This window comes from Leptosomus discolor, chromosome 3, assembly GCF_034619465.1.
Source record: "Leptosomus discolor isolate bLepDis1 chromosome 3, bLepDis1.hap2, whole genome shotgun sequence".
In the NCBI taxonomy this organism is placed as follows: domain Eukaryota; kingdom Metazoa; phylum Chordata; class Aves; order Leptosomiformes; family Leptosomidae; genus Leptosomus; species Leptosomus discolor.
In genome coordinates, this window is record NC_141393.1 from 37,567,401 (window position 1) to 37,774,799 (window position 207,399).

Below are 207,399 nucleotides of genomic sequence, written 5' to 3' on the forward strand. Positions count from 1 at the left end.
GAGATCCTTTTTAGACTTCCCTTTGTTTCACTTCCCAGAGGGCAGGTAATGTATCAGAGCCAGCTCACCATTTAAATAATGTCTCATAGGTAAGAAGAGAGGGAGAAAAAAACAGGGAAGGGAGAGTGCGTCACGTTGGAGGCGGAGGGTAGCAAAGAAAAATGAGCTTTCTTAAATAAATCGCGTGCAGAGAGACAGGCCGCCAGGGGCTCAGCTCTCTTCCCTGCTGGCTGCGATGCAGGAAGCAACTGGAGTCCTGAAGGAGGGCTTTCTCGTCAAACGGGTAAGTGCTCCGGGTCCTCTTCGTGCAGTTCTGCTCAAACGTGGAAGTAGCCCCTGAGCAGGGACCGGATCGAGCTAGGGCTCGTGGCAAGGCAGGCCATTGGGCGCTAGGTTTGAGGGGCTCCCACCTGCCCCTGGGAAAGGAGCTCCCCTGGGTTTGTGCAGATGCCTGCCAGGGGACCTGCATGAACTGCAGGTGTTCACTACCCTCCCTCGAGTTTCCCTGTATTGGCATTTACCCAGAGGAAAGTGAGTTAGCTATCAGGATTACTCAGTTAGCTATCAGTGTGTCTGCACCTAGGGCACACCTCTGCAAAGAGCACATAACAAACTACCTGGCAAATGGCTACACAGCAGCAGTGGAAGTAGCCATGGGAGGATGGAGAGAGGGAAGATGTTTTGACAGTCTCTTAAGATAGTTTGTGCCTTCTTTAGCGACCCAGCTGAGCAGGGTTTCCCATTTCATGTGAGAGGATGGAGAACAGACTATCCTTTTTTGAAGAGGATCAGAGCAAACCAAACACAGAAATGTGTTCAAAATAACTTCTTTCTTCCATATGCCTCAAGCTGCACTGTAAGAATATTTTAGCCAAGACGTGGAGAAAAGAGCTGAAAGATGGTGTCACAGATTTCAGCCTTTCCAACACTGCTCCCTGAACAACCAGGTCAGTCATAGCTGGGACACAAGAGGGCAACTTAGCAAGGGGCATAAGCTGCTTTTAGTGCAAAGACCCTGTCTCAAATGACTAATATGGTCCTTGACTGCACACAAAAAATGTGATTCAAAGGTTTGTTCAAAGCTTTGCCACGCCTTGGGAAATGCTTTCCTGCAGTACGTGGCAGTACTTCTGGGGCGAACATGAAGGTAACCCTGGTCAGGAGCTCTCCTGGCAGGGCTCTCAGCCGGCCGCTGGCCATGTGAAGCCGTGCTCTATGCGGAGAAGGGCTGTGTGGCCCGAGCTCTTCCTCGTCCTCCCTTCTGCAGTGAGGGCAGAGCAGTCCCAGCTCCTGCTTTCCAGGGCTACGGTTGTGTTTTGTGGCTCTTAAGTGACGACTGAATTCTAGATGGGAAGCCAAGGCACCAAGTGTGTGAGACGAATAGGTTATTGGCAGCTTGACAGGAAGGAGACCACAAAGGTGACTAAAGGAAACTGAGGGAGAAGGGAACAAGGGATCCAGAGAAAAAAATCAGGAAGGGGTGGGATCAGATAAAGAAAACAGAGCTTTTTTAAGAAGAGAGCAGAAGCAAGGAGATGATCTAAATGCACTATAAATGAATGAATTATGTGTTGTAATGTATTATAAATACAAAGTAAATGTGTGGAAGTCAGGTAAAGATAGACAAAAAAAAGTAAGGCAACCTCCTGAAAAAGAGGAAATCTCCAAAGCAAAGAAAGGAGCCATAAGAAAGAACATACTCTCGGTAAAAATGGCCAAGGGACTTTATAACAGGTGAAAAAAGTACCAAAGAAGGCAAAGGGAAGGAGAGAACAAACGCCAGTTAGATAAATTGTATTTAGTATAGGCTAGAAGACATTGGATCTAAAGTGCCCTGGATTTTGGAGACTCATTACCCCAGCTTTTCTTGGAAATTGCTGGTTTTCCCCTTTACTCATAGAGAATTAATGAGCTTTGATTCATGCCACAACTGGATCTTGCATGTTCCTTTCTCTCAGCTATGCCCACCCTCTCCCAGCTGTTAGAGCTTCCTCTACCTGGTGCTTCGCCTGCTGGCTGTAATGCTCCAGTGCCTGTAGAAAAGCAGGCAGCTTTCTACAGTCAGCTCCTCGCACCGCAAAGCTGGACCTGACACCGTCAGGCAGGACAGAGCCTGCCAGTGCCAGCCCTCGCTGGGTTTGCTCTCCTGTACAGCCGGACTAAAGAGAGCCGGGGGCTGTTTACAGAGGGGAAAGAGGAGGGTTTTTTTGTATTCTGCTACAACTCAGGAGGCTTTCAGCAGCAGCCTTTATTCGGTCTTTTGCCATTAAAAAGCATATTTCCTTTACAGGAAGCAGTAGTACAGGGAATGTTTTAGCCCAGGAGATTGGGGGCATGTAGGATAGAAATAAACCACTCATTAGATCTTTGAGACAATTCCTGTCAGCTTTTGCAAGAAACAATTCTTGCCAGCAAAGAAGGTGTCCTTGCTGGAGAAAGACTAAAGCACCTTTCTATTGCTCCATGATTTTATTGTGATGGACCTCTAATGTTATTTAAAATGTGTATTTCAGGGAGAACAGGACTCATGATGACTTCTTGGGTTTCTTTTCATAGTTTCTTTTCATACAGTTGTTTCTTAGTTTATGGTATTTTCACATACACAAAAAAAAAGAAAACTAAAAAATACACCATTTCTCAATGTTTGTGTTAGTCAGCTATGTGGATTTCTTCCCCTCTAGGGTCATGTTGTTCGTAACTGGAAAGTAAGATGGTTCGTTCTACTTCAGGATAAGCTGCTGTATTACAAAATTGAAGGAGGCAAAAAGGAACCTTCTCCAAAGGGCAGGATCCTTTTGGATGGCTGCACTATTACTTGTCCATGCCTGGAATACGAGAACAGACCGGTAAGACTGGAAAAATGTATCCCTTCTCTATGACACTCACTTTCTAACTTCTTCCTAGTCATCTTCCTCTCCTCCAGACTTCTTTGATTGCTGCAACCATTTCACTGGGGTGTTTCCAGAGTTAGGCCCAGCCCAAAGCAAGCTGATGTTAGCATTGTAACTGGCACAAACAATGAGCTCCCTCATTGTTTTTGCTGTTCCCTGTGCCCAAATCTGAGTCACAAACAAACAAACTAACCCCACACACCCAGTGGGAAGAATAAATCCAAATGCATCAGCCCAACAGTGTGTAGAGAAAGGACATGGACAGCTTGATAAAATCCAAGGAGGATGGGAAAAAAAGGGAAACTTATCATCCATAGTAGTTGCCTTAAACCCTGGCTGTATCCATAGGGTGCTCCCGGGCAGCCTTGTCACACTCCCTTTTTCTTTGCCAACGGCACATTGCTGCTGTGGCAGGTTTCCAGCAAGAGGGCTCTGGAAGGAAAAGTGCTTCCTGCGCTTCTCCACTTACCCATGGGTGGTGGCAAGGCAGACTTCCTCTGAGTGGGGCCAGAAGGGAAATGACTCTGGAAGTTGCTGACTATTTCAGTACTTCTCATGACAGAAAGAGCCTAGTGAGAATTTGTGGCTGTTGAGAAACTAGAGATCTCCATAGTCAGCAGCACACTTCTATATAATTTAGTATCTGGGTGGTCTGCTCTCTTTTTTAAGTACAAGAAGTTCCATGCATGCAAAGCATGCTTGGAACTGAAAACACAGCGTTTTGAGGTGAGGAGGAAGCAAGAACTCCAAAGCTGTGCCCACCATCCTTCTGGACAAGAATTGGTCTGTACTGCTCTGGTGGGATGCCATATCAGGATTATTTGTATCACTTGGGCCAGTGCTAAAAGAAGCAAAACACAAGTGGAGGGTAAACAGCTAAATGATCCTATTGCTTTGCACTTCTTTCTCCGCAGCTACTCATCAAACTAAAGACAAAAACCAATACAGACTATTTCCTTGAATGTTGCTCCAGGGAGGAGCGAGACTCTTGGGCTTTGGACATCACTGGAGCTATTCATGCCGGTCACCCAGTACAGGTGCAAGAGCTCCACAGAATGAAGAACTCTTTCAAACTGCTAGAGAATATCAGCCTCCAGTAAGTGTATATGGTTTCTCCTTCTGCTGTTGCTGTAGCTTGCAAAGCACATGAGCTGATTAATGGGGAGGGTCAAGGGAAGCTCCTTTCTGCACAGATCTTCTCCTGTGTGGCCAGTAGCCTCTAAACAGGCTGCGCTGACCTAGGTTTGCACATACTTTTGCTAAGGCATGGGAATGAACTTTTTCCTGACCATCATGTTTTGGGAGTATGTGGGTTCTGCACAGGCACTTAACTGCTGGCTTGAAGACCTTCCTAGTCAGCTACAAAGGCTCTCATTGGGGAGATGTATTACCTTGGAAGATGTTATGTCAAGGAGAGACTGAGCAATGACACTGTTCATGCCATGTTGGTGGGATTTCAAAGCTGGTAGCTGGAATCCAGACTAGGCTATTTAGGGTGCATCATGTTAAACAAGAGGAAATGGAGAACTGATTAAGAAATAGGAAAATGACATTAATTTGATTTGTGTTGAGAAGGTAAATGGAGGCTGAGTATAGCTCAGTTTGAAGTGCTTTAAATTGAAAACTAAACAAGATGCCTTTGTGAGGCATCTTGTTTAGTGCTGATATTGGCAGAATAAAGTTTTCCTATACCGTACTTAGGAAAAAACTTCTAGAGGAGTATCTAGGCTTTTCCCCATCTTTATGCTGGTAATCATGAGGACATCCAAGGTACTGCCAGAAGTATGTAGCAATTTCTGCCTGTCTTTCTGTTCTACTAACCTTGTCCTGTGCTCTCTTGTACAGCCACATAGTGGAGAGAATGTGTGACAGCAGTACTGGAATTAAGCTGACCCGCAACTTGCAGCAAGGCAAAGGATACAAAGAGACCTTCACAGGTACACCCACTGAAGGCAAAGAACTTCCTCCCGTCTGACACACCATGTTAAAGAGACAAGGGAGCTACTGTACTGCCTTGATGGTGGGATCAGCTGTGGCCCAGTGGGAAGTAGCAGTGCAGCCAATAGCTCTCCAACACCTTTCTCTCTTGGTCTTTCGATGTATGGAAGCACATATAGGACCCCACACTTTTGGTCAACCTTCATTGACAGTCTTTGTGATGGTGCCAAAATGTTTCGGCAAATGAGGACTTGTGTGGCAGGAGACAACCTGTCTCGCCTTGGAAGAGCACATTGTCTTGGTATGAGAGCTGCCTTTCTCCCTGCAGGTTCTGCCCTGGTGGACTGGCTCATCTCCAATAGCTTTGCTGTGTCACGATTTGAGGCCATCACCTTGGCATCCATGCTGATGGAGGAGAACTTCATCAAGCCCGTGGGAGCCCGCAGCACTGAGGCTACACGCTACAGTGACCTCTCTGAGCAGTTCCTTGACGACTCCACTGCACTGTACATGTTTGTAAGTGATGAAGCTGTCCACAGAGACACCTCCTCTGCCCCTCATCACACACTTGATTTGGGGCACTGGTAAAGGGGACACGCACCGCGTGCAACCAAAGGCAGAATACCCAGGCTATGAGAGCAAAAGCAGATGGGGCAGCTCTAGGCTTTTAGTAGTACTAACACTTGCACTTTTGCTGCACACAGCTACATGGATATGGAGGGATCTACAAATTACATAATCAGTCATTAAAAGGGGTATGTTCCTCGAGTGCAGTGCTGTGTCTGCATTTAACAGAGGCTGTGCTGTAGTTATGCTAAAACTCAAGGCTGGGTGTGTAGGCTTTACATCTGTAATTTGTTGCTTGAAAATCTCAGACCTACAAAGCTGAGCAGCAAGGCTATGGAGTAGAATTTACTCAGGAAATATGAGCTAGAAACAGCTCAAGGAAAATAAAATGTAGAACTTTGTTCTTAAAAGTGTGTTTAGATTAAAAAGAAAAGTGGAACCATCTTTTCCCTATTTGCAGGCTGAGAGCAGTAATAAAAATATCAGTTCCAAGGAAGAGCTACAATTTAACATCTCTGAATTAAGCGGCACAATTGTGAAGCAAGGATTCTTAGTGAAACAGGTAAATACAGTCTTTGAACCTTCACTGGGAAACAAGAAAAATGACAGCTCTTAGGACTTCCTAGAGAACAAATGTGATTTATACGAGCATGGCTGGAAAGTTGTGGCCAGCAGAGCTAACTTGCCCGTCAGTACGACTATCAGAGATTGTGTGGTGAAGAGTATCTGGTTATAAAGAAGTGAGCTATGGAACTTGCTGCTCAGACAGGATTAATCGGATATTCTGCATTCTGTACGGGCAGGGCACCCCCTTCCCATCACCACAGGAGATGAGATGCCCAGGAGCCTCTCCCCATGGTTAGCAGCAGTGAGGGGCAGCTCCCAGCAGCCCCAGCCCTAGGCTGGCCCTGAGCCCCAGCACCAAACCCCCAGGCGGGGAGATGCTCTGTCAGCAACTGAGAGGGCTGGTGGTGAAAGAGTGAAGAGCTGCAGAAGGATCTGACACAATACCCTCTGAGCATGCACAGCACAGTTTTTTAATCCAAGACCTCTGTTTAATCTGAAATTAAGAGCAGGAATCAGGGATACAATCACTTGGTCCTATCACTCTGCTTTCTTGGCTCTCAGCACAAGGGAGGGGGAGAGAAAGGAATTATCAACGTATGAAGAAGGATGTTAAGCAGAAAATCCTTGGAGTTACTAAGATGTCAGAAAAGATTTCTCTGTTGGCTCCAAACCCTCTGTTTTCAGTACCTATTTAGGTCTCCCCTACAGCCTGCAGGAAAATGGCAGTTTTAAGAGGTATTTACTGGTGGTAACTTTAATTCTTCTGCTTTGCAGGGGCACAAGAGGAAAAACTGGAAGGTGAGGAGATTTGTTTTGAGAGCTGATCCTGCTTTTTTGCACTACTATGACCCCACTAAGGTATGTGAGTGGGGAATTACTACTCCTGGAAACCTTCTTATAGACCTAAACATTATAATTAAAATACAATTATGCTATAAATGTTTCTCTTACCCAAATCTCCTTCTCTGTCCCTCTATCCATTTCCTGGGGAATAAGACCTCTCTGGCCTTACCCTGGGAAGTTGTCCTTGTAGGATTTTTCTATCCCTGCATCTTCCCTCCTCTCTTTTCCCCAGTGAGATTCCTTTTCCTTAGCCAAGGGGCAGCAATCTCCTTGGGACTGGTCTTCTGCTGTACCCACATGTCCTGGGACTATACTCCCGCAGGGATTCTTCCTGGGCTGTGATCTTTCTGGGCTAACATCCCACCACTTGAGGGACATAATGCTATTGGGATTTTTTATGTTATTATTCCAACATTGAATAGGGCCTCCTTGATGCCAAAGTATTTACAGAAATTTCTGCTACTCAGTTTTAAACTTGCTCAGGGAATAGTAGAATTCGTTTTCATGGGTATAATAATCAATGTGAGCAACCCTGAAGGGCATGTGGATCCATAAGCCCCAAACACACAGGGTACCACAAAGCCCAACAGGTTGCTAAAAGAACATGTATAGAAATGCTTTACATGACTTTTAAAGAAAACACAAACAACATAACAGTGGTAAGAACTTACGGAGCTGGTTCATTTTCTGTTGCCTGTTTCTTTGTGGGGTTTTTTTGCACTGCAACTTGCCCTTGTAATGCTATAAACTCAAACTGCAGAACCTGAAGATTAGACAGGAGAGCCAGCCTACTAGTGAGAACAGTCAATTATTTCCCATTCAGTCTCAGTGAAAAGCAGCAAGCTAAAAACTTGCAGAAATATATATATATATTTAATATGGGTTGTTATTGATGAGACTATACCTAATTTTGAAATGTGATTGTTAGCCTACCCTTGTGCTTTTAATTGATCTCCACCATTCCCAGCTACATCAGAGAAACATCTGAGACTGAAACAACATAGTAATGCATTTAATGATATGCCCTAATTGACTTCTCTTGTGACACTGGCATTACATCTCCACCTTCATAAAAATTATTCTAATGATGATATTTTCCAGATAAGCCTCATTTCCTTCATCTTTGCAGGAAGAAAACAGGCCAGTAGGTGGATTTTCTCTTCGTGGCTGTCTTGTCTCAGCTCTGGAGGACAATGGAGTCCCAGCAGGTAAGCATGAGCCTCTAAACTTGCATACATACATATTTATGCCATAGCAATGTGGTCTTGGGGTGTGGGTTTGTGTGTATGACTGTCTGTATGCACAAGTGGGCTGGCCTTTCGTCTCCCCTTGCAAGCAGGTGAAGAGGCATATCATGAAAAATCCCCAAACTGCTGGGTTGTCCATACCAGAGAGGATTTTTTTTTTTTAGCATTATTTCCACTTATCTTGGTTGTTCCCCTTTTTATGGTCTTTTCTCAGTCAGATGACCTCTGAGTCCTGAGACACTGATTAATATTCCAGAGTTAACAGACAAAGAGGAAACACCTTCTTTTTGGATATTGTTTAACTCAAAGTCTTAAGGCATCCCCTGATGCCATCCTTTTTCTGTGTGTCCTCTCTACTTATGCTATTACCTTTTCCTTTTTGATCTGCTAGAACCCAAACATAGGAGAAACATAAAGACAGCAATACAAAAACCAGTTCTGCTAAGGAATATGCTTAGCTTAGGCATTTCTCTAGAACCTCAGCTTCATGGATAAGTGTTTCTGCTGTTAAAGAGATTTATTTTGTGACAGTAAGCACAATGTGTGGATGTCAAATAGGGAGCATCTTTCTGAAGACAAAATACAGGGTCTCAAAAAGATGGGGGGGGGGGGGGGGGGCATAATGAACAATAGAGCTCCTTGCTAAGAGGAACCTAAAGATGGGCAGGAGCAAATCTAATCTACTAAACTGGTAGGAAGTTCATCCCTCCATTGTATAACTCAAGTAAGATTCTCTATCTGAAGAGTGACTATTTTATATATGATGCGTAGTACACAGTAGTTCATACAGTCTATGAGGGGTGTCTGCACTGTATCTTTCTTTTGCAGAACAGAAATCAAAGACACAAATGCTTTAGATGTCTTATCTATAATGAAATGGAAAGGTTCGATACCCTAATTCACCAAATTAAAAATCTTCCCTATGAAGCTTCATATCTGCCACAACACATCTCTCTGTATACTTTCCTGATCTGTCACTGTTTTTTTTTTTTCTCTGCAGGAGTGAAGGGCAATGTGCAAGGCAACCTTTTCAAAATCATCACAAAAAATGACATTCATTATTATATCCAAGCCAGCTCCAAGGCAGAGCGAGCACAGTGGATTGAGGCAATCAAACCACTGACATGAGTAAGGTGGACTCCATGCCAAATGACAAGTCACACTGTGACCAAGTTTCCTGCTCTCATTATCTGGGAGTGTTGTTTTCCCCTTAGATAGTTTATTTTTGTTATTTGTATTGCCATAGCGCCCAGCAGTTCCTGGCAGACCAGCATCCTAGGTGCCTAGGAGTCATGTAGGTTCAGAGTGATTCCCCACCAAGAACTTAGCATCTAACCAGGAGACAAAAGACAACAGGTGGATACAGACAAATGGGGCTTTACAAAGAAACAATGAGATATAATATTCCAAGATGGAAGAAAAGAGTTATTTTGTACAAGCATTCAGTCTATATCTGAGAGATCCAGGTTGTGCTTTATCCTAAAGCAGAAATGTCTTGCTCCTTTCCCCCTTATAAAGGGGCTTATAAACGTAACTAATTAAGACTGACTGAATCAAGTCATGAAAGGTCCTGGTGTCTGAGGCTGCCTTTCTTGGTATACCATGAGTCTTGTGCTAAGCCACAATGCAGCTGCCAGGATAATCACTATTGTGAAAAAAAAAACAGGAGTCTGTCCATGCATCTGCTCTACCATTTGGTTCTCTGTTAGGCTGGAAAAGACCAAAGGATCCCCCTCTCCAGTATCCAGATTATTCTTTTGCTGGTAATGGCCCATAGCAGTACAGGATACAGAGTATCAAATCAGACCAGTGACATTTATTCCAGACAATTGCTGATGCTGAATAAAGTGGAAGAAATCACTCAGCCATAAAAGCAAGATTTTTCCTCCTGATTATCACTGTAAGTCCATTTATGTGGAGCACCATTGGGACTGAGAACTCTAACAGCAGTTCTGACCATTGCTTTTTCTATTTTAAGCCATTAAATTTTCCATTATTTGTCTAATAAACTTGACTTTGATATCATTAAATACAAAAAAAAGTTCAGTGCATTTGAATCTCCTGTGCTATTCAGACATGACTTTTCTCAGAGGGCAGTTTGAGTATATGAAAATGTTTCATATGCTGTAAATTTAGATTTATAGAGAAACCAAGACATTCTCAACAACACCAGAGGGCAGAATGGAATGTATGAGATGATTAAAACCCTACCAGCCTGTTGATATACTATTTTCATAAAACTCCTCTTTTCATCTGAGTACCTGTGTCTGACAGCCAGACTCTGTAGAACTTCCAAAAGCCCCCTGAACACAGCAAGCTATGTATCTTCCCTGAAGTCACAGAGGCATTCGATAGAGATTCACAGAACTACCTCTTTGCAGATTTTTGTTCTCCAAGACTGAAAAAACGTCTCTTCATCTAGAGACTTTCCCCTTCATACTGTGTTATAACCAACCAGTCATAACAGAGCCAAAGGCAGCAGCATATATATATGCTTATATAAGTATTTAGGACTCTTTTCTAAATCTACAGCAACAGAACAACAGCACAACACTCACGTGCATTCAAATATTTAACAGAGCTGGTGAAGAAGTTTGCCAGCAAAGATGCAGTTTTAATTAGACACAAGAGCAGGCAATGCAGTTTCAGCTGCAGATACCATGTCCTAGGGCTGGTCCAGAGAGGACTCTGAAATCCACAGCTGTTGAAACCTTTCTTTTCAGGAGAACGCTACCTGCAAGAGACAGAGATGGTGGTAAGACATTTATCGCTCTGCACTGGGAAACACAAATGGCTTTGTGCTGACTGAGCAGAGCTTCCAGGAAAAGCAATTCCCTCCTGATAACATGAGCCTTGCTGGGGCCCACCAGAGCCCCTTATTCAATTATAAGGAAATCTTCTGCTTCTCTTTTCTCAGTCCCACCACCTGTATACTGCCCAGTTCTAGTCACAAGGGTAACAGCCACCCCACCACAGAGGACTGAGCTCTGGCAGCTGGCGTGCCTGGGAAGGAGTGGTTAGGGGACCATGAGGATGTGAGATAATGCATAGCATCACAAATCTTGCAGTTTGGGAGGCCAAGAGAGTGTCTCAGCAAAGGCCCTTTGATTTACCTGGACCAGTCATAGCTCTGCAATTGCTGTGTGTGTGTGAGGAAAAAAAAAAAGTATATGTTTCAAACACATCAGCAAATGAAAAATATATAGTTCCCACTCTCCAAATCAGCCAGGGGAAAAAGATAAAACATTTCTCAGACAGGAGAAAGTACATTTGCCTCTGTCCTCTGGCGATATTATGGATTTTTTTTTCAAGCCACTTTGGTAAGCTTGATGTCCCCTGTGATCTGCAAAGCTTTCACCAAGTTCAGAGGCTGAAGGCGGTGAGTGAAGTCACAGAGCTGCCGTCCATCAAGCAGGACTCGTATTTGCTGGTGTTCACATAAGAGCTCCATCTGCAATGAAAAGGACAGGGGAGAGTGTTAAGAGATCAGCAGCAGGGTTGATTTCACCAGCATGGACTTAGAACCCCGTGTGATGGTGATAGTGAAGCACAAAGTCTACCAGCTCTTGTGAAATGCCCCTAATAAATAACTTACCCTCTGCTGAGATGATACTGTAAAGCTCCTTAAAGTGGATTCTCTCACTAAGACTAGAGAAAGGAATAGATCTCCCATCAGGGCCAGAACTGTTGTTCTCTCTGCCATACTAGACTAGTCAACCTGGCAATGTCAATAGCTAGCTATTTGTGGTCGTATACATAGCCTTCAGCATTTCTCCCCTCCTTTTCTCCACCCTATTCATAGTACCCCAAAAATTACCTTAAATGTGTCACCTGCTGTAAATGGAAAGTAGGGAATGGTCCTCTCTTCTCTTCCCCATTTCCCAGCAATTCGTGCATTTCGGGTGATGGATTTGTCACTAAAGTTAACTGTAAATAACAGCCCAACATCTTTGTTTGTATCCACTGGATCACAGAGCAGAGTCACTGTAAAGCTAAAAAAACCAAACAATTAAATGACCAGGACTTTCAGAAACGTAAAAGGACGTGGTGACCATGGCAAGTGCTTATAAAGACTAGTGACAGATGTTGATTTCTTGTCAGACTGAAACACGGGACTTCTGCAGGCTTAGAAGTTGCAAAAAGGGATGAGAACAGGCTGGTCTTTTTTTCTCCTCCAGTTTCCAGTAGGATGCTAGCGATATCTGATCTTGCTTTCCCTCTCTTGTGACTGAAATCAAACCAACATTTGCCAACATTGCACAAGCCAATTCTAATTCGTGTCCTAAAAGAGGTTATGGCAAACTCCTCACCAGTGGAAGCACTGGAGTTGATTGCTGTAGATGCAAAAAAAGTGTAATGATAAGCATAGTTTCTGTCATCCAGATTAAACACAGCAATGAACCTGCACCTCCTGTGCCAAAACCACCGGTTTTTAAACAGTGTTGATTCTAGCCCCAGCAGATAACCAAGGTGCAGGTTCAGAATTGCACCTCTTCCTGGAGGAGAAATGCCACTTGTGTGTCCCCGTTCGGTTCACATTAGATAAGGGCAAGGAGTAGAAAACCCTGACAGGGCAGTCAGAAAGGCTGAACACTGAATTCTTTCTTGCCCTTTTATTCTTAGTCTAAGAGCAGGAAAATTAAACAAAGACCTAAGTTATGAATCTTTGACCTTCTTCCTTCAAAGAGCACAGATCCTCGAGAAATCTTTTGAATTTAGAAGACAGGTAGGAGCCTATATGATGGGGTGAAGCCCCCACCAGCCCGTTCACCTACCTCTTGGGGTTGGAGTGTACCATTCCTATGACTGTGAGTTTCATGGCTGGTCTCAGGCCACCTTTAATTTCACCAACATACCGCTCCACCTGCAGGGAACAGTGAAAATGTGCTGCGGTAGGTCATGCCATGGGTAAACTAGCTTTAGCAGCTGCTTCGGTCACTTCATAGAACGATTTTGTTTTTACATGTACAAAAGAACTTAAATATATTTCTGGCCTAAAGTACTTCTTGCACTGTTGGTATAAATTCTGTCAGCTCTGGTATCTGAGGCGAGCAAGAGGACCGCCATAACTGGGCCATTTCTGACCAAAACTGCTGTCAATAAGACAAGCAGCTGCTGTTGGTGCTCTACCTGCTCTACCCCATCACCCCTGTCGCCATCACTTTTTCAAAGCCGGAAAATGGCTTCTCAATGGATCTACTTTTGCCCTGTTCACAGAGTCCTGTAGTTGCAAACTCCACCCAAACATCAGAGCTGCGTTTACTTGCTCCAAGTAATTCTCTAACAGCTTTGATGGTCAGTGGTGAAACTGATACAGGTGACAGTTGACGTGGAAAAATAAAAGAGAGAGCTTGGAAACAAGCGACATTTTGAGACTTCTGTTTCAGAAATGGCTTTAAAGTGTCAATGCCAGAGCACTACACTGTGTAATCGCTCCCTATGCAGATTCACTTAAAAAGAAGGTGCTTCAAAACACTGAGTGTTATTAGCAATTTGTGTAACACTGATAATATTCTAAGGCAATGCACAGCAGACTCTATTTTAGATAAAAAGCGCTTTATCGTTTCAGTGTTACAAGGTAAAAATTCAGACGCTTTTTGCTAGAAGACCTGCACATTGTATGCATGGTTTAGTATTTTGGCTGAGAACCACGACATCGGCATGGAAACCCACAGACTTTTGTCCACAGCAAATGGGCTTCCTTTCAAGTGTAAGTTGCTACAGTATTTCATAGGTATGTCTAAATTTTGGAAAATATAATCAATGTTAGATTTTTAAATTATTGAATGCCAGCTTGCTTAATGGAACACAAATTCAAGGTGAAAAATGTTTTGCCTATACTCCATCTCCTAATTTCAATATACTAGTTATACGTTCTGCTAAGATTACCTTAAACAATTTATTTTTCTGCCTTGATACTTGCATCCAGCCACCTTCACAGCTTCACAGACATGTTACTAAAACTCTAATTTCTAAGAAGGCCAATATTGGAAGAAATTAATTTAGAAGTACCTTCAAAAATGACAGCACTACTGCTGATTGTTAATAACCTACATTTACCCTTGCAGAAGTGGGCAGGTGACTCCAGCAGGCATGTTTCGAACTTCATAACAAAAGAAAAGTGTCAGCCACTCGAGATGTCTTACATAAGGGAGCAGCTCCTCAAGCAAGGAGTCTGACTGTGAGGAAATACTTTAAACTGGATAAAGCAATTAGAGTGTGGGTAACAAGCATTAAAGATCCCAGGCTACATGAACTCCATCCTCATACAGGTCCTGTGTCCCATTAAAACTCCTTCCTGGCCTACACAAAAGACAAGATAAAAAATAATACCCCAAATTGAAAGTGCATGTTGAGAAATGGTTCGTGCAGAGCTGCACCACAGTAAGCACCACCATCAAAGGCACAGGGAATCAGATATGAATAGATGGAATGATGACCACATGGTTTCAACACTTGCGGCTCGTCCAGCATGACTGAAGTGAGTACGTTCGAAGGCACGACCACCCACATGCCGTTTCTCTGCCGACATTGAGGTGACAGCATGGGTGAAAACACACAGGACGCTGTAGGAGGTAACAGTACAGACTCCTGCAGCATCTGATGTGGTTTATTGGTAGGTCCCAGCATGTGCACACAGACATAACCCCCTTCCCATATTTTCTGTTCAGCAGCCCAGGGCACTCACTTGGTCACTTACTTTGGGACACTTCTCCTCTGTCATCACCGCTCTGCCTCTTACGCTTGCCTCCGCCGCAGCAGTCCCTAGAGGAGTTTTGGGTTTGTGTGTCAGGACAAAACCAAACAAAAACCCCAGAATAAAGGGAGGATGTTGCAGGGGTCTTATCTCTACCAAACACCAGCTGGGCACCACCCAGCCGAGCAGCTGAGTCACGGCCCTGCACGCCTCATCCCAGCGCCGGGGAGGCTCACGAATAAGACAGCTGGCGCGGGAGAGAGGGCAGGGGGGCTGCAAGGGTGGGCAGGCCCCCGCCACCCCCCAGGGAGTGCCTGGCAAGCTGGTGTCTGTAGCTGCGTCTATACATTTTTATATATTTTTGTATTAGTATTTAAAATTGTGTGCGTGTGTGCACATGACACAATGTATTTGTGTATGTAATACATATAAATAACACGTGATTTATTTATTTTGAAACTATTTCTGTCCTCTCTCAAAGGGGTAAACATATATGTAACTTAGATCTCTATATAGACCTACAGTGAGAGAGCGAGGTATACATATAGGGGTATATACATACATATATACATATACAAGGGGTAAATACACACACACACCTGTGTATATACCCCTATACGAATACCTCTCTCTCCCTATGTGTGTACAGGCGTGCACGACGTACGCATTCGCAGCCTCCCACCGCGCGCCAGGAGGCAGAGCTTCGGACGAAAGCCAATCAGAACCACGAGATGCCCGAGCCCGGGGCGGAGCTGGCGTGCCGTAAGCGGTGGCCGAGGGATGTGTCGGTGGGCGGAGATGGGCGTGGTTAGCAGGGAGGGCGGGGCTTGAGCTGCCCGGGTTCCTGGGGCGGTGTCAGGCACCCCAAAGAAAAATGGCGGTTTATTTACATTCTGCCTCAGCTCGGCCAATGGGTGGGTGCCCGCCCACGTGCCCGCCCGGTGGCGCCGTCAGCTGAGGCGGTGCCCAAGATGGCGGCGGCGAGGGCTGGTGTCGCCGGGGCGGTGCAGTAGAGCACCGGGGTGGCCGCGTCCTGCCCCGCCAGGTAATGCGGGCCGCGCCAGGACCGCCCCCGGGGGCTGCCGAGCCGGGCCGGACCTTGCGGAGGAGAGCGAGGCCGCGGGCGGGTGCGCGGCAGAGTGCACGGCCCGGGGCGAGCGAGCGCCGCCGCCCCGAAATCAGTCTGTGCCTGCCGGGACGGGCAGCCCGGGGGGCCCGTAGGCGGTGGGGAGCAGCGGGAGCATCCCGCGGGCCGCTGGGCTGGGCTCCCCTGGGCGGCGCACCCGCGGCGGGGCGGTCATGGCCGAGCGGCAGCCGCGTTGTCAGCCCGCGGTTCTCCTGGGCGCCTCACCCCCCTGCCCCTGAGGGATGAAGCCCCCTGGAGCCTGGCCCCGGCTCTCCCCCTGTTCCTGCCCAGGGCGCGCTGTCAGGGCGAGGAAGAAATCAGGGGTGGTGCCCCAGCGCGCCCTCACGGCATCCACTTTCGCGTGTGTCACCCTGCCCCAGGTCAGCTGCTTGTCCTGGGAAGATGCATGCCTTTGGAAACGAAGAAGCGGTGTCTCTGGAGCGGCTCTTCGGGTTCTTCTGCGAGTGTGTACGGCGTGGAGACTGGGAGCTAGCGCAGGCCTGTGTGCCCCAGCTGAGCCGGGGGCACGGGGATGGTCCTGAGAAGGTTGAAGCAATTCTTCAGGCTCTGGTGGCTTGTCCCGTCGGGGTCGGGTGAGTAAAGTACTGTTTTGGTTCAATAGGCTTGAGTGTGAAATGAGGAGGAGCAATTAGTTTAGTGGTGACTGTGGGAGTCAGGCAGAATCTGGGAAATAGCACTTGGGTGTGTCTGGATGTGCTGTTGTCTGAGCCTTGACATCTTACCACTCTGCCCAAGCACTTAGCAGACTGCCCAGCCCACTGGGAAAACGAGCTGTGTTCCATTTATGCAGTTGACATGATGACTGATACAAGCTTAAAACAGTTTGGAAGCATTTCAGAACTGCTCTTGTTAGATTTCACTGAAGGATAAGAAGCAGAAGGAGCACCTCCTGAAATTACATTCCTTTGTCAGTGAGCTTTGGTTAGATTAGAAATGGAATCACCAAGATGGGCACTGTAGTTATTTAAGATGTTCTCTTGTTTCCAGCTCTCGAAAGACCTTCCAATTTCTAAAAATGTAAATGCTCAAAAAATTCTATTTACGCTATTGATTTCTTGTTTCCTTTGCTCTGGATTTTGGAATGGCATTGGTTTTACTCAGTCCTACTCGGTTTTGATTTCTGCTTTTCAGGTAGGTGCATATGAAGGGTGACTTTCCAGCACCTGAGGGCATATTGGTATTCCCTCTCTCCAAGCAGATGATCATACTTCTTCACATTAAAATTTATGTAAAGTTTTGGTAAAGGTTCTAAGAAAGTTTACACTGACAGCAATTAAAGGAGTCTGGAGGAAGGTGTGCACATGGTTAGATGCATATTGGTAACAGCCCATGTGAGACATAAGCATTTTTGATCTTTTCATCTTTGATAGTTGGGCTGTTTTACATCTAAAGGCTTTAGTTAGCGGTGCTGAGACTTTTAAAGTCCAATAAACTATCTTGTGTTTTTTCCTTTTCCTAGTCCTGTTGACAGTACTAAATATGTTCCCTAGCTGTGTAGGTTTTGAAATGTGTGTGTAAGTACTGGTGCACATGAAAAGCTGGTAGAAATTAGAAGAACTCTTTGTTTAATTAGTATATTACTTCACTTTTAGTTTGAACATAGAGCTACATTTGTGCTGCTGTGACCTAAAACTTAGTTTCATTTTTTCAGGTTGAACCAGACAGAACAGGAAATAGCAGTGTTTGGCACAAAGTCAGATTTCAAAGAAATCTGCTGAAGTGCTCAGAGGGCTATACTGACTGAACTTTAGACCAGAAATAAACTTAACTGTTTTGAAGCAAAGAACTGTGGTAGTAGTGTTGTTATTTGGCAGACCTAAAAGCAGTTATTTGCACAGCAGAAATCATTGAGTTAACGTGTAAGTAGTACCAGTAGTCAGATTTCTCTACATTTTCTTCCTGTCTGACTCATCTTCAGCTATTAAGTCATCTTTGATTTTATCTTGCACAAAGAAATATAAAAATCAAAATTACCTCTGCCAGTGTTTTCCTGGGTCTTAGAGATGGGAATGACTTTGTATAATCCAGTGTATATGCTTATTGCTTTTGTAGATGGAGACAGAATTCTAGCCCATGGAGAACTGCATGGCTTTGGCTTCTCGTGCTGGAAAAATGGCTTGCCAGGAATCAGGTACAGAACCATCTAACTGACTTCCAAGTGCAAAATGTCTGCCTAGTTGCTTATTTAAACTATAGGCTTTACCACATTGGATGGGGCTTTGAGCAACCTGGTCTGGTGGAAGGTGTCCCTGCCCATGGCAGGGGCGTTGGAACTGAATGATCTTTAAGGTCCCTTCCAACCCAAACCATTCTGTGATTCTATGAATTAAGTTCTCAAGGTAGCTGGAGAGGTGCATTGCTTTTGCTTTGAACAAACTTGTCAAGAAACAATTGTTAATCTTCTCCACACTGGAGATAAAAATTGGGATTGTTTTCTTTTGTTTAGGTAACAGAAGTTGGCTTTTTAGTATTGAGCGTTTCTGTAAATGGAAAGCATGAGTGTATCCACTTCTGCATTTGTATGGCCCCTTTCTTACATTAAAGATGAAATAGCTCAGGCATCAGACAATTCTTTGTAAGCTTTAGATGGCAAGAGATATGCTTGCTGTATTGCTGTTTTCAGGCAGACAGGTGCAGTATGTTTCATGAGTAAAAGAGAAACTAATCTTCCGCCCCCCCCCTCCCCCCAATTGGTACACTGGGTTGTGTGATCATACTTTTTTTTTTTTTTTTTTTAAATTCATTTGTCCTTGTCACTTCTTAGACTTGCGTTTTTTCTTTGCCTTCTGAGGAAAGATGTCTCTAATTGATGGGATTGTAATTCCTGACAGAGTGGCACTTGTCTTCATTTCCAAATGTATAGATAAATGGAATCGCTGGTGCGGGAGTGGAACCTAATTGTGGAATAGCCTTTAATTGAGAATTAGGTATCTTTGGAGAGATATTGCAGTCTGCCTCAAAATGTGAATGAAATAACTAAGATTAGGTTTATATGGTAATGTAAATAAATAAAAGTTTTATTGGCTAACATCTTTCCCATTCTCTTACATTGTTTCAGAAAACTGTTTCCGTTGTCCTTCAGAGAGAAACTGAATTTTTATTGCTCTTGGAAGAACTACAGAAAGATGTTTCTGAGGAGGTCCTAAAGGTGAGCTACTTAGTATGCCCTACTTCTTCCTGTTAGTTATGCAGAATGTCCAACTTTATCAGGTTTGGGGATCAAAGTTAATGCTTCCTGCTAAATTGACTGCCTGAGATGCTAATGTGTCATTAATCTTCTGGGCAACTGAAAGAGACTAATTCAGATCCCTTTCTGCAGTTAATCCAGTGTGCCTGCAAGTGGTTTCTCTGGCTAGAGAGGAGGCTGTAGGCAGGCAAGGAACAGACTTTTCTACATGGTCTTTCTCAGACACTTCGGTCCTGACTGCAGCTACTTCTCACAGTCTTGTATCTATAGGCACCTTTAGTAACCATAAAGCTAAAACCCACTGTAAGCCAAAATAAACCATAGTCAGCAAGCACGTTTTAAAAGAATGTCTGTTTTCTTTTTCTTCCTCCTAAGATCTTAATTTTCATCTCCTCCGCACCCCTTTGCCCCCATCCTAGAAGTTTTTGGGTGCTGTATTGTTACTACTGACCTTATTTGGTAATTGGTATGGTGTGTGCTCTGAGGTCCAGGACTCATTTTTCCTTTTTTAATTAACACATGCAGACTGATTTATTTGAGAAATGCATGGAAATATTCAAAGATGGATTAATATCAAAAGCAAGTAGAGAGCAGAAAATAAGGAGAGTTACTAACTGTAGAACTGTCCTAATTTGGTGTCAGTTATGACAGAATTAGACCTGACATGGTGTGTGGAATGTCCTCAGATGTTGCTTCTTCTAGTCTTATAGGTTCTAACTCTTAAAATAATTTTTCTTTGTTTCCTTTTTTTAAGAGGAAAATTTAAACTTGCTGTATTCAGAGGCTATTTGCAGCTTTTAAAAATGAAGAAGGAACAGGTGTTCAATATTTCTCTAAGGATACAGAATTAGGCATTACAGGATGAAAGCAAGCGAAGTAAACTTGACTGTCAATTAAAATAAATCTGTTTGAAGTCTCCTAATGACTAATGAACTCTCCAAGGTCATGAAAGTTTCCGCCATTGTCTGCAGTGTTGCACAGAAATAGGAGATTCAGCAACCTTGTATCTTTGTCAGAATTACTGTCAGAGACACATTAATAAGTACAGTTATGTTTTGATCCAGCAAATAAAGAGAAGGATGTTGTGGACTTGTCTTCTACTGCCAATATTCTCATTTTTGCACACACCAACAACCTCTCCCCTCCATATTCCCTTTGTTGTCTCTTCCAGACGAGGACAGCACTCTCGTAGTTCTGGAAGTGCCACAAGCACTGCTTAATTGCTATTCAACTAGATTGTATCTCACCTTCCCACCCCTTATTGGGAGAGCTAATTGGGATTTTTTTTTGTTTGTTTTCCCCTTCCTAGTTCTGGAATTGTAGGTTTGCTTGTCTTAGCAGGAAAAATTATTGTTGTTTAAGAAAGAAGTCTGTGAGATGGCTTCTGAATCTGTTGGCCAGCTTTAACCAAGGTTGAAAAACTACTGTTGATGAGGATGATGTGGTTGGTAGATAGATGGTATGAATCTGGAAAAGTAGGGTTAAAAAAAAAAGACTGAACACTAATCACATGCTCCTACTGACTTACGAAGATACAGTCACATCAATATATTGCTAAGAGGTAGAATACGGTAGTGCTTCATCCATCCCTTAGGAGCTGCCTGTGAACTAGGGTAACTGGCTTATGACTACATGGCCCATATAGTGTAGTTGTGTATTATAGGATTCTTTGTATTTTGTTACATGCTCAGGCATATCCACCCTTCTGGGAAAGATAGTGGACAAGGTGGACCATTATTAATGGATTTCCTAGGTAATATGTTTCCAAATTGATTTATCTTCTTGCTTTCAAGTTTCAAGTGTCTCCTATTTTTTTTAATAATTCGCTTCATATTTTTAATGGCGTCTGAAAGGCTTACTCTTTTATTATTTCCCTACCAGGAACTGTTTGAAGCATTTGAGTGCACTCAGAACAAACACATCACAGACAGGAAAAGAAGAGATGGCTGTTCTCACAGATTCAGTTTGGATGTTGTTTCAGCCCTCCGGAAGCTTTTGCTGCGGGCTCCTCAGAGGGCAAAAGCCCTGCTGGAGTTCTTCCAGGAGGAACAAGGCACACACAGATCCTCACTCGAACAATATTGCTCTCTGCAAAACATCTTTGTTGAATTTCTTCGTGACTCCTTGAAATCTCTGCAGAGGCTTCAGTGCAGTTCTGAGATTTCAGCAGAACTAGATCAAAGAGAACTAGTAGATACAATTTATGCTGCTCTTAGTATAGTGACTTTTGAGGTAGAGCATCAGGCGGATGAAGTACGACACCTGTTCAGGGAGCTCTTGGATGTATGCTGGGCTGAGGGAAGCCCACTGAGGGAAGAGAAGCTACTAAGCTGTATGCTGAGGAAACAGAGCCATGGCCTGTTAAGCCTGTATAGCAGTGTTCTCATAGAAAAAACAAAAGAAAAATTCATTGTGTCAAAATCAATACGAAAAGGTTTGTTTCACTTTTTGCTTTGTTGTCATTTCTTGTTTAGCAAAACCATTGGGGCATTAAACAGGCAAGTTGTCAAGAAATTGGGCAGTGTTCTTGCTAAGGTGCCTTAAGAAGGCATGGAGTCTTGTAAAAAAGATGGTGCTAAAATGACTTTAAAGCAAGGAATTGGCATAGGAACCCCAGGGCGCTCTCTACATTTCTGCAGTCTATGCTGCCGCCTTTTGTGAGCACTTCCTTTACCGCCTGTTGTTGTGCTCTACTTTAATCTGCTCAGCATTTCTCCTGGTAAAGATCTTGCTTGAAACTAGAAAATTGATGCTCTCTATGTATGTAAAATGTTTATTGGTTCAGCTCCAGCTCAAGGCCATCTGTGTTGGAGGATGTTCCATTTCAGGCCAGTAACAGTTCAACTACCTCAGTAATCCCAGAACATTCAAACCCATTAATTTGGAAAAGAAAACTTCGAGACATGGAAGGAGATGTGGAGTGAGCCAATATGCCAGCTGGAAAGAAGATGCAGCTTGCTTACCCGCTTGCTTTCCAGAGCCCACCTGTTGCCTTTGTGCTGGCTATAACTTTCACAGCTTCTGTCTAGCTCCCTATGACTGGTACATTTAACTGAGGGTCTCAGTTAAGCTGAATGGCAAGTGGTGCCCATGGTCTTGTCAGGAAGGTGGCAGGTGAGTGTGCAAGGAGGGAAAGGTTAGAATGCCTACCCTCTTCTGCTCACCTCTGTACACCGAGGCGTGAGTCAGTGGGGTTTTTGTATCTTCTCCCTTCACTCGGGGATTGCTGAAGGGAAGTTCAGGCTGGTGTGGCAGACTGTGGCATTTCTGGTAATAACTACAGTTAGCGCTTCCTCATAGGGGAAGAGAAATGGAGATATGGATACCTTCCCTGTCACTGGGAGTAGTAGTTCTCACTTTGCACAGGTCTGAGAAGTTCCTGTGCTGGACAAGTCTCTGCTTAGGCCTTGCAAAGCAGCATAGTGTCTCAGCACAAATGAAAATTCATGCAACATGCAGATAAGATGTGTACGACTAGAGAAGGAAAGACAGTGTGACCTGAGCTAATGCCAACAACCTGTGTGCTGAACAGGCTCTTGCTATGTTAACAACAGTCCAGGCAATTTCTTGGTTTCCTATCTGACCTGTTTATTTTCAATCAAATTTCTCTGCTAGGCTTTCTTGTTATCTAGTAACAGTTTCTGAGAGTCCTAACTGTTAGCATGTAACATCTGGTTAGTATTTGAGGAAATGCTAAGTGTTTCTCAGTTGAAATTAATAGCAATTATGCTTCTTTCAAAGTACCCCTCTGTACTGGAAGGTAATCTTGGTTTTTAGGTTCTTCTGAACAGCTGGATACAGAGCGAACCATGATGAGTTTGTTCTCAGATCCCAAAGAGACTTCTTCTTGGAAGACAGCCTATTTCTACTGCTTGAGCAGCAGCAAGCACTTTCTGGAACAGATTCTGGTACGGCCATAAAATTGTTAAGAGGGAAACCCAATGGTGGCTAAAGTCATTCCCTGTATTGAAAATACCTTGGTGGTGCACAGAAGCATTTTGTATTCAAAGTGTTTACTAGGGGTCATGACTTACAGGAACAAGGAGGAACTGGTGATAACTCCCCTGTGTTTCAGCTGTGTGATGAACTCAAACTTTCAGTGAGATTTTTTTGGAAAAGCTCATCTGCGTGCAGACTGAAGATTAGATCTCCAGGATTTAAGAAATCCTGTGTTCTGCTTGTAATTTTGTTGGATACACCACTTGATTTACCCCGTGACCTTGACCTTTTTGCTTTGCTTTTCTGATGCTGGTAGACTTGGGGCAATAGGACTAGTTTGCACAGTAAAATTTATGTTTTAAAAAGCTTGAAGACCTGGTGAAAAATACTCTGGTATGAATTAAATTATTTGGATGCATTTACATAGATAGAAGAAATAGAACAGAGGTAGATGGTCACTGTTAAAGTGTGAGTTTTTAAGGTTGAACCTATTTCCACTTCTGAATAATGTGGTTGTTTAAGTTTCTTACATAATGCCCTTGACAGAGACATAATCAATACGAAGAATGTAAAGATAATAGTGAGGGAGTATGAGTTGGCTCTGTAGTAAACATTTGAAATGATGGGGTGGTTTTCCTCATGAGAGTTTTACTGAAGAGTAACCTGATGGCTTGGAAAATGTAAGTTTAAGGAGGTTCCTGATGCAGAACTTCACTATTACAGTGAAGTTAATATTGAAATGGCTACTTGCTTACATAACCTGCGACATGTTATGGGTCTTTGCATTTTGGAAAGATAAATACTACTTCCTTTTATTTTATAGGTGACAGCATTAACTCTACTGAAAAGAGAAGACTACTCAGGCCTGAACAGCTTGTTGAGGAGAGAATTCAACCCCCTTAACCGCCTCTTGGTATTGCTAGGGTGGACTCATTGTCAAAGCCTGGAATCAGCAAAAGCATTGCTATGGACTCTTCACAAAACTCAGGTAAATTGGCAGAAAGCAAATGTCAGTATCCCAGTCAGAGTCCAGATAATGCAAATTTTTTTCAAAAATAAAAATAAGTAAAACCAGGGAGTTTCCAGTGAGGATGCTAATCTTTCTCAAAATGGAATTTAAAAAGCTAAGGTCTTACAGTTGTGTGTAGGTCACATTATTGGACACTTGCCTTTCTTCTTAATCCTCAGCTGTGAAAGGAGTATGATTGCTCAGGGGATTCTGAAAGTTTCTCTTGCATAAGCTCGTCAGCTTTTGCTGTTAACATGAGAGAGAGAAAGACAGCAATGGTTGCTGATGAGTTTTGAAAAGAGCTAGGGGGGTGTTTGATTGGTGTCACTTCATCCAGTGAGTCATCCCTGGATCGTGACTAATTCTGGTCAGTAGCTTGGAGATTTCCCATAGCCATTCGGAAAATGACATGATAAGAGCTGTGACTGAAAGATCCACCTTGTTTGCGGGGAGTCTTCATCTTTGAAGGAGGGAGAGGGTTTTAACTCTGAGAGTGTAGTTGCAGTTCAGATGATGTCTGCCTGCAGGTAAGTGGCTTGGGCAAGTGGAGAGGCAGGGAGCCTTGCACTGCTGGGTCACTGCGGCAGATCTAGGCTAGCATTGCCTTAAGGAGTTACCATCTATTGGTAATAGACTGAAGGCCTATTCAGTAGGCCCTGCAAAGTGAAAGTCTTAGATCTGATTTTAACAGGCAGGTGTCTGTCGTGGAAAAGCACATGGAAAAGAAGAATAGCTGTCTGCTACCCAGTATATCATCTGTTCTAGTACATGATTAGTTTTAGAGGTTAGTGTCTTACACTGGTGAAGCATTAATTTGCTTTTTGAAATCTAGCCTTTAAAAAGGGATGTAGCCACCTTTCCATGGTCTGTCAGCGTGTGGAGTGGAGGCTGACTGATTTTGATGCTCCTTCAGAATAGGCCTTCCTTGCTGACTTTGTCATAAAACTGGCAATTTTCTGTTCAACCTGATGAACATGTTACCATCTGGATAAAGAAGTCTTATGAGCATCCTGTATGTGACACAGGCTTGGTTCTGCTGTCTGACTAGAGGATTTGTTGTAAAGAGATTCTTTTATTTGTCTTTCCATTTAGGATCTGTGCAATGATTCAGTACTGAAAGATTTCTGTGATGGGCTGTGGGCTCAGGTGGAAATTCTTGAATGGTGCATACAGCAAAACAGGTAAAATGATCAGAAGGATTTTTTTTCCAAACTGTCTTGCCAAATCTGCTGTTAGTCAATTTATGTATGCAAATAGAAATTGTGTTCTTTTCTGTGAGTCTTGGCTAATCATCTTTTAGTGACTCTGTATCACAAGCTCTCGAAATTGCTTCATGGGCATTAGTTGTGCTATTTGCTTTTCTTTTTAACTGCAGTAGTTTGGTTGAATCAGAATTAGAGTGGGAGATATGTCTTTAAATGTGGGCGAGAGACCTAAATCTGTTTGTGCCATTTCTTTGTTTGTTCTCTCTTTCAGTATTACTATACCAAGGAAGGTTCTTTTGCAACACTTGCACAGTCTAGATTGCCACACTGCAATGTACTCTCTACATCATCTCACTAATCTTCTGGCATTGAATGAAGACGATGTTATTGAGCTGCTTCAAAAAGTTCCTGCTAGAGACCAACAGATGCAGGGTAAATGTGTAGGGTTGTGAGAACACAGAAAAACCGCAACCCATCAAGTACATGCTGCTCAGTATTTCTGCCAGGAGGAATCTGTTCTTTTGACCTACTTCTGTAAATAAGGAAGATACTGCATATCAGCTGTTTTGCCGAAGAAAGCTAGAGAGCACGTGGAAATTATTTTAGAATCGTTTGGGGGAGTACATTGTCTCCCAAGAAGGAGCTGTGAGATCTCTTTGATTTCACAAGGACAGATCTCTGAAAGAGCTTTTTCAAAATGGTAACAAGACCTCGCACGTGCTCATAATATGTGCTATTCATTGTAATTTACATGCTATCTAATACTGTTGGCTTGAAGAGTAAGTGTATGTTTTGAATTTCAGCCATCTGTGCACTAAATTTAAAATCAAAGGGCAAAGACAGGTGAAATGGACAATATGTCTTGTACTATAACATCTTGATTTTTGAAAGATACAAAATGTTTTGTTCTGTTTTTTTTCTTCTAATATTAAGTCTTACCAAATCTAATTAAATATTAAAATCAGTAAGACTTACCTACAGGCTGTGTTTACATCCCTCTTGCCTCACTTCTCTCATCTTCCCATGTTACAATTTGGTGCCTAAAATACCTAAGATTACTAAGCGTATTAGTTCACTTCAAAGTGACTCTGCTTGTGCACTCTTTTGATTGTGGCCAATGTCCAGGTTCAGTTGTTGCTATTTTAATGCTGTTTTCTGGTAGGGCCTCTTAATAGTGATACAGAAGCTCACTCTTCCTGCGTGTACTAGAAACTAAGAAGACGTAATTTTTTTGTGCCTTATGCCTTCAATAGATGGGAATGTGTACATGTGTAATTTCAACCTGAGTTGCGTGGAGAGCTCTCGGTGATCTTGCACAGATTTTCCAGGTTGCCTAATGGGAAGCAGTTTTCTCTCCTTCCAATATCGTATTTTTGAGATGTTGGTTTCCAGTCCTGTTTTTACAAGTTTTGTTGTTGAAATTATCATGACTGTGGTCTTGAATAGTCTTGAAAGATGTAATGATTGAGACTCTATGTAGATCTCCAGTTTCAGTGTCCTGCTTTCTGAAATTAATTGTTTTGTTGTTGCTGATGTTGATGTTTTTTTAATCAGTTCTTACGTTTTAATTCTTTTGTGCTGAAATTCTATCAAAACCTTTCAAAATCAGGAAGAGGCAGTCCTATCATATCTTCTGGGAGCTGCATGACTGTAGCAAAAGAATTCTAGCTGTGGTTATCTTCTTTTTCATATCACCCTAGTTCATGGAACTAGTTAATGGAAAACAAGTCCTCCCTCTCTTTTCAGCCCAGTGATTATTGTAAAATTCAGATAATTCTATAAACACAGTTTAATAGAATCTCCTTTAAAATAGTCTATTTTGAAACTTAAAGGGAGGAGAGGAGTCATGAATTTTTGATTTGTCTGCCTTGGTAGCGTTAACAAGCTTTTTTCTCCCCTCACCACACGTACTTCCCCTTCTTCCCGACACGCATCTGTCAGCTGCAGTAGTGAAACTGAAGTAGTGGTACTGGTAGACAGTTGTGGTCTGGCACCCTTCAGGTCAGTGTGTGACACTAGCTTTGATGGGTCACACTAACAAAAGAAATGATGGGCAGAAATTTCCTTGTGAGTTACAGCATTCAAGAATAAGGCGTTAATATTTCTGGTGCAGGAAAAACAAGTGCTTGTAGTTAACGGGTAATTCTTCAGTGTTGGTACAAGGAAAAGGGTTGGTTTAGATGCAGATGCTGACACAGACCCATGCATCCAAGTCTTTCCACGTGGAAGGCGAAACTATATTCAACTTGCATTTGATTACCAGTATGTATCTTGTACTATCTCCAGCTAGCTATTTCTCTTTTTCAGAGGACTGTGTTTATTGGATCTCTGGCTTCACCTGCCTGAAGTCCTCCTAAGACCATGATATTGAGAGCTTTTTGGGTGCTACATATTGGTGTAGAGCTGCTGGTGAATTATAGCATTTCTGTGGCCGTGTGAGTTCTGCAAAGGATTCGTACTTGGATGTTTCCACCTGCACTTCACTTCTGTCTGCTGTCTACTTTATAGTTCCCACCATTGTCGCTGTTTAGAATTGCAGTGATAGGGAACAATTGGTTTCAAACTGTTTGTGCTCTCAGGGCTTTTGTCTTGGCTGCTCTGTAGTTCTCAGAAGTATCAGGCTGGTGCTTTTCTTTGAAATCATGCTCAAGCCTTGTGGAGGACAGTGCTGAAACACTTTCTAGGTAATGCTATTCAGGGCCAGAGTTTGGATGAGGACGTTATCAGTACATCAAACCAGTGCTTTGTTTTTAAAAAAAAAAAAAAAAAAAAAAGTTAGCTAATGCTCCCTGCCCCCCACCCCCGTATGGCAATAGGCAGAGGGACAATGTAACTCTTGTAAAGAATATAGGATGGTACATTCAAGCACTAATTTAACACTTTCTGGGGTTTTAGGTTTTTTTGGTGGTTTTTTAGTATTTGTACTGTAGTTGGATAATTAATCTAAACCCAGCGTGATGGAATATATGACTCTATATTGTGTTCCTGGGTGAAGGGGATGATGATGTGAATTTTATAGTTTGCTGCCCTGATGTTCTGTTGTACTAAGAAGGGATCATGTCTCTGGCATGTGACACCCTCTTTCCTCAAAAAAAAAAAAAAAAAAGGGGGGGGGGGAAGGGAAGGAGTGGGTGTAGTACTTCTCTAAATTCCCTGTATGATAAATGTGTGAAAGAAGCTGTGGGACTGTAGTTTTTCTTTAATCAGTTGCAGATTGAATGTGATCTATATGGCCAACCATTGTGGATAGAATCAACTGTGATACCTATTTATTCGTACAAATCTGTAAAGGTGGTGGTACTCTATTCTCACTACAGTCATAGTCAGGGTACACTATCTCCCTACTTATCTACTGTGTGGTAGAAAACACACAGTTCTAAGATGCTGGAATGAGACGTGGTCTGTCTCTGTGTTGTGAATGCAGCAGTGTAGCTTAACCATGTACCTGTAATGAGACTTGTCATGAGCAGATTTTGAACATTCTGTGCTGTAGCCAGGTCCTGTAACATAAATTCACAGAAAATTTCAGAAGGGGATCCAAACTTGACTTTTTTTGTGCCTATCTCTTGTGGGTTGGTGTGTTTTGTTTTGTTTCTCCCCCAAATATTGTGAAGTCACAGTGAGATAGAGCAAAGCTGGCATGGAGGTGACACTGGGGAAGAAATACTGGATAAATATTGCTGTGTGAGAACTGCAGGAGAAAAATTAACTTCTTTTCTTGTCTACCTCCTACACCCCCATGCCCCCTTATTTCCCTCCACAGTGGCAACCCTACCTGATATCCTGAGTCAGCAACGCAACCTGGCACTCTTCCGAGCATTTTGTGCCATGAAGTATGCTATCTATGCTCTCTGTGTGAATTCACATAAGCATTCCAAGTGCAAAGATTGCATACGTAGCCTTCTTGATGATATCCCTGAAGATGCAGCTTTTGGAGAACCAGCAGGTGATTGGCCTCCTTTCTCAGGTTCAGTAGTTTGTGCTTCTCTGTTTACTGGGCTCTGGATTATCACTTAGTGTTGGGGTAATATCGCACCCTGTGTTCATATGATGTTTTTATTCAGTGGGCTATGGGTGCTTTGCAAACCAGTATAACAGCGTTTCTTTGAGGTATTGTTACTTTTAGTAATAATAGATATGAATAGACTACCTGCCTTGTTCTAAAACTTTTATGGTAATTGTATTAAATATATAGTGCAAAAAGGTGGTGATATTAGATATAGGAAGGTAGTGGCAGGGATGCTTTTGTAAGAGTTTATGATTTCCCAGAGCAAAGACTGATTTAATGGCTAAAATTAATCCGAGTTTGCGCATCATTGCACACAGTGATAACTGGTATTACTGAGAGGGAGGAGGCACGCTACCTTTTTAAATGTAAAATGTTGAACATACATTTTCTTGATTTGTGGAGGGACGATTGGCTCTGAGCCACTGGGACAGTTCCCTCTTCTAGGATTTTCTTAAAGGGCAAAGGTTGGAGGAAGGAACTCCTGGAAAATGATGTAAGTGTTCTTTATTTTTGTTTTTAATTATACAGATTGCTCTTCAGTATTTTCTCACTACCTTGTGAAGTGTCAGCAGTTCTTGAGGAGTGTTCCTGCTCCTCTGCGCCTGGAGGTTTTGGAGAACGTCTTCTCCTTGCTTTTTGTTTCCTACAGCGACCTCTATACTGAGGCTGTTCTACCTGAGGACTATGCAGAGGATGATGATCTTGACAAAAAGGGTACTACTGTGAGTGTAGAAGGCAGTGCTAGTCGACGATCTTCCACCTCAGAAAGTCCGCAGCACCTAATAGAGGCTGAAAAGAAATTAGAGAGGCACCTGCAGGCTGCTCAGACAGTTCACACAGATACCCAAGATCTTTGTGACTCGTTAGGTGACAAAAGCTGTGAAACTTCTAGGCTGAGCTACCTGGATCTGAAACACTTCACCAGTGGTGTTACTGGATTTTTAGTGGATGACGTGGCCATGGAAGCCTTCCTCACATTACTTGTCAACCATCTGGAAGAAATTCAGAGTTCTCTCCCATGGGACTCCAGTAACGTGCTTCGTGAAGAGCTGGAGCTTGTCGAGTGCTTGAATCTTTCTGCAAGTAGAGATGCCTTTGGAAGTCGTGTGTTACAGTTTTCCAAATACCTTTCTGAAGCTCACTGGCGATACAAGGTGGTGATGAGTAACAGAAATGCAGGTAGGCTTTGCATTTGCCACTTTCTAATATATTGACACTGTTCTGTTACAGCTGTCCAGGCAGCGGTCTCAAGACTAAATTCCCTGCACATCTTACTGAGGGAGCACATTTTGGCAGATAGTAGGAGAGTGACCTAGTTAGAGATCACCTGGTTCTTGCACCATTCTCCACTAGGAGTCATCTCTCTTCTAATCAGAAAATTTGGGTTTTCTTTTTCCTTTTTCCCTCCCCTTTGTGGATACGCTGCTTCAGTTTGCCTGTCTTTCTCCTGCCCCTTCGTCACAAATTATGTTGACAGGGCGGTGCTATGAAAGAACCTGGTGCGTGATCCAATGCAAGCCAGACAGGCTTATCTCATTCATGGACAGTGTTGATTTAGCCTAGTCTGAAACATGTTAGGAACATCTATTGGAGGAAGTTGCATTGTTCTGGAATGCAGAACACTCCTCAGGAATAGCTAGAACAACACACTCGGGAGCAAAGCATTTGACATTATGCTGCATGACATCCTTGTCTCTAAATTGGAGAGACATGGATTTGACAGAGGCACCACTCAGTGGATAAGGAATTGGCTAGATGGTCGCACTCGAAGAGTTGTGGTCAATGGCTCAGTGTCTGGGTGGAAACCAATGACAAGTGGTGTTACTCAGGGGTCTGTATTGGGACCAATGCTGTTTAACATCTTTGTCAGTGATATGGACAGTGGGATTGAGTGCACCCTCAGCAAGTTTGCCGATGACACCAAGCTGTGTGGTGTGGTCAACACGCTGGAGGGAAAGGATGCCGTCCAGAAGGACCTTGACAGGCTGGAGAAGTGAGCCTGTGCAAACCTCATGAAGTTCAACAAGGCCAAGTGCAAGGTCCTGCACCTGGGCTGGGGCAATCCCAAGCACAGATACAGGCTGGGCAATGAGTGGATTGAGAGCAGCCCTGGGGAGAAGGACTTGGGGGTGTTGGTGGATGAAAGACTGAATATGAGCCAGCAATGTGCGCTTGCAGCCCAGAAATAGCGTCCTGGGCTGCATCAAAAGAAGTGTGGCCAGCTGGTCAAGGGAGGGGATTCTATCCCTTTGCTCTGGTGAGACCCCACCTGTAGTGCAGTGTTCAGCTTTGGAGCCCTCAGTGTAAGAAAGACATGGACCTGCTTGAGCAGGTCCAGAGGAGGGCCACGAAGATGATCAGGGGGCTGGAGCACCTCCCCTATGAGGACAGGCTGAGAGTGTTGGGGCTGTTCAACCTGGAGAAGAGAAGGTTCAGAGGAGACCTTACAGTGGCCTTCAAGTACTTAAAGCGGGCTACAGGAAAAGAGGGGAGGGACTCTTGATCAGGGAAGGCAGTGATAGGACAAGGGGTAACGGTTTCAAACTGAAAGAGGGTAGACTGAGATCGGATATTGGGAATAAGTTCCTCACTGTGAGGGCAGTGAGACACTGGCACAGGTTGCCCAGAGAAGCTGTGGCTGCCCCCTCCCTGGCAGTGTTCAAGGCCAGGCTGGATGGGGCTTTGAGCAACCTGGTATGGTGGAAGGTGTCCCTGCCCATGGCAGGGGGTTGGAACTGGATGATCTTTAAGGTCCCTTCCAACCCAAACCATTCTGTGATTCTGTTGTATTCTATGATTCTGTTTCCCACCCTTCTCCATATCCTATAACTTGTTAGTCCTGCTACCATCAGATTTCTGCTTGTATCATAGTGTGGCTTATTGTGTATCTCAGACCATGCAAAGTCCATGTCCCAGGAAAGACTGAGCAGTATGGACCTTAAATGTTCCAAGTTTCCAAACTTCTGTTCAACTGTTTCTCAGGTCTCCCCCTATGAAGGAGGGAATGTGATGGGACTTAAATGTTTGAATAGGCAGCCCTCAGTGTTTCTGTTGGACAGGCAGCAGCTTTCTGTGGGATTCCGTACTTTTGAGTCCTGACTTCTGACAAATGATGACAACTATTTGGGGAACATATTTCAGGGAAAAGTGACTGGCTTTTAATGACACTGCATATCTCTTAGATTGTCTGTCTCAAGGACCGGCACACCCATTACCTTCTCACTTCCAGAATTGTTGACTGAGTCAGGATTCATACTACCCCACATTGCTGAAGAGCCCAGTTGTTTCAGTAAAACCTTAATGACAAATCAAACTCTTTTACTATTTTAATGCTTATTCTTTTCATCTTGTTCTAGCTGCTTTTATACTTGGACTATACCTAATTTTCCATATAGTTAGAACCGCAGAATCATTTAGGTTGGAAAAAACCCTTAGTACTCATCAGGGGTGTGTAGAACGTATGGTACATTCCAAGTGACGTTGGATGTGGATGTGAAAAACGCAGTATTAGTTGAATTGCACCAAAATTACTTCAAGGTGCTGGTTTAAACTTTACTGAGATCAACTGTGTTTCCTTTGGAGATTTGCCATCATAGCTCTACCTATGTAGCTGTGCAGATAGATTCTTTAAGGTAGACAAATAACTGTTTATGGCTTGTCAGCTATTTGGTAATGCTTTTGCTTAAATGTTTCACAGAACATCAGCTTGCAGCTTCCAGGAGATGCTGTTCTTTAGTCAGGTGTTCCAGCTTTAAGAAACGAAGTAGATCTCAAAGGTACAAGACAGGTGAGTTGAAAAAGTCACTTGGAGAAAACATGTCTGAAATGTGCATAATTTTGCTGAGCTCATAGCTGAATGCAATTAGATGTAATGGACTAAGAATAGAGAACTAGATTTATTTCCTTTGGTTTTCTAACTGGTTTGAAGTGTGTTAGTCCAGTTCGACTTGGTTTGTGGTTGTTTTCCTAAAGCTTACCTGCACCACTAAAAGATAATTAATTTTAAGTTCAGGTAAGAAAATAACTTTTCATACATAGTCTGATTGGGGGCAGAGGAGAACTTTGCAACTACAGTACCAATTCTACCCTTTCTCCACTATATCCAGTGACCGCTGTATTTTCATTCCTGGGACAATAGTATCTAGGATGTGAATTTACAGGAAATTGTGGCTTGAACTGTCAGCCTTAGGAGAAAATTGTGTTCCTGACCTTTTTTCTATTTAGCCTGTAAAAGGTACATCTGGTTTTGGAGTGTGATGTTCCAAAATAAGAAGCTTTAAAGTATCTGACATGAGTCACTGATGGGCCACCCCACCATAGTCTCTTGCCTAGCATTTTCTTCAGATCAGCACTTTCTGCATTTATCATAGACATCAGTGATGGGTCATTTGTGAGATACTTGATCTCTTGTGACTGACAGATTTGTTATTTGCTGTAAGTTTTAATTACTTTGTCTCTAGAAAAAGTGCATTTAATAAGGTGGTTTTTATTTGTTTCCATTTCAGACGGGAAAGAGGGAACTTCCAGTCCATCATTAGAAAGTGCAAGTAGCGAGCTAAGCACCAGTACCTCAGGTATTAAGCCACAAAAGTAGTATTTCTTTGTCTTTTCAATGTGCATGGTGAAGTATTTGCTTGACTAGTTAATGTGAGTTACTGCTCTACGCAGGACAGAATTAGAACTTTGCACGTCTTGGAGCTCCCATTTGTTGGCTAACTTATCTAATTGAATAGTATATATCTCTTCTGGAATAAGAAAATTAGGTTTTTGGCTTGCAGGAAACAGTACGCAATGCAGCGATGTACAAACCATCAAAAAACCTGATAGACTGGTAGTCATGTAACCTAAAACATGCTTAGTCGTGTTAAATTCATTTAATAGGTCCAATACTTAACTTCTCCCTTTGTCCATACTGAACCAGTGCCCTATCATTGTGTCCACATTATGTAGAGGCTAAACAGTGTTACCTTTGGATGAGGTCCAAACTGAAAGTTCTGACCAAACAGTGAAACAAGAATTTTTAACAAGATGTTTATGTTGGCTTCGTTACCCTAAAACTTCCTTGTGATCTCTGCTCTTATATTTTTATGTTAAATATGTGAAAATACTGTGATCTGATAGTTGGCTGTTATCTGGTGAAATGTTTTTTCTATAATAGTGTACGGATTAATTCTGTTGTCTTGTAGAGGGAAGTACCAGTAATGTGTCTGGCTCGAGTGATTTGGGAAGCAGGGTGAGACCTCATCAGCAAAACCCCCTCATTCCTATGATGCTTTCCCCACCAGAATCACTGTTAGTTTCTTGTGTTTTGAGAGGAAACTTCGTAGAAGCCCATCAGGTAAATGAGTTGTGTGGATTTTGTGCAGTTAAAGATCCGGTTTGGTATCATTTTGTGGTTGTGATAGCTGATGAAATTCCTGCTTCTTCTGCATTAGCAAGCATAGGCCTGAAGCATCTGCATTCCGAGTGAAAGGATCACTTTGGAAGTAGAAGCAAGTAGAAGGAACAAAGATACTCCAAGCCGGAATCCCAAGGATGCTGCTTTTTTTTTTTTTCTTGTTATACAAAAATGTTTTCTCTAAACCTGGATTCTCGAAGTGTGAAAATGTTTGATAAGAGCTGGCCAAGCTTAGTGTTTCAGCTGAATGAAGAGCACAAAGAACTCATGTGAAGCCTCCTGAGGAAGCAGCATCTGAACTGCTTACTTTAGTCAGTGAATCAAAACCATGACACTCTGCCACTTGTAAGCTTGGCAGGAACATGCAAATGTCTTCCTTATCCAAAGCAGAGCCAAAGTAGTGATTACATTTATTTGAAGGAGGTGTGTTTTGAGGCTAAATTCACAGTACTGAAAACAGGCAGAAAGACTTGAAATTGACAGTCTGCACATTGGTAGTTCTTGCTCCCTCGCAGATGTGCATACCTTTCTCTATGACTTTTGGGCGGTTGCTTTGAAAAAATGTGTTGAGGTGCATCAGTGATTGGATCCGCTGCAAAAAGCAGTGACCTGGCTGAGTTTCAGGTAGTGATATCAGAGCAGTTAATATCATTTAAGCAATACATTAACAGCAGGTTACTGCTCAACTCATTAGTTTTGTTTGTCATAAGCATGCTGCTTCATTTTTCCCCTACTTATAGGGCTAAAAGAAGCATTTTGTTTTGCTTTGTTACTTTGAATTTCAGAATTGACAAAAATCCTGGAGAAGAGAAGGCTCCAGGGGACCTTAAAGCGACGTTCCAGTACCTGAAAGGGGCCTATAAGGCGGCAGGGGTAGAACTGTTCACAAGGGTTTGTAGCAATAGGACAAGGGGTAATAGTTTTAAGCTAGAAAATGGTAGATTTAGGTTGGACGTTAGGAAGAAGTTCTTTAATCTGAGGGAGGTGGATCACTGGAACAGGTTGCCCAGAGAGGTAGTGGAAGCCCCACCCCTGGAGACATTCAAGGTCAGGCTTGATGGGACTCTGAGCAACCTGACCTAGTTAGAGATGTCCCTGCTTGTTTTAGGGGGGTTGGACTAGATGGCCTTTCGAGGTCCCTTCCAACCCAATAGATTCTGTGATTCTGTGATTCTGTGATTCTGTGATTCTGTGATTCTGTGATTCTGTGATTCTGTGATTCTGTGATTCTGTGATTCTGTGATTCTGTGATTCTGTGATTCTGTGATTCTGTGATTCTGTGATTCTGTGATTCTGTGATTCTGTGATTCTGTGATTCTGTGATTCTGTGATTCTGTGATTCTATAAAGAATTCAAGCTTGGTTTGTGTCCAGTTGTTTCAGTAAAATCTTAATGACTAATCATTTGATAATAGGTTTGATAACAGGAAGTTGCACAGCTGTGCTTATCGGCTCTGTGTTTCAATTTCTAGAAGGTATTCCTTGTTGAATAACAATTTTTTAAAAATAGTTTACTTCGGAGGCCCAACTTGATAGATTTCTCATTACATCATGTACTGAAATAATGAAGAGTCGTTATGAAAGGTGCGGGTTACAAAAATTAATTCAACTGAAGTCTTGCAGCAAATAATAGCTGAACTTTATAAAAAATAGTTGAAAAATGTCTCTGAGGTCCTGATTTCAGGCACTTAGAACTCTAGAAAAAAACACCATTTCAGCCTGCTGTGTCTGTGGGGACTTCTTCAGTTGACGTATCTGTTTAATTTTATTCCCTCTTCTCCTCTAAACACCCCCAAAGCTCTTTGACCTTTGAAAACCTCTTTTGACATGCTGTGGAACTACATCTATTGTTATTTTTGAAAGGTGGCTTTGATGTTTAATCTGGATACTTCACCTTGCTATGGGGAATTGGTTTTCATGGAGCGCTACCAAGAGGCAGTACGAGAAATGGCAAGAGTGGAGCACAATATTGAGAATCAAGCATCGGATGGCACTGGAGGCATCAGGAAATCTGGCAGTGGCCGTTCAACGCTGCAAGCTATTGGGAATGCAGCAGCAGCTGGTAAGGACTGGGTTTTTCAAGTTCTTCTCATAAAAGGTGAGGGAGAAGTGGAAAACAGGAGAAAGCAATTTGAATACTGTCATGATGAGTGGAACAACTGTTCAGCAGAGTAAGTGGTGGTTCTTTGACTTAAAAGGAGACTAAGCAAGCTGACATTTGCTGTTGATGCCAAATTAGTTTTATACATTCTGCAGTAATTGGTCCATGAAGCAGGCCACCTGTTGAATTTGTTTTCTTGAAGGATTAGAGAATAATTATTCATGACAGGATCTGAGATAAATATGTTGTTTAATTAGTGATTGTGTGTTTTGCTGGTGCATGTAGGTATGGTATTTTACTCCATCTCGGATGTTACTGATAAATTGCTCGCAACTTCTGGAAGTCTTGCCCCTACTCTCCAAGAAAACTTCTGGATCGGCAGCATCCAGCTGGAGCATACTGATCCTCTGTGGCAAGTCCTTGAAGACCTCAGTCCTTCAGCAATGGCAGCGTTTGACCTAGCTTGTACTCGGTGCCATCTTTGGAAGACATGCAAACAGCTTTTGGAAACAGCAGAAAGACGACTGTACAACAGCCTTGAAACTCGGGGTAGGCATTTGATTTTTGTCTTTATCAATATGGTCCTGGGAGCAGAAAATGCCCCTCTGTGCTGTGTTGTTTGTGCTAACACCTGAGTCTTAGTTAAATCTCACTTTGTACTTTCATGCTAGTTTCTCCTTTTTCCACTCCTAACTTTTATTTTGTCCCCCTTTGCACAATGACTTTTCCAGGCCACCGACCTGACTTTGTTTTACTGCACTCTGAAGGTGTAAAGGGTTTCCCAGCAGTTCTCCAGCAAATAAGTAAAATTCTCAACTATTGCAGCACATCGCAAGGGCAATCCAAGCCAGGTAGTATGCTTTGCTGATAAGATTTTCTTTGAATGTGCTTAAATCAAATTGTTGCCTTCTGTTGCAGTGGAAATTTGAAATTTCCATTTTTTAGCTTAGTGTTTAAAACAAAGAGAAAAGAAGGGAGACACCCCCCCACACCCCCCCCCCACACACCCCCCAAGCTCAATTCTGAATAAACTGAAACACTTTGAATTTGGTGAACTAATTGTATTATAATACAATTTTGGTTCTATGGGCCTTTTTCTCTGCAAAAATATTTTTGTCTTTCTTATAATTGCTGTTTCTTCCTCTTTGTAGAGCTCTCAGATGAGAAAATAGGGAGTAATTTTCGATGCGGTATTGTAGACCTTCTGCAAGCTTGCTACCCTGCCTTGACTGAAGAAAGTATTACTAATGAAATTGTTTTATCACAAAATCTGGATCAAATCCTAAAAGCACTGACACATGTTGAACATTCTGTGGGTGAGTTATTTTTGTGGTTGTAAAGACTGACAAATGGATCTAAACTTTTGTTTTGGCCTGTCCAGACAGCTATAAATCTAGTAGTAATGCTCTGACATATGCATAAGTACATGTTTTTAAATCATAAATGCAAAGTGTAAAATTTATATGTAATTCTTACATTCCGAGCATTTGTTTTTGGAGCTAAAATTGTGAGCTTGCCAGAGAAGAAAGGAAAATGTCAATGAGTACATTAGAGGTTATTGTTTGTCTTACTTTTCTTCAGTCCTAACAAGGAATTCTTGAAGTGTATTTTGACCTGACAGTTCATAGATAATTAGGTGTATCCTTACTGTTGCCTTTTTTTTTTTTTTTAGCAACAAGGAGATAAAGTTATAAAACTATTGTAATGTAATAATACTTTCCAATTTTCATAGGGTTATCTCAAAATCTTTCATCCTTTTCTGAAGAAGTCTTCCACAGTTGCCTTTTCTCAGAGCTCTCTTCATTAAATATCAGTGGGGTGTTTTCTTACAGGGTTTTTTTTCCTTCATTCACCAAATTTCTAAATGATCTGTAGGTGTATGTAAAATATTTGAAGGTACTTGTACATTTTAGGCCTGCCTTAATCATATAATCATAGAACAGTTTCGGTTGGAAGAGACCTTCAAGATCAGAGAGTCCAACCTTTGTCCTAGCTCTATCCACACCACTAACCATGTCCCTAAAATGTATTTCTAACTTGTCAGGGGCATGGTTACCAATTTAGATGAACCATTGATCTATTCTGCTGTGAAAATTTCTGGCTTTCAAAAAAGTTATAATGCCCAGACTGAGATCTGTGATTGCAGGGAGGAAATAAGGCTAAAGCATTTCTCTCTCTTCTGCTCTTCCCCTCCGCTGCTGCTGCCCCCTGCCCCCACCCCAGTCTTCCTTTTTGGCATTTAATATTTACTTGAATCTTGGGTGTATGTCTCTTAAATCAGACTCTAAAGGCAGCCTGCTTGGCACCTTGGTGGAGCAGGCCTCTCTCAAACCTGCGGAGCTGGAGAAGCACCTGGTGTGGAATCAGACACAGCTCCTGCTGAGAACTCTTGACCAACATGTCCAAACTGTGCCAGAGAGTAACACACAGACAAACTTTGTCAAGGCCTTCTTTAACTACATCACTACACTGGCTGCTGTTGTGTTACGAAGCCTGAATGCAGAGCTAGGTAAGGGGTTTCTGCTGGGAAGTCATGAGCCTGGGTGAAGATACCCAGACTGTCTGATTGTGCAAAAACGGTTCCTTGCTGAACGTGCTTACTACCTGTGCATAGTCAGATCTTTTGATTTCAACTGATTATTGCGTTGCTTTTTAAATTTTATTTCTTAACACCTGGGCCACCCACAGCTAACATAAAAATAGCTGATGGCTGTAGGAAGACAGGAACGGAAATGTTAACTACTGACCTGGATTCTGAACTTCATTTAGACTAAAGAACAACCTCTGACCTCCAGAAATTCTGATCGCTGCCTGGTAAGATGCGACTGATTTTTGCATCCAGTGGATCAGCATGCTGTGCACTTTCAGCTCTCTTAGAGGCAACCAGTGCACTGCTGCTCCACAGGGATAAGAACAGAGTGTATAGAAGGCTATGCAGAGGTAATCAGGGAGAATGTTTTCACAGAATCAGCAGATGATGGTGGTCCATGAAAAGAAAAGCACCATCAGCACATAAAGCTGTCAGAAGAACAGAACAGTTCACTGTGCTAGGAGAAAAAAACGCCTGTTTTTTAAAGTTGACACCAATTGAGCTGCACTAACATAAAATACCACAGTACTGCTTTCAGAGAATACCTTCCCAAGAGGATAACAAAAAGGGGCAAAGATCTGTTTTCAGACATGCTGATTCAGCTCAGGTCACTACCATGCCAACTGTAGCATCTGTATGGATGCTATTCAGTCCTCACTGACTAACTGCCAAAGCCAAAAAAATGCACAATATTTGATGGCTGAGTGAGTTTTGGAGAAATTTTATTGTGCTAGAAGATAAAAGGAAAAGGTAAACTTACAGGAATCTGTTCAGTTACTCAGCGTAACTCAGTAGTGGATACAAAGGCTTTTCAGTAATGCTGGCCAGGGTTTCACTCCTTTTGTGAAAGTAGTGTATATCTGTGAGTTCCCTCTGCCTTTGCTCACTGTGACTTGAATAGAGCCTGGACTCACCAATCTACATCCAGAGACTCCTCAGAAACCAATACTGCATATTTTGTGTCTCTTGCCACAAATACATGTTTTGGCGAGAGTTTGAAGTAGAGTTGCTAAACTGTTTGAGCTAATGTTGCTTAAAGGCCAAAGACTTTCCACTCTACCTGTTTTGGTAATGAGTCCAGTAAAATGTGAGCCAGGGGTGCCAAGTTTGAGAGGCAGATCATAATCGCAAGTGCCTTGCAATTTGCTCTTGGATTTTACCACACTAGCATGATCGTGGACCTCTGTGAATTTAGTCAAAGAGGTTTCAGACTCAGGCTCTTAAAATTTGTGTTCCTGAAGTAAGACTTGGTTGGTGTATTCAGCTAATGTGTTTGTATTATAACAAATATTCTGGGTTTTTTTTTTTTTTTTTTTGAAGATATATCTGCAGAAGTAAAAGTGGGGAACCCTTTCATACTGTTACAGCAGAGTCCATCTCAGCTGCTCTCCCAGCTAGTGTTTGAGAGACAGGTTCATCCTGACAGGTTGGTACTTTTCAGATTCTTCTAGATACTTCTCTAGATTATTTTGGTTTTGGTGACTTTGGACCTCAGCCAGGATTAAATTCTCGACTGGCTACTTAGCGCAGATGGTACAGCCTGCTGTGTCCCACCAGCCAGTCACTTAATGCTGCAAGGATTGATGTGCAGGGAGGAGCTTAGTCAGTGGCTTCTTCACCAACCTGAAGATTTGAGAGGGAAATGTGGATCCGTATTTTTAACAATTAGTGTCTGTTGTGAAGAGAGAGTGCATTTATATGGATTTTTTTTTTTTTTAATTGAATGTGTGACAGTTTGGAGCAGTGGATTTGCAGCTTAGCAATGTAATAAAATTAAATAGACAAGTAGGGCTTCTTAAGAATACAGCTCGGCATGGCTCTTGCCCTAGTCAGTAGGTAAACTAGATAATCTAAAGTCCTTCCATCACAAATGACTAAATTAGGCTGGCATGGTATGTGTTTGATTTGATGAAGTAGCTCTTAAAAAGATGAGCACTAGTGGTGAGCGGTTTTAGTATGTCTTATTTAAGTAAAAGTCAATGTTTGAGTAAGTTCCTTTTCTTTAAAGGAGTGGCAGCATAAGCTCCGGGTTATCAATACCATGCTGTATACATTTTTTTTTTTTTCCATGCTGAGTAAACATTGGATATGTACCTGTGAAGAATATTGAGGGGATTGTGTTCACAAAGTATTTGGAAGATTTATGAAAACGTGTGCAATTGTAAAGTACCTTTTATATGTGCTGGGTAAGATGGTTCTGTTTTCAATCCTGCAGGCTTTCTTCTCTCTTGGCTAAAGAAGAGTTGAACTTGAATGTGCAGCAAGTTATTGTTAATTGTTGCTGTGAACCACTGTCCCTGTGCAGTGCAAGGCAAAGCAGGCAGGCAAAGTCTCTTTTGATAAACATCAGCAACTTGGCACACGAGTGTGCCTACCGCTACCTGCCAGATGTTGAAATACCTATTCATAATTCTGCAGTGACCTCTGAGGATATCTCCACTCAGGCCCCATCCTCTGTGAATGACTTGAGCCAGCACACGCTCACTGCCTCCTCCCTGGACTTCCTAAAGTCTCAGTCGAAGCTAATGGCCACAGTGGCATGTCTAAGTGCATCTAATACACAGAAGATTCCTAAGTCAAGTTTATCGTGGATGGAATTTCGGGGCAAACGGGAGGTGCCCTTAGGTTTGGAACAGATTTCGAGGGAGTGTGAGGCATTGCTGACGGAGTTCCCAATATTGGAACAATTTCTTCTTGCTATGTTTGAGCCACTTCAGAATCAGCAAGAGGAAGGTAGCAGTTTGGCTACTGTGTTCTCTGGCAAGGCATACATATCTCTGGTTCTCCTAGGATTGCATTCCACTACAGCTGTTAAGGCATTAATGGGAGTCTTTGAACAAGCTCTTGCTGCAAAGGATTGGGACAGAGCTCTGAAGGTCTTAGATCTGTATAGTCAAGATGTGGAGGAGCTTGTCAGTGTGAAGGATGCTGTGCTGAGCTGTGCTACTGCTGAAGGTAAGAAGGATTAAGTCAGATTTTTTCCCTTCATCTTTTTTTTTTTTTTTTTTTTTTAATGAATGATACAGCCTGGATCAGGAGATGGAAACTAAAATAGTGGTCCTTAAGCAAATCCAAAGATAGAAACAGATCCCTTCCCTTCATTCATCCTAAATTTACTTTCTCTGATGGTGTAGTTTCTGATGTGCAAATCCTGACCAATTTTGTACAAGAGAACTGGAGTGCATCTGTGGTGTTACTTTTATGTAAAGAGCTGAATACATCAGGAGACATTAATCATAGTACTGTTAATGGAACATCTCTTATAGCAATGTCATTGTCATACATGGATGATGTATCCTGTGAAAGGAGGTGCCTTTTGGAGTCTAAAGATAGTAAGTATCCTATAGCTAAGTTTGGTTACTTCCTGAGGATCTGGTGCTTGGGATGAGTCTCACATAGATTTTTCAGCACTGTACTGTTTCTTTTGGTGATGCAATCCAGTGAGGATGAGGCTTTTTTTTGTTTGTTTATTTCCCAAGTTATAGAAACTGAGTTTCAAACTAGTGGTTTGTTTCCTCCACAGGTAACAATGGTTGGCAGTACTTGTTCCCAGTAAAAAATTCAACATTGAGAAGTAGGCTAGCCCTGCGCTGTCTGGACAAATGGCCCCTTGATGCTGGTTTGGAAATCCTAGCTTATTGCATTTCTGATCTGGGCATAACTGATGAACTAAAAGCCAGTCTGCAGAGCAGGAAGAAAGAACTTCAGGTTTATCAAAAGGTACAAAGTCATTCTTCAAGTAACCAGTGAGATGAAATAGGCAACAGGGAGCAAATATGCTTGCCCTTTGAAAAAGTTTTAGCCCTTGGTTCTTTTTTTGATCGTAATAGGTTTTCAAGTCTTTCGTCCAAAACAGTTCATGTGTTTCCAGTGCTGTAGTATCCAGTTAACACTCTGCTTCCATCCTTCATAATTTTCCCACTCTCCTATTAGCATTCAGGTCTGCAAACGTGATTAGACATAAACATTTGGGTGAGGCTGCTTTTTTTGCAAAATATTTGTTTTTCCATTCTATACAAATGCTAGAGCCTCTGGAAGCGTTCCATGGCAATTGATCATTTTATAAGCTTGAGAGGGGCACGGAAGACCAGTGGCCCAATAAGTGTGTTTGTATTGCAGTCAGTTCAGAGTCAGCTCTCTGGTGGTGGTTCTGCTGACTGACAGTTAGCTCAGTTGTATCTCTGTTAGTGCCAGCAATGTCTGCAGCACACGTGTACTTTTTCATCCATAATTATTGCCATCTAGTCTTTTTAAAACCTTCCCTTATAAATGTGCTTTGTAGACTCCTACCTCTCAGAACATCGCTTAGTCTTCTTTTGGAGTGCATTACATCATCCCAGAAAAGGGCTAGAGATAAATGTGGGTCTCCTTTGTGACTTTTTTCTTTGTATGAAGCAGCTCTTGATGTGATCAGCTCCGCTGTTTTCTTAAACTTGATGATTGTTGTGAGATAAAGCTCTTAAAGAGCTAACTAAGACTAACTTTTTCAGATTTTGAATGTACAAAATGAACCATTGTGGAATGACTGGCAGGATCTGAAAAAAGCCTGCACTGAGGACGCCCAGGCCGTCATGAATATCATTCTGAAAGCAAAGGTTAGGCATCATCATGCGAATTTTGTTGAATTAGAGTGCCTTAAATTTTGAATAGCTAAGTTTGTTGAAATAGCATTTTAAAACACCCATCAGTTGAGGTTACCTTGGAAGGAAGGATTCCCTTGCTCAATTCTGTGCTACAGAAACAAATACAGATCTGTGTTTAATGTCAAGATTTACATGTAGTTAATAATCCTTAAGTTTAAGTTTTAACTCTTACTGTGAGATACAACCTGTTCTTTTCTCTTAGAATTTTGAAAACTTCAATAGCATGGGTTTTGGCATAATACGTGCTTGATTATTATGTAAGTACTAATACTGTAGATCTGACTAGCTTTAGAAGTGTCTTTCTAAAAAGCCGACTTGCATACTGTGAGATGAGAAGGTATTCTCAGTGCAGGCTGTGACTCTGACAAAATTGACTACCATCTTCTTCACCTTGTCAATGTCATTACTTAACTTTTCATATGTGGGAGAGGAGTCTAAGCTACAGAATTTCTTGAAGTTGTTCAGACCTTTGAGAGAAATAGCTGTATCAGAGGTTAGAGTTTGTCCTTTTGTTATTGTTACTCTTTTAAATCTTTAGGATTATGAGTTGTGTGAGGAATGGGGGTGCTTGTATCCTGTCCCAAGAGAAGATTTGATCAACCTTCACCGTGAGCACCTTCTCCACTTACTGGAGATGGGAGACGTGGAAAAAGCATTGCAGGTAACAGGAAGACTCTTTCAGCCTTACATCCATAGGTCAAATAAGTTGAGAACTGTTTTCTTTGCCATCCTCATGTGTGTTTTCCTGGCTTTTTTTGGTTCCTCCCTTAAGAGATGCTATTTGCTCAGGTATGCCTTCAGGGTCCCTGGTTCTCCCCTGTTCTGCTTAAGTGAAAATCCAGCTTGATGATCTAGTTGTTGGACCTAATAGCATAAATATCACTTATGTCGAAATACAAGGCCCCTTTTATTTGAAAAATAATGAAGCATTTCTGTGCTGCTTAAGCAGAAGAACCAGAACTGAAACTAGTAACAGGAATTGGTCAGTTGCGCTTCAGTGCCCAAGTTAGTGAAGTGTGAATTCTTCTAGTTTTAATAATAACAGAGCTGTTGCTAATAACAGGGAGCGTAAAATAAAGTGCAGACCCTTTTAGACTATGTAGCTTTGGAAATATTCTGGGAGCAAAGTGAAGATTTCTGGTCACTACACCTTCTATCCCTTTGGTTGCTTAATTTTTTGCTTACTTTAATTTAAAAAAATACTTTTATTAATAAATGGAACAAATAGGCAATGAGTAGTCTATAAATGGATTGTCTACATCATCCTTGTGTATGTAAGACACTTGTGCAAGTTAATTTACTTGCTGGACCATTGTAGGTCGACAATCTGTCATGGCCTGCTCGTTATAAAGGCTACTCTCCAGGCATGTAGTAGGGATTCACTGTATTTTGTTTGGTTTTGTAGCTTTTACAAAGAATTGAAGATCCTGGTATTTGCCTTGCCATCAGTGAACAGTCCCTTGACCAGCATCCAAACTTGGCAGCCTCTCACTTCTTGGCTGATTACCTCACAGGTCACTTCTATGCGAATCTGACAACAGCGCGCCGTAATGAAATCCAGGCACTCTATATGGGATCAAAGGTGAGTAAAACTCCTGTGTTGTGGCATTGACGGCAATATATAATAATATATATATATATAGTAGTAATTTTATAATACATAATATATAAAGTCTGTAGATTTTAGCAGAGCGTTCTCACCGTATCAGGTCTAAGATCCTGAGTCTCAGGATCCAAAGGAAAGTTAGAAATGGCTTAAAACTTCTCTTCCCCTTCTTCATCTCTGCAGTTCTTATATTATGAGGTGGTTGCAGCTCCCATTATGAACAGAGTAGTCTTGTGTTTGAGCTGTAGGGAGTGGAGGAGTGCGCAGGCTAGAAGAGGGTGGGGGTGGAATAAAATAAAATTGCGGTGTTTATCAGGACACTTGCTATCTTTGTCCCAAGTGAAAATGAAAGCACCTTCAACTTACTCTCTGTGTTAGTAAAACCAGGTGTCCTGCTGTGGTGGGTTGATCCTGGCCAAAATACCAGGTGCCCACCAAAGCCACTCTATCACTCCCCCTCCTTAACTGGACAGGAAAGAGGAGATGAAAAAAAAAATAACAACAGGCTTGTGGGGTTGGGATAAGGACAGGGAGATCACTCAGCATTTATCGTCACGGGCAAAACAGACTCAACTGAAAGGAAATGTGATTTATTACCAATTAACTCAGAGAGGAGTAATGAGAAATAAAACCAAATCTTAAAACACCTTCCCCCCACCCCTCCCTCCTTTCCCGGGCGTAACTTTGATTCCAATTTTCCTCCCTCCTCCCCCCAGCGGCACAGGGGGAAAACAGGGAATGGGGGTTGGGGTCAGTTCATCACACTGTTGTTTTCTGCCGCTTCTTCCTCCTCAGGGAGAGGATTCCTCACACGTTTCCCCTGCTCCAATGTGGGGTCCCCCTCACAGGAGAAAGTCCTCCATGACTTCTCCAGCGTGAGTCTTCCCACGGGTTCAGTCCTTCATGAACTGCTCCAGCGTGGGTCTCCTCCATGGTGTGCAGTCCTTCAGGAACCGACTGCTCCAGTGTGAGCCCCCCTCACAGGGTCTCTGGCAGCAAACCTGCTACAGCGTGGGCTTTTCTCTCTCCACGGGCCACAGGTCCTGCCAGGAGCTTGCTCCGGTGCAGGCTTCCCATGGGGTCACAGCTTCCTTCAGGCATCCACCTACTCCGGCGTGGGGGCCCTCCACGGGGTGTAGGCAGTCATCTGCTCCACCGCCCATGGGCTGCAGGGGGACAGCCTGCCTCACCATGGTCTTTACCACAGGCCTCAGGGGAATCGCTACTCCGGCACCTGGAGCATCAACTCCCCCTCCTTCTTCACTGACCTTGGTGTCTGCAGGATGTTTCTCTCACATATTCTCACTCCTCACTTGCAGCAATTACTGCTGCACAACAACTTTTTTCACTCCCTTAAATACGTTATCACAGAGGCGAAAAACGCTGTCGCTGATTGACTCGGCCTTGGCCAGCGGCGGGTCCGTCTTAAAGCCGGCTGGCATTGGCTGCATCTGATATAGGGGAAACTTCTAGCAGCTTCGTACAGAAGCCACCCCTGTAACCCCCCCCGCTACCAAAACCTTGCCATGCAGACCCATTACACCTGCATATGCCCACCTGTATGGTGGTCTCTGACACTTACATAGCATGTTTTTCCCAAATGCCTTCCAAAGGTAGACAGTATCAGTCCTCTTTTTGGATGACCATTGCCTTTCCAGGAGTCATACAGGTTCTGTGCTCAGCCTGGGAATAGATACATTAACCAGTAGATTACCTTAGTCTAACGCATTATATGTAAACAAAATGCAGTGCTTTTGGTAGTGTCTGTTTTGTTGTAGGACTACAAATAGCAGCTTGCTCCAGTGTGTGTCCCAACAGTATTTTGCTGGCTTCCTGTTTCTTTACATGTCCCTTTTGAAGACATGATTTAATTTAAGTGTCTGTATTAACTGTCCATCTTGAGAGAATTGCTCTTATTTTCTCCTCTTTATTTTTCCTCAAATGATGGAAGGATAACAATTGGGCTAATATTCTTTTTATAAACGTATTTTGATAAGAGAATGTGCTCTACTCTGCTACAACTTTTTTGTTGTAATGAGGCAGTGTTTTATAGAATGGGAAAGTGGAAGCTAAGTAATTTCTGCAAATCCACTCAGTAATGCTGTGACAGAAGTAGGAATAGGTCTGAAGTCCCACCTCCATTTTTTGGCCTGTTATTCCATTCTCTGCATAAGCTACTGTGCTAGTTTCTTGTCTTTAATCTCACAGAAACACAGATTTGAAGTGTATAATTTTAACATACGCTTTTTTCCTTGTGTCTCAGGTGCTGCTGACTCTGCCTGAGCTCTCCCGTGTTAACTACTTCCACCTCTCCTCCAGGCCACTGCTCATGTTGGAACAGCTCCTCATGAATATGAAGGTGGACTGGGTAGCTGTTGCTGTGCAGACACTGCACCAGCTCTTAGCTGGACAGGAAATTGGTTTTACTGTAGAAGATGTTGACAATTTGCTTTCCAAGTATGCAGAAAAAGCTCTCAACTTCCCTTTTGCATTAAAAGAAAAGAGATCAGGTGACTGTCCATGAGAATGCTGTTTATCACTTGGGAAAGAAAGGCCAGTTTCCACCCAGAATCATTTCACTAATTGTGCCACAACATTTTTAGATATATGCATCTAGTCTCCCTCTAGCCCAGAACATGTTCTTAATGTCTTTGCCTTTCTTGTAAATAGATGTTCTGAAGGACCAACAGCTTCAAAAGTTTTTCAGACTTTCCTCTGTTGCTCCTTTTGGGGGTCTCTTTCTCTTACGTGATATTGTTCAATTTTATTCCATTCCTGTTTAACACAAAGTCAGTGACAACTTAAGCAGTTCTAAAACTTGCAGCCAACTGCATCTTCCCCCAGACAGAATGGGGATTTAATCTTCCATAATGTTTCCTCCTATCAGACTCCTGTTCCTTTTTGCATATAAAAGGATTTTAAACTTGGTCTATTGAACATTCTCAGCACAGTTCTCCTTTCTGGTTTGCCAGTCCCTTCTCGATCCATGTTGTCTTTGATTCTCCTGCATTTGGCACTCTCCTTTCGGGGTTTTAGAACTGGAACAGCAGGGGGTGCTGCAGATCAAGTCCAGTGCTTTTGTTTCACTGTATTAAAAGTGCATGGCGTGTGTACTTATCTATTTATACCTACATATATGGTGCCAACTTGCTTTATGCCAGTTTTCAAGTGTCGACTTCATTTCATGATTTAAAGATGCAGCTCTTGCTAACATAAAAGAATCAGACTTACCTGTCTTTTCCTGCCAAATGACCTATCATTTTGCAAGTACGTTTCTTCCACTATGATGTGAAGCATTTAATATTTGCTGTGAGCATCTTGTATCAACTAATTGTTTTCACATCTGATACTTATTCTCTGCTGTATTAGTCCTGTGCCTATCAGTAGTCCATTGCTTTGATAAGGATTCCTTTCTCTCTGTTACATCATTGAATTTTATATAGTTTTGCATGAACTGTTGTGGGCTCATTTTCATGAAAACATAGTAATTTGTAATTACATAGCTAGTCCCGTTGTGTGCTGACATTCTTAGGTACTCCTGTGAATGGATTCCTCTAATCTTTGTAAAAACAGCTGGATATATGGCCAGTTTTGTTCTCTCAATTTTTTTTTTCTTCCATTTGTCCTAGATTCTCTGATACGTATCCAAGAAAGTCTCAATCAGGTATTAGAATGTGAAGCATTGTCTAAATCGGGATCATCAGAACTATCCCCTGTCAGCTTTACCGGTAAGATTAAGACCTTGGTGCCATTTTCTTTCAATCTGTTCTTATTTAAATGTTTTATCCCCTATGTATGTGTGTCCAACTGCTTAACAGTAACTTGGGTTGCATTTAATGCAGGTTAGTTGGGTGCTTTGGGCCCAATTAAAAGAGACCTTAAAGGGGAACAAGAAGTGTATGGCTCTGTCTTCGTTTTTGGTAGGTATCTACAAAATGTCTGAAAAATCAGCACAAAACCTTTCCATTCCAGACCTGAACAAGCTTGAACAGACTGTAGGAAACAGGACTACATCTGCAGGGGAAAAAAAAGTATTAGCTCTTTGCCACAGCTAGGTTGCTAGTGGATTAATGGCACTGCAGTTTAATCTTTCTGTGTCCTGACTTCTGTACTCTCTCTGGATATATAGGCAGAGCTTCTCTGGAAGCCCATCATTGTGTTACTTCTCTCTGTCTTCCTATTCTTTGCTCAGTAACTTTTTCTTCTGGATCTTAACTTTGGTTTTAAAGTAGAAATCTCGTTCGTGTTGTCATATTTTTTTTTTCTTCATTCTTTTGGTCCTTGAATTATTTTTTTTTCTAGGATCCCTCTTGTGACCTGAGAGAAATGGCACACCTTGTATTGTCTGAGAGGTTCAACTTACAGTCCTCAAACACCAATAAATAGAAACAAAATAATTTAAGCTAAAACAACTGAAGAATGTTTGTGCCTTAAAAGCAACTACAAATACTTGTATAGGTTCCATTCAGCATCTAATGCAAGAGATACAGTCTTTAGAGGGTAATGTATTGTGAGAAATGCACAGCCTGTGCTCTCAGGGAATGACTCAAAACCTGCCTGGATACAGTCCTGTATGACCTGTTGTAGGTGAACCTGCTTTAGCAGGGGGGTTGGACTAGATGATCTCCAGAGGTCCCTTCCAACCCCTACCATTCTGTGATTCTGTGACTAGCAAAGGATGTCCTCAGATCTCCAAGGGTGGTGATTCTCAGCAAGTGATGGGCCTGAACTAGAGCTGCACAGTGATTCCCTGACCTACAGTTTAGGGTGTCTGAACAGTTTGCTGGTTCTGTATCCTGAACTGAAGCCTCTTCTTGCTCTGCCTACGTGAAGTGACAGCAGCGTCTTGGATTGGGCTGTGTAGCTCTTCAGGTTTTCTCATTATAGTCAGGTTAATATCTGTACGTTGTTACAAAACTTGAATACGTTGTCCTCTAATATTCCTTTGCATTCCAGTACCTACTTGAGTGAGCATGAGTTAGCTTTATTGGAATGGAGATTTTTTTCTCTTTCAGTTTAGTACTCATGTACACAGAAGGTGGCTTGCAGGGCTGCAATGACATGTTGAACACTTGAATTAGCCTGTAGTGTAATGGGCTTACATCATATAAACTAAAAGCCTATCTGATACTGTAACCTTGATTCAATGAGTGTTTCAAAGATCCCGAAGACTTGAACTCCTACCTCTTTGAACTGATTTCCCCACAGTAGGTTGTGAAGGGGACCAGAACAGGGAGGGATATGCTGTTGCTAGCCATACCACACCTCTCCTGAGATAACAAAGAAATGCCTCAGTCTTCAGGAATGTCTGGGTATCCTTAAGATTATATTTTACAGAATCACAGAATTTACAGAATGGTAGGAGTTGGAAGGGACCTCTGGAGATCATCTAGTCCAACTCCCCCGCCAAAGCAGGTTAGCCTAGAGCAGGTCACACAGGAACACATCCAGGCGGGTTTTGAATATCTCCAGGGAAGCAGACTCCACAGCCTCCCTGGGCAGCCTGTTCCAGTGCTCTGTCACCCTCAGAGTAAAGAAGTTTTTCCTCATGTACAGGTGGAACTTCCTGTGCTCCAGCTTGTGCCCATTGCCCCTCGTCCTCTCACTGGGCACCACTGAAAAGAGCCTGGCCCCATCCTCCTGACATCCGCCCTTTAGATATTTATAAGTGTTGATGAGATCCCCTCTCAGTCTTCTCTTCTCTTACACTATAGCGCTTCTTGGTATCCATATACTGGGGTATTTTTTTTCTTTCTCCTCTGAATCTTTGCTTATGATACAAGAACAGATGTTGACAAGGTGTCTTATACTTCTCTAATTGTTATGGTAAAGGTCTATTGATAAGTATGTACTCTTGCTTATCAATACTGAAATACTATAAGTTTACAATCTTAAAATTTTAGCCTAAAGCATATGTATTCCTTATACAATGTTATTCTGCCATGCCTAGTTGAAAGATAATAGTAGTCATCTTGTGAGCCAGAAAGGTCTTATAGCCGCCAGCAGGTTGAGTGAGGTGATTCTGCCCTTCTACACTGCCCTCATGAGACCCCACCTGGAATACTGCATCCAGCTCTGGAGCCCCCAACACAAGAAAGACATGGAGCTGCTGGAGCAAATCCAGGGGAGGGCTACCAAGATGGTCAGAGGGTTGGAACACCTTTCCTACAAGGACAAGCTGAGAGAGTTGGGCTTGTTCAGCCTGGAAAAGAGAAGACTGAGGAGAACTTATAGTGGCCTTCCAGTACCTGAAGGGGGCCTACAAGAAGGCTGGGGAGGGACTTTTTACAAGGGCCTGCAGTGACAGGACGAGGGGTAACGGTTGGAAGCTGGGAGAGGGCAGGTTTAGACTAGATACAAGGAAGAAGTTCCTCACCCTCATGGTGGTGAGACACTGGAACAGGTTGGCTAAGGAAGCTGAGGATGCTCCATCCCTGGCAGTGTGCAAGACCAGGCTGGATGGAGCCTTCAGCAACCTGGTCTAGTGGAAGGTGCCCCTGCCATGGCCGGGGTTTGGAATAAGATGATCTTTGAGGTCCCTTCCAGCACAAACCATTCTATGATTCTATGATTCAAGACTCCATGAAACAGCTTAAATCCTGTTCCATGTTTTTCTTGGCCTGGCTCTATTTAAGGTGTCACCATACCTGCAAGTCCGAGAGACAGAAGTCTGCAGCAGAATTTGTTTCCTCAAGAATTTGTGCCTCCTGAGAAGCCACCACGAAAGCAGCAATGGATACCTGATGACACTGAAACGATATGTATGGTTTGCAAAACTGAACGCTTTACTATGGTAAGGAGCAAAAACAAAGTACAGATGCTCCTAGAACTGTGACCTTAATATGACCTGCTCATGGTCTGTTTTCTAGAGACACTAGCTACTTTAGTAAGTTTGTCTGCATCAGTGTAGGCCTGACAAGATTGCCGATTGCCAGTCCTTTGATATTTAACTGTTAGTTTCTCTTTAGTGCGGTTGAGGAGACTGGCAGCAGTTACTTCACAGGACTCTGCAAGGAGTTGATAGAGCCAAAAGAGGAAATATGGTCATCAGAGAGGAGACAATTGAGATCTCAAAAATGTGTAATGATAGCAGTATTAATATTTCAAAAGCTGTCTAGTTGACTGTGCCGACAAGAAATAACATAAGCATCATATAATTTGGATTACCCATATAGAAAATGTTATCTTTGCTGTTGGTTACACTTTTCTAAAACCTGTTGTTCCGGTACTTGAGCAACTGCATTGGTGCAGGGAGAAGGTTAATTTTGAGTTTTGCAGGTGTGCTGGCAGTCTGTTATCTTCTACTACTTAGTACTGTTTTCTCTAAGTGTCTGTTGCTTTTGAATTTGGAAAACAATAAGATGGTGTCAGAAAGACACTCTGCAGCTTCTGACTTTTTCCAAGGGATGATCTAACTAGCGCTGTGATCAAAACTGAGACGATTTAAATAGTCGGAAGCCCAAGACTTCAGCAAACACGTTTTGAATACCTGCACCTGTTGTTTTTGTTTTCTTTGCCATGCCCTCTCCAGAAAGGAATTGTAACAGTGAGAATCAATCATTGCATAGTTCTGAAAAGCTTTATCATGCATGGTGTTTCCTCTCTTCAAATGGAGTAAGTTTACTTATAAGTGTAGTCAGATATAGGAAGTGACTTAGTAAAATTCTTCTGTTTCTCATTCATGACTTCTTTTGCTTAGTTTAACAGGCGCCATCACTGCAGGCGCTGTGGCAGGCTCGTGTGCAGCTCTTGCTCCACCAAGAAAATGGCAGTAGAAGCTTGCAGAGAAAATCTGTCTCGTGTATGTGATCAATGCTATAGCTACTATAACAGAGAACATCTGCCTGGCTTGGTACAAGACACAAGCATGTAAGTCCTTCCGTTCTAGTTCTCCTCAATTTCATGTACACAGCAGCAAAGTACATGAATGGAATGAGAGAGAAATAAGCATTTAGGTTTATCTGGGTGGTATAATAACATCAGCTTTTTGGCCTCCAGCTGTTGGGATTTTCAGATTTGATAGGTGTGGGGATGTTCCTTATGCCTCAGTTTACTTTTCATATTAGAAAGAACACTGGAGAGCCAGGCAACAACGTCTTTAATTCTTTAAGCATCAATTGACCATTAAACCTGAGAATTGAGTGCTTTGATGAAAAACATATTCATCACAGACTACTACAGTGTGACAAAAATTCTTGCAGTTTACTTGGCTCCTGGATTAATATCACATGTTGATCAGCTCAGCTGAATGTTATCAGTGTTTTAATGTTGTTCCATAATCCCTTGATTATGATTCCTTGAACCCTTGGGGATTTGAAAGCAAGTTCATGGTGAGATACGCTTTGAAACTGCCCTTAATAAACGGAACAGCTGTGATAACAGCTTTTCATTATGTGGTTGCTTTAAGCTGAGAATTGGACCAAAATCTGTTGTGTGTTATGTTAGGCCAGCTGGTGAAAAGTGCAGCTGAAAAGAGTGAGTACTCTCCATGACCCTGTCAAGCCTGCGGATACTATCAGTCACAGAGGGTAAGACTTACTCTTTTCAGCAGCACTTTCAGCTGCATTTCCTCTTTTCCTAGCAAGCCTGCAGACAGCAGTATCACCAGGCTTGCTAGGAAATAAAGGAATACTACACAGATCTGAAGAGGAACCTCTGAAAAAAACCAAGCAGTTACCTCTAGCTAAACCAGTTTGCATCAGAATGGTTGCTTACACTGCCAGATTCGATCAGCAGAGCCTAGCAGTGAGATTGAATGCTACCTGTCATGTTTTAATTGCTTAAGTCTCTGAGTTTTTTTTTTATACTCACCCTATTTGTATATCAAAACCAACTAAATCTTAAGAATAGAGACCTGGATGCCGAAAACTTCATTTTAGCTCTGACTTATTCTAATGCTGGGCAGTTCTTCTTGTTCTCAGCGTCTGCTTTTTTATGATGTGTGCAACTGTACTATTCCTACGGAAGGTTATAGGAACTAATTACTTAGTGTAGTTGAAATACAACAATGCAGAGGCAGTATCTTAGATTTCCAGACAGTAGGGAGTAGGTGCAGGGCAAAGGGTTGGAGAGGGCAGGGAGGGAGAGATGTTAGATTTTTACAAGACAGTGTTCTAAAAAGGCTAGCCATGTTGATCTCTTTTCAAACTATGTTTTCCCCCCTGTGCTGGAGTAGGCATGATATTTCTTTCTGTCATTTTATTACAGCAGAAAAGAAGATCAGGACCAAGTGGAAGGTAAGGAATGGAGTAATGTTAAACTTCAATATTATTTTTTTTTAAGTGCCTGATTAGCAGCAGAGGTAGAGGTAGGAAGCTGCCACATCTAGTTGCAGCTGAAGGGTGATCAAAACTTCAGTTAGAAAATATCACTGATGGTTTTTGCATGTGCAGGCTGAAACTGAGCACTCCAAACTTCTGTGAATGGAAACTGAGGTTTAGGAGAGATATCTGAGCCAGTATTGAATGTGCTGGATGGGGATTAAAGGAACAAACTGAAAAACAACAGCTGGAAAATGTACTTTGCATACTAAAAACAGTCAGTGAGAGGCTGTGGTATGAGTAGGAAATAATTAGCCCACTACAGAGTGATCTTCTTTTTACAAACCATGATAGTACAACTCTGAATACCACTTCAGTGTGCTGTGGTGTTTGGTACCCCACGCTGCCGGGGGATAGCAAAAGATGAAGCCCCTCTCATGGGTCAGGTTGTATCCTGAGTTCCTCCTTTGCTGATTGTGTGAACATGGACTAGTAATTTCTCTTTAATTTCCACATCTAGTATCACAGAATGGTAGGGGTTGGAAGGGACCTCTGAAGATCATCTAGTCCACCCCCCTGTCCTGTCCCACTCAGTGGGCTAGGGGAAGGTGATCTTTTAAAATACTCTGTGTGGCAATCCAGAATAATGACAATTATTCTGGAGGCTCGTTTAAATCTAAATTTAATTGCAATGCAAAAGAATTCTCCCAAACAAACCCCAACAACTTCAGCAAAAAGTTTGATAGTGTCCAAAAGTAAAATGAGAGAGAGGAAAAAAGAAAGAGATAGATCACCGCTCCAGGTCCCAGCATTGGTACAGCCAGCGGGGGTTCCTAGGAGCACTCTTCTGTGTGGTGGTGGTAGTGTTCTTTCTTCTTGAAATACCCTGCCCCGCCATCGTGTCACTTTTCTCCCCTGTTTATATTCACTGTATCAGTGCGACCCCCCACTACTTAGTCTCAAGTTTCCCCTTTCCCCAGATAATGTGTAGCACGATTTGAGTGGGTGGATGAGTGCTAATCTTAATTAACATATGCGAACGGCCATTCATCAGGTACAGTGGTCCTGAGAACAAAACAAGTTGGGCCAGAGCAGAACCGCCCCATATTCACAGGGCTCCCTCCTCCAGTCATATCCTTTGAACATGAAATAAGCAAATGTTGGCCTTATCAGTTGAGTACAGGGCCTATCGGATAACCCGATTCCACATCATCAACCCAGTTTTTGTTTTCTGGGTACTTTGCAAGTGTTTGAGACATCCTAAGGGGAAGGCTCAGGAGGGCCTTTGCCCCTCCCTCGCCTTATCTTCTTCCATCAGGCTGCTTTTGTTTCAGGGAGCTAGAAGTTGGCTTTTACACTCCCCCTGCTAAAGCAAGTTCAGCTAGAGCAGGTCCCACAGGATCGTGTGCAGGTGAGTTTTTAATATCTCCAGAGAAGGAGACTCCACCAAAACAAAATTCGGAGCTTCCAAACCCCCTTGCTTTCTAACACTCCTCACCGAGGTGGGAGGCTAGATGCGGCTGGGTAAGGACTCTGAGATGAAAACTCAATAACAGAGTGTTATTAACCAGGCATTCTTTATTGCAGCATTTGGACAGCACTGGGGATTGCTCCACCAGAGTGCTCCACCGGAGTGGTCTCACAAAGTAGCTTAAGTACAGTTTAACTTGTGCATATTCATTCAATTTCTCAGAACTAATTATAATATTCAATACTTTCCTAGGACTCATTACTATATGCTAATGGTTTTGGAACATGCGCAGTTAAATTATGGTAGGGGTCTCTTCTCCCTCTGGTGGTCGTCCATAGTCTTCCTCATGTTGTCCTTTCTTCAACCCCAACCTGTGCTCATGCTCAGTTGTCCTTTGAACACTTTTTTGTGTCCCCTGGTCTCGTGCTTTACTTGGATGTTATTCCAAGTTCCTGTTATTTACATATGTAGATATGTCTATCTCTTCCAGACATCAAAGATCACACAAACTGTCCTTCCTTGACACAAACACATGATTAAGTTCGCTATATCCTAACTGGTAAAAAAAAAAATATTCTCTAACAAACAATGGAAACTACAGACAGAGAGTATAAGATCAAATGGTTCTCAAAGACTAAACTACACAGTTTAAAACAACCAGGCTTAACATGGTGAATACAAGAAAGTCTTAGCGCTATCATCAGGGCAAGAGAAAGCATAAATATTTCATGTCAAAATAGCTGACCCAAGATAGCTGCTTTAATGCAAAAACCCAGCAAAAAGCATGCTTTTACCTAGGTTTAAATCTTAGCCCTATCATGACAACCTCACTGGGCAGCCTGTTCCAGTGCTCTGTCACCCTCAAAATACAGAAGTTCTTCCTCATGTTCAGATAGAACTTCATGTGTTCTCATTTGTGGCTGTTGCCCCTTGTCCTGTTGCTGAGCACCACTGAAAAGAGCCTGGCCCCATCCTCTTGACACCCGCCCTTTAGATACTTACAAGTGTTGATGAGGTTCCCTCTCAGTCTTCTCTTTTCCAGGCTAAACAGACCCAGATCTCTCAGCCTTTCCTCATAAGAAAGATTCTCCAGTCCCCTAATCATCTTCATAGCCCTCCACTGGACTCTCTCCAGTAGTTCTTTGTCTCTCTTGAACTGGGGGGCCCAGAACTGGACACAGCACTCCAGATGTGGTCTCACCAGGGCAGAGTAGAGAGGGAGGAGAACCTCCCTTGACCTGCTGGCCGCACTCTTCTCTATGCATGCCAGGACACCATTGGCCTTCTTGGCCACAAGGGCCCATTGCTGGCTCATGGTCAACTTGCTGCCCACCGGGACTCCCAGGTCCTTCTCCACAGAGCTGCTCTCCAGCTGATTGACCCCCAGCCTGTCCTGGTGCATGGGGTTATTCCTCCCCAGTGCAGGACCCAACACTTGCCCGTATTGAACCTCATTAGGTTCCTCTCTGCCCAGCTCTCTGGCCTGTGCAGGTCTCGCTGAATGGCAGCACAGCCTTCTGGCGTGCTCCTCATAACACTTCAGGAATAATAAAAAAATTTAGGTTTAGACTTTTTCTCTGCCATTTTTCCTCAGAAGGTATTTACTGCTTATTGCTTAGTCTGGTGTTTGAGATGATTCTGCAAAATTTTCCTACACTGACATGAAATTCCAGCAGACCAAAGCATAGTTATGTGAAGTGCTTATAGGAGTAATGTGAAACATGGTGCAAAATTTGTATTTGTGCTACAAAACAAATGAGAATGTTTTTCCTTACTTTTCCCTTTTAAAGTATGATGGGCTATTTGAGCTTTTTATTTTTGCTGTTGACAGGAGTTTGCTTTACTACTACCTTTGTTACGAGACTGAAACAGCTGAAATGTAGTTTCTGAGCTGCTGCTTCTGGTTAGACCTTTTTCTTTGCCTGCAGCGTTGCTACACACCACTGGGCCCGTATGAGTGAATAAGAACAATATGGAAATCCTCAGATTTAAGAGGGAAAGTGTTTTGTTCTGCTTTTCTAAATTACCTGATGAGACCATGAAGAAGGCTTATCGAATGTTTTCAAGCCTGGTTTATTGTAATTATTCTGGTTTCCAGTTCAATTTAGAAGTAGTGTAGGGGTGGTTTTTTATTCACCCTACAGTTTTAGAGTTACTAAACGCTCTAACAGTCCTGCAAAATCTAGAACAGTGAATTTTGAGACTTTTTTTTTAAGTTTGTCCAAGTTGAAGAAGTTGATAAGGGGAAAGAGTAGCAAATTAGTTTTCTTCTCCATTTCTTAGCATTGTGAGATTGGCCGTTGTTTTTCTGCTAGGAACCACAATCACAAACTAGAGCATGAGAGGTCTTGTGCATTCTTAGCTGCCCTCAGATGACAGACAATATTTGATTTGTAGGTATTCTGGGTTACCAATTTCAAAATGGAAATTTCCTTTATCTGGAGGAAAGAAAAAGACTTTTCACAGAAATTAAATTTCTTGAATCATTTGATCAAAATGCCACTTTTCTGCAGTACTATTTTATATGAAAACTTAATGTAAGGAGTAGGCTTATCTTCTTACAGTCTTTTGTCTTAAAGCTACTGGACTGTATGTTCAGATAACCTGAATTGTAAAAAGACGATACAGGCAGTTAAGTCAATTTACCCTTTCTTTTACAACTTGTTCTTCAGTTTCCCTTTTTAGCTGTAAAGCATGGTATTCTTATTTCCACTTCCCTCCTGCTCAGAAATATTTAATAACTTGCATGAGGGAAGGATAAAGAGCAGAGGTTACTGCGCTTGATGTCCGTTAGGGTAAGAGTTGGATAATCATTTGAAGACACGTTACTAGAGGCAGTTTTGTGGTGACAGGGTATTAGTAACAGTGAGAGTAAGCTTAGGTACAATTTGGCAGCCTGCTGAGGAATGGAAATGTTTCTGTAATCTGTGTGCTGGATGTGTGATGCTGGCAGGAAGTGGCACAATGAGAGGATTACAGATTACTGTTTTATGAGAGTGTAGGAATAATCTGCATTGTGTGTCCTTAGCCAGGTTTGTTGCTGCTTGTACAATGATTCTACCTGGTGTCTTTCTGGCTGCAGAAACTTCTAATAATGAATATTCCACAGTGGTGCGAATACCCAAGACAACTGAGCTTGAATGGATTTTTTCCCTGAATGAAGAGGAGAATGAAATTGTACGCAGTGAATTTTATTATGAACAGGTGAGGTCTGGAGAAAGACAGTCCAATATAAGCAGTTTCCTGGAGAACTACCTCAGTACCCATGCTTGTCTGTCTTTCCTCAATTTGTCAGGCTCCCAGCTCTTCCTTGTGTATTGCCATCCTTAGCCTGCACAGTGACAGCATAGTGTGTGGCCACCAACTGATAGAGCACTGCTGCAAGTTGTCCCAAGGGCTCACTAACCCTGAGGTGGATGCTGGTCTCCTTATGGACATCATGAAACAATTGCTCTTCAGTGCCAAAATGATGTTTGTAAAAGCTGGAAGGAGTCAGGATCTAGCTCTCTGTGACAGGTGATTTATCAGATGTTTGCTAGGATGTATTGAGGTATTGTCAAGACCATTATCCTTTTTTACTGGGGAACAGAGGGTGGGAGAGTTGTTTTGTGTTCACACTGTGGACATTTTAAAGAAGAAATGTTCATAATGTGAGAACAATGTAAGAGTTCAAATAGTAGAAATTCGAGTAATATGACTACATAATAATTACTGAGAAAATTCACAGAGCAGAGAGAAATAATTCACAAGGACTGGGGTAAATATTTTACTTCTGATGTTGTGTATTTGCTTTCAGTCTGTATTTCAGTACAGGATTTTAAACCTGTGCTTCTTGAGAATGAGCGTTTTATAATTTCCTCAAGTTTTGTCCTACAGAGCTTGAGGCAGCAAGTGTAATATATAAATTTCATGTGTACAATATATTTTGATTTGGTAATGTATAGGTGGTGTCTGGAATCAGCATCTGCCAGTGTTCCACTGAATATGGCAAAAAAACCACAATAAAAAATAGTCTGAATAGGATAGTGGGGGTAAAGAAACCTGGTATACTGGTGACTAGGAACCACTGTTCTGAGAGTTGTCTTTGACATGCAGTTAAGTGTATGGTAACGGCGAAAGTGTATGTATTTGTTTGTTTGTTTTCTCTTAGCTACATCAGCAAAGTGGATGTGTTGAATATCTTGGTTGCTGCTGCCTACCGTCCAATACCATCTTTGGATCAGATTCTTCTCCCTGCAGCAGTAACAAGATTAAGAAATAGTCTGCTGGAAGCAGAGTACTATCAACTAGCTATAGAGGTAATGACAGTGGAGGGATGTCAGGGTTAATAATGCTTCTGTAGCGGCTTGGTTTTCTCCCTCCTGAGTTCAGATGGATGTGATGTGTGAAATGGACAATATTTAAACAGTTACAAACTGGGATTAAGTTTTTAAACAAGGAAGAAATAGTTTTCTGAACACTGGAAAAAAATTCTGAGACGGCAAAGTCCTGCTGTGGTGCAGGCTGCTGAAGGGAAGGGGCCTTGCCTCCCAGTACAAATAAAGTTAGAATGCACTAACTGCAAGAAAGTCATTAAATGGAGGAATCTGGCATCCAGTAAAAGGGCTGAGACCTCCTTTGTGGCAGGACTTTATCTGAAGCTTGTATGCTTGATTTCATTTGTCCGTAATCCTACAGCAGACATTAGTAAGGCACCTTTCCCAAGCACGCACTTGGAAATCAGCAATGGTGGCAAATCTATCTATCAGAGCTCATCTGGTGTAGTTTATCATCTTCTATCTTCTTCCTGCTCCCAGGATTATTGTGTCTGTTTTATGGCATTGCAGTTTGTTGAGAACTGGATTTTGATACTACCACCAGAATTAGGATTTTTAAGGGGTAAAAACCAGCAGGAATAGAGGACCCTAAAAAGGGTTCACATGTTTGAAGGCAGCTGGTCTACTAAAGAAGACCAGGAATAAATTTGATCAGCAAAGTTATGCGCAATAAGAAGTATCCGGGCAGTTTGTGAAGCGTCTTGTGTTGCTTTTATTTGTAAACCACAAACCTGATGAGTTCTGCTCTGTAAAAATCATCCGCTTTAGAAAAGCAGATGTGAAAATGTCCTGAGTTTTAAAACTGCTGAACTGAAGTTTCCCAGATAAATGGCTGCTTAAACTTGTACCAAAAAAAATACTTCCAAGTTTGGAGATCATGGATGTTTTGGTAGTTGGCCTTTTGTGCCAGTAATATGGAAATAATCAGCACAGGTTTGTTTCATGTTTTGTTTTGTTTCTAATGAGGAGTGTGGAGTGAAAGTTCACAATCACAGCCTGTGTGATAAGTCAGTTTTCCTGTTTTCTGTGTGGAGACTGTGTTGCAATATCAACAAACAATTTTGAATTTAGGTTTCAACAAAATCTGGGTTGGATCCAGGTGGAGCATGGCATGCCTGGGGCATGGCTTGCCTTAAAGCTGGAAATTTGAGTTCAGCGAGAGAGAAGTTTAACCGATGTTTAAAGCCACCTATGGATCTAAACCAGCTGAACCATGGTTCCAGGCTGGTCCAGGATGTGATACAGTACTTGGAGTCCACAGTGAAGCCCATACTCATTGCGGTAAGAGTTTTCTCTTCTGTCTGCTCTGAAGGGCTATAGCAAAGCCAAGTAATGATGTTTTAATACACATCTCATGCATGTTACAGTATCAGGTGTTAGGGGTTTTTTCCTTCTTTTGTCGTGATTGCATATTGCAAACTGAATGTCATTGAGAAATTTGTTAGCTGTTTCATCACAGTGAATTGGTGGCTGAGTACCAGATAATAGGATTTTATAGTAATTTGGGGTGTACTTAGTGGAGAGGAAAGAAGCCGTACTGTTGTTACTACCATCTGAAGAAGCTAAACTCAATCCCAACAATATGTTATGATGCCACGGTGATGCCATTTTTCTGCTGAAACTCTGATAACTTTGTAGGCATTCAAAGGAGAATTTACAAATGCTGTCCCACTCTTCTTTCCTTGTCAAAAAGCAGTATTACATGGTTTGGGATTAGCTCTGGAAGTTCTGATTAGGTACCAAAAATTGACTTTTAGTGCTAAGTAGCAGCAGAATCATAATGATGAAGGACCTCTTAGTAGTGCATATTTTAGGAGAATTAAAGAAGCCTGTTTGAACTAGATTGTTGAAGTAGCTGTTGACAGTGGAATTGTGTTTAAAAAAATCTTCCTGTCTGTCCCTGGAAATAGCTGTGCTAGCTACAGCAACGTTCAACACCTCTGTTGATAGCAGGGTTGCAATCTAGTGTTTATAAAAAGCATTACTGGATTCTCACCCGTCTAAAGTGGTATCTGTTTTAAAAACAGCAGTAACAGAAATGCTTCAGGGCTGAGTGACAAGATCTAACTGAAAAGAAAGTTTTCCTCTTACTTACATCATTGATTCTCCATTTTAACGGCAGGATGATGATTATTTTGCCACATTGAGGGAACTTGAAGCAACACTGAGAACAAGGAGCCTGTCTCTGGAGATGATGTGTGAAGGGAAGATTCAACACAACAGCTACTATCAAGAGTGCTTGTTTTATTTACATAGTTATGGCACTAATCTGGCAATAATAAGCTTTTACATGAGGCATGACTGTATGAGAGAAGCACTGCTTCACTTGCTAAATAAGGTGAGTAATCTAATTTGGTATCACCTAAATTGAAATTTGAGAAGTAGCTAAGAGGACTTCAAGGCCAGTCTAAGGTGGTAACGAGCATCATGCAGCATTCCGGGGGTTTTTCTGCACAGGAGTTTTCTGAGGTCCTAAATGTTGTTACACAAACTATCCAGTGACTGACAGGAATTCAGTGACATGAAAAAATAACTTTGATCTTTACATCTTGTGTTTAATCTCTCTTCCCCACTGTGTTGAAACACACTGTGTGGCTTCTAGAGAGGAGAAAGTGCTTTATTTTTTTTTGATGGAGGTCCTGCACCAACAGCACTTTGTATTTTTTCTACAAAGCTGAAGACCAGAGACTATTGTTATAGAGTTCAGAATCAAGAAGGAAAATTTTGAATTCCAATTTGCTGACAACACTAGACACTTTATTCTCTGTCACAGTGGCTCTGTTTCTTGGTATTGTTTATTGATCCAGCCATGTTTGCACTTGGGTAACAGTTAGGAATATGAAGGAATACAGTATCATGTCCCAAAGCACGGAAATCTAGGGAAGCCAAAGAGCAGTTTCCAATTCTCCCTAAGGAAAACTGCATAATACAGGAGGGCTTAAGAATGTCTGGAGAAAACAGTTCTGTGTGTGCTAAATTACAATTAAAGCTAGAAATTATTCTGAGGTTCTCACTAATTCATTAAGAGTGCTTCTTTGGAGGTGTGGAGGAGATGTGAACCCATTACATCTCATCAGCTTGAAAGCTGATAAGTGCGTGGGATTTTGTTTGTTTTCTATTTTAAGTTTCTGTGCTTGTATTTTTTTATTATTATTTGAACTAATTCTTATTGAGACTGTACAACTTGCAACACAAAATTCCATTATCTTTAGTCTGCTTATGAGCTTTACTAATAGAAAATTAAGTTGTCTTATTAGCTCTGCTTTCCCACTGTATCATCGGTCATTCTAAGCTCATACACTTATCTACATGGCAAATTTGTTTTTCAAATATGTGCTTTATATCAGTTTAAATTTGCCTTTAAAGAAAAGTTGCATATTTTTGCGATGTTGGTGAAATAATTTCACTAGTTAACAGCTGACTTTGAAAATACTCCAGACATACAATTTGATGTGGAAGTTTTGGATGAGGAGGCTGACAGTGATCATGCAAACTAGAGAGGAAGGTTTATTTCCTTAAAGCTGTAAGGTATGAGGCTTCTGATGAAACACTTTGCAGCTGGTTGTTTGGAAACATTTTATGTGTACAGGCTTTGTAGCTGGTATTTTAATCTGAGATTTAAAAAAAAATAAAATAAAGTCCATATCATGTCTTTAGAGCATTTATGCAGGCCATGTTGTCACACCTGTTTCTTTCCATAGTAACAATTTGTGAGGCTGCATTTGCGAGACCATGGTCAAGGGAAGTAAATATCCCACTCAGCTCACTACTTGTGAGGTTTCATCTGTACCTGGTTTTGGGTTCCCTAGTACAAAACAGACAGTGCTGAAGTGGACCAAGTCTAATGGAAGGCCACCAAAGTGGCTAGGGGTCTGAAGCACATGATACCTCAGGAGAATGATAGAGCTAGATTTTTCCAGCTTGACAAAGAGAAGGCAAAAGGAGCTGTATGTGCTGTTTTCAGCTACCAGTGGATAATTATAGGGAAGATAGTCAGGCTTGTCTCACATGTGCTCTGGAGATCCCTTCCAACCCAAATTATTTATTAATTTTTGCTCTCTGTCACTTAATACTCCTTTATGTTATATAAGAAAAATGAACAAGCCACAGTGGCTTTGCTTCAAGCTACCTTTCTGATGCTTGTGTAGGAATCTCCATCAGAAGTGTTCATTGAAGGGATCTTCATTCCAAGTTATGAAAGTGGAAAACTGCATCTGTTGGAGAACTTGCTGGAAACCATCGATCCAGGATTGGAGAGCTGGGGAGTCTACTTGATTGCAGCCTGCAAATACTTGCAGAGAAAAAACTACTACCATATTCTGTATGAGCTGCAACAGTTCATGAAGGTAAGATGAGGGTCGGTGCCATCTCTTTCAGTGAAATGTTGAATACTGTCAGACTTCTGGTTACTTACTTTGGTGTAAATCTGCATGATGGACAAGTATATTTTTGCTACTTTCAAATCCTGAAAAACAGATAGGAAGGCCTAAGCCTGGCGGAAGCTGGCCTGCTATGGATCTGACATGTTGCAGTAGCTTAACTACTGTTTTGGAGAAAACAGAGCATTGCCTGCTTTGTGTGAGCGTTTCAGTACAGACAGCAATTAGTGAAGGTGGTGTAATTTGGTCTGTCTTAGTGTTCTGTATATTTCTTCTAGGATCACGTTCGTGCTGCCATGACCTGCATTAGATTTTTTACTCATGGAGCAAAGTCTTACACTGACCTGGGAGGCAGACAGACATGGCTTCTAAAGATCAAGGACCATCTCAAAGTCTACCTGCAGGAGGTCTCAAGAAGTTCAGGGAGGAAAAAAATGGCATTCACTTTTCGGAAGAAAATGTCTGCTACGGATGTGTCGAGGTATCTGTAAACAAGAAGCTAAATTATAGGAAAGGGGAAATTCAGGCTTTTGTCTTTTGTTTGGTTTTGGGATTTTTTTTTAGTGGTTGTGTTTAAGTTGTCTTTAGCTAACACATGCCAGCAGTGTCTGACCCAAGTCTGACTGTTAATGTAGTTGCAAGTATAGGATTCCCATTACCTTTACCCCCACAACCCAACCTGTGAGACAAGCAACTGTTTTTACTAAAAATGAGTCTTATGTATCATCTACCTTTCTTTAATGTAAAAAATAAACAGAAGTCCTACAGTGCATAGACAGTTATCTATCAATCCACAAGGCTTCTTGCTTTTACTCTTCCTTTCCTCTCCACAAAGCAAGCAGCTTTGTCATACTCTGCTGCCTGCCAGGGTTAACTCACAGCATTCAACTGTGTACAAGTTTCAAGTGCCAGACATAACTGAATCCCTGTAGTCAGAAGTTGAAGTGTAAATTTAGCCACATCTCTCTAGTACTTGGACTTCTGTATCTCACCTTTCTTAAGGGCTTTTTTTCCCTTTCTCTTTTTTAGGCTAGACTCTAAATTAAAAGGAGGTGGGGTGGAGTGTGTGTGAGGTGGAAAAGAGGGAGCAGATGTTTATTTGGGATCTGGATTCTCTGGCTCACTTTGAAATTATGTGAACAAGTGCTCACCTTCAGCTTGTGGTGCGTGTTAAGTGCACAGATCTGAAAAGTATCTCACTGATGCAGACTTGGCCACACAAAAGACAGAGTCGAAAAGTAAAATAATTGATGTTTGGAAATATGTCTTATTTTGAAATGTGTTCAAGAAATTAGTAAGTTCACACAAATAATAATTGACATTTTCTGTATTTTAAAGTCAGAATTTTTCCTCTGTCTAGGCACATCAGTACAGTTGATCTGCAGATGGAAGTAACAAAGTTCCTGCATCGATGTGAGAGCTCAGGAACCTTTCAAATGACAGGTTCCTCGTTGCCCACACTCTTTGGAAACAACAATATGAAAATGGATGTTGCTTGCAAGGTACTTATTGCTATTTCATCACAGCCTATTTTTCATCAGCAATACCAACTTGATACATGAGTTGAAACGTTTGATGGTTGGAGCAGCCTCTTGTATTTTTCACAGGCAGGTTATGTGTGCGTGTATGCGACTTACCGTTCATGAAAAATTCCTGGTTTTCCTCAAAGTAGCAGAGAACATATAGAAACTTGGAGCTCTTCTCCTCGATGTTCAAGCATGCCTTTTGACTGTATATCCTACTGTATTTTGAAGCAAGGCAAATATTGCTGTTACTCTTAACCCTTCTTAACTTTAGCTTAGCTCCATCTGTAACTTGCCCAGTGTCCCACAGAGAATCAGTGTGTGGCAACTGTGTTCAGTTCTGGGCCCCCCAGTTCCAGAGGGACAGGGAACTACTCAAGAGAGTCCAGCAGAGGGCTATGAAGATGATTAGGGGACTGGAGCATCTCTCTTATGAGGAAGGGCTGAGAGACCTGGGGCTCTTTAGCCTGGAGAAGAAAAGACTGAGAGGGGACCTCATCAACGCTTATAAATATCTAAAGGGTGGGTGTCAAGAGGATGGGGCCAGGCTCTTTTCAGTGGTGCCCAGTGACAGGACAAGGGGCAATGGGCACAAACTGGAGCACGGGAAGTTCCATCTGAAGATGAGGAAAAACTTTTTCACTCTGAGGGTGACAGAGCACTGGAACAGGCTGCCCAGGGAGGTTGTGGAGTCTCCTTCCCTGGAGATATTCAAAACCTGTCTGGATGCAGCCCTGTGTGACCTGCTCTAGGCCTTCCTGCTTTAGCAGGGGGGTTGGACTCTATGATCTCCAGAGCTCCCTTCCAACCCCTGCCAGTCTGTGATTCTGTAATAGACCCTATATTCGCTCTACTTGTTGGGGTAGTGCTGTCTTCTGTTGAAGCAATGCGTTGTCTTTTGGCCTCTGGGCAAAATCTGGAAATGCATTATTATTTAACTGTATGTAATGAAAAAGGAATGTGCATCCCCAAGCTTGGCCTATGCCTCTCTCTTTCAGGTCATGTTGGAAGGCAAAAACATTGAGGAGGGGTTTGGGATTGCATTTAGAGTCCTTCAGGTATGGAAAAACTTGATATAACAAGCACGATTATTACAAATGTAACTCCTGCAAGCAGCAATTGTTTAAGCAAAAGACTTTGATTGCACAATGTCTTTTAGTCCCCAAAAAGAAAAACCTCCTGTGAGAAAAGTCACTAGTTTAAGTCTTAAATGTCCACGTATTTGGAGGAAGCTTGGGAAAGAAATTAAGATGCTCCTTCAGTAGGACGCTTCCAAACTAATTGGGTCCTACAAAGGAATTAAATATAGTATTTCCTTTGCTGTCCACCTTGTTCATTGACTTAACTCTGGCAAACCACAGTCACAGATGTGAGTAGAGAGCTCTGGCTTGGTAGCTTTCTGCAGTTCATGACAGCCATGCAAAGACACAGTGAATAAATAAGGCCAGGGCTGTCTCTGTACTATTCTCCTGGCTGAGAGAGCGAAGTAATTAACTGGAAACTCTCTGGGGACCTCTCCTTCCTCGTGTGTGGGTAGAAGTTGAGGTACTTACCAGTCAGCACAGCTTACGAGCCTCCAAACTTTTCTGTGTTTCTCATCCATATATTAGGAGCTGCTAAAAGACACTGCTTCAAGCAGTGCAGTTTGCAGTTGCTGCCTGTTTGTGACAGAGGGTACAGCAGGGCCACTTCTGGACAGAGGTGGCACACAGAGAGTATTTGTGGATATGTCAGGCTCTTCTCCTTTTTTCAGGTCAGGATGTACAAGGCAGAACGCCTGTTTGTAGTGAGGTGGAGAGCCTTAGAAAAATACTACTTCTTAGCAGCAACAGCAGTCACTATCCCCCAGTAAAAATGAGACAGCAAATCCAGCTGCATAGTATCACTTCTCTTTCCTTCCTTTTTATTTCTCCTCTTGCCTTACTCATGGCAGGATCAGTCCACAGCTTTTATCATTGCTTCCTTTGTATGGGAGGTGTATGTTGGTCAGTTGGCTCCTGTTTCTCAGGGTGGCTGCTGGTGGGGTGGCTGGAGGAATATAGTGGGAGCTTGCTAAGTGAGGGAGAGGTGGGTAGGGACCTAGGAGAGATCTTTTGCCAGAAGAACTGAAACTGATTTTTTGCCAGGAAAGGAGGTGGTAACAGTGCTCTTGTTCTTGAGCAAAATTGCGTTTTACCACTGTGATTATAGAAAACCTTTAAGCCCTGAGCAGTGGTGACTGGAAGATCAGAGGCCCCCAAAACAGCTTTGACTTTTTGAAGCATGGTGTGATACTTTGTCGTTAGGAGAGATTGTCTCAATTGTATAGACTCCCTGTGAGAAAACCTGCTGAGAATCTGCTCTGATGTTGCACCTATCTCTAGGACTTCCAGCTGGAGGCTACAGAAGTGTACAGCAAAGTGGCAAAGCAGCTGGTGAAGCAGCAGAAGTACAGTGAGATCCGGCAGCTCCTCAAGTGTGTCAGTGAGTCTGGAGTTGCAGCAAAAAATGATGGCGATAACATTATCCTAAACTGTCTAAATGAGTTCAAGAACATTCCTGCTGAGGTAATTCTGTCCCGCATTGTGTCCCTTCTGAAGTAAAATGGGTGTATGCACAGGGAAACCAGCTGGTGGTGCCTGTACTGCTCTTTTAGCGAGTCCTTCATATCTTCTGGCTCTGTACTACATGCGGTGTTTAGAGATGGGAGTACATGGTTTGCCTTGTGCAAGTCACTCTGAAAGGAAACGCTAAGTAGGTTTGCATGCTCCTAGCCAGCACTTCCCAAAAGAGTACCCATGATGGGGAGAGAACCTTTGCTTTACAGGATCCTGCTAAATATTCCTGATTGGGGTGAGAGGCGTTCCCTTCAACGAGGCTTACCTGGCTAACATAGAGGATGTGTGTAGGCAGAAACCTCCTGCCTCCATAGGAAACAATTTTAAGGGTCCCTTTGCCTACCACAGTGTCTTTTCCATCCCAGCGAGGGCAGGAGATGCCCTCTATGAAGTTCTACTAATTGGGTTAGGGTGGGCCACGGGGGCCGACTCCTGCTGGGGTGCAGAGAACATACAAATTCATTTCATGCAATGTGAGCTGTGTCCATGGGGGACTCCCAGGCTCATAACATTCCCTAGGGGTACCCCACAGACATGGCAGGCAGGAGAAGCTGTGGTAAAGGGAAGAATTGGGCTTTGTGTTTTCTACATCTGCAGCACTCGCAGTTGGGACTATGTAACCATCTAGCTGTGATCTCAGCGGCCCTTCCTCTGTGCAGGGGTTTGGTCCCTGATGGGGTAAAGGTTTGCAAACTATAGTCACTCGAAATGTGAACACCTTTTCCCTTCTTTGGATACAGGATCTCGATAATCTGATTCAGGATATGGACAGTGATGAAAACAAGGTAAGTAGAAGTAAAGCAGAGGAGCTCCTTTAGCAAGAGCTCAACAGCCCAGTTTTGGTCTGCAGGCTACGTGCTGTCTTTCATCATCTTTTCACTTGTCCTTAACTCAAGCCAGAGTTTTGAAGGCCACTTCATAGACTGTAGAAATCACAGTGATTTTTGTCAAGGCTGTGGTGTTTGTGACTGTAGAGCTGTGACATGAAGGTACAGGTTGATGTTACCCGTATTAGTTCCTTGACAGCCCTCAGAGTGAGGGCCAGGTGCATGTTACAGAGGGAGGGAAAGTATTACAGAGGTGCATCGCTGGCTTTGTTGGGTTTGTTATCCAACTTTTCACGTAGGTGCCTGTAAGTTCCTAGTAATGGCAGACAACTAATGAGGATCAACAGATCTCCAAGATGACCATTTCAGCTTGTTGTTTCAGGATTATACAATTTCTATTGTGATTGAGAGTTAGATGATAAAACTTCTCCAATTCTGATACACTTCTTTTTTTCTTCAAGGAAGCAAAAACTACTTTGTTTCTTTGTTAGCTTTCATACCAGCCAGCCAAGCCACTGGAGAGTCACAGATAAACATGTGAACTGTAGGTGCATGTTGATAGGTGAAGAGGCTGTGGCTCAGCATTTGTAGTTGTCGTAGATCCTGAGTGGCATAACTGGGAATAAAATCTTAAGATTTGTGACTGTCCTCTGTCCCGCTCCAACTAACAGTCTCACTGTTGTACATAGATTGAAAAATGGGCTTTTCATGCTGCCTTTATGTAAGATCCGTTACTGAAGGATGTGAGCTGTTCCAGAAGCAGAAATGGAAGAAAATGGCTGGTTTAGACTTTGCTATGAGAATATGGTATATTAATGCACAAGATAAGATTCCTGATGCTGATTTCGTGGTGATACAGTGAAGGAGTTTCCACGAGAGAGAAAATTAATAAAATACAGCTGTCTCTCCATCTTTTACATTGGGATCTGCTCCATGCCATACTCTTGGTTCGTAATATGCTGCTCTACCTTGTACAACATGCTTCTGAACTAGGCATTTCCAGTGAATCCTTGCCCAAGCTTGTCCTGTTAGTTTACTACAGCTTTCTAACCAAGTTCTGACTGCCTCTTCTGCTTCAGATCCAGGCCTACGTGCTGTGCAACAAGTTGCGTTCTGCCTACCTAGTCTCGGTGAGACAGGAGAAGACCAGAGCAGTGCAGCTAGTCCAGCATGTGCGAGAGCTGGCTGAGAACAGCGGAGATGACGTTGTGAAGGCCATCTGTGCCCAGTGGCTCGCAGTGCACCAGCCCAAACTGAGAAACCGGCTTCCCCAGGGCACTAGGAAGTAATGAGTAATGGACATTCGCCATCATCCAGAAGGGGAAGGCTTCAAGGCAGCTTAAAGGCATGGGGTTCAGCAATCTCTTGGTGAAATGGAAGTCTCTTGACTGATGTTGTTGGCAAATGGATGCTGCTTATGCACCTCTGGTGAAAGGAAAGGAACTAAATTACAAGTGCCAGTCCTGTATTTTGATAAACAGTCACTACCTCAGGGTGTTTTTTGGGTAACTTTTTGATGGGGGGGAGGGGCCCAGTTTCAAACTGAACAAGCAAGAATTTAGGTGTATGGAAGAGGGCACTTCTGTTTGCAGTTTGCTGGTTTTTGGTTGGTTCTTTTTTTTTTTTTTTTTTTTTTTTTGAAAGGCACTAAACTTTATTGTATGTTTTGTATTTTTAATCCAGAAACCCTATGTAGAGGGGACAGAAAAATCTCATCAACTGAATGTAGCCTAGAGTATAAAACCTTTTGTGATTATGGGTTTCCTGTAAACTTTTTCAAGATTGGAGAGATCTTTTTACAAAGACTGAAATTCAGAATTTTTTTTTTTAAGCCTCTATACAAACCATTGCTACTTGCCCAGCCCCCCACTAGTACAATGTGCCTAATTTCTTGAGTTTGTTTGAAAAGGTAGGAACTGATTCTTCATGGCAGGTTTCTACTTACCAGTCACGCTGTCTGATGTGTGCCATACCTATGGCACTTGAGACCTTACTAGGTGGATGAAGTTATAAAGGGCGTATCCTGTGAGGGGAGTACAAAGGGAAAATAATCCTTTAAAATAGTTGAAAAATCACATACCTCTTTCCTTGCTATGGTGATATCCAATAAATGGTTGCGATTCAGCTTTATCACTGAACAGTTGCCAGTAAACTTGCACAGTTTTTCATCAGGTGTAGCACAAAATATGGATAGAGGAAGCTGTGGTACAATTCAACAGGTGGTCTGTATCCCTGTCACACAGGGATTTATTTGTTTCTTACCAGAATAATCTGTCCCTGTCAGGTACAATAGAACACCAGACTAAATTTTAATTAACTGGACATCCTGTATAGACTCAATTGAGATGCTTTGCTCTGGAAGTGTTAGGTTAACCCAGTTTCATGAAAAAGCAGGAATCTTTGTGTTCAAGGATGCTGAAAAAGCAGCTGCTTCTCTGCAGCTGGGACTGGGACATGAGAAATGGGCAGAAGAAGGGGAGACAGTGGTAGAAACAGAACAAACCATGGCGCTCCACAGGAGTTTGTGTTTGCCGCTTACATGTATTTCAGCACGAGAAGTAGGAACCATAGTTCACTTATTTTGTTAAAAAGTTTAGTTGTTTACTTCAAAAAGAAATACCAGGTTTTCTGAGGTGTAATATAGCTGTAGATAGTTTTAGTACATAAAATAATTGAAGCTGTCAAATAAGAGTTTTGCACTATCCCCAAGCTCACTGTAGTGGCAGACCAGTCTTCCACGGTATTGGAAAGGACTCGGTCCCTCTCTTTCAGTGTTTCATGAGCAGTGCCCCACTGACACAAACCCCTCTCTCGGAGGTGCTCCGCTCCCTAGAGCAGGGCTAGAAATGGCTGAGCTAAGCAGTCAGAAATGACCACATTTGGCTTTCAGAATCTCCTGACCACAGATTTGCATTATCTCATTAGTGAGCAGTACTAATGAAAGCTGCTTTTGTTTTCTTGGCCAGACTGACCTCGCCTTCCGCCAGAGTACGGCCGTTAAGCTAATCCTAAAACGTGACACTATCCATGTCTTCGATCATGTCCAAATCTCTAAGTCTGGGGAGGAGGTTTTACTGTCAGCTCTGCATTGCTGTAACACCGACTCTTCTGCTCGAGTTCCTTCAGCTGTGTAGAGCACAGAGAGTGGAGTTTGCCATGCAGGCCCGTCAGTTCTGTACCTGCCTTTCTTCCTGACCTCTTTGCACTGTACCTGATGCACTTTATATAGTGTTTGTTGTAGTCTGGTGTTCTTAACCTGGAATTGTAGGGATCTTTCTCTTAACCAGCACAACTGGAATTTTGATCTTGACTAACTGCCTTGTGTCATGAATAGTGCAATTATCAAGGAGCTTTGAATTTTTAAGCATCGAAAAGGGACTGAGTACTGCCAGTTAAAAAGAACTTCTATATTAATGAACAAGGTTTGTTTACAATGAAAAAAGAGAATAAAGTATTATGACTGTTAACATATTTTTCTGTTAACATATCTTCTTTTTGCTTTTTATCTCGACAGCTGGGGGCCTCTTTCTAGACCTCTGTATTTTGCTTTTGGCTGTGCTTAGCAGAGTAATTAGAGGGGGGGAAATTGTTCTGTCACGCAAACTGTCTCTGCTACAGTGTCCTCCACATTTAGATCAATGGGAGTATCACATCTTTAGAAGCCCTTCTGGTAGCTAGCTCAGCCTCATACATGTACTCTCACAGACCAGTAATCCTCTTTAGAGAGCTCTGCAAGTTAATCTAACTCTCCCTTACAAGCCTCCCTTTAAGACTGCTAAATGAGCTTTAGTTCCCTCATTTTACAGATCAGCCTAGAAGGTGGTTATAAATGACTTGCCCAAGGTCAAAAAGGGTGGGTGTGTGTCTATGGAAATGTGTAGTTACATGTCCTAAGTTAAACCTACAGTCAGACTCCTCCAAGAAGAGCATTGACCTCTGAGGGCAAAATATTTCAGACACTTTCTGCTTTTTTTTTTTTTAAATGGTTTCTACTGCTCCTGAAAGCCACTTCCACAATCAGAGAATCACACGCAGAGAAAGCAGGCCGAGCCTGCAATGCTAGGCAGCATTCTACTGCTACTTGTGGATTTAGCTTCATATTCAAGATGAAGCATAAAGAGGGAGGAAAAAAAGGTAGAGCAACAGGAAGAAACACAGAGGGACTTTAAAATGTTACCCAGAGTTGTCTACATTAGTGAGGCTGATAGCAGCAACACTGAGTAAATGGATTTAACATTTCTGAAGGAAGATACAGTCTCCTGTAGTAAGAGGAAAATAGCTTTATTATTGCTCAGAGGTAGCACAGGACTGATCTGCATAGATAGCATCCAGACAGAAAGAATTAATCATAAAATTAGCATTTGTTTCCCAAACCTGGCAGTTGGTCACAGTGCATGCTCACATGCAAGTCCAAAAACTTGCAGATTTTTTTCAGAACCAGAAGATAATCCTGTGAGCTGTGGCACTTGTTCTCTAACCGCTTAACTCTTTCAGAAATGATCTCTGATTATGGATCACACTCCAGCAATTTGCACCAAGGTAGCACTGGAGTTCCAAGGGAGCAGTCCCATCACCATGTGGACTGACCCAGCTGCCTTTTGGAAGTGCCAGCTGGATGGTCCTGCAAGGCCAGGCTGGCAGCCTTGGCCAGTCAAGGCCAGTAACTGCTGGGCAGACAAACGTACGGATTTCTGTGCAAGTCTGACTTTCCTGTCCTGTAGCTAACTTGACCATAATGACAAGGTAGTCCTGACCTCTGCTTCAGCTATTTAGCTTTGGGTAGTTTGCTGTCATTTAAAGCTAAAGTCTCAGCTGAAGTTGTTTAATGCTTTTTTTTTTTCACTCATTCTGTTCTCCTTTCTAGGTTCTGAAGTCATTTAAAGTGCAGCTGGGGGTTTATTGTGACAACTTTTACACCATCTTTGCTCAGCTCTTCACAGGAGAGACGTTAAATGCTTTTTAATACGATAGTTTGCATATGCACCATTGTAGCACTCCTGCAGCTTTTAACCTCCCAGTCGCCTACACTGAGACCTGGGTTCTCAAAAGATACGCCGACCCTCAGTTAACTTAGGCAATCACTGGGCATTTGGGGCCAAGATACTTCAGTGGCCAGGGTCCAGCTTCTTACAGAGAATATAAAGAAAAATAATTGATTCCACTTAAAAACTTTACCTAATGCTTGGCACAAAAAGGCCAGGACCTGTTTCCGTGTGCTTGAGAGTACTTGTTTGCATGTAGTTGCCAGAAAATCTAATATCCTAAAGTACTTTCACTCTGCCCAGTCAAATAGTAGGAACTGAAAATAACCTCATAGAGCATAAGTTTAAAGTCCTACCTTTTTACTAATGCTGTTGGGGAAAAAAAATTCACATAAAGGTAGTTCTTTGTTACTTTATAGTCTAAACCTAAGACTGCAACCTCTGTTTCTATTCTAAAGCTAGAGAACAATAGCCTCTGGCTGTTGTGTGAGATACCAAGCAAAGGTTGCTACCTGCATCAGTGCTCTAATTCTCCAGCTAGGAAGGGGGACTGGTTGCTTAGAAATCTCAATCCTTAAGTGTTATATTCCAGAAATTCACATTAGATTGTGTCCATAGAGCCATCATGAGGGCAGCTGAAGTATCAGCATTCTTGTTGTGAGGTCTCCCAGCAGTGTTCTTCCCAGGAGGAGCAGTGCCGGGCTCAGCCAGGTACACACGTGAGGTCAGCGCTGCTCAGTCCCACTGGATGCCCAGGAGCTCACAGCTCACGTTCCAGAGCTTCTTTGCTGTCTCATCATCCCGACCCCGTGGAGATACGTATGCTGGCTGGCAGTCACTGTAAGAGGAACATTTTTTTATTTCTTCAGTTAAAGATCTCCGTCTGCAATAGCACACTGAAATGTCAGTGTTAAGGTAAGGCAGTTGCTTTCCATCAGCTTAACTTCAAGACCACTTGAAGAAGGGTGGGAGCCTAGCCAGCAAATGAGCACGGGCCGGTGCTAAGCCACCTTCAGAAAGCTTTCTTTCCAACTGGCTAGGGAAGCATCTCCCCCAAGGCACCAAGAACTGGCAAGCAAGTCTAGCTCTATCTCTTGTCTCAACTCCTAAAGAAACCTATATATGCTCTATCTATTCTTCAGTGTACATTCTCATTAATACCACTAAAAAGGGTTATAAATGCTAATCAAGCTTCTTCAGGAGCAGCCTTTCTAGCAAACACTACAAAAAAGCCACTCAAACAGCCCTTCATTCTCATCTGTTTCTCCCACTATACTGCATTTCATGAAAGGCAAAGCTGCCCCAGAATAATAATACTCCAATAACCATGTATGGGTATCCCCTTTCCCATTATCCTGTGAACTGGGGCTCCTTTCTTCTCAGCTCCTGCAATCAGCCAGCACTCTGTCTGCAAGAGCGATCATGTGTTGCCATCTGTGATGTTAGATGCTGCAATAACATGGGAGTTTAAGAGAACAGAGGACGTTGCATTTCCTACGATTTCTATCCAGCCTGGTGTTTTTAGAGCTCCAAGTGCACAGTCTCTCATGTTGCTGAAATTACTCTGGGGGACTCCACCTGTCTTGCTGTGGCATGCAAATTCTTTTCTTAATGTCTATAGTTGTGCTTTATATTCTACTGTCTGGAAAATTAAAAGGATTTTAGGCTAGTCCAATGTAAATTGTGAATTGCTGTTGAAGCTATCCATTTCCCACCAAGTCCAAAACTCCTTTCTTTTATGAGTTTAAAATGCACCAGTTTTCTGTAATCCAGCACATACATGCTCCACTTGTATCCTGGGACAGACAGTCATCCAGGGAAGATTAAGACACCTATTTATATATTCAAGTCTGATTAAGATGGTACCAACTCTCAAGTGAAGACCAGACAACGTCATTACAGAGACTAATCTGGTCACATATCACGAGAGGAAAGCTCTGCAAAGATGCAAAGGCTCCAACAGTATCCATGTGGAAAAAAAAAAAAAAGAGAGGTGACAAAAGTTCATGTTCATTTCCCAAAGAAACAGTATTGTCATACTGCTCTACACCTGCTGGGAAGCTGACAGACACATCTGCACGAATCTGTTCAAATGGCAGTCTTCAAATCTAGGATGATGATGACTTGGAACTGCTCTGGGCTCTAGTTTTGGTGAGGGGAAAAGGCATGACTATGCAAGGACCTGGAGTAAGTCAAAGACATCAAAAAAACAACAGGGTTTGTAGTGGGAGCTAGACAAGACGGTTTGCAGGACAGAGCGAGAAGCATGGGAGCATGAGTCCCTCCCAGCTGGTGGGTCTGTCACACTGGAGAATCAAGTGATTTTCGTCACATGCCAGTCCTGAAAAACTCACCTCCAGCCCACCCAGCTCCCTGAGAGCACAAGCCCCTTCTGCTCCAGTGGGGTGAAACTACAAAGAGAACCAAAGCAGTCTCCCCAGGATTGACTCAAGTGACCTCATTAACTGAACAGCTCTACTGAAAAGTGATTTGCCCAAGTCTCAAGCAGATCAGGATTAGAGCTCTAAGCATGTGACAGCCATTCCTGCACTTTGAGTACAGGGATATTCCCAGCAGCAAAGGACCTGCTGTTCTGCAAAGTGTTGCACAGGTCAGGGATTTCTTCTAACGCGATATTGACTGCAGCAGACCTGGAAGGGGATTTGTCACCCTCAATCTTACCAGCCAGCCTCTTACCCTTCTTAATGAAACATGACAGTAATTCTCATTTCCCCCAGGCAACAAGGTTGCCTTCCACGGTATGTCACTCCCATCAGCTTGCACTCACCTGAAATACTGTCCTGTCACAGAGTCTAGCTCCTCTGCTACTGCACAGTAGACGCTGGTCTGAGCTCCTTCCCAAGGTGTCTTCAAGAAGAATGAGAATATCTTCCACAGCCATGTCATTACAAATGAGTGCCGCACCAGCTCAGAATGGACAGAACCAGGGTGGAGAGCGTTTGCTGTGACTTTAGTGCCTATGGCAAAATAAAGTAGTCTAGGACAAATCTGCATGCATCAAACCGCCTTTATTACCCTTTTTTTTTTTTTTTTTTTTTTTATAGTCCTCAATTCTACCTGCAGGTATTCTACTACAACTTAAAGGAGGTGTCCAGGCACGGATACAGGGCGAGCGTTTGAAGTCCTCTGTTGCTACTGCTTGCTGGAGCATCCCCCACCTGCTCCCTTCCAAACACTGCAGTCACTACACGCCTTCTGCAGAACAGCGTGCTAGAGGGCCTGGGTGCTGAAATAGCAGCAGTTTCCATCGGGCTTTTGAGAACATCAGCCTCTTTTGGTTTACTGTAATGCTAATTTCCTAGAGAAGACAGTGCTTCTGCTATAGTAAAATAAATACTACTTAAGTTTATGAAAAGGACTAAGTGACATGGCCATGACAGATGTTGTGACTTAAGAGGTACTGCCTAGTCCTGTGCCACCAACATTTAAGGCAGCTGAGCATGCATTTGGAGACTGCTATTGTAGTTCAGCTCCTTCTGTTTTTTCAGCTTCCACCCATGTACCACAATTGTCTGCATGGGTGCAGCTAGTTTCTGACAGGCACTGAAGACATTCAGCTGTGCCAAGCTACTAAACCCCTCTGCCCTGCTGTTGTAAAGACAATTACTCTTTTAAGTCTCATGGTTCCACATAGAGGAGATATAGTTTCTTCCTGCAAAGAGCTGACAGTGACCCTTGCCTCAGACCATTTCACTTCTGCTTAGCCAGTTTCAGACCCTTCTTCAGTCCACTCTCCTCAGCCATGGTGCTCAAAAGCCAAGCGGAAAACCGCTCCGCTCTCCTCTGGGACTTGCCTTGCAGCCGCCTCGCCAGCTCCCGGGTGAAGAGCACATTAGCCAATTTGCTGTGACAGTAGGCGAGGCCACGATTGTAGCTCTTCTCACCATGGAGATCATGGAAGCGGATTTGGCCTCCGTGATGAGCCAGCGAGGACACGTTCACTATGCGGGCTGGGGCAGACTGCTTCAGACGCTCCAGCAATAGGAAGGTCAAGAGAAAGTGACCTAGGGGTGAGAGGAAATGTCATCCTTCTCTGAAGCGTTCCCCTGCTGGAATTTCAAAGCACTTACAACATATTACTTATACGTTATACCTTAGTGTTGCCCTCATTTCAAGTCCAGGGAAAAGATGACACCCCCCCTGAATCAACAGCTAAGCTTTTTGGGGGCCATTAAGTTCTGCTCCTCAGCTTCAAAAAGCTGGAGCTGTCACACAAATGTCCCAGGTAACATGCACAGATACTTAAACTGGGTCCGTGATGAGCAAATACATTGCTCTGCATCTCCAGAACTCCTGACTTTGGCCTTCCATCCTTCCCTGAGAAGGAAGGATGAGAGAGGAAATCTGAAAGCAGGATTTTCCTCTGGCATGTTGCCACAGATATTGATGGCAAACATGACTCCCCTGGCCTTACCGAGGTGATTGACTCCCAGGTGCATCTCAAAGCCATCAGCAGTCTTGGAGTAAGGGCATAACATTACCCCAGCATTATTAATGAGAATATGAAGTTCCTTCTCCTCTGCAAGAAACAACAGATGTCCTTAAATGGGGAAACAGAGACTGAAGACAGGCAAGAAGGTGGCACAAGTCAGCCAAAAAAACCTCCATGCCTGTCTGAGCTGCAACCACATCACTTCTGCAAAATAAGGATAACTCTCCTACCACAAAACCAGCTCGTGGCCTCTGACAAGCCCCTGCTGTGACCCGCAGTACCCAGCACGGTACAGAGATACGCAGGTCAGGGATGTGGCATTTACTAGGAGAGCAGGCAGCAGTCCTCGGTGAAATACTCTCACTGAAGAGAAGGATCTAGAGACTGTACCTGCTAGAAATTTCTCAGCAAACTCCCGGATGGACTTAGTATCAGCCAAGTCCAGTTTTTTCACGATGACTTGCTGGTTCCCTGTTTCAGCTCGGATTTCGCTGGCTGCAGCTTCTGCTTTCGCTACGTCTCTGCAAGCGACAATCACCCTCGCACCTGCAAGAGGGGACAAAAAGCAGGAACAGAAGCCGAGATCACTGGCACACGCTGGATGATCAAGGCTGTGACAAGCACGCTGACTACGCACAGCGCTTACACACAACGTATGGTTTCTTTAGGGAATTGGCATCAGTCAGGGGAGCAGCCGGGAGGGACAAAGCCTCTCCTACCACGTTGTCAGCTCCGATACAGCCCAAAGCTGTTTTCAGACCAGGAAGAGCACATCTGAAGTGCCTCTGTCCAGGCTGTCCCAGGTCAGGAGCGTGTACCACAACACTGGTACAATAGGGTTATATCTGCCCCTATAATGGGAACACTGAGCCAGCAGCACATGAAGACATTTGGATTCCAGCCAAAGTAATCCTAAACAGATTGTGAACAGGTAGTTTAATCTTCTTACCCAAAAAGCATTTAAACCAAATTAGCTTGAAACATGAATAACTGAAGCACACAGCAGTGGACCTATGGCATCGCCCAGCTTCATCCAAGCAGAACGCAGCGATACCAGGAACTCCACCCATTCTCTCAAAACAGTTGCAGTGCAGAGCATCTCCGTGCCACAAGGCACGTTTTTGGAATTCAAGCAATGAAACCAGCTGAGCAACCCGGGACTTGCACCTTAGTGGTTACAGCCCCTGGAGGAGCAACACCCGGGCTCGTCTGAAACAACCTCGGAGTCCAGTTCACTTAAATGTAAGCACAGAACGCTCCTCCCTTAGCTCCAGAAGAAGGACCACCGACACTCAGGCACCCCCCAGCCGCACAGGGGTGCCCGCTGGCGGTGCCGCCACTTGCCTCTTCGGGCGAGGTCTCTGGCGGTCTCCTTCCCGATGCCCGTGTTGGCTCCTGTGATTATCACCACCTTCCCCTCCAGCTTAGCTGCCGACTTACACTGTCCCCCGGCGACATACCTCCTGCGGGAGAGGACGGTAGCAGTCACGGGCCGCGGGCAGCCCCCTCCTCCGGGCACCCGGGGCAGGGCTGAGCACCCGCAGCCCCAGGTTCCGGCCGGGCTCAGGGCCTCGGGGACTCGCGGCCGTCGTTACCTGAAGCGGTTGATCCCGATCGTGTCGTGACCGGGTCAGGCTCCCACTCGCCCCCCAACATCCACCCCCCGCCCCGTGTTACAAACACGGCCGGCGCCGCCTCGGCCCGGCACGTGGAAGCCCCGCCCCACGTCAAGTGGGGCCACGGCTCCCATTGGCTGACGCCCTCAAACTCCGGAGACTCGGCCAATGGGCTCCGCCGCGGCGCCGTGAGGAGAACACGGGCCCCGCCCCCCCGGCAGCCCCTTACGGCGGACGCCTCTCCCCGAGCCCCGCCGGCTCCGGGGCCCGGGACAGACCCCGGAGTGAGTTCCGGGCGGTCGGAGACCGCGGGAGGCCCCCCAGCCACGCGCCGGTGCCGGGGCTGAGCCGAGCCCCGGGGCCGCCCTAGCTCCTGCCGCGGGCGCGTTAGTGCTACCGGGGCGCTCTACTCCTACTCCCGTTAAACGAACACACGAGCACGCGGACCGGACCGCACCGCCGTGAGACGCGGCGCGCACCGGCTCCGCCTGCCCGCCCCGCGGGGCGGAGGCCGCCGCTGCTGCCGCCTCTCCTCGCACACGCGCGAAAGGCGAGGGCCGCGCTCGGTACGACGCACCTGATGTAGGGCGCTGCCACAAGAAGGAGAACGGGGACGGAGACTGCGGCCCCCAGCGCTGCTCCCCAGCAGCTGAACATCCCCGCCGCCCGCTCCATGCCTACTGCTGGCGCTCGGCGGCGGCTGCCCCGCCTCGGCCCCGCCCCCGCCCCGCCCAGTGCCACCGCCTCCCGCAGGGAGACTACAGCTCTCAGCAGGCAGCGCGCGCCTGAGGGCTCCTGCCCCGCCCCCTCGCGGCTGCCCGGGTCAGCGCCTGATGCGCCTCCGCGCCGCTGCCAGCCCCGTCGCAAGGCGGGTGGCGGCCCGCTCCCACGGGGCGCGGCTCCGGCGGGATGCCCGCTCTGCTTCTGCCCCTGCCGCCGCCCCGCCGGGAGGGTTTGCGGTCGGGCGGTGTTCCGGGCGCCCGGCGCCCCGGGGCTTGGCTTACGCCGCCGCCAATGGCGGAAGTGCCTGGCGAGGGAGCGGCGCTACGTCGCGCAAGGGGAGCGCTGGAGGAGGCGGCTGTCTGCCATGGCGGGCCGCGGCTCCGGCTCCTCGGAACACCTGGAGCGGCTGCACGAGATCTTCCGGGGATTGCATGGAGACCTGCGGGGCGTCCCCGAGCGGCTGCGGGGCAGCGCGACCGGTGAGGCGGGGGCGGGCGGCGGCCGGCCCTTGTTGCTCGGTGGCGGGACAGAGCGGGCGTGGCGGGGCCCGGCGGTGCTTTTCCCTCCTCCCTGCCGGGGGGCGGCGGGCCCTCCTGTGGGGGCTTCCCCGCCGGCGGGCTCCCGGGTGGCTGAGGCCTGCGGCAGGGCCGTCGCAAGGGTGTCCGGGGTGTTTCTCCATAGATAAACCTGGTTTTGCAGGCGGGAGGGCAAAGCCCTTCTGAGAAAGCCTGTGTGTGGGGAAAGGGTTGCCAAGGCAGCGGCAGGAATTCAGTGCATCGCCTTCGGCAGAGGCCTCCTTGGAGGGGGCGGGTGGCTTTGCTGGGTCTGGCTTCCTTGTGTCTTATTTTCCAGCGGTATTCTGGTAGCTTTGCGCTTGGGTACGGGGCCCGGGCCTGCCAAGCCCCGAAGGTGTAAGTCGGGCTGCAGGTGTGCCGCTGTGCTCCTCTGGAGCTCCTCTTGTCGGGCGAGTTTCAGCTCCGTGGCCAGGCGCTGCTGTGGGGGCTTTCGGTTTCGCTCTGGTCTCTGAGGAGGAGTTGTGACTTGGATGTTATTTCATGCTGTTCCTAGGTGAGCTGCCTAAATTGCAGTGCTTTGGGATTTCTTCTTTTTTTGTTTTTTTTTTTTTTTTTGGTCATCGTTGGACTGTGTTTATTATCACACCTGTCCACAACCATTTGTAGACATACTGAAGAAGATTTGCGTTTTAAATGACTGTTTTAAAAGTTTGGTTTGTGCACTACCTACCCACAGGCTATAAAAAGCTATCCATTAAGCTACACGAAGTTATATTAGAAGCAAAACATGATTCTGTGGGTAATCTTCATACCTCACCAGTGGGTAAAACGCTCTGACAGAACACTTCTCTGTAGGAAGCATTGTGCTTCTAATTCAGTTCTTGATACTTGGCAGTATTCTGAGAACCGGAAAGGGAAGTGATCTGACAAGGAGAATTTTACCAATGTCACAAAATCTCTTTGATTAAATACTTCCTTTGTATGAGGAATATGACACACAGTTATCATGAGCTGCTGTAGCTCAGCTTGAGTTCTGTACCACAAGAATGAGTAGGGGCTATCAGCCACGTTGTGTGGTAGTCTTGTCATTCTCCCAGAGTTGATCAGTTTTATGGGTTTAGGTGTGAGATCATAAAAATGGTTTGTTTAGAATATACCAGTCTGCGCTAGACAACACAGGCTATGAAAAGCTTAACGTTCCATTTCTTACTTGGCTTTCCATTTAATCATGAGTTAAATTCGGGGCCACAGTCCCAGTCATAAGCATTTCCAGAAAGTTTGGTACAAGAAAGATGTTCAAACCTTCAAATGACCGCTTTCAAAGCTGACAATTTCACTAGCGGTCAACAAGAATAAAAAGCATGAAAGAAGAAATACCTGTTCTTGTAGGAAATCCGTATTTCCTTGTAGAAAGGACAGTGGTTGGTTTCTTGATGAAGTAAAGCTTGTCAGGTCTCCATGGAACTGGGGTGGTCTTGAGCAACAAATTCTGAGCGATGGACTTCACTGGAGTATTTACAAGCAGCAATTTTTGCAATGCTTGTAGATTATTATTTTTTTTAAACAGATGACAAATAATTACAAACTGATTTTTTCAGATGTGCAATGAAATTTTAATATGACTGTTCTATTCTTTAACTTTGCTGTGCTGCAAAAATCGTGGTGATGTTTTTGCGAAGTGTTTCTAAAAGAGTTGAAGATAAGTCAGGAATTTGTCTATCTGGTGGAGGTGTTCCACTCCGCTAATGGGCTTTGTTTGCTTCTTGTACTTAAGGGGAGGGGGATGTAGCTTGATTTTTTTGAGCTACCTGATCCTGAAAACTTCAGGAGGAGATACCAGATACCTTGCCTTCTCTTTTAAGATGATTGGGACACTCCCAAACTCGAGGGAAGACAGAATCTGTAGTCCTTGGGACATCTTTGAGGGTCAGAGGCTTGGAAATGCTGTTTCGCTCTGTGTGAACAAGATAACAAATTCCTAGACCTAGAAACAAAATTTTTCCCTTCCAAATGTGCAAGAAGGCATTTTAAGCAACCTGGATCAGTTTCAAATATAGATACTTTCATCTAAATTAATCCAGTTAGCTCTAGTTTTCAACTGAATCTAACTGATGGGAAATAAATTAGTTAACTGTCGATGAGCATGTGGGTAACGTTACTGTGGCTTACGTACTTTTTACTTTTACTGCATTAAAAAAGTCCTCTCAAGGTACTTTGAGTCACAGTTTGATCCAGAGGGATATGAATTAAACTGCTCAAAATATTCTGGCGTTTGCCTTATGCCGGATCCAGTATAAAGCTTTCAAACCACATTGCCTGATTTCTTGTGGGCATGTAGACAAAAAATTCTCAACCCATCACTACCTGACTTTTGGAAACCAGCGTTTCTTTGGCGGCTCGTTGGTAAGTGCGGTGTCTTCATAACCCACTTGGGGGGCAGAAAGGAGGTAAAATCCTGCTTTTTCAGTACTGCACTGGGTTTCAGTTGGTTTGGGCACTACTTAAGTCAGGCTAGTGAAGTGACCTGTACGGAACAAAATACTGACTTTGGAAGGCTGCTTCCCTGCAGCTCACGTCCATGATTTTACTCGCAACCCAGCTGCACAAGTCCTTGCATCAGCCCAGATGTACCTGGTGGCAGATCATGGAAGAAGTTGAGGAGAGTGTGTTTAGGAACCTTGTGAGTCAGCGTTTCCTCCTGAGTGAACTGGGATGTGAAATGGCGTCTCCTGGTACCAGCTAGCGTGTGATACGTTAACAGTCACAGTGTAGCCTCGCCTGTGATAATTCGGGGCACTGCTTGAGAGCAGAGCTTCTTGTTAGATGACTGGTTTTAATTCTGTTTGAGGCTCTCTGCAGTTTAGATTCCGGGGTGTAATTTGAATTTGAACTGAAAAGGAAAGCCTACAGCTTGGGCATGTCGTGTATATGAGAGGAGCTACATAAAAGTGTTTTGATCACTTCAGATTTTTTTCCTATTCTCTGTTGAGAACTCAGTGGTATAAAACCCGCTTCTTTTGCAGAGGACTGTACTTGTAAAAAGGTATTATCCAGTCAGTTTTTGACTGCAACTATGTTTTCAAAATGTTTTCTTTAATTTTGTCTTTTAAGTTTAATCAAACTAGGGAAGCATTTGATGATCTGCATTTTTTGCTACCCAAAATTTTATTTACGTCTAGCTTATTCTCTCCTGAGAGAGGTGATTTAGGCTAGTACATATTTATCAGACTTCTGATAGAATTTGGTGTAATTCACAGTATTCTGCAAGAGCCCTCTGGTGGTCATCTTCATGCTTATAAAACCTATTTTTGCTCCATTGACATAAGGAGAATTTCAGAATTACACTTCCTTTGATCATGGATTTTACATGGATTTACATACACATCGTAAGATTTTGTTTTAAAATTGAGTAACAGCAGTGAAACCCATTCTTTGGCTTCCAAAGCCCTGGATACAAGTATCTTAGCAAATGACTGTCTCAGACAACGAAGATGTATAGTTTGGTTGGCCGATTCAAACCACTGGTGTCACTCCGGAAGAGGGAAGCATTTGGGCATTAATCCGTGAACCTGAGGTGACACCTTGCTGGCATCCTTAGTCTCCGAGTACTCTAGAACCTTTATCCTGTTTACCCAGTTACTTTATGACCAGGAGAATGCAGAGGGCCCTGTCTACCAGGAACTTCAGGGCTCACTTGGAATTGTAGATTGACTTGAAGTTTTGTTTGAATCCAGTTTCAGCCTTCGGTAATCTTGCCAAATGTGTGCAAAAAAATAAGAAATATTTATGAGCTGTTGACCAGCATGTCCTCATTGTTATTCTCTCAGGTTAAGTGTTTTTTAACACGCAGTTCTGTCAGTGGAGGTTGGAAGATAATGGGTCAGAAAAATATCTCAGGTTTGAAAAGTGACATCTTTTGTCCACCAGAGGTAGTGGCCAGTATTTAGAAGGTGGTTCCTGCTGTTCCCCCCCCCCCCGCCCCCCCGCCTTCTTAAAAGTTGTCTTCAGAACAGGCTGTTCCTGTTTGAGCTGAATTTTGACCTGGCATCTCTGCAATCAGCCACCCGTGGCAGTTTCCTTGCCTAGAATGGATTGAGTCGGAATTGTGTTGTCATTTCTCTGTGGTTTATCTGACATACTACTTTTTCTTTCACAGAGGAGAAGAAAAAACTAGTTCGAGAATTCGATGAAAAACAGCGTGAAGCAAATGAAACGGTAAACACAAGTCTAGGCTCCTGGCCTTTCTGACTGATTGAAATATTGATGCCTTAAAAAGGACAGCACTTCCACATTTTGCTTTCTTTTTGGATCCTGTTCTGGCAGATGTTGTATATTTTTAATGTTTGATTAATTGATCATTAATTGATCTGATAGGTGTGTCTGTCTGTCAAGCCTGTTGTATATGCCTGTGTACATACACAGACAGGGACAGACATTCATACACGTGGGTTTTTGAGTGCTCGGTTTGGGTATCGCCTTCCCTTTATTGAACAAAGGAGGGCGATAGAGGTGCAATTAGAATTGCTAGAGATTGCAGGGAGGGCATGTGGAGAATCTGCTGCTCCCCCCGCCCCTGCCCTGCCTCTACTTTCTTGTTTCATGCTGGTCTTAACCCATCTAATCTTTCTGTAATACTCTGATGGTTAAATACCAGGGACCTTGAATATTTGAAACCTTTCTTGTATAGGCTTCTTGGACAGCGGGTGACATGGAACAGCACGAAAGAACCTCATGTGACTTGTCTTTCTAAGCAAGACATTATGGCTTAAGCTTTCTTTTCTTAGTAAGGTGCTGTTAATGTGTTGTTTTGAGTCACGGCTGAACGTGATGCTTTATTCCTCTAACTGACTGCCTTTTACTGACGTGTATCTCTGTGAGCGATGCATGAGACGTAGAGCTTGTACTGGTGGACAGCTTTAAGCGCTGTGAATTTGTACCAGCTAAAAGTTGATGTGAAAATTGATGCAGTTGCCAGGCTAGGATGTCCGGAGTGTGAATTTAGTGGCACACCGACCTGTGCAATGGATCCCTGTTGCATAGATAGGGTGAGAAGCCAATATCCATCCTATAAATGCTTAACCTATATGAAAGTGAGAAGTGCAGATTTTGAAGTTAGAGTGATGTTTCAGACAAAATCAAGTATTTAAACTTAGCAGTTAACTTTCTCTTTTTCTTGAGGCCTTGTGTATCTGAAAACACAGGTGGGCAGAACAGCATGAGGCAGAATGGTGTACTCAATGAGGGGCTTGGGGTTTGGAGTTAAGCCCCCTCGCCCAATCATGTCAAAACGTGTGAATCCCTTCCTCTAGTGGTGAGTTTTGAGTATAGCTGCAGGTAAGAATAGATTTGTTGGATTAAAAAATAAACACATTTTCTTTCGTTACAGCTGCAGGAAATGGAGGAAGAATTGAAGTATGCTCCCCTGCCTTTCCGCAACCAAATGATGAGCAAAATCCGGGCGTACAGAAGAGACCTCTCCATGTTCCAGAGAGAGATGAGAAGCACAGATTTGGGATTGGGCCCTGGAAGTCAAGGCGATATGAAATACGGAATCTTCTCCACAGAAAATGAACAGAGTGTGAGAACTAGATAGAAGTTTTATTTAACATTGCTGTGATTGTTTTAAAACAATATTGCAGATGTATTGTTTACAGCATTTCTACTTTAATCCACTTATCTTCTGTGCTTGTATAACTCCCTGTATATCTCTCTGCGTGTAACATGAATATCTCAGGGAGGAGAAACACCACCTGGAACTCAAAGGAGAGCTTTTCTGTTCTAAACCAAAGATAGGAGTATAATCAAAAGGACCTCCTCGAACGCCATGCGGTTAGTAACTTACCCAGCAGTCTGTACTGAAATGCTTTATTTAGTCATTCGCCTACAGCAGTGCAAACACAAAAGTGATGCTACTGGCTGAGAAGAAAGGTCACTGATCTAGTTTTAGTCTCCAAAACTAGCAAAGTGTGTGAATTGTGCGCTGTATAGGTTCTTTGGGAAAAATCTCTTTTAAGCAATCTCAGAGTAAATAATTTCTAGAAAATACAGGAAGTCATCCTCTAGCACTTTGGTCGCTGTGGATGTGCTGCTGCACCGCAAGAAATACGCCAATTTCTTTGTTTACCAGATACGCTTAGATATACCTGAGCTAGTGAGGCTGAATCTGCTTATTATCTTCAAAGTGATGTAATCTGTGCAGAAAGCTCGTGGAGGTCTGCCTCAAATAAAGAAGGTTTGAGGGAGGCTCTTAGTATCTCATTCTGCAGTAGCTTGGTAAATTTTTGCTTTCAATTCCTTTTTGTTGGTTCTTCTAAAACCTGAGAGCAGGGTGGTAGATTAGGCTTTCTGAAGCTTAAGAAAATACTTTATTTTGAGCTACCTTTTGACCCCAAGGTCAGCAAATATGTCTTATCTTCTAGTGGAGGCTACTGGCATTAAAAGAGGATCTTTGCTACTTAGCAGCCCATCTGTTAGTGCTGTTTGTTCCTAATCCTTTTGACTGTAAACTCTTAATGATCTCCCTGGCAACCAACCGTAAAGTCACAAATAAGACTGAATTTAGGTTCAAATGGATGGAGGAGTCAGCTTCTGGAAAGCAAAGATACTATTTTCATGTAAATGTTCTTCGATGGAAGAGTAAATTCTTGCAAAGACAGGTTTTTGTAACTCCTTAGCTGTGTGTCCTTCTTTTTCAAGGTTTAACCAGATTTGGCCATAATCTTACAATGTGAACAAGAACTCTTTCAAAATTAACTGGGCTACCTCAGTTAACATAAGCAGCGTGTACAGCTTATACAAATGGATGGCCTACAGAGTCACGGCCTAACTTTTAAGTATGTCAGAAGGCTAACAAACACCCCTGTCTTTGTGCTTAATAGTTAAGCATACATTATTTTTCAGACTAATCTGCAGTCACAGAGGGTGCTCCTTCTCCAGGGAACAGACAGCCTGAACCGAGCCAGTCAGAGCATTGAGCGCTCGCACCGAATTGCTGCCGAAACAGATCAGATTGGCACCGATATAATTGAAGAGCTTGGGGAGCAGCGGGAGCAGCTGGAACGCACCAAGAGCAGAGTAAGCAGAGAAGCTGCGGGCGTTGTGCTGAAACAACCTGATGTTAGCTTAGGGGGAACTGTATGCCAGTAATGACTCAGGCCTCCCTAGACATGGTAATCCAATCGTTGTTTCTACAGACCAAATCCAGGCTGCCATATTTCTATGCTGTGCTCATAACAGGAAAATAATGACTGTCGAAGGGCCTAAATCATGATGGCCAAATGTCTGCTGCTCTGTGTGTGTGCAAGATTGGATGTCAGACCTATGAACCTGCTAAAAAAAAAAAAACCAAACAGCATTACTGAAAAAATTGCAGATTAAAAAAAATACTGAGGAGTTGCTCAACTCTAGTTACTAGTAAAGGTTTAGATTTGGGAGGAAGTTAGCAAGTTCTTCTAATGAAATCAAAATCAATAGAAGCTTCATTACTTAATTACTAACCTTCCAGTATTTGTAGCTAAGGTGGGAGAAAGACAAGATGCCTAGTCCTCATCCTTGGGTTAAGTAGCTCTGCTTCTACTGTGGAAGCTTTAAAAAGTAGTGTGGTTGTTTTGTTTACGCATGTAGGCAAAACTGAGAATCTGGTTTTTGAAGTAACGAACTGATGGGATTTTCTGTGTGCAAGGTCCCTTTTCTTGGGAGGTGTCTCTGCTCATTGCAACAAAGCCTGTAGCTTTTCCATTGAAGTAGTTTGTCAGTTTCAGTCAGAATTTGATTTGCCCTGCTCCCAAATTTGGGTTGGGGAGCAGGAAAGGAGATGAGATCTTAAGATTTGTAGGTATAGTTTTTGTCTATTCTTTCTCTAATAAAACCATTACAGCCCTTCAGGCATGTCAGTCTATCTGCAGACTGTTCATGAAGCTGTGACTTTCATTGTGAGCCTTTTAGGCATTGTGTGGAGGAATTGTATTAACCACACATTCCAACTAGCAGCACACTTTCTTCTTGCTTGGTCTTTCATAGCAAAGATTGGAAATCTAGTGTGCTTCGAATGGACTTGGTAGTTTTCTCCCCAGCTTGGTGCAGGCCATCTCAGTGCCAAGTAATGTGCCTACAGGGCCAGTTCCGTGGTTGACAGCAATAACTTAAACTACAGAGGAATTGTGCAGGCAGGCGTCTGTGGTGCTAAGTGACCTGGCTTACCTTTCACTGCCTGGGAAGGTTTGGAAGTGGAATAGTGAAATCTTCTAGCTGGAGACCTCCAGCAGCCATACATCATGTCTCACGAACCGTCAGGATCCCACAGCTTTGTTATTGTCTTTAACCTCAATTAACTGCTTCTTAATAGCTGACTGAGAAGTACTCGACAGCTCATTTCAGAGCATTACAAAGCTGAAATGGATTATCTGGTAACAGTTCAGAGCTCGTATCCACTGGGTCACTTAGACCTGTCAGTGCAGCTGGTTCTTTGCCGGAAATTAAACAGCATTACAGACAGTTCCAGATACACACTGGGGAGAACATGTCAGTATCATTTTATTCTGGTGTCAACAACTGGAATAAATTAATGAAAGGGGATAATACCAACTTTCTGATATTTGTAAATTAGCTAAAGGGGCAGAAAGTGGTCCTAAATTGCACATTGTCTTATGTATCTAAGGGAAAGTACACTGTCTTATTTCCTTCTTAGAAAGGAGACAATGCTTCCAGCTTGTATTGTGTGCGGCGAACAATGTTGTATCTGAATTTTGAGAATACATGGTTAGCCTTGGTCTCATTAATTGCAACATTTCAACGCCAACTCCTTCCAGGTGCATCTTTACAGAGTAGCTGTATACTTGTTCAACTGACAGATAACTTTTGGTTCTTCTTAGTTGGTGAATACAAGCGAGAACTTGAGCAGGAGTCGCAAGATTCTACGTTCCATGTCCAGGAGGTGAGTAGTGCAACTGGCCTGGTGCAGCACTCGGCAGGTGGCACAGTTGCCTGCCAGTTTCAGGCAAAAAAATAAAGACTGGAGTGTCAGCTGGGACTGGGAGGTGGTATGGGAATGTGTAAAGAGAAGGTGCGCCCATGTGCCGATGCTAATTTGTCTTTTCTCCCCTCCGGCAATTACTTAATGGAGTAGAGGTAGTTGAACACTACTGAATTTGTGCTGCTTATTTAGGGTAATACAGGGTCTTTAACCATCTCTCTCACATGATAAATTGCAGGGAGGATGTAAGCAAGTTAATGGTAACTTCAGATGCAACTCCTTGTTACTGAGGCTGGAAAAAGCTGTGCCATAAATCACTGCAGCACTAAGCATGTGAGATGGCTGATGACACGGACAAATGTGTTTGGCCTGCAGTAATGCCCTGGAGTAGCTAGACGTTCCTGTGAGAAACTCTGAGCCTGACCATATATTATTTTGATAATTAAAGCCTTGGCTGCTTCAGTGTATTTACAGTTTCTTAACTATACAGTTTAATTATACCCTGTGACCTGGGTTTATAGGGATATTTCCAGTAGGTACTTCTGGCCTAACAACCTTTCCCTTATACCCAGTGCTGAAGGCAGTGATGGCAACTGTGTAACTTTCAATAGTAGAAGTATGTTATTTTGAGGTTTCATAGTTTTGCTTTCTACTACATGGTTCCAAGTAAAAGCACCACAGGGTTTAGTACGGGAGTTCAGCAGCTGTTTTCCTCTTTCCTTAATGGACTGAGAAGGCATGTACAGACCAGAATGATCTGCCTTATGCAGGGTGGGGGAAGAGGAACAGAACTGCTACTGTTGAAGTAAAGACTTAAGCAGAATTTCCAGGAAAACATGAGTAGGAAACTACAGAGTTTGTCCCTTTCTGCTTGTTAAAGAGCTATTTGAATAGCACTTTGGGGTCTAGCTGAAACAGGGACTATACCTATTGAAGGTACGAGGGTGATCAGATTATCTAGAATCTGCTTTCATAATCAAGGTGGGGGGGAAAAAAGCTATCTTTGGATTTTTTTTTTTAAAATTCTAGAGTTACCACTAATAAGTTGTTGCTGTCAATTATCATCGTCCTGGAGCTAGCCATCCTAGGAGGTGTTGTCTACTACAAGTTCTTTCGCAGCAGATGAATCTTCATGACTGAGATGAGCTTTTCCACTCTTGAGGAACTGGATGGGCTGTCTGTTCCCTTTGAGTGTCTGAGGATTGAACTGTCTCACAAGACAGCATGAAACTGTACTGATACTAGAAAGACAGAGAATGGGCGTAACAGGAAAACACAAGAGACAGACTTGAACTACTGGTAAGATTAACAAGAAGGTAATAAATAGTTTATTGTCTCAATTTGTATATATTTAACTAAATGAATAAATCTTGGTATGTAATAAAGTAGCCACTGATCAGTGGAAAAGCTAGTTTATTTAAAAATTGAGAAGTTAACAGTATTTGCCAAGTGTTGACAATCTATTCACTCACATGCCTCGGCAGAGCTCTGTAATGTCCAATGTACCCAGCCCTTTGGGTTCTTAAATCCTCACTTGCTCTTCACTGTCAGATTCATCCGGAGAACTGGGTGTTGGGAGTTCATCAAAAGCGGTGTGTGCTCCTTCTCTTGTCTGCCCAAAGCAAGTTGCTATCACGTCGACTGCAAGACTAGCAGTTGCATTCACTTCCTCTTGAGACGCTCCAAGCAGTGGATTGACTTCCACCATGTCTACAGCTGAAAGCATTCCTGTGAAAATGATTTGCAGCTTTGTTTACTGTGAAAGGGTAAAGTCTCTAATAGGGTTTCCTTTCCAGCAAGTCTGTATTTGAGCTTGTGACCTACTCTACCCCTTAGACAAGTGAAGTTGGCTCTCAAGTGAGGGATGAGGTTATCATTCTTAGATGCAAGTTTGTGGTTTTCATTTGCTTCTTTCTTACATTGTCACTGCCTCACTCGTTCATGCTTTTAGCATTCAGGGCAGTTTGATGTTCCTTACACACTTATGAGAGGAATGGTTTTAACCTTGTTTTGTCCCAGTCCAAAATCTATGGGATATAAAATAGTCTCACCCAGTATTTTTTGCCATCCTATTCACGATCCTATTGACTCTTTGGTTGGGTTTTTTTCCTTCTTTTACTGCAAATAACTGTGTTTAAACACGCTAAATAAAAACTCCATGGCTTAAGGAAGAAAGTTCTCATATATTGAATCAACTGCAGCATACTTAGTGAAAGCTTGATTTGTTAGCCTTGAATCCTAGAATGGAACTTCAAACTGTTAAAAATTGTTTGCATCCATTTTTTTTTCCAAGATGCCCATTTTTGCATCTCACCTCATGTGTTTAGGAATAGGGGACAGTATTCTACAAGATGACCAAGTAATTTTTGGCATTAGTTAATATATTATGGATTTGATTTACTTTTGCTAAGTTGAAGTTGTCGATGATTACGCTGCTTCCAACACCTGGGCTAGGGCTGAACCCTAGCCCTTCTTTTTTCCTTATTGAAGGCTATATGGACACTGCAGGCACCTTAGCTTTGACTACGTTTATCTTACTATCTAGTTACACAGGAAGATCATCAATGAGCTCTGTGTAGTTTGTCCTGTCCTTGCTTAGTCCAGTACTGCTGGTCGACTCCTACCTGTGTTGTGTATTTCCTCTGCAATGTACATGCCTTCTCTGTAGGTTAATCCACCTAGAACAGGAGTTCCAGTTGCTGGAGCCAGTGAGGGGTCAAAAGCATCAATGTCAAAACTCAGGTGAATTGGCCTCTGTCTCCTGAGACAGAACAAAACAAGAAAAGCAATCTCAGAACCTTAAATTCCTTCTACGTGCATTTCTTACTGTCCAGGCTGATCTGCAAAGCAGCATCATGCTCAATGTCCCCCTAAGTCCTACAGTATGTCTTACATACATTTGGAAAGGACTTTTTTTTTTAGTATCTTTGGACTCCAAAACATCTCTTAGCTCAGAACTTTCCCTAGTACAGAAGTTTGTCTTTCTAGTTTTGCTGAGCATCTGCATCTTTGGCTGAAGACAAGTACTTTAGTTCTAACCATCTTATCTGGTATTTGTCTCCTTAGTTGGAAAAATGTAGAGGAATGTATGACAATCTGGCCTTTTCTCCTTTTGTACAGAAAGCCAGGGTGAAAGGCTGAAACACTGATTTGCAGGGCTTCTAGAATGGAGGAAGCACCAAGCTTGAGGATTTCATAGCTCATCCAGATGAATGGGGCATCCTGCATTTTTCAGATCAATAGCTGAAGGCTGCCTCCAGACTCTGCTGCGTAAGCCCAGCTGATGAAAAACTGAAGGCTAATCTCAAACCTAAAATGTTAGTTACTTACTTACTCCATGAAGTCTGGCAACTCACGACAGCTTCATAAACCTAACCCTGCTTGTCACTCAGCTGAGCTATTTGAGTGGCAGACTGTGTACTTTCAGCTTCCTGCTGAGCATCTGCAGTGAGAGGCAGCTGGATTAACAACTCCTGTACTCGGCACAGCTGCAGCTGGGAAGGGTCAGCGCACCTTTAGATATGCCAGCATGCAGCACAGATCCATGGGCCACCTTCTGCTTACGGGACTCTGTTCTACCCTGTGGTGAGAGGTTACACTTTCTAACTCTGACCCTCTTCGTGTGTCCCCAGACACCTGAACAGGGTCAAAGACTTCTGTAGTGAATTTAAGTCCAGGAAGTCCGGGAATGGTTATGGTCAACTTCACTAGCTGAACTGAAAGTGGCAGCGGTCATCAGGGCAGCATATGTGAGCAGAGTCTAAGGAGGAAAGCATCAAATGCTCCTACATCGCCTACTGTCAGGCTGCTGTATATATTTTTAGAAGCGTACCATGTACCCTAGACTCTGAGTTGATTCAAACATCTTGCCCAACTGCAGCAAAATGCAGAATTCCTCCAGAGCCACAACTGTAGTTACTAATGTAACCTGTCTCGTAGCTTTTTGCCAAACACTGTGGAACAGTTGAAGATGTGGAAGTCAAGGACTAAAGCCAGTGCTAAGACTTCAGTATTTACTGGACACTGCCACAGTTCTGTTAGGCTGCCTTACATCAAGAGTGACCTTCACTTAAATAGCTTTCAGAAAAGTAGATACTCAACAAGTGATGTTAAGGGTAGTTTATATCAGGTAATGGTTTGTTACCTGCCCATCAGTTGTTCAAATGTCCTTTCCATAACTTTCTGAATTCCAAGGCGATCAATATCCCGCATGGAAAAATACTGGATGTCATAGTTCTTCAAAATATAGCTGTTAAAATAAATTTTTTAGACCCATTACTGGCCTGACCTTAAATCTAGCACCCCCTGTGAACAGCCAGGTGTGGGAAGAAGCTCAGAACTTCAGTCTTTACAAAAATCCTTCCATCTCAATCAACTTACTATTCAGCAGGATCCACATCCCTCAAACCAATGTACACGATATCAGATGCTGAAAGGCAGGGCTTTAGCCAGGAAAAGCCAGGAAGTTGTGGTACCTGCAAGCAAAGGTTTGGTATTAGCTTAGTTTAATATGTAACTAGATATTTAATGCTTCCCTCAAACTTTGTATTTATTTATAGCATCCTTTCTTTGTCTAGAGAGAGAAACTTCATCACTGGAGAATTTGGCTTGCTGATCTAATCAGCCCTTACCTCTGTCATACCACTGTACCCAAGCTGAATGTTAATGGATGAAGTTTTTAACTCTTCCACATTTTCCAGTTTGAAGAGGAGGAATAAAAAGCCCAAAACCCCAAGCAATAGGTAAATAGCATCAGTGAATGTAAGGAGGAATGATAAAAAAATAGATGCCTGGATGTAGATCACTTACTTACAGAGTGCATTTCATGGTAATGCTATGTAACAGCATACTTCACTGAAGACTAAAAACCAAGGCAACTGTATCTTTTTAGGAGACTCACCAAAAGTCATGCAAACTTTGTTGCAAAAACAATGTTGAAGATGGACAAATTGAAAGTGGGAAGTTAAAAAAAAAAAAAGGCATGACAAGAAGTTGGGCCTCCACACTGGGCTACATTGTACTGTTTTTTAATGCAGAGCTGAAGGGAGCAGGTCTTGAACAGCAAATGAGAGATGATGAGGTCATAATTTTTCAGCTTTGGTAATTAAGTAGTTATGGTATGCAATTACAAAAATCCTTCAGTTAGTAGTATCTACTAATTTAAGGAGTGCTTTAAATTAACTCAAGTTTCTCTTCCTCTCCCAGCTCCAAAAACTGCTACAGCCAACACAGCTGTCAAGCAGCAAGAAAGCTTTGCTTCCCTCTTACACTGCTCAATTACTAATTATATTCTGATTTTGTTTTTAAAGGCTAACACACCCATAGCTATAGTTAATTACGTTGAGATTAAATAAGCACATAAAATAAAAGTATTTGTTACTCCAGGGCAATGACCAGAAACTTTTCTGCAGTCACGAATTCAGATGAGGGATAAATGAATTGGAGAGCACTAGGAAAAACAATTCAGGTCTCAGAAATGAGGCAGTACCTGCAAAACTCAATTAACCATACCATTAGCCAAGCACAGTATTGATGATATTGTCAGATACTCTCTAGTATCAATGATTTTATAGATTTAATACTGCCATTTTTAATTATACCTCTTCCTCGTTCAATAAAGAAAATGGAATGCCTTAACTTCCTTTGGTAGGCTCTGTTTTGACTTTGTTGGGATAGAAAAGGAGTTACTGATAGTAAAACTGAACAGGCATCAGATAAAGGTGCAGGTGTTTTCATGGGAAGTTACTAACAGCAGTTCATGATGTTAGTTGGAATGGTTTGAGGAGCCCTGACATGAATGCTTCATTTGAGGAATGCAAGTCAAAGGATCAGATTCATAAGTATTTTTCCCTTAAAATAAGAAAACTAATTTAAAAGTACTTTGAAACCCCAAGTGCCACCTTGCCTTAAGGAGTACCAAGCAGTGCTTCTGTGAAGCTGACTGGAGAAACAGGTAGCAGCTGATGGACTGTGAACAGACTGTGCAAGCAACACCAGCATTTGTTCTACAGCAGCCTGGCCAAATGCTTTATTTTATTTCATAGCCAGATGCATGACTTTATAGTTAGTTATGTGCGTAGATATATACATATATACATATAGGGGACACACCATGTTTCTGCATAGGCTTCCCAACAGCTCGAACTTAGGCGGGCTTGTGATACAAGCTCATAACCAGCACCACACCTGACTAACTCACCTCTAAGTGTAGCCTAATCTTACTCTTTCTTCACTACTGCTGCTGGCAAGAGGCCTGCTCCCCCACTGACCCCAGAAAGCTCACAGTACTCTTTTAGTAGCTCTAAAAAAAACCCTAAAACACTGCTTTTCTGTGCTGCTCAAGAACTGGAGCCCAGCAGACCAGAAATCAACAGCATATACACAGGAAGCTGATTAAATACTTTAGTCCTACTGACAAGAGAGGAAGGCAGGATGTCTTATTCTGCCTTTCTCCTCCTTCCTCAGCTGTTGGCCTGGCTTTGTTCTGTTCTCACCAAGGCATAAAGTCTTCTTCACCTTAGGCGAGCTCCAAAATTTATAGCATTTTCTTTTGCTCTTCCTAGCTCTCCTGCAGAAGTGGGTACAGTTGCCAAAAAGAAAAAAAAAATATCCCCCCCTTTAACTTTATGGGCAAGGAATTAGAAATACAGTAATGTTTTATACTGACCTTCTTATGTCCTGGGGGGATTTCAAGAAGCCCCGCTAATTTTGCATTACTTTGGGAATGCTGGCATGTTCGTAGAGACCATACAAGAATTATTAGCAAGAGCAGAATATGTAAAAGCATCAAATGACTCTGACTTGTGGATGGAATTAATTCAAAAGAATTCGCAGGAGGAAAGCAGAAGAGGTTTACTACATGATAGCATCTTGCTATGCCAAACAGGTACTAACACAATGGTATCTTCAGTAGCCCTAAGGACATTAAACATGCTTGGTCTTCCATGGAACAGGCATACTTCCATCAACACAGCACCCCGAACATTTATCAGTGAGAAAAAAGAAATCCAAGAGAAATGAGTAGCAGTGCAAAGCATCAGAATAAAATAGTCAGATTTTCTGCAGCTCCACAATCCATTCTCAACCTGCAGTTGATCCTGCTCCCACGCTCCAGCCTAAGCTTCAGCAGAAGCAAATTGCCCTCAGTGAGTTCCTGCTGCAAAGGCCCCAGCTAGGAGCAGCGCGCAGGCTGCCGCTGTAGGGTCTGCAGTAGGTGCTGCAGATACCGGTACAGGGAGATACAGTCTAAGAAGGGTAAGTAGAGGAGGAAAAGTAAAGCTAAGCCAAGAAGGATACGTAGGCCTTAGGTCAACCTGCTATTCAGCATCCTGACAGCAGCAAAAACTGGCCATGCACACTCCTTGTGCCTCAGTAACCAGCTCTTTTTGATAGTCTGACCTCTCGAAGACAAAGCCTGTCTCTTTACAAGCACCCCGTAAGCTGGTACAGCTGTTCCGATTTGTAGTATTTGCCAGCGGAGCCAACACCAGCGCAACCAGTTGGGAGCGATCATGCCAGAACAGCCCCTGTCAGGCCCCAAGGCTGTCAAAGCATGGAAGAGCCAAACTAAGCAGAAGCAGCGTGCAAGGTATGCAGGAGAGAGCTGTTGCTAGAGGGGAGCTCAGCTCAGCTCTCACAGGCTGGGCTGGGGGGGGGAGGAAGGTTCCCGCTTTTGCTCAGCTTGTGGAACTGGTGCCACTGCACAGCCTCAGCACCAACTCCGCTCATTATGCGGGAATGGCAGTGTGGCCGGCTGCGGCGTACAGCTTGTGTGAACTCCTTACTGTACAACCCACAAGGGTGCTAACACAAAGAAAAGCTTTCTCTCATTCTTGTTTCTAAGTGGTTGTGTATCTATATTTACATGTACTGTGTCTATGTGCATGTGTACACACACAAAGAATACGTATTTTTGCTTGTACTCAGATAAAAAAGGTATGCCTTTGCAGCAGATAACAAAGCACTTCACAACAGAAAAAGTAAAATGCTGGGAGGATTTCAGTGCAGGGTAACTGTACAAGCGACATACTCACTTTATCTTGAAGCTCTCTCAAGAGAAATGAGAGGGGTTGTCCATGGAGGCTTCCAGACTGAGTTGTAAGAGGGGTGTTGATGTCAGCATGCGCATCCACCCAGATCACACCAAGGTGTGAGCACTGCCGTGCATGGCCACTGACAGAACCAAGTGCCAAGCTGCAAGTACAGGAGCAAAGACTTTAGTCACCATTTCTCCTTCAGAACAACTACAAGGACACTGGGAAGTCTCTGCAGCTTCAGTCAGCAACGTTGTCATGTTTCAACACATCAGACTTCTGTGGCAGTAAGGGGTGCACCCCACACAAACTACTATCATGATTCCAGGAGACTCCAACTAACTCTACAGGACTATACTTGGTACAGACAGATGAGAAAGAGCTCTCTTCTCTCTCCAATGTCACCCTTCCCACACTCTAATCTTCACCTGTTCTAGCTCCAAATGATCTCTTAGAAGATCTAGTGTACTTGCTCATCACTTCTGCTGTTCACCCACTTTTGGTTCCAGTCATGACACCATCCCCCACAATTCATTCTTACATGCCCTACCTTCTCCAACCAATTCTCAGACCAAAGGTTAGCGAAAAAGAGGAGAAAGATTGACACGTTGTAAGATCTATTACAAAATGGTCTGTGTACAGGTATTACAAACTCATCCTAAGAGCCAACATCCTGAGAGTTGAGGGGCAAGAGAGACACATCACTAAACATTCAGCAATAAAGAAACCGCAACAGTTCCTAAAGGGACCTGATGACACAAACTTTCCCAAACAGGAAAACCTCATTTGTATGCCTGCAGATCACAAAACAGTCTGGAACTAAGCCACACTGCCTTAGAAGGTCAGATTTTTGTAGCTGTCTTCTGTGTTGCACCCTAAAAGCTCCAGCAATAAGACTGAAATGCTGCTGTCCTATGGTACTGCAGGAAACGACCCCAAGTTCTTCCCACCCTCCCCTTTTTAACTAAAATCTTATACCCCAAGTGTCAAGCTGCAGCTGATTGCTTCTATTTCAGCTCACCTGTGATCACCTCCTATAGTCACACAGCTGTGTCCAGCGGCTACTGCTCTGCTTACAGCATCGGCCAATACCTGGCTGGCTAAACCCACTGACCGTGGATACAAAATCAGGTTGTTGTACAGTTCATCATTGGGAACTTGAGTGAAATTCAGGTCTCCAGAGTCATACACTTGGCATCCTGGAAACAGAGCAGCAAAAGGAGAAAATGAGTTACTTTAAAAAGTGCCCAGAGAAATGTTCAAAATATGGTGCCCTCAGAAAATCAGCTGGGCATGTATGAAAGGAACGACGGGAAGGGAATGGATTAATTTGACTATTTGCATGCACTTGCAAACAACCAGGTCACAACTTTACAGGCTCGAAAGCTTAAGATAGCATTGTGGCTTTAATTTAGTGATGAGATAGATACGACAATGATAGAAAGTCACCTAGAAAAAGTCTGGGTTTTTTTAATTATTTCTCAGCAATTTTAACATGAAAAAGTACCGTTTGTATTGCTGTCTTCCTTCCCTATCAGACAGGTAGTAACAGCCTTAAATATGCTCAGTTGCTTCAGCACAAAAGTGCCAAGTTACTAATAATGGAAATTTTCTTACAGAACTTCCAGGCAACTCCATGGAGGACGCACTAGCTCTTTGTAAGAGAACCTGTCCATTTTTTCAACACAAGAGTTTCTAAAGGCATTTTAATTCTGGGGCTTATGATCCCAGCCCTCTTTGAGGTTCTATCATTGCCAGTTACAACTGAACTGGCTGTTGAAGCCTGACAACATTCTGGCTCTAAGACTCAGCCTTTCCTAAAATGGATTTCTGTCTACTTACCCTGAAAAGGAGTCACTTCACAGATCAGGAAACAAGGGAACATTTTTGAGTGTTGTTTCCCCTCCTCCACCCAACTGGGAGCATACTTACTAATTGGCTGCATTTAAAGTTTAATTCTCTTTTGTACACATTACAGAGCTTATCCTTTGAAGCTCTCCTGTCCCATACCATGTGCTTTCTTAACAGTTATCTAGATACCAAGATTTACAACAGGATTTCCAGGCCAGAGCCTCTCAGTTTCAGATAGGCCTGTCGCTGCAGGCACTGATGAGGACTGTAGAGGCCCCAAGGTATTTACAGCTACACCAATAGTGGCTTAATAAATCAAGACCCCCCCTGAATACCAGCCATGCCCATCCCATTTGTTCCTCAGAATCACTAGTCTGTTCACAGCTCTAAGCATCCAGGCTAGCGCCTGACATTTTGCCTTTAGCTACCCTGTGCCTAACAGGGCAATCTGAAAAATTAAGGCAAGCAAATCAACATGAAGAAAGAGCCCACTTGGGGCTCTGGGTTTTCTGCTTAATTTCCATTAAGCCCTTACTCTAACGTCTAGGAAACAGACTCTGAATTTGCTTGGTGGAAATAATGTAGAAGTAGCATTGAGAAAAACATGACTTTATTGTAATTTCAACAGGAGCTTTGACTGGTGAAAAGAATGAAGGAAAATGGTTGAGTCACTTGTGAGAATTAGGTGGCTGGGAAATAGGCAAGCATACTTTTTACAGCAGCGACACAGATGGACATATGTTAGGGTATTTGCTAGGAGACGACACGTCAGCTGAGCACAGCTACTTGACAAAGGATTAAATAAATGTAGTCTCAGCCACTGTAAGAAAACACATTATCTGCAGAGACTTAAAGCAGGACAGTGACAAAGCACTCCCTGTTTTTCAAAAGGCAACACAGGCACACGGCAGCATTTTTTCCTCCCTTAGGCAATACCTAATTAGCCAGCAGGATGGCGGCTCTGGAATTTCAAGCCCATTTTGTTCAGATTTCAGTGTGCTATCTGATCTCTGTGTGACCAGTTACATTTTTACCCTCCGTTTCATTCTGCTGCAGTGCAGAATCAGAAAAGAATTGCAAGTGCTGAGATGTTCAGTGAATGTCAAAAATCTTTTTTTCATTTGTGTCTTCCTGCAAGGCTACTCCTCATGCATATGCACCCTGCTACACCAGGTCTGATGAAAGTATGGGAGCATGCCCAAGAAACAAGTTTTGGAAGTAAGACTTCAAGACACTGGGTCATTCAATAGGTATCAAGAGCTTCTGGAGATGCTGTACAAGTTAGTAATACCTTTGGTTTAATACCTCTGATATCTGTGGGAAGTAAAGCTGCTGCGGTTGGGAGCTGCATTCAGTGACTTACACATTGCAGGACAACACATTACAGTGTAATGGAAGGAAGGACTGCCACATACGTTTTGTTCTCTCTCACAGGACATACAAGTGCATCACAGTATTTTTACCCATTAAAGGATGAAAAAGAATAAAAGGAAATTGTATCATGAAGCCCCATGTTTAGATCAGTGTAAAACAAAGAACAAACCATGCCATCTTTCATACCGCTTCAAGGAGTCGGTTAAGATTCTTTAGGTTACACTGAAGGCAGGCCAAACACGGCAGTTTCTAGCAAATGGCTTTAGAGAAGTATCACTCATGTTCAAGCATTTCTTTCTTCTTTACCCTGACCTCCTCCCAGTCCGCATTTGTAAGGCAAAAAGACTTGGTTCAGCTTCTGAATAAAAAAGCCATTTGTTTCTTACGATCACATCATGTTCATACAGCTTAGTGGGGGTATGGTAGAGATGGATGGACAGACACACACACTTTTGGGGTCCAGAATTCTGGGATCTTGTCCACCTGTGGACAAATGGTACTCTCCTACCTCCTACATTAAGATGCCTCTCTCTATTTTTATAAAAAGGCATGATGTCTGTTAAAGACAATAGATGCCTTCAGTTTTTCTTACCATCTTCAAATGTTTATTGTTGTTCAGATAAAAGTTCATAAACCTTGTAGCAGCTTTTTTTTCCTCAGCTTTATGCTTCCCTCTTATTTCAGCCCACTGTTTTTATGTGCTTGTGGAGGATAGCTCAAGCTTTCACAGGGTGATAGGAAATGTTTTCAGCCAACTACCCAATGGCTGATTAAGATACAGTTAAATCTCATAATTACACACTAATCCAGTCCTTGAGCATTAACAGTATCTTTTCTTCCTACTATTTTTTTTTAGTTGTGCCTAGAGTTTTGAAAGCTATGATTAAATGACCTCAAGGCAACAGGAAAGCTTAGTAAATAGACACACACACATCATTTTCACAGTACATAGATAAACAGTGTATCCTGAAGTGATTAGAAGGGTGTGTATGTGCATGTGTGCACATCTATTTACTAGATTTGACCAGATATTAGAGATTAAACATGTACAGTTGTCCTAATGCTTACTGAACTGCAAAGATGAAGAATTTATGTCAAATTATTAAAGTAATTATTGATGTATTTTCTTAGTTTCTATTAGTCTTACACTTAAGGACCCAAATTGTTTTCCATTTCATCTGCCTGCTTGCACATAGTTTCGATTTAAAGAAATTAAACTAAATCGTTCTCATCAACGTTATTTTGCCCAACACAGAAACTGCTCAATGGATGGACATGCTGTAGTGCAGTGCAATCTGGTGGATCTTGCTGTTACTTGGCCATTAGTGAAAGATACATATAATCCACCACACCAAGCAATATGTGCTTACTTTCTTCGGTAGTGGGGGCACTCCCTATTTTAAGGTACTAATAGCTATAAAGAGCTTTTTAAATCAGCACAGAAAGTTAACATGAAGAATATATATTGGGCCTTTTAAGAGACAGTAGCTCCAAGTTCTGAAAATTAGAAAAAGATGTGGGCAGACAGGAAAGCCAGCTTCCTTACGTTCATTAGGAAGCACAGCATCCACACCATTTGTCAGTGCAGCACATCAGGTCTAGCAGGGATTGAAGCTCTTTCAAATGAAACGGTACTGTCCAGTACTTACAGGCTAAACACCACAGACATTTTGCTAGTAACTAAATAATATGAAATTGAGCATGATCAATAGAAGTCTTTTGTTCCACTTTCAAGCTCTAACAGAAATATTCAAATAAAAAATATATTATGTTTGATTCATTAGTCAATTATAAACAGCACAGAAAATTTATAACAACCAAGTCCACACAAGTCAGCTCCCTCAGCACTCTGGCTCAAGAGATCATCACTTCTTGAAGTGAGGAAAACTAAAAAAACCAGGCTCGATTCATCTATTTCTGTTACAGGGCCTTGAAAGAGATGAGGGAGATAAAGGTGACAATCTGAATACGAACACAGTATAGTTACATAAATAAGATGCATATATGCACAGCAGTCGTCCTGTTAGTGTGCAAAGTCATCTCTCTTCTACAGCTTAGGCGTGCAATCCTGGTTCAATGCCCCGCTCTGACAGAGTTTCAACACAGCTACCTGGGGGCACATTTCAGCCAAAAATGAATAAATTAGCTTGAAGTAGTTTGTACAGTAGATCTTTCCTAGGTCAACTTCTTTTGACCAGAACAGGTCAGGGAAAGGTCACAGTGGCATTCGACCAGCAGACCAGGGGATGGGTCTTCAGCCTGCACAGCCAGAACCAGAAATTTACCTGTATCTGGTAAGAGAAATCATCACTTTTCGTACTTGGGAGCCTAACATACTTCAGGGGAAAAAAGTTAGACATACAAAGAACATATTTAAGAAAATAAAGTTTGCTGCATGCCTTTTCAAATAAGCTATTAATTAGCACTGTGACTCAGCAAAAAGATGCTTGTAACTGCGACATAAGATGCCCTTTTAACAAGCTATATGACAATGGTAATGTTCACTTCCTATCATCTGAAGCAAAATACTGCTGTTTATTCAATACCCACAGCAGGCAGCAATTACTATAGAAAGTCACTTCCCTGCACAGATCTAGAGAAAATTTTCTTCTGTAAAAGCAGGTGGCTGCTATGTCTGGGGGAATTTAACTGGAAAACCTCTGGGCAGCAGCAGGGAAAGCCTCCCTCCCACCCTCCCCTATCAGGATACTGCACCAGAGCCAGAAGCAGAAATCTGATAGTAGGAGATTCAGCTTCCAAAATCCAGGCCGTCTGCTGACACTGCCCAACGGCATGCTGCTGTAACAATCACAACAACTCTCCCAGGCAGCAAACAGGAATTGGAACAAAAGCATGTGCAACATGAGATAGAAATGATCTCCTGACACTGCCTGTTGACACTGGGTATTTGTGAGCTAGAGAGGAAAAAAAAAAAAAAAAACTAAATGAATGGGAAAATTAAATCTTTCCTCTTCCGGGTTTCTAAACCCTGCTGAACTACTTTCAAAGGAATCTGGAAATCCCAGTTATTAGAGTTTACTTCATACTATGTGTTATATAAAACTGCTTACATGAAAGCATCAGTCCTGCAAACCATTTTCTCAGATTACAGCCCATTTAGTGAGCCACCACAGACACAGAAAGGCTGTTCAGGAAGCAATGAGTATTATGAACAATGTAGACAACCAACATTTTCCTTCCTGTGAACAGAACAAAGGGCTAGGAGCTGTTACCATCCTTCTTTTCCGTATAAGCCCACTGGCTTATGGTACAGACTTTGTAATCCTCTCAGCGGTACTGTCAAAATGTTGCACAACAGCAAACAAGTGACTCAATTCATTATGACCAGTGCATTCTGAAGCCTATTATAGACACTTTTAACCCTTCAGAATTATCAAGGGGGTGTGTTTGATAAAACTACACAAAGTGCATACTTTTGTTTTACATGAATATGAAATTCGGCTAGCAAGGTTCCCACTACAAGAGACAGACTTCACCAGCCTAGTTTAATCATAACCTTCTTGCCTAGAAGTTCATTACACAGGGTCTAATTCTCTTTAAACTGAATATGTATCTGCTGGAAGAAATTATTAGATACAGACATTTGATGGCTCAACAGGTTTCTGCCAGCTCTAAAATTTGACTTCCTAAAAGGCAAGTTCATGTCTCAGTAATTTCTGCCCTGCCTTTTGGAATTTTGAAAGGTCTGATTTTAGACTAAGTTTCTGTATCTGTAGCTATTTAAAAGGCTTCAGCTCACACAACACCAAAAGCAAATCCAATTCCAATTGCTGCCCTAAGTCTGTAGTCTCACGTTGTCCCTTGCATAAAATGAGACAAGAAGTATTTTTCCTGACCCCAAATCCAGCAGCCACCTCATTTCCCTTTGATAACAGTTTATAACCTTAATGTCTTATGAAATCCAGTGTGCTTGACCTGAGGAGGTCTCCAAAAACGTCAGTATCAGCTGTTGGGAAATATTTGCACTGTGGCTTGCATCAGAGATGAGAGGGGTGGAGCTATTGTGGTCTGCCACTCCACCAAACCACCCTGCACAAGTTCCAATTCCCTTCAAATAAGATTAATCCAGAAATAGCTCTAAGTGCCTGCTTGTGTTCTTAGATTGGGAACTGTAGGAAGTCATGATACTGAAACAGCTCTCCTCAACACCAAGCACCTTGTGTTTTAGATTGTTACAGAAATAAGTAGTAGTATATTAGTTAACCCAGACAGGTACCACTTGAGAGGAGGTGAGAGCAGAATATATCAGACTGCTGAAGTTCTTTCCCTCCCTCTTACCAACTGCAAGAAGCTAGCATCAGGCCAGCTCACTTCATATGCAAGTGAAAGATATAATTTTTTTTTTTAATCTGACTTTAGTGGCCCATTCCCTGCTTTTCACCAGGTGGTTTTGCAACAGAAATTTCCACCTTCCACCCAAAAATAACCCTCTGTACCATATTCACATAAGCACACACCTGCCATAGGTATCTTGGTGGGTCCATGAGAGACAGGATTAAAGTTTCAAATGAGAAAGTAGTAACAGATTCTGTGCACCATAAAGCAGATCAAAACCCAACTTACTACCTAAGTTTTCCCTCTGTCATCTCCCTTTGTGACCCTCCCCAGTAACTCCTCTAATTCAATGCCATTCATGGTAAAAAAATAAACCAGCATGTGCTCTGAATTTATTCCAATCCAGAGATAATTTTATGTGTGCAGAAATTCAGCTAAGTCATGTATTAAAAACTACTTTTATAATCTAAAAATATCAAGGATGCAGGGCATCACCATAAAATCAAAGAAATGCAAAACGCTCAAGAGCTCTGTTTGGTCCTTGAATCTAATCTCCCTTTATTGAAAGATCAGGAAGAAATAATCAGTCCAGGCTTCTTAATCTGTATCAGCATAGTGTAATTCTTCAGATATATGTGAACTAAACTGATATGAGGGACAATCACAATTAAAGCACCAAGTGAACTTTACCCCAAATCAACAGTTTCTTTTAAAGTGAGCTTCATGGATAATGCACAACCTGGAATACCTGCCAGCCAAATGGAAGAGGAAAAACACAAACAAACAGCGGATCAGTGACTGACACAAAGCTTTTCACTCCAAAGCAAAAGCAAGCAGATGGTGTCCTCCATCAGTGTGGGGAAGGGAAGAGAATCCAGACTGATCTACTGCAAGGAATGCTCCGACTCCATGTACTTTCACTGTTGGTATTTTTCTAGTAAGTTCTGAGGCTAGTTGTAATCATGCAAATATCAAAGGGTACAACATTCAAAAGGATAAACCCTAACTGCTGTCAGAGCACGATCCCCCATTTCCAGGGGCTTAGCCTCCCGTGCTCAAGGCAAGCTGTCTGATGAGGCCTGTCGTGAAGAAGCAACATAGAAGCAGCCTCAGCAGAGGCCTCCCCAAAACAGCTCTCCTCCAAAGCCTCAGCAGGGCTCCTGCTGCCTGCTGGGTTATCAGAGTCAGCTCCTGGCTGCCTTCCTTGACAGAGCAGAGCAGCACCTGCCCTTGATGCATTCTGACAACTGGCATAATTTCAAAGACTCACTGCAAATGCCAGTTACGATCAGTTCATTTGACTGTGCTTTGATTTTTGTCAAAGTATTAGTCTTTGAAGCTAACCAATCATGGCTAACCGACATTTGAGAGGTAAACCAGAATAGCAGCGTCCCTCAGATCGCTGTCTGTCTCTGTATAGATAAAAAGAGGTCATTTATGCTTGTTCCAGAATTAAGCTGTAGTACTACATAAGCATGTTTTACTGATATCACTTAACAGAACTGTTCATGCACATTTGTGTCTAACAGAAAGAAAGGAAAAAGGAATGCCATTTACCTGTTCTGTTTCACGTAAAAAAGGGAAGGTATGCCCGGGTAAAATAAAAGGGCATTCCCATTTCTGCTTTGTAGGGCAGAAGACTTAGCTGTTAGGCTAACATCTTTATGCTATATCCTAACCAATTTTTTTCCTGTGAATGTTCCCAGCAAATTAATAGACTTAGCTTTGACAGTACTGGCAGCAGATGTAATCAGGAAGAACCCATGAACAGCAGCATTTCTCATCTCAACAATGCAGATATTTAGCTAAACATGCTGCTTAAACTGCCAGCAGTTATTTAGAATTTTGTCTGTCTCCCATTTCAGCTTTATCAACGGCAGAAAATGTGAGGAAAGAGGCTAAAAAAGACAGATCTTGATGTTATCTATACAATAAAATTAGACTTTACTTGAATTCTACAGATGAGAGAGATTTGACTGGCTCTACTAAACTAGAAAGTCTTAAAAAGTTTAATACACTGAGCTTTGAAGAGAAACAACTGAGGTAAGAGCTAGTGCAAAGCTAAACTAGATTCTAAAATCAAGAATATTGAAACCCTGACTGATCTTGTTTCTAACATAAATGGATCTTTGTCAAACTACAGTCTGCAAGTCCAATTATGATGCAAATATAGGGCAAGCAGAGTGGTACAGTTTATCAAAGTCTTCAGGGATACAGGCAACTCTGTAAACACATATCTACTGGACTGGCTGATGAAAATTATTTTCCCAGCGCTGCAGCTGTAACCCTTGCCAGTCCACATCTGCCAGACCCTACACCAGTACTTCATTATGTGTACCTTGGTGCAATATTGAAAGACTATTTATCTTCCTCTTAAACTCTTCACCCGAGAAGATTTAGGTGGAAAAAGAGGAGATATATGTAGAAGTAGCTGCTTCATGATTTATTGCTAGGACTGAAACTAACCATGAGCAATGTTGGTGAGACAGCAAAGTTGAATCGCTATTTTTGGCAGCAGATGTCAGTAGGAGTGCAATGATTTTAGGCAAAGCAGGAGTGTACCTCCAGTCACACAGGATTAGCAACTCCATTCCTCTTTTAGAGGAGGTTACTCCTTTCTGAGTCATTACACTGACTTCCTGAATCCTATCACTAAAGAGCTTTGTTCCAGTCAAACTAAAGAGTAGTAATATAATAGTCGTTCTCTTTGACAAGTCTAGCTCTACTTCTGTCTGTAAGCCACATGTCTCTGCAGTCCACTAACTTGTTAAACTAGCAGCTCAGATCCAAACTTTGTTAATTCATCCTGGAGTAATCCAAACCAAATCCAACCTAGCCACATCCACCTCTAAATAAAGGAGGAAGGGAGGGGGAACAAAACAAAAAAAAAATAAAAAAGAAAAACACAAAAGAGGGAAATCAACAATAGTCAACATACAAGAATGAGTTCTTGGGAAGAAATTTTATACTACAGTTGTTCCCATGTTAGCAACAGGAGAGGTGCTCTAAGCCTCTAAGTCACCTCAAGGGCTACAGTAATCAACACAACAGCCATCTATTGCTTACAAAAATCTGACAACGGTCCTTCTCTCCTTCAAGTAAGAGGACTAGGCAACACTGGATTTAAGTTTGATCAGATTCTTTGCTCAAACTGGAGAGGTCCAAGAAATTCTCACTTTAAAGAGCTTCATACTTTGCATCTTCTGTAGCTTAGGTCAAGTGCATCCATCACCTACCTTCCCCACTCCTTCCCCCGCAAAGTCCAAGAGCCTCCACATATTGCATCTGTTTCTCTTTACTGCCAGAACAATACATGGCCCTACAAGCTTTGTACCCTTTCCTCCCCTGTGCCAGGGAGTTCTGGGTGTCTATTTTCATATAGCACTTTACTTTGGCAAGATTGAAGAGCCAGATAAAGTGTTAATATTTTAGTTTCCCTTAGGAGAGGAAGCAAAGCCAAAAGACAAACACCACAAAGGTGCATAAAAAGCCCCACAGGCTTAGTCAGTTGTATTTTAAATTATCCCTACTACAGACTTGCACACCCACTGGTTTTGGCTTGGGAGCTGGTCTCCTGCTACATCGACTCTGCTCCTGAACATACCTCAAGCTACCACCAACACTTAACAGTGTTCTGTCTGCTTCTAACAAGGGAATAAAAGCCAAGTTAACGGCTCAGATTCATCTCCAACAGTCTGGTACAGACTAGCGATACCATCTGCCTCCGAGCTCCCTCCTCGTATTTCAGCCTAAGCGTAAACAAGCTGTTCATAGGCAGTCATCGTTTTAGGCAGCCAAGAATTTATCATACCATGTAGGTATAGTCACAGTCTCTTTCAAGGGAGGGATGCCCCCAAAAAATAGAAAATGGCGTGGCAGCTCAGGCCACAGCAGTAGTACTATGGAAGAACAGAAATTAGGATAGGGTGAAAGGAACAATAAAATTCCCTCCCAAAGATACCAGGTAAGGAAAGCAAAATGCAAAACAGCAGAAAAAGGAGCAAACAAAGGTCTAGTGTTCTCACTCTCTCTGATGTAGCTTGACCACTATCAACAAAAGTCACTAATTCAGGCATACAAACACGAAAAGCCATGTGGTTGCTTGATATTCAAAGTAACAAAGTATATATATACACATAAGACTAAAACAAACAGAGGCAGTGCATGCACCTTACTACCCAAATGCTACATTCTAGAGGAGACTTCAGAGCATCTTCATTTTACACAGGTCAAACTGAATTTTAATATACAAATGGAAAATTAATAAATTAAACTTGGCTGTTTCAGGCAAACAGAAGAATCTGATCACCAGAAATCTCTTCCACTTGAAGCAAATGAGGGCAATTTTATTTGAGAGTTACTGTTAATACAGAGTTTTCATTACAGCCTTTCCCCCATCTATACTCCCTCAGACTGCCCAGAATCCACCCTCACTCTCCTACTGGGAAGCATCACTCCACAGCTGGCCTCATGCCTGATTCCAAGCTTGAGGTGACAAGGAAAACCATGTTTATAGCCTCCCTCACATCCCAGTGACAACCACCACTGCCACTCCCCTGGCCCCCCACAGACCCTATGGACACAAGTGCTTCAGAATTAGCCAATACAGGTGGGAGAACAGAAGCCCTATATCTTACGCAAATGTTATTTCTTTTTAAAAGAAAAGCCTGTTCTGCGGCAGCCTTTTTTTACCTGCTCCCGGAAAACAAGCAACGAGGTGCCATGAAAATTATTAATTCTTCTAACATAACAGATAAATAGAATATCCAAGTTAATAATGAGAATACTACTGCAGCTCCATTGCCTTCTTCACTGTATGAGAAGAAAACGCATAGCGTTAGAGAGACAAAGAAGAAAGCAGCTAAAGTTTTACTGCCAGTTCTGTGTACCACAGGAGGCCAAGCAATGGCACTATCACCACAATACTACAGGCAAAGCTACTCTGCCAGCCCAGGGAAGAAAAATAAACAGCCCACATACAAAAGCAGTCCTTTGTTAAGTTTCCATGAACAACAGACGTGCAGAATACAGAAGGCTCCATGGTAGTGTCCTCCTCAATCCACCACCCTAGCCTCAAGCAGATTGCCTTTGCAAGATACACAGCTCCTCTCTTGTCATTGTTCCAGTATAAGCCCTCACAGCAGAACCTGTCACAACCCCTGTGCCACCTGAACCTGTTCACCAGAGAGCTGCAGAGACTCAAGCAGCAATAAATATCAACACAGACTGAAAAAACAACCTTACCCCAGTGAAAGAATGTCAGCAACAGGAAACAAACTGCAGGGGAAGAAATCACAGTGCTTTTAAAAATCGTAAGGGAACAGCAAGAAAATATCTCCATGTGCATTATTGATTAATGAGTAAACAGTCCACAAGCAACTAAACAGTGAAAAAAAATAAGTGGAAGGTGAAAAATACTTTTAGTTTAGCTTGCTTCATTTCTATTCCCACAGCTTTTTGTTACTGGAGTCCAGAAACAAAAGGCTTGTATTCTCCTTTCTACCTTCTCTAAATTCCTATTGAAGTGAGCTGGTGTCATGCAAATGGGTTTTTTCTAGGTTTTGGGTCGGTTGTTTGTTTTTGGTTGGTTGGTTTTTTTTTTTTTAAAAAAAAGAATTCTTACAAAATGGAAATGTTAGATCTGAACTACTTGAAAGAAAACCCTAAGCCTTCCAGTATAAAATTCTGTCATCAATATAAAAATAAACTGCCTACAGTCTTGTCTAGAATAACATCCCACTTTCAAACCTGGTAACTTGTTAGTTTTAAATAAACTCTAAGCTCAGCAACGTCAAGAAGACCTGCTTTTATTCCAGTATATAAGACCTCTTTTACATACTGTATTCTGTTTGCAGAGGTTGTTGGTCATGCTTACTTAGAATTCAAGTATTGCCAAGGGTGGCATAGATCTCAACTTTGCACAAAACAAGCCAGAAAATAATGTCTACTCATTCGATTGCCAACCAGGAGTTTGCAGCTTGTGAATCATAAGATATGCAGGACAAGCCTACAGGGCTGCACAGAACAATAGCTTCTGTTTTAAGAGGTCTCATAACTAAAAATAAATTTGCTAGAGGGTTATTAGGCAATTATCTTTCCTCTGCATGCAAACTCCACTAACACTATTCACACATAGAGCAGATAACACAGTTCTTTCTGTGGTCCACCCCTGCATCCATCCCCATCACACAGTTTTCAGTCACAGTTTTTAAAGATTCTCCAAGACAGAGTTCAGCTTTACAAGCTTCCGTCCCTCAGGTCCTGTTTCTAATAACTGTGATACAGTTTTCTGCAGGTCTCAGCTTGTAGAATCAATAGATGTGGGAAGCTGAAACACAAATAAGCGCATGGACTTGCTTGAGTAACTGTAGCGGAAACAGCAAAAAGACCAGAAACTTTCCATTCACACAGTGCTATTTGAAAGTGTTTTCAAAGCAAAACTTCAAACAAGTTGATGCGCAAAACTGAAGATCTCTCCAGAAAGTTCTGAATTCCATCACTCGAAAGCATGCAAGTGTTCTAGGAACAAGCCAAGTAGCTGGTAATGAACATGGAAAAAGAAAACAGATGATGCGAGAAATGGAGGAACACGGCCGAGGGTATCACCGGCCGGATGCCCTGAGCGCAGGTAACGCTTTAACCGGCCTCACCTTTCCCCGGCCTTTCTTAACTCAGCGCGGGAGCCAGCGAGGCGCCCAGCGGGCCCACGCGGAGGACAGACGGGTACACCCGGCTGCCCCTGGGGAGCCGCAGCGCCGGCGGGCCCGGCCGCTCTTTGTCCCGGGGAGCCCCATCGGGCCGCCGGCGGGCGCGCACCGGCTGGGAGGCGACACGTCGCTCTTCCCCGCCACCGCCCCCCCCTCCCCCGCACACTGGTGGCCCCCTGGGTTCCCCGGTTCACTGCGATGAGCCGCTGCCACCTCCCCCCGCCCGCCCTCTCCCCGCGCTCGCAGCAAGCGAGCTGAGTCACGCTCCCCCGAAACGAGCCGCGGGAGGGATGCCCTGCCAGGGGAAGGGGGAAGTGAGGGCAGCCCCGCAGTCCCCGCCACCCCCCACCCACCCTCCACCCCGCCGGCGAAGCCCCCGACGCGGCGCCGCGCCTCACCCAGCCCGGCCAGCCGCTCCACCAGCCCCGCGGCGCGGAGGGTAGCGGGGCCGTGATCCACTCCCCGCCGTTTCTGCGAGACAAAGAGAAGGGGGGTGCGTTAGCCAGCGCTGCCTGCAGCCAGGTACGAGAGCCGAGCCGAGGGGCTCCGCCCGCCACCTCCTCAGCGGAGCGAAGGGCGCCGCTTCCCGCCCTCCCGCCGTGCCCACCTGCCCCCTGGAGAGCGGGGCTCCCACCAGCGCCACGGAGTGCGCCTGCTTGGGCAGCTGGAGCCCCGCGTCCGCCTGCTTGCGGAGGAGCCGGGCGAAGCTGCTGCGCAGGGCCATGATGCAAGCGCCGCAGAGCCGCCGAACGATGCCACCCGCCTTCGCCGCCGCGCCGCTCCTTTTAATGAGCTCCAGCGCCGCGGCCAGCAGCCGCCTCCCCGCCCCTCACACCCCCGCGCCGCCCGGCCAACGGCAGCGCCAGCGGCCGGAGGTGTGTCCCGCCCCCCCGCGGAGGCGGAGCGGGAAGGAGCGGCGCCTCTGCAGCGGCCAACGCCCCGCCCCGCCCCCGGGGCTCCCGCCGCGCCCGGTGCTCTCCTCCTCCTCCTCCTCCTCCTCCTCCTTCTCCTCGCCGGGGTTTTTCCACTCCCGGCCACCAACCCCCCCCGCGCTGACCGGGGGCGAACAGAGCTGCTAGCGCCCCGCCCCCCCCTCCCCCGGTCCCTTCCTGGCCACCTCCGCGCAGTCTCTCGGGGCAGGTGCAACACCGGCCGGCCCGGCCCTGCCCTGCCCCCCAGGAAGCGCCGGCCAGGCCCGGGGCGGGTCTCAGGGAATACCCCGTCCCTAGGCACTCCCCCTCCAGCTGCTCCGAGAGACCAGGCCCGCGTGAAACGGTGGAACTTGTGACTGCACCACCGGTGGGCACACCACCGCCTTGGCAGAGCTCCCCGGCCGGCCGCGCTGAGCTCCTCGCAGGAACGCTGCTACTTGGCTTTACTGAAGGAAAACCGGGGTGGCGCATTCCACCCGATAACCTCGATAACGCATTGAAGAGCCACCTGCCTCCCGTATCTGATCTCAGGGTGTCTTGGCCTGAGATGGTTCACAAGCTCTGAAAGCTCTTGCTGTTCCTGTACACAGCACACTTGGAGGATTACAGACAAGAAACGAGTTAAAATCTAGTAAATGCCCCCACCTTTCCTTTCTGTGACATGACAACATGACCCCTTACACACACATTTGAAAGAAAGTCTGGCAGTGTTCATGAGAAGAGAGATGACAGGGCCCAAACATGGTTCAACTGGGGCTTGCCAGTAACACACAACGAAAAATCCACACACGCTTTTGCTCTTAAGATTTCCAAGTCCTCTCCTTGCCTCTGTGCATCAGTGAGTTCCCATGCCTGTTGATGTGAATTACCATTACGACTCCCCCAGGAGCTCACACTTCTTTTCCCTCCTGTCACTGACCTTGTCATTGCTTTTTCTTCTTCTACCCCCTACTCTGATTTTTCTTTCCCTTCTCCCTGTCCCTAGGCTGTCATACCACAGCTCATACTTACTTACTTCAGTCCTTCTCACCTGCCATTTCAAACATTTCTTCCCTTTTAAAAAAACCTGCAACTCCAGTTTCAATTTTTTAGTTTTTCCACTCTCACTCCATCTCTAAACTCTTTTTAACGCCAACATTTTCTTCTCTGTTTCTGCACTTCCTTGTCTGCCTCTATTTTTGTCTCTCCAGGCCAGCTCACCTTCTCTCTTCAGCGCTCCAGCCCATCCCCCACCTCAGCTCTCCTGTCACGGCGAGATCCTGGACACACTGCCTGAGTCTGCCACCGGTGCGCTAGGCCAAGCAAAGACCTTGGCAGTGATCTTTTGACACCCCTTGGTTTTTCACACCCATTGCAGCCTCCTTTGCTGCACTTACAGGAACAAGTTAACAGGTTTATACATGTAGTACCTACCCCAGGGCGCTGAAAATACCATGAGTGAAGTAAATGGCTCACAGAGAGGTGGTGTCTGCAATTACAGCTAACGGATGTGCTCCAGGACTGCTGGAGAGCGGGAACAAATAAAAAGAGTTGGAATGATGGGTTGGAAATGACAGAGCTGCAGCTTTATGTCGCTGCCGGGCAAGTCACGCGAAGTCGTAACTGAGAACTAAAGAGAGCGCCGCACAAAGGCCCATGAAGTCTCCGTACACAAAGCCGAGTCTCCCATTTATTCGGTACTTAAGACGACAAGGAACCAGAAAGCACTGCTTTAAAGTTTGAAAAAAAAAAACAAAAGAGCTTGTAATACAGGACTGTACAGACAGAAAGATACAAACGGGGAAAAAATTCTGTCTCTTTTCATGACGGCAACACCACTCAAGCCTGCCCCGTTTAAAACTGCTATTAAAGACCCAGAGGAAACGACAGCGAATTATCCACATCTGCAAACCGCAGCAGCCCCCCCCCCCCCCGCCGATCGGGGGGCAGGGCAGGCGCCCGGCGAGGTTGGACCACGCGAACCCACACAGCGGCACCGCCCCGGACCGAGCAGGGCCGCGCCCCGCGGCGGCACCCTCGCTGCCGGGGGGAGGCCATCTGGCAGGGGCGAGCCAGGCTTGAAGCGCTCCCCCCGAGCTCACCTCAGCTGCGGCTCCTCCCGCACGGCCGCCCTAACCCCACGGGCTCTCCGCCGCGGAGCCGGGGCCGGATCCCGGGACGGGAGGCCCGGCGGCAGCAGCAGCCGCAGCGACGGCCTCGTGCCCTGCGCGCATGTGCCGCTCCTACGAGGCGCCCACGCGCCCCGCGAGCGCGCATGCTGGGGGGGGCGGGACACCGGCCCACCGGCCCACACCACCCCGCCCTCCCCGCAGCGAGTGGAGCGCCGGAAGTGCGCCGTCCCCGGGCGGGCCGCTCCAGGCTGCCTCTCGGTGGTTCCGGGGCAGCGGGATGGAGGAGCGGCGGTACCGCTCGGCGTCGGGGGCGCCCCTGGCGCTGCGGCGCCGCCAGCACAGCGCCTCCTGCCGGGAGCTGGCCGTGCGCTGCCCCCGCCTGCAGCTCCGCTCGCTTAGCGCCGTCACCTCCGCCGTCTGGCTGGCGGCCTACGGGCTCTTCGTGCTCACCGAGGTACCGGACACTCCCCGGGCCGCGGGGCACCGGCCTCCTCCCCCCTTCCCGCCGCCCCTCAGACCCCTCCGCGGCTCAAACGCCGGGGGGTGACGCGGGGACCGGGCGCTGAGCCGGCTGCGGCCCTGAGCCTGTGTCCCGCTGAAATCCCGGGAGGTAACGGGGGGGCTGTGGTCGCCACCCGAGAGGCTCGGCGGCAGCGTGTGTCCCCAGCGCCCGCTGGCCTTTGCCGAGCTGTTCCTGGGACATGGGCAATGCGGGCCCAGGAGGGCGGCCAGAGCCGGTGGAAAGGCGATCCCCGTGTACCCCGGGCCTCCTCCATGCTCTGGGAGCGCCGGGGTGGTAGGTCGTGGGGACGACGAGCGCACCGTGCTGGCCAGCTAGCTGCGGCCCAGGTGCTCCTGGTGGCGTCTCAGATGCCTCCATTGGTTTGTAGCCTCTTGCCAGGTGGGGGTAGATGTTCGTAGGGGTGTTGAGTGATGCCTAGTGCTTTCGTGCAAGTCCAAATAACAGATGCTTACTTGGAGAGATGAGTTGTGGGAATCTGGAATAAAGGATATGTTGAAGAAGGTGAGTGAGTGGTAATCCCCAAAGGGACTTTCCTGAGTGACTCAAGAGAGTGCTGCACGATGAATGTCATCTACTTGCTCGTGTTTCACAGCTGAGGCAGTAAGACCTTGGCAGTACAGATTTCAAAAACTGCTGATCAATCCAAAAGTATTAGTTTAGATATCTGATCTGTGACCCATACTTGCAAGGAAGGATCAACTTGTAGACTCGGACCAGTTATCTGCAGATTGAAGTCAGTAGCTCAACCAAAAAGGCTGGTCCCTGTAACCAATACTATGATTGTTGCACTTCAATTTTTTCAATAATCTTTCCCAAGAAATTAAGATGGAGATTGCAACAGTTGGCAGGTTCCTGATATGAAAGATGATTCACGTTCCTCTAGCGGGAAGGGCAGCTGTGTGGGAGTTATTTTTTCCAAAAGCAAACACCTCAGCCAGTGGTTACCACCCGCTGGCCTCCTGCTTCGTTTTACACGCGCTTCTGCAGCTTGTACACAAGGGACTGCAATCCTTCCTTCCTGCCAGGAAACCAGATCTGAGGGCCTCTCTCTGTGTGGATTGTTTTTTTTTCCATGATGACAAACTTTCAGAGAAGTCCTGTATCCTTTTGGTTTGAGTATGGCCACGCCTTCTTTACCTCACATGGTGGTACAGGCCCAGCTTGAGGGGTAGGGCCGTGCAGTTCTGGTCCTTTAGGAAGTGTCTAACTTAGATTCATGGGTATGTGCGTTGGAGCTCTTTAAAACATGTCCCGGAAATAGCTTGTAGGTTGCAGGGCTTTAGGATTTATTACCAGGTCTTCAGATGACTTGCTCTTCCCTATAGTTTCATCAGTTAAAATGTTATTTTATGTAAAAGCAGTCCTGAGGTTGCAGCATGCAAAAGACATTTGTTGTCAGACAAAGCGCAGGAGAAAGCAAGTGTTCTTTAGATTGGTATTTAAGGCAGGAAGAGAGATGAGCGTTTGAACAAGTTTAGACTTGTAGTTCCTAAGAAGAAAACCACGAGGCCAGGGATTTTTCCTAGAAATTTTTCTTCCCCTCTGAGACTCCACCCTCAGTTCTAGCAAACATTTCACGACACATCTCTGTCAGTGACATCATCTCTATAGACACCTGAGTTTCAATAAGGCCAAGTGCTGTGTCCTGCACTTGGGTCACAACAACCCCATGCAGCACTACAGGCTTGGGGACGAGTGGCTGGAAAGCTGCCCAGCAGAAAAGGACCTGGGGGTGCTGGTCGACAGCCAGCTGAACATGAGCCAGCAGTGTGCTCAGGTGGCCAAGAAGGCCAACACTATCCTGGCCTGTATCAGAAACAGTGTGGCCAGCAGGAGTAGGGAGGTGATCGTGCCCCTGTACTTGGCACTGGGGAGGCCACACCTCGAGTACTGTGTGCAGTTTTGGGCCCCTCACTACAAGAAGGACATTGAGGCTCTGGAGAGTACACAGGCAGGCTACCAAGCTGTGATATGTCTCATATGAGGAATGGCTGAGGGATCTGGGGCTGTTTAACCTGGAGAGGAGAAGGCTGAGGGGAGACCTTATTGCTCTCTACAACTACCTGAAAGCAGGTGGTACTGAGGCGGGATCTGTCTCTTCTCCCTAGTAACAAGCGATAGAACAAGGGGAAATGGCCTTAAGCTGCACCAGGGGAGGTTCAGGCTGTGTACTGGGAAGAATTTCTTTACTGAAAGGGTTGTCAGGCATTGGAACAGCCTGCCCAGGGAGGTGGTGGAGTCACCATCCCTGGAGGTGTTTAAGAGATGGGTAGATGTTGTACTTAGGGACATGGCTTAGTGGTGTTGATAGAGCTAGGACAAAGGTTGGACTCGATGATCTTGAAGGTCTTTTCCAACCGGAACTGTTCTATGATTATATGATTCTATGCTCTGTATAATACGCTGTCATTGATATAATACGTCATAACTGGCTGGTTTTGGTTGAGATTTCTGCACTAAACTCGAAAGGGAATAGAATTTTCTTTCCAGTTTTGGCTCCCAAGTCTTTCAGACCTTACTGTGAAGACTGATTTAAATCTCATTATGCATGTATCAGACAGCCAGGTGAATAAAAGGACTCCACCTAAGTAAAGCTGCCTTGTGACTGTAGCTTTAGCATTGTCTTTTAGTGCGCTGCGTTCAATGAAGTGCAAGACCAGAGCTCTGTCTTTGCTCGGCTTGTGTTACAGAACAGCATGGTGCTTTCTGCGGCTATCTTCATCACACTGATTGGCCTGATCGTGTACCTGCACTTCGTGAAGATTGACCAGGAATCCCTGTTGGTCATCGGCTCACTCGGCATTCAGGTGACTTCTTCCTATGCTTCAGGGAAAGAGAGCACAACCTTCATCGAGATGGGTCAGGTGAAGGATGTGGTTATCAATGAAGCCATCCATATGGTAATCACACACAGTCTTTCTCCTCCTGTGTCTGTGGGCACACTCACGTCCACTATATTTTCATGAGCGTGATTTACCAGAGCAATGAAACACGGCACCGCCCATAGCTTTACTGACGTCAGGAGCTTTGTTGCAGATTTCTCTCATTATTCTCTTCTCTGTTCTCTCACCTTTAAACAAATAATCTCAAAAGGCCAAATCTCTCCCTCTGTTAACACCGCTGACACTGAGCTAGTGGTTTTAGTTCTTTGTGGTGTACTGTTCTTACAAATCCTGATGCCAAACTCCGTAAGTAGTCAAGACAGAGATAAGACAGACAACACAAGAGATGATTTTTCCTATTGCTGGGGTTTTCTGCAAAGCTCCTGTAGAAGAGCAGACCTTACCCTTCCAGCATATGTGTGTTCTTTTCAGGTTAAAAATTTAATAGAAAAAATTGCAGGTAAATTTTTTTTTTTTTTGCTGTGTAAAGGTAGGAAAGCTATAGATACACATTTGTAGAATTGACTGTGGCCTGGGGTGATTTGCCTTGAGCCCAAATGAGTTGAAACAGATCCTCTTTCTACAATAACTCCAGGTTCTTGGATAGCATTTTCAAACCCTGATGATTTTGTCTGTTTGTTTTGTAGCAAAAAGTTATCTACTACCTGTGCATCCTCCTCCAGGACCCTGGAGATCCTCAAGGAGTATCTGAGGTTGTGCCACTCTTTCAGGTAAGCTTGACTGAATGGTGGAGAAACGTTTGTGCGTGCTGGTTATCTAAGTGTGTCTTTAGTCCACTACAGGTAGCTGATCACTGTTGCCTTTCCCAGACTGGGCCTGCAGGGTGGGTGGTATTGGAACTCTCAGAGCACTACGTACCGGGGATGGTTTTTTCAGTTGCTCTCCCTTCAGAGAACATGGAGCTGTGTCAATCCAAACCCAGCCAGGAAGTCTTTGGCTCACACAGGGTACCAAGGACTCATACAGCTCTCCGTGTAGTCTTATGCTCGGTGTTACCATCGTAACTATGGTGCTGTGCTGCAGCTGATTTTCTGTCAGCTCTGTGTGCCAGAACTGCTCATAAAAACCTCCTTGGCATCAGACTGACTTTCCCTGTCTCACCCATTGACAAAGATCACAGTACAAGCTGGGAGCCATTTGCTTAATGTATAATAACTTGTTTGCTTTACCACTACCCTGTCTCCCCTTTCTCTTCTCTTGCTACCTTGTTCTGACTGTTCGTAATCCCATTTTTGGAATGGATTTTCTTTCTGCATGTACATGCCTAACACGACGATGCCCTGATCCTGGAGTGGTGGTAAGCAGTACAGAGGTACCTCACATCTTAGACTGCTGAGGTTTATACCCCTCTCTGTCCTGAAATCATCTGCTGCCAGTGACCATCATTTTCTAGTCCACATCCAATTTATGACTGGATACAGTTAGTCTTCAGCGAAATACTTATGGGCATAAATAGACTATTCCATTGACACTTGCTGCTAACTCAGTCCCACAATTGTAAAGACGTCTATTAACAATAATATAACTTAATTATTTCACACATAGTCAAGAGAAAAAAATGGATTTACTGGAAATCAACAAGAGACGACTTGTGGAGAGCTACAATCAGGAACTTGGTTTTAGTTGCACATGTTCCTTTACAGTTTCAAAGGGGTTGCCTGACATTTGTGTAGTTTCTCTTTTCTTTTTTTTTCTAGCTCAACTCTGAACAGTTTTATTTTCACAGAAATATCTTAGTATTAGCAGAGTTGACGCCACCAGCAAAGGAGGTACAGAAAGAGCTGTGTCAGTTTGCAGTTCAGTACCCATCAGCAGTTCTCACTTTAACGTGCAAGTTGGTACGTTACTTAGTTTTGAAGGAGCAGTAATTAGTAACTTCATTGCGTGTCCTTCATTGGGTTCCTCTAAGTTATGTCAACCTTCAAAAATACAATTTACCGAGTCACTGAGCCCAGGAGCACTTATGCGCTGAATTGACCTATCGTTCTCTTAAGTAAGGAGATTGCAAGGAGAGGCGTTTGATGGACTTTACACAGTAATGCTGTTTGGGAGCTCAAAAGTCATGGGACGATAGGGACTGTGGGATCGGGAAACTTTCACCTCCTTGCTGGTTTTAATCTGGTCCAGGTTGGAAGTGTTGGCATATCATTATACTTTGACCACCGTTCGCTGTTTGTGTGAAACGAATTGATGTTCGCAGCTAACCTTCCCTGGGCCTTTTGTTGACAGTCCTAGCAGAGGCCAAGGGCCAGGTGTCTAAATTCCCTGTCCTGAAGGTAGATTTTTCAGGGTGAAGATCTTCTAGGGTGGTGGATTAGCGTATGGAAATCTGCTGTTTGGTAGGTCTCTAGAAGGAGTATGGCCAAACAGGTGAATGGGTTGGGAGGTGTGGATGTTCTTCTGTGCTGTCGCTGTGAGCTGAGAAAGGAGAGGATTTCTGATTTGGTGAGAGATTCAGGCTAACTGCGGAATGGTGGTGCATGTTTTGACCTGACAGCTTTAATGACATTTTTCACCACAGAGCAGGTATGGCTTATGGAATGGCTTTGCATTCCTGTATCACCAGCTTACATCAAATGCCTCCTGGAGTCTGGTGCATTACTCCTCAACAAACATGTAAAAGGGAAATCTATTCTCCATCGACTTAATGTGAGAAAGCTAATCAACTACAGCTATCTTGCTGTTGCCTTCCTTATACAGGCATGCTTGTGACAGTCAGCTTTGTGTCAGCTGTCTCCATATTCCTTTCTCTGCCTGACAATCTCACTAGTGGGAAGATAAAGCTTTCCAACTCTTTTACAGCCAGTTCAGAGCCTGATTCTCTGTTGTTTGACTTAAATTCTAGAGCTCCAAGCCACGTCTGGACTGCTTGATAGAAGTATACAAAAGTTGTCAAGAAATCCTGGAGCAGAGGAAGACAGCTCCACAGTCAAGTGGAATAAAATAATAGTAAAAAAAAAAAAAAAATCAAGGCAGCAAACTTGCAGCAAGACTTGGAGAGACACATGGCAAAGCAAGCGAAACTGCTCCATGCCTTTTTTTAATTAGATGAGTAGAAAGTGGTGCAGCAGTACAGCGATGTTAGGGCTAAAGGCCTGCACAGACTCACAGAGTTGTTGCAGAAAATGTTAGCTCAAGCACAGAAGTGAATCTTGAAATCCTCTGCTATGAAGACAGGTGAGCAGAACGTTTTAGATTCAGAGAGAAACGGTTTTATCTTGCCTCTCCAGAAAATAATTATGGGGAAATAGGACAAAGGGAGGCAAGAACATGTACCAAATGTTTGCTCTTTTGTGGATCTGAAAATTATGATAAACTCCTAATGTAACCTTGGCTGGACTGCCAAAAATAAGATTTTTTTTTGTTTGTTTCTGTTTAACCCTTTGTTTGAAAAAAGCATATAGCACTCTAAATAGCAAAGCTGATATGTGGGCTGGGATAGTAACTTCCTGATCCACAGGAGAATTTCAGAAAGAAAATAACAGAAAATGAAAATATACTGTTGCATTCAATTATGTTTAATGAAACAAACATAGAACTTTGACTTCTTCAGGGATCTGCTTGAAAGGGTCCCATGGGACGGGGCCCTAGAGGGAAGAGGGATCCAAGAAAGCTGATTGATAGTCAAGGATCACCTCCTCTAACTAAGCTCAGGATCAGTCCATCCCAATGAGCAGGAAGTCAAGCGAAAATGCCAGGAAGCCTGCATGGATGAACAAGATGCTCCTGGAAAGACTCAAACACAAAAAGGAAGTCTACAGAAGGTGGAAGCAGGGACAGGTAACCTGGGAGGAGTACAGCAACACTGTCTGAGATGCGGTTAGGAAAGCCAAAAGCGCACCTGGAGTTGAATCTGTTGAGGGATGTCAAAGGCAACAGGAAGGGCTTCTATACGTACATAAGTAGCAAAGGGAAGACAGGGAAAATGTGGACCCATCACTGAATGGGGCAGGGGCATGATGGCACAGGACATGGAAAAGATGTAGTGTTAAAAGGGCCACAGCAATTACTCTGAGAACATCAGGAAAATGTGTTTTTGAAAATGATGGTAATGACTGTGTGAATAAAGTTTTACTGATCTGTGCTCTCGGGAGTAACTTAAGGTTGGGAAGTTCTGCTTTGTTGACAAGCAAAAAGTTACTGTAACCTTTAACTGGTATTTTTCTCTCTCTCTCTTTTTTTTCCTTCCCCATGACTCTTTAGTAAGGTAACTGAGATAATTGAAATGTCAAGAGCTAAACCAGCAAGTTGGCAGGAGCCACGGGGTCACGCTCAATTTGCATACAATGCTGTACTATGCTCGTCTACATAATCTGTCATTAAAACATGGCAACATACCATCATGCAACATGGTAGAGATAAGGCGATTCATTTTTTTGTCACAGTGCCATGAAGTTTCAAAGACACAAGTTAGCTCATGTCACAGGAAGTATTCTGGTGGTCCAAGCGAAAGGCAGCAGATTAGGGACATGCCACTGCTTAATATTGTTTATGTTACTTAATTTTTTTAGTTGTGATTCTCATAACTAATTAAATGTTGGAGTTGGCCAAATTTTTAACTGCAGCGCTGCCCTAACGTAAGTTGGTAGGTCTCTGAAGTTAGTGAAGCTGCACCCTGATGCAAACTGCGTTTGGTTGCAAGTCCAGGCAGAACTGGGAAAGGCAGGTGCTGGGACAGGAGCAGACATTGGCTATTAACAGCAGTGGCAGGCCCTGGGAGTATGACTGTGTAAATGACTGCAGCAGAGGCCTTTGACTAAGAACCATGTGGTACACTTAAGTTGTGTAGGGCTCAGGGCATGTAGGGCTCAGTGTTTCTTCATGGGGAGAGGAAATGGTCAAGGCCCTTGAGGAGCACTACAGCAACAGAAGATTCACTGAGCTGTGGGGAGAAGGTGTCAGAAAATAAATTGCATCTCAGCAGAGTGGACAGAGTCTTGGGATTAAGAGTGTGATGGGAGATTTGACTATGCTGTAAAAATCCCATGAAGTCCTAAGAATGTGCACTGAAGAAATGACCAAGTAGCTGTGTCACAGGAGGAAGTCTGGAAGATTGTTTTAGCCATCTTTTGAAGGACAAACATCCTATGCCCACGGGACTGCACTTCAGCCATCCACTAAAGCTGAAAGAAGATGAGCAGAGAGAAACAAGACTAGGGCGGGTTTGCACCCAGTACATGTGTACTTACCAAACACAATCCTTGTCTATTTTTGCTTACGTCAAGATCATATTGGCTTTTAAAACAGTTTCTTTCATTCTGAGAATAATACACTCATGGTAACATAATAAATTCATGGTAACTGTGTTTTATTAAGAACAAACAGAAATCTCACAGTATCTCCCAGACAGCCTTTCACATACACACAGACGTTCAAAAAATAAAAGGCTTTTGTCATCACATTCTATGCTGCAGCAATAGTCATTGCCAAAAGCATTGATTAAAATAAAAATTGTTTTCTCTACCAAAGAATCACACAAGATAGGTATCTACACAGGGTGGTTGGTTGGTTTGAAGTCAAGTAAGCTATAAATAGGAGGTATATGTGCATCCATCAGAGTGGGTTTGGTCCCTGAAATACTCAAGTATTGGTGCATATTTTTAAGAAATAATGAAGAAAAAAAAAGTTCTGTATGCCATGCTTCTCAATTTAAAGTGCCATTATGGCAGAAAATAATGAGCTTTCAGGACACCTCTTGCTTATTCAACATCTCTGCTTCCTGTTTGCCCTGGTACAAGTCTCTAGACACGAGTGTCTGCACTGTAAGGTACGTACAGCCACTGAACTGCAAACAGGAGACACTTGTGCCTGGAACATCCCTAGCACAGGTGACAGCTCAGCTTATTCTGAAGCAGCTTTGTTACTGGTGGGATACAAGGAGCAGGCTGCCAAACAGACCTCTAGATACAGGAAGGATTGTTAGGCCCAGGTGATGAATGAGGAGGAGTAGTGCTCTCTGTGTTCAAACTGATGTAGCTATACTAAGATCACTCTGTGTGTACAAGAGGAAATGCATACTACTGACCAGTCTATCAGGATATATAGTCACTTAAAAGTACCAAAGGAAAAAAACCCAAAACAACCACCTAAATACCTTCTCAAAATAGTTTTTGGCTCAGAAAGCTTCTACCCTTTTCATAACTTCAAGGGATAGTCCTTAAATTTGTAGTAAATAGGCACATCGCAGTACGTGCAAATCAGGTCTCTGGTCATACGATCTTTTCCTGTCTCATGCCTGCCATATTGTTTCCATAACCCACCATGGGGTGGTTTGAGGTTGTTTTGTTAGAAGGATGCTGATAAGGGATTGCCTAGAACAATTTTTGTCTGTCCTATGTCTTCTTATTTGTGGCTTTGGACGCACCCTAAGCGTGAAACAAAAAAATTCTTGAAGTACCAGCTCCACTGGTGTCCATTAGTTGGATGTTTCAAAGTTGGCTGGCAGGTACTAGGGCAGAAAAACACGGGTAGAGGTGGTTTGTCCATTTGTGAATAGCTTTGGTTTGCTATTGCTGAATTCTTTCCAATGGTTGGATTCACACTTTTAATTTGGGAAAGTTGCCCATGAATGCATAATTATTATCGAGTTGCACATGGTACTTTTGAAAATGCAGTTACTCTTTGGTAGTTTTTTTTTAGAATGGTTATCAAAATAGCTGAACTCAAGCCTGGTAGATTTAGATTTTTCAATAAGAATTGCTATTTTTCTTTTATTTGTTTAAAATCCATTAACCTTCTCAATCATAATGAGATTTGAAAGAGAGAAAAAAATCACCCAAACCAACACATTCTTTAGGAAAGCCAGAAGAACAATAAGTAAGTACACATTTGCTGACTACCTCCTCTTTGCTATGGTAGCATGAAGGAAGCAGGAGTTTGAAAGGCAGAGATGGTTTGGGAGTTTGGGAAGATCTGTTCCAGTTGCTGAAAGAAGTACGAAATTTGTTGCCTTGTCTTCCTTTGTCTGAGGTTGTGTGCAGTTTCAAACACATCCTGAAACATCTACAACAGTGATTAACAGTTTTGAAAATGCTTGCTGACAGTGGAGCACATGACCCATTCAGCCCTGCAGCAGAGATCTAATGTTCATCTATTGCGTAGAACAACGTCAACTCCCAAAACGCATCAGTCCTGTAGGAGCAAGGGCATCGTCTAACACTGTTCCAGTCCCAGTTGTTCCGAGTCCGCAACATGCAAAGCCACTGGGTTTCCACCTTCATTTAAAGTTGAAAATACTCTTGAAGTCTGCTGAACTCTTACTCTATACTCCCTATTTCAGTTCCGGAACTACCCTTGACTTGCATCAGAATTATTCTTGTCAGTTTAGTTCCTGTTCCTTCTCAATAGCAGCTTTGTTCTTTCACATCTGGAGTAAGGACTTGGAAAGTTTCTGTCTTTCATTTGTAGCATCAGTTTCAGGGAGGAGTCAGTATAGCTCTAGGGAAAATTAAATGTCCTCTCGGTTGTGTTAAGCAGTTACATAAAAACTATTATAGTCTCTCCACAAAGACTATCTTAATAGTTCTGGGAGCAGCAACATTGAATTTAAACAGCGGTAAAAACTTTGATACTATGGCTATTCGCAGCCAGAGCACAGAGCTGAAGTTATGTCTAAACTGCCCAATCAGACTGAGTCCTGTTAATCTTTCCACACTGGTAACAGCCTCTTCAGTGCAGAGCTCATTTATGATGCAGCTCCTAATACAGGCAGTGTATGCAGGCAACAGGATGCATCCTTGCAGAGGGTCCATACCACATGCCACAGTAGCCGTTACCACCTGGTTTTTACTTTTAATAGGACTGTGTGCTCGGCCTGCTGCAGTCAGATTCAGTCCTATATGCCACTCAAAGCTGCCTTGCAGAGGTCACAGTCCAAGTCGAGTAAAAAGTGAGCAAGTTAGGGATTGATGCCAACAGAAGATTATTGGAAATAATGACAATATGTTAAAGAGGTCACTAGGAGTTTTAAAAGCTGGACTGAGATTCCAGACATAGGGTGTGCAGTGATCTAAAGGCAGGTGCAAAGCTGAAAATGGGAAGGATCAAAGAAAACGTATGTGCTTGTGAGCAAAGCAGTAAGATCAGGAGACAGATGAAGAATGGGTGCAAGGAAAGAGAGCAGATGTAATGTGACTGGAGCACTGTGCAGGCAAATGACCTGAGGCATGGTACTTTGGATGGAGTGTGGCATGGAAAGGAAACTCCTGCACAGTCCCCAGAAATATTTTTTTTTTTTTTTTTTTTTTTTTTAAGAGAAAGGACACTGCCTCTACCCACACTAAGGAACTTTGTCTATTATTATGGAAGAAGAATCAAAGCCCTGCATTCAAGTAAGGTGTGTAACCAGCAAAATCATAGCAGTCTGCAATTCAGTACAGAGCAGTGCAAAAAAAAAAAAAAAAACCAACACACAAACAACCCCAAAACCAACAACCCAAAACAAAACACCCCCTCCCCCCCAAAAAAAGCCCAAACAACCCCAAAATCCTCCAAAGTCGTTTGGAATGAGCCCTCAGAGCAGGGTGGGCCCTTTAGTGCTTCGGGGCACAGAAGGAAAAAAGCACCGACTTTCAGTCTCCCAGAGCTTGTTAGCAGGTGTTTTGCTTTGGGAGGTCTGTGTAGAAGATAGGAGTGAAGGTGTGGAGCGGTAGTTAATATAGCTGGCAATAAGAAGTGTTGCTTCAACAATCTAGGGAAAAAAGAAAATGATTAACTGTAAGTCATTTAGAGGTAAGAGTGCCCTTTGATTTTTAGAACTTATTGACTGCATAACTTTGGCAAATGGCTTTCTCAAATGGAATTTTTCACTTTTGAAATGAAGGTCTCTTTTCAAGAGTTAGGTAGAGTAAGTCCCTTGGTTAAAGGTTCCAGCTTACAAGGGATTTATCGAATGTATGTAGCTAGTGCAGCAGCCACAAGTACCAGTCCCCAGGGCTTGTACAGAATGCCCAGCTGTGATGCTGCCAGCTGGAAAGAAACTCATTGTTCATTTTGTAATTACCTTTGGAATTGCCATTGTGAAAAGGAGTTTTTCAGTGCTGTTTTTTCCAGAACTCCTTTCTTTCATTTGACCGACTACAATCATGAAGTCATCTCGACAGCCTCCAAAGGTCAGCACAGAGGAGTATGGGTAAGAGATCTTCAAGTGCTGCAGACAACAGAAAGTGTGAAAGAGTCATAGTTTTGTGAAAGAAAAACCAGCCACCTTAAACTCATATATTTGCTACTTACTGCAAGAACACCAGGTCTCCAGCAGTAACAGGCAGTATAGGTAACTGGCTCTATAGGTAACAGCTGGCAGAGAAAGCTCAAGTGAGAACTGCATTTCTAGTTTTCTCCTAGCTTGCTCAATGCCTCACTGCTCCAGAGCAATAGTCCAAACTTTGTTATTTCCCAGAGGGTGGTAGTAAAGCACATACCACTGAGATCTTGCAAGACCCATGAGCATGTTTGCTACCCACCGAAGAGGCTGTTAGCTGTTTCATGAAACCCTACCTTACACTGTAGCGGTAATTTTCCTTTGTTTATGTAGCATTCAAACATGGCACTGACTTCCCTCATCTCTGACTTCTACATATTAACTACTGAATCCATTTGAAGTTAAAGACAAACTTTTAGTAACTTGAAGTGGACTCGGGAACACCCTTCTATGGGAGGAAAGTTATTTTTCTTAAACAGTGTTCCTCACCATACCATAGTGTTATAATCCAGTATGCTGATACCATCTTCATTCACAGCTATCCAGACTGGACAGTCCTCCAGCGAGGAAGGCAAAATAGGCTAGAGAAAAAGAAAACTATTAATTTAAATATTCCTTGACCACAACACAAAGATGCTTCTGACACATATCTTGGGGTTTAAGGATAAAGAGAAGATGAGAGAATCCTACAGGCTTACTGGTCTGACATGGTTTGATTTTTAAGAGGACTTTTATCAAAATCTGGGATAACATTTTCAGATTTACACAGAATTTTGGGACTAGTGGCCCAAGAGATGCAATGATAACAAAGGCTTTGAGATTAATTAAATTCCATCAGTGTAGTTAAAAGTGAAGGAGCTTCTAGGACAGAGCAACAAAACAGCAGTACTGCTCTGCTGCTTATACTACTCTCATCAGTCAGGCAGGCAGTGAAGCCTGTTGGTTTCTACAATACCGGTGCATCCAGTACCATTGCATCAATACAATTTTCTTTTTTACAGATGTTGACAAACGTGCATCAATTATCTGTTAAAGATGAGTTATGTGTTGTTGTGGCTAATGACATGATTCTTTCCTGGGAGTCCACTATTGCATGACTAATGCCATAGGCTTTGCTGTTTAACTATTGGAAAGTTATAAAGTAAGTCAAAAATATCAACATTATTTAAACTCTGGGTGGAGCTATTCTATATTGTGATTCTTCAGTATCAGTAACCTCAAATACCAGTAACCTCTTTTGCTTTTACTCCTGACAGTGGAAATAATTGTCTTTTCAAAAACTTGTGTATTTACTCAAGAGATCCCTTTCATCCTTAGGCTTTATTCAGTAACTCCAGCAGCTTTGACTTCAAAGCAAGAAATATGTAACCATGAACAAGACCCATCTCAAGCTTTCAATAGAGGTTTCTGCTGGGTTGGAGAAGGTGGTTAATACCAAAACAAGATTTCTCAGACAGCCACCATGGGCTAAGGCATTACTTTGGGCAAGGGTAGCAGGTAGAAAGCTCTAGCCTGGGATGGGCCAAGGGATGGTACAAGCTACTGAGAGCAGCACTCCCTCCAGCTGTTCTTTGCTCTCCCGCTGATGCCTGTGGGCTGGCAGCTGACCCAGTATATGCTTTAGTTTTTGTTTCTGCAACAGGACATTAGCAGTGCTTGCCTCTCTTGTGCAGGAAGGAAAGCAGCCAGCTCTGTGTCAAGCTGAGATCAGGACTGAAATAACCATTCTCCTTCTAGCTAGCATCAGCTGCCAGGTGTGATTTATAGGGGACTCTTCCCTTCTACACACACACCACACCCCCACACACACCCACACCCGGTGGTATGTAAACAGTGTTTTTTAAGCTATTGTTGCAGTCTTGGTGACCAGTGAAATTCCTGCCTGAGAAAGCTTTGGCAAGGTTTGTAAGGAGAGGTAGTACCCTGTATTATGATCAACTGATGCAGCCAGGGAACCTCCAGTATTTATTTACTGAACACTAGCAACCCCTAGTGTTTAGAACATACTTATCTTCCTTCTTTCTAAACCTACGTGGTACCAAACAGATCTGTTCGTTCAGAACAGAGTACTGTTCAGTTTTTTCCCCTTCCTGAAGTAGAAGCATTTTCAACCCGCGTTACCAGAGATCACAGGTATATCTCTGCTCAGATAGTTCACCCTCAGGAACAGAAAAAAGTGTGTTCCAGTTACCTTAGCAGCAAATATTTTGGTTCCAAATAGAGGCCATTTCCGGGCCACCGTCAAATAAATTCGAATGCATTCTGGTGGAGAGCATCCCTGCAGCACCATCCACTTTGTCGCCAGCCTGTCAGACAGTTGCCTTTCAGAATCCAAGACACAAGACAGTATTATTTACTAATGTCTTCCAAGGAAAGGTAAAAAAGTAAGGTAAAATTGTAACAGTTAATAGATGTACCTCTTATTCCAAAAGGGCTGTTCTACACAAGCACTATGGACAGGGCTGTTTGCACTGTCAGTTATGAGGGTTGTGCAACCTCAGTTTATTTTAGCATTTTCTCTACTTCCACAATTATTGTACTACTAGTTATACTGTAATGCCCAGGAATCCCAGTCACATATGGGTTGCTCACTGGTGTATATATTAAACACCTATAACTACAAACACTCAGGCAGCTGTTACAGTAAAATTTTGCCCAGCTCGTCTTCACATTCAATTATACTCTCACCTTAATCTTGTCTGTAGCATGCTCTATATGGAGTGGCAATATTAACTCACTCTTTATTTGGCTCACTAGGGATGGTTCGGCAGCTATCTTGCTACACGCAGCTGGAATTTTCTTCCAAGAGGAGGTAAGTAATTGTGTTAGTTCCACCACTGCATCCCTAAGTAGCTTTGGATCTGGAAGATGACTATTCTCTCTCTTTAAAACAGTTAGAGCTGAGATCCATGGCAGCATCTGAATTCTGTGCTTGAGATCTCTGCATTGTGTGTGAGAATTTCCAAGTCAGAACATCAAAAAGCCCTGCCAAAATACGACCTACCAGAATTACTGCATGGCCTGAAGCAGCCCATATGCACTGGCTTTACGGCTCCTTGCAAATGTTAGGCATCTGGATTCAATTGACACTTGGGGGAAGGGTAAAACAAACTCAGAAACAGAAGTCATCTTAGGCTTAGGCAAGAGTTAATTGGAACCAAGATGCCCGATTTGGAAGTGAAAGGCTTAAACTTCTTGTCTAGGGGAAAATTGGTAATTTGGCTCTTTTTACATTAGTTACCTTCTATTTTCTTTTAAAGGAACCTTTTCCTGACACTTGTGTTTTGTTTAAGTTTCTACATCAAATAATCTTGACAGGGCTCCTTGAAACTTCTCAAATATAAAGACAGAATTTTGTGAGTACGATCTGTTTTCAGTGCCAAGTATAGAAGAACCAACAATTTACCTGAGCTGTTCAGGAGTAATGTTTTGCTTGTAGCGTTTGGGGTAGAATTTATCTAAAACTTGGTGGAGAAGATGCTGCATTTTCGATTGTGATGTTCCCCCAGGACTTGAAGATCCTGGTCGATCCAAATCCCCATATTCCACCTAAGACAACTTTACAGTTTATACTGCAACAGAACTACAGGGTTTTTAGTGCAGTAGAACATTCCATGAATTCCCATACCGATAACTACTGTGTTTATTAGTCATGCAAAAAGACACCCTTGGCTGGTGAATTTTGTCTACAGCATTTACCATAGTAAATGTACACAACAGAGCAACTACTGAGGACACGACTGCCCAAAGAATTCTTTACTGATTTAAGAAAGTGAAACAAGGTCTTGGCCTTGTTGTAGGGAGACACTTCTGTATAACTGCCCAGCTTCTTCATCTCAGTTTACATTGTTTTAACAAATGCAACACTCATTTTGACCTCAGTAAGAAACTATTATCCTGCTTATCATGCCCACAACCCATACTGTGTGTTTCATGTGGTAAAATTCTAAATGCAAGCCTGGAGGTCTAATGGAGGATCCAACAAGCAGCTCTTCCTGAGCAAGAGGCTTTTGGCAGTGAAACAGAGAAAGTTTTTACTGTTAATAGAATTCTAGTAGCGATACTATTTCCATATCTATTAAGGCACTAATGGGAGCAGTTCTGGGGATAGTCTGGCCTCACTGTTTTTTCCAATATTTTTCTTCAGAAGGAAAGGAGAGGCACTCCTACATCAAATTTCCTTACAGCAAAAGGTGTTCTAGCAACTTATGTATGCTGGTATAATGTGTTTGGCATGGTACATCTCAGACTGTATGTTTGATAAGAAAAAGCACTATTTATGTAGAAGACAGCTGCTTAGTCAAAGATATTGGTGTACAGCTGAAGTCCCTGCAGGACAAAAGGGAGGATTTCTACCCTTACTCACCTGAGCCATCAGAGCCACCATTTCCAGAGCTAATTCCTTATTAACAGGAAACCTTCCACTGGCTATTTCATTGCTGACTTGGAAGGCCAGTAGCAACCGCTCACGGTCTGTCTCACCTTTGGCCTGGCTCCGAAAATATAGCCTAAAAAGTAGAGAGGATTGTGAAGGTAAAAAGATATTGTGAACTGAAAGCAGAGGTGGGAACTTTAATCAAGATCAGAAAAATAAAAGTGGGGTTTTTTTGTAGGGTTCCCCCCCCTCCCGCTCCTTCTCCAAAGTGAACTTTGTTTATTGCCGGGGTACTGGACAGAGATTTGGAAGCTGAGGTGCTTCCCTTATGAACAAGATTTGGGCGAGGAGGCTCAAAACATGCTTTCTAGCTTTGGAAGCCACTTGAATTCTGTAAGCCAACCACTTCAAGACAGTGAAGCCTTATTAAACACAGGTAAATCAGTGTCCATCAATCCCTATCAAGCAGAGACAGGCAATATTTAAAGATAATTCTCTGCTTATTACAGAATACAGAACTGCCCCTGCTCTACATATATAAACTTCTACATGGCAGCCTTATAGACCTGTTATTTTTGCCAGCTTTGTTTTGACCACTTACACTGATATTGTTATTGAAAAAGTCTTCAGTTTGCTTCAGCAGGAAATAAGAGAGCCAATTAGCAGGCTTTATTTAAAAAAATTGAAGCATTCTTGTAAATCAAAGCTTCCTACTATTTTTTATTCCCTTCACACTTCCAATTTTCTTTGGTCTGGTATAGCAAGATGACTAATGGGGGTTGAAGACACCAGGTTGGGGAATGCTTCTGAGAACCATTCCTCATGTGTGCCTATTTACAGCTCACACCATCCAATTCAAATATTAATTTAAAGCTGCATCTATGACTATATATTCTACAATACTATACAAGATATTCATTCCAGTGGATCAGTTTGTTTATTTTTATGTCACTTTAATATTAAACACACCATCAGGACCATATTGACCTTACACATATCTTATCAGAGTCCTTGGTGTTAGAACAGCCCAACCTTGGAAAGACTTTATCAAAACATCCTTGCTGTCCAGTCTAGGCACATTCCAGTCCAACAAAATAATGCTGTAAAGTTTCACTCCTGGAACAAATACTGCCTTCTGGGTCAAAAGCAGTAACTTCTGCTTCCACCTCTGTCATACCAGCTAACAAAGTTGACAGAAATTTGTTTCACCATTATAGTCAACAAAATCTTCATACGTTCAATACAGAACTTTGTCTCTTTTTGGTTTTGGAGTGGCCTTTGTTTCGCTTGCAAAGAGAATTCACATGCAGCAAGCCATTCCTTGTTCTCGTACATAGCTCACCATTCACTGTAATTCAGAATTCGTGTCTGTATTATAAATTATGAACTTGTTCCAGTTTTTCGTTTAGATCTTTTGTTTCATGCTTCCCTTCTCTACCATCTCTCGTCATCTTACTTTTAACGTTTCTTTCTTTATAAAGTCTGGGCACTGCTACTACATGTCTCTTCTACAGCTCATGCTATTTATAAATATTGTTCTTGTATCTTTTTAATCTTTGTGATTCTTCACTTAATTGCAGGTTTCAGCATATTTGTTTTCACTGGTGATTCTTCCCCCCGGTCTCTCTTCCTCTCACCTAACTTATATTATTTAATTATGTTTTAGGATCTAGACAAATGAAATTGTGCCAAGTATGTCTTATTGTGCCACAGCGAGTTCTTAACTTGTTTTAAGTCTATTCTGCTATTGCAAAGTGTTTTGGGTTTTACCTCTAGGCCACATACCCTCTTTTATACATGCACCACACACAAAAATCATCACATCTCATGTAGGATTTGAATGCATCTTAGCTAAAATAGTTTTGGCACTAACAGGACTATAAATTACTGAATATCTACAGAGATCTATGCAGTCTGGAAATGTTTAATTAACAGCAGTAGTGAGGCCAACCAACGATGCACAATACCTGTTCTTATAGGTCAATTTCACAATTCTGGTGCCACCTTCATATTTCCCAGGATGCAATTCTTTCAAGGCTTGTTCCCATTTAGAAATGACATCACAGATCTTTAAAAAATATCATGGAGAGAGGGGAGACAAACAGAGGTGAAGCATGTAGTCAAGGCTTGAGGTAAGTGAAGAAGAGTATTGTGAAACACAGAAGATAAAGAAACAGACTGGATCAGCAATAACACAGCCCAAAGCGACAAAACAATTCCTTTTCCTGTTACACAGTATGTAATAATTAAAGTGTTCCAACTGAAAACTCCAGCTCTAATTTGCAGGGGCACGTGTGAGAGTTCTGCTCTGGTAGCAACTCTGTGGCTATGCCTATGTTAGCAAGCAGCACAGCCCAGGAAGAGCAGATCTGCCCAGTGTGACACCTGCTCCTAAGAACCTATGCCCACACTATAGGAGTTCCAAAGGGTTTTCCTTTGGACCAGCTTTAGTCTCATCAAATGGCCTGAAAGCCCACTGCTTTCAGTTCAGAATCACATCTTCCAGTTCCCGTTTCTCGTAAAAAGAATCCATTCCATGCTCTCTAAGGTTGCTCCTTAATGCGAATCAAAGCATGGTCAAATGGGAACATTTGGTCCTAGATTTCAACTTTGTAACTATTTTTAATAATTTGTAATTATTTTTAGTAATAGCATGGTTAATTTCTTTGGTTCCATTCAGCTCCTCTTGGTTATTCCAGTCGTTTTACAAGTGGTCTAATAAAGCCCCTACTTATCTTTTGATAGCATATCAATAAAAGGAATGTGAACATAAGAAGCCACATGAAATCCATAATCAGATATCCTAACCCTCTCTTAAGAAGCTATTGAGGTTGCCTTGGCAAGTAAATAATAACCAGTTAATAACCAGTAAAAAAGTAATGCCTTTGATTGCCTCAAGCTCCTTCATTTACTCTAGTATCTCATCTCTCCAAACAGTGGTTCAATTACTAGCAAAGCTCCAGATTATCTGATCTATGTCAGGCCATGAAAGCAAAGTATATAATTTGGCACTGTCTGTGGTAGTCTCCTCTTCAAACCATCTAATTTGAAGTTATGGGAATCTTCTCCCTCCATTGTCCAATGTGAAATTTTACACTTTGTAAAACTGTTCCTTACAGGTATCAGGGCCTCTTCAAAGTGCCATTACCACTATTCCTCCATCAATGCCATATGGCAAATTATTCTCCCAGATCTGTACCAAAATCTGACGTCTCATCCATGGCCACTAGGCTGCTCATTTAAGGCAGTCATCCACCTGCAGCATGGGTAAAAATCTCCATATGAAAGACAGATGTTAACACTTTATCTGCTTTCCTTTTCCCTTGATCTGAGGCACTCCTCTCTTTTTTAAAGTGAGGTAAAGTGAGGGCATACTCAGCAGAGCTTTCTCCCCTAAGTATGTTCATCAACAATGAAAGTCTGAGTTATCTGGAGACAGCAAGGAGATACTTCATAATCCAATAGATGGGATTTATATACACATGCCAAGAGACTCACAGCTTTACATAAATTTGTCTCAATTAGGAGTGTCACATTTGATGTTGGTTCTAATATCTGATCATGCCAGCTAGCTCAGTCGTGTTTTAATTTTGTAGTCAAAACAAATTAAACTTTAATATGTGCTAAAGTCTGAGTTAGAGACATTTTAAAAATTGACCAATTGATCACCTACTAAAACAGAATGTGCTTTGTCTTAACTAGTGTCTAAGACTAGACTGAGCTAAGTATAGAATCATAGAATCACTTAGGTTGGAAAAGACCTTTAAGATCATCAAATCTAACTGTAAACCTAACACTGACAAGTCCACCACTAAACCACATCCCTAAGCACCACATCTTTCAAATACCTCCAGGGACCATGACTCCACCACTTCCCTGGGCAGCCTGTTCCAATGCCTGACAACCCTTTCAGTGAAGAAATTTTTTCTAATATCCAATCTAAACCTCCCCTGGCGCAACTTGAGGCCGTTTTCTCTCGTCCTATCAGTTGTTACTTGGGAGAAGAGACCAACACCCACCTCGCTACAGCCTCCTTTCAGGTAGCTGTAGAGAGCAACAAGGTCTCCCCTCAGCCTCCTCTTCTCCAGGCTAAAACAACCCCAGTTCCCTCAGCCACTCCTCATAAGACCTGTTCTCCAGACCCTTCACCAGCTTCGTTGCCCTTCTCTGGCACATGCTCCAGCACCTCAATGTCTTTTCTGTAGTGAGGGGCCCAAAACTGCACACAGTATTCAAGATGCGGCCTCACCAGTGCCAAGTACAGAGGCACGATCACCTCCCTACTCCTGCTGGCCACACTATTCCTGATACAGGCCAGGATGGTGTTGGCCTTCTTGGCCACCTGACCACACTGCTGGCTCATGTTCAGCCAGCTGTTGACCAGCACCCCCAGGTCCTTTTCTGCTGGGCAGCTTTCCAGCCACTTGTCCCCAAGCCTGTAGTGCTGCATGGGGTTGTTGTGACCCAAGTGCAGGAATTAATACCTCATCTCTGAATACTAATCTAGATAGACAATACCCAAGTGTATTTGATATTGCTGCATTAAGAAAAAATTATTAGCCATTTAGCAGCTCTTCAAAGATGTATGCTGAATGTAGCGGAGTGGAAAAAAAAAAAAAAAAAAAAGACACCACACCTTCATGTTGCCCTGCAGACAGTGTTCCAAATTCCTGCCAGAAGGATCATCTGTGAACAGAGAAAATCCCATGTGGGATGGCTTTCTCATTCCTGTCTCTTGGTTCAGTCGCTGGATGAATTCATCAACTGTTGAAGAACCATCAAAACCTACAACCTGCAACAAAAGAGTTAATTAGGATAACTTTCAAGAAACATGACATTGATGGGCATCACAACTAATGAAGCTTGGTTTCCTACAGATTGGTGTATCAGGATTGACTGCCAGCTCTAGTGACAGCACTTGCATATTGTCTCCCTCCACATCGCACTCTTTCTCATAGTGAGACATGTACGACATCTCTCCCTTTTTCCCATCTACCTTTTCTTTCTAAGGCCTGTAGAGCTGGGGCTGGATTTCTTTAATTATCTCAGGAGAAACCGCTAAAATGGCAAGGAAGAGAAATACAGTCTGTCTCCCCATATCCGACATGTCCAAAACCATGGTGCCACCCACCCACATGAAGGAGGCAGGTTATAGTGCAGTCCTCTAGTGCCCAGAAGGAAGACAGCTGTGGTGGCTCACCTGGTAGGTTCCATTCATGAAGTGCACTGGGATGCTGAAGGGGAGTGAGTGGTGGTAGGGATTTCTCAGCAGGATGGACACAATCTCCATCCGGGAGGGCTTGGCTTCCCGCTCGCCAGTCTGCACAGTGCGGTCTACGGATCTCTGGCAGTAGATGGCATACTTGCCTATTTCATTCCTAGGTGGAGAGGTGGAGATAAGTCACAAACATGCTTCAAATACAACATCCTCTTTCATTTCCCATGCCATGACAAAGTATTCCTCTCTCAGATACATCTCTGTGCAGATATCCTAGTCCATCTCAACAGACTAACACTTCAAGTGAAAAGCTACTACACAAACCTGAGCTTGAAGGATCTGTAAAAGTAAGGTAGACAATGGACTCTGGGAAGCACAAGAGCATTCCCTGCTCCTAGATGGACTTGACATAGTATAGGAATATCCTCTTCTGTACCCCATTGCCATTACAGTATCCATTAAACTCAGACAAATTTACCCTCGAACTTGCTGTCATGCCAGCAGAATTTAGTTACTATCGTGTCAAGTCCTGGTAAGTATTAATAATAACTTGTAATCCATTAGTCTCACTTACAGGATTATATAAACTATGATTACCAATTTACATGGTTATACAAATTGTTGTAAGTTTCCATGTATTAAACCTATCTACCAATCAAGAGGCTTGACAGAGATTCAAAGTAGGCTCAGATTTCTTAATAGTTCAGTACAGTATAGGGATAGTTACTAACATGATCAGTTTACTGTCTACTGAAAGAGTGTTCCACTGAACAGCACTGAAAGATCTAAGTGTCTCTAAAGCCAGGCAGGAACAGTCAATTACACCTTTCAAAAATGTTAAGAATGTGTATACTGAATAAATACTGAAATTGAAGAATTTATATGGATTTATAACCATGCTATCACTTCTGCAGGGGAAACTAATTTAATTCAAGAGGCCTTCAGGGGCTATGTACGTGATTAAATCTCCAGTTAAACCCCTGTAAGCAACATGAAAGTCCAGAGCTCTGCCTTTTCACTGTAACAATATGTTGCTTACCTCCTCAGTAATGCATTTGTAAAATTTTCAAATAGAGAATCTTGCTTCAACACGAAGCTGTTGTATCTGCCTTCCAAATGCTCCTGAGCCCTGTGTCTTCTAACCTAGAACTACACCCCACTTTTCTTCCTCTCAGAGATTTGATATATACTCTCAAGGTCACCTTTCATGAAAACAATACCTAGAATGAAGATCTAGTGTAAATCTAGACCATAGGCATTATGCAGTGTAAACATTCTGGTGTCTTGTTTACTGTATGAAACAGGGAAAACATGTCTATAACTGGTCAAGAAACAGCTGCACCTGCTCCACCTGAAGAGACATAAGTATTCCTAGAGCTAGGCAGAAGGAGCTAAGCTAAGTCCCATTTAGCAACTGCTCTAAATTTAAAGATTAATATAAGCACAGTTTGCTGTAATTTCTGTTTTTTTTCTAGCACTACTAATTGTTTCATAGCTGGATCATATAAATATATTTCCTCTTTGCTTGTGCTTAAAGTTTATTTGTTGATAAAGGTACTTTTGGCTAAGAACCTGGCAGACTATCAGCATAGTAATGCTTGAAACTGATGCATTGAATCAGTTTCACAGAGCCCAGCACATACTTAGGGAACTCAATAGTCCCTAACAACCAGGGCCATGAAGATGATCAGGGGGCTGGTGCACCTCCCCTGTGAGGACAGGCTGAGAGAGTTGGGGTTGTTCAGCCTGGAGAAGAGAAGGCTCCGGGGAGACCTTCTAGCGGCCTTCCAGTACTTAAAGGGGCCCTACAGGAAAGGTGGGGAGGGACTCTTGATCAGGGAGGGTGGTGATAGATGAGGGGTAACAGTTTCAAACTGAAAGAGCGCAGATCTAGACTATATCTAAGGAAGAAATTTTTTACAATGAGAGTGGTGAAACACAGGCACAGGCTGCCCAGAGAGGTGGTAGATGCCCCATCCCTGGAAACATTCAAGGTCAGGTTGGATGGGGCTCTGAGCAACATGATCTGGCTGAAGCTGTCCCTGCTCACTGCAGTGGGGTTGGACTAGCTGACCTTCAGAGATCCCTTCCAACCCAAACTATTCTGTGATTCTAACAGAGCAGCTCCACTACTAAGCTGAATGGGCCAGTTTGGGAGCTGGTAATGCGCAAATTTGAAGATGGTTTCTATTATAGCCAGAAGATCCCTAATGTGTTGCCTTAGCCAATGGAGAGAGAGCCTGAACATAGAGGAGTGCCTGATAACTGTATTTTTGCTTTTGAGAAGAAATAGCAAATGTGAGGCAGCATATAATAAAATAAAACAACCCCCCTGATTTGATAGGAGTACACAGATTTCCTTCGCAATACCAGCAGACTTTTAGCTTGAGTTCCAAGGCAGACTTAGGCTGAGTATTTGAATATAAATATTTGTTTGAAATGAAACCACTCTTTTACCTATATCTTAGCAACAGTATATTGTGCAACAGACAACTAGACATCTCTGGCTGTGACCTCCCCGACAAGGACACAGCAAGATATGCTGAAGACCAGATTACCATGGAAACAAAGAGCACAGCATGAACACTGAAGAACAACTTACTGCTGTTAGAGTAGTTCTTGTGCTGTTTTCTTATAGAGGAAAGTGTTACCAAAGAGGTAACAGAAAACAGTACTAGCATATATTTCAGGTTTGTTAGTTTTTCTTAACTCTGTGGTTCCCTGAGAAGTTCTCTGCCTCACTTTCATCCTGTTAGTATGCCTACTAACCTGACAGCAGAATATAGTCACATAGAACTCTAATAATTCATTCTAAATATTTACTTTGATCTGTCCTTCTATCAATAAAAGAAAGCAGCTGCATCAGAAAAAAGCTCTCTATGCAGCTCCAGTTGTATCTGCAAAAAGTTCTTTTACTAGTATAGGTCACTCAGTTTTGTGAACTAGCTTAATATAAGTGACAAATTAATGTGAGTGACTGAAGGGAGACAGCTTGATACCATTTGGAACCTTCTGTCCCCTCACAACTTATTTTTGCAGGCGAGTTACAAAATTGCTTCCATCTTTATCCATAGTTGATGCAAAAAGCAACCTTAGCTTGTGCTGTTGCAGTCTTTACCTGGGGTCTGCATGTCGCTGCAAGTGCTGTTTGATATACCAGAGGAAGTGATGTTGAGGCAGGAACAGAGGAGCACACAAAGCCAGGAGCTGCCAGCACTGTGAACATAAAACTGGACATCATTCTTGTTCTGTACCTTCTGACTTAGTCTTTCATAGAATACTGCAACCAAAACGTTGGATGGTGACTGGTGCTTCTGGCAGTCGCCAGTTTTAGGCATGTAGTTCAAGATGCTTCAAGGGGAAGTGACAGTCAGAAGACAGACTGCTCTTCAGTATCTCAACCTGGACTCTACGAAGAGGTGTTCTGAATGACTGGCCACTTTTGAAAATTTTGACTAGTGTAACCAGAGCTGAGCGAACTATTAAGACTTAAATTAATACTTTTTTCCTATTTGTAACTGCAAATCATTACAAAGAATACACTGAGGAATTTTGTTTCAAATTAGACCCATTATTCTTCAACCAGATTTTATTGTCCCCTTTGAGCCGGGAATATTGTAATCAAATACGTACATTCATGCTGTAACTTATTCATTTGATTTACTCAGTAATTATAGTGCAAAAATCAGATTTCATGCTTAATATTCATGATTCACATGCTGTTGATTAACTAAAACAGAAAACAATAATACCATGTGACAACTATAGCTAGGAACACAAGCTATGAATTTTGATTCCACATATGGACCAAATAGACCATTTGCAACTGGTAAATGGTTAAATTCAAACTGAACTTTATTTTGCAAGTAGTTACATTCTCAATGCTTTTCTTCGCACATCAGTGCCAAGATTATCTTTCCTCCAGCACACCTTTAGCATTGCACAATTTTGAGAACCAGTCCCATTGCTAATTATTAGAAACATGGAATTAAATAGAAAGTATTTGCAGAGTGGAAGTGACAAAAGAAGAACTGACCTGAATGACTGAGTGGTTCTGGGTTTGTCGGCAGCTGGTCTGTTTAACAAGCTGACAGTAAATTTCATTCTGCAGCTCAGTATGTGTCAAGCAGACCTGCAGTGCTGTCTGGGCAAGCGACACATGGTAATCAATAGAGGGTGCCTCCACAGGGACATTAATGAACAGCTGACAGGACTGTAAAAGGGTGGAAGTCAGTCAATGCCATGAATACAGCAACTCTTCTTTGGTACTTTCCAGGTTCCCCAGATGTGTTACAGACAATTAATGAATTCTTCTAAATAAACTTGAAAGGAGAGGAGAGAATAAACACTTAATTCCTATTCCTCCATCTTCAGTTGTGGCAACTAGAAAACTCACTCAACCTCCCCCAGCCTAAGCAGCTCACAAGTCAGCAAGAGAATTTAGGGGAAAATGCGCTTCCTGCCTTCCATGCCTGCGCTTTACCTGGCTAAGACTGTCCAGTCTTACTGCTGATCTTACACTTGTAGAGTGCAAGAATCAAATCTCCAATGTCTTCACCATTGGTCTTACGGACCCAACTGAGTTTGCCAGTAAATTGTTTCTGTTTCTTTCAATTCAACTACTGGAGAGGAAACAGGAAGGCTAACTTTGAAGTGTAAAGCCTGTGGGAGGACATTGCTCCTAAACCCAGATTCCCTACAAGGAAAAGTTAAAACTCCCAGAGAATGAATGACACCTAATATCCCACTGTCCTAGTTTAATTAAATGACCCAGCAGGCCTGTCAGTGACAGTAACTGTTGTAACAAACAACATGACTAAACAACATCGTTGCCCCAACAACAGAGCAAAATAACTGAAAACCATGCAATGTCCCTTTAAATACCTTAAAAAGTTTCAGAGCTTCAGTCTGTAGAGCTTCAGATGGCAGAGTGGTGAGGGATGTGTGCAACCCATCTTTACTGTAGCACAACATAGGATGTTTCCACAGAGGAGAATCTGAGGCAGCGGATGGACAAAAACACACAGTGTCAGAAACAGAAGAAAGATAACTGAGTCCACATTAAAAAGGCACCTTACTGAAATGGCAAAGCGCTCAAGGAAGCAGCATTGCTTTAGGCCATGTTTATCTTTGCTGCCATTTCAGTGATTTCAAAGCCTGCCATGAGCAAGGAGTCACCAGCAGCATTAGCCATCAGCAGAAAGAAGTATTGCTATCCTCAATCCTGCTATGTCAGAGCTTCTCATCAACTGGATTCTGGTGAGAATCTGCTCAGCTGTATGTTCAAACAGGAGACACAAACTCTACCAGGGCAGCTGCCTGCAATGGGCGTCTTTGTTAGTGCAAGTCACTATACAATAGTAAGCAAGGTTCACATATAGGTCTAGGAAGACGTGAGTGTGCAGAAGAAGAGTATTAAGCATGAATGCATGTGTTAATATCTGAGAACATGGTGCATAAACATACATGAATGAGCAAGTATCAAAAATGAGAAAGAACAGATGAGCATGGATGTATGTATGAGGGTTTATATGTCCAGACAGAGGAACAGATGTGAAGGCAAGTGTGTATGAGTATATTTAGAGGAGAGAGCATGCATTTGTATGGTCAAGATTCCCAGGAAAGGAAAATCAGGACCAACAATAACAGGGAAAATTAAAACTCCAGTTCTTTATTATAATCTGAATTCATGTTCCAGACATCTCAGATGCTTTGATAAAGGATGTGACAGACTTGCCTAGTTTCACTACAATACCTGTATCCTCTCTGGAGACGTTACTGTGGAACTCGGGGTGAAGGACACTATATCATATACTGTTCTACTGAAAATCCCCTTCCCTCACCTTTGGCTGGATTAAAACTGGGAACTGAAATTACTCTTCCTTATGCTTTAGTAGTAAATGCTCTACTACATAGGAAAGAGTTTGTGGTTTCTACTTACTAGGGTCTCCCTCTGCATCCAATAGTTTCCCAATGAGTTGTTCATACGATGTGCCCACTGTGGCATTACTGCTACCAGCTGCTACGGTCAGATGGTACAGCCACGTATTCTAGGCATAAGGATGAGAACCGTATGGGTCAATTCAGACCTTATTTTCTACAAACAGGGTCAGTCCATATGCCCCTTTTGTTTGCTAATACCAAAAAGACTCTTGCTCTCCAGAGAGACTGCCTTTTATACCTTCTCCTGTTTAGTGCGAATGAGTAAGTATGTGGGACTCTGGTCCTGTGGGTGAATCACCAATGTACAGTGGGATGACAGAAGTCCTCCACCAGTTGCTTCATAATCTTCATCAGAGTCACAGGAACGGTCTACTTCTTCCACTTTGGACTCACGCATAGGCAGATGCCCTAGGGGACACTATGAGGAGGAGAAGCAAGTTAAATGAGCATAGCTAATCTCCTACTATGGACAGGGAACATTGGGAAAGAAAACCCAGGTTAAAACGTTAGCGGTTCTGTAAACTGTAAGGAATAAACTACAACTCAGTGTTTAAATAATGTAATTATATAATCTTGCATTTCTATAGAATCTCTTCTCTTCCATCAACTGAAGTACTTACAAACTGCGTTACTATGTTTATTGTTCTTCTTGTGAGAGCATCTACAGGTCAGAATGAGAATATGCAAATAAAAAGATGGTCTTTCCCATACGGGTTTTCTTTCTTTCCCATGGGGTTTTCTTCCCATTACACTTGTCAGTTGTGTTTACATCATTGGTTCTGCAAGGCAGGATGTGTTTTCTGATGGTCAGTTGCTCAGTATCTTGAGCCACTGTTTTCCAATCCTGGTCAGACTTTCTGCTTGCTACTGGAAAATACATACTTTTAAAATCACATAAATGGGTAGACAAACAGAGATATCTGCTGTGCTACCTCTGGAGGTCAATCCCAAGCATGAGCCACAGTATTCCTTGATATTCCAAAACCTAGGTTTTGACATCACCAAGAAAAATGGACCATTGGGCCAAGCTTCCAGAAATGGAAGCACATTACACTGACTGATTGACCTCCCTCTTCCCATATTGTTGTTGCTACTTATTTTCATGCAGAATATATCATCAGCTGTATAAAAGTCTGCTCTAAAGGCTTCAGAAGACCAAATGGAGATAGCAAGAAACAAGATATACCATGATCTGAGAAAGAAGAGTCACTCACCTTTTAAGTCTTTTGTCATTTTAGCTTAACAAAAAAAAAAAATTAAAAAATCAGAGAAAATACTGATTCTCTTTGTGAAGCAGATGGTGTTAGAAGGGGAGAAGTACAACCAAGGAAAAGCTTGAAGCATAAGACACAGAAACAGTAAAATGAGAAATGGGAAAGGAGGGTTCAGGAACAAAAGGAGAAAAAGAATTACCTTATCTTCATGATTTCGATAGTAGTAGAAAGTTTTTCCAATCAGTGCACACCAGACCAGCTTAGAGTGACCATGCTTGACCTGTAAGGGGGACAAAAGAAATACACGTTTTTAACATCAGCACTGTTGCTGGAATGGTTTTCTAGGATTTCAACTTTTGATTCAACTCTCCCTTAAAACCTTGCATACAGTATTTGCTCTATGCCAATTTGAGCTCTTCTCAAAACACAAAGGGGACCACTTCCAAAAAGCAGTTAACTACAGCCCGTCTAAGGAGGTGGGACATCTGTGCTAATAGAAAAGGTCTACAATTTTTGTGAAGTATTTTACTCATTCGTAACAACACATTATTTCTGTATCCTGAAATATGATATTAGAGAATAACCTTTTTAAGATTATAAAATAAAATAATTTAATTTCATCAGGAAAGGACCAGTCAACATGCAGTCTAGGGAGCTGTTTCCTATTGCAGACAAACAAGCCTCAGATGCAGGTTGTCTTTGGCCATCTTTAGACACTGACCAGAATTATATTTAAAAAAAATCATAGTAACTTGCTATGCAACACTCATCTATGGAAGAGGCATAAAGCATAAGGATTTTCAGCCACTGTACTTTGTACTAATGCTCATGCAGCCTGTTATGATGGAAATAAATGCTAACCTAGAACCATGCAAGCCATTTCTTCAAAACTATCCTATATCACCAAGTTAAGAACAATGAAATATGACATTTAACAGCATTTTCTGGTTTTTGGTTTGGTTTCTTTTTGTGGTGTTTTGTTTTGTTTTTTTTTTTTTTTTATGATGACATGCTGTGAAATCTGTTGAAGAAAGTTATACATAAGCTAGATATTTGTTACTACCTGCTATTTGACAAAGTCAGTATCTCTCAGTAGCCTTGTTTGTTCCATTCCTTATAATTTATACAAATGTTCCTCTCTGAAATACAGAGATTACTGCCACTTTTCTTTACCTGCTCTTCTAGGGAGTATTGAAATACTAATTTCTTGCTGACATTTACTGTGCAAACCAAGAAGCTGGTACATTGTCAATACTGAGCTAAACTGAAAACTAAGAAACAGTATTTTACCTTGGTGAGCCAACCTTTCACAGTAGGTTTAGCATCACTATGCGGAACACCAACCGGACTGGTCACTTGCACTTTCAGAATGCTCTGTAGGACATGAATCCATTCCTCCAGGATGTTAGGAGAGTCTGCTGTCAGGAAGTATGTTCTCTTTTCTGTCATGAGCTGGAAGGAAAAGGAGTGAGGAAGTATAAATCTGCACATCTACAGATCTTTTCTTCAGCTGCTGAGTTTCATTATCGCATACAGATTTTATTTTTTTTTGATGGTTTAGGACAGATTTTTCTGGGGTAAGAAAAAAGGTGCTAATCCTCAAAGCCCAAGTGAAAGAACTGAAACTCAGATGAACCAAATTATCATGAGCTCTCTTGCTGTTTCTGTTGGATATTGTGGCTTTATCTCCTCTATCATCCTGTCTTGTTTCTCAGTGCTGATGCTAAATTTTCATTTTAAAGGTGACTAAACAATTGGGGTTTTTTGCTGCCTTCACTTCGTATTGTATTCTGCCTTCAACAGCTTGTGACTCTGAGAGGAAGGGTGCTATGAATTTAATAGTAAGCCACAAGAAGCCTTAGCAACTTCAGTTCTGTAAGGGCAGAAGGTAGCTCACAGGTCAAGCCACATACCCTTCAGTCAGACTACGACAAACTTCAATGTCTTTTTTTATAATGAAGTCCTCTAACAATAATAACTTAAAACTGAAGCAAGTGATGGGCTAACTTCTGATACTTCAGACATTGATTTCTAGAAGGAATCCAACAGTTTAGACGTTTCTTCAAATCCTCCAGACATGCAAAGTCAGGCTGGAGATCTCAAGAGAGGAGTCTTTCAGAAAGAGGAAATCCTAGGTACTGTCTCATTTTAATTGTTATAAGAATCACTTTTCCCCACAGATTTCAAGCTCTCAGTCCTAACTGCAAAAAAGGAAAGTGCTATGGTGTGTAAAAAAACCAACCAACCAACCAAACAAACAAACCATCACCAAAATCCAGGAGAATTTATTTAAATTTCAAAAAGCTGTATTTGGCTTACAATTTAGCACTTTCCCTACTATTTATTAAACTAACTGCCTGGCTTGTTCCAAGAAACACAGAGGCCAGATAGTCAGCTCATCAATTGAGACATACAGTACCATTCAGCCTGAAATAAGTGCTCTCTTACCCAGCCACTGAGTGTGTGGTTATCTGCAGGATGAAAAAGCAACGCTTACCTGGAATGTTTGGGACCCTTCACCTCTGACAATTTGGCAGGAGGAATTCAGCTCCATCTGCCCTTGCGGTTTGCGGATAACGTCACTCTGAAGAAAGAGCAGCAAACAACATTTTAGTGGGGAAAAAAACTCAGATAGGCAGGTCTTAGAGCACTTAAATACAGCATAACATGCATATGCAGGTTGGAGTCTGCATTCATGAGCTGGAAAGGACAGCTAAAGGTTGCCAGGTCAAATATGAGACAGTGCGATCCCATCGCAAAGTTGAAGCAAAAGTATTCTCAGTACTGGCAGACAATATAACAGGGTAATGGTGACAAATACTGTCTCAGGAAACTCAGACTGGACATTAGGGGAAAAAAAACCCAAAGCAAAACAAACAGAAACAAACCCTTTCTCACTGGGAAGGCAATAAATACAGCAGGTACCCAGATAGCGGCTGAATTTCCACCTTTGGAATTTTTCAAGGTTCAGCTAGACAAAGCCATGGGCGGTTTGATCTACAGCTGGTGACAGTCCCTCTTCAGTGTGTCAGTTGGACTAGGATCTTCCAGAAGTCCCTTCCAACCAATAGTCTAAGGTCTGCATATTTATTAAATTATGTATATATATATTATATACATAAATATATATGTATAATTTGCTTGTGAATTATGATGAATAAACCTAGTATCAGAAATAAAGATGCACTGTGCACTAAGGTATATTTTTGTGTTGTTAGAATATGACAACTGAAAAAAAAAGTGTAGAATAAATCTTCTCAGTATTCCTGACTTGTAAGCAATGATGTGTACATACACAGAAATACTGTGTAATTATGCAGGTATGGAGGAAATGGCTGTGTCCAAAACAAAAAAGTATGGAAGGTGGAAATCCCTAAATATAACTCTCTGTAACCTAGCTAAATACGGCAGAATAATGAAGGCCAATAAGAAATGTACTTTATTGTATATACAAATGTTGAGTGCATACTGCTAGAATTTTTGAAATAATTTCATTTAATTTGAAGCAGTTCTGAGTTACAAAACATATTTGGAAAGGTTTGAATGCACAAACATGCTCTCTCAATATTGTTTCACTGATCACTGTAAGACAGCATTTTGCATGAAAGCTTATTTTCAACTTTACCCTAGTTTTCTAGTACTTCCATGTCTGTGTGGGAGGGTGAAAAACAAAAGAATCCAGCTTTCTTCCCCTTGAAAGTTGTAGTTTTCCTCAGAGCCCTGCACACTGACTGACAAGTACATATCTACACTTTCCTGGTACTGTAATTTAATTTTCCTTTATTTTCATCTTAAACACGACCAAAGCTGGGCCATGGTATGCCTTCGGCTTTTCATCATCTGTACAAAGTTAACCAGGAGGTGTCAAGCTTATGCCCTTGTGAACAACCTTTCATCTCCTGGAAACTGCCACCACAAGGAGCTTCCCTGCCTAAGCAGAGACCCACAGTTGAATCTGTTGGGGGTCAGATATAAAGCTCTTTTGCAGGACATTTTGGGGGAAGCCTGCCCACGGCTGTCCACTCCACTGGTGGTATCAGCCTGGAACTGGTTCTGCAGACAACCTTCCCCTGTGCCTCTACACAGGAGTAAATTTACCCCAGCAACTCACCGGAGACTTGTAGTACATGATTTGTCTGTTTCTTAGAACAAACCATCGTCTCTTCCACATCTTCACCTGGCTGCCCATTTTCAGCAAGTAACCTGATTTCTCCATGGGTTCCTGGAGGGGAAAGAGCAAAGGGGACAGGAGGTTATCTTGCACCTCTAAAATACAAACAAAAGAGTGCTGAAATCAAGCTTAGACATTTGCTGTTATCTCCATCATTTTCCACTTTACTCCGCCTGATAGGAGTAGCAGCCACCCAAGGTCTCTGCTCAACTTGGAGAGAGTCCTAGACTATCTGTGTAGCTGCAAATACCACATTTTGTTGTTTTAGGAAAGGAGGCATCTGAAGATCATTTGGTGATTGTTTGATGCACTGAAAACTTATTTGTTTTCCTACTATAGCGGTGATTTCCCAAATAAAAGCGAAGGCTGGCTCTAAGACATGATTAAACTCCTGTTCCTTGTCTGCTTGGTCTCTCACATTCAGGAGTACAGCATTTAATGCTGCCCATGTTTGAGGTTTTTTTCTAGGATAAAATATTCTATCCTTTCTGCTTCCTTCCTCTGAATTTCCAAACTTGCTTTGTCACAAACATGTAAAGCCATAATTAAAGTAGAATACGACTACAAGGAACCAGTACAGGTCATCAGGAAAGAACACAGCCCTTGATGCTTATACTTTTATCTAACCACATAACAGAAATTGCACCTTCTTCTGAAGCAACAGATGTGTCTCTTGATACAAACCAGCTGGACCAACAGACCAGTCTGTTAGAGCATTACTTTGCAGGGGTTAACTCAATATATTGTAGTTATGCTTATTGTCTTTCGAGACCAAGGCTCTATTTGCACCCCTTCACAACTGTGAGGTAGCAAGACTTACAGTGCAGATTCCACCATCAGTGGAATAGGAAGATGTTCGCTGTAGCTTATGTTCTGGTTCTGAGTAGTCACCATCCAAGGAGTAGGCATCAGGAGGGATGGCATAGTCACTCTCTGAGCTCAGTGAGGACATGGATACACCTGTCCAAAATAAAGGAAGGAATGAGATTCATGGCTAGACAGAAGCATGCACCAAATACTGCACACTTCAAAAAAGTCTGAGTTCACCATTAAGGCTTTTTTGTTCAAGAAGATCAGACTTTAGAAACTCAAACCCCAGTAACCAAACTTCTGAGAGCTATTTTTTTTCCTCTAGGAAGACAATCAGCAAGAGTGAGTTTTGGATACTGACAGTGAAAAAAGAAATATGGCTGAATAAGCAACGATTTTTTAAATTTTTTTTTAATATTTCTTTAAAGAATAACAGACTTGTCTAAAGCACAGACATGCTGTTTTCAGCTTGGAAACAGGCCTCAAGTGCCTCTCATTCAAACTAAAGAAAAGGCTCCCACCAATAGGGCTTTGCTTTCTGGGAATCTTCCACCACTGGTGCATAGCAATGCACAGACCCATCAGCCAACCCATGACAACAGAAGCTGACTATGTGAAATGGGATTCTATTTTACTGACTACCAACTGTAACGAAAATTGCACTCAATGATCCAGTTTAACATTCCCAGCAGTTAAGAAAAATTGCCTTAGCCAGGACCCAAATCAGCTAATGCCTCTCAAGATAGGAAAGATTTGCTTACTGGTCAGGAAGTTATCAGCCAGCGACAGAGATGAAAAACATTTTCTTTAATGTGTCAGTACTAGCTTGCTTACAAGGAGAAGTCACAGAAAGGTATGGACATATGATGAATTTGGGAGATCAATCCTTTCCACAGTCTTAGCTTAGCAATTGTCTGGATGGAAATCCACCAGTGGTAAAATCCCATCTAAGAGGACAGGTTTCTGTTGAGTAGCTGCTCATGTCTGCACACATTCTGGGAGAACTCCTTATTAGCATCACCAAGGCTGAGCATTCGCCTGTCACCAATGATGCTGTTCAGGACATCTTGCCTCACCCATGAGGAAACCCACTTTACCTCTCTTCACTGCACGAGGGCTGCCTGGCACACTAGCTTTCCTGTTCTCAGATCCAGCAGTAGAAGTCCTGAAGCTGGCATGGGAGCCACAGTCATCATCAGAGCCTGAAGACTCATCTAAGAAAGGCACGTTGCTGATCTGTGTGGCTTTCTGGAATACAGATGCATATGGTCAGTGCAAGGGAAGAGTTTCCCCAGGACAATCTCTGGTCAATAAGGAGACAGAGCAATCAACGCATTCCCTTCATTTTCACACTGCCTTGCCCACTTCTGTTCCCAGGGCTCCTCATTTCCTCCCTTTCTAGTTTGAGAACTTCCAGGCTGGACTCTAGTCTGATCTCTTTGGGTCTCCTCTGGTTACAACTCTGACTGTTCCACAAGCCCTGTGCTTCCCACTTAAGCTCCCAAGAGCCCTCTTCCATTTCATTCTCTAGGCTACACCCACTATCACCCCTAGGTTTCTACAGCCTCATAGTGCAACACTGTAGCTTCCTGGACCAAACCCCGCTGCAATGTTCTGTATTTCTAGATACATTTATCATCTGCTACTCCTTCTGCCTTCTTTTGGTGTCCAGTACTTCCTGGCATTCTCTAATTTTCTTTCCTTCGCTGCACAGCTTCATCCTGTTCTCTCTCAAATTACCAGCAGCCCTGAACCATGCTTTTCATAACAGGAAGAGTGATGTAACTCCTTACCCCCTTCAGCGTAGTGTAGACTGGCACAGTGACATTTCTGTAGATGAGACAGGTAAATGGCCCAGAAGTTGAACACGAGAAGTTGGAAACTAGGAAAATTCAGAGAGAAACCACAGGAAAGGAAATAATACAAACTGGTGAGAAGGAGGAGGTCGTAATGGAAAGGTATGTGTACGCATGTAAGAACTTATAGTAGCCTTTTAAAACACCAAATAATGGAGGACTGCCATCCTGGACGGTTTGGCCTCAGCAAGGCCAGGGGATGTGTTATTAATTACATACAACTCCCAGAGACAGCTGCAATGCTTCCTCCAGTTAGTCTGTAAGACTTCCTACCCGCCCTGTGCTCCCCATGGTACAACAGTAATCTAGTGCACTGTATCCAAACAAGTGAAAGCCATAAAGTGGGAAAGGTGATCTTGAATCACAAGACTAAAAGCAGGCCACAGACATGCAGAGGCAGAACAGCGTCAGCTAAAGTGATGAGGGAGATAACAGAGTTCCTGAAGATGTCACCAAATGTAGGGGCTCAAACAGCCCAGCACCAACCATCCCTGAGATCAGATGTATCCTCCTCCCTTCCTTTCTTTATCTGTGAAATCAAATTTACTTTGAAAACAAGCAAGGAAATAAAGAAATTTGAACAGCCAGAAGCTCAGCTCCCACAGTCACTGTAAACTCCCTCTAAGGGTGGATCTTTCCTAGAACTTACAGCAGCTGGAAGTATCATTCACCGTGGCCACTTCAGACAGCCTCATGCCAGACTTGGCCACAGCATAGATTCGACTCTCCTGGAACAATAAGACCACAAACAGCAACGGTCAGACAAAAATATGATCCCTGCAAGCAGAAATGCTCGTGTCACAAAAATCTTATCACAATCACACCTTTGGGCAGGAAGGAGAGGCCCTCTAAGAAAGATTGCTCTATTCCACCAGATGTTGCATGAATGACCATTAGTGGAAATGCGCATCTGTGTGCAATATGAATCACAACAAACTTGGCTTATAAATGCTACAGAGATGATATCCACAGACCGGAACACCTACATGCAATTATCAATAAATTACTATATCACAGCTTGGAAAAAGCTGTTTTTTCCACTTTACAAACAATGTGTTAAAATGAATCAAGAACAGCTCTAGAACAGGACAATTTATTGAATCACCACCTGCAAAGGATTCCCCTTCTCTGACAAGGGAATGAAAGAAATGCCTGGAATGATCTCAGTAAATCTATGTCTCAGTTATAACAATATATGGAGCTTTCAGTTCAAAGAATCTCCAAGTGCTTCACAAATTGATAAAAATTCCAAGGGGGGAAACTCAAACCTGTAACTAAATGCAATGTTATGACTAAGACATCAACCAATCTAAAATGGATAAAAATCAAAGCTAGGAATCCTCTTGCTGCTCCTTAAAGCATACAACCAATCACTATCACATAACAGACATACTACATATACATGATAGTACCTAAGACTGCAAAGACAAGTACACTAAAAAAAGAAATGATGGAATTCATGTTTTCTGTATGTATATGCATTGTGATTTAGTCTCTAATAAAATATTACGTGCATTTTTTCCCCAGACACTTCCTATTCAGGGCACACAATGGACATTTCTTACTGATTAAGCTGCTATTTAATATTCTATTCATGCTTTAGTGTTTGATATACTTAAATTTGCCCTACTTGGATACACTTGACTCTGAAGACAAAACAATGGATTCTTCATGTGGTGTTCCTGACTACAATACTGCAATGTTTCATAAACATTAATACAAAATTTTACAAAAACCCTGGGAGAGACATTGATAGGTGCTATTGCTATTTTCCAGAAGAGAAACTCAGACATAGGTTCTCTGAAGTATCCAACATCTTTGGATACCCATTTCAACATGTCCAAGACCTGACTTTTTTAAAATTTAGCACCATATAACATTGTTTGTAATGAAAACACCTACAGTTGCAGCAGAGAAGCTCAGCACTCGTCTAATCAAGTTTACTTGCCAAACTCGAGTTAGACATAGTGGTGTGTGTGGAGCTGATGATCATCTCCAAAAAATTTAGCTTAAGGGATCAGAAGAACCTTACATGGGAACTCTAGATCAGAGAAAGGAATAGCAGTCAATCTCAGATGTATTTCCCTTCTTCCAAGCAAGTACACTGTTCACAACACCTTTCTGACTTCTGCAGCAAATAAAACAGACATCTTGAAAACTGCAGCTTCTTCTACCACACTATCGAGCTTCATCCCCAGAACAGCTCCATATTATGGACCGAATGAAATGAGATTCCTTTGGAAAAACAGCTGTGATTATACTGGGGTTTAAATTAGAATACAAAGGCCACAGCCAAAAATCACAAATAATGTTAAGTTTTCAAGAAAATAAAAATATAAAACATGAGGATTAACAATGAGTGCTTGACTTTGCACCTTCAATAAACTGCTTTTTGCCTATGCCTTTAAAAAAACAAACTGAAAATAATGGAATTTTCTGTTTTGATACTACATTGATTTCCACCAAACTTACCAGTTAGATTGACACATTAGCAAACAATCCAACCATCTGAACTAACAAGTAACTGAAAGTGATCACAACAAACTTCTCTCATATGAAGTAAGCAACAGGACACATATATTCACTTCACTAATGGTTTTCACAAAATTTTCCTGTAGCAGAAGTATACCATGAGATAAGAACACAGAGATCTAACCTATGTATCTATTCTAGTATTCGCAGCTTTTTCTGACTGTGAAACTATCTGGTCTGGTCCATTCACTTGCACTTATGACTCACTTTTCTATCTTAAACACATAACAACAGAACTAAGGATTAACTTCTGATGACCGACCCGTAAGGATAAAACGTAATGCAGCACCTCTTGACTTTCAGTATAATTCCTGTGTTTCTTGAGTACTATTTCTTCCACAGATTTTTTTTTCCCTCTCCTTATAAAAACAAAAAGATTAAAAAAATGTCAGTGGAAACAGCATGCCCCATGATCTGGAACTGTCAGACTAGGTGGTTCAGAAGTGTGACTGATGTCCACAGGAAACAATTGCTTGACAGCAAAAGCTGTTGAGCCTAACTACTAGGCACTACTCAAAGATAAGCAGCAGTTCTTAGACTGTTGTCCTTGCATTTCTTACCCATGATGGAAATCTGTGCAGCGGTGGTGTGGGAGGTTTACCTCCTGGGTCAAGTATGCCAGCCTCGGAACTCACAGCTTCTCTTTGACCTGCAGGCAAGTGGTTGATTTCCTCATATGCTCCAGTTTCTTCCCTCACTGGCCCACGTTCTGTCTCCATCTTCTCCAATACCCCATCATCATCAATGTCTGTCTCCTTCACTTGCCCATGGCAGACCGGAGAGTCTGTTATGGGCTGGAAGGTGCTAGCCTCTAAGCTCATTACACGATGGAAAGAGTTAGCCCCTGATTGTGGTTGGCTGTAATGTCTCTTGGCTAGTTGGATACTGTCCCTTGGTGTATTGGAAGTCCGTATTTTTGGAAAGGTCATACTACTGCCAAGGCCGCATCCCCTCCCTGGACAGAAGGAATGTGCTGTAACAGCTGATGTTGACACAACCAAGGGTGGCTCAGCAGTTTGGAGATGGCCCTCAAGCATACTCATTATTTCTCCTGAAGAAGAGGAGTCCAGCTGGTAGGAGTGAAACCTGGTACTCGGATCATCAGAGAAGCGGGTGCCATCCAAAGCCCCTTGTTGCAAGGTGCTCACAGCGCTACTGTTTCCTTCCAAAGAGGACTGGAAAGTCAAAGCCTCAAGGATTCTTGTGGCCTCAGCTGGAGGGTCCAGTGATGTGGGATCAGAGCACCCTAAGCTGTGTTCAGAACTTACAGCTGGGAATACATCTTTCTCTCTGGAAAGATTCCAGCTTGGTGGATCAGACAAGAGCTTCAGTGTGCTCTGGGAAAGCAGAGATTTATCCTCTCCATCCTCAGTAAAGGTGTCATTGGCAAGGACTATGTTTGCTGTAGAGAGGATAGGTTTGGTAGGTCCTGTCTGACACACCTGTCTGAAACCAGGTGCAAGGAGCACAGATTTCTGGTCTATCTTCTCAGCAAGAGAGGCCTGTGATGCTCTGGGCTTCAGAGAATTACAGCTCCAAAGAGATTCAAAGGGATGAATGCTGGTCATATCTGCAATGGAGGAAAATGTGTGGTTAGGGCATTCAAATGCTTTACTGCCTAAAACGTTACTTGCTAGTGCAAGTTGTTCATGTCAGTTGTATTTCAATAGCGCCCTGGCCTGATTAGGACCATGTAGAATGGAAAGGAGATGGCTGCGTACAGTTGTAACTGAAGTGCTATATATTTATAACTGAGAACAGCACAGAAAAGATGAATAGGAAATGATTAATCATTGTTTCTTACAAAAGTGGAATTAAGGGGTGCCTAATGAAAATAATGCAGTATGTTTGAAATTTATAGAAGGAAGGGGTTTTTCTTCAGACAAAAAAAGGAAATAGAATGCTGCAGTGTCCAAGACAAGCAAGAAAAAGTACTTTATCAGTGGTACAACTAACAGTTTAGACAGAAGCTCTGGCCTAGGAACTTCCTAAAACACTGACAGCAGAAGCTGGAAAGGTACATGGAGAGGAAGACGGCTCTACTTGAAATATTTTCTACACATCCACAGACAACCAGGAGACAGGGTACTAGCCTAGGCAAGCTTTCAGTCTAACTCAGTGTAGCAATTTTTACTCTTACCTAACCATGATTATATCTATCTCTTCTAAAACAGCCATGAGAAGGAAGTGCAGCTATCCACACAACGCTTTGTCAAAAACCACTTAAGTGGCCGAAACACTGCTTAGCGTGGCTTTTGACTTCAATGGACCTACAATGATTTAAGCCATCAAACAAGCTGGTATAGTTCTTCCCGTTTCCGGGGCTAGATGAAGCTTCCAGCATATGTATGGAGACCTTCTTAATCATCACACCAATCAGTGAGGTTACTCTCTTCTCAAGAGCTTTTTGCTATCCTTTTGTGCTAGATGATCCAAGCAGTGCTTTTTGTCAACAAGTTTTATAACAGTAACTTACATTTTTTTTCTGTAAAAGCTTCCTTTTGTTTATTTTTGCTTTGTCCTTTCAGTTGCTATATTAGAAGATGACATAAGGGATAGATCCTAGGCTGCCTCCATTGTTCTTTGTCTATTTAGTACCTATACTTTCTAATTCTTCTACTTTCTGCCTTTCCGTAATTACTAGACTTAAAGACTAAGTTCTACAGGTTCTGCTGAATAGTAGCTTTAGGGTATCAAAAAGTGCGGATAAAACTTGGAGCAGCAGAGGATGTTACTTGACTTTATGATTTTGATTGACCTTGGCATTTATATATTGCCTGACTGAAAAGCAGCAAGTCATAAGATGCTTCAGAAATTGCATAAATATGGGTGACCGTGACTCTGCACAGCTATTATTGAAAATGCTGCCTGAATATCAAACTCTACAAGCATTTCTTAACCACTAACAGGATTTACAAAGAAGTAGAAACAAACTGAAGACAGAAAGTAACAGACGGAAGAGCAAACAGCAGAATAAATCACTGTTGATTGCGGAGAGGATGAAATCCGCTCTAGGAAACAGCTGAGAAAGCGACAACCATGAAAGCCTGACCTTGGCACTTGAGTCACAAGGAACCAAACACTAACAAAGCTATCCCTAACACATAACCCTGGCACACACAAATCCTGACACACATTTTCCCCGGCCCCTGAGGTATATCTTTAGTGTAGACTGAAAAGAGCCCATTTGTTTTAAATATTATTGGTATTTTTGCAGCTTCCTAGAGGAGACAGGAGATGAAGCAGAGGAAGCTGTTACTATTAGCATGGCAAGCAAGCAGAGATTTGTCTCTCTGTAGAGGCCTCTGTTTACTGTCCATAGAGTTGGGATCCAGGGAACACTTAATACCAGATTATTAACGCAGCTTACCAGCCATTCTCTTTTTGTAAACAGCCAGAGCCAGAGGGGATGAGAAAAACCCAGTCATAAAGCATTTAGCTAGAAATGTGGTGGGATTTAGAAGGAATTTTGCCCTATTCCCTTGCTGTGGAGTGACAGGAATGCCAGAAAGACTTCTGCAGGAAAGAAGTGTCCCCTGCCTGCATGCCCAGTGAATTTCTGGAAACTAGCTCATCTTACTGTGACCAAACCAAGATCATTTAAAAAAAAAAAAAATCCAACAAAACAAAACATGAAGAAAATGGCTAAGAGAATTTCCTCTCCAAAATGTGTTGCAATGAAAGGTGTTTTTTCAAGCCCTGGAGACCAAATTTCTCCATCTATCCACCAAACAAGAACCACAAAAGCACACGCACTGTAAGCGCCTTTCTCCAACCCAATCTGATAGCACAGAGGAACCCAGATTCTAAAGGCAGACCAGAGAGCTGCTGCCTTGGCCCATTCAGTCCTCAGTTACTCAGCTCACACACCAGCAGAGGTACTGTGGGGACGAGGATAATTTGCATGTGGAGGTAAAGTGAAATACCTCAGGGACTTCTGCCCTGCACTGCTGAACTGAATGGAGAGGCTTGCTATGTATTTCAATGACTGCTTCTAATTCAGGAGCTCAGTGGTTTATGTTAATGGCAAAAGCAGACTCACAAAAAAAAAAAAAAAAAAGAGTCCATGTTCAATCACTGGTAGGAAGCCAATTAAGAGTTTTTAAAGCAGGTAAGCAATATTATTCCCATCTTAAAAGTGGGCCCACTGAGAAACTGAGCAATTCTACTGCTTGCTCACTGTCACAAGTACTAATTTTTGACAAAGTTAAGAACACAACCCAGGAATGCTGACTTCCACTCTTGTTGTGGTTACTAGGCTACAATGCCAGGTGAACACGTTTACCTTGCAATGTATCCTGAAGGGCTTCAATTTGCTCCGTCAGCCTCTGATTACAGTTTTTCAGGTGGTAATTTTCTATCTCAAGCTACGAAACAACAATAACAAAAACTGAAAAATAACGCAAAACTGTCTGTGCATGTGTTCCAGTATACAGAACATGTCTTATGAACATCTTTATTACACCTTTATTACATTCAAATGTCTTAAGAGGAGAAGGAAAAAAGGATGAGTGAGCCTACCCGTCACCTTGAAATCTTTCTACTCAACCCACTTAAACAATTTGCTGTGCTTTCTCAAACAGCCTCTGTATATACTATTCGCACTTCTCAAATAGATCTTTTAATTTCTTTCCCTGCTATTGTTTACCATTTACTCCTGTTCCAGAAATAACTGTCATGAAAGAGACAATCAAAAAATTATTACCCAGGAGGAACATTTTTCCCCTCTTGTCCTGTGTGTGGTAAAAGGAGATCCCCTGAATCCAGGGGACCAAAGGAAAAAAAAAAAAACAAACAAAAACCCAAACAACATTAAGGGTGCATTTACATTTGCAATTAACGCACAAGTGATTCTTTGCAAATTTGCCTTATGTCTTTGCTTGAAGCGTCTCAGCATATGTTCTTAAATGCAGCAGAGGTGAACCCAAAGACGCTTCCCGCTGGATGGGATCAAAGTTGAAATTGCACCCATGCTGATGTCTAGAGCAACCCATTTGCAACACAGATACGAAGTCCTTCAGTTGGCAGTGGTCTACTCATGCATGGTACGCACCTACAATCAGCATCTGGCACAAACTTTATTGCCAGTAAAGACACAATGTGCATGGCGTGACCTGTGAATCCAGGACCACTCAAGTCAACCCCTGTGCTTCCCCATTCATTCTGCACCAGTCAGTAATGTAGATGCACCATAAGTTATCTCATATAGGAAAAAGAAAGAAGACAGCAGCTCACTGAATTATCTAGGCAATCTAATGAGATTCCAATGTCACATCATAACACAATTAATGCCCACAAAGACTGCTTCTTCCAACTCTCATAAATGCCCTTTCTGGCATAAACTGGGAAATCTATGGCTTTAACTTGGAATAAAAGGCAAAGACCAGATAGCCCCATTCCCAGTTGTAAACTATTGCTGCATCTTTAAAACTGCATGCTGACCTGCTGCTATCTCTGTTTTTCTAGAGGGTATTGAACTAGGCCCAGATAGAGGCATAAGTCCACAGGATGGATAGGAGGGAGAGGTTAGAAATGAGAAAATGATGGGCAGCATTAGTCAGAGGTAGCAAATTAAGGAAGAGCAAAGGACATGTGTTCATGTCACAGCTGCTTTGTCAGAGAGAGAGGTAGAAACCACACCCAGAGAAAAAGAGAAGCAGAGGAAAGCTAGGTGAAGCCACTTGTGAGTAGCAAATCTTCTTCAGAGACTGCTTTTAGGCATTAGTGACTTCACAGTCATTTATAGTTCGTGCAAAGCAGTAGAGAGCTCTCAGTAAGAGGGATGACCCTAGCTCTGCAACTGAGCACATGTAGGGCCAAACAAGCAGAAAGTCTCTGTGGCAGACAGGCTGTGCTCAGACTATTGTCCTACATGGAAGCCCACTCACAGTGCAGCCACCATACCTACTCACAGGCCTTGAAACCTGGCAGCAAGCTAAAGACTCACCTCTCTGAGCTTAAATGTTACCCACTCTTTGATCTTGGCAGCTTTCTCTTGAACAATTTTGGCTTCCTCAGTCCTCAACTGTTTCTGTGCCAAAAAAAAGATCAGATGCATTAGGAGAGCACAACTAACTGTTCTCAGCAAGTTACTGCATCAGGAGTGACTTAAACGCCAAAGCTCCCGTTCCAGATGCAAGATTTGAGACTCCTATTTGGATATTATTATTTAGCTGGCCTCTGAAAAAAATCAAGCTCTAATTGTCTTACACGGTCCCTGGAGTCAAATGCAGAGGGTTGTTTCAAGAGTTTGTTGTAGAATAGCAAAATCCAGCTCATCTACCACAGTTTCTTTTGAGTATGGTCTGCAACTTTTCCTGGTTTAGATGGTTGTGCAATATTGCTGTTTGCTGTTTTCTGTGGTGTTCCCCCAGTCTACGCACACACACACATATTGTAGGCTGAAGTTAACAAGAATTAAGCAGGGCCTGTGATTTATAAAACACTGCAATAATCACAACCAAAAGGGATTCAATTGCTGCAAGCACAGATGTAGAGTATAAACTTTAAAGGTGTACGAGATGGAAACTAATACCAACAATGTTTTTAACACACACAATATTCTCATTGAGAAAGTAAATAAATATAAAAAGATAACAGACACGGGATAAAAAAACCCTTCAAAACTTGACCTTGAAACACTAAGACCTGCTAGGAGGCGTTGGGATGTAAGTGGTTGTATGTTTACATATCTATTAAAACAGGTTTTAGTCCACACAAAGGTGTTATGGGAATACTGTTGATTTGTACAATGAACATTTTTTCCCCCCAAGTATCTGCTTGGGCAATATTGCTACAACATAATTTTTGCATGTGTGTTTTCTCGTCTGTGTTTTTTCCTTTTTCTGGGAATTTCCTTTGAAAGATGCCGGACTGACACTATAGTGACCTGAAGCCTTCTGTTCATTTCCTCTGTGGCTTCATCAGAAGCAACGTCACCTAAAGGTCTCCTACCTATATAATGATTTAAACAACTACAAGGAGAAATCAGTTCCAGAGGCAAGAGAGGGAGGGAGGGGGAATATACCCTGTATGGCATATTCAGCCCTGTTTCTCTAATTAAATGGACAAAGGTAATACCTTCTAGTAGCAGCTGGCTGTTTCCCTGCTAGATTTTTTTTCTGATGTGAACAAATACCAGGAATTATGATAATGAAAATGTCAGTGCTTCCCCCTCTCTGCTCCCTTTTTAAGTTTTTCACAATGAAGAGTGTAAGTTCACTTAATGAATACCATATAAATACACAGTAGACCGCAAGGAAATTCCCCGCATCTTCGCATTGCTTTTAATCACCACATGCCATTCATCACCACAACTCCACATTTAAAAGCTCTTACTCAAATATGTTTGCTGATATTAAATAAACCTTGGCAACATTATGGGTAGCAGTAACATTTGTAGTTGAGCATAAAGAAATAAAAGTAATCAAATCTGATGCTTCAAGAGGAGGATTTATGTAGTTTCTCTCCTTGACTATGGCTGTGCATGTTCCCAATCATCAGGCCTTTGCTGGAGTCAGAATATTAGACATGCCTACTGGTCTGAAGTCATCTGGCACGCATAGTGGATCTACCATAGTTCTCTGAATATCCATCACATGGGTAATGCCTTGGAATCCTTAATGACTGGACTTGTCTCAGATCACGGACCAGGAGCTTAAGCATTCAGAATATTGCGATGCTACATGGTGAAGTGCAATAGGAATATTTTATTTAGGGTCCTAAAGTAGAATAGTGACATGACAACAGCATTGTCGCAGAGCTTAGTAAGCCCTGCCTCTAAGCAGAGCCAATTTGCTCAGGCACAGTACCCATAGATGCAGTTATTGTGCTTAAGATCCAGAAGCAGTTAGAGATTCTTTGTGTCCCATGCTATTGTGCTGTCCAGACATGACCTCAGTGTTCTTGTATTCTCTGAACTCCACAGCTCTCCTCATCCCAGTGAAAACAAGGAGGATGCCTTACAGAAACCCTTAGTGACCTTCTAGTGCTGACACCATCCCATCCCATTCTGAAACTAAACTGGTGACCCTGATAAAAAGTGGTTCTTGTCCGAAATTGTCAAGCTTCGGCTTTCATTTCTAGAATCTCGTTTTGACTCTTGTTGCTAGAATAAAAACATTTCTACTAACAGAACATTTTCACACTTGTGTTTGTTGATTTTAATCAAATCACACCTCACATTTTCAGGGAAATCAGAGTTTCTTCCATCTTTGATTACAACAGCTGCTTCCAGACCTTGCTCACTATTGTAGCTCCTTCTGAACACCTTCTTTCTCCTTCAAAATGCAGAGACATTCTGCCTGAGCAAGCTGGTGTGGGTGAGTGACCTGAAACCCAGACCACTACAAAGACCTGATGCCTGACCTCCACACTATACTTGATCTGAGTAAGTTCAGGCAGCTTACCAATTTATTTTGCCCTTGGAATAGGTGACAGTTAAATGTAAAATGTAACTCAAATGGCAAAGTATTTTTTGTGTAAAATTCTAATAAGTTATTTCCATTTAAAAGTAATTTCATGGACACTCTACTCCTGTAACATAAGAATACCTCATTCCTCATGTTATAAAGCCCACAGGGCAAGGCCTTTACTAGAGTACAAGCCCTGCTGTAGATGTAGCTCCCTCCTTCCACCAACTGAGAATGGAAGAGACTAATAACTAGCCATACAGGGAAACAGCTGCTCTTTTATAATGAGGACATCTGACAAGATATGAACTATACTAAAGGATTGCTGAAGACTGGAAAAGTCCCCTCCCAAGAAGTAGCACATGCCAAGTGAGAGATGGGCTACGTAATTATTTTGCAGAGCAATCTATATGCTAGAAAGCCAGAGAAATACTGTGACCAGACTCCAGCATTACAATTTAGGGTCTCAACACTAATATAAGGAAGTCCTCTAAGAATATTGACCAGTCTCCTATAATGAAGGGACAAGGGCTACTAAGGCTGAATGGATGTTTTAGTCTGAAAAAAGAAAGGAAGGAGAGGATCTTGCACTGAGCAGGGCATCATTTTACAGCTGATCTGAAGGACTCAGAGGCCAATATGTAATGGAGACATAATCCATACCTTTGAAACATACATTACAGAGTCGCTCCAACTCATGAAAGCTAAAGGTCTCCCTGTAGAAAGCATCTTTACCTGTTTTGCTAGCTGTGTCTCCAATTTGTTGATCAGATCTTCCTTTCCTTGCACTGTGCCCATCAGCTCCTGGTATTTCCTGTGCAGAGTGCTGTCTGATTCACTGGTCTTCATGTTGGCTAGCTTTATCTTCTCTTCCATAACTCTGACCTGTAATGACAATCAGAGGGAGACAAAAAACCCAAAACAATGCAAATGAAGGAGCTACTTGTTTAGTGGTATTTTAACTGAGAGTATTTGTGTATTTCATATTTTTGAAGCTGGGAAAGGAAGAAAATAACCCCAACCCTTCAGGTCACACTTAGTTTATATCCACATTCACGAAAAGAACATTGTCCATTCATTTGTAATGCTGAAGCAGTAACAGATGCAAACTGAACCATGAACAGATAACACACCGGGGATTCTGAAATATTTGCACACTACTAGTCAAAGAGACCATATAGGCACTATAGTCTACATAGGTGGGCAACGTACACCACATCTTTCTCCTTTGCAATACCATGGTCAGCTTTTTTTCTCATTCACTACCATGGCATACACCACAAAACCCTGGCCATTTGCTTCAGATCAAGATTTCTATAGGGAAACGTACTACGGACTTCCTTCGCCTCCCTATCCCCAGCTTGGGCAATGCTGTGGCTTTCTGACAGGTGTTTTCTCCAGACCTTCTAAGGAGTTACCGAAGCTTTGCCTATCTTTGAGCTCCTGCCAGTGCTTATTCATCTCAGCAGGAGAAGCACCAGTGTAATGCTCCTTCACTACAGACAAAGTTTCAATGCGCTAAAATCTAGCTGTTGCTGAAGCCTTTCAGGTTTCCAGCAAATTCGTAAAACCTCTTTGCTTTCTTCAAAACCTATGTCTCTTGACATAAGTTTTATTTATCATTACCTCATCCTATTGCAATGAATTATAAGACTTCATTTCTAAAGGTGAATGGAATTCCATCAACTTAGCTCAAACCTGCTAATTGCAGCATTTGATGATGGGAAAAATATCTAGTTCCAACACATCCCAGAGAGACTAAATCTGCAAAGAAGCCAACTCCAGATACCATTAATTTGGCATGAGTTTGGAACCAGGAAGGCAGAATGCAGGCAATGATCTGAGCACTTCATGGAGTCTGTACAAGAGAGTTACTCATGCTCTGTTGAGCAGCCTACACTTCATACTTGCAGAAGCTGTGTTTTGTCCTCCTGTCTGCCTGCATTAGGCAGAGAAGCAAACTGCCTCTTCCTCATAGTGAATCAGAAAGGTAGGCGCCCAACATCCGAGCCAGAAAACTAAGCCTGCTGAGTTGGATGTGTTTTCATTAGAGTTTAGGGTGATTACAGTAAAAAGAAATGGCCCCTCCTTTCTGTCTGATGCCCAAATGCTGACTCTGTACTACAGGCTCAGAGAGGGGACTGCAAACATGTGATTTCCTTAATTGAGGTTGGCAGCTACAGGGAGCCCATTGAATTAACAAATCCAACCCCCCAGACTCTTGGACAGAAAGATAACAAGGGATTTTGCACTTGATGTGGAGCCCTCTCATTTGTCAGCTGCTTCTCATTCATTGTGAATATACTTGTTAGTGGAAGGGAATGGTCCCAACTCCTATGCCATCACTTCTTCAGGCTGTCAGGCAGCACTGAAGAATTTCTGTAGAAACACTTATCTCTGGATGTGGATAAGGCTGCTGGAAAGGCAAACTTTGAGGGTTGCTGGTCTTTAGGACCTGCCAACACATGGCTGCAGAACTGCTGGTGTCAGGTTAGTGAAGGCAACACTCATTACTGATGGTAGCAGGTAAGTGAAGGCAACCCTCATTTCTCCTACACCTTCCCAGCCAAGTTCTCCCTTTCTTGCCCATTCTCTAACCTGGATTTGACTGTTCTCTCTCCATCTGCTCCCTTGCTGTCACTGCAACTTACCTTATCATGGACACTCTACTCCTGTCACCGAGGTATCTGCTAGAATGAAATTTCCTTCATTGGCCTGTGGCAATAACTGTATAACAGTGACAATGTTACTTTGCCTGTCTTGGTTGGGTGTGGACTTACTGATACCACTCTCAAGAACAACTCTTGTTCTTGGTTGGCAGTGCTGGTCTAGCACAGAGACCAACAGCATGGTGACTAGACATAACATCTTTCCTGTATTTCAGCTGTTCAGAAAAAAAACTGATGTCAATATAAAACTGGCATGGAACAGTACATTCTGCAAACAGAATACCTTACCAGGTACTTCAAAGTCTTGATTCCTAGGCAATATGTTTTCCAGTGCTTATAACACTGCCTATTCAGTCCTCCACTACTGAAGTCATCTTTGACAGCTGTTCTTGAGCACCTTGCATGGCTTCTAGTTCTACGCTTTAATCTCTGACTCAAAGCTCAGTCCTGCAGCTCTTGTCCAGCTGAACGGAGCTAGTTCACTTCAAACCTTCCCTTCAGCAGTCTTCTACAGTGTCATCAGGCCGTTCCTGCCTTTTTTGTTTTTATAACACTCTTTACAGCATAGGCTGTATACCAGTCTGCTTCCCAAAGGTCCATTATTCTTCATAGCCTGTTCACAAGCTGAAGTCTCTCTCTCCCCCCCTTCTCCACTATTCAAGAAGCTTAGACAGACTAGCTTAGACAATATGCCTAATTTTTAGATGGTTATAGTAATATGAAATGAATCCAGATCTTACTGCTTTTCTCCAGGGGTTCCGGAGCCAGAGCAGTAATTACTAAAAAGAAAGTCCAAAACAACTGATTGGTTTTGCAGACACACCCTTACTCCTTTTGCAGAATCTTCTCTACTTGTAGACAAGTCCTTACCAGTACTCTTAAGTATTTGTTTTCTAAGGACTTGCCAGGCAGCTCTATCCCTGCATTTTAATCCTGAGGTACACTACCCTCCTTCCTTTTCCATGACCAAGCATGCCTATCATGGATAAGGGAGTAAAGGCTGTGAAGCTGAGAGGCAGATATAAGGCGCTGGTTTTCACTCAGGATTGAACACAGTTAGGTGCCTGTTCATAGCTCATGCTCAAAGGCTGGGAAGCAGACCAGAAAATCCATTCAACACTGTAAATCGGTGTGTCCCTAGCAGAGCACGGCACTGCAGAGTACTGTCTGTATGCTAGACTAGAGCAAATTTAGAGTAAGTTTCTGCTGGGCTTGTACCAGAGCAACCATAGGAGAATCTCTTACCTGTTTCTCTGCATCCTCAGCTCTTTGCTCTGCTTCTATCACTCTCTGTTCCAATTCCTGCATCTTCAGAGCCAAAAGAGGAGGAGGGGAGAGGGGGAAGGAAAGAAAAGAAGTTAACATCACCTGGAAATTCACCAGGTTTACTCAGGAATCTTCTATTTCTTGTGCAAGTCTACAGATCGTTGGCATCTTTTGGGTTAACGGGACAGCTTTGACCACACACACAAAAAAAAAATCTTTGACCTTTTCCAGTCTTCTGCCCTACTTTGAATTTACCAGAACTGGTTTCTCATTAGCGAGCTTCATCATTCATTACATGGGTCAAGGGAATAGTCCCAAAGTCTTGACCCCGTCTCTACAATTTACATACCATGGGCTGTCCCTGCAAGAAGCCCATCTACAACACACCATTCCTTCCTGGTTTTATTTCAGCTAGGATTCATTCACAATGGTAAATAAAAATTAACACATCTTGGAAAGCTCACAGCAAGTTCTCTACGATGCCACGTTATAAAAAATGAATACTTTGCTTTGGCTTCAAAAGCATCACGGGCTCACAACTGACAAGATTAACAATGATCTTAATTTTCCTGTGCTTCTTTTAATTTTAAAGAGCTTTGCAAACTGACAGTTCCGTGATTCTTTATCTGAGCATTGCTGCTATTGAAGTCAAAGGATACTGAAGAGAATTTTATTCTAGATGTATATAAGTCATTTCATTCTCAGTGAAATGCAGATGTACCTGGGGTTCCCCTAACCACTAGAGACCAGACTTTTTTTTTTTAAAAAAAAAGCAACTAAGGATCTCATTCAGTGGTTCCAAGGTCATCTTCCGCCACCTGCCCTGCTTCGATGGGTCTCAGGTTTAAGCCCAATAATATGAAGTCACTGACACTAAGTTTCATCCACTAAGCTGCAAAATTTGAGGAATGCTTCACAGAGTTTCCAGCATTTACTTGTGTTTTACTAATGAAGGAATGACATAGAAGCAGCTTCAGAAGATTAAAAGAATCATGCTTCAAGCAGGAAACAAACTACAAGGGGAACTGAGCTCCTTTTCTCTCCAATGCATTTTACAATTCTTGATAAAGCACTGGAGCCAAGTATTCAGGCCGGTGACTATTGAGGACCAAACCAATACTTTTGAAAGTGGGACTTACTCCTCTTGGGTTGATTACCCAGAACAGAGATGACAGCATTCCTGTGTTTCCGTTTCCCTTCCTTCAGATGGCAACAAGACAACTCTCCCTCTCATACATACACATCAATCCTAAGAGCAGACTGACACCTACTGACAAACATATCTAAAGGTATATAATATGTAGACACCTCAATGGTCATATGATTAAAAAAGCCATGCCATAACAAATTCAAGACACGAAAACCAGAATGTGCCACATTTAGTGTGATACCTCTCAGGTTTGCCTTTTTAGTGGAGCAATCAAGGACATCACAATTGATGGAGTTTAATATCCAAACCAAGGACTCTTCAGTAGAGGAACAGAAAGGTGCCACAGAAGAGTGCATGGAGAGCCAAAGCTGCTCTGACCGAAGAACCAGTCTCTGACAGTCTTGGTAAAGACTGAGCTTACGGCAATCTAACACCTACAGCAGTGGTCTGGGTTACAACACAAGTCTGTGTGCATTAGGAACCATGATCTACCCATCCATTTATCTATTAATATTTGGACAGTCACCACCACAGACAGACAGATGCAAAATATATCTGTGAAAGATTCTAACTGGAGATATAATACACCTTGTGAAATAAAGGCTGGTTATGACAATAGCTGCAGAGTCAATGGCCTCTGCTGGTTTTCTGATTAATTGACAGGGTCTACATTCACAGCACAGACTTTAGATAAATCTCTGGGCCTTTTCTGGCCCTTTTTCTCTTAGGCTAATAATTCAATCCTCCACAAGGTGGGCGATCGCCATGAAAGACGCAGGTTATTTTAAGATGACAGCACTGTTCTGGCTGAAAAACTCCTTGTTGTCCCAGCCTCAGGACAGTTTGCTTTGCACTACTAGCAGTCCTGGATCCTGGTCAGGACAGAGAATGTATGTTGGGACCATTCCTGATCGCTAAAGAGTTATGAAACTCCTTGTGCAAGCAGGGTGACCTGGCTAAGTTCCAGTCAAACCAATTACTTTTGTCACCCTAATTCCCTCCATAGCCTTAAATGAACTTGTACTTTTCTTAACTTCCTGTACTACATTGTTGGGTTGTCCTACTATGAACTGTTAAATAACTGCCGTGTTTCTCATGTACACAAAATGATTACTTCACCCATGCCCAGTGTCAGCTGTCTCACTGGACTGCATTCAGATCTAATACATCCATGCTTGTAAGGCTCTTTCAAATCCCTCAATGAATTAATAATAATGCTTGGTATTTGCATGAGTCCCTTCATTCAAAATGCTTTATAATTTGACAAATGCTACTAAGCAACTTGACCTAGGTCACATAAAGAACTTTGTGACCAAGCCAAATTCAAGTAACTTCTCCCAAACATCAGCCCAGAGAACTTATATGGAGAGAAACAGGACCAATTGTGCAGCCATGCTTGCATGAGACAAAGAAGGCTTTTTCCAAATGTTCATTGTTTATTGAAGACAGAAGCAGGTTAAAAGCTACCCAGAAGGCCTTTCCAAAAACTGCAAAAGATCCTGCTATCAACAATTCACACAGGCTTTCCCTCTCCTGATAGCTCAGAACATGCTAAATAAAATTGAATGAAAAAAGTTCCTGCATGTCTCAGGCTCACCTTCCTACTGTTCTCTTCCAAAGCATGCTCCTAACCAGGTCATATTGCTGCCAAGGCAACTGCCTGCTATGTCGCTCACCAACAGAGGAGTATCTCTTTTTTTGTGTGTGTACAAGAAAGTCAGAGTGGAGACAAGCACCTGTTTCCAAAGAGATCAGATCCCTGCCAATGTCCACAACAAGGCAGGACCCAGGGGTCTCATGCCCTGCGGGGGTCCAGCAGGACGGCAGAGCTTTGTCCTGGAGGCCAGGGTCCCTCTGTCATGCCGACTCACAATCAGGCTCTGGCCAGCTTGGGCAGCACTGCTCGATAGCTGAGACCAGGCTACCAGTGTGGAACTTCACACCATGTGAACTAGGGCACTGGCAGTTAAACCCTGGGGTTTTAAATTCCTCTTGTTCGGAACAGCGATCTAGATTATTCAATCTAAGCGGATTTAAAAAATCTGAAGTATTTAAACTGTTAGAGCACATTGTACTAATGCCAGGCATGAGTGGTTGGGGTTCTTTTTGTGAGTTAGAATAGTAAAGTCTGCCTTAAAATCATAAAATTTGTTATAAAGACTAATTAAAAATATGGGAGTCAGGTTTCCAAGCCTTTCATTCAGTAGCTTCCAGACCCCTAAGAAACTTCCTCACCAGCTAGGTTATTACACCACTGTTAACATTACTCTTCACTTTCACTGGCTAAACCACTTTTTTTTTTTTTCCTTAATTTTCCCGTTGCTGCAAATCATAATTAGAGGCTCTATGGGGCAATGCTTACCCCAGGTTGGCAACACAGCTTCATACCGTGCTCACTTCACGTTTTTCAAGATGTTCCCCCTCTCCCCCTCCCAAAAAATCTTTTTGAAAATGCAGTACTCTTTCAAATAATTCTGAATCTTTTCATTCTCAATTTTTGTAAGAAATTTTTTTTTTTTTTTTTTAAATCACAGTTGCTATAGAATCCATGATAAAAATCCCTGGAGCTAGCATCACTATGCATAAAGCACACGCTTCCTTCAGTTCTGCACCACTGCCCATCTGGGGAGGAGAAGCACACAGCATGGACAGGAGCCCCAGTTGCTGTGACTGCAGAGGAGGGAAGGAGGGTCTCTAAGCAAGTTTTTGCAGAGCAGTTGGGAACCTGAGGCAGAGGACACTTCCCAATGGCAGTGTTCAGCATGAGCATTGTGTCCTGAGCAGGTGCCTCAAGTCCAGCCGCATCAGGAGAGCCCGTCCGAGGACTGCCCCACAGTCCCTCCCTGAGGCTTTCCCCTTCCCACATGACATGCAGAGTAGGGAATTGCAAACCTGCCAGCTCTCTGACCCTTTGAGTAAGCCTACGACAGTGCTGTACAAGTAGTTATAGAGTAACCTGATCGCTGAACCAAGCTGCTCCTTAATCTTAACAAAGGGAACATCGCTTTGACTGAAATGCTGGATTAATGGCAGTCAGGCCCCCTCCTCAAGGAGCCCCCTGAAACAGACAAAAATTTCATTCTCTGCCATGGCCCACAAACCTCTCTAAAGGGATAGTCAAGAGATCTCTGGCAAGTCTGCTCTCCAAAAAGAAAGTCTGATGGGTGGGTTTCTTCATTTTGCACGAGGGTAGTCAGGAAGTTTCTCAAAGCAGAAATTAATAAGGCATGAGGCCACAGATTCCATAAAGCAGCAAGCATGGAGTATTGCATGAGTACTGGCTGTCTTTACCACACCACATCTATACATGGTATTTTTAGTGTGTCTTTTCTAAATGGACTTTACAACCACTGTCAATGTTTTCCAAGGTAAGTAATCACTAAGGTCCACCACACCAGCTACCTTGAAAAGATGAAGAGGGTGCTTAGAATGGCATAATTTTTTAAAATACAAAGGGTTGAATGAATGTCTCATGCCGTACACGGCATCAGCGGAAATATAATTACAGTGAAAGCAAGGATGAAAATTGCTCCACCTTGAAGTGGATGTCACTTGTATGTTTTTACATCCAAAAATCAACAAACAAGAATATACACATAAAAGTTACACAATACAAAACAGGGCAAAAGTGAGTTTAGAACATATCTGTCATCAGGTACAGCTTAAAAACATTTGGAGTCAACTGTAGTCAGTTGTAAAGATTTCAACTTCATTAGCAAACCATGACTGAAAGAAACTGTTCTCGCCTTCCAATAATAATTGACTATCTGAGCAAACTTGGACTGGACTGCAGTAATGTAAACCACATTTTGAAACAAAGGAACCCGACAGCAACCTACAAGCTTGGATTTTACGCAAATAAGAGGTTAGTGAAAAAAAAGCTTTAATTCAAATTGAAAAATAACTCAATTTAAGGTAAAGGAGAAACACCAAAAATCCACACCACGACAGACAAAAAAAAAAAACAACCCCAAACAACAAAACCCTCAGATCTTTACCAGTCTTCTCCCCTAGGATTGCAAACAAGTTCATCTAGTGCACTTGAAAGAGATTAGTCAGAGATGCTTCTAAAACCACAGAGGCCATGCAAATTTCTCACATCCAGATCTCAAAGTATCTCAGTTCTGCTGTTCAGTATCCTCAGAATGTTTCGACTGGATACGCAATGTTATTCTAACACTATGGCAGACATACCCCTGTCCAGCCTTTTAAGATTACAGCATAATTTGCACTCCTGTAAGCTTTTCTATTGACAGCCAAGTCCTGATCCTGCTGTTCTTATGCAAAATATCCATCTTTGCTCTGCAGCTGCCTCAGTCACTTTAGATACCCGGAATCTTGCCTGCTAGCGTTTTCCAGTAGAGTCCAAATACCTGGTTATTTTCCAGTAAACAAGGACAAATTCTTATTTTCACTAACACCCCTTTACACCCCTCTGACAGGCACATCTCTGCATATCAAGTGATAAGTAGAGTGCAATGACACACTGTAATCAAGGAAGAAATCTTCGCTGCAAGTGAGTTTTATTGGATAGCTCAGTATTTACAGATTTTTTCACTTTCGTGCCATAACTTAGCTCAAAATAGGAGCAGCCACAGTATCCAGGGCTAAACTATAACAGTCACTCTACCACCTGATGACCCCTCACCAGCCAGGGAGGTGAATCGGGAAAAGGAGAGGAGACCCATGGGTAGAAGTGAAAACACATTTAATGAAACAGCACTAATACCAAACAAAGGTATACTCAGGCAAATGAACACACAGCAGTCACAATCCACATGAGAGCATCCTCAGGAGCAGGGAGAAGCCAGAGGAGGAGCAGGAAGAGGAGAAACCCCAGCAGGACCCCAGGCAGACCCCAGCAGTAACTCCCTTCTATAGTAAACCTTCCCCCTTTACAATGACCATGACATTATGGGATGTGCTACACCTGTAGGTAACTCAGGGCAGCTGCCCTGTCTGACTCCAAATTGCTAACGGCCTGCCTGGCACGGCTGGGCTGTGATTCTGTCCCAGCCAAACCAGAACACCACACTGCCTCACCTTCTCAGCTAACAGCTCTCGAATCTTGCTTGCCTGCAAGCGGAATTTGAAGAGCTGGGACTCCAATGCAAGGCATCGCTTTTGCCAGTCCATACAGCTGCCATTCTCCGCTGTGAGTTCTGCCATTGTGAAGTTAATCATCCATTTGGGATGTTGTCTGAGGTGCTCTAAAAATCCTACAGAAGAGAAGAGGAAAAAATAAATAAATGTATTTTAGAGAGGCAAACTTTTCATTCCTTGATTTCCTTGGTCCATTTCACAGGACTAGTAACAAAGGCCACTTCTTCTGCAAGTAAAGATGAAATGGTACTATCCCAAGTTATTGATATTGCCCTCTGCCAGAGGTCACTCTTTAATGGATAACAGATAAATATTCAAATAAACTTTTACCTTTAGAGTGAGTAAATAATTTACTAATGCATCATACTATATATTTTACAAACAGCCTTACTGCTATGCTTACAGCCTTGCTCAGCATTTATCTATAGACTGGGAGTATTTTTACCCCTGCCTCTTTCGTACCAGCATGGCTGTAAACTCTCAAGTCACTAAAACCTCTTAAACATAGCTCAGGTCACACACCCATTATTAACTTGGGGCACCAGTGCCCTATCTCATACAGACAGCGTTGAAAGGATGTGATGTACGATGCAACACTGCTCCCAATCCCTAACTACTTGATACAGTCAGTCCACAATAAGAGGGGAAGGGTAGCCATAGCACAGTATATAAACAATTGCTCTGTTAAAACAAAGAGATCCCAGCCAGGAATAAGCTAGGCCTGAAGACAAAACATGCAGGTCTACTAAGTCCTTGTAGACATCAAGAGATACACTTCACTCTGTAAAGTGGAAAAAGCTGTGGGTTTTGAAGTTGGTTTATTTTCTTACTCAGTAACTGTTTAGACATTTCAGATACTTCGTGCTCATTGCAAAAAGATATGTAAAATGTAGGTAATAAGTGGCCTTAATCAAATTCAGGTGTTTGTGAACACTCACAAAAAGGTTTATAATATTAACTCAGCGTACGCAGTCCAGCAGCCACCTATATTACCCTACAATAACAAATGTTTACAAAACCGGAACAGTTATTAGTTCATCAGCTTCATCAAAACACTGAAATCCACACTTAGTAAAGGAACATCTCACCTCCTCACAAGCAAACTCAGTGCTTTCCTGAGCTGGGACCAAACAAACAGACCAAGATTTGGGAGAGAGCATTGAAGTCGCTCAGCCTCATTGCCTTTACATCTGCCTCTGCAGAGTGGGAAAACTTAAGATGTCCCTGTAGATGTACTCACTTGCCAGGACACCTGGCTCACGTTTTGCCCATAAGAGATCTGAGACTCAAGTTACCCTAAGTATACATAACAGTGTAAGTATACATAAGAGCAAGCCACTCTATCCAGCTAGATCCCCACTGTTTTGAGTTAAGGAAGACACATTTGAAACCCTTTAGCTACAAACACTACCTGTGAGTTATTTTATGTACTGGTTGCTTTTTTCAGTAATAGAAAGTTTTCCAGGCAGTGAGTTGCCTGCCTTTCCAATGATTTGTGAAATACTATTCCAAGTCAGAAGGTAGGTTTAAGTGAAAAAGGGAAAAGGCACACTCATGTCCAGTACCAAATCACTGAAAGCACTCTGCAATAGGAAGGAAGACCAGTATTCTACAAGCAGCACACCTACAGCGTTACAGAAATACAGAGGCCATCTTTTTCCACAGCCCAGTCCAGCGTATCAGTCTAATCTCTAGCCCTAGCGCCTTGCGAGGCATTTAACCAGGTTTGGCACACTCCACAACATTGTAGGGTTCCCCTCTAAGGTAGTACTATCAGTCCTTCTCAAGCCAATAAGAGTGCACCAAGTCATGGAAGGATCCTACACCACCATAAGTTTGTTTACAGCTGACTCTGTTCTGGACACAACAATACAGCTCTCATACAAAATTCTGTTCTCTTTCATACAAGTATAAAGAGATTTTAGTCTTTATTCATAGAGTTTAAGTCCAAAGAGGACATATGAATAAATGGGATAAACTCTAATTGCACAAAGTAAAATCAATCTGATTTACCACACAGCTTATGCCAGAGCAAAAGTAATTTCCTCAGAGAGTGTGCAACTTCTGGTTGAACTAAGATACCCCGTTCTGAATAGGAAGTCTAAGACTGGGATAGATGTCCTAAATCATTACCTCTTGTTCCTTCTCACTGTAGACAACTGCATCATATAATCCCTTTCATAAATTAACACAGCCCTTCCCTAGAACTGTGCAGGCAGTTTTGCTCCCACTATTCCTGTTGTTCTAGAACCTCACCCCTCTAATGAGCTGCCTTCTAATTACCAGCATAAATGTAATCATAACCAGCTTGTATTTGTTCATTCTTATAGATTATTGCCCTTCAGCTTAGCTAGTTTTTCCCCTCCCTTCTATTTACCCCTTGGTATATTTATAGGTATCAAAAGCTTCTCTCTAAAGACCTCATTTTGCAAGGCCAGAGATAAGGGGCTCTTTTAGTCACATAAGAAAAGCCCACCACTCTCCCTCTCCACCTGTTCCAGCTTCAGTGCCCACCATATATAAGAGTTGGGTTTTAATTTTCTCACTCCCCTTCACAGACATGGGTGACCACAACTGCATCTGAAAGGCAGCATGCAGCCTCACCAAAGCCTGCATAAAGGCAATTTACTACTTTCCACTCTCCTAGGGAATACCTCACCTGATTGCCTCTGCCTTTTTCACAACCACATTACACCAGTGGCCCAGACAAGCCAACACAACTAGAGCAGAGGAACCAAATGCAGACATGTGAGTGCAGGCAGCCTGTTAACAATGATACTGGAACAGATCAGTAAAGCACAGGTCTGTGCTTTCACAAGACTCTCTGTACTACACATCATTGCAAAATTTAACAGGCTCATGGTTACCCTATGATTGATTGTCATGTCCAGATCTTTTCTTCCTCTGCTGCTTCTAAATAGTGCTCTCCCAGGTTTTACACCCACCTTATTACTACTTCTAATGTGCAATTTTACTTTGTGTCATTAGAGTTTACTCTATCCTTACTAATCCCCTGGGCCAGTCAATTCTTCCAGTAAAATACCTACCCTCTAACAGCCCCTTCTTCAGCACAGTGTTGTCATGTTCTCTCTTGTCATTTCATTGTCTTATCATTCTTCTATTAACCCTCATCTCCTCCACTGAAGCTAACAAATTCCCCATGTGTCATCATATCAAATTATTACTGAAGGGCAGAGGTTAGAATTATAGCTTTTCCTCTCTCTAGCAAAAACCTTACCCTTTTTCACAGGAAGATATTTTATAACCATTTCTCACATTTACCCTAAATTACAACTTTATTTACAACTCCAAATTCATTCTGAATTCTCATTTACTGTTAAATGCATCAATTCTTCTCCTCCATTCTCCTGAATATAAGCAGTTCATCTGTACTTTGAATTAAAATATCAACTTTATTTTGACAGACTGACTTTAAATCCTTGCTACCGGACCTGCCATTTCACATGCCTTTTTTTGTAATTCTTAACCATCTCAATCCACTAAGTTCTTTGACTCCCCCCTCCCCCAGATATTGGTCCTTTTCATATCAGATGAAGAATTTATATAGTTATAGAAACCATATGTATACAATTATATAAATCTGGGGTTTTTTTCCTTTTGCATATGAAGAATTTGGGAATCATATACTTTTAGGTGCAGTATTCTTACTTTAGGAACTTGAAAAATAGGAGGCAGACACTTTGTTCAAACAGGCTGAGATTTTCAAAGCTTCATTCTTAAATGTGTACAGACACTTCTTAAAGAGCAGCTTGACTTAGTGTTAAGTATCAAACAACTTCCACCAAAGGTAATGGGAGCTACAAAGTCTTTAGAACATAGTGGGGGAAAAAATGACTGAACCAACTGCTAAATGTAGACATGAGACTTCTAGTTTTGACTATGTACTTATGTATTGATCAACAGAGACTGTTATAACAGTAAATGCTGCATCAAAAATAAATATTAATATATTTACTTGGAGTGCCCATGTCCAATTGTAATTCTGATGAAGCTAAACTTTGTACCAGAATGTCACAGGGAGTAGAGCGGTGGTGTGTGCGTCAGTTTTTAGACCAGAATCAGCTGATATCCCAGATATTGGTGGATCCAGACTAGAATTCAAAACACTTGAAAAACTTTGTGTATTTCCACCTGAAAAGCCTGAGAATGAAAAGCAAGTAATCAACATGAAGACTTTCAGGTGCAGATATAAATGCAAGTAAAGTGTTTGCAGCTTTGTTCATTCAGTGCAAACAATGCAGGTGAGTGAAACAGTACTTCCCTATTTCAAATGCGAGTGTCTCCTCAGCTCAGGAATCAGTTTACTCAAGCTGTTACAGGGGATTCAGTCAGCACAGGAGTGCAGTTCTTAGCACCTGCCAGTAAAATGCACCAGACCCTGTCTGAACACCGGAGCTGAATCTTGGTCTAACTTTCAGCTACTATCTTACTACAAAAGGAATCAGCAGAAATGGAATAAGCGTACCACAGGAAGGTAGAGAGACTTCCTCCCATGTCACTGCACCAACACTAAGAGAGTCAGCAGTATGGGCGATGGTCAAAACTCAGTGTGGAAGCCCCGTACTATTCAACTCCCTGCCCCTAGTCACCTCATTTTCCACTTCATAACTAGTTTCACCCCCCAGCTTTTTAACCCTGAGGCCATTGGAATTGTTTAGCCACACGGTCACTTCCCGTTCACGAGTGCAGCCTGGGATGTGCAGAGCATGGGGAAAAAATAACGTGACAAGCTGTGGGAAGGGCAAGGCTTGGCAAGGGACGGCAGGTGGGGGAGGAATTTTCCTTCTACATCAGTGCAGATTGCTTGATTAGGATAAGAGGGCTCCTGGTTTTGCCATCCTGCCTCCAGAGGTCTCGCCCCGCACACCTAGGCTTACCAGGAAGACAGAAGAAACAGCGGAACTTACATATATTTACTCTTGGGCTGCATTTTTCCCCTCATGGGGCCGTTGCTCTCCCCACCTCCTCCATGCAGGACTTCAAGGACCAAAGTCCCAGACCCGAAGGAAAACCTATTTATTTTAAGCAGCAAACCTCAACGAACAGAGATGATAAGACATCACGCCCAGAACGCTCCCGTCAGTCCCCTTACTGCCACCTCGATAAAAGAAAAGAGGGGGAGAAAGGCTACGACAGCCAGCCCCGCACAGACCAGCCCTCCAAAGCCCCCGCCCGGCCGGCGGACACCTTCCCTGGCAGGGAGGAGGGGGCCCGGGCGGCCGGAGCGCCTCCCCGCCCGCGCTCACCTTGGCCGGCGCGGGGGTCTCTCCCCGGCGGAGCGGGGCGCTGACAGCCACCGCCGGCGGCGTCCGGAGGCTGTGGAGCCCCCGCGGCCGCGGGGAGGGCGGCGGTGCCGGCCCCTGCCGCGGGCGGCTGGGCGGCGCCGGGTGGCAGGCAGGTGCCCGGCGCGGCTTCTGTCCCATTCAGCACTTTCCCATCCTCGCTCCGCTTTCCTTCGAGCGGGAGAGCCCGGCTCAAATATCAGAGCCGGCCCTCCCGAGGAGCGCAGGAACTGACATCACCAGCCCCGGGCTTTTAACCCCTTCTCGGGCTTGGCAGCGGGGCAGGTGGGGCGGGCAGCGCCCTGCCCCGGCCGCCGGGGCAGCCCGGGAGAAGAGGAGACGCAGCAGCGCTCTGCCCCTGGCAGAGACATCCCCCTTCCCGCCCCCCCTGCACCCTCAGGGGCTTCCACTGGGGCCTAGAGTGCGGCGAAGGGGCCGGTGTTGACGGGGCATCCCGGGCCGGGCTCTCCGCGGCCGCCCGGAGCGCCTGCCCGCTGCCCCCTCAAGCAAGGGGCTGCGCCGGGCAGCCATCTTGTTTTAGCAAGCGCCTTTGGGCAAAAGCCGAACGGCGCTGGAGGCCCGCACTGGGCAGAGCTGCTGGCGGCTGCAGGCTTCTGCCTCGGGCCTGCCAAACGGGCAAGCGTTGGTATCGGGCCTTTGTCTCCTGGGATCCCCCTTGCAGTCGTCTCCCATCCTTCAGAGCTCAGGTTCCCAAACCACCCCCAGCCCTGACGCGCAGCGGTGTCTTCTTTGGAGCAGTCAGGCGGGGAGCAGCGCCGTGCTGCCCTCGCCTCCCGCCGCAGCCCTGAGGGGCCGGTGGAGCATCCCAGGCTCCGGCTGGAGCACCCTTCCCTGGTCGTAGGCAGCCCCTGGGCATGGGGTTGGTGCCAGGATACGGACGAAAACGAAATTAGTGCAATGATGGCTCTCCTAATCCATCCTGCCCCACATACCATCTCTCAACACAAAATGGCTCAAACAGGTCTGGGGCTTCCAGCATTTCTAATGATAGCTGCCAGCACTCAAAGTATTTTGTTCGAGGATAGGGCCACCACTTGCTGAGCTACTTTACATGCAGCAATCCCTTATATGAATACATACTGACTTACATGGATATATATTACCTGTGTCACTCAAACAGAGCTGTCAGTCTCACTGCCGAGGGAGGCTGGCGGTTGCAAAGCCCATGTACACATACAGCCTGGCACGGCCTGCTGCTGCCATCGGCTGGTCCCTGCCACCCCCTGGCTGGCTGAGCCTGTCCCCTTCTCTGTCTCTTCATATGGAGCAGACCAGGGCAGGCACATGGAAGCAAAAGGAACTGGAGACAGGCAGGGGCTGCAGGACCAAACACACCCAGGGCTTTGGGCCTTAGACCAGCGTGTTTCAAAGCAAAAGGTCATTCATTCTGGTTCAGGTTTAGCAACTACTTGTTACTTACTCCATCATCAGGCACAGTACTTCCATCAAAGATACTTTAAAAATTTCTCTCTGAGGCTCTCCTCAGTGGGGATAATGATAGTCATGCTGACATGTATCTCTCTAGCCACTTTGCATATGCCTTTCACATGGCCTGCTTTCCTGCCATGAAAGGTGGTCTCTTCTTGATAGTATGAGGGCCAATGGTTTTAAGTGAGAAACAGGTAGATTTAGATTAGATATTAGGAAGAAGTTCTTTACTATAAGGGTGGTAAAGCAGTGGAAGAGTTTGCCCAGAGAGGTGGTAGAGGCCCCATCCCTGGAGACATTTAAGATCAGGCTTGATGGGGCTCTGGGCAACCCGATCTAGCCAAAGATGTCCCTGCTCACTGCAGGGGGTTTGGACTAGATGACCTTTGGGGGTCCCTTCCAGCCCAAACTATTCTATGATTCTATGATTCTCCTTGAGAAAGTGTGTGTGGCTTGTTGGGGACGGGCTGCACCAAAAAGATGATGTTTTAAGTGATTATGAGAGATCCATGAATGCTCTGAGGCTGTGCTTTGGCTCTTGTTGAGGCTACCCACACAAAACAGGGCAGTTTGAAATAAAAAGGCTTGCAACAATCTATGGAGGAAGCAGGCAGGAAAACTGAACAAAATTATCTCCTAGTACTGTAAGTAACACTATTCACTAGGTGTGGTTAAACAAGATCTTAAGTGTGGTTACCTGGCTCACAGACATTGCCTGGTCCGAGATCTGCTGTTCATTAAACTCTTGTTGTAAACTCTTTCTTCACATTGATAGTGGTCTTTCACTGGTGTCTCAGCAGAGAAACAATGGGTAGCAAATCACTTACTACGTACAAATAAGAAGACTGAAGTGATTAAGTGGTTAAAATATAGAAATATAACTATAAACATAAAGTCAAGATTTGGACACTGGAGTGACTAAAGGCAGACCCCGAAATCTATACCTCATTATCCAAATAAATAGTCAGATTTCCGAAGATTCTGTGGACCTTGCAGTTCCCTAAAGATTGTTTCGCTTTAGATTTCTTATCCGTTTCCAGTTTCATGGGAATTTGGCTGAATGAAGCTGCCTGTTCCTTTCTAGCTGAAAGACAAAGCGTGTGTTACAGAGCTGGTTCAGGCAGAGAGCAGGATAGCACTGTGCAGAGATGGCCAGAGCGCCAAGTGGAAACAGGCAAAGAACTGAAAAGAAACAGGCATCTGGTGTGGAGCTCTCCCATTCAGCCAACGAAGCAGGGACAGGCAGGAATACAGACAGAGATGGAGCTGGCTGTTGGGACAGTGTCATCCAAAGAGATTTCTCCAGCAAGTCCCAGTGGAAGGGACTCCAGTAGCCCCCAGTCTGTATGTTATGTGTGAGCCTATATTAATCATTATTCCCAATGATCAAGGAATTGCAATAAATAGCCAGAACCAACACGATTTGTGGCTCCCTATAGGTATTTCAGAGGGCAAAAGGTAGCTTCATGCTTTACAAAGCCCCCTCCTGAACTGAGGCTGGCCAAAGACAAAATGGGAAAAGGAGCTATTCCCTTCATGCTCCCCATCCTGTTCCTGACTCCTTTCAGCCACAGCATGCAACTGCAATAGTCCTTAATCTGAATTTTATGAGGTATTTTTATTCTTCCTTTAAAGGCACTGGTCAAGTTCTTTCATTTGCACCAGCAAAGCCAACAGGATTGTATCACTAACTGAAATGTCAGTCTGGTCTTGTGCTTTTCCCAGGCAATGAAGCTTGACTGCCAGGACATTCCTCAGCCATTGAACTTTATACAAAGAACCTCCCCAAGAATTGCCTGCACACACCTTGCTTTAACCCCTGAAGGCCCAGAACCACATCAGCACTCACACAACTACATGCTGCCATTTCTTTAATGCAGCTATTTTACAAAGCTGTGCCTCCTTATACATTCTGTAGCTTCTGTTAACTTATTTAACAAAAATATTGTTTTTAAAAAATAATTTAAAATGTGGCTTCCATTAAATCATGCAAATAGAAAAATAGTTTTGACTCCAGAGGGAGAAGGTTGTAAGAACAGCCAGTAGTATCTCACAGTTCCCAAGTGATTTCCCTTGGCAGTTATCTTTAATATCTGCTCAAGCACTGTATGTCAGGTCTTTATAATTTGCAGACAAATCATTCGGCAAAAAAATGAAATTTACTATAAACAGCAAGTATCTTATTGACAAAACAAACTCTCTGGCAGATCCAAGAGAACTGGCTTGGCACTGTTACACTATGGTTATCACAACACAAGCACAGGCTGCTTTGTTAAGAGCACCATATCTAAGATACCTAAATACAAGGACAAAAAGATAAATGAGAACAAGGTGTCAGAAGACGAGAGCAGAAGAAACTCTTTCTCTAGTTAGCAAAGTTGTTGTCATTCTGCAGTTGAGAGAGCATTATGTTCCAGACACAGTGCTGCTGAAAACTTACCAGAGAGGCAAGCACACCAGCCAGACCAAGTCCGTGTGTCAGAGCCCCACTGAAGGCTCAATCCTATGGGGGAAAAAGCTTGCACAAAACCAAGACAGTACCTTGAAACACCTGTTTGAGGTACTTGTCTCTCTCCACAGAGAACTTAGCCTTCATATCGCAGTTCTCTATAATCCCACCTATGCTAGAGGCTTAAAGATGTTGAAAAATGTCTTATTGTGCCTACTTCCCTTACTCTATTTCTCCTGGGCTTGCAGAGTGCCGACAGACACAACACAGACCTGCAAAGCCCTGCCTTGCTTCTCTTCTAATCAGCAACGACAAGCTCATGCAGCAGAAAATAAGAGACTGGCAGCTGTGGATCACCTCACTGCATAAACCAGTTGCTCGTGGGAGGACCCAGTGGGAGGGCCAGGAAACCATTGCCCTCCATTACTTTGTCAGCTGGTTTTGATTGTGTTGGGGTCATCTCATCGCACTTCACACAGAGGACATAAAGACACTCGGGTGTACTATTCAAGCCAGAACTTGAGTGAGAGCATATGTTTTGTATACACAGTCTTGACTGGCACAGAGCAAAACAATGGAGAATTCTCATTTTCCTTAGGGAGTCGTCCCAGGGGTAACTCCTGTGTTATTCTCAGTATTCATAGCTCATGCCTTGTTTCATGTCTGGATTTCTCAAATTTCAGCCTCCATGTACCAGATTGCATTAGGTCTTTTTCTGCTAGATTAAGAAGCCATCAACTACTATTAAACTAGTCTGTGACAAAAAACTTACCTTTCTCTTTTATAAAATACACAGATTTAACATCTCTCACAATAATTAATGTTTTCTACTGCTTGTATTCTCATAGGTTTATCTAGATCACAGATTAGACAACTGGAGCTTAAAAAGTACATTTGGGGTCGTTATCAGTGTGCTTGTGTGTGCCTGTTAAAACTTCCATTCCAGAGGGGAGAAGAAAGGAGTATGGCATGTGGGAGTCTTCAGGCTGAGAAGAAGGAAAACAGTCCTTGCAAGTGTATTTGTTTTGTGTGGTCTTTCTGTGTCTGGCATTGGCTGACATGCAGCCCATAAGGTTCCCACATACCAAAGCATACTTTGAATCTCTGAGTCCACAGGCTACAGCGGTAACTGCTGTGCAAGTGATGCCATACATGATGTATCTCACAGCTAAACTGCATCAAGCCCAGATGCTGCAACTATGCAGGCAGAGCCGGCTCTACAGCACTTGCAAAACTGAATGTTGCTGCCCTAAGGATGAGGGGCCTGACTGCTCCTGCGGAGGAAAAGGAGGCATAGAAAGAGGCGGGGGTGGAGCTGGGGACAAGGTGCTGGAAGGAGTCAGGGAGAGCCCTGGAGTGTTGGACCCACTGCTCCTGCAGTCCCAGTGATATGAGGAATGGCCACAGTTGTGCTGCTGCAAGGGAGAGTCCATATCCCTCAACCTCTCCTTGAATGGCAGCAGCAGGTCTGGCCTCCCAGGAGTGTAGCTCAGGTAAAGTAGGCAGCAGCCTACGGTCATTGCTTCCCCAGGTTTCCTGTGAAACATCAGGGAAAAACAGGCAAATACCTGTTTACAGAGCTGGTTCTGGAAGCACAGTGCAAAAAGGAAAGAGACACAAACCATGTGGGGAGCAGTGAACAGATTATAGATTACTGGTTTGAATTCAAGCCGAGTAATAGAAATAAAAACCTGCTACCCTCTCACAAGCAGCAGCAGTGACAGCTATATGGACAGGCTGGTCATCTCAGCCCAATTCTTAGATGTCAGCTGCCTGAGGGACATGTTTACTAGGACTGAGCACTGAGGAGGCAATAGTGTGTGCTGCAGGTCACCAGAGGAGCTCTGTGGTATAGCATAGACCTCTATTGCTGCCGTTGTTCATGATAGTTCTGCATTCACCCATCACTGCAAACAGCTTCTCAGCAAAAATCCTCAGACCACAAGGGATCATGAGGAGTGAACTGATTTCTGATTCCCACTAGAGCTGTGAAAAGAGTTGTTGGATGGGAGAGGTTTGGGTAGGCCAGGATAAGGGGTTGTCCTTGTCCCTGCTGTACCCTTATGGCAAAGCTGGGGGGAACTTCCATTTCCAGAATTGTTAAATCAATACTTTGAGTAAAGAGTTGAGTAGGTCCCAGCTTGCCCTCTGTTTGGGTGCTGATCTGACAACTGTGGCATGGGCACCTGGGGCAGCTCTGCGGTCAGAGCAGGAGAGGCTGCCCAAAACGCTGTGCTCTGGTGGAGGATCCCTGCCTCTCCACAACCAGTAGGATGGCCTGCACTGGCTGGGAGTGGGGGAGAGAAGACACTAGTAAGAGATGGGGCTAGCCTGTGGGAAGGGTTTTGGCTGCCTTCCCAGTCTTGCACTGAAGTCATGCCTACAGCTGCCAGATGTTAGGATGGGGTGTGGAGAAGAACACAGATCCCTGACATAGGACTCCTACTTGCAGAGCCTCCGTTGCTGGAACCAGCGAGCAGACTGTCCTCCGTAGGAGTGCAGGAGGGAGGCTATGTTAGCTGGAGAGGTTCTTGGCTCCTTTCCTGGTCTCACATCGGAGCCAGGCACACAGCTCCCAGATGTTTGTGATCTCTCCTCTGAGATCTTTCAGGCTTGTCAAGGTGTTGCGTAAAGGGAGGAATTACTTTACTCCCACATGGGGGGTGGAAATGTCAAGAGCCCCCATGGAGGTCGCTCTGCCTGCTTCTCCCAGGAGGAGTCACCTGCAGGTGAGCAGCCTTGGAGAGGGCTCTCTCTGTCTGAAGGCGAGATCCCCAAAGTACTCTCTGAGCAGCAGTTGCTGAGCTTCCCTGACATGGCTCTGTTCCTGCCAGTTTCCATGGTGATCCACAAAAACAGCAGAAAAGCATGGGTTGCTTTTGGAAGACAAATAATAGGATGTGATAGTGTCTGTGTCTGGGGAGGGGGGACCAACCCTGCTTTTATACTGTTAACCAAGTTCTGGGGTCAGTCCTGGGGCTTGCACCCCCCGCCCCCCGAGTTGGCAAGGAAAGCATTGCTGTACCATTCCCAAAGGGCTAGTAAGAGCTCAAAGCAGTAACTCTCACTTGTAGGGGTTACAAGCTGCCATAGGCAGGTTGAAATGATATTGCAAATTGGTTTTAATGGACAGCATTGGCAAATGATGTTAGCAGGCGGCCTAAGCAAGCAGTGTCTGATAGTACTTTAACTGGATGGGGTTAGTGGGAAGCACTGATGTGGGGCCCAGGATGTGCCACCATGTGGCCCAGCATGCAAGCACACACAGAGGGATATAACAGAGAAAATGTGCACTGTCCTCTCTTCTGTCACATCTGAAAGCATATGGACAAAATCTCAAACCTTTTGTCTTGGTCATAGAGGAAAACTATCCATGTGCAAGGAACAAATTCACAGTCTTACTACCACAGTGTCATGTCACCAAGACTTCACCCACTGCCCTGAAGGTCTCACCCTGCTCTATTCTCTGTTACAAAAGTGGTAAGCTCTATTCAGCACACTCTTCCCCATGCAGTTTGGAGGTGCCTGCCTGCTTGATACCCACCCACCCCCTTGCACACAGCAACAACTGCCAAACAGCACAGCTGCCAGGATGAAAGGACATGGAGGGAATGAGTGGCTTTTCTGATCTGCATCATTTTTGTGATGCAGTTTAATATTTCCAGAAAATTCTGGAGGAGGGGTGGGGTAAAACTGATAAAGGATAAGATGGCTTTCAAACACAGCCAACAAGCATCTTAAAAAGGAAACCTAATTTTGTGTGCCTCTGCCTCTGGGCAAAATGTTCTTGGCTCGGTTTCAAAGGTGCCGGGAAATTCAAGGGTTGGGTATCTCTGAAAACCAATCTCAGGGTGCCTGCAACAGGGTCACCAGAAAAAGGTGCCAATGAAAATGTCGTCTTAATTTCTTTTTATTTTGTAATTTCCTGTCAATGAGCACTCCCTGGAAGGCTCAGGGATTGATCTAGAACTTGTCTTCCACTCTACACACTGCCTGAAGCAAAAATCCTTGTAAGAGAAATCTGTCACCTTGGCTGTAGATTTCAATGGTGCTTGGATAGGAGAGACTCTCACCCATTTCCTCATGCTGTGCTCCTTTGCCCAGAGTCCTGTGGGCCCACAAAGGAGCTTCTCAAGTTGAGGTCGCTGCCCAGCCTCTCCCTCTGTCAGTGATTGCCTCCCCTGCCGTAGGGCAGCCCTGTAACCTCAGTGCTGGTGTAGAGATGTACTGTGTCTCCTTGTGCCCTCAGAAACCCATGTCAGGACACAGAACAGCGCTAGATAGACAGCTAATTAAAACAGCTTGAGCAGCTCCAATACAAAATCGAGTTAGGACCTTCTGCAAAGGATGTCATGGGTAATTTTTAGTTATTTGTTTAATTTATGTTAATTGCACACAGTAGAAGGTCAGAACTCAGGCTGCAAATGCTCAGTTGGCTGGGAAGTGCAAGTTCTCCAGCCGTTCTGGAAACCCCAGGAGAGGGGGGAGGCTTTGCACTTGGCGTCACGATGGTGGTGGCAGCAGGTGAATGAAAATCTGGGGATTTTTTCTGGAACAGTAGCAGGAGGAGGACAAGAAGTATGGGAAGCTCAGCCAGGGAGCCACCAAAGGGGTGAGTGGGCGCCCCGAGCCCCCGCTGCACTGGAGAGCCTTCAGCCCACCTTCCTGGCTGCACAGTCACTCCCCCTAGGTAGCATGGGCACAGCTGTCCCACAGGCAAGGGCTTTCGATAGGTACTTAAATTGGGGTGTTTCCATTCAACCTTTCCTTTTGGGGTTCTCTTTTGGTCCGAAGTGTCTTTACATTTGTAGTTATTATAAAATATACTGACAATATTACATATTCATGTATGCATATATATGTAATAATGTACCTACCCGTGCATACATATCCAAATTATCTGTATCATGGCATAATGCCTAATATGCTATAGTAATAAATGTATCATATACAATCTCAATAATCTAGAAAAAGACACAAATCCACTCTGGTAGCCTTTATTGCTGGAGGACTGAACCGCAGAGCCCGCTCGGCCCAGGCGGGCCCAGGTGCGCTCGGCCGCTGGTAACGGCGCCACCGGCGCTGTGCTCTGGCGCCACCTGGCGGCGGGAGGCGGCGCGGCGGGGTGTTTCTCCTTGGGGTGTTTTATTCGAGGCTTTAGTATATCGAGGAAAGCCACAAAACTCGGGTGTCCTGAGAACAGGCGGTGCCTTTGTCTGGTTTGATTTTTCCATGTGTACATTTCCCAATCAGCAAATGATCTGTATATAGGAGCAATTGGGTGCAGAGTCAGTGAGAGACATCTGAGAGATCTGGGGCTCTTTACCTGGGAGAAGACTGAGAAGGGACCTTATCGACGGTTATAATTATCTAAAGGGTGAGTGTCGAGAGGATGGGGCCAGGCTCTTTTCAGTGGTGCCCAGTGACAGGACAAGGGGCAACGGGCACAAACTGGAGCACAGGAAGTTCCATCTGAACATGAGGAAAAACTTTTTCACTCTGAGGGTGGCAGAGCACTGGAACAGGCTGCCAAGGGAGGTTGTGAAGTCTCCTCTGGAGATACTCAAAACCTGTCTGGACGCGTTCCTGTGTGACCTGCTCTAGGCAAACCTGCTTTAGCAGGGGGTTGGACTAGGTGGTCTCCAGAGGTCCCTTCCAACCCCTGCCAGTCTGTGATTCTGTGATTCTAGTGGGGTGGTTGCCAGGCTCAGCCATGCACACCTGCACCCGTAAAGCCCTCTGTCATTCTTCTAAAACATAACATCACTAACTTACACTCTTCAAAATTGGTTTTCAAGTTCCTATAAGCATGAAAAGTTTTATCTGGTAATATTTTCAGAAAGATTTCACAGCATGAAGCTCTATGGAGGCCCTCATTTTGAACAGGAAAGTTTCACTGCACAACACTTACTTGCATCCAACAAAGTGTCCTCATAAGCCACGAAACCTGAGCTGGCTTAAAAAGGGAAGGATACACGAGGTAACCCTTGTGCATCCTTGGCATTGCGTTCAGCCACTGGCCTAAATACTCGGAGACTCTCAATTTGTCTCTTTATGGTTTCTCAGGTTCTGTCTTACCAGGGAAAAAAAATTCCTAGCGGGAACGTCAATCGTTAATGTCTGACAGACACAAACACAACTGTGCATCTGCACCATTTAGGCTCTCGGCTAATAGAGATTTTTCTTCAGCTGAAATAAATAGAACCTTGGATCAGACAAATGTGAGCTACACCCAGGCTGTTCCTAGGGAGCATTGTGGTGGTACAGCTCAGAGGAGTCAGAGGGGAAAGGGAGTATGAATGGCCATAGATTTGTTATGGGCTCTCTGTCAGAGGGAAGCCAAGACTCAGCCCCAAACCATGTGTCTGAGACACTGGATGCACATGCTATCATATAAGCCTGACTCAGGGGGGACCTGGGCAATTATTCCTAAAAAGCAGATAAACATTGAATTGTTTTACCAGACAAACATGTGGGACAGTGCAGGGTGGTAGGAAAAGGTGTTCCTAGGACAATGGTTGCATACCTTAATGTTAATTTCAGGCATTAGTTCAAAGAACCAGTTTTCTCTTCAGTACAAATCCACTAATCACCTTAAATACTTTTTTTTTTCTAATTTTTGTTGAAGCTGGACCCACTCCCACCCTTATAACAGGTCAACATTCAAGCCTGATGTTTCTGTACAAGACACTTGTCTCCTCTCAGCCTTGATTTTTTTCTCATAAGAACAAATTAACATCAGAGTTATCACCATTTATGTTTGCCCAAAGGTTATTTGGCTTCTCAGAAAACATCACAGAAATCAAACCCCTTATATTAAACCTTTATAAATTAAGAACTTTAACAAAATATTTTTCTGCTGGATCAAAATTATAATGAGCAAAAGTAATGCCACCATTACTGCAAGAAAGGGTTGATTTTCCTTTTGCTTTTAAATCTAGGAGAGCTTTTGAGCCCGTACTGCTAGCTTTACATTCCAGTTTTCTATAGTCTTGCCTGAAACCAGTGCCCATAATTTCCTATCTGGGCTTAGATTGACTAGATTTATATTTAAGGTAAGCCTGCTGTCATAAGAAATACTCTGTGAATTGTAGGCATGTAGGCATAAAAGGAGAGAAGAGTCAGGGCATCTTCCACCAATTTCCCCACACAGGATCAGGCAAAATCCCCCTGCTTGCAAGAGTTTATTCTCACATGGGTTTGTGACTGGGTCATGTCTTTCAACCTCTGCAAAAGAGACAGCAGGTTTTGGATAGCAGCAGCTGTGCTACTCCTGCAAGCTCATATTCATTCCTCCCAGAGACCAAAATCTCTGGGAGCTGCCCTGAATTTCCAGTAGCTGTTTACTCCATTATCACAAAATCGATCGCAGATGGTGCTTTTGATGCTGGCAGGTTGCAAAAAAAAACCTCTTGGCTTATATCCTGAGCACATTTGATCTAGACTGACTGGGTGGAATCATGACAGCCCGTTATCTTGTCATTGGTACAGAAATGCTTTCCTGACTGCAGCCAACATTTGGGCAAGGATGAACATTTTCCTTTAAATAGCAAACTTCAGCCTTAAATAGTTACACTTTGCCCTTGCTGTTTGGCTCTGTTGCATACCAAAGACTTAGCTCTTAGCAACATGAAATCCCATCCTAATTAGCTTCTGTTTAACAATACCACTTTGTACCACTCTCAGAACACCAAGCTCCTTCTATTCTGGGGCTATAGAGGAGGGGAACATTTCATATCAAGCCCAGTGCAGTACAAGACTCTTTCTGTGAAATGTGATTTTTTTTTTTGAAGTGTAAAGTAGTCCTGTATGTTAAACCTGAGCCATTCTGTATGAGTAGAACTCACACTCAAGACATTAGACTATTAACCAAACCCAGTGTAAGCCCATGAAAGTGCTATAAGAAGTTCTGGAAAATTCAGCAGTGTCATAAATTCAACATAAATGGTGCATGCTACACACAAAACTTGCATTTGCATCAACACTTCCAAAACCTCCCAAGACTTTCAGTACCAAAAGCAGCTCTGTTTAAGAAAGAAGTAAGGTTTTGGCATACCTGACCTCATATCTCAAATAGCTGCAGTTTCCTGTCTCATGGCAACATAAGCATATTTTATGGTGATAGAACTTCCACCATCAGTTATACGACTGCTTATTTGATCCATTGTTGGGAACTGTTCATAAACATACAGACAGACACACAACATGGAACAGGATGTAATAAGAGACCTTACACTGAAACCTTAAAAACATTGGCATAACAGCGTGACCATCTGAATGTATAGGGCTGGCTTTTTTTTTGTTTTATTTTAATGCAGGCCTGGAGAGTCACTTGCAGAAAGCATCAAGACCCATGTACCTCCCTAGAACAAAAAATAAACAAGATGATGCATGCAGCTCTGCCCACCATAAATGCCAATGGCTAGTGATGATCATTCACACATGTGGTTTTGTGTTTAGTCCTTTTCTAATGCTACTATAAATGCTACTATTTCACCTTACAGGAAAATCCCTGGATTCAAGGAAAGTTTCTTATCTGAAGCCGTCTGAAGATACATAGAGTGACAAGGCCAAGCTATTTTTCTTTTCAGACTTTCAAGAAAACTCTTTACAATCTGTTTCACTTACTATCCTTGAAACTTTGACCTAATTTCCATCCCACAAATCTACTCCCCTAGACAACATTTTTCACAACAATGAAGATTATGTGATGACCCAAAATAGGTGTATTTGCTTTGAGTTCTAATATTTTGTGGTTATATAAAATTCCATCATTTTCTGTACATTGTGAAGTTGTGCAACCATCGTGTTCACATTCTTTAAAAGAAGTCTTTAAAGTGAACAAAAGAACCCCTTCTTGAAATGGGTTTGGTGCCTATTTTAAAGGCAAAACTCCACTATCATATGACACATTCCAACCACTGTAGGTAAGTATAAAGCAATCTGAAAAAAAAGCTTTGCTGAGATAAACCTAAGACTGCAAGTTTGAGTGGATATTGGAGCCGCTGTAAATTGGATTGGTCTTGGTCCTGAAATATAATATCCAGCAAAGCTTCATTTTTCAGATCCCAGTGCCCATAAAGCCCTGGTGGAAGGGACTGAAATTTGTTGAGATAGTTCCAGCATGTTTTGGTCTTTGAAACTCAATGGCACACAAGGTGCAAGTTTGAAGTATACATCAGTGCACCCCTTGACCTCCTGCTCTGCGTGGATGACAGACAGCTCTGCAGAGCTATTACATTCGTCTCAGATGATAGAGCTAAAAGACTGTGTGCTTAGCCAGCTCTGGGGTCTGAATAAGGGCTAGCTGGTGCAGGTTACTTCCAGATAAGATTGCTGGAAATTATTCAATGTCACAGAGAGACCTGTATTAGCTTCCATCAGTGACAGAGTTTGAACTTATTACTCAGCCTGGTAACCTGTACTTTTTTCAAATTATTACCTTTGGATACCCAGATATCAACATGGATAAAAGTTGCAGAGGAGCTGTTCTGACGCTGTAGAACTTTCTGCAGATTATTTTCTCTTCCTCTGTCATCCAGCAGGTGGGAGGAGATCAACACAAACAGCGAAATACAGGGCTACTGGGTGGATCGTTCCCTGGGGATGCCTGATTTGCTTGTGCACAACTCCTCTGGGCATATCCAGTTGCCCTACTTTTTGTACGACTATCCGCCAGCCTCAGGGGACATGTCAGCACTATTTTTTCCTCTCTTGGAAAGAAAGGAATTGGGTGTCACAGCATCAATATTCATGGATCACAATAAATGGACACAAGAACTGCCCAGCAACATCTGTGCCTAGGAATCGCCAGCTGGGGTTACAGGACAGCTGTCAGCAGGTGGGGCAGCATTGGACATCAACTCATCTACTTGCATATTTCACTAGTTGTTTGCCCATCAGTTTTAGACATTTCTAAGTTTACTTCTGTAAACCTAGCTTCTTGGGACATCCAGAAGATGTTCTGCTACACCAAAAATGCCCTTAAAAAAAAAAGTAAAATATTGTCACAAGTCTAGTGAAGTTGCTCTGCCAGAAGGTGTTAACTTGACTGCTGAGCTGCCCCCCTGGCAATGAACTTTGGTTGTTTTTCCTTATCCTGATCATGAGGATACAGGGAACGTAAAAATTGGGAGGGAGAGAAAAGTAATGGACCTGTTGTAGTGTAAGGGAGAAGTGAGGGACAACATAGTCTGACCATAGAAGCAGGGCTTGTGAATTCCTAGCTTATCCAAGTTTTATTTGTGCTGCAGTGATGTTTGCAGATAAGTAACAGCTAAATGTTCACAGAATTATGAGCACAAATGTTTTATAGTCAGTGCAATATAGTTCGTAGTGGTGGTTCATGTCTGGGATGATGCTAGAGAAACAGCTTATTTGTGGAAGGTTTACTACTTCTTTGTTTTCTGGTCTTAGTAGGGGGTTGAGAAGAACATCAATTGATGGTTGTTTGTACTTCTGAGACTGGCTAATAAAGAACCTTTAATTGCTTGTATTAGTATAGATATCCCCTAAGAAAAAAGCCTACTGAAAATGTAGCTGACTCCAAAAGGATTTTATAAGCTGATATCATCTTTGTTGTGTTGAACTATGATAGAATATTTCTCCCTAATAGCATGCCCAATGTTACAACAAAATTTTGAATGGCTTTGAATCAAAAAGCAAATATGGCTACCTTTTTTCTGAAGAAGCAAAATTCAGTACTGGCACTTTTACTCTCAAATTCCCCTTCTATTAACTTGTATTTTTCCTTTGGAAGGATATAAAAGAGGGAATTTAGTTCCCATTTGCAAAGACAACTATGAAAAAAATCTTCTGAAAGCATTTGATGGTATAGGTGTGATAGAGGTCAAATTATGAAAGGAGTGATATTTACTTATGCATCAGAGCCTAATTTGGGCTTCTTTCTGACTCTCATTTGACCAGTTTAGGATCTGTCTCATGTAGCTAGTCAGGGTGTTATGAAACAAAGTACCTAGTTTGACCATCAATCTGGGGTTATTTTGCCTGACTTCAGCTACACAGAAGTCAAGAAATGGGCCTGAACTACTCATCTGGCTCCATCTATCATCGGTGGAACTTGTTCCATCTCCTTAGGATGGAGTGCACCATCATCCAGGAGTGTCCACCTCTCACAACTGAGCAAATAGGGAATTACAGCAAATGGAAAACAAAGGATCACAATATTCCTGTGGGCAGAGAATAGCTAATGCAGAATGAAGTTACTGGTATGTAGGTATAAGGGTATCCCATTAAGAAATCAGGGCAACCCTCCATGTTTGCAGCACTGTTAACAACTGGATCAGTCCATAGATGAAGAGTTACAACTAATAGTGCAGATGGGGAGTTGAAAGGTGCAGCAGGACCTTTGCACAAGTTGTGGCTCACTTGATCTATTTTTGTGCTTGATTCCTCACTACCAGCATCAGTTATACTAGTTGTAACTGGAAGTCTTGCAGACTGATTGGGATTATTTGGTATATAGAGCCTAATTTCTAGTCTCTTCTATATAGAAAGTCCTATAAATTATGGTTTTAAAGTTCACTGGGCTGGATATTGCTAAGCTGGCATTTATAGTCAGTGTGAATTATCTGCTAAATATAGATCACAGTATGACAGAAAGTCTCATTTCTTTTGCACATGTAATGAACTAAACATTCCTCAGGGTTATGTACTTAATCTCATGAAATTCTTCATAAAAAGTCTCCTTAATAACTTTCCAAAATGGAAACTTATTCTTTATATGGTATCATGGCCATCCCTATGTAGTCTATGCTGAGGTGATGCCCACTGATGGGGAGCTTTGCTGTATAAAATACAGATGAATATTTGATGAAGTCATTATTTATTCAGTGTATCTGTAGAGACAGGCAGTGTTTTTCATGTGACTCAGCCATCAGAAAGATTTGTGTCCATTTGGCTCCTACCCCACCTGACCCACTGGCATTTGTTGTGATCATGCGTTTGTTGAGGGACTGCTACCAGGACAGTGACAAGGCTCAAAAGGAAAGGAAGGAAAGGAAAAGTTACTTTTTTAAAGAGTGCAGTAATCTCCTTGTATGTCACTTCAATGTGTTCATCATATGCATGTAAATAGCAGCTGAAAAATGATGAGGTTAGGTGGCTGCTCACCCAGCCTTCTGGGTATGATCTTCAGTCCTATGTGATGAACTGCAAACTTCTCTGTGCGTGAGGCTACCCACCTGAATGGGAAAAATATTCATATGTAATGCATTCTGAAAGCGACATGAAAATAAGGTAACAGTGAAATATTTGTGAAGATGTTCAATGAACAATGCAAAAGGACCCTATTTCTGGTGGAACTCAGCCTTATGGACAAATTGAACCAATGCCACAAAGATCAAAGAAAGGAGGAATTCTTCAGCTGTTTATATACTGTTGCTAAGAGTAGAGGTGGCAGCACAAAAATCAGAGATACTGTTAAGAAAATGAATTTACCCAGCATTCTGAAACCTGCTGCAATAATATACAGTAAAATTTTTTGGTTTAGTTTTTCTCCAACAAGAGAACAAGTAAAAGAGGAGTATGAGAAGGAGACAACATAAGGTGGATATCCTCTCTCTTAAGGACAACCATTGAGTATTTTGGAATTATTAGCAACTCAGATCCACAGGTGCTTTAATGCATAGTGGCTCAATGTACTAAACAATGACAAAGCATAAGATACCATTGGGGAAGAAGAGTCTGTCAGAGACCATTGAATCAGATCAGAGAACAAGTCAAGACACAATAAAGCTGAAGAAGAGAGGCTCAGACAGAAAAATATGGAAGATAAGTGGAAGCTGTTTAAGAGTCACTGGATTAAAAAAGGTCTCAATTTTATAAGCATACTAGAGAAAAAAAAAGTTGTTTAAAGTACCATCCTGGGTCAATGTATGCAGTGAAGGCATAGATAGAAAATAAAAAGCCTACATAGCAAATGGATAAAGTGGGAAATATCTAACAATCAATATAAATCAGAATTTATACAATATAAAAATAGAGAAAAAACAGCAGAGGAAAAAAATTGGCTGGCAGGCCTTAAGACAATAAAATGAGTTAAAAGTATATTAAGAACAACAGAACTCTCAACAAGGGTACATGCTGCTTCTTGATGCAGATGATGAAATGACAATATTGCAGAAGAGACAAATATTCAATAAATATTTCTGTTCTGCATTTGGAAAGAAGAAAGATGATGCATTTATATTACATGGGCTGATGAAAAATTTTCCACTCCATTAGTGACCAGAAAGAATGTAAAGTATGTACTGGCGGTAAATATTTTAAAAATCAGCAGGTCTGGATAGCTTACAGGGGAATATTAATAGACTTTATTTAACTGATCTCTAGCCTGCTGATATTGATATTTCATAAATACTGTAATAGTGAGGAAATATCAAAATACTAGAGGAGCGTATGTTCTATACCAATATTAAAAAATGACAAAGTCAATAATCCAAGTAGATATGCACCAGCAAGGCTAACAGCAGTTCAGGAAGAAAATATTAACTGATAGAGAATCCTCTGACAAAAAATAAGAAAAGGCTAGGGATATATTTTCCAGCATCAAAATAATCTTGAAAAAAAGTCAAAAATAATTTAAACATCCCTGCCATGAGCAGGAAGATGACTAGAGATGCTCTTAAAGTACTTTCTGGCCCTACCTTCTGTGGTTCCATGATGTCTATGTTTAACCCATACCAGGGCTAAGCTATGGCAGTTATTCTATCAGCTGATGACCCCTCCCCAGTTGAGAAGGGGAATCACAAAACGGAGAAGAGATCCAAAGGTTGAAGCAAAGACAAATTTAATGGAACAGCAAAACAAATAAAGTACAAAAAGTTATACTCAACCTAGAATGTATGACCAGGAGGGGAGAGGAGGAATGAAAATCATCCCCTTTCTCAGCAAACCTTCCCCCTTTATAATGCCCATGACATTATGGGATGGGCTACACCTATAGCTAACGCAAGTCAGCTGCCCTGGCTGGCTCCAAACTGCTAACGGCCAGCCTGGCATGGCTGGGCTGTGATTCTGTCCCAGCCAAACCAGGACACATGAAGAGATAATAGTGACCAACAGAGAGTCCTCACTGGATAGAAATGTATATATGTACGGTATGTGACTTCTGCTTGACTTTATTTCTTAAGTTGTTTTCTCACTGAATACTTCTTCACGTACAGCATTCAGATCATGGGCAGCGCTCGACCTTTGTACCTGGATGACTCCCATTCACCGAGAGGAACGTAGGTTGCAGGATGGTTGAAGCATAGGGAAAATAGCCCAGCCAAGTTTGTCTGCTGGGCACAGCACAACAGAATAAAGCCATGTCACCTGTGCTTTGCAAAAGCCGTGGAAGTAGTATTAAGACAAATTTGATATTCAGTGCTATTCAATATTCTCATCATTGCCCTAGAAGTAAACACAAACTCATTGCTGATAAAATATGCAGGTATTAGGTAGCCTGGTGGAATGGCAATGATGAGGGGAAAGCATTTATATAGAGCAGGCTGGATCACCTAGCAGATCAGACACGTTCAAGTAAAAAGCCTTTTACTACAGCCAAATGCAAAGTTATGCATGTGGGAACCAGATAGGAGATTAGGAGATGAGTAATCAGAAACTCTACTGTGGAAAGCAGCGCTCTGAGAAGGATCAGGGTTGTCAGAGTACGGAGAGGTTTCACTCCAGTGAGATAGTGTGGCAAAAAGGGTGAAATCAATCCTTGAATGCATAAACATGGGAATAGTGAGTAGAAATACCAGGTTGCTTTTCTTCCCTTTGTGGTACTCATGAGACTAATCATATGCAGGATATTTGTTTCCAAAGGTTGTTGAAAAGCTGGGGAAGGTGCAAAAGAAGCTTGGTAATTCTTCACGATCCAAAGAGAATGGCTTATTGTAGAAGATTTACAGTGCTCAACCTGTCTGACTTACTGAAAAGCAGATGACTTGATTTATGGCTTGATTAATGAATTGGTACTGTTGGAGACATAAAACACTAGCAGGAAAGGGCTCTGAGCAGACTAAGTCATACTGAGGACTGAGTGCAGGAATTATAAAGCCAGACAAATTCAAGTGAAGAATGAGACACAGAAAATGATTAACCACTAGAACAAGCTAATGTGGGGAATTCTTCATCTCCTTATGTCTTCATACCAAGACTAGACATTTTTCTTATCGGCCTACAGCCAACTACAAATTGCCAAGCATGACTTACAGCATTTAATACTGGAATATATCCATGAAAATTAATGGTCTATGATATCTAAGAGGTCATTCTAGGTGGTAGTGATCTCGGAGATCCATTATGCTGTAGGAGAGAGATACATTTATTAATTATTATGATTATGTCAATAGCAGTAGCTAAACATGCAACTTTCCCTCTGTTCTGCCCTTTAAGTGCTGCCATTTAATGATAACCAGATGAATTAAGTTTGTCAAGAGAACTAATGAAAGAAACCAGAGGACTGTAGAAGTCCATGATTCATTTTCTCTCTTTAGATACTCCAGCAGATGGTCACTTTGCCAATTGGACCGGCATAATACACTGCAAATGTAAGTTAAGTTGCTCTCTCCTTTCCCCACTGTTCCTCTGTCTAGAAACTTCTTTCTTTGGCTGTGATGTGCACCTATGGTAAGTAAGTAAGTAACCTGGCTTCATGTGCACATCATACACAAAACCAGCCAAAATATTTTTGGAAGACATGAATGGAAGTGGAGATGCCAAAACCAGGTTCTTACCCAGAAAAGTTAAAAAAAAAAACCTGCACAACTTCACCATAGGAAGCAATGTTTTTAACAGCATTTCGATGCTTGAATATGAGAACCTCTGTTGCCAAAGCGATACTTGGTATTTGGATCACCAAAATGAATAGGCATGAATTGCTGCTAATTTGATCTTGAGAATCCCTGTAGTAGTAACCTTGCATACCTGGGTGCTTCAATGCCTTTAAGAGTTGAGCCCATGAGAACTTTCATCCTATATAATCCCAAAGCACTTTGGAGGCCTCCATGGCTCTAGGGCAAAGCATGGGTTCTACTAGTTTAAGAAAGAAACTGAAGAATCTCATCACTATTGAAACTTGAGGGGGAATTCAGGGAATAAAGAAAGGAGAGCAAGGTAGAGAACTTGTAGTTACAGTAGACAGCTTATCTGACAGGTTTAGCCACTTCTCTGGCTGTTTCAGCACTGTGAACAGCTTTTGTTTGTCTCAGATGTTTTTGTTATTCAAAAAGCTCATGGCCTGTGGAATGTTCTCGAGCAGCTCATTGTGAATATTTGATACATGGAATTAGGCAGTCAAACTGTGATTTTTAGCTCTGAATCGCTTTTATGTATTCCTTTGACTCATCCACTTTCCACATCATTTCAAATCTCAGAGGAACATATTTTTCAATTTCATTCATACTATTTAATTGCTCCCAACCTTCTTCATTTATCTTTTTTCATGTTGTAACCCTTGTCTTTTCCATCATTTTCCCTCATCCATTCCCCTCCTCCCCCTGGTTTACTATCACTACTTGACTAATATTTGAGAATTATATTGTAAGTGACTTGGAGCAGACACTTGTCATTTTACTGGTGTGCAGAGCACTTTGCATACATGTTGTGTTTTATAAATAAAAACTACAGCTCCAGAAATATTTAGACTCTCAGTTATATTTTGCAGTATAATATGTACCAGAGACACTATATGAAATAGACTTATTTACTATAACTATCCCATCTCTGATACTGACATTCAAAAGCATTTTAGGTAAATCATGTGCCTTCTGTCTTCTCTGTCTCAGTTTTGTAGCTAGCTCAGAGTTACAAGATATGTCAGTAGAGTGCTAGCACTGTGTTGTTTGGCATTCTAGAAACCCTTCAAATGTAACACCTTTTTGCTTATGCTGCTTTCTACTGTGTTTTCTATGTGTTCCCTCTTTTACACTGGGGAAACAGAAAAACAGAGAGGTGGATTTGAGGGCATTGAGAGAGCCTGAAGCATGTCTGTGAACACAACACAAGTCTCCAGGGCTTCAGACTTCTGGCAGTTTTAACGGGCAGCACTTCTCCAAAAAATAGATTGTTCGATCGAGTTGGATTGCACATGTTCAGGTTTGTAGGGTGGCTTGCCCCTCCAACGTTTGCATTTTGTTAAACCTAGCAAAACAACAGAAAACAGAGTTGCCTCCAAACACTTCAGGATCTGTAATTTCCACATATATGGTATTTGCTTTTCTTCTGCCTCTGAATCTGGAATAAAAGCTATGAGAGGTTCTTTTATTTATTTTTATTAAAATTCAAGCAAATATAGGCTTATTTAGTCAGACATCAGTCACACCTCTGGTAAACCTTGCCTGCTGCTTGTTCTACAAAAAGTCTCAGGCTGGTCTGTTCTGAAGGACCCATCTGGCATCTATCCACATGAAGGCAAAGGTGGCAGGAGGTAGTGCTCTGCTAGCGCTCTGCTGAGCAATTTATCTGTTAGTCCAAAGAGATGGTCCCTGGACAACATCGCAGAGGAAGATCAAAATCTCAGCGTGAAAATGTCTTGCTAACATTCCTTCTCATTCCTTGAACAGGAACACCCCTGGACAGGGCTTTCCTAAACAGACTACCCTGACAGCAAGAGAGACTTTGCTGCACTTTAGTAGCATCTCTTAGGTGTAAATGTTTCCTATCTGCCATGTTTAGTTTCAGAGCCAAGCTCTCACCAAGGCGTAAGGTATGGCAGGTATCTATCACAGAAAAACATCTTGAAGGAAAGCAGATAGCGCACAGATAAATACTCATGCAAACTCTGCTATTACAATTCATATCTAGAGGAAAGAATATGCTCTGAGTAAGGGAACTATTTCACCAATCCCAGAAAGAAAGGCCAGAGTTTTCAAAAGTAGCTCTGAGTACCTTGGGGATTGCTGCCCAGCCTTTAACGTTTTGAGGCTGATCCCAAGGACAGCACCTTACTGGCAGAGACTGGCACATGCATGGTTAAATGAACAAATGTTTAGAGGGCTTCAATTTTGGGCAGAGATACGTTAAGGACCTGCATGAACCTACCTCCTGCCTCAGTCCCTTTGTGAATCAAGTACTTTGTGATGAATATGGCATTAGTATCTGAAGCCATAAAAAGAACCCAAGTGTATTTTGGTAGAGCCTGCAGGGGGAAAAAATGCCCCTGCTACAAGCAAAAGAAAGAAGAGAGGAACTCATCAGACCAGGGAGTCTTCTCCAGCTTGAAGGAATCATGTTTGAAAATTTCCTGCACGTTTCCTTCAATAAACTCACTGAATGAATGAAGGCAGTGAAAACCCATGGCTTGTATTTTTTTCTGCCCTCACCAAAAAGGAGACAAAGGAAGCAATTTCCATGTTATTGCACAAAAATCTATGCAAGCTTCTATGCAAGCTATGCAAGATCTGAGACAGCATGTGATTTGTGGTGTTCTTCAAAATGCACTTCGTACTTCATGGATCTGAAGAACATTTGTCAGCACAGTGTCTGGGGGCCACCTCAGGAAAAAAAATATTAATTTCAAGGTTGCTCTTTGTTCCTCAGTTTCCTGAGAAGCCTGCGTTTTGGATATACATCTGTGAGCAGTTTATTAAATAAACGCCAAGCATCTCCTTTCTATTCTATACACCCACGGAGATGAAATTCCCAATTCCCAGTTGCAGGACCTCTTCAGGCAAATAGGAGAGAAAAAGCCAAACCTCCCCAAGGAGGGGAAATGGATGAGCATCCACAACTGGAATATAAATACAAGGAGCCATAAAAAACTAAATTCTCTGTGGAAAAAGAAATGCTACGAATCTCAAATTTATGATTTCTTTTAACTGTAACGTGTCCGAGCTTCAGACCCCAGTCTGCCGGGTGAGATCCTACCTCACTGGGAACGACTGCACTGGCAGCAGTATTTGTAATGCACTCAGATAGCACAGTAATGACCACATTAAAGAGTTCCTGAAGAAATAAGTCACTCTTTTTTCAGTGTAACAATTGCACCATAAATAAAATTACGGTGAGGGAATAAGCTCTGACAGACACAAAATGGATGAGTGAGGAACCAGCTTGGGTATTGCTGCACTGCACTCCTTAGTGTGCCCAGATACAAGAGTATAGTAGCAAGCAAATATGGTTATGCTACTTTCCAAGATGTTTCCATACAGTCAGGTGTGATGCTGCACCCGAATAAATAAACCCTCCTAGAACCAGACAGGATGGTGCAGAGCATCAGACATTTGAGCTGGCTTTGGGCACACATATAGAGGAAAAAGATCAGGTGTTATATATGATCTGTGTTACTGCAGATAAAGGCAACACATGCATGACAGGATCATGAGATCATTAACAAGATCAGCTGCAGAGGGGCTAGAGCACACTTGGGTCACCACAAACTCTTTCCACCTTGGAGCCAGCTTCCCGCATACAAGCCTGGGTGCTCTGAGAGAATGGTGCTCGCTGCTGGCACCAGGCCTTGGTGAATGCCTGACAAAAGATCATTTCCAGAAATCCTCTCTCCTTTGTCCCCGAGGTTCATCCTACTCCGACTTTCACCACATTATAATCTCAACTCCATTGTTTTTTTTTTCTCTTCCATTACTAGCTCAGGCTGAAAGAAACGAAGCTGGACAGGAAAATAACAGCAATTCTAGACCAGCTAATGCAGCTGGGGAGAGCCGAACAAGCCCTCAGGTGTACAGCACCACCACCAGGTGCTCGCTCTGACATTTCTCCCTCCTGCCTGTCCCCTCAGCACAGTACAGCATTCCTCTTCATTCCCCTCACCCCTGCCTCACTGCCTCCTCCTTCCTCCCTTCTCATTCTGGGAGCCCTCTCCTTTCTCCTCACCTCCTCCTTCCTCTCTCTGCTTGCTGTGACTAGACAGGAGAATACAGATTTATGTATTCCCTACATGTGCTTCTCATTTTTTCCGGTCCATCTCTGGATGTTGATTTCTCCTTCTTGTAGGTGAGTATCTCTTAGCTCTCTTCTTCCTTTCTCTTTGACCTTTCCTCTGCTCCTTGTAAGGCATTCTCTCCTCTCATGCTGTGAAATGTTCATGCTGTCTCATACTGTGAAACGATCTCTCTCACGCTCTCTCTCGACTATGTCTCTAGCACGGTCCTCGGTGCTTGCTAAAGGATGCTATTTCACAATAAATACATAAGCACTGCATCAGGCTGCTGTCCTCTGTAGCTGCCTAATCGGATACGTATTTTAATGGTGCTTCTTAGAACATCAAAGATGCCTTAGCTTTCTCAGTATTCTCCTTCTCAGCTCTGTTGAATTATGTATAAAACAATTTAGTTTCTTTTTCATCCAGCTTGAGGTCACCAGCACATGCAGCACTGTCCTAGCTTGCACAGCTCGGTTGCTGAGGTAGAGCTAGCTGTGCATTATTCTCCATTTCCCCTTTAAAATGCTCCATCTTTCAGATACTCCAGCTCTCGCAGTGAGATTGTGCAATCAGGTGACTCGGTGACAGGCTGGTTTGCTGCATTGTGGCATCCTCAGAGCAGCCACAGCGGTTTGCACACAGAACTCCCGGGGGGGGGGGGGGGGGCGGGATGCTGACGGGAACGCCAGCCAGTAACCCCGGGCACTCCTGGGTTATGCAGAGCTATGCAAAGCCGCGGCGTTTCTCGAGTGTGCAGCATCTGCTGGCCCTGCAGTTTTGGGGCTGAAGGAGCAGCCTCTCAAGAGAATACCTGCCTTTGAGAGTCACTGTAGCCAGACATCTTGAGAATCCTTCGTGTTAATTGCCTCAGGGCCTGCACAGATCCAATGTTGCCTCATCATTGGGACCATTTATTATTGATATCAGAAATGCCGAGTCATTAAACAGAGGTCGTAAAAACATCCTCATTCTGCTAAAAACATTAGCTCATCATTTCTGGTACTGGAGAAGGCAGGGGAGACCAGGACACCTGGTGCCTGTGAGAAAGAAAATGTGAACTGCATCAGAGGCCCGGGAAGACCAGAGAAGAGCCCAAAGTCGGTAGCTAATTAGGAAAGGCAGGGCGTTGCTTAAACACAGGTCTCTGGGCTCAGGATCAGCTGCTAGTTCTGAGTTTGTGTCACTTGAGGTTACCATTTTACCCCACACCACTTTGATTTCTCTCTCTGTACGGGAGCAAAACTAAAAATCTCCCTCACTTTTGTCTGAAGGCTGCAGGGCACTTCAGAGGCATTAGCTAGCTAATCCTCGCTGCAGAGAGCTGCTGTTACTTCCATCTTTCAGAGGGAAGCCAGAGGTACACAGAGGTCATTTGTTTCCTCGTGAACTCTGGTTCAGGATTGCAATCTCCTGTTTCTAATCCTGGAGAAAAGCATTTTTTTCCCTGTGTTCTCACGCTGCTGAAGAGTTAATGTAGAATGCGAAACAATTTTAATTTCTTTTACTATTTATACTTTAAATTTATTTTCTTACTTCTCTTCCTCGGGCAATTTTCTGAATCTGAAGGGATCCTTCTGGGTGGAAAAACACTTCTCGTAGAGGTTGTTTCACTATTTTAACAGCGAAACTGCAGACAAATATTTCCTTTGATGGTTGTGTTTGATTTCCTGCACTGCAGGGACGTCCTGTCAGCGTCCAGATTCAACAACAGGCGTATGGGGGCTTTATCCCTCAGCTGCTGGGGTTTTTTATTTGTTTTTGTTACGGATTTCTTTATTACAGTAAATATGAAGAACCCGTATCGTAAGCTCATCAGCCAAGAAGCGACCAGCTAGAGCAAACACTCCAGGCTTTTTGGGAGCTTTTTGAGCAGGGTGTTCCCGCCACACACCTCGGCACACGCCAACCCACGCCGGCAGGGTCCGGCCCTCCGGGGGAGGCACGTCGCCCTCCCCGCCCCACCCCCCCCATGAGACCTCCCCCCCCCCCCCCCCCCCCCCGGATTTAGACTCTCTCCCCCTCGTTGGTCCCAGCAGGCCTCTGGGGGAACCACCCGGCTGGCCCCCCCGCCCCGGCTGCGGGCCGGGCAGACCGGCTGCACCTCCGTTGGAGGGCGCGGGGCGGGCGCCCCGGGGCGGGGGGCTGGCGGGGGCCGGGCCGCTGCCGTCCCCGCCGCCGGGGAGGCAGTGCGGGGCAGTAGGGAAAGAGTTAAGGGAAGGTGGCGGGGCAGGCCGGCTGTCGGAAGCGAGCATGTGCAGATTGCAACCGCATCCATACTACGAGCGAGTGTCACTGGCACACTTCATCTCCCGCCGCCGCCGGCCGCAGGGCACCCATGGACACCGGTGAGGCGACGAGCTGCGGCAGGGCCGGGAGGCGGGGGGGGCGGCGAGCCACGGCAACGGCACCTGCCCGCGGCCCGCCGCCGCCCCCACGCCCGCCCCGCCGGTAGGTGCGCGGCGCCCGCGGCGGCCTCCCGGCAGCCGAGAGTCTGTGGCGGGGGATGCGCTGCCCGGGGCAGAAGGCGGGGGCTGGCGCCCGGCGCCGTTGGTTTCGCTTTCTGGCGGCAGGAGGACCGTGCCGCCTCCGCCGGGCTGCGGCCGCGCTTCCCGCCGGGCGGGCGTCGCGCGGGGAAGCCGGGCGGGCGCCGGCCTGAGGGAGACAAAGGCGGGCGGCGGTGCCAGAGCGGCAAGGGCGGCGGAGTGCCGGCCTCCCTGCCTGCCGGCGGGCCCCGCGGGGGGCCCCGGGGCGGCGCGGCGGGACCAGGGCCGGGGGCTGGGGCCTGGGCGCGGGGTGTCGCCCCCTCCCGGGGAGTGGGGCCTGAGGGAACGGCGTCCCCCGGGGCGGTGTCCCCCGGGACGCCGCCCCCGTCGGCTGGGCTCCGCTGCCCTCCCGCAGCCCCTCGGGGCGAGAGCCGGGGTGGGGGCGCGGGGGGTGTCGCGGGGGTTTTGCTCGGCAGCCCCCGGCACAGCTGGGAGGTGTTCCGGGCTCTGGGGGGGAGCGGGATGGAAGAGCTGTTGAAATTCGAGCTGGTTTTCACTGAAAAATGCCCCTTTTTGGACAAAACCGAAATATTTTGAAACATCTTTTCTCATTAATTTCAGTAAAACTTTATTGCAGGAAAGGAGGAATAGATCTGAAGCAGCCCAGTGTTTGCAGAGCAGAATGGGGAGGTGGGGGCAGGCTGTAGTCCTTTCAGTGACTTTTCTGCAACCTTGTGAATTACTGGTGTGTGTAAAGCCCAGAGGTCAGGGACCCGGATATTACGATCAGCTGAAAATGAAAGTTTTTCCTTCCCCCCTCAATTTAAATTAGTCTCAAGATGTTTGCTCTTGTTCCATTTTTGGTGTGGAAACATAATCAGAATAGCTGAATTTTGGCGAAATGGAAAATCTGATTCCTTCTGTCCCCTGTTCTTTGCACTAGGGTTTTGAAATTGTCTCTAGGATGCTTAGGAGCAGCGATGCTGGGAGGCTGGCCTGTCCCTCTTGTCTCGGGTTGGAGTGTTACACGGGGACTTCCTAGAGAGCATTTGGCATGGCTCGTCCAAAACTATCAGAGAAGTACAAACTTGTTAAGACTCCTAATTATATAGTAGAAGCAATAAAACTGTCGCATGAAATATTTTGTGTTGTTCTCTGACATCATTTATTTGACAGGTTTGTCCAGTTTCCCTCTTAATTTTGAGGAAAAAGCAATCCCTGCAGGTGAGGTGGTAACAGCTCCGCAACTGCCAGAGCTCTGTGTGTTGGGGCATTTGCAAGAAAAACAGATTGCCCAAAGAGCTGTTCTGTGGCTTCCAGAAACACAAACGCATTAATATACATATGGCATCAGTTAGAGATGGGGCTAGCTACTGTTCAGAGGTAAATAGGAAGTCCTGAAAAGAAAAATTACCATAAAATTACTAGGAAACAGAAAAGGAAGACTTTGCCATGGAATTGTTAATGCCTGTAGGCACTTTTGGCCAGCACTGAGGAAAACCCTGTAGGAAGTCTGTAAGACACTCTGATGTCCACGGCACATCCTTAAGGTCCTTCCTGAATCTCAGCACTGAGTCCCGGTGAGAAGGTGTGACTTCTTCCATGCAGGGATGTCAGTTTTTCTGTGTGTGATGACCACAGCTTGCTACTGTGCATAAATTAAGATTGTTCACTTAATTTGACAGTAGGTATTTTCTCCCTGAGGAGCTTTGTGCATGTGTCTGCAAATTTCGCACTTCTGTGTTGAGGCTCCACTGAAGAACATGGGTGTCCCCCTGTTTGTAGAAGGGGAAACTGAGGTACAGAAAGGTGGCATTTCACAGATAGATATCAAATTCAAACACAAGATTTAATTCCACATCGTTTGGTTTAACTAGTAGCTATAGCAGCTTCCTAAGCAAAGGTCATCGGAAGTGTTACAAGCAGCTCGTTCAGTGTCTGTGAAACACTTGAGATCCTCT

General features: G+C 43.3%; 8 protein-coding genes across 10 annotated transcripts; 4 read left to right on the forward strand and 4 right to left on the reverse strand.

Moving 5' to 3' along the window:
- The first annotated feature begins 235 nt into the window (after positions 1-235).
- On the forward strand, positions 236-9,721 carry PLEK2 (pleckstrin 2). The gene is made up of 9 exons (XM_009946697.2): positions 236-283; positions 2,682-2,846; positions 3,806-3,987; positions 4,737-4,828; positions 5,158-5,345; positions 5,857-5,958; positions 6,738-6,821; positions 7,936-8,014; positions 9,054-9,721. The coding sequence occupies exons 1-9, from the start codon at positions 236-238 to the stop codon at positions 9,179-9,181; spliced, it is 1,068 nt and encodes a 355-aa protein (XP_009944999.1). The 3' UTR covers positions 9,182-9,721.
- An 891-nt stretch (positions 9,722-10,612) lies between these two features.
- On the reverse strand, positions 10,613-14,858 carry LOC104341814 (galectin-related protein A). 2 transcript variants are annotated; one of them, XM_009946696.2, is made up of 5 exons: positions 14,754-14,858; positions 12,829-12,917; positions 11,871-12,045; positions 11,322-11,504; positions 10,613-10,787 (listed from the first exon to the last, which is right to left on the reverse strand). In XM_009946696.2, the coding sequence occupies exons 1-4, from the start codon at positions 14,775-14,777 to the stop codon at positions 11,361-11,363; spliced, it is 432 nt and encodes a 143-aa protein (XP_009944998.1). In that variant the 5' UTR covers positions 14,778-14,858; the 3' UTR covers positions 10,613-10,787; positions 11,322-11,360. The 2 variants fall into 2 exon arrangements, with proteins under 2 accessions (XP_009944998.1, XP_086319732.1); XM_086463606.1 differs by having other exon boundaries at positions 14,742-14,858.
- A 925-nt stretch (positions 14,859-15,783) lies between these two features.
- Positions 15,784-71,547, forward strand: ZFYVE26 (zinc finger FYVE-type containing 26). 2 transcript variants are annotated; one of them, XM_086463603.1, is made up of 42 exons: positions 15,784-15,795; positions 16,257-16,469; positions 17,950-18,028; positions 18,956-19,045; positions 20,966-21,518; positions 22,862-22,992; positions 23,847-24,011; positions 25,125-25,213; positions 25,509-25,669; positions 29,001-29,183; positions 29,775-30,425; positions 32,944-33,033; positions 33,752-33,820; positions 34,433-34,584; positions 36,507-36,705; positions 37,030-37,293; positions 37,476-37,595; positions 37,896-38,060; positions 39,026-39,253; positions 40,655-40,760; positions 41,550-42,289; positions 42,858-43,054; positions 43,825-43,929; positions 44,516-44,638; positions 45,383-45,559; positions 47,847-48,093; positions 49,213-49,311; positions 52,219-52,376; positions 53,283-53,452; positions 54,791-54,819; positions 59,397-59,518; positions 59,610-59,830; positions 60,465-60,612; positions 61,702-61,911; positions 62,753-62,968; positions 64,779-64,976; positions 65,288-65,490; positions 66,370-66,511; positions 67,531-67,590; positions 68,896-69,078; positions 69,870-69,914; positions 71,036-71,547. In XM_086463603.1, exons 2-42 carry the CDS (start codon positions 16,279-16,281, stop codon positions 71,243-71,245), a joined length of 7,689 nt encoding a protein of 2,562 aa, XP_086319729.1. In that variant the 5' UTR covers positions 15,784-15,795; positions 16,257-16,278; the 3' UTR covers positions 71,246-71,547. The 2 variants fall into 2 exon arrangements, with proteins under 2 accessions (XP_086319729.1, XP_086319728.1); XM_086463602.1 differs by lacking the exon at positions 15,784-15,795 and having other exon boundaries at positions 16,279-16,469; positions 59,424-59,518.
- A 2,669-nt stretch (positions 71,548-74,216) lies between these two features.
- LOC104345220 (retinol dehydrogenase 12) lies at positions 74,217-81,682 on the reverse strand. The gene is made up of 7 exons (XM_086462215.1): positions 81,585-81,682; positions 80,736-80,854; positions 79,782-79,937; positions 79,374-79,478; positions 78,754-78,963; positions 77,727-77,916; positions 74,217-75,776 (listed from the first exon to the last, which is right to left on the reverse strand). Exons 1-7 carry the CDS (start codon positions 81,680-81,682, stop codon positions 75,674-75,676), a joined length of 981 nt encoding a protein of 326 aa, XP_086318341.1. The 3' UTR covers positions 74,217-75,673.
- A 412-nt stretch (positions 81,683-82,094) lies between these two features.
- VTI1B (vesicle transport through interaction with t-SNAREs 1B) lies at positions 82,095-92,734 on the forward strand. Its single transcript, XM_086461980.1, has 6 exons — positions 82,095-82,209; positions 86,402-86,460; positions 87,632-87,823; positions 89,146-89,319; positions 91,116-91,177; positions 92,246-92,734. Exons 1-6 carry the CDS (start codon positions 82,095-82,097, stop codon positions 92,340-92,342), a joined length of 699 nt encoding a protein of 232 aa, XP_086318106.1. The 3' UTR covers positions 92,343-92,734.
- On the reverse strand, positions 92,735-114,201 carry ARG2 (arginase 2). Its single transcript, XM_086461979.1, has 8 exons — positions 114,085-114,201; positions 113,876-113,948; positions 100,271-100,448; positions 99,250-99,409; positions 95,597-95,691; positions 95,361-95,465; positions 93,841-93,977; positions 92,735-92,944 (listed from the first exon to the last, which is right to left on the reverse strand). Exons 1-8 carry the CDS (start codon positions 114,199-114,201, stop codon positions 92,739-92,741), a joined length of 1,071 nt encoding a protein of 356 aa, XP_086318105.1. The 3' UTR covers positions 92,735-92,738.
- A 2,596-nt stretch (positions 114,202-116,797) lies between these two features.
- PIGH (phosphatidylinositol glycan anchor biosynthesis class H) lies at positions 116,798-122,900 on the forward strand. The gene is made up of 4 exons (XM_086463370.1): positions 116,798-116,974; positions 119,734-119,943; positions 120,573-120,656; positions 122,792-122,900. Exons 1-4 carry the CDS (start codon positions 116,798-116,800, stop codon positions 122,891-122,893), a joined length of 573 nt encoding a protein of 190 aa, XP_086319496.1. The 3' UTR covers positions 122,894-122,900.
- Positions 122,901-128,458: 5,558 nt separating this feature from the next.
- PLEKHH1 (pleckstrin homology, MyTH4 and FERM domain containing H1) lies at positions 128,459-183,211 on the reverse strand. Its single transcript, XM_086462664.1, has 29 exons — positions 183,157-183,211; positions 173,804-173,979; positions 167,590-167,652; positions 164,411-164,560; positions 161,212-161,295; positions 159,550-159,631; positions 155,825-156,834; positions 153,382-153,460; positions 152,670-152,758; positions 151,974-152,124; positions 150,887-151,026; positions 150,007-150,117; positions 148,393-148,479; positions 147,186-147,347; positions 146,095-146,175; positions 144,920-145,099; positions 144,680-144,788; positions 143,623-143,735; positions 142,775-142,951; positions 141,857-141,954; positions 138,721-138,898; positions 138,157-138,312; positions 135,488-135,588; positions 133,512-133,653; positions 132,552-132,694; positions 131,337-131,466; positions 129,640-129,726; positions 128,948-129,094; positions 128,459-128,635 (listed from the first exon to the last, which is right to left on the reverse strand). The coding sequence occupies exons 1-29, from the start codon at positions 183,209-183,211 to the stop codon at positions 128,459-128,461; spliced, it is 4,458 nt and encodes a 1,485-aa protein (XP_086318790.1).
- Positions 183,212-207,399: the final 24,188 nt, after the last annotated feature.

Bases quoted from the DNA above. Each gene is read 5' to 3' on its own strand.
- LOC104341814 (XM_086463606.1), bottom strand. From the start codon at position 14,777: ATGACAGAGGAGAAGTGTCCCAAAGTAAGTGACCAA. The intron at 12,918-14,741 runs GTGAGTGCCCTG...TGTTCCCTGCAG, and splicing joins GTCCCAAAGTAAGTGACCAA to GTGGAGCGGTATGTTGGTGA. The intron at 12,046-12,828 runs GTAGGTGAACGG...TGGTTTTTTTAG, and splicing joins GTACACTCCAACCCCAAGAG to CTTTACAGTGACTCTGCTCT.
- ARG2 (XM_086461979.1), bottom strand. From the start codon at position 114,201: ATGGCCCTGCGCAGCAGCTTCGCCCGGCTCCTCCGCAAGCAGGCGGAC. The intron at 113,949-114,084 runs GTGGGCACGGCG...TTTGTCTCGCAG, and splicing joins CCCCGCTCTCCAGGGGGCAG to AAACGGCGGGGAGTGGATCA. The intron at 95,692-99,249 runs GTGAGTATGTCG...CTTTGCTTGCAG, and splicing joins TGAGAGAGCTTCAAGATAAA to GTACCACAACTTCCTGGCTT.
- PIGH (XM_086463370.1), top strand. From the start codon at position 116,798: ATGGAGGAGCGGCGGTACCGCTCGGCGTCGGGGGCGCCCCTGGCGCTG. The intron at 116,975-119,733 runs GTACCGGACACT...CTTGTGTTACAG, and splicing joins GGCTCTTCGTGCTCACCGAG to AACAGCATGGTGCTTTCTGC. The intron at 120,657-122,791 runs GTAAGCTTGACT...CTTAAATTCTAG, and splicing joins AGGTTGTGCCACTCTTTCAG to AGCTCCAAGCCACGTCTGGA.
- VTI1B (XM_086461980.1), top strand. From the start codon at position 82,095: ATGGCGGGCCGCGGCTCCGGCTCCTCGGAACACCTGGAGCGGCTGCAC. The intron at 82,210-86,401 runs GTGAGGCGGGGG...TTTCTTTCACAG, and splicing joins GCTGCGGGGCAGCGCGACCG to AGGAGAAGAAAAAACTAGTT. The intron at 87,824-89,145 runs GTGAGAACTAGA...ATTATTTTTCAG, and splicing joins CCACAGAAAATGAACAGAGT to ACTAATCTGCAGTCACAGAG.
- PLEKHH1 (XM_086462664.1), bottom strand. From the start codon at position 183,211: ATGAAGGCTAAGTTCTCTGTGGAGAGAGACAAGTACCTCAAACAGGTG. The intron at 159,632-161,211 runs GTGAGTCTTTAG...GTTGTTTCGTAG, and splicing joins TAACATTTAAGCTCAGAGAG to CTTGAGATAGAAAATTACCA. The intron at 146,176-147,185 runs GTAAAATACTGT...TCCCCCTTACAG, and splicing joins TGAAAGGTTGGCTCACCAAG to GTCAAGCATGGTCACTCTAA.
- ZFYVE26 (XM_086463603.1), top strand. From the start codon at position 16,279: ATGCATGCCTTTGGAAACGAAGAAGCGGTGTCTCTGGAGCGGCTCTTC. The intron at 40,761-41,549 runs GTTGGTACTTTT...TCAATCCTGCAG, and splicing joins AGACAGGTTCATCCTGACAG to GCTTTCTTCTCTCTTGGCTA. The intron at 67,591-68,895 runs GTATGGAAAAAC...ACCTATCTCTAG, and splicing joins TTGCATTTAGAGTCCTTCAG to GACTTCCAGCTGGAGGCTAC.
- PLEK2 (XM_009946697.2), top strand. From the start codon at position 236: ATGCAGGAAGCAACTGGAGTCCTGAAGGAGGGCTTTCTCGTCAAACGG. The intron at 2,847-3,805 runs GTAAGACTGGAA...CTTTCTCCGCAG, and splicing joins TGGAATACGAGAACAGACCG to CTACTCATCAAACTAAAGAC. The intron at 5,346-5,856 runs GTAAGTGATGAA...CCCTATTTGCAG, and splicing joins CCACTGCACTGTACATGTTT to GCTGAGAGCAGTAATAAAAA.
- LOC104345220 (XM_086462215.1), bottom strand. From the start codon at position 81,682: ATGGAGCGGGCGGCGGGGATGTTCAGCTGCTGGGGAGCAGCGCTGGGG. The intron at 80,855-81,584 runs GTGCGTCGTACC...CCTCTCCCGCAG, and splicing joins GTGGCAGCGCCCTACATCAG to GAGGTATGTCGCCGGGGGAC. The intron at 78,964-79,373 runs GTAAGGCCAGGG...TCTCACCCCTAG, and splicing joins CCTGGGAGTCAATCACCTCG to GTCACTTTCTCTTGACCTTC.